This window comes from Sphaerodactylus townsendi, linkage group LG01, assembly GCF_021028975.2.
Source record: "Sphaerodactylus townsendi isolate TG3544 linkage group LG01, MPM_Stown_v2.3, whole genome shotgun sequence".
NCBI classification, from domain to species: Eukaryota; Metazoa; Chordata; class Lepidosauria; order Squamata; family Sphaerodactylidae; genus Sphaerodactylus; species Sphaerodactylus townsendi.
Window position 1 is genome coordinate 120813255 of NC_059425.1, and position 236958 is coordinate 121050212.

Consider the following 236958-nt stretch of genomic DNA (forward strand, 5'->3'; position numbering starts at 1 on the left):
CTCCCCAGGAATAGGCCTCTGAAGATCAGGCACTGGGGAAAACCAGGCTCAGCCCACCCATCCCCAGAAAATCCTTTACTAGGCGAGGCCAGACTAATGCCACAAAGCCATGGGAGAGGCAACTAGCATGAAAGGTTTTCCTCGGTAGAAACAAATAGCAACAAATCTGATGTTGGAGAAAAGAGTCAATGGCACACTCACAACCAGAGCAAGGGCAGATGTGTGCACCATATTCTCCTTTAAACAAAAGAGGAAAATATGGGGGGAAAGTTATTACAGAGGCATTAGAAAAGGGGCAGAAAGCTCCTTTTCATAGTTTGAAGAGTTATTGTTACTCCTAAATGGCTTTCTGTTTACACCTAACCTAAGCTAATGGAGTGTCTGTACAAGGCATAAGCACTCCACCATTTCACCACCTCAACCATTGAGGGTTATGCCAGACATTATATGCATCAATTTCCCAGTGGCCCTTTTTGAATGAGAAAAGGCATGACTTTCAAAGAGGTGACTGCATACATTTCCCACTCCTGCTCCACAAATCCAAACACCTTTTTTCATGTGGTTCCACATGCATGTTGTTCAGCAAACGTTCAGCTGAGTCTGTGGGCATCTAGATTGACTCCCTAAGCTCCTCCCTCTGTGAGACCTCTGTCCTCTCCTCAACTGTGACACCTCCAATTTTGATTCCCAGTCTTCTTTTAGTTTTTGTCTAAGGGCACCTCCATTGAAAACCTAAAAGGGTAATAGAGATTCTTGGCATAAGTTTCAAAAAGTGTATCTGGCTGCCCTGTTCAAAGCATATTCCACCCTGAATGCAGGATGAGGCATTTTACACAGTATGCATAATACAATCGTATACCCTGCTTCAAGGGATTTTCTCATCATTTTGTTACCACAGCTGCTCGGGTAACAATAAGTGATTTCAGCTCAGCAACGTAATGAGGTGCAGGAAGCCGGTGTTCTTCAAAGCAAAGGATTTTATTTGGAAGTGATGGTCACAACTCGGGCAGGAAAATCGCACCTTGCAAACAAGCGCAAGTACTTTTATTCTCAAACATCAAAGGGGGCAAGGGGCAGGTAGAAAGGGGAGGTAAGGGGGCAAGTCCCTTACCAAACACCAATAGGAAAACAACAATACAAAAAGAAGATACAATTACAACTTTTGAATGGGATTACGAAATACCGCTGTCAAACGTCTTCCCGCGAGATCTCGCAATGGTGCTGAAGGGATAGCAGATAAAGTCCATTCAGAAAATCTAGGTGGGCTCGCTGCCGCACCCAGCTATCTCCCTTATCAGATGGCTGTTTCCTTCAGTTATGTCCTGAGGCTCCCGCGCCTCATCTCTGTAACAAAGGGGAGTTCAAATTGTCCAATGGTGGTCCCTGCACGTCTTCCAATGGCTGGGGACCTCTGGGTGCTGCCAGCAGAGTTTAATTTGCAAATCCAAAGGGGGTCTTTGTCCTTGCTAAGGAGTTGGCTGGGTGTTGGTCTGAGCTGCATTCCAGGGCTGACTTCCTTGTCTCTTAATATCAGCTCCTACAGGCTACTGCTTTTACTAACAGCACAAATATCAAAATAACTTTTTTAAACTTAAGCATTAGGGAAAACAATACAATACAAGCACATAAGAGTCTCCTAACTTAACAATAACAAAACCTTAAGCTAACTGGGGAACCTAGTCCCACTAAAATCCTAAACAGCGGGCAAATCATAAATTCAACTCTAAGGGGGCTTCTGTACACACAGGTCTCTGCGTCCTGGCACGGAGCCAGTGTAGTCGTAACTTGACTCAAGAAAATATTTTGGCTATTTTCTTGGGCGGTAACAATTTCCAGTGGCCGGGGGGGGGGGGGCGGAATATCACCTCCACTCCAGGTATTGTCCAAGCTGATCCATACAGGGTGGGCCATCAAGAGGACAATTTACCTTTACTTCAATTTACCTTTCTCAATTTACCTATTCAATTTACCTTTCTCAATATGCTAAAGATACCTACCAATGACGTCACCTTGAAATGTCAGGTGTCGTTACCACTCTTCCTGCTGAATTTTGGAGGCAGTCACATTCAAACTGCCCAATCAAATTCCACCCAGCAAATATTTAATCCTAAGTAATGCTAATGGAAGGGAACTTTCTCTTCCTCACCCTTTCACAGCCACCATCAGTGCTACCTAAAATTGTATTTCTGTTGATCAGCAGATCAAAAACAGCAGCAATGGGAACAAAGTGGGACTCTGGAGCCAAAAAAGAGAATTGGAAAAAAATTCCCTCCTCTCCCCTGCCGAGGGAGAAACCATTTCACTGGATGGAAGAACTGCTACTGCATCAACAATATGCCATCTTCACATCTCCACTGAAGGATCAAAACATAATTCACTTTATGCATTTTCCCTTACTCAAAAGTAGTTCATGCAAACACTGTTTTGCACTTGCTCCACATTAGAAATGTTACATCACACATTTTTCAACAAAGTAAAGTTACTGTGATCCCTTGGCGGCAGAGAACAGACTCTTCAGGCAAGAAACAGGTCCTGTGCCAATAGGTTGAGCTGGGATGGTTAGCATGGGGAGTTACATGAAGAGCAGTGAATAACACCTCAGGGGCCAGCAGTAAGCAAGAAAGGGCCGCTAGGCCTTTGTTGAGGGATTGTCAGTCCAATCTAAGGAAGGCTATAAAATCCCATCAGGCATAATTTGAGTCTGGCAAATGAAGAAGAGCAAAGCAACTTCCCTCCGGATTTCTTCAGGGAACAGCACTACAGGTTAGCTAAAACTGGATTTATCAATAAGTACACATTGAGGGAATTATTACTCCAACAAGCTACTCCATGTGGTTTTGTTTGCAACACTGGACAAGAGAAACAGCACTTCTTATAATAGCAGACTTGTTGCCTTATCCCCATTCCAGGGGGAGTATGGGCTGTTAGAATGGGAAAACTCTCAATTTGACCCAGCAGAGTTCTTCCTACTTTATGATTATTTCCATTTAAAGTACATTCTTCTTCTTAGGAGCTCAGAATGTCTTATTGGGGATTGTCTCATTTCATCCTCACAACTCTGTAGACCAAATCCAATGTCATTAATTGAGATCCACAGCTGAATGAAAATTTGAATTGAGTTTACCCAAAGCAAGTTCAACATTCTAGCCTTAGTGGTATTCACTGGAGAGTCACATCGACAATGTGTCCCTGGAGAGCCACATCGACAATTACCATCAACCAAAAGAGACAAATTACTGGGGGTCCACTAAATAATATATTATGCTGGCTAAGTGACCAAATAAAGAATTTGATCTAATCTGATCATATACAATAATATAACTATTAATATTAAATATTTAACTATAATCTTTTAAATAACCAGAGTAACTCCTGGCATGTAGCATTTTAAAATGTTTTAAATAAAATAGATAAATGTAGAGTTCTCTCTCCCCACCACTGCTGAACCTCAGCGAGGCCTTGTGTATATGAAGTAAATGGAAGGGTTTGCAATGACACAATATTTCCTTCACAAATGTCCATGACTTCGCCTCTTGCTTGAATTTAATAGCAAGCTTATGATCCCTTGCTTGAATTCAATAGTAAGCTTATGATCACACACTCAACTCTTGCACAACATCCCAAGTCAACTTACCTGCTTTTGGGTGGTAAGAATTATTCTGAAATTTACATTGTAAAGTTAAAAATCTTCAGGCAGTTTTTAAATCCACTCAATATTCTCCAAGCCAAGATGAAAGGCAACAAAGATAAGGTTTGTACAATGCTACAGTTCCATACTGTTTTTCTCAAAACCAGACATTGCACTCATTGAGATAAATGGCATTTAAAAATCTGAGCAGTGGACCCTGCATTAGTGGGAGAATGCTAGGAAGATTACTGTGTTGCTTTTCCCATGCTATCAAGAGGTGTCTCAAAACTACATCCCACCCTGTACCAAGCATGTCTAATGTCAGACACAGAGTAGTGCTCCACTTACTGTATTTTACAACTGGTTTGAACCAGTACAAACACAAACTAGTTCAAACAAAAAAAAATTGCCAGTGCACTGTCACTTCAATTCTCTTTTGCATTCATGCTATGGTTAAGTGCTGAATCTTTTTTTTCTCTACCCTCCATCAGGTCTGTCAACTCGATTTCAGGGCAGCACCTGGAAATCGCAGAATTTGGCAATGGGAGGGAGCTCAGATGGGTGTGGTTCCACCAATAACACTCCCTGAAGCTGCCACTTTCTCCAAGGAGACGGATCTCCATAGTCTGGAAATCAGGGTAATTCCAGAATTCCAGGTTTACTGGAGGTTGGCAGCCACACCTTCATCCTTTCAACACACATTTGTGAGTAGTGAGTATTCTAATGTGTATCTGCAGCATGCAGAAAAGTCAGGGCTCCCCCATGTTTAAAACTTTTGTAGGTGATTCTGGTGGGTTTTCTGAGCTGTGTGGCTGTGGTCTGGTGGATTTTGTTCCTAACTTTTCGCCTGCATCTGTGGCTGGCATCTTTAGAGGTGTATCACACAGAGAAAGGTTTAGGGAAGGGAAAGTTTAGTGTGGTATATTGTCCAAGTCCCAGGGACTGACAACCCCACCCGCAATACTATCCACTCAACCACACCTTTGCATAGCAAGTTCCACCCAAACACTTAACGATTGGTTCCCCACCCTGGGACATGGACAATATACCACACTAAACTTTCCCTTCTCACTTAGACACAGTGAGAAACAGACTTTTCTCTGTGATACACTTCTGAAGATGCCAGCCACAGATGCAGGCGAAACGTTAGGAACAAAATCCACCAGACCACGGCCACACAGCCCGGAAAAGTACAGCCCATCAGAACCAGTTGAATTCGGCCGTGAAGGCCTTCGACAATACATTAAACACTTTTGTAGGTGAAGTTTTATCAAACGCACAGCGAATTGGGGGAGATCGGCAGGCGTATCTGCACCACATTTTTTCTTCCAACCCGTTATTAGAAGTACAGAAAACTCGTTTTTCTTGCCTCCAATTTTCAGTATGACAAAACGAACGGAATCTCTACCATCTCCCGGCCATTTTAGAGTTTTTCGTCGCACGCATGCGCCCCGAATAAAATGCAAAGCAAACGCTCCGCTAGTCATTAGCAATCCTATCTTGCGCGTGCCTGAGATCGCTTCTACAACCAACCAGCAGGCTACCCCTGCGAAATCAGGCTTTCAGAATGTGCAGTTCAAGTGGGCGGAGCCACCGCTCTAACCGGCCTTTCAGAAAGAAGCCGCCTTAGCAACGGCTCTGCAAGAACGGCAGCCATGACACAATCTGTGGTGGTGCAGGGTGAGCCCGTGAACGTTTCTGAATCCTTCCTTTCATTTGTCGCCTTATCTATGTCACGTTGCTTTCCCCTGTGGCTTCTTGACGGTACTTTCTCCTCCCCCTCCTCCTACAGTGGGTCAATGCGGGAACCAGATCGGCTGCCGTTTCTGGGATCTGGCGCTGCGGGAACATGCCACCGTCAATCAGGTAATTAGCCCCGCCCATTTCTGGGGACCTCAGCGCATGTGCGCGCCCGCAGTAGTGCGCGAAGCTTTGGGATGTCCGTTCACCGTAGGGGCCGTTAACCGTAGACGCCTCTTGGCTGACCGCGTTCCCTTCGCCTCAGGGGCTGCTGACAGACCATTGAGGGGCGGACGTAGAGTTTTTTGGTGGGACGAGCGGCTGGCTTCTTACTGTTTGCCTTGGGCAGGGTATTAAAATGGTTACTTCACTATCACATATGATAAATAACCGTCTCTTTTTTCTTGACTGTGACCTATTACAAAAGCCAGGGCAAAGGTGGAAGATCTTACTTTCCGTTTATAACTTCGTTCTTTGCTTCTGTCCTTGTTTTTGTCTGAAAATCGGCTGTTGCACACAATCATCTCGTTTTTGTGATTCCCATGGGACTAGTCACTAAGCCATGAAATTTGGCTGAGACTGATGAAAGCAAAGACTTTCCCTGTCTCATGTGAACTGTGCTGCCCCCCCCCTCACAAAACCTACCTTTAGGATTAACTACACTAACTATATCTAACATGTGCTGTGTAAGAGGTGTGCCACCTAGTTAGGATATATGGACCCAGAGAACGGGCACATCCTTTCTGTAGTGGGAAGAAAGCAGATTGGGAAGAAAACTGGAAGTTTCTTCCTTGGAGCAACAAATGAATGAGGCCTTTTTAAAGTGAGTTCCACCAATGTACATCTGTGAGTCTGTTTGCTGAGCCTGGCATATGTCAGGATTACAGTGTATTATAGTTACACCCTTAGTTTTCATGTCAGAAGTTCATAGCATATGTACATACTGTTGGTGGCCGTGATGAATAAGCACTGTGCCTTTCCTCGTGTGAGAAATCGTTTTCCGTTGCTGCCACCAGTGACAAGGGAAATGAGGCATTGCTTATTTGGACAGGGTAGAGTATGTTTATCAGTGGTTGTTAAATTATTTGAAGCCCACCATTGCCACCATCCATGTGATTGTTGTTTCTTTCCCGTAGCCTAAAGATCTTTTATTGTTTCAGGAGTGCTTACATTTCATAGTACAATCAAGAGGACACCATTAAAACCAAGCTTTTCAAATCCTATGCCCCATATTGCTATGGTGTCTAAAAAATTGGAGGAGTTGTTGCATTTCAATTTGTACTGAAATAAGGTTTCTTTTTTAGAAAGGAATTTATGATGAAGCATTGAGCAGTTTCTTTAGAAATGTGGACACAAGGTAAGTGTAATCTTTGTAACTTTTAAAATTCTTTTTAAATAACTTTTGTTTATTTTTAAAATAATGGGAATGCTATTGTTGTACCAGTGCTTGCATAGAACAGCTAGTTGACATCTTGTGCTATGCCATGTAAAGCCTCACTGGATATCTTCAGGAAGTCCTGCAAGACTTTTTTTTAACAAGACTTTTGATGGGGTATGAGCAGCAACCATATTTTGGGAGGGGGACGTATTGGGGTTTGTTTGATTTTAATCAGTAAATTTTAAGCTGTCTTGAGCAGACGGAAAGGCAGGATTAAAATATTTTAACAAATAAAGACCATTCTACAGAAGCCTGTTATTCATTGAATGTTTGTACTATATACATCCTTCTTTCTATAATTTTTGTAAGTGCTTCCTTTTGGGGTTTGCAGACATGTGGAGAGTCTATATTGTGCTCTTGTGGTGGGTCCCAGTCATTCCAGTATGCTGTTTCTTCAGTGAATGTAATAACATTGTCAATTATATGCCTGGCCTACCTTGACTGTGGCGTGTGTTCATTACATTGCAATAACGTTCACCCTTTGCAGTCTCAGTGTTTCACTGACTGTATAATCCCTTGTGCACTGTACCCTATTGGATAGGGACATCTGCCAGTATGCTATTTTTAGGGATGCAAAAGCTTGCCTGACAATCCCCAGGAACATTGGAGGAGTGGAGAATTCTTGTTAGTCACTTTTGAAACAGGAAGTTGTGCCATCTTTTTTTAAAAAGAAATTTTATTAGTATTAAAAACATACGAAAAGTATACAATTACATTGAATGCAATATAAGAAGTACAGTGAGACTTCGGTTTTCCTTGGTAATCTGTCCGAAAAGAATCGATGAAAACCAAAACTGATGAAAACCGAGACAAACTTTTTCCATAGGAATTGATATAAATCCAATTAATCCATTCTAGGCACTCCAAAAAACATACCAAAACACATTTTTGGTGAATAAACATAGTGTTTAATGCTGGAAACAGTAACAAATAATAACACTAGGACCAGCTTCAGAGCCAGTGGACCAATGTCACACCAGAAAGCTGTCCAAAGAGGTCAGTTTCTGACGCCTCTTTAAGATTTGTCTGAAATGTGGCAAAACATTGTCATTAAACAAATTGCAGACACGGCCTGCAACAGCTTTGTCCGGGTGATTTTTCTCCACAAATCCCCTGCACCTTACTGCAAATCGATGAAAACCGAGATACATTTTTCACTGAAAATTTTTTCATACCTATAGAGGTGTGATGTCATGCCATCACTACCACCATGTTACTGCTACAGCACACTGGCTCTTGAAGTATCTCTAGGTGTCAAATATTGGGCCATATTTAAATGCCGTAATTCCTGTGACATCAAAAATTTTGCTGGTGATTTTTTCCCCATCAGTTTTACTCCAGGTCAGGATGAATGTCACAATCCAAAATTCTACGCACTGGGCTGCTGAGAAAGAATGAGATCTAGATCTGAGAAAGAATGAGATCTAGAATTGCTCAAATGCAGCAGCCAAACCATAATCTGCCCTTTACCAGAACAGACTTGGGGAGCCATAGGTTTTATTAATGACAGCTTTCTGAATTTTTGGCAAAACTTAGTTTGTTATTACCATATGCTCAAACCCCAAAAGATGTTTTGTGATCTTTCCTTAAAACCAGAATTCCTACTCCTGGTTTAATTCTGTTTTGAAATCTTTGGAGGAATTAGTTAGATGCAGTGGCAAACTATGGTTTGCCAGACATTTCCGATTATCTGACTGTGTATAAAAAGAAATGTGCAAGGCCAAAGATTTCCTGGGGTCGTTCTCATTACAGCCAACTGTGGTTTTGATGATTGCATTAGACCTGTGCCTTAAAATTGGTAACCTTTCTGTTGCTTTGTTAATGTCTTGATAAAAACTGAAATGTATTTTTGCAATAACCTACCATTTTACATGTAGTCTTCTGAACATTTATTTTTTTATTGGCTTTCTGATTTTTCTAGGTCAGATGATGCTGATACTTCCAGAGGAAAGATTTGTTCCTTAAAAGCACGTGTAAGGCAAAATAATAACTTTTATATTGTTATTTCTTATACTTTTAGTACCTGGAAATACCTTTCAAGTTTTGGGGATTTTTTATAAAATACGTTTGGAATGATTCTCCCACTGAAAATGATACTCATGGGAAAATAATATAGGGCTGGTGTACTGTAGAGTGGATTTTGATTGCTGCCCATCTGTTAATTTAGAGAGATGATTGAGTGACCTCACCTTTTATTCAGATCACCCAATGAGCATTCAATTTGCTTGTAATGTTTTGGCCCTATTTAGCACTAAGGTATCAGAATGAAACTTGGTAAAAAGATTTAGAGATCAGTTGTGAGTTTCATGTTTGAATGCCAGCTTGATCTCTGCATCCATCTTCAAAGAGGGAGAGGACAGTACTTCACAGTGCAAAAGTTTTTCTGTTGCACAACTGTTGCTGTAAATGTTTCTTCCTAATGCCCACTTGGAACCTTTCTCCCCTTAATGTATACCCACTGTTGTGAATCCTATGCTCTGCAGCTCCCTACTCTCCTCCAAGTGACAGCCCTTCAAATACTTAAAAGAGAGCAATCATGTCCCTTCTCAATCCCCTCTTCTCCAGACTAAATGTTCCAATGTCCCTCAGCCTTTCCTCATAGGGCTCAGTTTCCAGGTCCCAATCATTGTCATCACTGTCTTCTGCATCTGCTCCATTCTTTCCACATCCACATTCTTTCCACATCCTTTTTGAAGCGAGGCCTTCAGAATTGCACACAATACTCCAGGTGAAGCCTGATCAATGCAGGGCTATGACATCTTGTGATTTGGATGTTATGCCTCTGATGATGCACCACAAGATCACATTTGCCTTTTTGTAGCTGCATCACACTGGCTCATATTTAACTTACTGTCCAACATCTTATTTACACATACTGCTACTCATTAGTGTATCCCCCATCCAGTATGTGTGTTCTTCATTTTTGTTACCCAGATGACATTTGTCCTTGTTGAGTTGCATCTTGTTCACATCTGCCCACTTTTTCAGTGTGTTCAGATCTTGTTGAATTCTCTCTCTATCTGCTAGAGTTCTCACTGCTCCAATTTGGTATCATCTGCAAATTTAATGAGTAGTTCTGCCACATCTTCCTTCATGCCAGTGAAATGCTGTTGATAACTACTCTTTGAGAGCAGTTCTTCAACCAGTTCCCTGTCCACCTAACTAGCCTAGAGTCCACAGTCCTCTAGTTTACTGATTAGAGCATCACGGGGAAACCTGTCAAAGGCTTTACTGAAATCCAGGTAAACAACTTCAACAGCATTCCCTCCATCCAGTAAGATTGTCACTTGATTAAAGTAAACAAGGTTTGGTCCAGCATGACCTGATGGGGGTAAATCCATGCTGACTCCCCGGATTACCAGATTGTCCTTCAGATGCTTGCAGATTGATCCTATTAAAATCTGTTCTCGTATCTTCCCTGGGACAGAGATCATTCTGACTGGCCTGTAGTTTCCTGGGTTATCCCTCCTCCCTTTTTTGAAAATGGGGATAATGTTTGCCTCCTCCAGTCTTGTGGCCCATCTCTTGTCTGCCAAGAGGTCCAGAGGATGATGGACAAAGTCTCAGCAAACTCTCTAGATAGTTCTTTCAGGACTCTTGGGTGCATACTGTCTAACCCAGGGAATTTGTTCTCATCCAATGCAGCCAAGTATTGCATTTTGTTCATTTTGCAGAGAGCCAACTATCTCTCTGTCCATGTCAACCAGCAGCCCAGATGCCATGCCTTGCTTTCTACCATCTCTAACTGAGCCTGTTCTCTTCTTCACAGAAAAAAAACCTGAGGCCTTGACCTGATATATATTATTGGGTCTCCCTAGGCCTAATTCAACACTTCATTAACTGCACCATACTTTAAACAAGGTTCAGCATACACTGAGTGAGCACATAGTTGTATCAGGCCCCAACCCAGAGCCAATCTAGTAATTCTGGGGACTCTAGTCCACACATCACCAACCACCTTGCCAGTCACTTCAGTAAGGAGATAGCTCTGCATGAACATCCTTTTTTGTATACACAGCTGTACCAACCATTAAAGTGAAACTTTATATCCACACCTCTGAAATACACACACAAGCCTGTTGATTTCAGTAGGATAAGGTTTTCATTGTATTTGCAGAACTCTAGCCAAACGGTGTTAAAGCAAGGGAAACTTTCATTCTTTGCTGTGTTCATTTTGCATTAAAAAATTTAAAGATGTGGTCACTCTAAACTACCTTTTGTTGTTTTAAGGCTCTGCTGCTTGACATGGAAGAGGGTGTAGTAAATGAAATTCTTCAAGGGCCATTGAGAGATGTCTTTGATAGCAAGCAGCTGATCACAGATGTTTCTGGCTCAGGAAACAACTGGTGAGAATGAATTCTTTTAAATAAAATCTTCATACAGAATTTTCATACAAAAATGTACATTTCTGCCTTTTTAATTTTTTTAATAAGCCCATTAAGATCAGTTTTCTATTTTTTTGCTATGAGGAAAACTTTGAAAACAAACTAGGAATCATCTTTTATTTAAAAAGTATATAATTCCATGTATTGTGTTACTGTTTAAACATTCTTCTGCTCGAAAAGGTTTTTCTTCCCTTCCAAATAGTAATCTTAAGAGATATGAACAGCTGACCAAAGGAACAAGGAAAAAAGATGGACCTATAAGCTAATAAATTCCAACTTTTAACAAATGCTTTTCAGTGGATCAAAGGAAAGAGAGATTTGGACTAAAATAGATCAAAAGTAATGACACCCTCTAGTCTTAAGAACATAGCAAAGAAGTATCAGGCAGCAAAACTCCCAGAGAAAGTGTACACTGGAGGAAGTAATTTTGTAATTGTAAATTCTGCAACAACCTATTGGTCTCCGCAAATTGACTGGGAGCCATTACATCTTTCTCCCCTTGATTGTGTGAGTACCTGGAAGTGTAATCTTTTCACACAAATCCTGTGTAAAGCTGGCTTCTCACAGTCTGTGTTAGGAGCCATTCCTTGGAATATTCTCTTCCTCCACTTTGCAGAGCATTTCCACCTTTTCCTTTCATGAAAAGTTACATATAATACACAAGCCACAACTGAGTTCTAAATTCTGTACTAAAAGCCAGTTTGAAATTGGTTTACATGCAGTGATTATAAATTAATCTGGTTTGCATTAGCCATGATTTGTTAGTCGTCTTGAGTCTAAGGAGAGATACAAATCTTTTGAACAACTAGAATTGTTTCAGTGCACATGTAAATGCCATGATTAATACTAGGAAGCAGAAATTACTCCTTTTTGAATTAGATACATACATACAGAGAGAGAGAGAGAGAGAGAGATTCAAAACGAGATATACCAGAGCTCACAACAATGAAAATTTTGCCTAATTTTCTATTGAAAAAATAGAAAAAAAATTCTATTGAAAAACAGAAAATTCCATTGAAAAATAGAAAACTGGAGAGGGGTTAAATGAAATGTTGTACCTTTCCTGACTTTTTAATATAATGCATAGCAATTGTCCTAAGAGCTGTTTTTAAACCTGGCCTTTCTCTACAATAAGGAGTCTCAGAGAGGCTTACAACTGCCTCTTCACCCCTGCCCATGCACTTTGTAAGTAGAGCTCTGAGAGAACTGCGACTAGCCCAAGGTACCCCAGCAGGCTTCATGTGGAGGAACAGGGAAACAAACCGCCAAATCAGAGTCTGCCATTCATGTGGAGGAGTGGGGAATCAAACCTGGTTCTCCAGATTAGAGTTTACCACTCTTAACCACTACACCACACGGGTTCTCCAGGAGAAGAGTGTGCATTCCAAGAATGGTTCCCATTTATGGCATATACATTGGACCCAATAATAAAACATAAGAGGGCTGCACCAAGCCATAATGAAGGCAAGGAAACAAATGGTGCAGAAGGAAATTAACTATTTAATAATTTTTGCAGCCCCTATATGTTTGTATGCATGGCTCAGGAAGAATCTTTCAGATTCTTTTTGGTAACATCCAAATGCATGCATTAAAGCTGAACTTTTAGGACATTACTTAAAATAATCAGTTGTTTCCTTTCCTTTATTCCAACTTTTAATAGCAACAAACTGAAGACGCATAGCTTAAAGAAAGTAAAGTGTGTGTGTGTGTGTGTGTGTGTGTGTGTGTGTGTGTGTGTGTGTGTGTGTGTGTGTGTGTGTGTGTGTGTGTGTGTGTTTTACAACCTTTACTTTTTCAACATGCTTCTGCTTAATTTTTTAAATCTCTTCATGCATGAAAAATGTATTTAATTGGACTCCTCAATGAGTTCACCTTTGTGAGCATGAAGAATTTCCATATTACTGGATGTAGGTAGAGATTATCCTATACTTTCATGGAGCTCAGCAATGGAAGTCTTAACATCAGTCTGAAATTTGCAAGGAGTACTTTTTTCTGAAAGGCAGCAAACATATCCCCACATTCTACAGCTCAGTATCTGTGTGTTTCAGAAGTAAGAGGAACAGAGTCCTTCTGCAGGAATAAAGAAACTTGATGGACTACAGCTAATGTGCATATACTAGAATTGTCAGAACTAAAACAAAAGGATGGTATATTAAAGTTGTCCTGTTTTTAGGGCTGTAGGTCACAAAATGTATGGATGTCAGTACGAAGAACGTATTGTAGAAAAGCTGAGGAAGATTGCAGAGCACTGTGACTGTCTGCAATGCTTTTTTGTCATTCATTCCATGGGAGGGGGTAAGTATTGTTCCAGCCCAATAAACAGAAGAGGAGAAATGAATAAAAATAAGCTTAGAGCAGTCTTGAGTGTAATAATCTAAAAATATTAACTTACTAAGAACAAGGTTTTTAATTAAGTAAAGCAACTCTGAAATGTCTAACTGACTTTACAAAGCATACTGATGAGCAAGCACTGTTTCTGAATTGTATCCCTAATATCTAGTGTAAATCAACTGTTTATTTTCCTGTTTCTGATGTATTATCCACTATTCCCTTAGCTGTATTTTTCTAAATATTTACTCTAAAAGGCATCATGCTGGTTGCTCCCTTGCTCTTGCATGAGAGTAAAATTAATCAAGTGACTACTTGGCTTCTCAGGGCCTCGAAGTAGTCTAGGCCTGGAGAATATTGTATCTTTACAGTACAGTCCGGGGTGTGCGTGCGTGCGTGCGTGCGTGCGTGCGTGCGTGCGTGCGTGCGTGCGTGCGTGCGTGCGTGCTCCATGATCAGGGATGGCACAGCCACAGCACAGCCATGCCCCCTCCAAAGAGCCAGCAATACAACATTGACGCTTCCCCTGTAAAAGTGGCCTATGACTCTTGGGCTGTGCCACCATTTTTGCCAGCATAAGTTTGCACTAGCAAACACTGCCATACATGCTTTTTACGTCAGTGCAAGTGGCGTTTATGACGCTCCAGGGTCACCCTGCTTCCTGAGTGATTTCGGCCCCTCCCTTTGTTAGTGTTACCTCAGCAGCCCTGGGAAGAACAAGATGGTGGTATCAGATACCTCAGAAAAGATAAAATCAGTCCAATGCATTCCTTACTCACAAATCTTTTTTAAAAATTCAGAAGGAAATTACTAAAATAAATCTTTACATATCAACTGCCATCTTAAGAGGTCAGAAGAAACTTTCAAATAGAAACCTACTTCAGGCATTTCCCATTGTGAACATGGATACAACATCATTAAACTTTCATCAGTCTCGTGATTTCTTAGAAAATCCAGAGTAGCCATTCTGGTTTGGGCTTTTTATTTTAATGGTTCATTAGTAGGTGTAAGGTGCCTGGAAGGATGAATATTTTATTATGAACAAGGTACAAGATAGTCTTTAAAGTACACTGTTACAACATTGTTTGTTTGTTTTCTAGGGACAGGATCTGGCCTTGGTACATTTGTGCTAAATGTGCTCGAAGAGCAATTCCCAGAAGTGTATAGATTTGTTACTTCAGTTTATCCTTCGAGGGAGGATGATGTCATTACATCTCCTTATAACAGTGTCTTGGCTATGAAGGAGCTCAGTGAGCATGCGGACTGCGTATTGCCAATTGAAAATGAAGTAAGAACTTTCGTTCAACTTGTCAGCTGCATCTTAAAGAGGAAATACAGACAGAGACCCACAAGGAAATCATGGGGTTGGATTTCACACCTTCCTGCTGGTCCCCATTTTCTTCTGCAGATTCTTTCTGCCCCCCCCCCTCCATGTTTCTGTCCTCCTCACCCCCATTCTCCTCCTCTTGCTATCTCTAATACAGCCACTGTGTGTCTTTTTCACTTGCATAAAGTGCATCCTCCCTTGCTGCCTCTACCTCTGCTCTTATTGCTCACTCACCCAGCTACCTACTCAGCAGTGTACCTTCTTGCCCTCCCTGCTGCTTCTGTCCTCACAGTCCTGCCCATCTGCCTTTGCCATCTCCTCCCCCCTGCCTCTACTGTGGCTTGCCTGGCTCAATCACTCACCTGATTAGTCGTGCCTCTTACCCTTTTCACTACTGCCTCCTTTGTCTTTCATTCCTTCCTCTATTCCTTGCTTACCCGCCTGCCTCATTCACCCAGTGGCAGTGCCTCTTCCTTCCTTCCCAACTGTGGCTGGTTGCATGTCTATGGGGTTGCTAAGCAATCCTCAAAATGATGCCTAAGAACTTGAGATATAGCATCGCAATATTTTGCTTTTCCTGTTAAACTGAGGCCTGGAGGATTTTTAAAAGTTCCCTCGTGTTTTTTTCCCCATTTTTTGCAGATAAGATCTTGTCTCTCCGCAGGGCTCTACCAGCCACTATGGATACAATAAGGGAACTGGAAGCCCCTTGCCTGTCTTTTGGTCCTGGTTTTGACCATTTCAACCTGCTTAGTCCCTCTGAGGTGGACAGGCCACAGAAGTTAATTTATAATCTACCACTAGTCCCTCCTGGCTAGTAAAAGCTTGTAAGGAGGAGCTACAGAGCCACCTGTTGGATATCATCAATGATTCTCTTGAGCAAGGAGCCTTCCCAGATTGGCTGAAAGAGACAGTGGTCTGCTCCCTCTTGAAAAGACCAAGTTTAGATTCTCAGGCTCTGGCCAATTACCGCCCAGTATCGAATTTCATTCCTGGGTAAAGTAATTGAGAGAGCGGTGGCAGCTCAGCTTCCGGAGTTTCTGGAAGATAATGAAGTGTTGGACCCCTTCCATCCCGGTTTCCACCCTGGTCATGGGACTGAGATGGTCTTGGTCACCATTGTGGATGAGCTCCAGTGCCAGCTAGAGAGGCAGTTTGGTGCTGCTAGTGTTGTTAGATCTCACCGCAGCGTTCGACACAGTAGATCATGACCTTTTGGTCCATCGCCTCGCTGAGATATGAGGGATAGCCTTGTGCTGGATGAAGTCGTTTCTTCGAGGTTGAGAAAGTGGGTGGTGTCAGGGAAGGAGATTTTCAGGTGGTGCCCCATTGATTGTGGGGTGCCGCAGGGGGCAATCCTTTCCCTGATGCTTTTTAACATCTATATGCAACCCTTGGCCAAGCTGGTCCGACGTTTTGGGCTGCTGTGTCATCAGGGAAGCTATGAGGGAAGTGAGAGACTGCAGACCTCCGTATTTAACTTACCCTCTGGGAGGATGCAGCCACTCGCTCCCTTTTCTAGGCGGACCTTGGAAACCAGTCTGTGGCTTCGCTGCAGCTCACTGTGGGGAGGTAGGCAGGGAAGAGAGGAGGAAGGGGAGAGGCGTACCGGCTTTTCCAAATGGCTCGGCTTGGAATGCTCCTCCTTCCTGTCCTGGTGTGTTTCTGGGGGATTCCGGTGGCAGGTGTGCGCACACGCTACTGCGAAGGCAGCCAAGCCACGCCCCCAGCACAGTGGCCCCTCATTGGTCCGCTGCGGGTTTGGGGAAACGTGCCTTTTACTGGGCTCCGGTGTGACCTGTGAGCCCGGTGAAGATCTGAAATCATGCCCACAACGGGAAGCCACACCATGTCCAAATTTGGGGGCGATCCGTCCAGCCATTTCTGCGTTCGGGCGTGAGTAACAAACTCACGGTTAGCTTTTTATATATATAGAAGATGTGCTGATCTGGTCACAGTGATCCATGCAACGGCTACCTCCAGGCTATATTATTGTAATTTACTCTACACTGGCCTGTCCTTGAACCTAATCCAGAAACTAAAACTCATTCAGCATGCGGCTGCGAGGCTCCTGGCAGGGGCCTCAGGTAGGGACCACATTACACCTGTCCTATTCCACCTTCACTGGCTGCCCATTGAGTACCCGATCATGTTCAAGGTCTTGGTTTTGACCTTTAAGGCCTTAAGCGGTCTTGGACCTGCATACCTCAGGGACCGCCTCTCCACATATTGCCCAAGTAGGCCCCTCTACTCCTCGGAGGGTAACCTTCTGGTAGTCCCTGGCCTGAAAACCATCCGACTGGCCTCGATGAGGGCCAGGGCCTTCTCGGTACTGGCCCCTACCTAGTGGAATATGCTTCCATCCGAGATTAGGGCCCTGCAGGACTTGAGTAGCTTCTGCAGAGCCTGTAAGACGGAGCTATTCCACCGGGCGTTTTCGTAGGCCAGCCGGTTTAACATTGGTTAATAACATCTGGTTTTGGCTTCCCAGGGGGCGGGGGACATAATAGGCTTAAGTCACCATCTGATTTTAGGTGTTATGTTTTATACTGTTATTTATTATGGCTGTTTTCTGTTTTTATTGTAACTGTTTTTATACTGAGCCCTTTGGGGGAGGGCAAGATATAAATAATAATAAATGCCCCTTTATCATAGAAATGAATGGCTGTTGAAAGTGGGTAGAAAATAGATTTCTGTGGGTGCTATTACACTTCTTTTGTTTTAATGTTTACAATTTTCACCAGTATTCTGCATTGTTTGAAATCTAGATCCTGGTATCTCAAAGCAAACAACTTTAGATTGAATGGGAGGGAATGTGTGATGATGAATCTATGTAGAAGATTAGTAAGTTTGTGTATCAGTTTAGGCGAGGGAGCAAAGGAATGCCCTTAAACAGGAACACAAGATTCAAATTAGACCTTAGACTGCAAAGAAGACATGGATTTTTAATGGAGTTAGAGTCCATGTCTGAAGTGCATTCCCATTGAGGCCTAACGATTCAGAACTTACCATGTTTAATTGACTGTGGTATTGCCATCTTACAAGAATCTGGTACAGTAATGAAACTGTAAAGTATGCACTGATATGGCTAAAAGGCACTCTCATTTTAATTACCATTTGCAGCTGATAAACATGGCCATGTACAAACATTAACTGGCAAAGAATCAATTAACTGCTTAGGAAAAAATCCCTCTAGGAAAACTATGTTTTTTTTTCTGTCAGTATATAGTATGCTTAGAGGTAATCCCCACCAGAAATGAGCAAAGATGGTGGGATTGTCAATGGGTCTGGGGAAAAAAATCCTTCTCCCTTTAATAGAGGCTTAATGTATGCCTAAGGGCTGCTGAAACTTTTTGTGACATGAAGGTAAATGCCTAATAAATAGCACTAAGATGCTAAAAAGCTGCTGGACACCATTTATATTTATTATTGTATTTTTATTGTATTTTATTGTATTTTATTGTATTCTATTTATAAGATTTAGCTTTTACTGTTTTATCGCTGCTTTTAAAGATTTAGCCATTTTATGTTATGTTATGTTTGTTGTTGTGCACCGCCCGGAGCCCCTCGGGGATGGGGCAGTATAAAAATCTAATAAATAAATAAATAAAATAATAAAATAAAAGGGTAGACATTTTCTCCATGGCTCCTGGCAACTCAAAAAGCTGGGTATGTTTAGTATGCTCACTTATATTTCAGTTTTGCATGAAGCTACCGATAAACATTAAACTAATTTTGTTTGACGTCGTTCTTATAAACTTTTTTATGTTTTCTTCCAAAGTCTTTATTTGACATAGTTAGTAAAATTAATCTAATGACCAAAAGTGGAAAACTAAGCTCAAATATAAAGCAAGCTAGCTTGGTAACTTCAGGTGGAATAAAAACTGCCAAGGAGAAACCCTTTGATGCTATGAACAATATTGTGGCCAATTTACTGTTGAACTTAACAAGGTGAGCTTTTGGGATTTAAATCATAATTAAGTTTTAAATGTCACTCTGATTATTCTTTTATTTTTGAGAAAACAAATGTATTCTCAGCTGTGCTTACTAGGTGGTAGGAAAAGTTGTGTATTAAAAGGCACCTAAAATGCTAGATGTGAAGATATTTCTGCCTTTTTAGCTTGATTTGTACATTTAAATGATGTAATTTGGGGGGGCTATGTGGAATACACATATAAATGCCACCTTGTACTGAATCAGAACCCTTGGCTATCTAAATCAGTATAATCTATTCTAACAGGCAGTGGTGCTCCAGGGTTTCAGATCATCTGTCACCTAATTATTATAACTGGAGATGCTGAGGACTGAACCAGGGACCTTCTGCAACCAAGGCAGGTGGTACACCACTGAGCCTCATTTTGCAGTAAATAAAGCAATAGTGAATAGTATCTAGAAATGGTGTAGTACTTTCTTGGACCTTTCATAAGTTTCCAGCCACTCCCTGCTTGCATTCTGCTGCTGATCTTTAGAAGAAGGCATAGGTATGGGTCAAGTTCAAAAATTCCTTTATGTGATACACTTCCAACTGTTTTCAGGGAAGTGTCAGGCCCAACATGGTTATCCCTGCCGTTTCCTGGGACCAGTTTCCAAAATCAAGGCTGATTCCGCATGGGCCAAAAACAGCGGTGTGAAAACGGTATAAACCCTTTTACACTGTTTTAAACCCTTTTACACCATTTTCACACCACTGTTTTTGGCCCATGTGGAATCAGCCCAAGATAGTGCATTTTCTGATTACATGTGTGAATGGTCTGAGTCTCAAAGTATATTGTCCACCCAACACGGTATGATTTGGAGTGTGTAGTGTAAGATGTATGGACCTATGTTTTGATTCTTTCTATCTGGCAGAGCGAGTTTCCAAAAGTCCATCAGCCTTCTCTCTCCAAATTAGTGTGTTTTCTTTCTTTCTGATTAAGGAACCTTCTTTCTGAGATAGATGTTGTCAGATATCTCAGTAGGCACTGGAATTGCCAGAACAGGAGGACGGACTTGATTCAGTTCCCTAATAAAGTACAACAGCTTCAAGTATCTTACTATGTAGAAGTGCAACATAAAAAGCAGCTGTTTACCACTGTGCAGAAGAAGCAAAGCTCATAGACTGCGCAAGGAATGTTCTGATTTTGCTTTAATATGGTTCCTGTGTTGCACAGGGGCTCATCACCCACCCACTGAGGTTGAAAGATCAGCAAAAATATACAGCAAAAGGTGGTAAATCAGTTGCCATAAATGTGACTTAAATTATTAACTAACGAAGAGATACAACTAAATAAGTTCCTCATTATCAAAAACTCTGGAATTCACCTCTGTTTTAAGCTCTGCTAGGTTTGAAGGATCACTTAATATAGATCTTAATGAAATCACCATGAATTTGGTGTAAACTGCTGGAATTCATTTTTTATTTTAAGCTCTGCTAGGTTTGAAGGATCACTTAATATGGATCTTAATGAAATCACCATGAATTTGGTCCCATTTCCTCAACTGCATTATTTGGTTTCCAGTTTAACTCCTCTGTACACGTTGGCTGATGTTAATGTGCCTTCTCGAAGGTAGGTAGATTTTTGTGAATCGTACATCCAGTATCTTGCCCTTTGCCAGCAAAACATCAGTTCATTTTAAAAATATTTGCAATAGCATTCTGATTTTAAATGTTAAGGTTGCTAATTGTTGCAGGTGACTCTTTCTTTGTCTTTTAGGCTGGATCAAATGTTTTCAGATGCTTTTAGTAAAGATCACCAACTGATAAGAGCTGACCCAAAGCACTGCTTGTATCTTGCTTGTGCTCTTCTAGTCAGAGGAAATGTGCATGTTTCAGATCTTCGCAGAAACATAGAAAGGTTTGCATAAAACTTATACTAAGACAGCAATTTCTGCTCATTCAGGCCATTCCCTTAGTCACTGGAGAAAGACTGAGAAGGAGACTGCTCATTTCCTACAGTGTGTACCTCTGCACTTGTTGGGAGAGTGGCAGTGGATAATATCCTAAATAATTTAGTGAGTTAAATAATCTAGTTGTGGATTTTCTGGATAGGGAATTTGTATACATGAAATGGTACCAGCACTGCATAAAGATACGATCTTTAGAAGCTAAGCTATAGCATATCAGGGGGAGTCTCTTGTCTATACCATGATACTTTGGCATATGTTTTATCATTGTGATTGCTTGGATTACTAGATGCCTATCTACTTCTGAGTATGACCATAGAAAAAAACATAAATGTTTCTTTGGTTAAATATCTCTTAGAAAAGCAAGCTATTGAGTGTTTATCCTTTACATTTAAACCTGAAAGAGTTAACAAAAGTGTGTGAGAATAATATAATGGGTTTTGTATTGCTGAAATTACATGAATATATCTATACATTAATTACATGAATATATCTATATATTAAATCAAATAAATAAATAATAATAATATAAATAAATATACGAATATGTTATTAATATTTGTGCTTTGTGTTGCTCATTTTATTGCTCTGTGCTTGCTTCTTTTAGATTGAAACCTTCACTTAATTTTGTCTCCTGGAACCAAGAAGGCTGGAAAACAGGCTTATGTTCAGTACCTCCCGTGGGCCATTCCCACTCATTGTTGGCCCTGGCAAATAATACTTGTGTGAAACCTACTTTTCTAGAACTCAAGGAGAGATTCTTGAGGCTGTACAAGAAAAAGGTATGCCCCCGAATGAAAAGTAATGCTACCTTAAACAATGCTTTGTCAATTATGTTGTGCTTGTATTATAGCTGGTATTAGGAAATGTGGTCATGGAAAATGCCATCAAGTCACAACCGACTTACGGCAACCCTGCAGGGTTTTCAAGGAGAGAGATGTTCAGAATGGTTTGGCATTGCCTGTCTCTGTGTGGATTGACAGAGGACTCTATTATCCCCTGTGCTGATCTCTTCTTAAGCATGCACTCCTGCACATATGCAAGTATTGGATTAAAACTCAAAAATGCACATTTCTTACATCGTTTTCCATCTTTGATAAATTCTCTGAAATCAGAGTTAAAGCAACTTTTGTGAGATTCTCAGTTTTGGAACATTATGTTGACAAAACTGGGTTGGATTCAGACTAAATGGGAAATTTCCCAGTTCCCCCTTCCTGCTGTTGATCCCCCATGTCATTTTTAGGATATCCTATCACACAGCAGCAGTATTTTCTGGAGATTGAGGGCAGGAGGTGGTCGGCAGAAAAGTTTAATTTTGCTAATGCTAATTCTGCTAAACATTTAGTCTTGATCCTTGCCATCAATTTTGTTCAGCAAAGCATGTTACTAAAAGTGACTCTTATTCTTACAGGCTCACCTTCACCATTACCTACACGCTGATGGAATGGAGCAGAGCTGCTTCTCTGAAGCCCTTTCATCTTTGTCAGATTTAATAGAAGACTATAATCAGCTCGATGCCACAAACTGTGGACCTGCAATAGATCCACCAAGACTGAAGATAGCTATGTAACAATGAAAGTGAAAACCTTAAAAGTAAAGGAAGTTGCTAGCTATGCATGTGCAGTCCAACCTGCCTTAAACACTATTCATTGATTTCAGTGGGAAAAACCTAAGAATTTACTGCACATGCCACATAAAGTAAAGTAACAGATGACCTTATATAGTAGCTCAGAATATCACTCTGAACAGACAGCTGAAATGCTCAATTTCAGTAGCAGTGCCATATCAAGTGAGTTACTTGTCCAATTGTACAGAAGCTAGATTATGTACTTTATAGCAATAGAAGAATATATTATATACTGTATTGTATTGTGCTTCTTGTTTAAGCACGATAATCAGAGATATTTTATACATTAAATTATAAAACACGTTTTGAGTTGTATTCACTGAAGGCATAAATATTTATCAAGTGTGTGTGTGTGTGTGTGTGTGTGTGTGTGTGTGTGTGTGTGTGTGTGTGTGTGTGTGTGTGTGTGTGTGTGTGTGTGTGTGTGTGTGTGTGTGTTAAAAAATCTGGCAAGCAACATTGTCTACAATATTGCCTATAAATCCCTTTAACACTTATTTTGAACTCAAACTTCAGTTTGCCAAAATACAAATAGTACTAGCTGTAGTTATAAAAATAAGGTCCAACTACTATAAACACTGTATATATTCTTAAAATTCAAATACATTTTGAAGATTTTTTCATGTAACGAAACCAACTTCAAATACACAACATTTATAAAAAAGTCTACTTAAGGTTGGAACTCCAGATGACAAGTTGTGCATTAAACATTTGTTTGGTTGCAACTATATTTTCATGTTCCATATTTAGTGCAACCCCAAGTGACTGAGTGCACACAGGGCCAATGTTTTCCATACAGGAACATGTTGATGAACAGTTATAGGTAAGTGCAACTCTGTTTCCCTGCAGGTTTCCTTTTGGTAAACATAGCAGAAAAGAAGTACATCAGATTTTGCTTAGAGATATAAATCTGACTGGATCTTTTAATTGAAGAGAACAAGCTATGAATAAGAATCAGTTAAGCAAAAGAAAATAGTAAATGTATGACTGGTCTCATAGATGACAGAATCCTTTATGGCAGTGTCACTGGTTGCTGTGATAACACGCAATCATGCATTACAGGTCTAACAAATATTAATCAATAAACACCCAAATCCTTATTTTTGGTTCTATAAATCACACCAGTTCAGCTGAGAAAACTGTAGGCATGAACAAACTGATGTGCACATTTCCCTTGGGTTGTAAACCACTGGCATAATCCAAATGTGATCTCAAGTTTGAGCCTCTGTACACTCTGGTCAAGGGTTTATAAACTGAATGAGAATGCAGACTGTTCACAGTGAACGGTTTCATATGGCAAGCGCTTTCCATTGTGTATTCAAATGTGCCTCCATGTTCCCACACAGTCTTATACTAACACTTTGTACAGTCAAGTAGTTGCCTTCTTTAGATAATAATTTCTATAGGACATCGGTAAGGGGGGTTTTTCCCCCCCAGGTCCAACCTCCCCATTACATGTCCGAAGCTCCCCTCCCCCCCCCAATTTGTGGTTTTTTGTATTTTTTTAGTGTTTTTTCAGTTTTTGGCCTGCAGAGGGTGCATCTTTTAGGCTAGCAGCACTGGAATTTCAGGGATTTGTTGGAAGACTCTCCTGATGATACCACCCAGGTTTGGTGAGGTTTGGTTCAGGGGGTCGAAAGTTATGGACCCCCAAAATAGGTGCCCCATCCCCCATTGTTTTCAATGGGAGCTGATAGGAGATCGGGGCTACACCTTTGAAGGTCCATAACTTTGGACCCCCTTCACCAAACCCGAGTGATATCATCAGGAGAGTCTCCTAAAAGTACCCTGAAAGTTTGGTGCTGCTAGCTTAACAATTGCACCCCTGAAGCAGGCACCCCCTAAATTTCCCCAGATTCTCCTTTTAAATCCACCCCTTTCAGCATGGATTTATAGGGAGAATATGAGGTCCCCAGTTTAAAGATTGAAAGTGATGCTGTTTCAGGGTGGGGGAGAATCCACCCCAAAACAGCATCACTTTCAATGTTGTTTTAACTGGGGACCCCAGATTCTCCCTTTAAGGTGGATTTAAAAGGAGAATCTGAGCTCCCTAGTTTAAACACCAGATTTTGCACTGGGTTCCATTTTCCCTAGCTACGCCTCTGCCTGAAGGGAAGGGCAGAAGGGGCTGCCAGCTGGGAGCCCAGCCGGAGGCAGGAGAGTCTGCTGTCCCTGGCCTCAGAGAGCTGCTTTTATAAGCAGGGCAGGTGGGGGCATGGCCCTGCCCCCCAAACCCACCCCATAAAAAATCTATACCTACGTCACTGCTGTAGGACAGTAAAGCTCAGGAACCAGATGAGGCTCCTTGACATGCCACGTGTGGCTCTTCTGAACACTGTTCCCTAATAAAGGCTTCTTGTGAAATGAGGCTTTATAACACAGAAGAGACCTGTTGTGAGCCAGCAGTGCTGTGCTGGAACCTCTTAACAGGATATTCATGGTCTGACGTAAGCAGGCTCCTAGAGAGGGGAGCCTGAGCACCCTTCTGCATCTGCCTTCTTGCTCTCTCACCAGCATGAAGCAGAACAGATTCCTGCAACTACTAATCAGATTGAAGTGAGCAGGCTCTGCAGAGAAAAGACAAGCGCTTCTCCAGATTCCCCTGCAGAGTTCACTGAACACTTAGATGAACAGTAGTGGTTAGTGTTTACAACATTGAAACCCTCAAATCTTTGCAGTGGGTGCTACTTATTTATTCATTTATATTTATTTATTTAATTAGGCTTTTATACCGCCCCATCCCCGAAGGGCTCTGGCCGGTGTACAGCATATAAAATGACAATGTAAAACAGTTAAACATTTAAAAGCAGCGATAAAACTAGAAATTTAATTTACACAATCTCAATGGATAGAGATATAATTAATATATGATTGGCGCCCAGTAATCCGCATTTAAAATTCCCTCTCCCCTGGAAAGGGAGGCATGGCGAGTCTCGTTAGCTGGTATGTGGCCTAGATGTCAGGGCCACAGGAAGGAGGGGGGCACCATTAGCAGCCGGTTTCTCCAAAGGCCTCGCTAAACAGTCTCCTCCGGCTCTTACAGGCCCCGCTGAAGACTCCCCAAAGGAATCATCCCGCGAGGGGCCCGGACAGCGCTGGTGGTGCAGGAGCTGTTCCACCAGGCCGGGCCAGGGCTGTAAAAGCCCTGGCCCGTGTGGGGTCCAGCCGCTCCCAGCTGAAGGGCCAGGGACCACTAGTAAATTGGCCTCCCCCCGACCGAGAGAGGCCGTGTAGGGACATATGGGGAGTGATCACCGGTCTCGAAGATACGACGGTCCCAGGCCGCTGTATAGGCCTTAAAGGTTAACACCCTCAACACCTTGAAGGTGATCTGGAATCTCTACTGGAAGCCAGTGCAGCTGACGCAATACAGGTTGAATATGTTCCCAGGTGGCGCTGCCTGTTAACAAGCGCACTGCCGCATGCTGGACCAATTTTAATCTCCGGATCAGACGCAAGGGAAGGCTTGCGTAGAGCAAGTTACAATAGTCTAGCCTGGAGATGACCGTTGCATGGATCACAGTGGCTAGGTCCGCCCGGGAGAGGAAGGGAGCCAGCCGCCGGGCCTGGCGAAGATGGAAAAAAGCAGCCCGGGTTGTATGGGCCACCTGGGTCTCCACTGAGAGAGACAAATCCAGGTGGACCCCCAGGCTGTGAACTTAATCCTATGCATTATTTGAGTATTTGAATCCTATGCATATTTGAGACCAAGTCCCATTGAACAAAGTAGGACTTATTTTGAGTAAACATACAAGACACTGTGACTTCATAGCCCCTGGATTGGGGAGGGGGCGGCAGTTTGAATTGGATGGCTTGTTAAGCTAACCAGCCCCGTCATTGGGAGAGAGGAAGAGCTCTTTAGAAGCTGGAATAATTTTATCATTAGTATAGGTCCAATATACAATTGATAGTTTTATTTTTGAAACACAACTTGCCTGTAATATTACTATGATTGTAAGACGATGCAGTGTTATTGTCCTTGTCCAGTATTGGCTTTAAACGCCTAATGTACAGTTTTGCTAATTATTGCAAAGAGAACAGACTGGAAATTAACTATGCTAAAACTAAAGTTCTCATTTTTGCTAAGAGTTGGAAGCCCACGTCCTGGCGAATTAAGGGCCACAACATTGAGCAGGTCAAATATTTCCAATACCTTGGTATTTGCTATAGGTATAATTTGTCATGGTCCTCACAGCGACAAGCAGTAACTACCTCAGCACATACCAACATGACGGCAATATATCACTTTTTTTTACAGTAAAGGCAATCAATACATTCCTGCTGCCTTGAAGGTTTTTGATGCTAAGATTGGCTCCTTGCTACTGTACGGTTCCCCCATTTGGATTTCAGCAATAAATAAATCATTTATTACATTCCAAATTCCTTCGGAAACTAATAGGGCTCCCTAGACGTGTGCCTTATGCTGCGTTGTGCATAGAGATGGGCCAAACAACTCTAGAAACCTTGGCATGGATAAGGGCCATAAAATATTGGCTGCATATACATTTTCTAGTGGGATCCAATAGTTATATTCCCTCTCTGTTATCAGATCACTTTATTTCAGAATGGTATACTTTGATCTTTAGAAAGGTTGAAGCTATTGGTTTCCCTTTGGAATCACTCCTTATGCTCACAAAGGTGGAAGCCTTCATACTAGTTAAGAATAGGCTCTTGGATCTTGATTTTCATAATTTGACTCTTGCAGCCAAGACAACCTGTTCTCCAACTACATTATTAATCCCATGTGAGCGTGGAATTATGGCAGCATATCTTCGTCTGCTGATTAATCCCACCCAGAGGAGAGCCTTGGCTACTGCAAGATGTAATGTGCTGCCATCAGCTCTGCTGGAGGGAAGATTCAAGAATATGGAACGTTCTAAAAGAGTTTGTTCAAGTGATCTGATTACGGTTGAAACACTTGACCATTCCCTGTTTGTATGCCCTAAATACAATAAGATACGCATGAAATACATGAATTCCATTTTCTCGCAATGTTCTCAGTGGCAAGAGTGTTATAAGATACCCAATCTCCTGAACAGCTCTGATGTGCTCTTCTGTGAAACTGTTACAAATTTTATACTGGAAATTAGTTAACTGTTATTTCTTAACTGTATTTCTTAACCTTGTTTTGCTTTAAAATATTGTCCTGTTTTTTATGCCAATAAAGGCGCGCGCGTGTGTGTGTGTGTGTATACTAAGGTTGTAGAGAGACAGGAGTTCTGTTTTTAAGGCTGGATGGACATAGGCAGGTAAAAGAGGTGGTGGAGTGGGTCATGCCACTGATGAATGCCAACCCATAACACAAAACTCCTTGCACATATAAAACTGAGCACAAGGAGAGCTGATAACCATCTCTCTTCTGCAGTCACTGGTACAGGGTAATAATTCCAGATTTTGATTATAGTAATTACATACCATTTATTTTGTTTCTTTGAGATTGATTATATAAAAATTATAAGAATATGGTTGACGTAATTGACCTGAGTCGTGTTTGCACATAATTAGAGCTGGAGGCCAGAGTCTATAAGGGAACAACATATCAGGACTTCCAATAGCTTGTAGCACATTACACAGATCTGGTTTGAAATAGGGTTTTGTTTGTGGAGAGGGGGATTGTTTGTGTTTTGCAGTAACCAATTCCTGGGGATTTTTTCGCTCTTTTCTATACACACTACCTTTGCATTTGAAAACTTTAGAAATACTTTGCATTTATAAACATTTAGCTGGAATATATATCCTTGTTATTTTTAAGGAAGTGAATACATAAATGGTTTGACATATGTTTGGGCACGCTATTCCAGTCTTAATATGTGGGAAGTTGCCACTTTAATAAGCTTTTGTGATTGTCTTTGAATGGTAGCAGTAAAGATATTTGAAGGGGAAGAGGAACAGACAAAGGACAAAGTACTGTCTTTCATGAATGTGCTTCTGGGTGGCAGGCAGGGTTTATTCAACACTTGTAATTTCAACCACTTCCATTAGATTATGCTTTAGGAATAATTTTCAAAGGGCATTTGACTACCACCCATCTCGTACAACACATTTATAAAAGCTTGAGATCAGAAAATACATCTCTTGGGTCCTTACATGTATTTTGACAAACACAAGATGTGATCCACATCATCTTCCACTTAAATGAACCATCCTTAGAGCAGTCGAACTGCACAGTAATCATGGTAGACCTGCTGGGTATGCAACATCTGTTATCCAGGCACATTCCACAAAAGGTAGGTTTGTATCTCTGTTTACTTGTGCATCCAGAAAAAACTAATTTTTCTGCTTTGGGAAGTTGAAATGTAGGCTGGCACGTTTTTCCTTTAGGTATCTTAAAATATAAAGGAATAAAATCTCAGTTCTACGTACATTTTTAATCATTCTGCATTATTAAATTGCCACTGCATTTGATGCTATTAAAGCAAACTTGCATTTTAAAGCTCATTGGCTTTTGAGCAGTTTAAGTCTGTTTACTTGTTTATATGTCTTTTTAGCACATCCTGTACCCCAAGATCTCAGGGTAGATTACGACATAAGATAAAAGTAATAAAATATCTATAAACCTTAAAACACAATCTTTATTTATTTATTTATTTATATTTTAGATTTCTAGGTCACTTTTCCTGGTTGGCCTCGAGGCTGACTCAACAACTATAATGGCTGTCATCAACAGCAACTCAATAACATAATAACATAATAATAATAATTAAACATTAAAACTCCGGCAGCAAATTACATATAATTTGAACAATCCAAGGAATTTACCCATTTTAAAACAGTTCAAACAAAGGCCCATACTTCAAGAGCTAAAAAAGCAAGAAAAAATAAAAAGGAGTGAGAAAGCAGCGGATGGAACAGGTGGCCCCAGATGGAATCACAAGCAGGCCCAACCAAGATGACAAGATGGAAATGGAAATCGGCAGGATCTCCAGTGGGGGCAGTAGGAACAGCATGCCAGCTCTCCCCCCCCAAAGCCCCGGTGGAATATTTCCATCTTACAGGTTCTGCGGAACTTCATGGAGTCCGCCAAGCAGGCCCGACTGATGGAGGTAGGGCATTCCAGTTCAGGCAGGGGCTGAACGTCAAGGTGCCCTGGTCTTCGGTCGCAGGCCACGCCGATGGGATTCGCAGGAGCTAGGAGTCACCAGTAGTTCCGCCACTGCTGAACGCAGTGGCCTATGTGGGACATATGGTGACGCGTCCCCAGATATGAGGGGCCCCATGCCGCCAAGGTAGCGCCCTTGAAGGTTATTACCTGCCAGCACTCTGAAGACGCATCCGGAACTCCACTGGGAGCCAGTGCAGACGGTAGCGCAGGCCAGGTGATATGATCTGAGTAATCACCACCTGTTAGAAGCCGTAATGGGCATTCTGGGACCAGCTTCAGCTTCGGATCAATCGCAAGGGAAGGCCCGCGTAAGCGAAGGCAGTAATCTAACCTCGAGGTGACTAGTCGCATGGATCGGCTAGTGGCCAGGTCGACCGGGAGAGATAGGGGAACTGAACTGCGTGCCATGGGGATGCGGCGTTCACCTGGGTAATATGGGCCCACCTGGGTTTCCATTGACAAAGGCAGAGTCCAGAATAACCCCAGGCTACGAAATAGGGATAATGAGCCGCCAGAAGCGGCCCTCTCCAGTATAGGCGCGCTAAATTCCCTTGGAAATCTCTCTCCCCGCCCAGCCAGAGAGACCTCCGCTCTTTGCCGGATTGAGCGCTTTAACCTACTTCTGCCTCAACCAACCAGCAAATCAATTCCAAACAATGCTGTAGAGCTGCAGGGGCAGAGGTAGCGCCCCTCTCCATCAACAGAATGAGCTGGGTGTCATCCCGCGCCATTGGTGACAGACTGCAGCCCAAAGCCTCGCTTTCCAGCGCTGAGCAATGGCCCATATAGATGTTAAATAAAGCGGGGAAAGCAAGGTCCTGAGGGAACCCCACAACTAGGCGCGGGATTCTCTTGGAAATTCAGCCCGCGCTCTGCGACTATACCTGTTGACTTCACCCTGGAGAAAACGAGGCAATCCTTATCAGCGACAGTGCCCCAGACTCCAGAGGCTGCTACAGGCGGTGGATCAAAGGTCGCGGATTTCCACTACATCAAACGCTGCTGTGTAGACGCAGCACACAAGCAACGTACCGACCGGGCCTCTTTGGTCTAGCTGGGCACGCGCGGAGCATATCTGTGATGGCACCAGACGTTCTCATTTCATGCTCCAGCACGGAAACCGGATTGAAGGGACGGCCAACGGAGCAAGCGTCATCCAGGAAGCCCTGAAGGTTCAACACTCACTCCTTCAATTACCTTCCCAAGAACATAAGTTCAAACGGGCGGTAATTCGGCCAGATCGCCAGGACTAAGGATGGTCTTTAAGAGTACATTCACCGCCTCCTTCAACCCAATTCGAAACACTCCTTTTGCTCAAGGGAGCTGTTGACTATATTCAACAGGTGGGGTCGAATCTCCGCAAGCCTTTATCAGCCAAGAGGGCACGGATTCAGAGTGACGTGCGGCGGTGGCTCAACAGCGCCAGACCCACCATTCATCTATAGGTGTCTGTCTCAAATCAGAACCAAAGCACGCTAGCAGCTCAAGTTCCTTTATTTGTACCACTGTCAGGCGTCCCCATGAGCGATTTACTTTCGCATCGCTAAAGTTTTGGTGCCTGTTTTGTTAGCTTCACGAGAATTCGGGAGGTATCCTCCTCACCGTTAGTGAGTGGGTCAATGCATCCGTGTACACAGCCGCTGAGTTAGTATAACGAAGTAGGTATATTTCGGGCTTCTCCAGACACAACTCATAGGCAACCCGCCCATAAGTTGTTCTCAAGGCTTTAATTGCCGCGAGACTTCCTCCACACTCGCTCTAGCCGTCTGAGATCCCGTTTCATTTGGCGCAGCTCCTCGGTATACCAATCTGTAACAATATAACAATCTGTAACAATATAACAATAAAACTTGTTTAAAATCTATGAAACCTATTAAAAACCTACCAACATTCACAATTATTAAAATGCTGTTTAAAAATTCATTGAACCTTTAAAAAAAAACCCTTATTACCAGAAGGAGGAAAGTGTATAAATCTGAACACTCACACATTCGGTATTCTGCTCTTTCCAAGAAGACCACAGTGACCACCATCCCACACAAACACACACTTGAATGGGAAATACTTCTCTGGTGCTTCTGCAGCTCAGACCTGAGACTAGTTGTATCCCAGTACTTTTGATATCTGAATGGTTGGTGCTCAGTTTGGGATAAGGATGAAGACTTATAAGAATGTTGCAGTTGATAATCTAGTTTATGGCACCTGAATCCACAATAAATACTGCTTCCTCACCCCTTTCCAAGCAGTAAACACCCACTTATGTTCCTGTAATTGGATAGCAATGCAGTTATGCACTTACACCCTTACATGGGTTCCTTGAAAGCCCAACATTCTGTAAACTGTTGCTTTCTGCCAGAAGTAGAAATGATATTCTGTACTACAATTTACCTTTAGTATGTTTGGAAATGTTGTTTGGCATGGTTGAATATAGCATAGTCTCTTTTCCTTCCGCATTTCACATTTGGTGTTTTCATTGGTCACTCTATCAGATATACCGATACCACAGGTTTGAGAACAAGTTGTCCATGGAGTCGCCTGTACCAGGCATTTCTTCTTCAAAACAAGTGGTATACTTCTGAAAGCTAGGAGACAGAAATAGATGGCACTTCAGCTTAAGTTTTAAAGTAGCAGAATGTATCATAGCCCCAGTTTTGATTCAGTTATTCAAATTACAATTAGACATGGTGCATAATAACTAAATATTGCAGGTTCTCCTATTGGACTTCCCTGGACTTGTAATACTGGCAAATGGGTTTGTGCAGACTCAAATCCTATAACGTTTTAGAGGAATTGGCCAGGGCAGTTCCACAGTACTAAAGCAGCTTACATCTTGGCTAAGCTAGTTTTGTTTGTCATGACTCAGTCTCACATTTGCGGCAGAAAGCAATCTTATAACTGAAGACTTATTATAATGGACCCAAGGTGAAACTTCTTGAAGGTCTACCATGGATTAGGGTCATTTCTTCTTGCAGTTACCAGAATACATGTACTATGAATTTAGTTCCCTATACATTTGGGGGGGGGGGTTAACCCTGCTTTTACAATCTCCATGTGGCAGATCCTGGGGAAGGTCTTAGAGGGATGACAGGTAGGATCTGAAATCCTGTGGCATTCTAAAAAGTGGCTGATTATATTTGAAACAGATTAGATGACAGGTCGGAAATGTGAGTGTACCTGGGAAGTAAGCAGCAGCTTAAAAATCGCAGTGCAGGAAGCAAATTTAAAAGCCTGGCACAGATCTGAAATAAATAAAGGAAAGTTACAAAGTTGTTGATTTTTATATATTTATAGTATATAAAATAAGATCTGCATTTTAAAAGGAGTGTTGTTAAGCAAGATAGTGCATAAGAAAAGCAAGGCAGGTAGCAAAATATTAAAGCTGGCATTTGGCAAGAATATGGAAAACTTGAATTTTAACTCTTCACTATGATACTTTTTTGCAAACTGTGAATTAATTGCATATAAATCATAAACTGCTTAGATTATTACAGAAGTTCTCAACATATCTGTAGAAATGTGTCTGCTGTTTTCATTGGATCCTGTCTTTTCTGATGGTTTCCAATACTGTTACCTATCTGATTTAAACTATTATCCATTTATAACATACAAGAGGCTTTTAGGGTGGTTTTTTTATGAAGTAACATCAAAAAGGCTGTTCCAGATGTAAGTAAAAAACTACTATTACTTTCTATTACTTGCTATTTTCAGTATTACAGGTCATCCTGTTTAAGGATCTCTAGTTTGCTTGAAATTCTTCTGATATACTGACAGTTTGAAAATCTGGAAGGCTTAAATATTAAAAACAAAATAAATCCCAGAATATTAAAAGCCAGGTGTGATGGACAGGAGGTTGTCCTGCCCCTGAAGGGAAAATCAATCACTCAGATGAGCCCATAGGAGTGCTGTTCTAGCATCCAATCACCTTCAGGAAGGGGAACGAGATGTTGGAGGAAACATAGGAGAAGGGAGAGTTCTGCCTTATGGGGAGAACAGTGACAGCTCAGGTCTGGCTCAGGAAAAAGAGCAGTCAGAGTGAAGAGTTAAAATGGTGGTGTAATCCAGGACCTGGACCACAGCACAACTCACAGCAAACCCAGGGTTAAAGCCAACTAATGTTGGCTCTGCTCTGGGAAGGTCCACCCCCAAGCATCCAATCAAGACACCAGCTCAGCTCCACAACGACCTGGACGTCCAGCTTTTGCCATTGCAGGACTGAGGGACGGTTGACCATTAGCACTTTTGCCCCCGCTGCTGGCATGGGTTCCCCTTGCACTGATGAAGGGGACAAATTAATCAGTGCAGCCCTGCACAACCTCCTGAAGAGGAATTACACACACGCACACTCCCCAGATTGGGACGTTACTCTGACTCTGGGGAAAGGGCAGGCTGGTGTGAGTGGAATCCTGTGTGAGAGAGAGAGGATCCAACCTAGTGGCTAGCCAATAAAAGCCTGTGCCTGAAAGCACTGTAGAAAAGAGTAACTATTCTGAAGTCATAATCAATTTAAAATTTTGGGCCTCAGCTAGGTTTCTACTTTGTCAGTACAATAGTGAACCCAAAGCCTATACAATTACTATCTATAGAACACCTGCAAACTGCGGGGAAGGTGTATAGTTCAAAACAAACCATGATCGCCAAAATCTGAGGAGATACTGTGTGTCCCCTCAGCAGTGGCGGGGTGTGTGTGGAAAGGGTGCCTGTCCCCTCCCACAGCCCCTCCACTTACCTTAGTTCAGCTGGCTGCAAAAAGCAGCTGGCTGAAAACGCAGCCTGGCTGGGCCGCCGGCTGAACTAAGGTAAGTGGGGAGCAGGGGGGCCACCCGCACTTATCTTAGTTTAGCCGGCTGCGGGGCCTGGCTGGTGGGGCTGGGTAGGAGCACCCAGCGGCGCCCTCCGCCAGGCCTGACCCGGTGAGGCCGGCCTGGCAGTGGCTTCTGCTGGGCCTGGCAAGGCGGGACGATGGGGGGAGGGGCGATTTTCCACCCCCCATAGTGGCTATGCAACTGCCCCTCAGCAGAAAGTGTGGGGGGGGGAGGGCTTGTCACACCAAGGCCCCAGCTAATTTTGAAGAACCAACTCTTGATATACAATGTGCCCAGATACACTAAAATCATCCTGGGAGAAGATGCTATGTTTATTAAGTTAAATAATTTTTTTTTCTACAGCTGTCTGGCATACATGAGAAAGTTTTGATTCCTTTTGATAAAAATGCTAATTTATTAAATCATAAATAACTGCTTCCAAAAAATCAAAGTATGCATAAAATAGGTGATCACTTTAGCTTGCACACCTGGCATTAATCTGTACCCTGTTGATTGTTGCTCCTTCTGCTGTCCTGGCCCACATTTGGAGTGTCCAGATTTCCTTCCACCCTTAAGGACAGCACATTCATTGGGTGCAGACTTTGGGATAAATACAGGAGTACATCCAATTGCACCATTGACACACAAACATTTATATAGAGGACTGGGCTGGAAGTCTTGGCCATTGATATAGTGTATACCACTGAGCTCACAGCCCACTGCGATCATATCTGGAACAGTGAAGACAAACTATTTATTTACAACATTAAAGCTGCTGGTGTTGACCTTTAAAGCCTTGTGTAGCCTGGGACCAACATACCTCCTCCCAGATGAACCTACCCATCCACTCTGTTAGTTTTTGGAGGCATGCTTTGGTTGCCTCCTCCATTTGAAGCTAAACAGGTGACCATCTAAGAAAAGCCTTTCTCAATTGTGATACCAAAACTTTGGAACTCCCTCCCCAGGTATATGCATTTGTCTTCCTCCATCAGTGTCTTCCATTCACAGATAGACTCTTTTGCTTTATTTGACATACCCCTAGTGACCATTATTGGCCCTCCTCCTTGGTTCTTGCATGTTTATATGTTTCATTGCATTGTTTTACCATGTTAAATGTTTTTGATAGTTCAAATGTGTTCATGTATTCATGTTCACCGCTTTGAGAATCCTGATCAGATGGAAAGGTGGCATAAAAATGCTTTAAATGAATAAAATAAATAAAACTGTGATGACAATAGGAGGAACAGTGATGGCTCAGCGATAAGAGCACATATTTTACAATGCAGAACATTCCCAATGCATCTCCTGGCATCTCTCTTAAAGAGCTGTAGGGTTGGGAAAACACTGCATTGTCTGAATTCCTGGAGTGCAACTGCCAATAGACATCTATTCCGGCCACCCCACTATCTATAGTTCATTAGGGTATATTAGATCAGGATCTGAAACCAGTGTTAATGAAGTTTTCACATGAGCGAGGAATGAAAAAATCTTGGCTTCATATTGGTTTGTTCCCCTGTACATCCCTCATTCAATATAGACCAGAATACCAGCAGAGCCTCTGCAAGGGCAAAGGTAATGAATTCAGCATTTAGAAGCTGAATCCTGGTTTCACAAACTAGTCATGACTCAGATCAACTGAGCCAAGACAATGATAGCAATTTCAGTTGTTTCTGCAGTTATTTTATTATTTGCTGAAAGGTGACTAAAAAGAGAAAGTAATCATTCTTTAAATGGCTGCGTTCTTAACAGTTGTTCAGTTCTCAAACTTTTTGAAGTGGGACCTGCTCCTAAACTCTCTCTACATGTGGGGAAAACACTTGTGCCATCACTTTATTCTCAACATAAACCACAGAAAGTTTACGTTACTTAGCAGTGAACAAGTTGATATTTCATATTCCATGTTTATAAATGTAGAGCAACTACTATTGAGTGACATTTAGGACATTATGCAGAGGCATTCTCAAATTTGCTTTTCATGCTCCCAGAGTCTTCTCTACAAGCACACCCTCTTTCTTCTTTTCCCTCCTGGCCTTGCGTCCTACCTGTGAGAGGGGGACAGCCCACAGTTTGAAAATCATTGAGTTACTATGTTAAAACAGGCTTTACCATTAGGTTGTCAAGCATTACCAAGGAACAAATTTTGAAATTATGTTCAGCCAATTAGCACAAAGAGAAAATGTAATTCTTTTATCCTAGCTAGAGATACAACTTGTTGTCTGGAGTTGTCTTCTTTTAAGGCTTCCTTGGGAAAAAAAACAAGAGTGTAAATCAAAAAAACAAGAGTGTAGAACTCATGGTCAATCACAAGTTGGACTATTCTTTTTTCTGCAAACTCCACTATAATTTTGAAAGAAACACCAAAAAAGTGAGAACTTACATGCACACAGTCCAGTTTCATACCTAGGCTTATCTGCAGAATAGTCGCAGTAAAGCCCCTTGTGAGGGTCACAGACCTCTGCTTCATTACAGGTTTCCCCTGACTGCTTGGCACACATCTTGCAGCATCCGCAGCCATCCTTCACCAGGCTCACCCCAGGGATGCAAGTTGGCACAGGTGGGCATCTGCAGGGCCAGTGGCATATCTCCTTGCGCTGATGAACCGCACTGTTTCTTGCAGGTTTGCCTCCAGTCTTTCCTTGTTGCTGCCTGGTGCCAGGTGACCTGCAAGAAAGCTTTCATATAGGTGGGCTTATCTGAGAGCTGGAAAACTTCAACAATAGTGGTTTTTAAAAATTTATTTTAAAATGGTTATCAAGATCTGCTGCCATTTATCACAAAGGATCATTACAGGCTGCATCAGTGTACAATAAAAAAAATTCCCCATAGGCCAGCGGTGGCGAACCTGTGGCATGGGTGCCAGAGGTGGCACTCAGAGCCCTTTCTGTGGGCACGCATGCACAGAGTTTGTCATGGGGGGGGCAGAAAATCACACACACACACACACACACACACACACACACATCTAGGCTGGCCTGGGTATGATCCTTTACCTGGGAGTAAGCTCGGTTGCTGGCAATGGGGCTTGCTTCTGAGTAAACCCTCCTAGGGTTGTGACTCACTCATTCAAAGCGTTGCACAGTTGCTTCACCAAGCCTACTCCCGAATAACATGTGCCTCAGAGCCAACTGTTTTTTCTAAACTAAAACCTCAGTATTCAAATTAAATTGCCATGTTGGCACTTTGCGATAGATAAGTGGGTTGTGGGTTGCAATTTGGGCACTCGGTCTCGAAAAGATTCGCCAACACTGCCATAGGCTCGTAGTCCATTCACACTCCTTCACTCAGTGATTACTCTCTAAAAAGAGAGGTGCTGAGACTGAAAGCTTTACAAAACAAACAGCAACTAAGACCTTTGCTTTTCAAAGTTGTTCCTAACATTAAATCACCTCTAGCCTCATTACACAGCTGGTAACTAGAACTAATGGGTTTGTTAAATTATGTTATTTTAATGTTAGAATAAGGCCTCCAACTTCCATCAAAAGTGACAGATTCATTGTTTTCTCCTTCAGCCTAGCGTGGTATAGTGGATAAGAATGACAGGCTCTTATCTGGACAATTGGATTTGATTCTCCACTCCTCCACATGAGCAGCGGACTCTAATCTGGTGAACCAGATTTGTTTCTCCGATCCTGCCTGACGTGTAACCTTGGACTAGTCACCTATCTCACAAGGTCTCTGTTGTGTGGAAAGGAAGGGAAGGAGTTTGTAATCCACTTTGAGTGTCCTTAAAGGTAGAGAAAAGTAGGATATAAGAATCAAGCTTTCTTCACCTCTTCCTTCTCCTCCTCCTCCTCCTGTCAGCTGCAGCCTCAAGACAATCTCATAAGCTGAAGCATTAAGGTCCTAGCACCAAGGCAAGGACTACCTCCTCCACCTCCAGCTAGTATTACTAGCATTACTAGCAAGTATTACTAGTATTACTACAAGTATTACTAGCTAGTATTACACTGCTACACCAGGCATCAACTACCTCCTTTGTGAAATTTATCTGCACCGTAAGAGATTTGTTTCAAGGCAGAAGTGGAGCCATTTGTCTCTGATGTGAAAAACTTTAGGAGCAAGTGGAACAGATCTGGATGTCTGCACCCTGCTTCCCAATGCAAAGGTGTAGCTTTAGCTTTCCTGGCACAAGCAAATGTTTTCACTGCAGCAGCAAAAACTGAACTGGACTGTGGGCCACTTGTCTTTTTAAAAAATGTTTGATTTGGGTTCTTCCCAATGACTTTAAAGAATTTAATGAAATGTGTTACTTCTTTCATAGAACTGTGCCGCTTGGATACAAATGGAGGATCCACCTGCAAGAAGATTGCTTTCTCTGACAGTGGCGTAACTAGGCAAACTGGAGCTCTGGGCAAAACCTGAGTTAGATGCCCCCCAGGAGCGTGCCTGGTGGAGCGCGTACCCCCGGCCCCCTTGTAGCTACGCCCAGTGTATCTAGGCAAACTGGAGTTTGGCACCCCCCATGGGCAGCCACCCTCCCCCACCATGACCAAGCAATGATTTTTTTCCACCAGGTCATTTCAAAGTCACCATCACATTATAGAACATGCCCCAACTCACAAATCTGAACACAGCAATAGGCCATGCCACACAGCAGAAATAATTTTAAAAAACATTTTCAAAATACTTTCAAAATGTTTTATTACTGCTATGAAAACATTTTATGGTGTTGTATCCAGTCCCCCAATTAGAGGAAACAGCATCACTTTTGATGTTATTTAAACTGGGAACCCCAGATTCTCCCTTTAAAGTGGATTTAAAAGGAGAATCTGGGCTCCCTAGTTCAAACAAGTAATGCTGGAACCTACCCCTAAACAGCATCATTTTCAATGGTGTTTAAACTACTAGGGAGCCCAGATTCTCCTTTTAAATCCACCTTAAAGGGAGAATCTGGGGTTCCCAGTTTAAACAACATTGAAAGTGATGCTATTTTGGGGTTGATTCTCCCCCACCCTGAAACAGCATCACTTTCAATGTTTAAACTGGGGACCTCAGCTTCTCCCTTTAAATCCATGCCAAAGGGGGGGTGGGATTAAAAAGGAAAATCTGGGGAAATTTGAGGTGGTGCCTGCTATCAGGAATGCAATTGTTAAGCTAGCAGCACCAAACTTTCAGGGTATCTTTAGGAGACTCTCCTAATGATACCACCCAGGTTTGGTGAAGTTTGGTTCAGGGGGTCCAAAGGTATGGACCCTCAAAGGTGTAGCCCCCATCTTCTATTAGCTCCCATTGGAAACAATGGGTGATGGGGGCATCCCTTTTGGGAGTCCATAGCTTTGGACCCCATGGACCAAACTTCACAAAACCTGGGTGGTATCAGTAAGAGACTCTCCTGATGACACCTCCCAGGCTTGGTGAAGTTTGGTTCAGGGGGTCCAAAGTTATCGACCCTCCAAGGTGTAGCCCCGATCTCCTATTAGCTCCAATTGGAAACAATGGGGGATGGGGCAACCACTTTGGGAGTCCATAACTTTGGACTCCCTGAACCTAACCTCACCAAACCTGGTTGATAGCATCAGGAGAGTCTCCTTAAACATCCCTGAAATTTTGGTGCTGCTAGCCTAAAAGCTGCGCCCCCTGCAGGCCAAAAATGGAAAACTCTGCATTTTTGGCGCCCACCACAAGGGGGCGCCCTGGGCAACTGCCCACTTTGCCCAATGGGCATTACACCCCTGTTCTGTGATGTATGGCAGCCTTGTTTGTTCCCCTCTTGTCCAATACATATAACTGGGAACAATAGCTGGGTTCTCTTCACACAAATGACTGCCTTATGGAGGATGAGCCTGCCTTAAGCCAAACAGTCCCATCTTTCCTGAGGATATTCCCCATGTTTCCTCACTATCTGAATACTCATGAACACTCATTATACTTCTTTCACATATGGAATAACAATGGCTTTCTCTGTAGTATTTGACTGGTACTATTTTGCTCTGAGTTGGAGAAGAAGCCTTCTGTCTTGGGCACCTGTTTTGTGTAGCATCCACTGAACAGTTAGCAGGAAATAATGTTTAGAGCTTGCCTTGCCTGTGCCAATATTCACAGGTGCAGCATCATGCCACTCCTTTTAACAAAACTGCTTGTGAGCTCAAGAGACTGAGCAAGAGAAGCTAATCAGGAGCACAAGGGACCATGTATGAGCCCTTCCATCCAACTGCATACCACATTCAAGCCAAATATTTGACTACTGGGTTCATAGCTGGAAGAGCTTCAATAATATCAATGAAAGGAAAAAAGACCTAGCAAGGGAAGATTTATTTGAAACATTTGCATTCTAAGCAGACTAGCATTTCTATAGCACATTATAATAATCTTTCAGGAAAAGGGTTTAACACTAGTGTCAGTCTCCCCCCCCCCCCATTCCAAACCATAAAGTGTAAATGCTAATATTTCCAAGAGAACTCAACAACAACAATAAACAAATACTTTTAATGACATAACCGATCAACGTATAAAATCAATATAAAATACAAAAGTAGTACAGTAATTCAGGTTCCGTCATATAGCATGCTTTTGATGTTATTTCAGGGTTCTTATGTAATAGGAGAAAATTGACCAATGCATTTCTTGTAACAACGACAAAATGTGTTGGACTCACCTGCCATTGTCTCTTGGACAATGGAGTAATATATGGTTCATGGTTTCGGGTACCCTTAGCTGGCATGGACATATTCTGCCTTCATGTGGGACTGGCCTAAATCTGCCAGTTGCCATTGCGGATGGAAAAATAATCAGTCTTGCCTGCATAAAGGCTCATCGGCTGGGCTGGGATTGTTAAGGACGTGGAATAATGAGTCATAGGTCCCTGTAAAGGCATCAGCCCATGATACCGAGGTGAGCAGGTTTTTTGTATGTCCAAGTCTATTGATGTCTTTCTATTTTCTTAAGGTGTCAAGAGGACTCTACTTCTGTCCTTCTCAATAGCCATTTGTTGCCCCTATTGGATAAAAAGCTCTTGATAACTACCACTCTTCTGCTACACTCACCTTTCATTCCTGTCGCTTTGGTCATGTCACTTCTTCCACTTAAGCATTTGCAGTGGCTCCATACCACGGGTAGATGAGGACAGAGGCAGGGGTTAGCCTACTTTGGGTGGAAACCTGACAATCCTACCCCTCCATACATCCACGCATGTTCTCTTGTATATTCAGTGATCATCTGCACAGAGTTTGTTTCTGACTGCTTATTCTACCAACTATCAAACCTCTTTGTTCCCTCCCACCCTTTCTGCATACTTTGGCATGCCATTCATTATGCTTAGTCTTCTACCATCTTTCCCCCCCATGCAATCACTTCCTTCTCACATTCATGATTTCTTTATGACTCTGATGCCATGTGACAGTATCTTGTCTCCTTAAAATTTGCACATTTAAAGAAAAAAGCCTTAATTTTCATGCATACACTAAAGTTACCTTGATAGAAATATTATGTGCTAGGTCTCAAGGATTTTTTAAGCATCAGGGAAAACTGAAAAAGGTGATGTTTCTCTTTTTATCAGCATATCACTATGACAATTATTAACACTAATAAATGTTTAATGCCAAGGATGTAAGAACTATTAATTTTGGAACTGACATCACTGTGACATCAGTCACATCAACATTACAGAAAAGACTTTCTCTTAAAATATTTGGTTTCTCATAAAATATTGGCAAGTCATGAAATTTGTACTGTACTATAAACTAGAGGAGGGCAGGCTTTTGTTTTGGATGGTCTACGTTTTTTAAAGTAGAATTACTGCATTCCCCTGATAGGTTTTAAATTTAAGGCATAAGTAATAATTTTTAATTTATCCTGGATACATTCATGCTTCATAATATAAAAAGTGGTTGCTGGGCTAGATTACTATCTGCCTACTCCTTAAGTTTTTGCAAAACTCTCTGCAGCCAGCAGGAGTTAAGCGTTCCACTGGAAATTGGCCAGTGTTCCAATAGTGTCTTGAGATCTAACTTTTGCATAGACTACGTGACTAAAATCACTTACCCACATAGATATATCTCAACATACCACAATATATACGAATTCAATTATATCATATTTAAGAAGGCATACTTTGAATTTGCAACATTTACAACATCTGGAAACACTGGTAATTATATACCAGATTAGAGTGTGAGCCAATTTCAATGGTGAAAGACCCATGGTTTGTGTTAATAGACAACATCAGGCCACAACAGATATAAGGGTTTGCTATCTTTAGATAAAAATACCTGTAGGGTGCATTTCTGGATGTGTTTTCTTTAATAATTTTGTGTGTTTGTATGACCACTGAGGAAGGCTGCATAGGCTGAAACAGTTGTGAACTTGTACTTGTAATTTATAATGACTGTATGAACAACTATGCCTGAGATCTTTGTAACAGTTCATACTGATTTTTTAAAATGTGTAGCCTGTATTCCAGGCTTTGTGTTTTGTTACAGATGTTATAGTTTTTATCTCAACTTTTGAGGCTCTCTGAAATGTACCCAGTGAAAAGCTTACTAAACAAAGAATTAGGTACTAAAGCTTATAGCAAGAATACAAAATATATGAAAATATTTCTTAGTTCATAGTTGTATGACCTGCTTAGTTTTCTTCAGAAATATTCAGAGAGCCATCATTTCACAGCAGAAAATTATTAAAAGTATCTGTTTGCAACCCAATTTTAAAATAATTTCTGTTATCCTAATTTCTTTATTCATCCACATGACACAATCCTTCCATTACACTGTGCAGAATTAAAAACAGAGCCATTGTCTAGTAATCGTGTCAGACAAGTGGTATATTAAGTAAAATAGTTCTGTAAAGTAAATTAATAGCTACACAGACTGTTGTTGTTTCTATTAGAAAAGCATTGTTAATGCAACATTTAATATTCCTTAAAAGCTTTATAAATATAAAGAACAAAAATGGAGACTGATTCTAAAAAGAGAAAAATATATATTACGTGTTAATAAGCTCATTATCATACGGGGGGCATTCTGATTGTCAGAGTAGATTTCATAAACACAATTGAAAGCAGTTTTCTAGTACCCAATAAGTTGCACTATTGCACCAGAGCAAGAAACCAAGTAACAGAAAGTTTGTTTGTGTTGTAGGAGAGAAGAATTTGTTCTGTGCTTTTCTAAAATATTTCCATAGAAATCATTCAAACCTCATTCCAGAAAAGGTTTCTAAGAATGTATAAAATGCTGCACTTCATAATATATTCGATCAAGAGAAACTGCAAACACTGAAGTACAGCTTCTCCCATAATCCTATTCTTTGAGAAAATGTCACTCATTGAGCAGAAACAAAAGCTTCAGCCTTTATCCTGCCTAGGAAATCTCTCCAGAAAACTTACCTGGTGAGTATAGAAAATGATAAGGATGGCAGGGATGAGGAGGCACTGCATATTCCTGTGAAGGCAGGAGTGAAAGAGAAAGCGAGTGAATAGGCTGAACTGTGTCAGAGCCAACAGTGTGCACAAAGTCTCTTCTGTCTCCTCTGCAAACCTGCTCTCTTCAGCACACTCACATGGACACACATAATCACATTTGGAATCCCTCACAGAAAACCAGCTTCTCTTGGAGTCTTTCAAGTAAATCTTTCTTTTGAGGCTTCCTCTCCAGGTTAGGGTAGTTGGGTGTTCATTATTTCACCGTCTCTTATTTTAAAGCCAACCTCCATTATTCCAGAAAAGTTTCAGATATCCATGTATAAGATTTTCCGCATTTTTCAAGTTTCAGTCTGGCAAACTTTGAGGTCACATGCTCCTCTCAGAGGTAGCTGATATCCATGTGGCACTAATGACTAAATCACACACAAAAATAAAGTATGGCTGGAAGTGAAATGAAGGTGCCAGATCTGGAAAACATGGCAACCCCAAGATACTTTCCCAACCCAGCTTTAAGGTCATGGATAAAGGATGGAGGTTGACAGTAAGGATTGCAACTGATCTCCAGACTCTAAAGACCCTCGAATTTTTTATCTGCTTTGGTGCAAATAAAAACAGTACTAAAGACACTTAAAAATATGGTTAAACTAATTTATCTCCCAAGAGCTACAAGATGACCCAAACCCTAAAATCCCTGGCAGGCTTTTGCTCCCTGTGTTTTATACTGCAGTAATGTTGCTTTATGGCTGCAGTTCAAGCAAACTGCTGATTACTGTACTGCATATGCCCTAAATTAACTAAAGCTGTCTTGACAAATACCCCATCCAAAGGGCTGGGCACCCAGATGCAGAGCTGCAGCTTCTCCATCCCACCATTTCCAAGGGCACTTTCCAGCAGCACAGGAAGGCAAAGAACAACAACAAAATGCTTCCATGCCATCAAAAATTCCCATTGAGAAGCAGCAATGGCATAGTGGTTATGAGTAGGGGGGAAACATTGAAAATGCTGGGTGGAAGAATTAGGACTAATAGAAGGAAACATTTCTTCACGCAACACATGATTGGTGTTTGGAATATGGTGCCACAGGAGGTGGTGATGACCACTAACCTGGATAGCTTTAAAAGGGGCTTGAAAGGATTTATGGAGGAGAAGTCAATTTATGGCTACCAATCTTGAGCCTCCTTGATCTAAGATTGCAAATGCCTTAGCAGACCAGTTGCTTGGGAGCAACAGCAGCAGAAGACCATTGCTTTCACATCCTGCATGTGAGCTCCCAAAGGCCACTCCAGGTAGCAGAGTGCTAGACTAGATGCAGCGGCGTACGGCCCTAAGGACATAGGGTGCCCCATGTCCCTGGGCGCATACCTTTTTGTCATGTGGAGGGTGCCGGATGGCCCCCACATGTGACCAAATGGACAGCCCTCTTCCCTGCCTACAAGCCGGGTGCAAGTTTCCCTCATGCCCGGATTTGTAAGCAGCACAGGGGAGATGGGCAGCCCCTTTTCCCTGCCTACAAGCCAGGAACGAGTTTCCCTCGCGCTCGGCTTCTAGACAGCGAAGAGAGGCTGGAGCCCAACACACAAGTAAATGGAGATTACTCGCAAGCAAGCCATGCTTCTTCATGAGTAAGTGGGGCTCTGCATGCGGGAGGCGCCCGGAGGGGTTTTTGTCCCCAGACACCATTTGGCCCCAGTACTCCTCTGACTAGATGGACTCTGGTCTGATCCAGCAGGCTCTTATGTAATCTGGAGTAACCGGGTTTGATTCCCTGCTCTGCCGCCTGAGCTGTAGAGGCTTATCTGGGGAATTCAATTAGCCTGTGCACTCCCACACATGCCAGCTGGGTGACCTTGGGCTAGTCACAACTTTTCGGAGCTCTCCCAGCCCCACCTACCTCACAGGGTGTTTGTTGTGAGGGGGGAAGGAAAAGGAGTTTGTAAGCCCCTTTGAGTCTCCTACAGGAGAGAAAGGGGGGATATAAATCCAACTCTTCTTCTTCTCCATGAACTTACACCACCCAAAATGTGGTGTAAGTCCAAAGCCCCAGGCGCCGGCATAGCAGAGGCAATGGCCAGGTGGAAGCCAACAAGCTTCGGCTCCTGCCCCAGTCACACTTTCAGACCACCCCCACTAATCCAGCAGCAGTAGTGGGTGTTCAAGAACAGTGACACCTCTCTCTGTTCCCCATTCAACTGCCATGAAGGCCTGTGGCAGCTGCTCACCAGTGGATCCACCCATCAACTGGGCCAAGTGCTCCAGGGAGGGCAAAACTGCCAGCACAGACTTTCACTACCTCCAGCAGCGGATTTGTCCCCCACTCCTTTGCATGAGGGTGTTAGGCTCCTTTCAAATTGCCCTCATAATTTGCTGGACAGCTGGTTGCGAACAGATTTTTGTGTGTGTGTCATTTCAGACACAACCATTTTGGCTCTCAGCTGCTAATAGATTTTTTTAACCTTTTCAGAAAAAGCCACTTGCATACCATTGGAATCCCAGGGCTCAGCCATTTTTATGAAAACTGCTTCCTCCCATTTTCAGATTTTCCTTGCAATGCTGAATCACTCCAGTGTGCTGGATGAATTATCTAGAATGCTTTTTAAAAAATGTTTTAAGATTTGCGCTTTTGCAGCACCACTGATATGCCTGTAACTGTAGCTGAAAAGGGGAAAAGGTGGCAGGGGAGGAGAAATAGTGCCACTGTTTGGAATGGCCAGAGAACTTCAGAGGACTCACAGATGGATTGCAACAAGCTGTATGAAATGCCTATCCATGCATGGATCACTTTACTTCGATTCAGGCTAACAATGGATGATAATTGATTTAGAATGGTTATCTGAAAAGGGCATCAGTCTTCAAAATAGCAGCAGTTATAAAGAGAGGTGAGTGCTTTGGAAACAAAAGATATACCTGGACAAGCACAGTTGAACCCTTTCATCTTTAAAAAAACTGTAGCTGAGGTTGCCAGGTGTCCAGTTTTGACCCAGACAGTCCAGTATTTTCACTGACTGTCCAGGAAAAAAAATGTAAAAATTGCCAGACATTGAAATGTTCTATATTTTTCCACGTTTTTTCCCCCAAATGGTCAGTGAACATACTGGATTGTCTGGGTCAAAACTGGCAACCTTACCAATACCAAACAGCAAAGCACACTGCTTGGGCCTGGAGGACGCAGCACTACGGGCGGTATAGAAATTGAAACAAACAAACAAACAAACAAACAAACAAACAAACAATAAATAAATAAATAAATAAATAAATAAAGCGTGAAGCTGCAACCACTGATCCCATCACTTTGCACTCAGACTGGGTTCTTCTCCCAGTGCAAACAATGAGTTTCACACTGTTGACTGGAAGGAGGAAGCATTTTTTAAAACAATATCTGGCAACCTTAACAGTGACTTGACATGTGTTTTTGCTCATAATAGAAACCATGGTGTCCTTGGAGACAACAAATCACTTCTCAGTGTACAGCAGTGTAGCAATGACTGACTCCATTTGTAAGAAGACTCAATTTCAATATCTGAAAGAGAGCTAGGAGTCTTGCAGCAGCAATGGGCATGCTCATCAGGGAGTTTTCACTTTGTTTTCAAATAAATCTTTGCACTGGGCAAATTTTTCCTGTCCCAAGCCCTATCGCTTTTACAGATGATGTGGGGGAGGCTCTGGCCCAACACTTTAATCAAAAAGCACATCAATTGCTATATTTGGAGATGTATTTTAACCTTCTATACAGTCATTATAAATTACCAATACAAGACCACAACACATCTTTTGTCTCTGCCCACCTGGTGCCAAATGTTAGAATACTGCAGCTGTATGAGATGTGTGTACTCACTGTTAAAACCCATGTAAACGCATATTTCCCTTTATGCTTTAGTCTTTCACAAATCCACATCCATCTACTACTATGATGGAAATGCTATTCATTTACACCCATGTGAGTGAATGGACAATCCAGTTCTCTGTTTCCATGGAAATGGAGGCTGGAAGCTGAGCATAAAAGCATTTTCTTTCGATTTCAGCTGTCAGAATTAGGGGAGGTGAGGAGGTGCACTTAAGCATGTATATAGGGCACAAGATTGCCACCTATGGCTTCTCTTTTGCAAAATCTCTTAGCTGTAGAATGCAGTCTTAAAGCTATTTGACAACAATTTTAAAGCTATAATAGCTATTGCTTAAGTTTAGGAAGTTTATGGTATCAGAGGTGAATTTTATCTACACCAAGCCCAAAAACAACAGTGTGAAATACTATGCAGCTTACTAACTATGCATGCTTCTTAAAAAGTAGCTTTTTTGTGTGCCATATGAAGTGGGAGAAGACAGGTGTTTATTCATTGCGCAAAATGAAGCATCTGATTGCAGCTGGGGGGATATTTTTTTAAAGGCTTCCATTTAGTGAGTTGGGAAACAAATAAAGTTTCATGTAGCCTTGGTTGTGATGTGCTGTACTATTTCACTACATACAGAGATATATCTTTTTATCTAGGGAGCATTGTAAAATAAGGCCCTTTCACCTTCAGTCTTGAATAGCACAACCAAGAATCCCACCATCTCAGTCTACAGTTAAGGGAAGGAGATGGAACTATGTTTTCCGAAACTAGTGTGGTCTTTTATGTTGATAAAAGAGCTTACTGGTGGATCTAATACTACTGGCTGTGATGTCCAAACATTCAGATAGTCAGCAAAGGTGCTGCAATAAGAAAGACTTCCTACTTATATACCTAATATGTGACAGATTACATCTGCTGGTCTACCCCTCTGTCTCTTCCCCCTTTCCTTTCTTCTTTCCCCTCCCCATTATTTTTCCTTATTCCTTGCTGGACCCTATTATACTGTTATTTCCTAGGTCACCACATATTTTGCTCTCCCTGGACTGATCCTGCCTATACTATAGTTAGTTGCTGTGACAGACCAAAGGAAAATGGTGTACAAAACTTCATTCTGTATAATTGTATTTCAAAGCTGGGAGCATGCAGAGGCAGAAAAACCTGACTGTGAAGAGTTAATTCCTTACAAAGCCTGTTTGTGAGAGTGACATGCTGGGAGTGGGTGGTGTTTGTAACTCAGTCAGAGCTGCTGACAGGATTGTTGGTCGGAACTTTTGGAACCGGAGGGTTGCATGTTTAGTGTCTGTTATAGACCTGTGGTGCTGGCAGGGAAAGAGTATTTGAGGAAAAGGAGGGGAATAAAAATTCTAGGAGAAGAAGAACTCCTAGCTCAAGTTCTTAAAAAACAGAACTAGTCAATCTCCTGAACTGTATGCGTAGATCAGAGGGAGTTGGCTGAGTAAGAGAGATGGTGTCAGAGAGGGACCATCTCTAACCAGAAGGGGAATTTAAACTTTGTGTGGGAGAAGAATTCCCTTCCCTAGTTGAGAGGTGGATTTACTTCAGAAGTTCTGAAGTTATCCTACCATCTGGTAAAGTCTGAAGGGGGGAAAGGGAGTTGGGTGAATACTCCATTCCTTCTAGATTTTGGGCACCAGAGTTTACACATGAACCTCTGAGTGCAAGTCTGAGTCAATTCTGTATAACAACCAGTAAGTCTTATTTTATTTTAAAGAATGTAGACATCTGTAACAAACTGAAATCGTACCCAAGAGCTGTACTCTTTAGAACATCTTAATATTTGTATATAAGTCTGCTTCTTTCCTTCTCAGCAAATGTCTCCCCTCCCACATCCTATTCCCCTGAAGGCTTTAATAAAAATTGTAGTGTTTTATGATTGAACCTCTGGCATGAAAACCTCTGAGATCAAACACAACAGAGAAAAGGGGCGGGACCACCTCAGTTCCTTAAGCTGATTCAGTTAAACATTTACTTTAGTGAGTTAGAGTGGGACTAATGAATAAAAATCCCCAGGTTTCCTTCCCCAAGAAGGAAACACAATTTCAGGAGAGCATATACATCAGTAAAATAGTGCATGAAAAAGAAGAAAATGGTGCAAAAGAAAACATTTTCCCTTTCCTTTGATTCAGAATTCCAATCCAATACAGGGCATCCAAAGGTTGCTGTTAATTACAACCTTTATTGCTGTTAATGACAACCAGCTAGATGACAACCGTCACTGACCTCAGCCATAGGCCTGGTGGAACATCTCAGTTATACAGACCCTGCAGAACTGCAAGACCAGGGTAATACAGCAATAATTGTGTGAATGTAGTCCTGATGAATCTTTCTTCTTATATATCAATTTTACAACATTTATTATTGCTGCAGTTCATCCATTTCCATCTCCACAACAAACACCTTGTGAGATAGGTAGGACTGAGAGAGTTCTGAGATAACTGTGGATAGCCCAAGGTTATCCAGCAGCCTTCGTGTGGAGGAGTTTAGAAACAAACCCAGTTCACCATATTAGAGTCCACTGCTCATGTGAAGGAATGCTTCTCCAGATTAGAGTCTGCCACTCTTAACCACTACACCATGCCAGAACTAACATGACTCCCATTTGGACTGAAACAGTAAGAAAGAGCTTATCTTCTTGCCTTTATTGCCCTTAATATTCTTTGTCAACAGATTTCTCTTATTTCCAGCTTGCATGGAAAATTCCTCATAGCATGCAATTCACTCCCCACCCCAAGGTGTCCAGTTCTTTTGGTCAACTGCCATTTTCCCCCCAACGGTCACACTTGTATATCACCTATAGTATACTATGCTATAATATATAATACTATACTTAGATGACATCAGTCTTGACTGATGTCACCAGATTTCATAATTTCTTGGTGGCTCAAACTAGCCTTCATCCAGTTTACAATAGCATCAAATGTCACCTCTCCTGAAAGGTTTGCTATGGTCCAGAATGCAGAATAAGTTTCTGTGTACATATAGCTAATTTTCAGTGAGCCAGCTGCCTGAATACCCCTGCTTTGTAGGCATGTGTGCAAAAGTTCTTCAGTGGTAAGTCTTTACTCTCCCTATAATTCTGACTAATTGTTGGGAACTTCATGACTAGATTTACCTTACCAAGCAGCATTTTATTCTGTTGGTATCTTTTGTATTTAGTCAGCTGTATCGGATGATCTTTGCAAACATTTTATGTGGTTCTGGTCCTGCTTGCAGAACTAAACTTTTTCTAGCTCCTCAATATGCTTGTTTGGGGAAAGGAGCAGTTGGATTTTTTTGGCTGAGTCCAGGTTGCTTAAGAAAAACAGCGAGCCAGCAGTATAGTCCTTCATTTGAGGTTTCTGGCTGGCTAACTTTCAGCTGTGCCTGCAAGCTGTTATATTTTTCCCCCTTCTGTGTATATATGATGCAAAGAACCAAGAAGTGTAAAAGGCTGAAGACTGCCAGGGAAGAAATACAGGGTGTTTCATGAGATGTATTTATGCAAAAGTCCATTTGACCATCCTTCTGACATGATGGAGACTGCTGTGTTCAAGACACTCCAAAGAATCAGGTACCAAAAATATGAAGTAATAACACGGAAATTGCTGATGGATTCTTGTCCAATTTCTTGAATGTGAAATAACATCAACATCTCTGCCCTGTTATAATGTAAACAGAAAACATCTGGAGGGGATATTTTTGTTCTAGTTATACTTGTTGAAATTCAAAATGCAAGATTAATCCATTTTGTTGAACTTCCGCTTCCCCAAGAGTCAGTAAAAATTCCCTTTATTTCAGACAATGAAATGACATAGCATACATACTGCAAACTATACACTAGAGGTCACTATTATGATAAAATAAAATGTGGATTTTCAAAGCAAGCTGGAAACCATTCATTATCCCACATATAACGGTAAAAGACAAAATTTAACACCAAAATCTGACACCTAAGCATGAGAGTATCTAATTGTAAAAAAAAGAGACTATTCTGTTTTAAAATCTATTCAACACCCCTTGGGTTATTGTGTGAGCGTCTGTTAAGTGGCTCCAATTTATGGTGACCCTATGAATTAAAGACTTCCAAAACATCCTATCCTAAAATGTAATTCAGTAAGAATTGAATGCATGGCAACAATGCACTCCTAGCCAATCACCATGTGCTCCATTCTTACTGAGAGGCAGGAAAGATGACCCCTCCCCACCAGTGTCTTTGCCACTGAGTTTCTTGTGTTAGTAGTAGGCTTGATCACTTATACATAATATCGGTAAATTTTGGGTTCAGATTTTTTAACCCAGAATTTTTTTTAGCAAAGCCGAACAAAACAGATATCCATCAGCTTTATTCAGCTATTACTGAAATTATTTGGGTTAAAAAACCCAAACCCTAAAATTTTTTGTTATTGGAAAGCAATGATGGAGGAGCAATCTTGCATGTGGGGCTGCACTAGCTTAGCCCCACATGCAAGACTGGGATGTCTCTTCCCCGACCCTTGCTTTTCAAGTCCTGCAGGGGTTGAAAAGCAAGGTCAAGGGGAGAGACTCCCTGATCCTAGTACGTCAGTTCTCAACATTGTATCCATCTATGTCAACAGAAGTATATTGTCTCAGTATCTTGACATCTGAACACTCAGGATGTGACACTAATTGACTAGCATGATTTATTTTGGAGTCCTTGGTCAGGAAAAGAGAACAGAATGTTCAGGGCTCTAACAAAAGGCTAACAGTGACCCCTTGTCAACAGAGCAAAGTTCAGCACACATATACGCACAGATACTCCGTTTTACTGAATGTGACTGAGAAAGTGTGATGTACCAATTTGATTCAGTAGATGATACATTATATGATATGTATACAAGTGGCTTTGAGACCATCTATGAAGTTTCTCTGTGTTCTTGGGCCAGAGGCCCCAGGGACTGCTCAAGTGTCCTGGTTTTTGTCCAGAACACATGTTCCCTAAATGCACTTTCTGCCTTTTGTTCACAGTGCCCTTCCTTCTCTGGCATGTGTCATGGAAAATGAAGGATGACAACATAAATCTCCAGTGGCACATCTTCGTCAGAATTTTGTCACTCGAATAATGTTCAAATTTAACACTTACCCTGAACAGATGGCTCCCTTCTTTCCTGACTCAGCTGGGCAACCTGTCTGAGGCCCGGTCTGTGGCTATTCAGGGCATGCTTCTTGTTTTGTTTCCGGATGTTTTTGCACATCTTCATGTGACACATCCTGCTGAGGGATTTCTAATCCGTGATGTTGACAGTGTGTTTTGTCACCTGCACTGCCTCACTGTGCTCTGTTTCCAGGATGTATGGAATGAGACTCAGGGAACTGCAAAGGAGTATACCTATTATTCAAACAGGCATAAGTCCCAAACAAGAATTGACATGATTTGGACTACAAAAGCGTTTATTGAATTGACACAAAACATTAAACACTTACCTAAGATCTTAGCTGACCACAATCCGATACAATGGCAGGTGAATCTAAAAAAGGGAAATACAAAGAAATGGGTCAATGACAGAATACTTCTAAAAGAGGAAGTCAAATTAAGAATCTCTAAAGAAATGGAGAATTTTTAAAAATAAATGATTTTTCAGTTGAGGTCCCAACAATAATATGGGACACTACCATATATACTCGCATATAAGTCAAATTTTTCAGCACATATTTTGTGCTGAAAAAGCCCCCCTCGACTTATACGCGAGTGAGATGTATTAAAAAAAATATATTAGGGTTTTTACTTTGTCGGCCATCAGGAGGCGCAATTTTTTGGCTAGCAGCATCAAAATTTCAGGGATTTTTCAAGAGACTCTCCTGATGATACCCTGTTTCCCCGAATATAAGACATCCCCTGAAAATAAGACGTAGTAGAGGTTTTGCTGATATAAGGCATCCCCCGAAAGTAAGACATAGCAAAGTTTTTGTTTGGAAGCATGCCCAACGAACAGAACACAGAAAAATAAGACATCCCCTGAAAATAAGACATAGTGCATCTTTGGGAGCAAAAATTAATATAAGGCACTGTCTTATTTTCGGGGAAACACGGTACCACCCAGACCTGATGATACCACTCTCCTGATGATACCACCCATTATCATCCTGATGATACCACCCCTTGAACCAAACTTCACCAAACCTGGATAATCTCTTGCTGATTCCAGCCAGGTTTGGTGATGTTTGGCTCAGGGGGTCCAAAGTTATGGATCCCCAAAGTGGGTGCTCCCATCCCCCATTGTTTCCAATGGAAGCTAATAGTAGATGGGGCTACCCTTTTGAGGGTCCATAACTTTGGACCCCCTGAACCAAACTTCACCAAACCTGGGTGGTATCACCAGGAAAGTCTCCTAAAGATACTCTGAAATGTTGGTAATGCTAACATAAACATTCCTCCCCTGACCAAAAATCCAGTTTTGAAGGATTTTAACTCTTGAGTTTTAGCTTGGTTGCTGATTGAGCTAAGGTTTTTGTACTTTTAAAGTTATTGTTGAGACCATATTATTTTTGTTGACCCTCTTTTCCACTTACAGAGCTAGTTTACTGTTTTTCTTTGAAATAAATATTCAAAAACATTTAACCTACTGATGCCTCAATTAATGTAATTTTATTGGTATCTATTTTTATTTTTGAAATTTATCAGTAGCTGCTGCATTTCCCACCCTCAACTTATACGCGAGTCAATAAGGTGCCTCGACTTATATGCGGGTCGACTTATACACGAGTATATATGGTAGTAAAGCGTTCGCAAGGGGCTTGACTGTCCAACAGAATTTAATATAAAAAACAAGCAATGGTGAAACAATTATCTGACGATTTAGAAAACAATGGAACAAGAATTTTTAAAAAGACCAGGCAATAAATTTTTTTAGTAAAAGTATAGAAAGGACAAAGGCACGTATAAAGGGAATTTATATGAAAGAGATAGATCAAAAATTGAGATATCTCAAGCAAAGAGAATTTGAGTGGGCAAATAAGCCAGGTAAATGGTTAATGTACAAACTCAGAAAAAAAAGACGGCTGCAGAACTATTTAGATTTTCAGCCCACACAGACTATGGAGTCAGAACGTGTAGCAAGGTATAAAGGTGACCTTTGCTGCTGACTGTTCATATGTCTAAGTAAACAAAATACTTGCTTCCCGCTGAGACACTTTTGCAGCAGTACCTTTACTTAATAGTGTAGAAGCTGATGTTTGTATGTGCCCTCAAGATATGTTTTGATGCAACAGAGTGGCATAAGCAGTGAACAAGAGTCTAGCAGTCTGGTACTAAACAATTCCTTACCAAGGCTGTCCCTTAGATTAATACAATTGTTCAGACATTGGTCTTTTCTACATGCTTCACTTACCCCAGATATTCCATGCTGTCAATCTCAGAGACTTAGAATCACATTCCCCATTTTTTGTCCACATGCCTTCCTTTGCTATGTTGTTTCCTGTCTTTCTTTGAGACCACCACTCCCCATATCAGCCCCAGAGGACATTGCAGTCTTTCGGAATTAACCTTCTGGTAGTCCCCGGCCCTACTGGAAGGCAGGGAAATTATTTGAGGAATTTCCTGGGATAATATTGTTGTTGTTGTTGTTGTTGTTGTTATTTTATGTTAAATTTAATTTGTATACCTCACTTTTTACTACAGCTTCAATAAGCAGATCAGCAAAAAAAACCCACAGAGTTTTGCTCATATTGTTGAAGATGCTGACTACTGTCTATACATTGATTCTCACCATGAACATGCTTCCATGGAAAAAGTTCTTACCACCCTGCTCCTCATTTTGTGATGATTTGTGGCCTCCATCCAATCCATTCAATTATCTCGTGCAACCTTGCTATCCACCTCCTGTTGTATAAAATAAACATAAGCCATCACTTGAGAGGCAACAAGACTGGAACTCCAAACACTGAAATTGAGGGTAAGTCAATGTGCATCATGAATCATGCTTCCCATATTCCCAACAAATAGCCCATAAAACCTCCCAAAAGAACCAGCTGTGAAAATAGATGCCATGATTTTTGAGACCTAAAAAGACCATCTGCTATGGAAAAGCTAAGGGGTGGCTTGCATCCCCCCCCACACACACACACACACCAAAGGAACCCAGATACTCTCATGCTTCCTGTGCATGTTTCAAAATTCCCTGGGTGGCATGCCTCCCACTCCCCTCAAAGAAACCCAGACACCCACATGCTTTGCATTTATTTTATTTTTATCAGGCTTGCTACCCTGCCATTTCCCAGCTGGTGCTGGAATCAGAGCAGCTACTCCTGCCCCTTTGCTTCCCAAGCTATTGTTGTTACTCTATGGCTGTCCAGGAACATAGTCTCTCAAGCCACTTCAACCAATGCACAAAGGCAGAACATGGACATTCAGAAGGCAGACCTACAAAAAACAAGTACTAAAAGAGAAACAAGAGGGCCTCCAGTAGTTCTTCGCACATTAAAAAAATTAGGGCCATATAGACCACAGGGTAGACCAAAGACTAGACAAGTACATAAGCCTCTAGTATAAAAGTGATGCAGCAAGAATGCTTTGTCAAGTGCTAGAGTGCCATAAATTTATTTTTGTACCTGTAATCCTTAGAATATCCTATCAGTTCTAAATTGATTTTCTCCCTTTTTAAAACTTTTGATTTTCCCTTGGGATTTGCACAGCAGGGCAGACAAAGGCATTTTGGTGCCTGAGGCGCAAAATCAAAATACTGTAATTCCTTAGCAGTAAAAATATAATGAGATATTAAACAGCAGACAATTCCTGCTCTTTATGGTACCCTAAAATGAGATAGCTGCTGCATTATCCCTAATGGCAAGGCAAGGCCTCTGCTGCCTGTCAGGCTCTCTCACATTTATGTAAAAAGACTGTTCCTTTAAGGTAAGTCTAACCCTATGCTAGAAATATCCTTTGGCATGTTTGAGGACATAACTTCCTTCACCTCCTTTTGTTTTCTTTAAGCAACTGCTTTAAGCAACTGCTTTAAGCAACTTTTCTTTAAGCAACTGCTGCTTAAGCTTTTAATGGGTTTAATAGGTTTAAATTTTATGTTGTTTTGATTTGCTTTCTCAGAGAACAGCCATTTTGTGAGCCGCCTCAAGACCTTCGGGGAAGAGGCGGCCTATAAGTTTAATAAATAAACAAACAAACAAACAAATTACTTCTGTAAAACTCTCAGCCACTCTCTGCTTTCCAAGAGCTATGAACAAGTTCCACATAAATGCAGAAACCTTGCCCTCGGCAGTAGGTGTGTTTCATTGCCTTCTTGATAAGAGCTTATTCTTGAAGATTGCTATTAGAGAAAACAAGCTAGGACCTGCATGAAATTGCGAGGAGGTGGACATTTTCTCCCTCAAACATCCAAATCTTCTCACTGGGATTCTATCAGTTTTCTGGGATTTAGTGCAGGCAGATTTCCCCATCTCCCTCTGTTCTTTCCTTGAATCAACTCTCCACCTCTCTCCACATTCTACACCTCCTGGAGCATGTCAGCCCTCATTAGACTACTTTACCCTTTTTCTTTCTCCTGTTTTTTTATACCCTTAAGAGATCCACTGGGTACGCAGAACACCCACTTTGTATGTAGGTAGACTCCGTTGGTAGCTTTTGAAATTAACATAGCAATTATTTATGGTAATAAATACCATACCTTTAAAGTACTGAGCTAAACATTTTGTAGCATCATTCTGTGACTTTGTTTTCCTTTTACTGTTAATGTTACATTCTTTGGAATTCATAGGAATCCATCAGGGAAATGAAAAAGAAAACCCCTTGGCTGCAGCTTCTGATTGATATGTCACTCAGATGAGCCATGGAAAAGACTTTATGCCACCGGCCAGCAGTTACCACCACAGCATCCAAGCCAAATGTGTCTTTTGCAGAAGGAGCTCATATTTGACACAATTCCATTTATCGCTTATGACTGTCATTACTTTTCCAGTGCAGATAATGCAACCAACCACACAAAATCCAAGCCTGATTTAATCAAATGGAATGATTTCATACACATTAAATAATTACACATATTTTTACAGTCTTAGTATTCACTGAAGCAAGATTAAAGTTATTATAGACATTATGACTTCCTATTGCATGTATAACCATGAGGAATTTTGAATGATTAGCTTGGCTGTAACTGAAATAAAACTCCCTTTGTGTTGTTACACTTTAGATAGTGTTCCACAAAAGTACCACAGGATTTGACCCACTACTGTGATATGAAACCACCATTACTGTAGGTTCATATATTAATTTTGTAAGGTTAAGTCCATAGGAGCCAAAACTAATGACACAGAGGTCCATTATGCATGGAGTTCTTTCCTCAGAGCTCTTCGCTGCATAGTGGGGTTGTAGTGGGGTCTCATGTTTGTCTGCTTACACACAAGGAGGCACCACACTTTCTGCTTGCATGGCATCCTACCCTCACTTCCAGGTCACTCCCAGTAATTGTAAGGTTGCTAGATTTGTTGAAGCCCTTTAAATTGCTATCACTATTGCTGTTATATTAAATTGCTGTTATATCGATATTATTGTATCAATATTGCTGTGTTTTTGAAACAAAAGAAGAAGATTCAACTTGCCTTGGAGGAGCGCTGGTGAGCTGCTTGCCTTGGAGGAGCACTGGTGAGCTGCCCAATGGGATCCTTCTCTCCATTCACAACAGCAGAGAAATTGGCTGCCAGACATGCTCTGCTGGTGCTGGAGCGCAGTGGCTCTGCTCGGCTGTTCCCATGCTGCCGTTGCTGCTGCTGTTGCCTTACCCTAGTCTCTCTGTCTCTCTCTGTTCTCTCTTTATCCTTCCCTCACAGAGCACAGAGCGAGGAGTGTGGCGGTGGTGGGGAGAGACCAGAAGGAGCAGAAACCCTGAAGTGAGGGAAAACGTCTTGGTTTCCCTGCTCTCACTAACGGATCTGCGGCGCTATAACATAGAGTGTGTCTACAAGGAAATCTCTGCCATGAAGACTAATTGTTGGCATTAGAAAAGATTAATACTGGGACTGACATTAAAAAAAAACAGATTGGATTAGCATAAACCTAGATGTGATTTAGGCTGTTGCTGGTGAGGGGCTGGTTTCCCATGTGGCGCTTGACTGGCTTTCTTCCTGCTTCCTGCTTTCAATGCATCTGTTCTCTGCTATGTCACCCTGTGTTGCTGCCATTTAGAAAAAAATGTTGCATGTTCATATTAAGCTAGTGCTTTTATTATCACCTTCTGTGCACCTCAGCATCAGTTACTTCTACGCTCCTGGCATTAATGTCAGCTGTTTCTATAAACTACGTTTCATCTGCTGAACATCTGCAAAAACAAGAAACCAAGGGAAAGGTGCTGTGCAGGTTCTTATAGAAAAGAACAATAAATTAGGAAATCTGAAAAGCCTCGTGGCTACCCCCAACTTCTACTTGCAATACCCCTCCTTTCCCTTATTCCCAGAAGAGTATTAAAAGAAATCTGGGTTGTATACACTGTTACCAACAAACCTGGAAGAGTGTTTCCTGCTAGACAGATTTACCCATGTAGCCCTCTGTATCTGTGCAGAGTTTCTGTTTAGTGCCATGTGTCCTGCTTTGCTCATACCAGATAGCTCAGAGATGATCTATCACACTTCTGAACTTTCATGCTTTAGTGACAGTGAGCTTCCCCTTTGCCATTCTTTGGAAAGCAAGACAGTATTTGCGTGGAATCTTTACAGAGATCAGGCTTTGAGCATTCAAAATATAAGGAAGTTTACTAAATTAAAAGAGTACCTGCTGTCTGATTAAGTGAAGATGAAAAGAAATGGTGAAAACACACAGATCTCTTACTCTAAACTGTATATTTATCCTAATGAGATTATTGCCAGGATAGGCTAGTAAATCTTGAAGTTGCAGCATCCATCATTAACTAAATTCTCAGAGCTGCAACTTTACCAATTGTTCCTATGATAAGTGGAATCCTTACATAAAGGTCTAGTCCTTTACGGATTGTGCCTATCCAAGAGATGAGAACGTAATAGAAGCAAAATAGCTTCTTCCTTGTGTCTTGAGAATTTATAATCTTTTCTTAGGAGTCCTTCTCCCTTGTGGTCAGTCCTGATTTTTCCAACACATGAGGAAGAAGTTACTATCTAGCCCAGGGGTAGGGAACCTGCGGCTCTCCAGATGTTCAGGAACTACAATTCCCATCAGCCCCTACCAGCATGGCCAATTGGCCATGCTGACAGAGGCTGATGGGAATTGTAGTTCCTGAACATCTGGAGAGCCGCAGGTTCCCTACCCCTGATCTAGCCATTTGGCTGTCCCACTGTCTTTCCCTTTCAGTGTGATATTCCAATAAGGTGTGAGCTGATAAACCTTACTTAGCCAGAACTATTTGCATAAGTAAACTCTGGAGTACTCTGTGCTTGGGTCAGAGATGACTCATCTCCTGTAGTTTCTGCACTTTCCAGCTATGGGATTACAGTCAAATCCCAGCTCATGGACAGAGGGCAGTCCAAATGGCTGGATCACTGGGATACATTCTACGGTGGAGGGCATGTCTCCACAATAGAAATCAACAACCACCATATTTCACATGTTTTTATAGATCACAGTATCAATGTTTTTGAAATTTTGTTCCTCTTTTTAAAGATGATTCACAGTTTCATGTTGTGCTGTAGCTTTTACTTCAATAGAATAAAAATAGTTTCATTTTATTAGTAGTAGCTATTACATGAGCAGCTCCTTAATCCAGGCAAAGTATGTTTACCTCAGTGTGGTAAACTGGAAAAAGAGGAAGCTGACTGTCTCCAGAAGGAAGCACGACACAGGAACTGACTTCAAGACATCCGTTCCCATATATCACAAACCTGGAAGCAAAACAGGACATATCTCATTGAAGGTGAATACGTTGTCATAGAGATTTTCAAGCTACCATCACTATGACAACAGTGAAAATACAATATCCAACAATGTAGGAATGTAGCACTGGCTATGTTATGTTAATACAGAGATTAGCAGAGCTGATGTCTGCTGTATGCATGTCTCTAGCAGGCTTGGGTGTCAGCATAGAGGGCAAAAACATTCCTGAGAGAAGTTGATGGCTAGAATTATCCTAATGGGAAGGCTGGAACACCTTAGTGGGAAAAGAAGACAGTCGTCATATATACAGTGTCGGTTAGAAGAGTTCTTCCATTAAGAACAGCAAAAAATGGCCACCAAAGTTCCAATGAGATATCTGTGCCAGTCTGCTACTGCTCAATCATACAGGAGTGTGTGGCACCTTCCAAGATTAATAATTTATCACAGTATGTCCACTACATTAGATGTGTGAAATTTAACCTTCAGTATATAGGACAAAGGGGAGGGCAGGAGGTAAACCACAGGTGCCCAAAATGGATCTATTATATATGGCTGAATGGGGGTACAATGGGTAGAGAGGAAATTCCTGTATCTGCAGCTCTCTTTCTCCTTCCCTAATGCCATTACTGCACTATTATCAAGGACAGTTCTGTGAAGAGGCTCATTCCTACCCAGTTCCATCTCCAGCAGTGGATTCTGTAGGCACATAGCCCTGTCAAAAGGATTTTCACCAATTCCTATAAGTAACCTAGAAGTAAGGTTATTTCCTTTCCTCCATTAATTATTTTCCTTATAATGGGGTGTTGGCAACCATAAAGCTGCTGAACAAGAATCATGCAGGCCTCATGCACTTTGCTTTTCTTTTTTCTATTGGCCAAAGATTCACAGCCTTGATGAATACCCTTTGTACTAACTTACCCAGTGGAATTTGGGAGATATTACATTATGTGTTCATTTAGGCCTTGTAATGCTTGCTGGCACCATAAGTCTGTCCTTTTTCTGATACAAACTAGAACACAGCTAAATGTTTAGGCTTTTTGTTTAGATAAGTGGGGCAACTGAGAACAATGCTGACAAGATGGTGCTAGGTCCTAGTTCACAGGACGTCAGAAGTGTGAAATACTGACATCCTCCAATGAATGCATTAAAATGTCTAAAACGTTTTGGGTAAGGGGAAGATCTCCTCCTTCTTGAATAATTGATTGATGATGATGGTACTTTGGGGTGTGTTCTTCTCCTGGCATTTTGATGTAACCTGCCTTTATCCTATAAAAGCAGGAGATCGCAGCCATTTTGGTGTGGCTCCACTGATATTAGCTTGCCAGTTTGTTGGTCTGAATAAAATATTTCTTTAATTTTATTCATTGTCACCTTGAGCTTTTTGGCTTTAATTTTTAATATGTTACCCCGCGGTAACAATTCCGGGACTTTAAGAGCAACATTTGAGAGATTCTTTTTGCCTCTGTTTGTCCTGCTTGGTACTCCAGCAATTAAAAAAAAATATTTATATACATTTACACAGAGAAACTATTTATCTGTCTATTGGGTGTCTAACTATCAAGCAATTTTTTCCAGCTTTTTCCAGTTAGTTCACATCAGCTTCCAGGACTATCCTGTGAAATAAATTGGACTGTTATATAACAAGTTGTCTACATTCACCTGGTGATTTTCCTTGCTGAGTGGGGATATAAACTTGGATCTCCCTAGTCCAAATCCGATCACCTATATGACATAAGACAGATATAATCTTTTCATGAAATTCAGACCGTCACATATTTTATCATTTCGGTTCGATTCAGTCCCTTTCATTTTTCATATTGTGCTATAACTCTGATACTTAGGTGGAGGTTTTTAAATTTATTTCTTGTCTTTCTTCCCTTTCAGTATTTTATACTGTACATTATACCTGTTGTTATATCTTCAGTTTTGTTGTATCTTCCCTTTTTGAAATTGTTTGTAATAATCTGTACCTATAAATAAACTCATTTTGAAAACTGATTTAAAAAAAAAATCTTTCCAAAGTTTCACAATAGTTGTGCTGGAAATACAAGTTGCTTTTGAGCACTTATGATAGTTATTGGGGAGTCATGTATCCTCTGACAGTCCACATTTTTAAAATGATTTCCATTGTTTAAAAGTTGCAGCACAAATGTAGAATAAACATGAGAAGAATGCAAGTTCCTTCACCCACATAGACTAGCTCACAAATGCATTTTATGGAACATAATGAACACATGATACATTGTAGCACAGTGCATACAAAAATTGTCATCAATGCTTCTGCGCTGGCCATGGGACAGAGACAGTTTTGCTGGCCGTTGTGGACAAACTCCGGCTCCAGGTAGATCAAGGCGGCTCGGCGCTGCTGGTGTTGTTAGATCTCATTGCAGTGTTCGATACAATAGATCACGACATTATGGTCCCCCGCCTCACTGAGATCAGAGTCTGTGGGACAGTCTTGAATTGGCTGTCCTCGTTTCTCTGTGACTGGGGATGGCAGGTAATGTCAGGGGGAGAGAACTCTGTGTTAGATTTCGTTTAGAGTCATGGATTTGCCCAGTAGTGTATGTGACTGCAGTTTATAGAAACTTCTCCAGAGACATAAATGTAAAAGGTAAAACTTACATTTATTCAATCATTTCTGTCTTGCTCTCCAAAGACCCTTTTTAATGCTTCTAGCATGTCTTTGGCAGAATCTTGTCCTTTAACATACACCAGTTGTGAGTTTGTGAGGGTACTAACAATTACATTCATGGCCTTTTCATCTGCTCTTTGCCATCTAGTCTCTTCATTTCCACTGTTTGGTTTTGGTGTAGTTAAAACGAAACCTATGCCCTCTTCCTTTACTTGGGATTGAATTCTGTAGAGCCATGAGTTAAAATTCAGGCTTGTAAGCTTCTCAAGAATTGCCTTACGCTGAGCCATTTTAATGCAAAAGTCTTTCTCTGCAATCTCAATGAGTCACACACACAAGAAAGGGGAAGCAAGCTTTCAGGCTATGCAACCTTTTGTTACTCGCTGGCCTGTTAGAGCCAGGTGAGCAAGAAAACACAAGAACCAAGGCAATGGCTGCTAAGCCATGCAAGGAAAAAAATCTGCTCCAACTTTAAAATATCTGGGCTTCAAAAATAACCATCAATCCCTGCTACCATGTTAGATTTCGTTTAGAGTCATGGATTTGCCCAGTAGTGTATGTGACTGCAGTTTATAGAAACTTCTCCAGAGACATAAATGTAAAAGGTAAAACTTACATTTATTCAATCATCTTCAGTTCACAACTTTGTTCCAAGAAAAGGTAGATAGAAAGAACCCTAGTCTAAAGAGATTACTTTCCCTACAACAAGTGGGCACAACTAACAGCCGCCATCAACGCAGGTGTGGAGGTGAGAGAGGATGCTGCAGTGGGAAAGGCCCCACTGAGCAGGCTGCCATTGACCATGCGCTCGGTTCAAAGGCTAGAGCAGAAGTGAAGCTAGCATGGGGAAGAAAGGAAGTTAGTGGGCGGTCTCCTGGCCCAGACAAGGAGGGCAAACAAGACAGGCAACATCACAGTTAGAGTGAGATACACAGCATCCCCCAGTGTCCAGGCATGCAGAAGTCGCTTATTCCAACACTCTGAACGGCACCCCATGATCTGTGAGGTGTCGCAAGGGGTGATCCTCTCCCCAATGCTTTTTAGCATCTACATGTGCCCCCTGGCTGGGTTAGTTTGGAGTTCCAGGCTGTAGTGTCACCAATATGTGGATGACACCCAACTCGTGTTCATGATGGCGGGCCGCTCAGCCTCTGCCCCTGGGGCTCTCTTCTGTTTAGAAGCTGTGGCGGATTGATTGAGAATGGGCTGACTGAAGCTGAATCCAGCGAAGATGGAGGTTCTGTGGGTGGATCGGTGGGAGAAGCTGGTTGATTTTTGCCTGCCTATCCTAGATGGCGAGGTTTTATATTTGGCCTTGTCAGTCAAAAGCCTGGGGGTGACTTTGGACTCGGCCTTGTTGCTGAAGGCCCAGGTCACCAAGACCACCCAGGCTGCTTTCTACCACCTGCATCAGGCATGGCAATTGGCTCCGTACTTCTCCAGTTCCGATCTAGCCATGGTAATCCATGCAATGGTCACCTCCAGGCTGGATTATTGTAACTGGTATTTCTTTGTCCATGATCCAGAAATTAAAGCTTGTTCAACACCTGGCAGCTGGGCTCCTTTCAGGAGTGCGAAGTGGAGACCGAATTACTCCAGTTCTGTACCAACTCTACTGGCTGCTAATCGAGTTCTGGATCATGTTCAAAATGTTAGTGCTGACATTTAAGGCTGTGAGTAGTCTTGGATCTGCATACCTAGAGGACCACCTCTCTCTGTATTTCCCCATTAGGCCCCTCTGCTCGTTGGAGGGAAACCTACTGAAGATCCCTGGTCCAAAGGAGGTCCGAATGGCTTCCATGTTTTTTAATGATTGACTGACATTTTTATGGTTGTTTTTAATTGTAATTTATTGTTGTTTCCGCCCTGAGCCCAGTTGGGGAGGGTGGGGTATAAATATAAGTAAACAAACAAATAAACAAATAAATTATAAATGTGTGTGTATTAATGAAATATCTCTCAGTAATTCAGCATGTAGTTCAGCCCCCTATCGACACTGGAATTGAAATCAAAACTGAGACTGCCGTTCCATTCTATTAAAGCTGGGCCTGTCTTACTTATAAATTCCATCCCAGGCCCTACTTACTCCCTCCCCTTTTTCTTCTTTTAATGGCCTTCGGCGGGGCGCCTGTCTTAATTAATTTATGAACTGGGTTGCTTAACCTATAGTTCTGTAGTAAACTGCTGCTTAGTTCTTAGGTTTTAATGATTTTAGTATTTTATGTTGTTGAATGGCTGCTCTATGCTTAACAGCTATGGCATGGAAGGCTTAGCCTTTGAGCCCTCTGAGGGATAGAAGTGGCCTACTCTAAGTTTAATAAAATAAAATAAATAAATAAATAAGTCTTTTAGCCATCAGAGCTGAATGTCTGTGTATGGTCAGATTGTTTAAACTCCTTTTGACTTGAGCCTAACTGTGCAAGATGGCTTCATTTTTTATTTGCAAAATTTTAGGATGACTGCATGGATCACTAGGCTTTGTCTCACCCATAAGTAATTCAGGTCTTTCTAAGTATAATTAATAAATATTTTATTTGATTATATAGATTTCATTCACATCATTTTCCAATACTTTTAAAACTCATTGAAATAGTAATCCATATCCTCCAATATCTCACAAATGAAAACAGGGATACTCTTGTGTATTTAAGGTTGATAGCATTTTGAACACTGAGGTAGTACTGGCAATGTCATATTGAATATCAATACTAATGGTACTAATGGTACACTCAACCATTAATTGTATTTCACAGTGGCCTGAAGGAACAGTGAGTTTTACTGATTCCGCTGTTTCACTGCAGACCCCCCCACACACACACAGTTGTTCCTGAAGATCTGCCAGCTACCCAGAACAAAATTTCACTTTCCATCACATCAGTTTTAAATAAGTATCCCAAGGCCTTAAAGATATAACTCTTCTAACTTGTCCTTTCAGTTTCCTAATTCCCTAACTTTGGGGGAGTTCCCCTTTTGGAAATTAAATGTGACTATGTCAGACCTTCTGGGCCCAGAAAGCCTAACATGGTCACATTTATCTTCCAAAGAGGAGATGTGTAAATTGTTAGGGATCAGTCAAAGGAATCTGAGAGACAGGAGAGTCACAACTCTTCAGAACACTTGCATGTTATTTGTGAATGTCAGCATGTTATGGTTGTTGAGTCACTCTACGCATATCTTGCACTTGGGCCTTTGCAACTCCATTCAGGGTTAAGTCAAGGGATACTTCCCTTCTCTCAAATGTCTAAACCCAAGGCATGTGGAAGTTGTCCAGCACCAATCACCTCAAAGGACTGTGGGTGCCTGTATGTTTCCCACAACAGGGCAAACAGCAGATCCAAAGGGCCATCTGAAGTTGTGATAAAAGTGTGGGAAGAAAAGGATGAACTCTGCCCCCACCCCCCATTACATAATTTCAAGCCAAAACAAGAGAATTGGTATTTCTTAAGAGTCTAGCCAGCATCACCTCTTGTTAGGTTCAAACATGTGGAAACTGCTAACTCAGCTAAGCAGCAGTAGCCCTCCTCTTCCTCCTCACAACAGATATGGTTGTAAGGTAATGAAGAATTAAACAAGGCAAAAGGTTGTGGTTGTTGCTTTGTCCCTAATAACAACATCTTTTATGTGTTCTTGTGAATACATACATACAAAGTCAGTCAGCAGGAAACATGGTTTAGAAAACTAGCAAAGTAACACTAGACCAAAGACAGCATAACAAAAAAATTTAAAGGTGGAAATGGCAGGCAGCCTTCCCAAATGAAAACAGGCAAAAGGAGGCAGGCGGGCAGGCAGGCAAAATGGTGGATCAGTTCAGCTAGGGTCACTTCACAGGAGGGTAACCTGTGCAAAAAAAAAAACAACAACCATGGAGAAACCCTACTGTGAAGCAAACTTAGAGAATCAACCATGGAGTAAGTAGTGCATGTATGGCCTCTGCCTTAAACAAATAAAACCAGTCCAGCAGGATTATATTCCTGATATGAGAGCAAAGAAAAAATATCCCTACATAAGCAAACCTAACATATACTCTTGAATCCAAGCATCTTAGTTCATTTTTGTATGCATTTATAGTAGATTCAGGAGCTTTAGAGATTACTGGAGAAGGATGAAAGCTGACTTAACCACATCTTTCGGAAAGTTTTAAATAAAATGTCAGCTTCCTTCCAGAAGCTTGTACTTCTCATCAACTAAATCAGCAGTGAGGTAAAGAGAAGATTTTATTTAAGCCATGGGAAATCGCTAATCCATTAAAATACAAGTTCCAAAAAGTTTTAAACCTTGATGTGAGCTAGTACATGTATCCTGAAGCTTTGGTGTAGAAATCTGTCGTGTCCTATTTTTAACTTCATATCTTTCTAAAAATGTCATTGAAGCAAGCATTTGTACAACACTTATGTGCCCACATATATTTGAAGGGGGTTTTGTGAATTAACCCCTAACTGAAAATAAGAGATAAACCAGGGATTTAGAAGCTTTAGAGGATGAATTCATCTAGCAGTTAAAATACAAATAGTGAGAACTAATTTACAGCCCCGATTATTAAAAGCCATTGTCCTTTTAATAGTGAGACAAAACCTGACTGTCACAGTACTAGCTCAATAAAAATCACATTCACTAGATGCTATATTTTTGAAATCAACTAAGCAAAGTATTGATACTAAAGCAGAATATAGTCTTTGTCTCCCTCCATAGCTTTGTATTCTGTCTTCTTGCAGAAAAATAAATGTTACTTGTTAAAATTAATTAACCCTGACATCATCAGAGACTACATAGATTGTGTGTCAGACCCATTAAGCTCAAGAGGACCCAGTGGTGTAGTCCCAAGGGAGCCAGGGGTGTGACGCACCAGGCAAGCACAGGTGCGTGGGTGTGGTGGGGGCTCAGGGTGTACGTGTGACCCAGGTGCAGTTCTCCCTCGCTATAGCTCTGAGAGGACCTAGGGCCCAATCCATATCAGGGGAAAATGGCTTCTGAGAGCGGTACAGGCCTGTGCTGGCACATTTGCCCACCCTGCCAGCATGAGGGGCACCTACACTGGCAGAGACAGCAAAGGTGACAGCATGCAAGTGTCACACAGCTCTACAGTGCACCAAGCCAGAAGTGCCCACCACCCAAGAGCTACGCTGGCATCCAAATGCACACTGGTGCAGCGGGGGGAGGTGAGGTCAGGTGCATTCCCAGGGATGGGGCCAGCTTTAGTTGGCTTCCACCCAGCTTGCAGTTCAGGAACATCCTTCCCCCTCCACAATGTGTGACATAAGTCTGTTTAGCCTATGGAAGTCTGTCATGTTTGATTGAATACTCACTTAGATAAATATTGCATTTCTATTTAGGATGTAATAAATATACTCAAATTGTTATGTTTTAATGTTGTTTGTGTGTATATATATTAGCAGAGTAGAACAGAAGGGACAGATTCTCAGTTACTTTTTATAAATGAGTTTATTAACTACAGGGGAGGATATAAAATGGAGATAACGTGGAGATAAAATAAGAAATCCATTGTTTTCCGTTGCACATCTACATTACTGCACGTTTGGTTACATCTTGGTACCTATCTGCTGTCTCGTGCTCGTGATGGTGATGCTGGTGGTGTGGTGTGGTGTCATGTCTGCTCAAAGAAACAGGTGGAGGCTGCGGGTGGGGGCACTCCTGCGGTAGAGCAGTGAGGGGCCAGGGAGATGAGCCAATGGACAAAACGTCTGTTTGGAGTAAGCCACTCCCCTGAGACCTGGGCTGAAGCCGCTGGTGAGGACAGATACCAACACCCAGGTAAAGGAAGGAAGGAAAGGAAAGGAAAGGAAAGGAAAGGAAAGGAAAGGAAAGGAAAGGAAAGGAAAGGAGGGAGGGAGGGAGGGAGGGAGGGAGGGAGGGAGGGAGGGAGGGAGGGAGGGAGGGAGGGAGGAAGGAAGGAAGGAAGGAAGGAAGGAAGGAAGGAAGGAAGGAAGGAAGGAAGGAAGGAAGGAAGGAAGGAAGGAAGGAAGGAAGGAAGGAAGGAAGGAAGGAAGGAAGGAAGGAAGGAAGGAGGGAAAGAGGGAAGGAGGAAGAAGGAAGAGGGAAGAGGAAGAGGAGGAAAGAGGAAGAAGAGGAAGGAAAAGGGAAGAGGAAGAGGGGGAAGGGAAAAGAGGGAGAAGGAAGGAAGGAAGGGGGTCCCTCCCCAGGGAGCTCTCAGAGGGAATAGGACATGTAGTCTCAAGGATAATTCTGTTGAACCTCTCTCCCAATCCATTGTGGGAGGGTGTGTATTTCACAGATCCGGCATTTACTATTCCTTCAGTCTCTAAATATCTCTGAAAATCACAACTTGAATATTCAGATCTATTGTCAGTAAAGAAGGTGCCTTGCTAAGTTTATTCTTGACAGCAGCTAAATAACTTTTAATTTCTGTGGAACTTCATCCTTGGATTTAGTTAGATACACATCGCCATGGTGGTGAACCTTTGGCACTCCAGATGTTATGGACTACAATCCCCATCAGCCCCTGACAGCATAGCCAATAGGTCATGGTGGCAGGGGCTGATAGGAATTGTAGTCCATAACATCTGGAGTGCCAAAGATTCACCACCACTCATCATAGGCATATCTGCTTGCACTATCAACAACAGTAAGTATATACCTGACACCACCATAGGAGGGCGCCAGAGGCGCAACAAGGTCGCTGTGTACCTTCTCCAGCACTTCAGTTTCAGCTGCAGTATATCTGCTAGAATGCATTGGAGCAGTAGCCTTTCCTTTGATGCAAATATGACATTTCTGATTGCTTAAATCACACTCAATTATGCGCTTACCATAATTTTGAATATGCTTCTTGACAGCATCATAATGTCAGTGTCCCAACTTCAAATCAGTTGATTGACTGATCCCAATTTCAAATGCCATGCATAAAGACAGTTCTTGTGAGAGCATTCTTTCTCTCTTACTTGGAAGGCTTCCTCTTTATTGGTTCCAATGTTCCTCAAATAGAAACAGAGACCATGCCTGTCTGTGGCAAATTGCACTCCCAGTCTATCATCAACTATTTTCTCTAAATACAATCTCACATCCAGACTTCAACATCCTTCAATATTTTTACTTCTAGCAGCATTCTCAAGTTTCAAGACAGAAAAATCCTTGCAAAAATGTGTTTCACTGTATTCAAGATTTGCATCATGTAAATAACTTCTTGCATAATAAATATCCAGTTGGTCTTTTGTTTCCAAGTGTCTGTCACAACTTTTAATCACAAGTTTAAGAACTTCTGTTGCATACTTTACTGTGTGTAGAAATCAGGGCTAAGAATCTGAAAGACTTCTGTGGAAGCACTTAAGATTCTCCTGGGTGATTTAAAGTGACAGACCTCTGAAGAAGCACTGGAAACAATGAGGAAATCGTGAAACTTTGTTAAGTAGTATTCCTTGGATATTTGAAAAGCTGGGATTGCCAGTTTAAGAGAAGATTAAATTGTATGTTAGACTTTATATGTCAATCCATGAAGGCAATGGATTAATGTTTTCTTGAAATAGTATTATTTGAAAGGCGTGACATAAGTTTAGTAACAGACTCAATTGTATGAAGATGTTACATGTTAAGTCATTAAATTAATGGTAAAGTATTTTTATTTGTGATATATAAAACGATTTTGTTTGTATAGTGGTTACTATATTATAGTAGTTGTTTGTTACTTTTGTAGAGTTTGGTACCATTCTCCTCTATGTTAACTGAGATTCACATTATGACAAGTGTTGTTAAATCCAGTTTCCAATTCTCTTTTTGTCAGGTTTGAACATTTATTGTACATTTTATGTGTCTAAATAAATCCTTTACAGTGTATACTTTTCTCTGTATGGCCTTTATGCACTCCATTCTGAGGCATGAGCATTTTGAATCGACTACAAAGTAAATGATTATAGACCTACAAAGGTTTGTTAGATCCATCCTGAGGAGACGGCTCTAAGCAGAAAGTGATCCCAAGATGGTTCCAGAGTCAGATCTGAATCCCAGTTAAAGACTGTCCTTCTTCATGAGTTTGGCTTACAGATATACCATATCTACAATCATAGTGATTTAGGAAGTGAAGAACCGCCTGAGACAATATTACTTTTGTTTCAGTTTTAGATACATGTCAGATCATTCTAACAGGTAAATTTTTGAGGAGTCATACGTTATATGAGTGGAACTGTAACTCAATGTTTTATTGGTTGAAAAAGAACTTGTACACAATTGGTTAAATTCTTACCTTTACACCTGGTGAGACCTTCTCCCCCCTTTTAGAATCTTTCAGGAAGAGAAAGCAATACTATTACAGACTAAATGGATACATGCATGTGTTTATTAACAAATGCCTACCTGAAGCATGTCTGGATCTTTTAATCTATATGTAAACAAGTCTTTTACTTTGAAAAGGAAAAGGAGGTGGTTATGTAAACAAGTGTTTTACTTTGAAAAGGAAAAGGAGGTGGTTATGAAATCAAGGATTAAGTTCAGTTGATTACATAATTGGAAAAGAAATGAAAAAGTGATTTTACTTGTAATGCACACAATTAAATTCAGGGTGGTATAGTGGTTAAGAGCAGTCATCTGTAATTTGGAGAACCAGGTTTGATTCCCCACTCCTCCACATGAAACTTGATGGATGACCTTGGGCTACTCACAGTTCTCTCAACCCCACCTACCTCAAAGGTGTCTGTTGTGGGGAAAGGGAAGGAATTTTCAAGTCACGTTATGGTTGAGAAAATTCTAATTCCTCCTCCTCCTCTTCTTTATAAGTAGCGAAAATACCCAAATGGAACCATTCCAACAGGTATTTGCTGGATCTAAGAGGTTTCACTTGGTGACCTCTCCATTTATGGTTGCATAGGGATGGTACCCCCAAGGAAAGGGACAAAGAAAGGTGAGTGTGGACTGACAAGGATTGTGGAAGATAAAAGTTGTATGGGATGAATGACATGAAATGGAAGTGAAGTCATGAAAGCTGAAACCTTAAGAATGGTTAGCCAAGGAGAGGGCACTTGGGAGCTAGTGTTGATGTGTTTATGGGAGACGAATAGGAATCTGCTCTTGGTTTAGATATATCTTGTTAAGCTGTCACAATTACCAAAAACAGGACAGAAAGTGAATTGTCCTGAAACTGGGACTTTACCATAAATTTTTACAAAGCAACTACCACCTAATGAAGAGGAGCTGTTTACAGAATAACTAAATGGTGGCTGTGGAAAGGAGGGTAAAAGTAGCTGGTAGGGTGGGGCGGTTACATGAAACTCCCTGATCAGATCTACCACTTAGGTGAAAGAGATGGTAAAGTACTGCTGAGCATTTTGCCTCAACATTTTTTTCTTTCATTTGTTTATGCCTTAGTAAGCTATGCCATATATTATTATGTCTCAGTTAATTTTAAAAAATTATGAGGGATCTTACAACAACAACAAACAAAACCACTTCTGCTGTTCTGGCTGCTGCCCTAGTTCAGCAAGATGACTGGCACCTGATGGAGGCTATGAGGGAAGTGGGCAGGTACAGAGGTGGGATCCAACCAGTTCTCACCACTTCTCTAGAAGTGGTTTCTAATTTTTTCTGAGTGCCGAGAAGAGGTTACTAAAGCAACCTCCCTGCCCAATAGGGACTGGAGGTGCATGTGTGCGACGGCGCCACTGTTTGAATCCCACCACTATCGGAACCTGTTATTAAAATTTTTGGATCCCACCACTGGGCAGGTGACATTTACTTATGTACTAGATAAATAAATAAATAAATTTATTTGACTGGCTGATAGAAATATATGCAGGGTGCTATCGCATTACAAGGCTTCCATGTCCAGAGGCAACATGATGACAGATTATCACAGTAATTCCAAGTTTCTGTCCCAGCTGTTGTTGTTTTGAGTGCTCTCCTTGCTTGCCAACCCACCCACCTACTTGTCTCTTCTTGCTTGTAAAGTCCAGTCAGAAATGAGGGACTGAAGTTTATCTGCTAAAGGAAAAATGACCTTTAAGACTGCAATTTGTTTTATGGGATCTTATGGGGCTCTTCACTCACAGATGGTACCATGAAAATTATTATAGTAATCATTTTTTATTTTCATGAAGGACAGGAAAAGAAATGATGGCAAAGTCTGTGCTTTAGAGATTGCACTGGATTCCTAGTAGTAAGTTCTGAATTTCCAGTAGGTAGTTGTAAATTATTACTTTGTTTTGAGATATTTATGATGTTTTGATCCAAGGGAAAGGAGAACTATGCATCCTGATCATATGTGTATTTATTCACAAGGAGATATGATTACTGTCAAGCATTTATTTATTTATTTACATTATGTATACCCCAACTTTTGGGTACCCAAAGCAGCTGACAACTTTCTGCCCTTATCTATTTTATCCTGGTATAGAATGCTGTAGTCAGAATGCTGGCTGGAGTGGGTCAGAAGAACCATATCATCCCAGTTCTGTTCCATCTACACTGGTGCTCCCAGATGCATTTTTGGGCCCAAGATGCAGTTATTGACCTTTAAAGCCCTATGTCAGGGGTCTGCAACCTGCGGCTCTCCAGATGTTCATGGACTACAAATCCCATCAAATCCCAATGGGCCTACAAATCCCATCAGCCCCTGCCAGCATGGCCAATTGGCCATGCTGGCGAGAGAACTGATTACGGGATTTGTGATAGTCCATGAACATCTGAACGATCCTCAGCAGGTTTGCAGGACTACTTTGTTGGGGTGATATAAACTCCTGAATTCAAATACTCCTGGAATTTTTACCAGGAGAAGAATAAGGTTGCTAGCATTATACAGTTGTCTAGATCTATAATTTTTAATTAAATTTATCCAGTCTACTCAAGAGTAATTTTGTGTTCGGTGCGATACACCCATTTAGCATCAAGTTTACTAATTTCATCCTTTACACTTGTTAACAGGCAAATGGTTCTTTCTCCCAACCTGGACATTCCATAGGTATATATAGTCCACTTGCTTTACTACCATCAGATCCTCTGAAGATGCCAGCCACAGGGCCTTTCCCCACTCGCTTCCATCCCCCCTATGCCAGTTTTAAAGGCCAGCTGCATCTCAGTCCTAGAGGCTGTCTAAACAGCTAGCTCAGGCGTCCCAGGGCGACCCAGTTCCTAATGCTCTGTGCCTAAAAGGAGTCAGATCAAAGGCATGTTTCGCTCAGAAGAGCTGTCTGGGATGTCAGCTAGCTGAGGAGCGACAGCAGCAGCTTCAGGGAGGCTGACTGGGCTGTCGCCCGCCTCTCTCTCAGTGGAGGGAGTCTTGACCCTGTGCTACTCTCCTCGAGTAGCGCGGGGCTTAAGGGAAGTGGGGAAAGGGCCACAGATGCAGGCAAAACATCAGGAGAAAATGCTATTAGAACATGACCATACAGCCGAGAAACCACATAACACACCAGAGGCTAGATGGCCACCTAACAGCAATGCTGATTCTGTGAACTTGGGTAGATCATAAGAGGGAGGCCATGAAGGCTTGTGTCTATGGTTGGCTCTTGTGGCCAAGGACATAGGTAAGGAGGAGTTCCCGGGTTCAAACCCCCCTATTACATGTCTGAAGCTTATGGGTTTTTGCATTTTTAGTGTTTTTTCAATTTTTGGCCTGTAGGGGGCACAGCTTTTAGGCTAGCAGTACCAAAATTTCAGGGAGTTTTTGGGAGACTCTCTTGATGATACCACAGAGGTTTAGCGAGGTTTGGTTTAGGGGGTCCAAAGTTATGGACTTCCAAAGGAAGTGCCCCATCCCTCATTGTATTTGTTTTCAAGGAGCTAATAGGAAATGGGAGCTACACCTTTGAGGGTCCATAATTTTGGACCCCCCTAAACCAAACTTCACCAAACCTGGGTGGTATCATCAGGAGAGTCTCCTAAAGATACACTTGAAACTTTATGGTGCTAGCTTATGACAATTTGTGCACCCTGACAGCAGGCACCCCCCCCCCCAAATATCCCCAGATTCCTCCTTTTCAATCCACCCCCTTCAGCATGGACTTAAAGGGAGAATCTGAGGTTTCAGTTTAAACATTGAAAGTGATGCTGTTTCAGAGTGGGGGATAATCCACCCCAAAACAGCATCACTTTCAATGTTGTTTTAATGGGGGACCCCAGATTTTCCCCTCAAGGTGGATTTAAAAGGAGAATCTGGGCTCCCTAGTTTAAACACCATTAAAAGTGATGCTGTTTGGGAGTGGATTCCAGAATCACAACAGCCGCCCCAGGGGGGCCTCAGATTTTGCACCAGGCTACCCATTTTCCCTAGCTACGCCTCCGCCTGGAGGGGAGGGCAGAAGGGACTGCTGGCCGGGGGTGGGGCGGGGCATTCTGCCATCCCCGGCCTCAGAGAGCTGCTTTTATAAGCACTGAGGCCGGGGGGCGAGCCTTGGGGAGACGTGGCCACACACCCCAGGGGCAGGTGGGGCGTGGCTCCAACCCCCGAAACTACCCCATAAAAAATCTATAGCTACATCACTGATTGTGGCCCTTTCTTATTTGTCCAGGGTAATGCCAATTTTTACTCTCAGGTCAGTAGGGGATTTTCCTCCAGGGATCCTGGAGGGGTGTTTTTTTTTTTTACTTCCTCTAGATCAGGGGTAGGGAACCTGCGGCTCTCCAGATCTTCAGGAACTACAATTCCCATCAGCCTCTGTCAGCATGGCAAATTGGCCATGCTGGTAGGGGCTGATGGGAATTGTAGTTCCTGAACATCTGGAGAGCCGCAGGTTCCCTACCCCTGCTTTAGATACAGAGCAGGAGTCAGTGGGGGAGTAGGGGCAGGGAGGAGGTACTTGTGAATTTCCTGTGCTGTGCTGTGGGTATGAAACTAGATAACCCTTGAGGAATCTCCCAGCTTTATGTCTTCTATCAGTCTTCACATAAAGTAGCTTTCAGCTTTTGAACATTTTGCACATGTGCACAAAATACAGCTTGCAGAAATACTAGGCAATGTGTGTTTATTGCATATTACTAAAATAGCCAAAATATTTCAATCACCAATTTGAGGTTACATAATGGACTTCAACATTAAAATTATTGGCCTATCATGAATGGAATAATTTCTTATAGCTGTACATTATTGAGAGGTAAAGCGGACAAATCAGCGCTGTGACTGATGATCAAAGCGACATATTCAGTATGAAATATTTGGTAAGTAAAGTGGTGAATGCATACTAGAAAATATGTCCAATATGAGACAATTGCTACAAGAATTTTTAATGTGTCATAGCAAAGGAATCCCTCAGATAGATCAAATTTTCTGTTATCACATATTTGAAGTTAATCATACATCGGATACTAGCGGTACCCGGCCACGCGTTGCTGTGAAATGGGAAAGGAACAGTAGCCGCAAATCAGTTGCACAGGTCAGCAGTACGTGCTCATGGAAACGCGCAGCCTGGTACTGTGCAATGTCATTGATGTGTGTGACCGCATTCCTGGGGGGGGGGGGATGGAAAGGCACCCCTCCCACACATGTAGGCTGGCTGGTCACCTGGTTACCTGGGAATACGTTTTGTTGGTGGCAATGGGTGTCGCTCCTGAGTAAACCCTCTGAGGGGCAAGATGCAGCCATTCAAAGTATGTCACGGTTGCTTTACCGAGCTTACTCCTGAGTAACGCGTGCCTGGTTTTCTGAACTGTAACCGCAGTATTCAGGGAATCTAGGCTGGCTGCCCCCTCCCTCCCGTCCCTTGCACGCCACCCCTCACTCTCTCCCTTCCCTCACTTCTCTTCCCTTGCACGCCACCCCTTCCTCCCTTCCCTCTCCCTAGTGTGTATGTGTGTGTATGTATTTCACTTCCACTCAAGTTATTACCTATGTACTGTTTTCACTGCTCATATCTGGCCATCGGAGCGAACATTCTAAGGGCACAAACATTCTAAGGGTGACAGTTACACACAGCCAGCTTCATTTGGGGGGGAAAGGAGTTTTTGGGGTGTAGGTGTGGTGTCAGAGAGGGGAAAGGAGATATGAACACAGTAGGAGGCATAAGAGGCAGCGTCTGAAAGTTTCAGGGCGGTTGGTGAAGTGGTGTCCGAGGGCATCGTCACCAACAAAGTCACAGGTTGCTTTTTATATATATAGATATATGTGCATGTTTATTACAAACTGCAATTTTCTGTTATTGTAGATTCTGATAAGCCACACTAGAGATTATGTATTCCTTTGAAATCAATAGGATTTTGTGCCTAACTCTGCATAGTGTTGGAGTGTTAATTTTTGAAACACTGTATTTCAGCAGCTTATATGGAAGTCAAAGATACTGTTCATGTGTGGTTGTGAAGGCTCACAGAAACTGTCAAAACAGCACGTTTTGAATGATGCATGATCAAAGGATAAACATATGTTGCTCATAAATTAGAAAGAAAAAACTGGGAATATGCCAAAAATCTTAGAAATTTCAATTAATTGTGAGATAAAAGAAAATAGCTATATGAAACTAAAAAGTCAGTCCTGTCAGCCTGTAATGTTACAAAATTATAAATACTTGGAAGGCTTGGAAACAAGTCCTACTGAACTCAGTGGAATGCATTTCTGAGTAAACATCCATAGGATTATTTTATATGCAACAATCACAGTCATTCGTTTTAAAAGAATGATGAAACACACTGCCTGCAAATATTGGCAGAGAAAGAAAATATGACATGGTGTATCAGATTCCTCCTCCCAAAGTTGTATCTTACCTTCAAAGATCCTACCAAATTTTAGTTAAAATGCAATGTGTGCATTTTTGCTCAAACTTCCATTTGTAATTAAAAAAAAACAGCAGTTTCTTTTGTTGTGTCATTTGTTTAAGGAAATTTAAAAGATACTTCTGAAAAAAGACTGCAGTAAATAAATCATTATTAAAAATATGCAGCCAAAGAATTTCAATACATCAAATGCAGTCCTCCAATTTCCTGCTCATCTATAGTGGTCCCATTGTTGAACAGGAACGAGAGGGACCTGAGTTCAAATTCTCACTGTGCTAGGTGGTGCACTGGATGACCATTGGCTAGTATTCTGCAGCACATGATGGCTATATAAATAAAAAGGGAATAGACCATGCAAGCTGCCCTAGACTTCTTGGAGGATGGATAAGATAAATGCAAACTGGTCTTTGCTATTTTCTTAGAGTTGCTAGAGCACCATGTTCTGGTGGTGACACAAGCAACAAAAGAACAGCAGCAGTGTCAGTGACTAAAATCTAACTTGGCAATCCTGCATTGCCTATAAATGTTATTTACCTATTAATTTAGTTACTTCAGTAAGCATGTTCCTTTCTAAACCCTATAGTGAGGTTTCATCGTAGTCCTTTTCCTCCTGAGATTATTGGCTCTATTTAACTCTTATTTTCCTCTAGATACAGAGAAGGAGTCAGTGGGGGAGTGGGGGCGGGGAGGAGGTAGTTGTGAATTTCCTGTGCTGTGCTGTTTTTCAGCACACTGCCTTCTTAGAAACTGCACTGTATTTTCAAGACTTGCTTCCAAAATATCTGTCTCCTTCACCTCATAGTGTACAGCTCCTCCTGTCAATATTTTGAGGAATACTACAGAAGTTGAACTGGAAACATTCTGACAGTTTTGTTTTTGAGCAAGTACAATGTTTGTCAATATTCAGCAGATATGAGAGCATTTCGCTAATCAGTGAGGAAACCCCTATCACAGCCAATTATCTTTTTTGATGTAACGGTGGTGTACCATCAGAAAACTGGGCCCTGGGAAAGTACTAAAATTGCAACCCCCTCCTCAAATTGTGCCCTCCTTCAAAACTGTACCCCTGGGGAGGGGTGGAAGGAAAGGGCACCCTCAACTACTCGGGCTGGGAAAGTCAGGCAGGCCAGGTGGGCAGCGAGCAGGTGGCGAGTGGCAGTTGGGCCGGGTAAGCAGCAAGCAGGTGGGCCAGGCAAGCAGAGAGTAGGTGAGTAGCGGGCAGGCCAGGTGAGTGAGCCACGCGAACAATAAGTTATCTGATGGGCAGGTGGGTGGTGAGTGGGCCAGGCGAGTGGCAGGTGGGCAGAGGCTGATGGCTGGGGGCACAGGAGGAAAGTGGCGGCTAAATGCACTCCCCTCGTGACCTTGCAAGTGGCGCCTGGGACATCTGCCCCCTGTCTCCCCGTAGGTACACCACTGCCTGACAATTTGTAAAATTATTGATTTTTTTTAACAGGGTAATAGGACAGCAAATACTCTGACCTAGATGATCCAGTCTAGACTGATCTCACAACATCTCAGAAGCTAAGTAGGATCAGCCCTGGTTAATACTTAGATGGGAGTTCACCAAGGAATACTGGGTTTGCTATGCAGAGAAAGACAGTGACAAACCATCTCTATTAATATCTTGCCTTGAAAACCCTACTGGGTTGCCATAAGTCGGGTGCAGCTTGATGGCCCTTTACACATACCCAAGAGGCCACAAAGTTCAAACCATACAAGACAGCTTCCTCAAGCCTTCCCAGCACCTTGCACTACCAAAAGGAAATTCACTTTTAGTTCCCCTCTGGCTAATTAACGTTGAAATCCTGTACATTCTAAGTGGCTGGGCTAATTATTTGGAAACCTCGTTGGCCAGTTAATCAAACCAATACCCAAACCCTAATTACTTTTATTTGGGTTGCCTGGGCAGATTGATGGGGGTATTGGTGTGCGTGTGTGGTTTGCATAGAAGGGAAATATGTGCTTGGGTTAGATGACACTCCCTACGATTCTTTCTACTTAGCATTGTTTCAGGCAAAATCCAAGAAGTGAAAAGATGCTTTTTTCCTCCGTTAGCTTCCTTACCGTTTAGACGTGCAGCTAAAACAACCCCTTTTCCAACGCAGCGCTCCTCCAGAGCCTCGAACACACCCTGACCGGGTGATGCGAGGCTCGGTTGCTCCCGCCTTTCCGAGCGGAGCGCCTGCCAATAAGAATCGGAGTCCCCAGTCCCAGCGGCGCTTCGCCATAGGCCGGCGAGGGATGTCATTCTCGGGCCGCCCCCCGCTTTGGGAACTGACGCAGGGGTGAGGAGGCAAGGGGCGGCGAACGGAGGCAGGAGAGCCCAGGCTCCATCCGCGCGCTCGCTGGCCGACAGGAGCGCCCAGGCAGCGATGCTGCGGTTGCGCCATCTGTCAGGAGCCTGGGTGGCGGCCGTGCGGGTGATGGTGGGAGGGGAGGAGACCGACTGAAGACTGCAGGAGACAGACGGAAACCTGGTCTGTCCACACGAGCCCCTTCGCTCCAGACAAAGCTGCTGCCCCCTTCCTGGACGGGTTCTTGGCGCCCTGCAGCTGCTGCTGAGGCTGGGAGTTTGACGTCCACCCTCTCCCTCCCCGCGTCGTCATTTCGGTCCTTGCTTTAGTAATAAGAGGGCTTGGCTGAGAGCGAGAAATACTCTGGCGCTGCCCCTGGAGAAGGGATTCGCCCCGCCGCCCTCAGCACCCCGCAGAGAGGAAGCGCGAGGGGCGGGGGCCGTCCGCGCCAAGGTGGAGCTGCAGACCCCGCAGTCCTGCTGCGCTTCAGGTAAGGAGCAGAAGGCGCCTCTCCCACCTCCCGCAGCAGCCCCTGCCTCGTGGGTGGTGGTGGGAGGGGGGAGTGGGACATGCGCCGGCTGGGCGGTTTCTCCCTCGCCTTTTGTGTGCGCGCACTTCTCTTTCTCAAGTGGCTCTGATAGCCGAGTGTATTGCTACAAAGCTTTATTCATTAGCTTTCCCCTCGCCGGGCCCGGTGCGTGTAACGTGCGCCTCGTAAGGGAGAGGTGGGGACGGCCAGAGGGCTGCTGGTAAGTAGAAATGGGGGCGGGGTAAAAATGGGGAGGGGGGAGTAAATTTGAGAGAGGAAACCAGCCTCGCCAACAAAATGGCTTTGAATTTGAAGTGCCGTTATGATGTTACACGTTAGTGGAGGGTGGAGAAGAACGATGTACGTTGCCAAGAACAGTATACGCGAAATGCATATTCACTGGGCTACTTACTAGCCATTTAGACAAGACTAGTAGTAGCCTGCTGTCAGCTTATGCATTTGTACAGGGATGGTTTGGGTGGAGTTCCTGTTGGTTGAAGGAGTTTTGTGCTATCATCTTAGCAGGCTTCTTTGGATTTTTGGAAGGTGTGTTTTTTTTTGTGTACTAGGTTTATGGGATGTTGTGTGTTACTGTGTTTACAGTAGGAGGGTAGGGTGCCTTTACAAAAGTGCCTGAGTTGTGCCTTCAAAGCAGAGATGTAGTTATTGATGTGAGATCCTGACAATTCACAGAATTGGTCCTTATGACCATGTTAGTGGCAGCAGTGGTGACTAGTGTTACCAGATGATATAGTTATCAAATAAATGATGATTTGTAAACGATGTCTGATTCACAGAGTGTTAAGGAACTGGGGGCTTTCTAAAACAAGGGTTGTTGCCTGTTAGATTATGTGAAGCTAAGAGTCTGGAATGTAATATGCTTCTTTAGAAGGGAGACCTCCTTAAAATTACATTTGACAACTCCTAGTAGGGTGACTCATTGTGTCATGAGGGGATCAATTAGATAGTGTTCTGTAGTGTATTGAATGTTGGAGAGTGTGATAATGACAGGGATGATGTAATCCTTTAATAATTGATAGACCTTATATGACTGGGTTTTCCATGCACACATGCTGCTTTTCCCTTCCTTTTGGGCCCTTTGAAAAATGTTGAAATTTTTCCAGGTCTCCACCCTCCTTAACTTGCAAACAGATTGGAGATTTCTACTGGTTTAAGAGGTGGGGAGGGAAGGCCACTGAGACCCATCCCCAAGCTTTATTTGCTGCAACTTAACCTCAAAAAGGAGGAGTGGAAGAAATAATTAATAAAGCAACCATTCCTTCCCTTGCAGATAAATCTTACAGGGTCTGTGTGTGTGACAAAGAGGTTTTTCAGTGAAGAAAGAGATGCACAAAATGCCCAAGGGTTGTGGAGGTTTGAAAGAGCCTTTTCTCTCTCCTAGCACCAGTTAATTTTTGTCCCTTTTCCCTCTGGTGTCTTCTTTTTCTTCTTTCAGAAGGGTCCACCGATCTCTTAGTCCCTTTTCAAGCAAATTTAGGCTAGTGGAGGAAACTGAGCACCATGCATAAGGCTTGTATATGTAAAGAGACCATGTACGTTTAACCGAACTCTTGTTTTGAAACATGAAGTTTGGCTTCTGCTGTATTCCTGACTTTAACACTGGAGATCTTAGAATTTTGATTTTGGGGGGAGGGGACAATTTAAAAAAAACCCAGCTGTTTTTGAAGTACAAAAATGCATAAACTTCCCATGTTTAATCACTGTAATTCATTACAGTTCTCACCAGTGTAGACAGACTGAAAATTCTGCCTGGGAAAGCATGTCACTTTCCCATCGGTATACATCCTCTACTTCACATCCTTCCTCTTCTACCTAAGCAACTGTGTTTCAGTTTCTCTTAAATGGAATATTCCAGTGACTGTTCCACTAGAATGTGTGATAACCTCTTGCCCACGTATTATTCTCTTTGATGCTAAAAGTGAATGTAACTTTTAAAATCTCTTAAAGCAGTCACTAAACATCTGATTTTTATGAGAAAAATGACACGGCGGGGTCATGAACTCCTCTATTCACACTGCTTACTTTGAAAAGTGTTGCTGACCTGATCACCTTTATTTGCAGCTAGGTATTATATCAGAAGTATACATGGTGGACAAGGTGGTTTCAGCAGTCCTTACCACATACTCCTCCCCCTTCTTAGGCAAGAAGCTCTTACTTTGCATATTGACTGAGGCATGCTCGCCATCACATGTAGTTTGGGTTAAGCACTCAAGTGTTTGGCAGGAATGCATCCAATCATTTTTATTACTATATAGATGTACCAGACTGTTAGCTAGATGTACCAGACTGCTGATGTTTCAATTATGGTAAAGAAGTTCTGAGGAACATGGAGCAAATGAAACATTAACTTCATTTACAACAAATAGTGTGAATTGAAATTTGAAAACAAATTTTGAAAAAGTTGAAAGCTTCTGAGTTGCATTAGTATGATGTTCCCCAATCTTTCGGTTCAGGAGACCTACCCCCCCCCCCCCATATTTACTTTGTTTATTGTAGACACAAAGAATTGTCCTGGCCTCAATGCAGATATCTTTGCAGTGCTCCTGTGTCATGTAGTACCTTCTCCTCTCTGCGAAACTAACAGTGCTAATGACACCTACTACAGCTAGAATAAGGAGATTTCTTTTGGGTTTGTGTATGTTATTTTTACAGCATTATTTACTTGCCTTTCTTCAAGAACAGCTTGAGGTGAGAGCATTATATCAGGACTAGAATTTTGAGCATTGTTTTATGATCTAATGCTTCTGTGCAGTAGAATCTAGATTCAGATTCTTGGTATCCTCAGAATAATTGTTCTTAAATGTCTTTCCTCTGTATACATTTTGGAAACAATTCAGCTGCCAAGCACAGGCATTAATTAACTGAAGCCTGAACTCTTTTAGGATTAAAAAAAGCTAGTAGTGATTTTCTGTAGTGCTGTTCACAGTTGTACAATTGGATATGATACCATTATGGCTTTTCTGTTCTGGCTGATCCGAAGCTCAGACCAATCTGTTGATAGCTGTACAGCATAAGATAGCATGGAATTTTAAAATTTAAAATGAAAGCAGTCTTTAGAGGGAGAAATAGTAGGATTTATGGAATAGAAAATGTCTACTGATTTTTTTCCAGAGGGCACAAATGCTAGATTTTGCAAGCGAAATCTGTTGGCTGCATTTGCTAACAAAGAAGTTAGCCAAAAAGGCAGATGTTTGCTATGTATAAAACTGAATTTGCATTTATTATATGCTTTAGTATGCAACGATACTGCCTGAGGAGCCCGAATGATGTTATCCATCTAGATATGGGTGGAGCACTAGAAGAGACCCTTGGGGCAAACCGCCCTGTGGGCTTCATTAAGATGAATACTATAATCCTAGGCGTTATATGATTTGCATTTACTTTATGATGTAATAAGAATGTGATTGGACAAGTAGAAACTGCCCGCTGTTTCAAGGGTATGCCTCATGGTATAGAATTTTTAATCATTACAGTTAAAGAGACTTACCTAGTGCTCTTAGAATACTAACTTTTTGTTTCAATATGTACTTCCTCATGTTACGGTAGTATACGTTGAATATTTCATTATGTAGTTACTTTTCTTACTGTTAAACCACTACAATAAACTGTTAAGTAATATATAAGTATGATTATGCATTCATAGCTGAACCAACAAGGAAAATTCTTACAATTCTTGCGTTTGTTGCTTGTGGGTGTGTAGGAATGTATTGTTCCTGACTTCAAGGAAGTGTTAATGGTAGAGTACAGATTTCAACAAGGAGAAAGGTGGTAATACCCCCAACCCCACTCCTGCACACCAAGTGTTCTTTCCATTTCACTGAAAATTTTGATTATTTGGTATGAAAATAGGACACCGAACATATTTATAGTACTACTGGGTATATGGTCAGTAGGAATATATGAAACATGTATATAATGTCAGCTATTTAACTAGGAAGTAAATATTTGAAGCATGATCAGTGCAGAACCCAACAGCTGTCAACAGAATTAGAGGCCTATAACAGGTGTAACAAGGTTATTTGTTGTATTGAGGTGTTTTGGTTTGAAAATTAATATCTTTGACAAAAGTTAGTGACAGACTAAGAATATGAAAAGCCTTTCTAGATCAGAAACACAGTCTATTTAGGCTAGAATCCTATGTCTTACTGTGGCCAATAGTGGTGTTCACAGGAATTTTATTTAACTTTAATTATGGGGTTTTTTGCTTCATAATAATTTTGTATTGTTTAATAAAATTGTATTGTTTGTATTGTTTAATTGTAATGGCATGTGTTTTGATTAATCAACTGGTTAGTCATGTGCATTTTTTTCTATAGAAAACAGATTTTCTCCAGTCACTTTATGCCCCTTACCTAGTCAGGATGAAATTTCCACGCTTGCATCCTTTGCGAACATTATCTAAGGAATTCTTGCTGCCAGACTGCAAGTAGAGAGGTGATTCTTGTGTTGCAAGCGGTAACATTTTATGATTTCTCTGCAAGGGAAAAATTGTATGGTGACTTTTGCTCTCTTTCTGCCATTAAGCTCCTCATGTGAGTTGGATCAGTTTTTAAATGCAAATAGCAAGGGAGACAACTGACACTCAGCAACACATTCATGGGCTTGGGTTTTTCTCTTACTTTTTGAATTTTTCTTCTAGACAGTGCCTAACATTCTAATTTCAGCATCAGGGAGCTGGTCGTGGTGGTGAAAAGTGTTCTCAAGTCACAGCTGGACTTATGGTGGCTGTGGAGGGTTTTTGAGGAAAGAGACTAATAGAGGTTGATGCTTTAACCAGCAGCACACAGAGAGATAAGGCAAAGAAGGATGCAGACTTGTTGGTAATGCAATGAATTAGCAGAGTAAATAATATGACAGAGATGTGAGTGAGTTGTTTTACTATTTACTAGATATTATATTTTTACTATTATAATACTTATATTTTTACTATTAGTACTATTTACTAGATAATATATGAATTTATGAATAATATATGAATTACTATTAGTACTATTTACTAGATAATATATGAATTTACACTAAACAGTAGGAAGAGCAAACTCCATCAATGCAAGTGTTCAGTCTGGGTGTCTTTTCAGTCTACCTGTTCCTGTGTGTCTGTCTTGCTTCTTTGACTGGAAGGAGAAAGAAGAGCTCTTTCCAGAAGCTCATGTGATTCTAGGCATGTGACTTCAGCAGTTAACTCTTGCTTGACTGAATGAAGCAGGCACTTTTAACAAATCCCTTCTCAAATGCCACTTTCTGAAGTCAACTAGGCATAATTTCTGGCGGAGATTCTTAACATTCATCTAGGTAAGTGGTTTTGTCAGTATGTCTGCTATCATTTTCTTGTGTGAAGAGTCTAATTCTTCTTTTATTGCCATCGGCCATTTTCCTTTATCATCATTTCATCCCAGCCTTTGGGTTCATTATGGCTTTGGTGTATCTCTTTGGTGCCATCTCTTTTGTGCTTCTTTCTGACCTCCTTACAGTTACTACAGTCTCTCTTTCTGTTGGTTTGGCTCCTCCCCCCCCCCCCTTCTGGTTGAGAAGTCTCTTGTTGGGCCACAATATAGGCAGGCGCTTATCTTGCTTGTTGTGTACCTTCTTGTTCTAGGTAATTTTGGATTTCACTGGCACTGTATTCAGTTCCATTATCTGAGAATAAAATATCTGGTTCTCTTCCACACTTGTTTTTAACAGCTGATATGAAAACTTTGAACTTATTCAATACTTGATCTTTTGATTTGAGAAAATGCACATGGGCAAATCAGCTTGCTGCATCAGTAAAAGTCAAGTCAATATGTGTTTGTTTCCACCAACACAAGGTGCAAGAGGTCCAATTAGGTCAGTGTGCTTTAGTTTGCACTTCCTTTTCTTCTGCTCCTTGTTGCCCTTAATAATGAGGAGCAGTGCAGTTGGTTTCAATGCATATTTCACAGGGTTCTGTTGCATTCAGTACTTCTGTTCAGTACTTCTGTTGCATTCAATTAGTTTTTAATCACAATCTTTTAATAAGTTTTCTCACTGTCCATACGTCTGTGGCCTAATTTTACATGCCAACCATAAACACAGCTGGAGTGAGAGCTGTCTTCCTTTTCATGTGATAAATTGCTCTCTCAGCATTTTCAACATCTCTTAGATAGAAAAAGGCTCCAATCTTTTCAGCTTTGAACTCCATAACAAGTTTTGGATTGTAAATGCAACATATTTATCCATTCATTATAATCTTGTTTCCACCATTCAGCGATCTATGCTCTGACATTAAATTTTCACTAGCACCAGATGCATACAGTGTCTCTATTAGATCATGCTGTACTGTCTCTCCAGTAGAACTCAAAACATCAACTCTCAAGTATCTTTTCCATTTACTTTCAGTGGTTTACCATCAGCTTGTAAACGTTTCTCTTCACTTTCTTTCAATTAATAAAATATTTTTCATTATTGCAAACATGGGGAAAGATCTAGAGTCCAGAAGAATTAAATTCACCTTATTTTTTCAGTCATTTACAGTCATGTATAGGCATCTTTTCCTTGTTTGCCCCTATTTTTATGCTGAAGTTACTTTATCTTTTTTTGTCTGTCTTTATAGCTAAAGTTTTATTACCATCATCTCTTCTATGCATCTCTTCTATGAGCATTACTTGGTTCTTCCCCTCTGTCTTTCCCAGCTAATTTTCTTTCACAACAATATTTAACCACATGTCCCCTTCTTCCACAGGTGAAGCAAATTACCTCATTGGCATGATCCAGTCTAAGTACCAGTAAGCCTTTCATTGCATTTGATGCTTTTCTTTCTGCATCTGAATCTCTTGGATAATTCAGAATGTAATCCAAGTCCAATTACCTCAAGCACAGACACTTGGTTTTCAAAACTTTCAGGCAAAGACCCCAGGATTACAGAAATCACATCTTCATCCTCCAAAACTTTTCCAGCTGTCCTGATTTGCATAACCAAGTTAACCAGGCATTTTAAATGTTCATTCAAATTGCCCCCTTCTTTGATTCTTGCACTGTAGAATTTCCTTTTTAGACGTCTTATTTTCTTCATGGTATTTATCTTCCAAGCCTTTCCAAAAATCATGAGCAGATTTGCAGCTCATAAGGTCACTCTCTTCATCCCCTATTGTTGAAGTCAGGAGATAACCTGCGTTGGAATGATTTTAAACAGTTCCAACTCATGAGGATTTGGGGGCATTTCTTGCTCAATCTACATGGTTAAATGAAATGGCCAGATTAAAAAAATTCACTCATTCAAATGAGGGAAAGCAGGTAGAGTGAGACTGCTTGCCAGCACATATTAGTTTTGGGTTTGTAATGCACTCACGTTTGCTGAAACAGTTGTTGGTGGGTTAGAGGCACTGACTGAGTCTTTATCTGACATCCTGTTTCTATAGGAGCAGGAGCTTCTTTTATATAAGCAACTAATCAGAGAGAAAAGTATATGCAGTGGAAACTTCTGTGCCCTTGATCGTTTGTTGGTATTGCAATGAATTAAAATAAATAATAGGGCAGAGGTGCAAGTGAGTTGTTTTGTAGAACTTTACTAGATAACAAATTAATTTACACTAAATATAGGAACAGTAAACTCTATCTATGTGAGTGCTCAGTCTGGGTGTCTGTTCCATCTATCTGTGTCTGTGTGTCTGCCTCTCCTCTTTTTTTGGAAGGAGGAAGGAGAGATCTTTCCAGAAGCTCATGTAATTCTAGGCATGTGATTTCAGCAGTTAACTCTTGCTTGACTGAATGAAGTAGGCACTTGTAAAATCCTAACAAGACTTCATCTCCATACTCCATTTTTGTAAAATATGCCCACACACAAGAACACACCAGTGAATGGGCAGATATGGACAATTTGGGTTCCCCAAAGAAATACTGTCCTTAAATAAATGCCAATCAGGGATGATACTCTGTAGAAGCACTGGATTGAATCAAAAAGCATTCCTGTGAGGCATACATCTGTTGCTCTCACTCTGCCCTTAATTGCTGCTGGTTGTTGCTCTCTCCTTGTCAAATGTACATCAATGAAATCTCTAGAACTTTGAGGTTTTCTAAACCTCCACAAATGCTTTTGAATCTTGGAAGTAGTTAAATTTTGGGTGATTCTACATGGGCCAAGTAAAACAAATTGACACCCTTTTTAAAAGCATTTTGCGGGGGGAGTTCCCTTCAAGACCAGCCTGTTTATTGACCAAAACCCAGGTTAAATGAAAATAGCAACTTTTCCCGTGAAACCCTGGTTGCAAACCTCTATGAACTCTGGCAAACAGGAAGCATTCAGATCCTAATCAGACTCCTAAGACACCTTTAAATTGAGTTCTCACTTGAAATGATCAGCTGTAATGCAGCTACAAGTCCCTGTGATGACTGATTTTATGGCAAAATATAGTTTGGCCTAAATGAGACCCAGATACAATGCATTCCTTAGGTTAGGAAAGTTACCACTAAGTGTAAAAGAGTGTCTTGGTTTCCTTCACTTGGGTTGTTAGTACATATTGTGTGCTTGGTGTCAGCTGGCCAGGAGTCCTCCCAATGAAGAGTTCTGGCAGGATGACCCCACCATGCTGGAGCCCCAGTTGACTGGGCCTCAAGCATAGCCAGAAGATTTACAGAACACAGACAGAGCTGGCCCAGGGCAAGAGTTGGAAATAAGAGTGCCTGCAGAAGCACCTCCAGTCACTGAGGCCCTAACCAGCAGCCTACCCAGCTCACCTGTGAGGCAGCTGAGAATTCATACCCAGCAGGAAGTGTACTCAAAAAGCCACTGTGCACACTTGGAGGTTCCAGGGCATTGCAGAGAATTCTGGGAGTTAGCTCAGGATCAACTGAGCCACAGGATAGATGTATAAGAGACAGCTCTGGGAAAGTGGAAGTTGCAGGAGCAATGTTGTTGAAAGCCTGACAGTTTTCTGCTGTTTGCAGGATGGATGTTTGCAAAAGGATAACCCAGGACTGAGTCTCGGATTGGAGTACCTGACTTGACTCAGCCTTGACTCTTGCTGACTAAACCTCCTTCCTGCTTTACCTTGCTCCATTTGATTCAAAGTAAGATAGTTTGTCTTGCTTTGTCCTTGCGTTTGCTAGCAGCTGTAACCTGATTCTCCATGAGCCCGGCAGGCCAGGACAGTATTTTTCCTAAAACAGCTTTATTTTTAAAAGTTGCAGGTTTTCCCATACGAGGTGAACAGAGAGGAGATCGGGTTCTGCTAAAACATACGTGAACTGACACTAAAATACGCAGAAAGAGAATTTGAGAAGACAATTACTAAAAACATCAAGCCAAATAATAAGCATTTATTTACACAGGAAACTAGTCAGGATGGGTCATTAGATGACAAAGGAACAAAAGAACTGCTTAAAGGTGATAGCAAGATAGCAGAGTAACAGAATGAATATTTTGCATTTGTGATCTCTATGGAAAACCAATGAATCTGGGTCTGGATGGCATACTACAGAGAGTTCTTAAAGAGTTCGGATATGAATTTGTTTATCTAGTAACAAATATGAAAAGGGTCTGGGGATGATTCAGGGAATTGCAGGCCAATTAGTCTAACATCTGCCACAGGTGAATCAGTAGAAATTGTTTTTAAGGATGGAATCATTGTATGTGTAAAGATCTGTCAAGTTGCAGCTGAACATCTAGAAAAACAAAGCTTGTTGAGGAGAAATCAACATAACTTCTGCAAATGGAAGTCTTACCCTCCAGCCTTTTAAAGCTCTTTGAGAAGTTTATCAAGCATGTGGATAAGGTCAATCCAGTGGATAATGACAATCCAATTATATCTTTGGATTTCAAAAAAACATTTAACACAGTATCTCAGCAACATGTGAATAAGCTTATCGGTCATGGAAGAAAAGACTAGGTTCCCATATCAATTAAAGATCAATTAAATGACAGGAAGCAGAGAGTGCAGACTTCTCACAATAGAGGGGAGTGAGATCGTATAAGGATTGGTGTTGAAAGTTGGGGCCCACCTTTCAACACAGCTTGGAATAATATTGAATGCTTCATGTCTGATTACATTCTGTGTGGCCTATAGAACCTAATAAATTGTGAAAGGGGAAAAATATATAGCGCAGCAACAAAAGCACTGCAGATCAAGAGGAGCAGAAGGAGGAATATGCTACTGTGGTTGCGGAAATACAAAGAAGCAAATGGTAAAGTTTATTCAGACTTCTAAATAGCTAGTTGCCTTTGGAAAGTGACAGTTGCTTCCAAATAGTCACATGAGGTTGGGGTAATTGTTACTTTTAGATCTTTTTCAGGGGAGTCATATTAAAATCACAGAAGCTGCTATGCCATCTTTCTTTAGGGCTTAAGAGCATGTTATGCTTTGGAAGCATTTACTGCATGGAGAGGTGTTACAGACAGATACACCAGACGAGGGATCCCCAGTATGGTGCCCATGGGTGGTGTCATGGTGTCCACTGGCAGCTTGCTTGCTGTTCACAAAGTGTTTTTAGAAAAAGGTTGGAACCAGCTGCCCAACAGGGCTTCTGATTTGCCGCTGAAGAGCTGATTGGCTGTGTAGATTGAAGTAACATTGTATTGTCGAAGGCTTTCACGGCCGGATTCAACTGGTTCTGGTGGGTTTTCCAGGCTGTGTGGCCGTGGTCTGGTGGACCTTGTTCCTAACGTTTTGCATGCATCTGTGGCTGGCATCTTCAGAAGTGTATCACAGAGAGAAGTCTTCTACACACTGTGTACAGAGAGAAGGGAATGTTTGGGATATATATTGTCCATGTCCCAGGGTGGGGAACATTGAAGTAACATTGTTTCAGTGGCAGCGGCCACTACAGTGTTTGTTTTATCATCTCCCACTCCCCTTTGGTAGTCTTCTCCCTGTACTTTGGTGTCCTCTGTGTTTATGGTTCCAACTCCTATAGCAGTCGTTTTCTGTTTGGGGGGCCCTGGATGAGACCATAAGTGCATGGTCTAAGATTAGGAAAGTAAGCTAATCTTTATCCACAAGAAAATAATCTTTTCAGAAAGCATAAAGAATCATATGTTTCTCCTCCAGCTTTAAACATTGTAAAGGAAATTTTGTCTTTATGTGATCAGGGATTTACATAATGCCCTGACTTTGATGGCCCATGATAGCCCAATCTCATCAGATCTCACCCCCAGCAGGGGTGTATTTTTAAAGCTAGTGACACCAAAATTTCAGGGTATCACCTGTTAACTATTCTTATGATACCACCCAAGTTTGGAGAAGTCAGGTTCAGGGGGGCCAGAATTATGGGCTCTCAAATGGGTAGCCCCCATCTCCTGTTAGCTCCCATTGGAAACAATGGGGGATGGGACACCCCCTTTAGGGGTCCATAACTTTGGCCCCCCTGAACCAAACCTCACCGAACTTGGGTGGTATCACCAGGACAGTCTCCGGGTGACATCTTGTAATTTTGGTACTGCTAGCTTATGTGCCCCCTGCAGGCCGAAAAACACCAAAATACCCCCAAAGTCCGAATACCTTGCATTTGGATTCGTTCATATTTGGGCAGGACATATTCGGACAATTTTTGTCCGAATATGCCCAAATTCACCCAGATTCTGTCCAAATCTGGTATTTGTTTCATCCAAATCTCCAACCCTAGAAAGTGATGCTTTTTCAGGGGGGGGGGATCCACCCCCAAACAGCATCACTTTCAATTTTTTTTAACCGAGGACCCCAGATTCTCCCTTTAAGGTGGATTTAGAAGAACCTGAGCTCCCTGGTTTAAACACCATTAAAAGTGATGCTATGTGGGGGTGGATTCCACTGGAGGTGTTTTGTGAAAGATGATGCTGACATTTGTTTGGTAAATGTTTTGCTGGGGGTGATTTCTGAGAGATTTACATGCTTAATATCCACTTGCACTGGCTTGGAGTTGTTTCTCAGGCTAACAACCTACCTCATAGGGTTGGCATGAGAACAAAATTAGGAAAGAGAGTTGGTGGGGAGAAAGCCATGTATGTTTTGCTGGGGGTGAGTCTCCTGAAAGGAACCAGCCAATTTTGCTAAAGTTTGCTTGGGAGGGTCAAATGCTGTGGGCATCAGGTTCACCTTCAACGGCGTGCTCAGAGCATTTTCCTCTCCCACACACATTTTAGCAAATTTGTCTGGCTCTTTTCAGGAGACTCACACCAGCAGCCCTACAGGAAATGCCCCACCCAGAGCAAGACCCCTACCACAGTGCCTCCCATTGAAACCTCTATACCACAGAGTCAGCTGGGCATAACGGAAAGCCCCACTGAAGTCTATGATGGGAAAAGTAATTTTTCGCACCACAGAACTTGCTGAAGAGCCTGGCAGATTCTGGGGAATTTTTGTGAGTGTGTAAGCACTGGCTGCACATTTTTGAAGGTAGAGGCTCCAGACTTTCAAGGTGTCTCCAAGAGGTCTCCTGAAAATAGCATCCAAGCTTGGTGAGCTTTGCTTCGGGGGGGGGGCACGAGTTGAGAGAGTTCTGAGAGAACTCAGCCAGCAATATTTATGTGCAGGAGCGGGGAAACAAAATAAGCCTTTTGGGGGCCCATAAAATTGAACCCCCAGAAACAAAGGTTTCCAAACCTGGATGCTATTACCAGGAGGCCCTCCTGGAGCCACCCTGAAAGTCTGGTGCCTCTACCTTCAAAAATGTACAGCCTGCTCACACACTCAGAAATTCCCCATTGGCTACAATGAAGCCAAGGCATTGCAAAACAAAGAATCTTGGGGTGACTGTCAGGGGTGTATTTTTAAAGCTAGTGACATCAAAATTTCAGGGTATCACCTGTTAACTATTCTTATGATACCACCCAAGTTTGATGAAGTTAGGTTCAGGGGGGCCAGAGTTATGGGCTCTCAAATGGGTAGCCCCCATCTCCTGTTAGCTCCCATTGGAAACAATGGGGGATGGGGCACCCCCTTTAGGGGTCCATAACTTTGGCACCCCTGAACCAAATCACACCAAACTTGAGTGGTATCATCAGGACAGTCTCCGGATGATACCCTGAAATTTTGATGCCACTAGCTTTAAAAATGCATCCCCTGCAGGCCAAAATATGAAAAACACTAAAAATGGAAAAAAACCTAAATGACCCTGAAATTTTGGCACCCCCCCCCCCCGTAACTAAATGGGGGCACCCGAGGACATAGGGTACCCCTTGTCCCTAGGCAAATATGCCACTGACTTTATACCACTGCTTTTTTCCTGAAATGCACAGAAGCAGCATTGGGAAAGAACTGATCTCTGCCTCCATATATTGGACTGCAAAAAATACTATTGTCAGCTATTCTGAATTAATACAATGTAATGGTTAATCTGTATGCAAAAGAAAAAAATGATGTTATTTCAAAGAAGCTGTAGAATGTCAACATATCACAGTGCCCGTGTGTTCCTTTTCTAGACTTTCAATAACAAGTTTAATGACAACTAAGCAGTACATTTCTCTAATCTGTATTTTCTTTATAATGGTCACCTAGATCTATTGGTCAAATCCACATCCAAATCATTTATTTACGGTCAATGACCAGAACAACAAAACAAAAATACACAATTCAGCAACAATAAAACACAGGTCAGAGATAATATATAGTCTATATTGCTGACAGAGAAGATGTTTTCAGGAATTAAATAATTTATTAAAAAACATTTTCAGTAACTTATATTTGAAATCCCATTGCACCTAAATTACGATACAGTAAGTAAAAATACAATGATCTATTGGTCAAAAATACAATGATCTATTGGTCTTCTGATGAAGTGACATGCTGCCATGGGAGAAAAAATGAAACTGACTTTCTTAGATAAAATTATGTTGGTCACTGAAACTTTTTGAGGGATCAGAACTTTCCACTAGTCATGGTGTTCCATGTGAATGCCAGGGCTTTGACTTCCCTTTGCAGCAGCGACTCCCAACACCTTCTTGAATCTTCCCCTCTTAAAGTAGGGAGTATGCTGGCTGAAGAAACATTGGCCACCCATTCACATGTGGAACCGCTTTGCTTTTTTGCAATTCAGACTGGAGTTTTTTGAATGATTCGTTTTTGGTCTCCATAAAGTTCTCTCTTTTTTGCCAGTTACACAGTTGATGAGATTTGTTCCATCTCCACAATTTTTCACTTGTTTCTGTGTGTTTTCTTTCTTCTAATGGCACCCTGTGGTGTGAATTATGAAAGCTGATCCATAGGTAGATATTTAGAGGTGAAACAACTTTGGCCCCTTCAAACTAGATTTTATGGTAATCATCATGAATCCATTTATGGGTGATCAATATATGCATTGACTGGAGATTTGCCATTCTTGTTCAAATTATCAGGTTTAGATAATTTTCCTTCTACTCTGTGAAACCACTGGAAAGGGTTTTTTAAAGTTAACTGTTGGAAAACACTTGGCAGCACTACTGTTGCCAGTACTACTCTGTCCTTCCAGACAAAGTGACTTCATGATTTTCCTTGCCAATTTTCTGGCAATGCAGCAAACCAAGAGACATCTGATATCTCTTCCCAGCCTATACTTTCAGTTCTCCTTTTCCACTTTTTTGTTGAGGTAATGACTTTAGAGAGTCTTGGGTTTATTAATATGGCACCAAGATGGTGACCATTATTCTGTTTAGCAGCATTATTCTGCTGTACCCTTTTCCACCAAAATACGACAGTAGAATTGTATTTTAATCCACCATTTCCTGGACCTTCTTTGTTCTAGAATTCTCAGCTTGGGTCCTAGTGCCTTCCAACTTCTGTCCTCAAGACACTATGACCCAAGTATAGCATTCTAGAACAAAGAAGGTCCAGGAAATGGCACATTAATATACAATTATATTGTCATCTTTTGGTGGAAAAGAGTAAGATAACCTCACACTTCCCACTTATTTCAAAATAAGCAACATAATTTCTTTTAAAGGGAGGGTTTTATTTTTGTTTAACAGCCAAAGCTTGTAACGTTCTCTCCCAGATGACAAATCTGAGTTGTAATTTCTGATTCTAAGAGCATTAATAGTCTACTATTCTTTTTGTGGCGTCAGCTTTTTTGTTTGTTTGTTTTTTCCTGTAGCCCCTTCCATAGCTGCATTTGTTATATCTGATCAAGGCAATTTATTAAATCTAGTTTAGAGAATGTGCAGAACCATTGGAAAAAATGTGAGGAAAATCTAGGACAGAGAAAAGCAAACCCTATCATGTGTGCCTGTAATCAACTGTGGCCTAAAAGCCACATGTTCATTATGCACCATCAATATATCTATTCTCAATATGGCCAACTGTGTGGATATTTAAATATTTCGAGCCATGAACAAACAAACAAGACAGAACTTTCTGCAAACATGGAAAAAGCCCCAGGCTTGCAGAAAAATCTGATTTTTAAAACACACACGGGGGAGGGTTAAGCCCCCAAAAGTGATAGATGTAGCTGTCAGCAATGGTGGGGGTCTTTAGGCAACTACAACAGGATTTTCAGCCTTCAAGTCTTGGTTTCTGCTAGTAAAAGATAGGGAGGAGGAACTATTTTCAGGCCAGTTTTGGCCCATGGAGGAGAATTCATCAGTGCCAGACCTGGCTGCAGCACTCATGACATGATACTTTGTGACCCGAATTACTCATCCAGGGCTGGTTGATTGCTGCTGTTTGACGGCAGTAGAGTTGCCATTTCCAGATTGGGAAATTTCTGGAGATTTGACTGTGAAGCCTAGAGGGAGTGGGGTTGGGGAGGGACATCAGTGGTGTATAATGCCAAAAAGTCTGCACTCCAAAGCAGGCATCTTCTCCAGGGAATTAATGTGTATCATCTGAATATTAGGTATAGTATCTCACAGTATTGTTGTGAAGCTAAAGTAGAGAAGAAGAAAATGATATAGGCTGCTTTGACTCTTGGTTGTGGAGAAAGGCAGATTACAAATGAAATAAGTAAATGATAAATTTGGGTGAAGATGGGGCATAGATAAGGAGTAGTTTGGTGGGTTTGTGGGATGGAGAGAAGGAATCAGGGAAGGGTTGCCAGAAGGAGAGAAAGGGGTAATCATTGTGGGGAAGTGTGGTGTCCCACGTATAGGACTGTCATAGGGTTGGGAAATTCTTGCAGATTTTGGGGTGGACTCTGGGGATGGTGGGGTTTTGGAAAGGGAGGGGCCTCAACTACATTCAAATGTCACAGAATCCAAAGCAGCCAGTTTCTCCAGCAGGAAAGATCTCTGTCATATAAGTATCAATCATAATTCCAGGAGATTGCCTGGTCTCACGTGACAGTTGGCAGTACCACCCCTGCATATCCCCCATTGCATGGCTCAATCCAATTGTGTTGTCCTTGGATAGGCAACTATGAAAGAGAGGGCTGCTGTGTTCCGGAAGGCAGTCCTGTCCCTGGTCCAAATATAAATAATGCTGTGCATGCTCAGAAGCACTGTGGTTTTCCATAGATCGACCTAAGTACCAAGTTCAAACTGGGTTATCTCTTGCTTTGTAAATTCTAGCCTTTTTTCTAGCCCAGCATCAAAGTCAACATGTATTTTCCTTTTATATTATTATATTTGCCTTCTTTGCCAGTCTAATTCAGAATTTTGATTCTGTGTATTTTTCAATAGAAAATGCTGTGTATAGCCTCACTCACTGGATCATGTTGTCAATTATGACAGAGCTGCTGAATGGGAAAGGGCTGCCCTCCCCTGTCTTTGCCATCAGTGGGGAAACCATCCTTTGCTCATCTTTCTACTTTGAAATGTTTATAAAAATAGAGCACTTGTTGTTTAGTAATAATATTTAATCAGGAGGTGGTGAGGGATTTATTTAATGAAAGAAACTAGGGAGGTGAGATACTTAAGTGGCATTAAGGAATACTGTTTTCTGTACATAAGAGAAATAAACCCATACAAACAATTTTTGTGTTTTTTATTGCTGGAAGAAGCAGCTTTATGTGAATGCAGAGGTAGAACAATAAAATTATTTCTCTTAAGGACAGATGACAGATATTAATAAGATTAAGATTAATTGTATGAAAGCAGCAGTGAATGAATATCTCCAAAACAGGAGATGGCTAAAAGAACTTGAAATCCCTTGAGATAGAACTGTGTATGTTAGTGACACGGAGAGAGGGAGAAAGAGATGGGGGGGGGGGCAGAATTATGTCCTGGACTCATGTCTAACAACTACATGTTTATCAGAACTTTCGTACAGGGGCCAGTGTTCATGCACTCCATTGTACAGAGGCTCCAATACATGATTGTGCTCTGTAATATTGCCTGGATGTTCAGAACCTACAGACAGAACTATGCACACTTATGTATGGAGTCAATGGTGAGTCCCATATTATCCCTCCACAATTTTTGTGTGTGTACTCTTTTGATATTTGCACTGATTTTAAAACACTTAAATAACCATATTTTGCCTTTCGAAATGTTATTACATCTTTCTGAAAAAGGTCTGCCTCTTAAATACCCAGATCTTTTCATATTCACATAATTTGGGTTTCTATGTTAAGCCTATTTGCTTATGACATCTGTTACTATGAAGAATTTGCCTGCATGTCTTTTGGATGAATCTATTACCCCTTTATTATAACACTACTTCACTTTTTTCTTTTGGTCTGGATCTCATCAGGATAATTGTTTTACAATGCCCTCTGGAATTTGTAAGCCCAAAGTGATATAGAAATACAGCACTGATTTATATTTGATCTTTTGCACATAATTGCTGTGTGAGGTTTGGAAGTAATGTATGCCTAATGTTGTTTTTTCTGTTCGGAACTGGAGTGAAGGCAATGCATCAATGTAGATGTGATTATATGATTACAGCAACCCTTGATGGAAAAAAACAAATTCCCTGAGTCTCACAGGAAAGTTTATAATAGTTAAATTTGCAGTTCATTTACAGGGAAAGAAAACTGAAAACTCCTGGAGAAATTCCTGGGGAACAGGAGAAAATTCCTGAAGAACAGGAGAAGTCCCAGTGGACTGGAATAGGGCTAATGTTCTCCCCATCTACAAAAAGGGAAATTCTAATAATTACTGTCCAGTCAGACTGGCATCAATATCAGGGAAGATTCTGAAACAGATCGTTAGACAGATGGTCTGCCATCACTTAGAAGAGAATACTGTGATCACAAAAAGTCAGCATGGGTTTCTGAAAAACAAGTCATGCCAGACTAATCTTCTCTCTTTTTTTTTGACAGAGTGACAAGCTTGGTAGATGAAGGGAATGCTGTGGACATAACATACCTTGATTTTAGTAAAGATTTTGATAAGGTGTCCCATAATTTATGTCCCATAATATTCTTGCAAGTAAGCTAGTGAAATGTGAACTAGACAATTAGATGGATTTCTAATTGGTTGACTGACTGAAATCAAAGGGTGCTCATCAATGGCTCATCTTCATCCTGGAGAGAAGTAACAAGTGGGGTGCCACAGGGTTCTGTCCTGGGCCCATTGCTATTCAATATTTTTATCAACGACTTGGATGATGGAATAGAGGGCATTCTAATCAAATTTGCAGATGACACCAAAATAGGAGGGGTAGCTAATGCCCCAGAGGACACAGTCAAAATTCAGAATGACCTGGACAGATTAGAGAGCTGGGCCAAAACAAACAAAATGAATTTCAACAGAGATAAATGTAAGATACTACATTTAGGCAGAAAAAAATGAAATGCACAGATTTAGGATGAGTGACACCTGGCTTGACAACACTACACATGAAAGGGGTCCAGGAGTCTTGAAGACCACAAACTGAACATGAGTCAGCAGTGTGATGCAGCGGCAAAGAAAGCCAATGCAATTTTGGCTGTATCAATAGGGGTATAGTATCAAGATCAAGGGATGTAATTGTACCTCTCTATTCTGCATTGGTTAGACCTCACCTGCAATATTGTGTACAGTTCTGGGCACCCTAGTTCAACAAGGATATTGACAAGCTGGAATGTGTCTAAGAGGAGGGTAACCAAAATGGTAGAAGGTCTGGAATCCATGGTCTACGAGGAGAGACTTAGGGAGCTGGGTATGTTTAGTTTGGTGAAGAGAAGGTTAAGAGGTGACATGATAGCCATTGTTTAGATATTTGAAGGGATGTCATGCTGGTGAGGGAGCAAGCTTGTTTTCTGCTGCTCCAGAGACTAGGACCAGGAGTAATGGATTCAAGATGAAGGAAAAGAGATTCCACCTAAACATCAGGAAAAACTTTCTGACAGTAAGGGCTGTTCAACAATGGAATGCACTACCTGGGGGTGTGGTGGAGTCTCTGTTATGGCCCCAATTACCCCCATATATTATTGCAACATATTTTCTTTAAAATCATATTGGCAGAAGCCAGTTTTCACAGCACCTCTCTGTGTAGGTAGCAGCATGTTTGCCTGGCAGCAAGCCAAAGGTCAGAAGTTTGCTTCAGCAAAATCTAATCAAGGGAATGAGTTACTCCTGCATAACCTGGAGGTCTCATTTTGTTTAAGGGCATGCTTGATTACCACACCTTGCAAAGATACTGTTAAGACAAAGAATATGGAAAGCCACCTCACCATCAGATACTGCATTTCCCTATCTCTTCTGGAAACCAGGGCAGCAACAAATGGTTGCTTCTCTGCATTTCCCTCACCCTTTGTTATAACTCCCCTAAACCACTCACCTCACCCCGGTCTAAACATCTCAGCCAAATCTGAATATCCTGGGTAGTGCGTCTAAAGAGTTAATCTGCATGGAAGCCTTACAGCATTTCTTGATTTAGCTTAACAATGTAATTTGGCCCTATTGTCCTGGACTTAGCAATAGATGAGCTGATTAATTAGCTCTGCACCCCAAACCCAGCACAGATGTGAAAGTTGATGCAATTGGTTCCTTTCCCCACCAAGAAAACGATCTACCCTATAAAGGTTTAGTTCACCTGCAACACCTTGCTCATTACTAGCCTGTGCCTCACTTGGTCTGGTCAGCTTGAGACACGATATCATCTTCTACTGGGTTTCTGTGCTGGTGTGGAATCCCTGCCTTCTACTGCTTCATGTGCTTCTTAAGATCGTTAGGTAACATATCACCCTGCTACTTCCCAATTCCCTCTCTATCCTCCCACCTACTTTTCCAACATTTTTATATACTAGGAACTTGTGTGTATGTGCTCTTATGCCTTGCTGTATGTATTCTTTTTAAACCAAATTTGTATAAATATTTTGAAACTCAATTTGGACTCTTGCATCACTCTGAGGAACTCTCCTTGCCAAATCCCTTCCCCGTATACATAGTCTAAAATATTCCCTCCAAGCCGCCTCTCTCATTGCAAAGCTGAGTGCTCATTCCCCTTCGCTATTTTAAAACCATATGTGTGCTGTTACACTCTTAGCAGCTGGTGGAGATTCCCTTTAATAAATTTATAACCCCTGTTAGGCTAGGTAACATCTCCTTCTTTGGAGGTTTTTAAACAGAGGCTGGATGGACATCTGTCAGGGGTGGTTTGATTGTGTGTTCCTACATTGCAGGGGGTTGGACTTGATGGCCCTTGGGTCTCTTCCAACTCTTTGATTCTATGATTTTATGTCACATAGTTCACCCCCATAGCAGCCATTTTCTCCAGGTGAACTGATCTGTGTGTTCTGGTGGGTTTTCCGGGCTGTGTGGCCGTGGTCTGGTGGACCTTGTCTCTAACTTTTTGCCTGCATGTGTGGTTGGCATCTTCAGAGGTGTATCACAGAGGGAAGTCTGTTACACACTGTGTCCAGAGAGAAGGAAATGTTTGGGGTATATATTGTCCATGTCCCAGGGTGGGGAACCAATCAGTAAGTGTTTGGGTGGAACTTGTTGTTCATAGATGTGGTTGATCAAGCTCTGGTTCAAGTAGGCATTGTTAGAATTTGTATGTGCAAAAATTCACACGATTGAGAAAGTTATTATAGAGTTAAATTCAGCACCAGTAAGGACCTTTGGTTGTCTTAGGATTTCTTGAAAAACATTTAAAATGAATTAGCCTAGATGATTAGCAATGCAATCCTAAACTTCTAAATCCATTGAAGTCAGTGGTCTTAGGAAGGTGTCATTCTATTTAGAACTGCACTGTGGGAGTATGGAAGGCAGATCCTGTGAAGGCCAATTGAAGAAGAGGAAGAGGAGGAGGAAGAAGAGGAGGAGGAGTTTGGATTTATATCCCCCCTTTCTCTCCTGTAGGAGACTCAAAGGGGCTTACAATCTCCTTGCCCTTCCCCCCTCACAACAAACATCCTGTGAGGTGGGTGGGGCTGAGAGAGCTCCAAAAAGCTGTGACTAGCCCAAGGTCACCCAGCTGGCATGTGTTGGAGTGTATAGGCTAATCTGAATTCCCCAGATAAGCCTCCACAGCTCAAGCGGCGGAGCAGGGAATCAAACCCGGTTCCTCCAGATTAGAGTACACTGAGTACAGCTAGCCATACAAACCAAGTGTCACCTAAGATCTTGTGCAAAGGTCCTGTGTGCCCTCACTGTCAGAGGTTAGGTTGGTGGTCACCAATGGTATGGCCTGGTCTGCAGAGGTGTTGCAGCTTTTCTAATGGCTGTTCACATGGGACATAGTTTTAATAATCAGGTGAAAAAATGTTGTGTTCATTCAGACTTTTGTTAATTTTGTAGTGTGTGTGATTAGTATATGTAGGAAACATGTTTATGTTCTTTATTGGTCCTGAATTGTACAGCGTCATTGGTGGTTTTTAATAAGTATATATTTGTGGTCTTTGGTACAAACAGCTATTTACTTGTTATTTATTTATTTATTTATTTATTTATTGGTTATATTTTTATACCGCCCTCCCCTGAAGGGCTCAGGGCGGTGAACAAAACAGAATAGAGCACATAAATCAAAGCTAAAATCCAATAAATATTAGGTAGTTTTTGGCTCTATATAAATAACCCCATCCTATTAAAACGCAGCATTATTAAAATCAGCATAAAAGATGGCGCTTACTATCAAGTCTCCTAAAACAAAAGGGGAGAGGTGAACGGCAGGGCCCACTGATGTTCTTGGGGGGGGGGCATCAGCAGCCGGCCTCCCCAAAGGCCCGGCGGAATAGCTCGGTCTTACAGGCCCTGCGGAACTCATTAAGATTGTTGCAGATCATTATTCTTTATTGATGGTTTTGCTATTGGCCATCTGGCTGAGAGTTTTTATGCAACTTGTACTTTTAATAGAGTAGGCCAGTTGCACATCCAGACCGTGCATTTCCACCTTGGCAAGTGCAAAAATGAAGACTTTAACTGGCTGTGTTTCAATTGACCAGGAAGTCTTCAGCTGATAAATGGTGAACAACATCTGGGTTGATCACAGAAGTGGGGCTTTCCTCATTATCCTACTAATTCATTGAAGGAGAGGGTCAGAGAAAGCAATATCGAAATTGCAAGGTTGCAGTCAGGGATCTATCTTTGCTTTTTCTCTTTAGAAGGCACTTAATGACCTATCAGTGCTTAAGTAATATTCTCTTTGAAAATGTATTTTGTAAGGTGAGGTAAAAATAAAAAAAAGATAAATTTAGCAGTGTGCTGCTAGTTGAGGATTCAAATCAGCTTCTGAGTAGTTTGGAAAGACCACTGGGTTAAATGCTCTGTTGAATTACTTTCAACTTTATTTTTCCCCCTTTCAATTTCCAAGTGAAGAAATCAATGACTGCTTCTCAAAAGTGTATTTAATGGTTGTGGGAAAAGGGGCTTATGGCATTTTTGTTGCTGATCAAATTAAATACTGTATCTTATACTGTATCTTGCCATTACTTTCGAGCCAATTATTTCCAGCAAGCAAGGTAACTTTAAGACACAGTTAGATATGGTTATAATATTGCAGGTATTCCAGCCATGATCAATGTTCTTCCCCAAAAAACAATTAAGCTCATTTCTTGTGCATTATTCCCAGTCTCTAATTTGTAAAAGTGCTTTCCTGCTTTTGGACAAGACTAACTAGAGGACCCACACCACTGACTGGTGAATGAGAGAAGGTTGGATGTGGCTATAGACACTTCACCTGACTTTAAATAGAACTCAGAAGCCTCAGCTGATAAAAAAAAACAGCAGCTCCTTCTCTTTCTGGAGATAGCCACATAAATCAGTGCTGGTTCCACACAGGGGTACAAAATTACTTCCCTGCAGTGGAGGCTAGCAGTTTAGAGGTAGGCAGGGGCAGCATTTACATGCTTCTGGTCCAGTCCTGCTCCCTACTGGCACAACAACCCTTCCTCACCCTCTTCCCCCTCATCGGATGAGCTCCGAAGCTCCAAGGTGACAAGAATCTTGCCAGTCCCTTCTGCATCCCAGTAATCTCTTTTAAAAACCAAGAGATGGCCCACAGCTGAGCCACACCTCAGCTATTAAAGAAAAAAGCCCCCTTAAAGAATTGCTCTCACTTTGAAGGTAGCCACTGGCTCAGAAAGAGAAACTAGTGACCTCCAAGGCTGCCAACTTGACATTTGTCATCAATATGCTGATGACACTCAGCTCATTCTGTTGATGGGGGCAGGGACGGCCACCGCCCCTGCAGCTCTACAGCATTGTTTGGAGGCGGTTGTTGGTTGGTTGAAGCAAAGCAGGTTAAAACTTAATCCAGCGAAGACGGAGATCCTATGGCTGGGCCGTGGGGAGGGGACTTGGGAATTTCAGCCGCCGGTGCTGGAAGGGGTTCTTTTGACACCAACCCCTTTAGTTCGCAACCTGGGTGTCCACCTGGACTCGTCCCTCTCAATGGAGACCCAGGTGGCACATGTAACCCGGGTTGCTTTTTTCCACCTCCGTCAAGCCCGGCGGCTGACCCCCTACCTCTCCCAGACCGATCTGGCCATGGCGATCCATGCAACGGTCACCTCCAGGCTGGATTATTGTAATTCGCTCTACGCAGGCTTTCCCTTGCGGCTGATCCGGAAACTGAAGCTGGTCCAAAAATCACGGCGGTACGTCTTCTCCGCGGGGGGTCCCAGCGAGAGATCATATTACCCCGATGTTATGCAGCCTGCACTGGCTCCCAGGTGGAATTCGGATTGTCTTCAAAGGTGTTGGTTCACTGACCTTTAAGGCGCCTTCGCGGCCCTGGGGCCCTCATACCCTCACTGCAGGACCGTCTCACCCCATATGTCCACGAGGATTGGTACCCTCCGCTCTGCAGAGAGCAAACTTTGACTTTGGTGGACCCCTGCCCCACCTCTGATGATGCGGCTGGCCTCCACCGCGGGCCAGAGCGTTTTACTGCTGCCCTGGCTCACTGCCACTGGCTAGGCAAGCTCTTCACTCCAGCAGTTAAGAGCCCTCGCCCGAGGACCTTGGGGGAGTTCACGCGGGGGGCGGCCTGTAAAACTGAGCTGTTCCACCCGGGCTTTTTGGGGGGGACCCGACAGCTGATTCCGCCCCCTTCTTATTGCCATGTATTACTGGCTGTGCACCTGACCATCTGACCATCTGCCAGCCCCCTCCCAGAATTCGTCCACTCCCAGGTCTTGATCGCCGGGGTGTGATGCCAGATGCCCCTTATTATTAATTATTAACTATTTATTGTGGATTGCTGCTGCTATAGTTTTAAGATTTGTATTTTAACTGGGGTTATTCGATTTGTTTTATTATGGTTGTTCTTGTTTTGTTGTACACCGCCCTGCGCCCTTTGGGGGTAGGGCGGTTTATCAAATCGAAATAATAATAATAATAATAATAATAATAATAATAATAATAATAATAATAATAACAACAACAAAAATAATAATAATAATAATAATAATAATAATAATAATAATAATAATAATAATAATAATAATAATAATAATAATAATAATAATAATAATAATAATAATAATAATAATAATAATAATAATAATAATAATAATTTCTCACTCACATTCAAAGTAGAGAAACTTGTGTAGACAGTGTTGTTGGTTAAGTTGGATACAAGGGCCCTATGGTGATTAATGTTACCATTTCAGTATGACAAAATGTGGATATGTGATCTCCCCCTCCCTTGGATATTAGGTGGTAATTCAAAGAAACTACCTATGCGAAAATAAGCTGTGCATCTTGCAGCCAGTGCCAGCCTTCATGCTCAAAGCTTCTTGAGTCCTGAGGATTGCAAACATAGTGTCAATGTGTTATATCCACTGGCAATTCATTCAGAGGAAGAAGAGTTTGGATTTATACCTCACTTTTCTCAATCATAAAGTGTCTCAGAGCAGCTTACAAACTGCTTATCTTCTCCACATAACAGACACCTTGGGAGGTAGGGGAGCTGATCAAGTTCTGGGAGAAGTGTGACTAGCCCAAGGTCACCCAGAAGACTGCATGTGGGGAATCAAATCCAGTTCACCAGATTAGAGTACACTTGCTCTTAACCACTACACCACAATAGCTTTCCTGCCTAGAGTAGATGCTAAGCCTTCCTGCCTATGATATATGCTTAAACTTGCATGTCAGTGTAATAAGCATCAACAACTGGCAGTAAAGAGGTAACCAGCAGCATGCCAGTAAACCTGTCATCCTTTAGGGCTGTGATTCCCAGTTTGGGGTATGCATACCTCCCCCCCCCCCCCGGGGTACATTCCCAGTATGTATGGGAGTACAGTTTTAGTGAAATGGATTGCCAAGGGATACGCAAGAGAAAAAGGTTGGGAACCACTGTTTTAGGGGCTTAGTGTCCCCGAACATACTCTCCAGCTCTTGTCAGTTTTCTATCAGGTTTGCAAGTTGTCTTGCTTCCACTTAGTCCATGTGGAGCTTCTCTGTTTTGTACAGACAGTGTCCAAAAACATTCCTGTAACGAAAGAGATGCTTACTGCCACCTCTTAATAAAGAAACGTGGGTTGGGATTTTGTTGATGCACGCAAGAATTCAGAAACCAAAACTTTAAGTAAAATATATTTTAAGGTTTATTGAGAGCTGTTCCTGCTCAATAAACGAAACAACTGAAAATGCATAAGCAAGATAAAAATAACAGTTTAAAACATTCAGTAGTGTAGCTTTCCTTACGGCAAATGCAAGCAAAGGAAAACAAGAAATATAACTGATAAAACTTACTGGCAGAGTTTTACAGGTTGAAAATACTTAAGATGACAGGCAGGACATCAAAACAGAGTAACAGCAGTGAAGGTAAAGACAAAAACAAAGGAAGAGAGATAGATAATAATGAGAGTATTGAAAGGCAATTATACACAAACTACTGGTCAAGTGGTATAAACAGACCAATAATGTTCTCATGGTAATTTGCTGAGTCAGTTTAGCAAAAAGTCATAGTTGCTAACAGGTGTAAATGCTTAACAAGATGGTTAGAGTCCTAATTACAAAGAAAATAATCTACAGCTGGGTATAACTTTTAGCTGAAGCAGCTATAGTTTGCAGAAAATTAAAGTGGTACAAACAATTTATCAGTTCCCCAGTTCTTAATGGCCTTTCCCACCCGCACAGCTTAATGTAGATTTTCCCAGTGGTCAAACCTTGTTTCTTGGAATTGCTTTGTGTGTAATAATTTCACACACCTCCTTTCCCCCCATCATTTTTGGTTCACTGCCCCTTGTCACTTCAGTTGCATTTATTCCACAACTACTTCTGAAAACATGGTATTCCTGATGGTGGTGGGATGTCATTTGTTATGCAGAAGTACAACCCTTCCCATTTTTTTTCTCTTTTGCACAAATGCTCTAATGTTACTGGGCTATTTTGAAGTGACAATTCAACAATATCTCTATTGTTGAGAACTACGAAACCAAAATGGGAGCCAAATCAACTCCTGGAGCAGGTACTATTATCTGAAGGAACAGAAACACATAACCCACTCCTTACACAAAGAACTAAGTTTTTTGGCTGAATTTGATCTGCGGTAGCACGTGATGGTTATCAGTTACATGCAGCCATTCCTTCTAGCACTCTTTTCAGTTATCCCCAACTTCAAAATTGCTCCCTGACCGAACGTTACATTAGTAGTTCTGTGTGAAATTGACAAAGCTGATCCAATTGGCCAAGTTGTCTCAACATTACATCATTAGGTCAATATGATAAAGTGAAAAAAATTCCTTTGAAAACAGAGGAAGAGGAAGAGGAGAAAATGGCTGAAGGGTCAAGGATAAAGGCCAGGTGTGCGCACAACTACACAGGACATGGATAAAGTCACATGTTTGGGCAACTAGACAGTGTTTGAGTAATTATATGGGGCATGGATAAGAGCAAGGTGTTTGTACAAAATGGAAGCCAAAGAAACCTACTAGAACAGGAGGTTGGGTGACTATACGAGTGTGTGGATAAGGACCAGGTGTTTGGTAGAGTGGAGAAATAAAGACTGATTCAACATGATAACACAATCAAATGAAGCTGGCTTGAAAACAGATAGGAAAAAATCATGGTAAGAGTGCTCGAGAAAACAGTGGAGGAAAAATGAAGGTAAAATGGTTCTAGAACTAAACAGAAGGAAGAACAGGGAGAATTCAAAGAAAAATGTGGCATTTGGCATCAAGATGCATAATAAATGAATTGTGTGGAAAAGACCAACAGACTGAAGTCTTTTCCCAGTTTATACTGTCTTATTCAGTGCTATGAGACAATCTCTGTATGTCTGGTTAACCATGTGTGTGAAACAATCAGCATTTTTGGGAATTCTATCTTGGAGTTTCTAGTCTCTTATCTCCTGTCTAACAACCTAATTTTTCATGGAGGACCACATGTCTGCATTTTAGAACATTGTTGGTATAGATGTGTCTCACAGCATTGGTTTCTCTCCTGTATTACTACCTATTAGTAGCAGCAGTGGCGTAGCAGCAGTGGCGTAGGAGGTTAAGAGCTCGTGTATCTAGTAGCAGCAGTGGCGTAGGAGGTTAAGAGCTCGTGTATCTAATCTGGAGGAACCGGGTTTGATTCCCCGCTCTGCAGCCTGAGCTGTGGAGGCTTATCTGGGGAATTCAGATTAGCCTGTGCACTCCCGCACACGCGAGCTGGGTGACCTTGGGCTAGTCACAGCTCTTCGGAGCTCTCTCAGCCCCACCCACCTCACAGGGTGTTTGTTGTGAGGGGGGAAGGGCAAGGAGATTGTAAGCCCCTTTGAGTCTCCTGCAGGAGAGAAAAGGGGGATATAAATCCAAACTCTTCTTTTACTCTACTCTTCTACTAGCCTATCTGGACATGTAACATCTGTTACCTTTGCCCCAGGCAGTCAAGTAACAGACCATCTCTTCATATTACTAAAGGTCAAAACTCCCATTGCCAAGCAACCCATTCCCAGAAGGGTATCCTCAGCACAAGAGGGTATTGGTTTGCTATCTGAAGAAAAGATCCCTTCTAAGGGGTTATTGTCCCATCCTCCTTAGCCTGACTCCCTTCTACAATAGGACACTCATTCTTCCTGATAGCAGCAGAAGTATTACTGTGGGAGTGGGATCCCTTGACTGATCTCTGAAAGTCTCCTCTGTGTATCTCTTCAAGTAATCTTATTCCCTGACAGCCAGGAGCTCAATGTACTAAGTGTACACATAGAAAACTTCTGTCCAGGGGGAATCTCCTCTTGTACATGTGGTAAACTATACAGTATATCCAATGAAATCTCATTTTTTTGTGTTCTGTTTTTTGTCTCAACCCTCCAGTCAAACTCTAACATATTACAGTCTCAAATATAGATCCAAGTACTATGGGGAAAGAGTTTTTTAAAAAATGTGTAGTATAAGAATACCTTGATTCTGCTTCCTTTTCTATATGTAGATTGATTTTTAAAAAATTGTAACATGCACATTTTATTTTGGGTTGCTTTTTAATTTATTTAAGCAGAAGTTTAAAAAATGGGATTACTTGCCACCAGTGGCATAGCTACAGGGCAGGGCGGGAACAGGCATCTCAGCCAGATGCTGTTGGGGTCACTTGGGGGCGGAAAATCACCTCCACACCCCTCCTCCTTCCCCCGCCCCATTAGGAGGAGGAGGAGGAGGAGTTTGGATTTATATCCCCCCTTTCTCTCCTGTAGGAGACTCAAAGGGGCTTACAATCTCCTTGCCCTTCCCCCCTCACAACAAACACCCTGTGAGGTGGGTGGGGCTGAGAGAGCTCCGAAGAACTGTGACTAGCCCAAGGTCACCCAGCTGGCGTGCGTGGGAGTGTACAGGCTAATCTGAATTCCCCAAATAAGCCTCCACAGCTCAGGCGGCAGAGCGGGGAATCAAACCCGGTTCCTCCAGATTAGATGCATGAGCTCTTAACCTCCTACGCCACTGCTGCTCCGAGGCTTCTGCTGGACCAGCCTTGCTTGGCCGGGCCTGGTGGAGGCTGCTGTTGAGTGCTCCTGCCCTGCCCCACCCCTCCAAGGCCAGTGGAGGCCACTGAACACGCCCCAACCCCACCCCACAAGGCCCCGCTTCTGGCTAAGGTAAGTGGGACATGCGGGGCAGCACGGGGGCCCGTGGGGGTGGCGAAAAACTAGGAGTCTGCCACAGGGTCCATTTTCACTAGCTACTCCCCTGCTTACCACAAACTCACTGAATTGTAATGATTTTTAAAAGGATATTGGAACAATTACATGCTTATTTTGTTCCTTATATGTCTATTTTGAAAAAAAAGTTTCTAGAGAGAAGATAAAAATACGTGGGGGTACTTCCCATGAGGTTTTTAGTTGTTGTGTACTACTAACCAAACAAGTTCTCAAACTAAGTATTTCACATGTGGTAAAGTAATTAAATAGTCCATTAGCAATCTTTTCAAGTAATACATAGATCTTTGTTTAACATGAATTAATATTTATAGTGTTGCTTTTGCGGTGTAATAAAGTGAAGCATATTTGGCTTGCAATATTAGAAATGCAGAAAACAAAATTTAGAGTTAGAACTTCAGCCTTGTAGCTGTCTTAAACTGTCTGCTGTTTTCTCCAACCACATTTTCCAGCGTTCAAGTGCTTCTTAAATTAAAGTTGTCACCGTTGGCAAGAAAGAGAGAAAAAAGATGAAAATCTTTATTTACTGAGTGGAAAAATGTGGTGTGCAGATACTTTCATCTTTTTTGCACTGGAAATCATATATAGAATTTAGTTATGTTTATTGAAGTACAAATGCATATTGACTTAATATTGTCAGATGTGTTTTCATAATGTATTGTTGAAGGTTTCTACAGTTGGAATCAACTGGCTGTTGTGGGTTTTTGGGACTATGTGGCTGGTCTGGTGTGCTTTTAGCTTCCAATGTTTCGCCGGCATCTGCAGCTGGTGTCTTCAGAGGCATGTTGTGGTAAGATGTGTTTCTCTCCATGGCATATTGTGGAGTGATTTGTGTGGTTGTGTGAACTCTACCTGGACACTTGCAAATGGGCCTCACCCCCTCCTACCTGAGAGGAGGACAAAACAGATACCAGCCCACACAAATCACTCCACACTGTGGCATGGTGTGAAACACATCTTCTTATGACATGCCCTCTAAACCTGCTTTGTTAGCTGCCTTGAGTCCATGGATATAAAGTAGGATATCAGTATTTTAAATAAATAAATTATTTTTTCTTTTCCACTTCCAAAGTGTGAAAATGCATGGAAAAGGAAATGCAACATTTTTTTTCTTTCTAGCATAAGAAAATGAAATGCTTGAATTTTAAAAAAAATTTCATCAGGTTGCAGCCAACTTATGGCAGCTCCTAGGGTTTTCATGACAAGAGATGTTCAGAGGTGGTTTGCCATTCATTGCCTGCCTCTTTACAGTGACCCGAGTATTTCTTGGTAGTCTCCCACCCAAACTGTTAACTAGGGCTGACCCAGCTTAGCTTTTAGGAAAGGGAAAACACTGTCTTCCAAGGGGGAAAATTGCATACATTTACTTAACTCAGTACTTAAAAATCCAGCTACGATTTAAAGTCCAAAAAACTAAGTTGTGGGGTGGGGGGGTTAGGATGTGTTTTTGAATGTGATTGGCATGTTCATTGGTCTGTATTAAGTGACGCTTGTGACTTTCAGCTTACCAGGGGAAAAACCCTGTAATGGCCAGAATTCATATCAATAGGATCACTTGTTGTCCTTCATGGCTGAGACGCTGAGCAGTGAATAGTGATGGAAACTGAATAAGCTTTTCTTCTCCCGTTCCTCATGAAGCCACATAGTTAAGCAGTGTGGGGGAAGCTGCCTGTACCACAACTGTTCTGGCAATAAACAAAAAGCCAATTCTTCAAGACTAGCTTTCATCAGTGTGTGTCAGCAGCAATGAAATATTAGGTGCACATTCTTAGCTTTTAAATGTTAAGCTAGCTATGAGCTTGTGCTATGCATGTGGTGTTTGATTCCCCAGGGGTGAAGGATTTAAGCAAATGCTGTCAAACAATTACTTATGCTTGTTTCTGTCTTAGCATCAGGTATATCAGGATAGATCCTACCTGTACCCTATTGAGCAAAGTTTGAAGACTTCTTCCAGCGTAAGGAGCCTTCCTCCAGCTTTAGTGGTCCTTCCGTTGGAGGAAGGGCTGTTTAAGTTGAAGAAAAGCTTGTTGGAGTCCACCCTGTTCTCATAAGGTTGGTGCCCATTACTGCCTACTATCCCTTCCCAGTGACACCACTCCAACCACATTCCTCATTCTATTGTATTATTAAAACTATTCTAACTTCCTGTCTTGTCTTCCTGACAAAGAGCACTGCTTGCACTGCTTTTCTCTTGCCATCCATTTTGCATCACGAGGTTTCCAGAACACTAGAGAAGTTTATGGATGAAAAGAAAAAATAGATAAGTTACATTGTATGCATCACTTTCCCAGCTGAGTTTTTGGACCATGATTCACTACGAAGGGGGAGATAATGGCAAATGCTGCTCAGCATAATAATTCTGGGTTACATTTGGTACTTTTAAATCTGGGTCTGTTTTATCCTGGTTTCTTTCTTTGCATGGGTGCCCATTTCTGTGAAGAAATCGAGTTAAAATGGGGAGGAAATATTCCAATTTCTTTTGCACGATCCTGGCTTTTTTGTTTTTACAATGCAGACGCAGTCACGCATCTTCAAACATCCCCAAAGTGCTGCATTCTGATTAGCTCCCTCCCCCATAAAGGCAACACTTCTGATTGGTGGATCCACAGCAACTGCAGGAAAACCAAGCAGGACACCCCCCCTTTTCTCTAGCTTTGGAAAGGAGCTGGTGCAGTGAGCAACACGGCAAGCATGTTGTGTAATGAACGGAATGGAATAGTTGAGCGTAGTATGCCAAAGACACCACTGAAGAGAAAATTGCAAGTAGAGAACTACATTGTTTGATGGTCCTGGCAAGCTGAGCAAGATAATCCAGGGAAAATCATGTGGTTTAAAAGTAAAAGAACTGATATGGACAACTGAGCAAAAGAACTGTGTAAAAGAACAAGTGTAGCAGATAAGTAAAAGGAGGCTGGCCGTGATAACTGAAGGAAAACATCTTGTACAACAATAATCTGAAAATACGTCATATTTAAACAAGAGCCAAGGTAGAGAGTATAAGAAGGGGATTTCTGAGGATGGTGTGCCAGGTTAGCCAGCATGTCACACTGTCATCCATACCCTTACTGAACTCCATTAGTTCAGAGAAGGGATTGGTGGTGTGTATGAGTGATTGGTAGATGAGAGTATGAATAAGATATTTTCCATCTGAATGTAATCAATAAACAGATTGAAATATAGTACTGGTTGTCTGTGAGTTTACTTGCCCTGTGTAGTGCTCCGTTGGTCTTGGTTTCATACTTTTTCCAAGAAAGAAAAGAACCAGTTGCCATTTTGGTAACAGTTGTACTATACAAAGTAAAAACTTTTGACCAATTCTAGGCAGAGCACTATGTCCCATCCACACTTAAAGGTGTGCAAGAAACTGCAGCATGAGACACTCACACACACACCCATCATATACCAAATAACATTTGACTGGTCTTTGGGGCTGTCACGGTGTGCTTGATAGTATCTTGCCACCTAGGGGCTTCCCCGCCCCTCCCCCCCAGGACTCCCCCCCAGAGCTGCGGGGCTGGGCTCTCAGGGCTGCATCTCAGCTAGCTAGCAGTGCTTGGTGAGAACAAGCGGGAATGGGGTGAGCCCTCGTGCTTGCTTGCCTGGCTCCTGGAAGAGCTGTCAAAACGCAAAAAACATGCTTGGGGAACGTTTTGGAAAGGGTGGGCTGCAACTCTGCAAAAATGAAACTGACATGATAGAAGGCGGGGAAAACAGGCAGCAGGGTGGGAAAATGTAGCGGTTGCACGCCCATGGTGTTCCCATGGAAGGGGGTTCAACGTGGGATTTTTGAAAAAGATCAGATTTTAGCAGTTTTTGAAAAACCTGCGATGAGGGAAATATTGCAGGATAATCCTGCTTTAGGAACAGGACCCATGCGAAGTTCTTGCCCAAACCGGGATATTTCCCTTCATCAACCCGGGATATATGTACCGTGCAGAATCGGCCAATATCTGCTGTTCTCCCTTGGTAGCCTTTCGCATTGGGAGAGAGAATTAATCTTCCATGATTTATTGCTTACAAGCAAGAATGATGTGAAGGAGGTTGGACTGATGTCTTCTTGCTTGCTCTAGCATTTGAGCCCACGTGGAAATCTGTTGTCTGATTGATATGGCTGCTGATAGGACATGTCAAAACCTTTGTTCCAAAGAAGAAATGTAGTTAACTCAAAACTCGCAACTGTCTGTTTGTGAGCCTCTTTCGTGGCAGGACCATTTCTTTTAAATGGCTTATCAGAATGGATTTGAAGGTTGCCTTCATACTATGTTCAGGAAGGCATGTAAAATGGTCTTATTTCAAACCACTTGGGGTGGAAACTACATTGTTTGGGCAGATCTGATTGTACTGTTTGTATCTTATGTGCTGATTTTATCATGTTTCTTTTAATTTTTGTTTTATCTTGTATCTTTATTTTTTTTAATTGTCCTCTGCTTTCTGATTGGAAAGCTCTACTCCGAAAGACTCTCATTGCCTTTCAGTATCATTTTTTCATCTTCCTAATTTTTGTATTTTATTTCCTGAAGTAAGTCTAAGTCCAAGAGAAGCTCTTTCAGGAACAATAACTCTTCTTAAAGAAGCTGGTTAAAATGTGAAGAAGGCTGATGTGTTGCTATGTAGGCATTCCATTTTTTAAAAAAAAAGAGCATGAGACTATTATAGTACTATATTAATACACACATTCTGTTAACATAATTAAACTGCATTAATTTCCAAGCATCTGTTCTTGCTTGTGGTTGCCAAGTAGACATCCCATTCTTGTGGTCTGTATCTTGGATCCTATGCAATACAAGTAGACTGCACTGCACAAACTTTCCCCATCTTTCAGTCTTCTATGCAGTATGATATTACATCCAAATGGGTAATTGGAACCCCCCCCCTTTCCTGGAACATCATGGAGGTTAAAGAGGAGGGACTGCAGTAAGAGGGGGAAATTGCCAAAAATTGCTCTTCCTCTTTTTAGCAAATAGAAGTGCTTTCTGTGAGCGGAACAGATGTATAGGATCCAAGCCTGTGTCATTATGTACTTTGGCTGGCATCTTCCCTCTGTGATACACAGAGACATTTGGTCTTCCCTCTGTGATATACCTCTGAAGTTGCCAGCCACAGATGCAGGCGAAACGTTAGGAACAAGATCCACCAGACCACGGCCACACAGCCGGAAAAACCCACCAGAACCAGTTGAATCCAGCTGTGAAAGCCTTCAACAATACATTCCACAAATCTATCTGAATTTCTTCTTAAAGCTATCTATGTTTGTTGCCATCACTACACCATCACTACGCATTGAATTTGGTTTCTCCAGAACTCTTGATTAGACCTAATGTTACAAAGCAAACAGTGCAAGGGTGGGAGAAGTTTCTGGCCGTGATCGGGTTTTGTTGTGTAACATTCTGAGCAAACATGTAGATTTTAGATGGTTGTGGTTCCAGGTGGCACCCTTCTGGTGACAAGCAAAAAATGGAAGTGTCCCATTTAAAAATACAAAAAACTACAGTTGACAAATGTCTCTGTAACATTAGATAGGACAAGCAGATGCCTGTAACTGCAGGATATGTTTGACTTTACCAACAGGGGGGTCTGAGTTGGATTGCGACTATTGTGCCAGGAGAGGAGAGCCACGACCTCCACCCCCGCCCCACACATATGTATCATTTTTCTTGGCCAAAACAGCTTTGAGAGGATGCTTCTTGCCACATTGCAGGGCTATGTTTACAGTATTCCGTGGACCTGTGGCACTATAAAAGGACCAGTAATGCCCCCTCAGAGCAATTTTGGCTTAGGAAAATGCTGTGGGGTTATGTCTGGTATCCCTACTTCTCCAGGGCCATAGTCTCAATCCAAATCTGGCCTGTGGTGTTTGGGTGAGTAAGAATCCCAACCCAACTTGTTGCCAAATGTACTGTATAGTTCAGCTCTGAAAGTGCAAACACAGACAGAATGTGGAAGTTACTGTGCCAACAATACTGGAGATAATGTAAGAAGTAATACCTTGTATATCAACTGAAAGTGTTCTGTTTATACCTTTTGATAATTGACTTGTTCTGGGTTGACCCCAAATATTTGCTAATTTGGACATTCTAGCTCTGATTCTGTGCCAGTTTAATAACTGATATGATAGAGGGGAAGGGTTACCAGGCACGGCCTGGAAACCAGCAGATCAGGGATACATGGCAGCCACAGGCAATGGTGTGACATCATTTCCAGGGAAAACTCTTTTCAGCACCACTCTGAGATGCTCCAAATGTTCCTCCCATGTGGAAGATGTTATGGCCACATCATCTTGATATGCTCAGGCCCACGGCAATCTGTCCAACACTCTATCCATAAGGCGTTGGAACGATTTACTCGCTCCTTGTAACCCAAATGGCATTTTCACAAATTCAAAGTGTCCAGCAAAGCACACAAATGCGCTTTTCTCAATAGCCTCAGGAGTTAAAGACACCTGAAAATATCCCTTGCTACAGTCAAGTGTGGAAATAAACTTTGTACTTGCTCATTCTTCAACTAATTGGTCTATTCTGGGAGTAGGATATGGATCTAATTCTGTGATTTTATTGAGTTTCTGAAAATCTATGCACACACGGTATCCGTGAGAGCCGTGATCTGATACCTTCTTCTTTGGAACAATCACAATAGGAGCTCCCCACTTGAAAGTGCTCTTCCTAATTACTCCATGGTCCAACGTCTGCTGAATTTCCTTAGCTACAATTTGTTTCATTGGTTCATTAATAGGGTAAGATTTAACCTTAATTGGTGAATGATTTCCAGTATCTATGTGTTGCGAAATCAAGTGAGTGCTTCCTGGCTTACTGGAAAACAGTCTGACAATGTCTCAGTTAACTGAGCCTGCTGCTCCGCTTTCTGATCATAATAAAAAATTTTTCTTTGCTGAGCCTTTTCCAAATTAACACCAGCTACACATCTGACCCCCTCCAAAGTATTTCGTAGGTCAGCAAAATACTCTGCCATCCCCCTTGGAAATTCTTGGTTTAAAACTCCTTCCCAGTCAGCTCTGAGCAAATCCAGAGAACCCCTGACATTCCTCCCAAAGATCAGTTCATTTGGACTATAGCCCAAACTTTCTTGTGGTGCATCTCTTAATGCAAACAATAGATAATGCAATGCAGTGTCCCAATTCTTAGAGTGCATTACTGTGTAAGCCCTCAATAATTTCGACAGGGTCTGAATTTCTCGTTCCATCAATCCATTAGCACTTTGATGATTGGCAAAAACTGGACTGTGTTGAATTTCAGCCAATTCACACAACTTTGCCATGAGTTTAGATGTGAAGTTTTTAGCTCGGTCTGAGACCAGTGTGCCTGGCAATCCATGGACCAAAGAAAATTCAATAGTACACCTTGCCACATTTTGTGCAGTGACACTTCTTAAAGCATATGCTATGGGATATCTAGAAGCATAGTCAACCAGAATCAGAACATATTGTTTCCCTGTACCGGTAATAGGTAAAGGACCCAAAATATCAATTGAAACTCCCTCTAAGGGCTGTGTTATCACAGGAAACGGATGCAAAGGCATCTTTGTGGTGTCTTGTGGGAAAACCACCCATTCACACATATCACAGGTTTTATAGAACTCTTGTGTATCCTTATAAATGCCTGGCCAATAGAAACTTCTCTGCATTTTGTCCAATGTTCTCTTAATCCCCAAATGACCTGAAAGTGGGATTTCATATTCTGTTTTCAGAACCTCCTGCCTGAATTTCTATGGAACCATCAACTGTCTGGTTATCTCATTCATATCCACAGATCCTTTTTGCAGAAACTCTATACAAATCCCCTTCCAATAAAAATTTCACAGAGTTATTACAGGTCAACTCTGCTGGTTGTCACTTTGTCCCTACAATAAGTCAAGGTAGGACAGTTTCTTTGTTCTAGCTTAAACTCATCAGAAACTTGCTTGTCATTCAGAGCATCTGCTCTTGTTTCCTCAGAGGGGTCTATTGGCAACTCCCAGTCACCTGCTGAGAGTGGCTCCTCGCTAATCCCTTTTGACTGTTGCTGCACTTCGCAGGCAGCCAGAGGAGTTAACCCTTTAGTCTCCCTCAGTTCAGACCAGTGGCGTAGCTAGGGAAAATGGAGCCCGGGACAAAATCTGAGTTTTGCATGCGCCCCCCCCCCCCCGCATATGGGCAGCGTCCCTCCCCCACCACAACCAAACAACATTTTTTTGCACTAGGTCAGGGGTAGGGAACCTGCGGCTCTCCAGATGTTCAGGAACTACAATTCCCATCAGCCTCTGTCAGCATGGCCAATTGGCCATGCTGGTAGGGGCTGATGGGAATTGTAGTTCCTGAACATCTGGAGAGCCGCAGGTTCCCTACCCCTGCACTAGGTCATCTCAAAGTCACCATCACATTATAGAACATGCCCCAACACACAAATCTGAACACACCCAGGGCTCCCTAGTTTAAACAACATTGAAAGTGATGCTATTTTTTGAAGGGGAATATCCACCTGAACAGCATCACTTTAATGTTGTTTAAACTAGAGAGCCTCCAGATTCTCCTTTAAATCCACCTTAAAGAGACTCTGGGCTCTCTAGTTTAAAACAACATTGAAGAAAGTGATGTTGTTTCAGGGTAGATTTCCCACCCATCCACCCCAAACAGCATCATTGTCAATGTTGGTTTGTTGTGGGTTTCTGGGCTGTGTGGCCGTGGTCTGGTAGATCTTGTTCCTAAAGTTTCGCCTGCATCTGTGGCTGGCATCTTCAGTGGTGTATCACAGAGAGAAGTCTGTTATACAGTGTGTCCAGACTTCTCTTATAACAGACTTCTCTCTGATAACACCTCTGAAGATGCCAGCCACAGATGCAGGGAAATGTTAGGAACAAGATCTATGAGACCACGGCCACACAGCCCGGAAAACCCAGAACAACCAGTTGAATCCGGCTGTGAAAGTCTTCGACAATACTTTCAATGTTTTTTAATCTAGGGGGCCCAGATTCTCCCTTTAAATCCACTCCAAAGGGGGTGGATTTAAAGGAAGAATCTGGGGAAAATTTGAGGGTGCCTGTCAGGAGAGCTAACAGTACCAAAATTTTAGGGTATCTTTAGGAGACTATCCTGATTATACCACCCAGGTTTAGTGAAGTTTGGTTCAGGGAGTCCAAAGTTATGGACCTTCAAAAGGGTAGCCCCATCTACCATTAGCTCACATTGGAACCAATGGGGATGGAGTACCCTTTGGGGTCCCATAACTTTGGACCCCTGAACCCAACTCCTTCACCAAACCTGGTGGAGTCAGCTGAGAGACTATCCTGATTATACCACCCAGGTTTAGTGAAGTTTGGTTCAGGGGGCCCAAAGTTATGGACCCTCAAAATGATAGCCCCATCTACTATTAGCTCCCATTGGAAACAATGGAGGATGGGCTCATCCCTTTTGGGGGTCCATAACATTGGACCCCCTGAACCAAACTTCACCAAACTTGGCTGGTATCATCAGGAGAGTCACCTGACGATAGCCTGAAATTTTGGTGCCACTAGCCTAAAAACTGCACCCCCTGCAGGCCAAAATTGAAAAAAAAGAAAAAATACAGAAAATCACAAATGAACCTTCAATTTCTGCACCCACCACAAGGTGGTGCCCGGGGCACTTGTCCCCGGATGTCCCCATGGTAGCTACGCCTGTGGTTCAGACAATTCTTTCCCTTTGCCCACTCTAAGAGCATCCTTAAGCCGTTGGTTCTTGGCCATAGACTTTGTGGAAACTGGACCCATATCTGCACATCTAAACATCAAATCAGCCCCCACAATGAAATCATAATCACATTTCACATGCGCTAATACCAGCATAGTCCCATCAAAATCTTTGTACTTTACATTTAACTCAACCAAGTCCATCAGTTTTTCGTTTGCTTCATATGGCAAGATCTTTACCTGTCCATATCTCTTGTGAGGCACTTTTGGCAGTAAATCAGCCGTGACTGATGAAATGTCTGCCCCAGAATCCGAAGTACCATCCAACTGAAGTGTCTGTCCAATTATCACAGGTTCTATGTGTAGGCTTTCCACCCAGATCTTCTGCTTTATGAATATAATGTCTTTCACTCTGACAATTCTTTGCTGGTGGATCACTGCTGGAGAGCTGACCTGAGGCATTTTGGCTGCCACTGCTTTCCTTGGGTCACAGCGCACACAAGCTGCATCGTCTGAAGCCGCCCTCTCCCAGAGTAGTTCAGGCTGGCAATTTCCCTTCTCTTCCATCCCTGCACAATGCACACTGCTGGCTCCTGAGTAAAAACTCATTCCAGCTGCAGGTTTCTGTTCTCACTTGGGACAATTTTTCTTAAGGTGGCCCAGCGCTTTGCAGAAAAAACAGACTAGTCCAGTGGGAACAGATGCTGCCGCTGGACTCTCCACCTTAAGGTAGGAGTTCTTCCTGTGAGTCGCTGTCCCTTTAAGCTGCCTTTCTGGCTCTCGGGACTGGCTTGAGTTTGGAAACCTGCCCCCCACCAGGTTGTTAAACATTTTGCTCTCCTTTCTCCTGAGAGTCAAAATCTGGTCAGCAAAATTTGCCATAACTTCCACAGAAGATGGACCCCTTGTGCCAGCTCATACACGTCTTCTGGTAACTTCTGGCAAAATTGCTCATTCACAATCAAATCAATGGCTCCATGGAGACCTGAGACCAGAGCATCATTCTATACTCCACATATGGGACCTTGTAATTCCTGCATGTAGCCTCAAAGAGATTTAAAAACACACTTATATCTGTGCGAACTTCAAATTGTGGAATCTTTTTCCTTTGCCAAGCATCTTTATCCTTACACTGGTGTTGAGTTGTCAAGAAGTTCAGTGTTGCTTGCTGATTCAGCATGAAGCTTTTCAGGAGCTCCGTCCAGTTATCCTGGCCGCCTGGGATGGCCTCTGAGGTACACCATGCCTTGAGCCCTCACCTCTTGCCTCCTCCCGGCTGGATACTTGCACACCTCCTTCAAAGTCACGCAGGCTGTCCCGGTATTCCATCTCAGCTTCTGCAGCACCATCAGAACCGATGACCACTGACCTCTAGCCCTGAACTCCGCAGTCCAGAGAAGTCGCAGGCAGAGTGACCTCATCTCAGTGAACACCTCACACTGCCTTTCTCCCTGCCATGTTCCAGCAGACCGGCTGTTGTCAGTATGCTCCACCATCACTGACCGCCACAAAAAATCAGCCTTCTTGCAGTCAAAACCAGGAACATGCTCAAACCAGAGTACTGGAACCTTTAACAGCTGCCACCATGTCAAAAGACCAGGAGTGTGGTGGTGCCCGCCTGTCTTTTAAATACTGGGTTCTTTTTTCCAGATACTCAAAACTTACTGAGAGTTTCAAAGATTTTATTGAAAAATAGTAAATGAGAAAATGTTCTAATACATAGATTTCTCAGCTACAGCATCGTTCCAAGCATGTTTTGTTGCCGACCTCGGCCAGAAGCTGCTTTCTCCTGCCTGGCTTGGATCAGAATCTTCTTTTTTCTCTCCCTTTGGTTCCCAGCTAAACTTCATTTCGTTCCGTAGATCAATCCAACTCTCTGATCTACAACCATTTGGCCACTCGCTTCCTTTGTGTAATTTATTCATAGCAACTAAGCTTTCTACATTTGTACACTGCCCAGAGCCGTTCGGGGGTGGGCGGTCCAACAACAACAACAGCAGCAGCAGCAGCAACAGCAGCAACAACAACAACAACAATAATAATAAGAATAAGAAAATAACAATAATAACAACAACAACAATAATAATAATAACAACAACAATAAGAATAATAACAATACTAACAACAATAAGAATAATAACAATAATAACAATAATAAGAATAATAGTACATCCAGAGATCAAAGGCCCTTGTCAGGTTAGTGTGAATCTGCCTGATACTGTAACCAGAACAACATCTTTACACATGGACTGAGTTAAAATATTCTTGGTGGTTGTTAATATTATTACCATTGAATTTATGCCACAAATATATCCTCAGAGCCTATAATCTTACCAGATGGTAGTATAGACCTATGTGCAGTGGTGGGATTCAAATAATTTAACAATTGATTCTGGTGGTGGGATTCAAATAATTTAACAACTGGTTGTTTATAAGCACCATTTTACAACCAGTTCAGCCCAAGTGAATTCTACCACTGCTTTGCCTTTAAATTAATCTTCAAAAGATGATAGATTTCCTTGAGTCCTTGATTACTTCCAAGGCAATCATGGGAAATTTCATTGTCTTAGAAAAACTTCCAATATTGATTTTTGTTGACATTGTACGGGGGGTGGATAATACAGAAAGACTCTGGGTGTTCAGAATAGGCTATATGGGTTTCCTAAAAGTGTTTAGCTTGTGCATTAAAATTAATTAAAATTGAGAGATAACTAATCACAGTAAGTTGTATTTAAAAATTGCACACAGTTTTCAATTGTTGATCCTGGTTCTCAGTTCTGTAAACATTTAAAACATTCCAAAGAGCAACTTTACCCACCCCACCCCCACTACAGTTGTTCAAGAAGCAAATGTTCTTCATTTTTACTGACTGAAAGTGACTGAAAATCATTTGTCACTATCATTCATCTATAAATCAGATGAGTGGAGCAGTGTTTTAAGCTGCTGTCAGTCCCCAATGGGGAAAGAAGAAGGGTGTAAAACATAATAATAACCATAAGTTTTATGTGTACCTCTGCAGTTTAAAGTTTTTTTAAAAAAAAACAACTCCAAACCATCGGAAAAGGTCAAGCATTATCACCAAATGACCTTGTAAAAAGTTTGACCTGCCAGTAGACTATACGTGGTTTGGTAGCAATTTCATAAACTCTTTGAAGCCTTTCTTCCCCGATGTGGTTGCCAGCTTTGACTTGGAAAATTCCTGGAGATTTGTGAGGAGTGCCTGTGAGGGCAGTTTTAGGAATGAGTTTAGCCATAGATGCCATAGGGTCCACCCTCCACAGCTGTCATTTCCTCCAGAGGAACTGGTAATCTGGAGATTAGCTATAATTTTGGGAAAAGTCCATGCCCAACTGGAGGTTTGTAACTCTAGACTTTAGGATTAGGTCAGGAAAATCCTTGATACATCCTTTTGCCTTAATCCTTTCTGTCCAAATCTGTTTTAAGATCTCTAGACACAGGTAGCACATAAGGAAATGAGAAATGGTGCCTGCCAGTGCCATCAGAAGCAGATTTTCTAAATCCATTAGAGTCAATCGGCTTAGAAGTAACTTTGCTTAAGATTGCACTGCATCAGTCTTGCTTCCTTTGAAGGCTTGAGTTTCATGCACAAAAAAAATCATTTGCCCTATTTCCTCCTCAACTTGATCATCACCTTTTAATATCAGCCTGCTTATGGCCAGGCTGCAGCTGGCAACTTTGTGAGGAAATTGGGGTAGGGGTGGGGGGTGGGCATGTGCACCAGCATTGCATCACCTGCATTACTTCCAGTGAAATCCAGAAGTCACATAATGGGCACTCCAGCATTAAAAAAAACCCTCTAAGCTTTACTACAGTTGTTTCAAAACATCGGCTATGTTACTTCCAGTTCCCACTAGAAGTGATGTAAATGTGCCCTCAAGATGCCAGTACACCATTTCCCTCACCTATTTCCTTCTGCTGGAAGGTAGTAATATAGGATGCTGGGAGGTCTGCCACTATTGCCAGAGGCCTGGCATCCATAGTCTGCATTGACAGATGGGGAACTAAAGCAAGAAATGTATTTGTGCGCAAAACTTTTTAATGTGGGCTGGAGAGAGGCTGATTTATGTGATTACAGCCAGCTTCTGACAGGAGTTATAGAACATGTCTGTATGAGTGCAGCCAAAAGTTACATAGCTAGGTTATTAAAAGATTGTAGGAACTTGTAAGATTCTCTGAAGATGCCAGCCAAAGATGCAGGTGAAACTTCAGGAGAAAATGCTGCTAGAACAGGGCCATACAGCTTGGAAAACACACAACATCCCATTGTAGGGACTTCCAAACCTTGTGATGGAATTCACAATCAAAATAAAAATGGCAAGTCTGTAAAGGTTTTGTCTGACTAGGCTTTTTGGCTTCTCAAGCTGATTGCTTTTTGTTGTTTTTATAACTTTACTCCTTTGGAAGCACTTTCAAACTACTTGCCAATCCAGCTGGATGAATTAAACTAACACTGCGAAAGTAGTCATTGGTTATTGAGTTAAAGTCCAGGAGTAGGGAACCTACGGGCTCTCCAGATGCCTGGAATTACAAGCCCTATCAGTTTCCTACCAGCATGGCCAATTGGCCATGCTGACAGAGGCTGATGGGAATTGTAGTTCCTGAACATCTGGAGAGCCGCAGGTTCCCTACCCCTGAGCTAGTCTTTGCTGGGAAGGACTGCATCACAGAATATTTCCTTCCAGGAAGTTAACAAAGCTAAACACAAATTATTTTGCAGAGTGTGGAAAGCAGGGGCATCTCATATGGCTGGAATTGTTTTTACTAAGGCCCTTTCCGCATGAGCCAAATATCCCGGCAGATAGCCGGGGTACATGGCCCCAAAACTGTCCTAGGCCATTAGCAGGGCAGGGGCCCATGGGACCACAGTGGGTTGCTGCCATGGCTTCACATGGAGCTGCAGCAACCTATTGCGCCCCACCTCCCTGGGGCTGGGAGACCCTCCCCCCAGACTGGTTGGTGTTGCAGCTGCAACCAGCCGGTCACCACATGCCTGCGTAGCCACGCAGGCACAGGGTGGCGGTACAAAGGGGGACGACACAGCTGACGTTAACCTGGCTCCCTGCCGGGCAGTTTGCTCACCCCCACCTCCATGCTGGGTTTTAGAAAAAGAATAGTAGAAATTGTGATTCATGTAAAACCCATCATGGGTTTTTTTCCCTGGGATTCACCCGGTTTGAGCAGGAACTGTACAAAGTTCCTGCTCAAACCGAGTTATATCCCACACCCACCACGGGATATTTGGCCCGTGTGGAAGGGGCCTGAGTTGGAATGAAGCATTTTATCCTGTCTTAAGTAATTAAAACACAACAATCTTGTTGATACCATCACTATTAATCAACACATTGCGTATGGATCCACAATAAATTTCCACTTATGGAATTCCCACTGCAGGTCTCTGTATTGCCACTCATCCTGCTCCTGTGGGTCCCTCACAAGAAACATTGTGGTGAGATTGGAGGGCTGTAGCAAGAATGGTTTTTCCACTGTTACTGGATCCTATCCAATAAGACTGATTCCTTCCTAATCATGGTTGAAGAAGTTTAAGTATTAGGCAGTACAGCCAAATGACCAAGTCATGGTTTGCAGTCAGTTGCAGTCCAGAATTAGAAGATATGATTTGAAATGGGTTGAAAAACCAAAGTTCATTTGAACTGTAGATCATAAGTATGATCTGCACTAATAAGCTGTATTTACTGCTAGTACACGGTACTAACTTTGTACTCTTCTTGTAGTGGTCACCATACCATACATGTAGGAGTGCTAAGCAGAAATAAATCAAAAGCTAGTGATATAGCTCTTGCTGGTGGGTCTCTGCTGAACAATCTAATCTGCTGTTTGAAATCAGGACTTGGAATCAGGATTTGCAGAAAGAGCACAAACCATCATTTGCTGGTATTCTGCCATCACAGGACAAGTGTTTGTATATTGTCTTCAAGCACTTCTTTAAGGTTTGCACTGTTTCCCTGGAATCAGGGACGTAAGGGGGGGAATGGTGCCCACCCCCCCGCAGGGCCCTGCCCCCATGCCCTGCCCACTTACCTTTATTCAGCCAGCTGCTCTTTGCAGCTGATTGAAAAGCTTCTTCCAGGCCTGGTGGGGGGAGGGATGTTTGGGCGCCCCGCCCAGCCAGCTGAACAGCTTCTGGTGGGGGAAGGGTATGGGGCAGTGGTGGGATTCAGCAGGTTCACACCACTTCGGCAGAACTGGTTGTTAAAACGGTGCTTGTATTCAACCAGTTGTTAAATTATTTGAATCCCACCACTGGTATGGGGGTGTGATTTTTCACCCCCCAAGTGACTCACTGTGGGGCGCCTGGGGCATATGTCCCCAGATGTCCCCATTATAGCTACGTTCCTTCGTTCAGCCAGTTCCTTCATTCTGCTCTTTGCAGGGGAAGGGGAGGGGTATGGGGTGATTTTCCGCCCCCCAATTGATTCACCATGGGGCACCCGAGGCATTTGTCCCCAGATGTCCCCATTATAGCTACGCCACTGCCTGGAATTAAATGGAAAGCAAAAATACAGGAGAGGGCCATCTACATACTGTGATGCTGTATTAATCTCTTTCCTCAGCGGAGGAATCCCCTCTCCACAACTTAGTTTCTTTTTCTAAGGTTCGGTTGGCACTCTCCTGTCTAGTTTTTCCTTTTGCTTTTCTGTATCCCTTTCTCCTACAATTTGTACACATGGAAGAGGAGGGCCTAGTTTTGAGGAGAGGACTGTGCAGCCAAGGCAGCATTCTCAGCAGCTTCATAAATGGCTAAAAAATATACCCTAAGAGCAGTTGTTTGGAGCTCAGGAGGAAACTGTATGTGGTTCAGGAAGCGGCAAGTCTAGAGGCAGCGCAAGCAAAGCTCTGAGGCAAAACTTGGTTCGTTACAGCTCTGTTTGGAGGCAGCACTTTTTTGATCCCTGGGAGGTCAAAGGAGAATTTCGTTTGCGTTTAATACAAGAACCAGGTCGATGCTCATTTGTCTTGAGCTGAAATTTATTTATTTAGATAACAACTAAACAACAAACAAAACCAGTAGCAGATGTTCTCCTTCAACTAAGAGCTCTTAGCTAAATACTAGTAGCCCAGCTTCCTCCACAGCAATTTGCATACAGCACAATCCTGTGTATGTTTACTCCAAAGTAAGTTTCACTTAATCATGTGTACAGATGCATATTATTGCAGCCTTAATAAACTGTTGAGTGATTATGACTCTTCTCTTGGAATGCTTGCCATTTGGGAGTTATTGCCTGTCATCTGCTACTGCTGCTAATGGCAGCTGGTTCTGCTATCTCTCCCTCTGTGCTTTTTGTGACACCATGTATAGGCAGTGTCAAAAATGGACTCCACGGGAATGAACAAGAGCAGGAGGGTCTGCTGTTGTCTTTTCATCTTTAAAAAGGTCAAGGGGAGCTGAGATGTAAGAAATCCTTTTAATGTGATTATTGAAGATCTGCTATGTGACAATCACCAAAGGCAAACTCTATACAGTGGTCCCTGTAAATGCACCTACTTTAATCATCAATATGTCATTAATTATAACTTAAGGGTTGAAATTATTTATTGAAATGGCTTTAGATGTTTGAATCCTTTTGAGTATTTATCATTGCATCTGTAGGGTTTTTTCTTGTTCTAATACATAAAAACAGAGGTTCACGTGTGCAAGATTAAGGGAATACATGAGGCTCCTGGGAACAGCAAAATACAGTTTATGAGTGCTGATGATAGAGGGCAGCGCAGTCCGAAGCCCAAGGTGCCCAGGGACAACGACGCTGCTGCCCCACTGCCTCCAGAGGGCTTTACAGGAAGGCAGAAAATACAGAAAAATGTCCCCACCACTGGAAAGCCCTCCATTTTGGATGGTGTAAATCTGAACCCCAGCATGCCTTCCCTCAAATCTGGGTGGAAGCCAATTTTTTAATGTGTTTATTTGATTTGATTTACTATCTTGGCCTTTCCTTGTGGAGGCCAGGCTCAGGGCAGCTAACAACGTTCCAATGAAACCAGCTAATACATGTTAACAAAACCATCCCTATACAGTCCTAACCCTCCCCCCACAGATTTTTACAATAAACTGCTAAAATTCATGTCAATGTATATGGTGCCAATAGATATGTAATTTAAGTCCCAATGTCAATTGAAATTAATTTCCATTTGTAGTCAGAAGGTCCATTCCTCCTGTTCTGATGCTGATTTAAATTATACTTGCTGTTGTTGCAGCAATTCTCCTTGCTGCCACTTGTTGAGCAGGCTTCTCTGTTGCCATTACAGTGGTGTAGTAGTTAGAAGCGGCAGACTTTGATCTGGAGAACCAGGTTTGATTCCCCACTCCTCCACATGAGTGGTGGACTCCAAACTGGTAAACAGGATCTGTCTCTCCACTCCTACACATGAAGCCCGCTGGATGGCCATCCGTCAACCTGTTTGCTCCTCCACCGGATAAGTGCCCCGGGGAGAGCAAATCTTCCAGCACAAGCTCACGCCACCTCCAGAGGACAATTTCCCCCCACTTCTGGATTGGGCCATAAGAGGCCTTTGTTAGTGGGGGAGATTCTGCATTTTCCCATCTTTTCAAGATTCACAGGGTAAAACTAGATTTGACGGCATCCATGGGTCCAACCTTTAAATTATGTTGTCATTTTAAAGCAATTTAAACATTCTGCAGGGACTTGATCCCACAGCATGGCAGGCTAAGGCACTTTTGCCCCCTCACCCGAGTGGTTTTCAAGCGCCGAAATAGCTGGTTGGGGTGGACACCATCACATCTAGGTTGATCCACATTTTGATTCTTCCTTCAGAAGAGTTGTTTGGAAGATGGAAGATCACATACCACTTTGCTGGACTACTTGTAAGACCAGAGCTTAGAGTAAGTTCATGGTTTTATGTGTCACAAGTGAATTTAAAATAAGATGTGGTCTGTTTCCATAATAAACAGAGGGTGATAAATTTGTATACCATCTAGACCATAACTATAATAGACCAACAAATTTATTAATTATCCAATGTGTAGTATGGGGGGAAAAGGATGTCCCTGGTTGGAAAAGATACTGTGTTTAAAAAAACAAGAAAACAAGAAAACTCCCATCAACACATTCTATAGTTAGAATGTTAAAATTCAGTGATCAGTTTACCTAGTTTAAACAGATAGTAAAATTCATATTTTATTATTACCAAATATAGCGTTGGTAGATTTTAAGAAGAAGAAGAAGAAGAGTTGGATTTATATCCCCCTTTCTCTCCTGTAGGAGACTCAAAGGGGCTTACAACCTCCTTCCTTCCCCCCCCCCCCACCTACAACCACCCTTTGAGGATGGTGGGGCTGAGAGAGCTCAGAAGAACTGTGACTAGTCCAAGGTCACCCAGCTGGCGTGTGTGGGAGTGCACAGGCGAATCTGAATTCCCCAGAAAAGCCTCCACAGCTCAAGCAGCAGAATGGGGAATCAAACTTGGTTCCTCCAGATTAGAGCACACCTGCTCTTAACCACTATGCCACTGCTGCTTCTTAAGGCTTAAATTAGATTGTTAATCTTTAAAAAAAAGCTTCATCCTTTCTTATGAGCCTTCTCATAGTGGCTGTGATGGAGAAATGAACAGCATTTCCTTGTGCTAACTGCTTTTGAATGAGAGGCCATCTTTCCTGTCCTTAAATTCCAACACTCTTGTGGGCTTTTTGCTCAGGCAGTTGTTTAGAATATCTTACAGTCTTGTAATGTCAAAGCAGAGTAGAACAAGGATGACATTTGAAGCACATGGTGGCATTTCCTCTCCTCCTGTGGTGTGACACAGCAACCTTTTGATCAACTACAGAGAGAATTAACTGACTTGTCTGAAATGGCTTTATGCAAGATAACACATCTGTTTTTAAAATACGGTTTATTTTAGACATTTTAAAGTCTATTAAGTAGGCAGAAAAATTCAAATCAAATATTTCAGCAGCGATTTAGGATCCTTTCACAGTGTAGGGATGCTAAATGGTCTTTTGGGGGTATGTTAGTAGCCTTCACCCCGCTTTCCTTTTACCATTATGCTGAAGTTATATAATAGGAAGTAGAAAATGATGATTTAATGAAATCCAAAACTGGTTTTTACAGAAATAAAATTCATAAGAAAAAAACCAAAATATTTTAAGAAGGCAAGTAAGTGACGGCCCTGGACTTCCTGTGGCTACCTTTGCAACTGCAGAACAAGGAGCGAGTAAAGGGGAGGGCTCTGCCTTCCTTCCCTTTGTTCCTCAGGTTGCAGCATGGAGCCAGGTGGGCTGGCTTCACCAGCAGCCTAGACCAACCAATCAGGTGCCTGGGGCCAGCTGTGGGGTGGAGCTTCCAGGCGGTCATGGAGGGCAGCCTTCATTCGTGTCCACCCCTCCTCTGTTTAACTGGCTTTGCTGCTGGTGCCATTTCTCAGTTTGCTCCAGCTTCCCTGCCCTTCCCTTCCTTGATTATGGCACATCACTGCACAGGGTTAATGTGTTCATTTTATTTTGCATGCTTTGTTGCAGCTTACAGTCAGCGGTTTAGGTGCTGGTCTGAATCCATCTGGAGAGAGGCTGAGCCTGCTTGCCTGCCTTCCTCATTCTGGGGACCCCTATAAGGCGTCTTGGGGTGGAGCCATTCAGCAATGTGCTCAACTGAAGGGCTGCCAGCTGGTCCTCACCCCCAGTGGCAAGGAAACCATGCAGTCTCTTATACCAATCTGGGATCCTCCAGCAGACTGATTGGGGGGGATGGGTGTGCCATTAGACGACAAGTGGGTCACTCATTGCTGGATCTATGCCCCATGCTGCTCCAGCACGCCTGTGGTTGCATTTAATAAAGTTTTGGCCTGTTTTCACTCCAGTTACTCCAGTTACATTCTCTGGTTAGTTTTGTCTCTCTTTCACCCTCACTCACTCCCCTCAAAGAATATTTCTGTTTCTCATTTCACTCACATTCTTTCCCTCACCCAGTCTGTTCCTCATCACTTCCTTCCAGAATCTCATTGCAAGCTAGAAAAAGAACTTCATCTCCAAGTAACTGCCCCTTGCTGTTGGAATTCGCTAAACCACTTTCACCCTCCCATCATCACTAGAAGAAGTTGATACATTTTAAATCAACAACTTAAGAAGGAAAAGTGGTTTATAAATCATAACCGTCACCATACCTCAAAAACCCAGCTACTCACAATCACATCCACTCCCTGGGAAACATGTGATATGCATGTTATTGCGTTCCAGAATAGCCTTAATTTTATTCAAGTCTTGCACCCATGCTTTGTTCTCCAGAAATCTTCTCTGTTCAGAGGGACTCTTCATGTTGTTCAGTAAGCTGTTGGATGTTGGCTAGGTCAGTAATTCGCTATGGATCTCATTTTTATTGAACTCGCCATTGTCTTGCAAGAAACCACTTCTGCTTTTTAAAAAGTCATTGCCTGGTCAGACAGGGCTTAAAGTTCAAAGCTATAATCACAGTTTACTATTTATTACAGTTGCTGCATAAATCCCACTGAAGTCAGTGAACTTTAAACAGTTATGCACAGAACTGCAGCCCAAGCTCTGATGAACTTCTTAGTTTTGCTGGATGGAGAGACTTAATGTAAGGATGCATTGGACTGTGTAATTCAAATTACAAATAGCGCTATTTGTAGTTGTCCTCAGCCCTTCCCCAATAGCTGATTGAGTGCTGTCCAATTTGGAGGTTCTGTCTTTAAGCACTATGTCTTTTTCCCCCCTTTTGGATTGTTTCATCATAGAGTTTTCAAGGTAAAAGATTATCAAAAGTGGTTTACCATTTCCGCTTTCTGTGCAGTACTAACCAGGGTTAGTTGATATGACACTGATGTTATCTATGATAGATTCTTTGCCAGTGTCACGTTTCACTAATGCTGCTGCCTAGTAGCTACCCTTCAAGGATTCCTGCCCCCATCATGATTGGAACTGCCCTTATCTTCTGTTTCTGTGGCCACTGATTCCTGAAGAGGGTGGGTTCATCTTAATCTGGTGACTCAGTTGTGAGTATTCTGCCTTGAGTGACTCTGATAGGAGTTTAGCCTCTTGATCGAGTCCAAATGGTTTATGGTATTGTTTTCATCTTCACTTACGTGCACAAACCCCTCACCACATTAAGGTGTGCATCCAAGAGGAGACCTCTTCAGGAATCAATGTACATCCAAGAGAGGACTTACGCAGGTAAATATTGTAATTCCACATTGTTTAAAATAAAATAAACTATATAAATAGTCAGACGACTAGAGAAAAAAATTAATAATTATGTTAATTATGAAGATCTGTAGATTATATAGTGCTGAATGATTAATATTTTAACAATCTTCCATCTGCCTTCAGAAATTTATCAAGTGCCAAATCATTTTAGGCACTTGGTGAAAACAGCTTAATTTTCACAGCACATTATTAATCTGTTACCATCTTCTTTCCTTACCTCAGCTGTACATTTCTCTAGCATCAAGTATTTTTTTCTGATTAACTAATTGCTGATTTAAGGGGGTTTATTGATGGCATTACAGCTAGATTTAATAGTCTTGTTGCAGTGTATTTTGTTAATAGTTTACTTTTAAAATATTTCCATGAGCACCTTGGGAGTAAATTTTGGAAAGAATGTAGAACATGAATATTTTTAATAATGAAATATTAGTTGTAAGACATGTCGCAGAGCACAATTGCAGGTGGCAATAGGAAATCAAAAGAGAATTCTTTCTTAACAGTGCTTATGAAACAAGCTGGGAAACCACAATGGAACCCAAAACCATCTGCAGCATCTGTTTTTTGCTGCTTCAGCTATAGGTGATATATCCATTATAATACTCCACCAGGGTGTTAGAGCGAGCAAAGCATTATCAGAATTTCCTGTCCATTCTACATTCAGCATAGAACAGACATAGTAGGATGGATTCTAGCAACAAAGTCATTATGATAGCTTTTGTAATCTCTTAATCTACCACCAGGAGTTCTTGTCCTTTTCAGTATTGTTTAGACAATCAGTTGTTGTTGTTGTTGTTGTTGTTGTTGCCATTAAGCCACATTTGACATATGGTGATTCTGTAGAGTTTTCAATGCATGAGAGATTCAGAGGTGAGTTGTCATTGCCTGCCTCTGTGTCATGACCCTGGTATTCCTTGGAGGGCTCCCATACAAATACTAACCAGGGTTAGGGCTGAGAGTGTGTCACTGGCCCAAGGTCACCCAGCAAGCTCCCAAGGCACCAGTGGGGATTTGAACCTGGGTTTCCCCAGTCCTAGTACAAAACCTTAATCACTACACCATGCTGACTCTCATTTGGACAAGTAGCTGACTTTTAAAAGGAGAGAATGATATAAGGATCTCTCCTGTGCAAATTACTCTGACTTGACTTAACCATTTTCAGGATATTCCAGAGCCTGATCAGAGTCTATCGTGCTTTCCAGGCTCTCTTTTAGGTGTCCATCTGCCCCAGAGAGAGCCTCAGAACTGGGCAGGGGATGGTTACTGAACCAAGTTCCCTCACTCTTCCCAGCCTGCTGCCTATTCCCCACTGTCTGGGGCAGGTCTGATACTTCATCCCTGGCAGTTCCAGGGCATGCCTTTTAAAGGATTCCCCAGGAAAGGGATATCCCCAGGCCCTGCCAATATTTCCTCCTCTTTGACCTGGCCTTGGGGAGTATCAAGGTTCTTGGCCAATTCCTCTCCTGCCTGGGCTGCCTGGTTTACCATCCTCAATCTCCTTGGGATCAACAAGTACATAAAACTACCAAAGTTCTGGATGGAAACCCTTCAGTCCATCTCCTCCTCTCCACGACATGGGGATTACATGACATCTCCTCCTCTCTACGACACGGGGATTACATGACATCTCTTGATGTGATGGAGGAATATCTTCATATTCCAATTCACCAGGCTCACCGAAGATTCCTCAGGTTTACCATCAGGAGCCACCACTTCCAATTTCGGGCACTGCCCGTCAGACTGGCCACAGCACCCAAAACATTTGCAAAAATTATTTTGGTCCCAATCACATTTCTGAGGGTGCAGGGAATACACATCTATCCCTATTTAGATGACCTGTTGATCAGATCGAAGTCCTGAGAGAAAGCCCTTCAGGACCTTCACAAGGTCCAACTCACCTTAGCCCAGCACTTTAGCCCAGCACAACTGCACCAACTCAGAAGATTCAACACCTGGGCGCCATCATAGACATGACAAAGGACTCTTTATTAATTCCAAGAGTCAAAATCCTCAAAATTCAATGCTCGGTCTCGGCAGTGATTTCTCAAAAAACAGCACAGTTACTCTTATTGACTCAGCTGATGGGACTCCTCATTTCTGTGATCGACCTCAATCAGTGGGGCCGTTTTCACACTCGACCCCTCCAACAGTTCCTCCATCCCTACCAGATAGACATCATTCTCAAAAGACATAGAAGACTACAGATCATCTCTTCACGACAGCCTCAGGTGATGGACTTTACATGCCAACCTATGCAACAGACACACTGATTTGCAAGTGGCCCAAAGGCCTACTGTATGCATTCCTACCAATTCCAGTCACCACTTGGCTACTGAGGAAAGTATTACTGGAACAAGCCACCATCATCCTGATAGCTCTGAAATGGCCCAGACAACCATGGTACTCTACCATCCAGGAGACAGCCATCTCTTCACCAATCACTCTTCCAGTAGAGCAGGACCTTTTGTCCCAGGGCCCAGTTTACCATCCAAATTCTGGTTGGCTCACACTGACCATCTGGCTCTTAAGGGGAAAAACTGAGAAAAAAAGGATACTCTGAACAGATAACATCCACCATCCTGACATTCAGAAGACGATCCACCATTAATATATATACAGTTCATCATGGAACGAGTTCGTTAGGTGGAGCAGAAGAAACGAGATAAACCGAAAAAAGCCTTCCATAGTCAATATTCTCGAATTTCTGTAATCAGGCTTTGAGTTGGGACTTCGTAGTTCCACCCTAAGATGCCAGGTAGTCACATTATCCACGGTATGCCCAATCATTAAGGGCATACCTCTATCTCAACATCCGGACATCAAAGGCTTCCTCAGAGTGGTTCATCTGTCACAATCTCCAGTAGTCCATCATTTTCTGTCGGGGCATTTACATACAGTCTTATCAGCACTGACCAAAGCACCCTTCAAACCAGTAGAAACCATTTCTCTATGATGGCTCTGGATGAAAGCATTGTTCTTGGTAGCTATTACATGTTCTAGAAGGGTATCAGAGCTGAGAGCCCTGTCCACAGCTCTAAATTTTTCACATTCCACAAAGAAGAGTGGTCTTCAGAATGGTACATTCCTACTAAAGATTTGCACTAATTTCCACTTAAGGCAGGAAGTAGTCATACCAAATTTTTGTTCAGATCCTAAACATAAAAAGGAACGTTTATGGCACAACGTAGATGCTCGTAGGACCATCAAAGCATTCATTATCAGAACTGATGGAGAGTCTTTTCATAAACGTTTCATACTCCAACATGGGAGACCGGATGTCAAAGGCAGCTATAAGCAACACACTTAAAGCATGCATCATCAAAACCACAAAGCATCTTCACTACCAATTCCTATAGGCATCACTCCACACTCTACACCAGGGGTAGGGAACCTGCGGCTCTCCAGATGTTCAGGAACTACAATTCCCATCAGCCCCTGCCAGAATGGCCAATTGGCCATGCTGACAGGAGCTGATGGGAATTGTAGTTCCTGAACATCTGGAGAGCCGCAGGTTCCCTACCCCTGCTCTACATGCAGTGGCGGAACCAACGCAGCCTTTAGAAATCAGGAGCCAGCAGCAGAAATTTGCAAAGCAGCTACTTGGTCATTAATCTCTTCTTTCATGCAACACTTTAAGCTGCAATCACTCACTTCTGTCGAAACTGCTTTTGGCAGAAGAGTTCTAGAAAACATTATCGTGGACTAATAAGGACCCACCCATATTTGGGGCACTGCTCGGGGAGTCCCATTCAAGATGTCCTCTGCCTCCATGAGAACAGTCCATTGGATACTCGCCATGAAGGGCCCTTCTCATAGATTGCTAGGAGGACATCTTGGCCCTCCCTGCTGCTATATTAGTCCTTGATAGGGTTTAATTTTTTCTTACTTAGCAGTTAGTTCCAAGTTCAGACCAGAGTTGTACTCATGGAAGCCTATTCTGTTATACAGGAATATGTTATTTGTTTCTGTGTTGCTTCCTGTATTTCTATGTCCAAGTTATATCTTTACTGCTGTGACAGTTGTTTACTGGGATAAGATGGCCACCAAGGCTCCTACAGGAAGTATAGATCAAGTTCTTTCCTGCCTCCTTGCTAATGGGTAGAGGAATACCCATTCAAGAAGTCCTCTTAGCCATCCATGAGAAGGGCCCTTCACAGCGAGTATCCAATGGACCAGTTTTTAGAGATCTCTCAGAATTAAAACTGATCTCCAGACAACAGATTCACGATCATTCATCTTCCAAAGTGCTGTAAACCCAATCGTCAAGTTTGACAGGCCTGGGAAAATGGCATAGTGGGAAGGTTGGAGCCCATCTTCTCTTGGTTCCCAGTCCTGATCCAGACTGGGTCCTGCGGCACTTGGATTAGTTGTGCACCACTGCAGTATGGCTTTGGAGAAAGTGAGTTGGGTTGGGGGAATTTTGTACCTAAGTCTAAAGTAAATTAGTAAATGGCATGGTAGGAGACCCTTCAGTCTGTATTTGTTTCCTACATAGAAAGCACTGTTGCATAGAAAAAGTAAATCTCATGTGGCAGTTGTACACGTCTGTTTCTTGGTGTATAAACATAAACATGCAATGGAAAACTGCAACTAACTGTGGCTTTGTAACACGCGTACACACAGTATAATAGGTCTGCATGCTATTATCACATTAGGTTATCTGTATATGAGTTTATTTTTTTCCCTACACTAGTTGCCTTCCAGGCAGGAAATATATAAATGTTTGAGGGGGGCCACAGTCAAGTTGTGACAGAGCACTCAGTTAAACCGCAAGCACTCTTGATCTACTGTGATGAAAAGTGTCAGCCCACTTGGAAAATGTGAGTCTGTATGCAAGAGAACTGCACTTTATCTGGTAAGTACACTGCCATTTCTAAGGCTTATGGTAAATATGAGCAAATTGTGGTTCTTGCTTCAATAGGTAGAGAGGTATTGATCTTGTGTTACAGTTTATATTGTTAAGAAAAATAACCCACAACAGAATCACTTTGATATTAGTTTTCTGAACACAATTGTAACTTGTGCATGGACAGTAGTAGTGTTCCTGGGTAAGGGTCAGAGGGTGTCTAATCAGATTTTTGACCTAGCTGACCACAGGAATGATTCCTGATCGCTGTGCTACAAAGAAGCTGAAATGCAGTCCTACAGTTGACCTGTCAGTTTTGTCTGGAATTTCCCATTCCGTGGATAAATTTGACTGAGGGAAGATATTTGAAATTGGTTTAAATAACCATCCTGTTTTAAATAACCATTCTGAATAACCATTGTAAAATATGAAAAAGGCCTTCATTCATCAGTCAAAATGGTGATGTGAAAAATTCCCAAAAAATACCCCAAATTCATTTATTTCAGAGTTAACATCCTGCTTTTATAGCTACAGGGAATTATCAGCATAGCTTACAAAAAACCTCGTGATAAAATCACATGGAATCTCTAGTACAGTTAACCAAAACTGTTGTCGATACCAACTGTTGAATAGTCAGAGAAAAGTTTACTTATACAAGTTAAGTCATCAAGCAGGCATGGCAGTTTTCTTCCTGGACGGTATAAATCATAACATGGTAGCATCTCTGAGGAGATTTTTCTCTGATGCTGAGGGTACATTGAAGCAACTCTGATCATAAAGTATATAGAGCTGTTTGGGGTAGTTTATGGTTCTAAAGATACACTGTCTCTAGCCATGTAGCTCTCTAGTGATCAATACTAGAATTTTGGATTGTTTTCACAAATGAATTGAAATTCAGAGTACAGTGCTCTGAGCAAAACAGTATTGTGTTTTCTGTAGTCAAAAGTTCAGATCTATATTATAACATTATCACAGCTGACAGTCAAAGATATCTGAAGGTTGTTCCTTGGGTTTGAGCGTGTGGTCTGTTATGTACTAGCTGAAGTCTCGTAACTACAGTCCAGTGGCTCCAGTTCATGTTTTGAGCTTTGTACACAAAGCCTGCTGTTGTTGTTTCCTATCAGAAGGAGGAATGAATTGGAGGTTCTCAGAGAGCACACACAGCACTTTTCTGCATAGAAAGGAACAGAAAGTTCAGGGCTTCAGATTATGCCCTTAATGATTTCATGGAAATGGAATTACTTACACATTGAATTAAAAAAAAATTAACATGTGAAAATGAACTGTTCTAGGGAAAAGTAATGTTGTCATTTGTTCCAAATACTTGTTATGTAACTCATAAGAAATAAGTGACATTCTTACAATAAATTTTGTGTGGATGATTAATGAAACATGAAGGTTCATATCCCTGTATAGTTCCCCCCCCCGCCCACCTGCCCCATTTACAAAGTGTTAGCAATGCATGACAAAGTATACATTTTTTTCTTTAAAATTCTAGCACATTGCACCAGTGTGCAACAGTCAAAGTCCTAATCATTCAATTCTGGTATGTACAATAATTTATAATGCAAAGTTTAAGATTAGTCTGTGTGTTTTAAACACTTGCACAGTAGACTTAGAAGCACTATAAAATCCTGTGTTTTGGTGTATAATTGGAAGTTTGAAATGTGTGTAATGGAACAAGTGCTCATAACATATTTGAGATTCAAAAGGAAGTTTTGAAATTGCAGAATGTGGTTCCTTAAAAATGGACAATTAACTGCAGTCCATGTCTATGGAAATTACTATAAACAGCCCACTGTATTAACATGTTCATTCATTGAAAAAAAAAGCCCCTATAAATAGAGATTTGTCCCAGTCTACAAAATGCCTAGTGTGTTACATAGTGTAAGTCTCTTTGACTGTGAGCACTTGCTTCTTTTCCCCTCATCTTAGCACTTAGAAGAGGAAAAAATGATACAGTGAAATTGATAAAAGTTGTTTGGTGAAATTAACATAGTTCAGAATTGTTGGGTATTTGTAATGTTAGACTTTTCCAGGGTAATTCTTCTGGTGGACTAGCCATAAATTTAATGAATAAAAGTACAATCACTGAGATAATATCAATTCTTTAAAATATTGCAATTTTGTTTTTATAGTTTTGGGGCAATCAATAGCTAAACTTATTTAAAAGATAAATTCTCCAACCAAGCTATTAATGGAAGAACTGCTCTGGATTACAATCCTGCATTTTTTGCTGAAACTTTAATATTAATAGATCTCAATAGATCTTTCCCCAACACCAGTTCCATACATTTCCTAAAACTGGAAGTCTTTTAAATTACTGTTGAGATGTGATGTGTTTACCTTTTTGTTCATGATCTTCCAGGTTGCAGCTTACTGGGCTGTGTTCATGTATCCCACTTCTAAAGGGTATGACTGTACATTGAAAATTTAAAATGAAAGGCCAGACACCATGTGGGAGTAACAAGGCTATATTTAAAAGTGTATTTTACTTTACTCTTGGCAAGTTCATATGTATCTTTTACAACATTCGTTCTCTCTAGTGTTCGGTGTCATCTTCTAAAAAATGACTGAAGTAGAAGGTGAAGTAATTAATAATAGAAATGTTCAAGCTTTCTTGTACAGGGCTATTGGCATTGTTATTCTATATCACTGCATTTTCATTTGGCTAGAAATTGCCTTGTAAAATTGATAATCAGATCAGTTTGTAAATCACACACTTTTACAAAACAAAATTTGGCAATATTTCAAGTGGACGTGCATGCCATAAGGAAGGGCAAATATTTTCTGTTGTGGTGGGTTTTCCGGGCTTCGACAATACATTTTCTGATGTGTTTGAGTACAAGATTAGGCTGGAGTCTGGCTTGTATATTTATTCATTTACATAACTGGCTAGCATACACCCACACCTCCCACTCGCGGCATTTGAAAAAGGAAAGGCATTTGTATTATTGCCATACATATGCTCACTTCTTTTTAAGCACACTACCTCTGTGCTTAGCAATCCTAGGGATCCATACATGTGATTTTAAGATGTTCAAAATATTTCTCATGTATAGCCTTGTAAGGTTTACCGATTAATATTGTTAACCTCCTATGAAAGATGGAAGGGGAGGGAATGTTTAGTCAAAGACCACCTGAGTTCATGATAGGAATATTCAAACAGGGAACTTCCTTTTTCATCTGATAGCCCCATCCAAAGGGACTCAGTGGGCAGGGATGATGATGTTCTTGTGTCACCTGACCCTCTTCAAAGAGCTTTCCTGCAGCACAAAAAAACCAAAATTGGAAAAGAAAAAAAGTGATTCCTCCATAAGATGATTGGAGCCTAAGATGCTCATCCATAGCATATATTCACCTTCAACATAAGATCCAATAAAGAAGATAGTATATGCCATATGTAAGAGCTAAGCTGGGAAAATAATGTTAAAAGAGAGCCTAGGCAGTGTTGTTCCCTGTTTAAAATTGGCTGGACAAGCAGGGCCAGTAAGAAGGAGACAAAGAAGCAGATCACAGTTTCATTATTTACACTTGGAAATAGTCATGTGTTCCATGTGTCTGAACAACTACTCTCAAACCCATTAGACCAGATAGATGGAGAAAGAGAAGAATTGGCAGTGAGTACAGGGATCTATTGTTTATTGAATCGGGATTCCTGTTGCAGGTGAACCTCTGGGTGAACTCTCTAATGACAGCTAATTAGGTCTAACTTCGTTGTTTGGCCACTGCAGGACAGGATAGGTTTACTCAAACCATCCCCTGTTGTTAGGATTAGAATCTACAAGTATGAGGTGTGTGAGACTCATAGAGGATAATCCCATCTTTCCCTCCCATCTTGGCTGCAGACCCCCTCACCCACCTTAAGCCTGGCAGTGACAGCAACAGTTTCCGGGAGCCTCTCTGAACCCAGAGCAGTTTCCAGCATCCTCTGCTGCTGGGATCAGGACCCCAGTTCCACTGAGCAGCCAGGTTCCAAAAGTGATCTGCTGCAGCAACTGGACCCAGAAACTCTGTGACCACAGCTGCTGCAGCCAGACATAGTTGCCGCAGCAGCCAGACCTGATGTGGTTGGCAGCATCCTTCGTCAAAGTGACTAGACCCAGACTGAATCTCTGCGGCAGTGGCAGCTGCAAGCTCAACTGATAAATCTGTGCACGTGCAATTATTTCTATTTTTAAACTGGGGGGATTTAAACCCCAGTGTATTTTTTTAACTTTTCAGATTTTTCTGTAAACATGGAGAGTACCCTAGATTTACAGAAAAATCTGTTTAGCATCAGCATAGTCCCATTCAGATTTAGGTATCTGCAGATGGAGGTAACATGTCACTATTGTATAGATTGTGTTGGTTCCACATTACATTTTCCTTTCACAGAAGCAGTAAGGTAATTCCCACTAATGCTTTTACATGCTTTTTGTGCTTTCCAGAGGTTTCCTTGCTCCCTTAGGGCCAGCAGTTTAGGAAATTCAGTGGGCTGACATGGGAGGGTGGTAAGCAGGAATGTTCTGTTCCAGTGACATGAGTGCTTTGTGAGCAGTGGTGTAGCAAAGGGCCTGGAGCCCCAGGTGCCACTTTCTGGGGGCACACTGACCCCCCCCCCTTACAACTGCACCCCAGCCAATTCGGGCTTCGACACCATTAAACACTGGCCAGGAAAACTGGTCCCACTCCAATATTGGGGGCAGGGACAGGTGGTGGGGGCTTGCCTGGAAGTAAATTAAGCTTAATTTTGAAGCAACCATATAGGCTTTCATGGAGGCAGCAGCAGTGGCGGAGGAGGGGAGAAAAGTGGTCAACATTTCCACCCCACTTTCACCACCATAAAACAAGTCTAGGGTTGCTTTAAAATTAAGATTAACTTGCTTCCAGGTGAGTGGTGGCTAGGAGGAGACTGGGGGCAGGGACAAGGCCAGGGAAACAGTGTCCTGGCCACAGCACCACTTGCCTAGAAGTAAATTAAGCTTAATTTTTAAAGCAGTGGTTCTCAACCTGGGGGTCGGGACCCCTTTGGGGGTCGAACGACCCTTTCACTGGGGTCGCCTAAGACTCTCTGCATCAGTGTTCTCCATCTGTAAAATGGATAAATGTTAGGGTTGGGGGTCACAACATGAGGAACTGTATTAAAGGGTCACAGCATTAGGAAGGTTGAGAACCACTGTTTTAAAGCAACCATAGTGGGTTTTTTTTTTTTGCAGCGGCAAGAGAGTGGCAGCCTGGGCACCGCCAGGCAAGTGGTGCCTGGATTAAGTGCCCTCCATTGCCCCACCCTCATTATGTCCCTGTATGAATGCCATCAGTATTTAGGAAAGTGTCGCAAGGGGACGAATGGCTGACTAGCTAGCCAGTTGGTCCTTGTGGAGACAGTGCTGTGCTCCTCCCTCGAACTTACCTATCCAACTCCCCCATCCTTTGAACCATCCTCCCTCGTAGAAGAGAAGAGTGATTTTGGTCTGCAAGGGCAGCTGACCTCAGCAGAGTGAAAGGTTATCTGGCATTGGAGGGTTCTGCACATGGATGCTACCTTACTTGACATGGTGCATCCGTCTCGTCAACTCCTTTCTGAACTCTGTAGGACCTGCAAAGTTTCTAACATGGAAGACCTAGGCTACGGGCGGGTGGTCTAAGCCGTGCTGTGTTAGTGTTGGTGCAAAATGCATTCCTCCAAAAGCGGATTGCTTTCTTTGTGCTTTTCCCATCACTATGGTGCCAAGGCTCCCCATTCAAGGTCTGCATAGCAGATGGCAATCAGACAGCTTTCCATACTGTGTATCCTACATTATGAGGTTTTTAACTGCCCCGGGGCCCATCCATTGGTAGCGATGATGGCTAGCAATAAATGAGTCACTAGCATTGTGAAAACAATGCTACTTCTGCCCTTTCATACAGTCTGCATGCTAAAATGATATGCCAACTTTGTAGCCTTCTCCAAAATTCCAGTATTAGTCACCCAGCACAATCTTATTAAATAATTAGTTTTGCTACTTTGTTTGGAACACACAGAATCAAAGGGTTTTCCCCCCTTTTATTCATTCCCTAAATTGTGAGATCAGAATTTATTAATCATTATTTTTTGAGTTTTTAACCCAAACATATGGTTTGTTTAGGATGCCAGTTCTGTTTTTAATAAATATTTTAAGAGTTTAATTATTGTAATGTTAATTATTAGACACTATTCAAAATGCCTTTGGATTATGTAACAATCAGAAAATTAGGTTAGGGCACAACCTTATGTGCCAGTAATGCAAAGAACAGGCATTGTGAGGGTAGCACATTGGTCCTCCCGTCTTGTCATTCTAGGAAGTTCTGGATTTAATCCTTGTGAGCAGTTCAGTTCAGCTGTTGCTAGCAGCTGATTTAGTTTGAGGTTTCTTCCTGTTGTACCTTTGTGAAGGCAGTAATGTTTGCTGTTTGTGCACCCTCTATTTGGCATCTGTGACCTTTTATGCATGCTCTATTTACCCCTTGGCTGTTTGCCTTGCTATGGGGGTTTCCTGTTCTCACCCTATGTCCTCAGCCGAGGCAATCAGCCATTTCCACCCCCTAGCTGCTTCCATATTTCTGTGCAGCTGAGAGATTGCAGGGGAAATGCAGGAGTTGGGAGCAAAATCCTGGGAAGCTCCTGTTGCAAGACCAGCTGAGAATGGGAGGGGAGGAGAAAACTTGCCTTTTTTTCAGGTCAACTTTGGTGTAGACCATTTTTTAAAAAGCAGTCCTTCTGATCATTCTGAAGAGTGAGAAGAGCTAGTGTGGTGTGGGAGGGGAAGGCGGACAGGAGCCAGAAACCCCGAAGGAAGCTTAACCTATTGTGTGTTCTCCCGTACTTTTCCTGCAAAGTGACAGGAAAAGTCATACTTAAGAAGCGGTTAGGAACCAGGGAGTTTCTCAGATCTGTGGTGACGGAAGTGTTGGAGATGCAGAAAAGTATGTGTTAGTGAAAATCAAACCTGCAGGGAATGCAGACTCAGAGTGAAGGAGACTAGATATGTGTAAATGGCCAATGGTTCCTAATCATAATGAAGTGGAGGATCCTTCTGAGGCACTCGGAGAGTTTCCTTGGGCCTAGGCAGTGTCTAGGAACTTTTGAGCACTTCAAATGAGGGGCACACTGACCTGACCCAGCCTAGATGGCTACATCGGGGCTTATCTTAGTGTGTAACCCTGTGTAACCCTGCATTAGTGAAAATCAAACCTGCAGAGAATGCAGACTCAGAGTGAAGGAGACTAGATATGTGTAAATGGCCAATGGTTCCTAATCATTGTAATGAAGTGGAGGACCCCAGCAAGTGGTGCACCTAGACTGAAGTCTCACTTTACAGCCAGTAACAAGAAAGACTCACACAGGAAGAGTGCTACATGAGTCAGTGTTGTAGGGCACCCAACTTTTTTCATCCCAGACTCTCTTAGCACTTGCTCAGCTTGCTAGTACTCATAAAGACCTCCTAACAGTCTTAAGAGACAATTTTCTCACCACTGACTATTACCTGAAGTGGTGGAAGTCTCTCCCTTTCACAATGGGGAATTAGCAAGAGCAGACTCTCGGCTTAGCAACAGCTCAGGCAAGCTCAAGCTCTTGTTCGCCTGTGTTTTATGGAAGTCAGCTTTTGCAACAAATTCCACAGGAAAGCAAATAAAGTTTAACAATTTTATTTAGGGATAATAGGGGTACACAAGCACACAATAGTCAAACCAGCAGAACCCACACACAGTTCTAGGATACAAGCAGTTGTGAGGACATAGGTCTGGAATAGATGAGAGAATTGGAATAACCACCTGATCTTGGAGCAGAATGGTCAAATGAGCAAAACTGGGTGACCTGTGCTTAGCTCTGGTAGAAGAACAATGCATTGTGGAACAATATCACAGAAGATCCAGAGATATGGAACAAGGGCTACTGGATGAGGGAGCTTCTTATAGGGGAAAAGGGACCCTCGGGGTTATGTAGAGTGGCCCTTAATCTCCCAGAGCAAAGAAGAGTCCTGTCTTTCTGGGGAAAGACAAGAGACAGATATCAACCTTAATGGCTGGGTTGTTAATCTAATGGGTTGAGGTATCAGTTTGATGTTCCAAGCTTGCAAGGGGCATTGTAACTGATCAAATTCAACTGAAGAATGGTGACAATGAAAATGAGGCAGTTGTTAAAGGGAACACTCTCCAGGGCAAGTGTACTGTGAGTTGGGAACACTCTCCAGGGCAAGGGTATTGTGTTCTCTTAATCCTGTCAAGAATGGTATGAGATAGGAGGTGATATCCCAAATCAGTATAGACTTCTTTTCATGTATATGTGTTCTGCTGCAAGGACACTGTACACCCAGAAATGGAGAGAGGAAAAAGGACCAGCCAAGGAAGATTGGATTCAGAAGATCACAGAATATTCAGAAATAGCAAAATTAACAACCTTATTAAAGGACAGTAATATAGAGAAGTTTGTAAAAAAACTGGAAACGGACTATATAAATAAAAATGTAAATGTTCATTTGTTCAAAATCTTAAATCTCCGAAAGCTCTTCACCAATTGGTTTGAAATTTTGACACAACATTGCATTTGAATACGCATGTGTTTTTATATACCTACTATTACATTATGATACAGGTGTCACACCTGTGACAGGAAAAACCATGCTTTTAAAAAACAGCACCATCTGGTGGACGTTTCAGCAACACATGCTATACTCACTACTTTACGATTCCATCTCAGTGTTTCACAGTGATGACAGTGGTGAAGAATCTTGTGTTCCAAAAGAGGAAGTACAGGCTGTTGAGGCATTGAGCACCCAAAACATTCATTCAGCAAGGGATCTCCTTTACTCTGAAGCCCAGCTGAACAAAAATCCTAATCTCCAACCAGTGAATACTTATAAGTAGTAGCCCAGCTTCCCTCCAATGAACACACTCACTGTAAGGAACCAGAGACCCTGATAAGGGCATGTGTAAAGACTATTGAGGATCTTCTTCAAGCACAAGTGATATTCCAGCATCCTACTGAAGCATCAGGTTTCACTTGGCCTGCCAGATCAGCCCACTTGCACTAGAGTCAATCTCTGGTATATTCAAGAATATGTGAATTGGTGGAAGGTATGTATTGTAGCCCTTCCATCTTGTAATAATATGAAATGCTGGAATTCAGCTTCTTCCCTTACAGTTCTGTCATTGATTTTGTTATTGGCCAGTTCAGTTCAGGGTTTCCTTGTGGCTATAACACTTTCTGTGTAGCTTTCTTTTAATATACTCAAGAGTGAGGCTTTATTAGATACTAACCATAACCCTACTTTCTCATCTTTTCACAAAACTAGCTGGGCTCTGTTGGTGTTCACTGCCAAGTGAAAATCTCTTTCAGTGCACAGTTACTGCCTCCTTCCCAGCCTGGTGGTATGCACTTCATTAACAGAAAGACCATTCTTTGTTTCTATGCCCTAAATACAATAAGATACGCATGAAATACATGAATTCCATTTTCTTGCAATGTTCTCAGTGGCATGAGTGTTATAAGATACCCAATCTCCTGAACAGCTCTGAGGTACTCTTTTGTGAAACTGTTGCAAATTTTATACTGGAAATTAGTAATTTTAACTGTATTTCTTAACCTTGTTTCGTTTTAAAATTTTGTCCTGTTTTATATGCCAATAAAGGCTTGTGTGTGAACAGAAAGACCAAAATCAAGTTTGAGGGGCTGAGAAATTCAATAGCTTCTGAATTATGGTTCAGTGTTCCTTGAAATGAATATTGGGAATATTTGGACCACAGGAAGGGCAATAGCAGGTGACCAAAGACAAGCATAATTTCTTATAATGCAAACTTCCTTTATGTACAGCACATACATACCCAGCGACGTAGGTGGAGGGGGTTAATGGGTTTAAACCCCCCATTACATGTCCGGCGGGGAAGGCAGACGCTCCTGCGCCCCAGCTGTGCGTCCCTCCTGCCCTAGCTGTGCATCCCTCTGGGCCTGGGCAACTGAGCGGCGGCAGCGGTGCTGCAAAAACAAGAGGCCAGTGGGGGGGTGGGTGCGCGTGCAGCAGAACTAAGGGAAGCCATTAATGCAGGCAGCTGACATCGCACGCTTGCAAGCTGCAAGCCAGCCGGGTGGGGAAAGAAAGTTTCGCTTCTCACAAGAGCTCCCGGGGCTCAAACCTGCTTCGCGAGAGCCAAGAGGCGAGACTTTCTTTCCCCATCTGGTCGGCTCGCAGCTTGCAAGCGTGTAATGCCAGCTGCCTGTGCGGGTGGCTTCCCTTAGTTCTGTGTATGGACTTATTTTTAGATATTTGAAAAACATTTATATAAATTTATGTGCAGGTTTGCCACTGTGGTTATACTTTATTTCTGCTTTATTTATTTCTGCTTTATTAAACTATTTTCTATTATTTTTTGCTTTATGAAATTAAAGAAATATTTTTTAAGAGTTTTAAAGTTTCAACATCTCAAAGGGCTATAAAGGCTATTTGTCTCTGTCCTGATGCTGAGAAACAGTTATGAACTACCTGTAGTGAAGATATTTAATATCTGTACTTTTTCTACTTACTTGACTAGACAGGCCTTAGTTGGCAGTCTACATTTTCCCCAACCTCAACCTTTTCCCAGTCCTATTTGTTATCTTTTCTGATTTATGCAGCAACACAAGACACAGGCTCTACTTTCTTCCTGTGGCAGTTATTAAAAATTCTTATGACAGTGCTGCTTGTCTACTCTGCAAGCTATTTTGTCTTTGTATACAGCCCTAGGGGGAGAATGGGAGAAGCTGTCATGAGAAATTCAGTTAGGGTTGGCAGAACAGTGGCATTTGTCCATTTTACCCTTATTGCTTCTCAAATTGCCTCTAAATTATGTCATGTATGTCATTCTGTCTTTCAGTAACTCTAGTTAATTGTTTCCAGTTATGTGCAGTCTTGTTGTGTTTCTTATTTATGTACATTTTTACCCTTCCCAATAAAACAATGAAGATGTATGTAGTATAAATTAGTTTCTACAATCTTCCAATTTTCCCAAATAGGGGGTGATGTAATTTAGAGACATTCCTAAAACTACCTGATTGTGCATAATTATTGCTGCTCTTTTTAAAAAATTGTTCAAACATTCACTGAACACTCCAAAAAGGATTTTGCCTGCTAGCTAGGGTTCTAACGATGGCTTGCAAATTCCTGGATACTTTTTTTTTTTTTGGGGGGGGGGGGGTGGTGGAAAAAATTAGAGTCTGTTGAGGCTGCAATGCCATAGAGTCTGGTATCCAACGCTGCCATTTTCTCCACTGATCAGTGAAGTCTAGAGATCAATTGTAAACCCAAATGATGTTGTTAACTATATTGTTATCACTCCTTCCAATATCCATACATTCAGTCAAAGCTCTGCAGTGAGCTCTTATTCATATTACAGTGGAATCATGGTTGATTGTTGAATCAACCTCCCTAGTTTGGAGGAGCCTGTGCAAAAACTTGTGTATACACTTAGTGGCTTGCAGAAGATGTTTAGGTGAATGTGGTGCCAAGAGGTGCAAACTGGTCATGTTCATGGATATATATCTAACATATATCTAGAGGCCATTTGCTTTCCTGCAATCAAAGAAATCATCTGTCTGAGGAGGTCTGAAGGAATTCTGATATTACTTTTGCTTGGTTGCCAAATAGCGTTTGACAGTAAGTCCATCCGAATTCTGTTGGTTTGAGGCTAATGCACCTTAGAATGGTAGTAACCTCCAAATATACCTTTAAAAAGAGGAGGGAGGAGATGATGGTACCTTATGCTGCCTCTGTCCTAAGTAACTTAGTAAAAATGGAAAATTAGTATTACACCTGTCATCATGCCCCAAGTGTATCCATAAACAATTCAGGAGTTTTTGTACCAGGGAATTTGTCTGAGACAACCATATGTTTGGACGCTGTGTGCTAGTTTAAGGATCACAATAGAAGTATATGACTGAACAAGTCTTTCTTTTTATTGCAGGACCACGTCTTACAGAAGTACTTGAAAAAATGTGCTGATAAAAGCTTGCTGTGTTTACTGGGGAACTTCTGGTAAGCAGCTCTATACATTATGTCTTGGAACCAGACAAAATGTTCCATCAGCAGAATGAAATTTTATATCTCCCCTCTACTATTGCAGCCCTCTGATCTTGACAAAATGCTACTCAGGGGACCCTGAGAAATGACAAAAATCTGTAGCAAAAAGGTGGAATCCATGGAAATTGCCACTGGATCTAACTCTGTGTCTTCATCATAGCTGTGCCCTTTACATTGCTTCTATGTTTTTATTTTAGCTTAATTTCTACCCAGATTAAGAATCTTTAATGTGACACAGTGGCCACTAGTGTGGCAATATTTTCTTCCTTCATGTTTTATCTTTCTTTCTCTCTTCAAGATTGTTAGGTTGCAATGAGAAAGCAATCAACTTGAGCCTGGAAGCAAGGAATGTACTTGACAATTTAATTTATTGAATGTCTTCTGTTTATTATGCTGTGGTTTTATAAAGTACTTAAAAGCCCTGGAGCTAAAATCTAAACAGGAGATATAAAGCCTTGCCTTAAAAATAAAATTAATTATGCCACCATTAAATAAATACTGCAGCTCATACAGAAATGGTATCACCTAGCTGTATAAAATGTTATGTAGAAATTACCTTGTAACTGGCAGTGTGCAAATTGGCACATCACATGTTTCTCATCTCTTATACCCATCTCTCCAAATTCCTTTATAGTATTCATTGAAAGATATGATTTTGGCATGTAGAATTCTTTTAAAATGACCAATGGCAGGATGCTCTGTTTGGAAGATGTGAAGGCTTCCAGTCATTTCATCATTTTCCCCTTCAGTCTCCCAACTTGCTGACTGAGCAGTGGGTAATTCTTGTTTCAGATTAAAGACTTGGGAAGATTTCTTCATTTGGCATGACAGAGGTTTAAGAATACTATGAATTACCACTATATAATAAATAGTTTGCTATAAAACTGAAAATCTTTAATTAGTTGGGAAAATGACAGAGAGAACAGGAGAAAATGCATGACGCGTAAGTCTGGGGATCTCCAAGACTGATTTATATAGTTTTTGCATACAAATCAAGCTAGAATATTGATTGGAAGATCTTTCATTGAAATAAATGAAGGCTCCTAGGGTGCTAGTGCTTTATCTCAGTACAGTGAATTGTGAATTTCATGAGCCAAGAAAGTAAGCTATTTAGAAATCAGCAATGAGAAATCTGTAGCAGTTCTCATAGCCGTTTCTTTATTAATTAACAGTAGTTGAAAGTTAGATGAGTAGCTTCCTATTTTTTGTTTTTTTAAGGGCATCTAGGTTCTTTTATTTCCTGGTATGCCTCGTTTTCCAAGTCTAGAATGAGTGTGAGTTGTAAAAAAACTACGTGTTCTTTGTTGTTTTTATTCTTATTGTATTCAGTAAATCTTTTTTGTCTCCTGACTCAGAGAGGCAGTTAAGGCAAATTTGAGAGCCCCTGCCCTGAACATGTTTGTTTTTTTCTATAACCAGCTGACCCATTTTCTCCTAACACCTGTGAGTGTTGGGACCAAGAAAATTGTACATTTGTTATACTGAAGAGGGACATCTTGTGTGATTAAAATTAATGCAAGTAGAAGAAACGGTTCCTTGAGTGAGCACCTGGAGCTGAAACTGGCATCTGCCTCTTTTAATGATCCATCTTTAACTGTCAAATTTGTCTTTTATTTATAACCATATTTGCCTATTCATATGTAAAACAGGAGAATCAATTTTTTAAAGTTAGGAGCAACAGTTTCAGACAAAAGGAATGTTGTACCTTATCCTTCTTACCTTGCTGAGTTTCATTGCTTTAAAACATTTTTCATCCATCCTGGCTCATTTTTAGTATCACAGTTAAGCTCCAAATGATGTAGCATAGTGTAATATGGAAAAGGAGGAGGGATTTTACTCCCCTCACCCATGCATTCTAGTTTCTTTAATAATAGATTTCATCCTTCTGCTTTATACATGAACACATGAATACATATGCATGTACCCCCTCCTCATATATAGCTTGGGCTTTAGGTGGATAGATGCAGAACAGCTGATGTACATTTTAGATGGGAGAATTTGGGAAATCATGGTGGATCCATTAATATTATTAAGAATGCTCTAGGGTTCTAAGTGTCCTACTGAATTCACCTCATCCCTTCTATTCCACCCCATCTCAGCTTATCTGCCCTCTTGATGAACAACAATGTGGTAACAGTAGGAAGAAACCAAAAGCAAAAAATTCTTGCAGCATCACCCTTTCACCAGTGGCATAATGGTTAAGAGCAGGTGCGCTCTAATCTGGAGGAACTGGACTTGATTCCCCACTCTGCTGCTTGAACTGTGGAGGCTTATCTGTGGAAATCAGATTAGCTTGTGAACTCCAACACACACCCGCTGGGTGACCTTGGGCTAGTCACAGTTCCTCTGGGCTCCCTCAGCCCCACCTACCTCATAGGGTGTTTGTTGTGGGATGGGGGGAGGGAAGGGAGATTGTAAGCTCCTTTGAGTCTCCTTAAAGGAGAGAAAGTAAAGGAGAGAAAATAAATCCAACTTCTCTTCTTCAACATCATCATCTTGGTGGGGGGGGGGGGCATTTTCCCCTCCAGTGGATTATGGGAATTGTTCTTCTCAGTACACCTCACATGTACCAGATGCCTCCAATTCATCTTCTACTCAAATGCATTCTGGAAACAATAGTTCCTAGAATGTATAACATTTACTTATCAGATGTCCTGAGCACTGTCATTCTAAGAAAGCACTCAGGAGGGAGGAAGGAAGAGGGAGAAGAAAGAAATAGAGGAACAACTGCAAGGATTTTCCTTCTTTGTCATTGCCATCACTTCCTAGGAAGGCACATTTGTGTGGGGAAGGAAGGGAGTTAATGTTTCTAAGGCTCAAAGAGCTGGAGAGAAATTGAGTTGGCAGATGTTGAAACCTGTACTCTAAGCTAAGATGAATGAAAAGTTTGTCAGCACTTCTATGTAAAGAGTGATCAAGAAATTCTGTTTGTAAGCCTTGGCCATGTACTAATGCACTGGGTAAGGATTATGACTGGACATGTCACATGATTGTGTGTAACTGTACTTATGTATATATAAGGCTTGGATCCAGAATAATTTTTCCATGGGTTCAATAATCTTCTTTTTGAAAAGTGAGACTTTCCCCCTCCTATGGCAGCCGAAAATCCTGCCATGGGAGGTGAAATTGTTCACCACAGTTGGAAGTGCTTGAGCCTGTGGAAAAATTACTCTGGATCCAACCCTATAAAGTAATTTATATTACTTGTAAAATTGATTTAAAAACTATGTTGTCATAGAATACATAAATCAGTACTTAGGACTTTCTAGTACTGTAATTATAGGCAAGGCTAGAAATTCACACTCTGCTCACGATGCCGGTTTATCAGGCTACTGTGTTCAGACTGGAAAAAAGACCTGGGAAGGCTTCCAGACTGACCATTAATGAAGTGAATAGCGATGGTTATCCTAATTTTTTAGGGAAGCAAGTGTTTGCAAAGACATTCGGTCTTTTTGAAAAATGATCAAACAACTGTTTTATGTACATTTAGCAATCAAAAATAGGCGTCAGAAATCAGCAATCCGCAATCAGAAATAGGAACCGGGTTTGATTCCCAGCTCTGCCACTTGAGTTGTGGAGGCTTATCTGGGGAATTCAGATTAGCCTGTGCACTCCCACACACGCCAGCTGGGTGACCTTGGGCTAGTCACAGCTCTTCTGAGCTCTCTCAGCCCCACCTACCTCACAGGGTGTTTGTTGTGAGGGGGGAAGGGCAAGGAGATTGTAAGCCCCTTTGAGTCTCCTACAGGAGAGAAAGGGGGGATATAAATCCAAACTCTTCTTCTTCTTCTTCTTCATTTTTCAAGGGGTTAGCTTTATTTGGACTACCTTTATTTGGGCGAGTGATTACAGAAAGTGAATCCTGTGTCATCTTAAAGGAAGACTCTGTAATAGTGAAATGGTGAACTCGCTTGCATCCTAAGAACTATATAGTTTCTCTACATGATGGAAGATTTACAATTTATATTGGTGCCATTTCAAAGAAGGATTTGCATTCTGTCTTACTAATGGCCAATTAATTTAAATCAATCACTATTTAATTAAGTAGTATTTCTTATAGTAATTTCTTCTCCATGGAGTATACAATTTGTATCTCAACTTTTTCCTTATCAGAAAAGTTTCTTCTGTAATAACTTTCTCAGCTATCCAAATTTCTTCAGGGACTCTATCAGTACTGCAGCAAGCACCTCCAGTAATAAGAGTTTTTTAGACAGACAAGGCAAAAGATACAGAACCAAGGAAACAATCCAAAAAGAAAATTCTCAAAACCAATAAATAGTTAACCTTTCAAAGAATAAACTTTCAATATCAGAATTATCTGTTCTTAGAAAAGGGGTTTCTTTTATCCCTATTCCACATCATGATCCTTTTAAGCCCATGGTTGAAATTTAACATTGTGTAGAAAAATTAGACTTGCTGATTTTTTGAAGATAAAAAGGAATCCATGCAGGAACACAATCTTCCATTTAGGCCTAAATCCAATTTTATCCCCAGTACATTCCAGAATTTTAGCCTTCTGAGAACTAGTCCTGGATGACATAAATAATATGTGAAAAATGGCTCAAATTAAGGGAAGTATTTGCTTACTGGTAAATAAAAGGAAAGGGTGTTTTTTCCTTGTAACAGAATGAGCCTGAAAGCTAGGGTGGCAATGTGTACTTGTGACAGTGATCATAATTTATTCATCTGTGCATGAACCAATCAGATTAGAGCAGGGGTAGGGAACCTGCGGCTCTCCAGATGTTCAGGAACTACAATTCCATCAGCCCCTGCCAGCATGGCCAAGTGGTAGGGCTCATGGGAATTGTAGTCTATGAACATCTGGAGGGCCATAGTTTGAAGACCCATGCCATAGAGGATGCAAAAGACCATTCTCCCTCAGATCCTGGAGAGATGCTGCCAGTTGGAGTAGACAATACTGACCTTGATTGACCAAGGGTCGAGTTCATGTACATTCATTTGTGACAGTTCAGAAAAGTCAGTTGAATTGAGCAGGGAGGATGGAGGCAGTTAAAAGGCGAAGTTATGATAGAGTTCTTAAAGATATATTAGAATCATAGGAAAAGATTTTGGTATACATTTTAATGATTGATTAGCAGATGAGGTTGTTACTTAATTACTGAATAGAAACAATGATGTATCATACCTGCCTTACTTAAAACCTAGACAAGTCTTTTTAAAACAGAATCTGGTTTCCATTGCCTTATGTTGGTCACTATTTGTTCCATCCTCTGCATGTTTCCAGTAACATATATGTGAGTTTAATGCATAATTTTGGATTCTTTCATTTTATATGTTTAAATCATCTCACGTGGTATCATAAGAACCTTTTGGGCATAAGTATTCATAATCCATATAAAGTTCTGTTTGACCTCTAGAGGGTATCGAAGCTGTGAGGTAATGTTTCTCATTGTGATTTTTCATTATTTTAAAATTATCATCGTGGTCTTTATGCAGTTTCATATGGGTCCAGTGTCTGTATAGGCCTGCCCCAGGAAAACATCTCTCCATAACAGAGGCTCAAGGGAGCACTTTAGGAAAAGGCACTTTCAGCTCCAATCCCTTGACATTCTTGACACTGAGTGTCTCACCTTCACCTCAGAGCCAGGCTAGATCAATTTCAGTTCCAACAGCTTCAAAGTCAAGGCCTTAGGCTCTAACACCACCACCATCAGTCCATCATAACAGGCAGTACTGGACAGCAGTTCAGAGATGCCAGAGAAAATGGTAAAGCATAAAGTGAAATATGTCAGCCTACTTTTCCAGATCCAGGGTAAATTCTGAGCACACCATCACCTCATCTGCAGGAGTCTTCAGTGGCTAAGTCTTCCAATTCCTTGTCCAAAGGCGAGGTAATGGAGGCACAGATAGCTGATCCAATAGAAGTCTCTTTGGATCCATGTCCAGCAATTCTAATGCCAGGTGGACATTCCATACCCTGCAGCCCTGTCAGTAGCAGCCAGAGTTAACTTGGAGGGGAGCAAGATTGGTTGTGGAATATTTTTCGGGTCAGTTGCACTACAGCTGGCCGAAATGGCCATGAATGGACAGAGTTTTCCCGGTACCATATGATGTCTCCCCGTTATGAGGTAATGTTGACTTTTATAGGAGACATAAACCTCCAGACTTCAGATTTGAATGTTTTGCCGCTGCCTTCTACCTCTAGGGCACCAGGACGTTGTGAAATCAAATAATAAATAATGATAATACCCATGTATGACTTCAAAGAAGACCCTCATTGAACAACAATTACAGATAAATGCAATTTTGTTATGAAATTGCTTGGTTTTCCCTTTTTTATGAAATTGCTTGGTTTTCCCTTTATTACGAAATTGCTTGGTTTTCTCTTTGTTATGAAATCGCTTGGTTTTAAAGCTGAGTTTGCACCAGCTACTATTCCAACACTGTTGTTGGAAAAACCACCCCTTTCCATCAGCTCCAGTTTTTGATGATGTGGCATTGAAGAGCCTACTCATGAACCAGAGCAGACATCATGAACACACTTGAAGCCACCTTTTACTGAATCAGCCCATTGGTCCATCGAGGTCAGTATTGTCTAGTCAGACAGGCAACAGCTCTCCACAGTCGGGGGGGGGGGGGTCCCACCACCTACTTCTTGGTCCTTTTTAGGGACTGAACCAGAGTCTGTCTGCATACCAATCAGATGCTCTTCCACCAGACCTGGCCCTTCCCCTTCCCATCATAATCATGAGTTGCAGTGCACATCTCTTATGTCTCATGTGAAGCCAAGTGGGAACACATAACTGATTCTTTTTTCTGGCATGCATCTTGTGAGCAAAACTGTGAGTTGTACAATGTGTAGACAAATGTTTCTGCAAGTATTTGCCCAGTACTTGGTTACTGGCCTGAGTATATTATATATGGAATGCCTCCAAATTTGTATTTTAAGCGAAAAGAATATGTTGAGGATTTTTCAAGTTGCTGCAAAAAAAAAAAAAAGATTTTTATCCTCCAAAACCCAACTATAGCTTCCATTTAATATGCTTAGAAGTGGCCTGATTTTCAAAAGCCTATAATTTTAAGGGCTTTTTCATCATTCTTTAATTTTCAGGGTAATTATGTCATGTGCTAGATAAATAAGAAGCTAAGCCATCCAAGTAGTTTTCTTGCAGATACCATAACATTTTGCAAAAACCAAAACAAAAGAGCCTATTTTTTCAGAAGTGAGTTGATGCAATTCCAGACATACATTATTCTACAACTGACAAATGATTTATTAGTGGTTCCCTATATGTATAGTTGTGTAAGAATAAAAGCATTTTAAATTATTATCCACCTTACGCCATCAGGACACAGCTGATATAAATTTCAATAAATGAGTTGTTTTTTAAAAACCCTCTAAGGGTCCCTGTTGGGAATAGTATAAATGAATAAATATCAGTAAATAAATATATTGTATATTAATAGTTCTATTTAAAACTTTCAACCTTTTGTTAAGTTTGATCGCGCACCTAGTAGAATTTTAAATGTAATAACATTTCTAATTGTATTAGGAGCTGCAGTGGAGTAGTGGTTAAGAGCAGGTGTACTCTAATCTGGAGGAACTGGGTTTGATTCCCCGCTCTGCTGCTTGAGCTGTGGAGGCTTATCTGGGAAATTCAGATTAACCTGTGCACTCCAACACATGCCAGCTGGGTGACCTTGGGCTAGTCACCGCTCTTCTGGCCTCTTTCAGCCCCACCTACCTCTCAGGATGTTTGTTGTCGGGGGAGGGGAAGGGAAAGGAGTTTGTAAGCCCCTTTGAGTCTCCTTACAGGAGATAAAGAGGGGATATAAATCCAACTCTTCTTCTTCTATTAAGTATATTATGTATTTTAATTGACTGTATTTTAACTGTTGGCCATCCTGAGCCTGAAAATAGTCAGGAAAGGGCAGGATATAAATCTAATAAAATAAAAATTAAAAATAAAATAGTTGATTATGTTCCAGGGCACTTTGCTTATAATAAAATCTCTGTATCATTTCTCAACAATCATGGCAATTTCAGTGAGAAGACAGATTTCAGATTTAAAAGCATCTTGGTTACTGGTGGACCCCGACCCTGTCAGCCATTACAATGTCGCAAGAGTGCCAGTGTGTACATCTTAGCTCCACACTTGCTTTCTCTGGTATTAGGATATAGGATCTGCCCAGGAATTTTTATGTAATAGCCATATGCCAAAAGTTTGTATCCTTATTATCTCAGAAACATCCAACTAAAGCAAGCTTAAGTTGCTATCCTTATTTGACAAAAAGAGGGGATAAGACTAAGAAATAGTGACTTGTTTCCAGATAGGCCTGCACACAATAGTGTTGCCAGCCATTGGGTAGCAACTGGTGGAAGTATGGGGAGGCATGGGGGCACCATCAGGGGTGGTGGGGACATGGGAGCACCATTAGCACCAGTGTTACTTTATTTCTGGTGAGAACCCAGAAGTGACAAGACTCACTCAAGGAATTGCTGAAAACTTTATGGTAAAACCTAGAATTTCCAGTGATTACTGGGATGGCATGACATCACTTCCAGTTTTCCCTCAAAAGTGGTGTAATGCTGTTGCGCAACAGTTTTTTTTTCTATTCCTCCCACCAGAATGTCAGTAGGCAACAGGAGCTGGGGAGTTGGCAAATGGCAAGCCTAGCATACAGTCATGGGGTAAATATGACTGAGTATTTTAGGGTTTACTTCCAGAATAAATTAATATAAGAATTAACAATCAGTGGGTTAGATGCTACAAGCAAAAGGTATGTGCAAAAGTGAATTGGCCTTTTCTGTTGTGCCTTCAAAAATGTGGAACTTCCTTCCCAGAGAGATTCATGTCTCCTCATATCATTGTTTTCTGCCAATGGGTGAAGACTCTAGTCTTTTTGTTTGGTATTTCCAATAACTGTTATTGGCCATCTTCCCTGGTTGTGTTATGTGTGTTTTGTGTGTGTTTACACATTTTACTGCTCAAATGTTTTATATATACTTTAGTTTACATGCTTTTTTAATGTCTGAAATGTTTTACTGTTTTGATATTCACCATCTTGGGGACTCTGTTTGGATGGAAAGGAGGCATAGAAATGTTTTGAATCATCTGTCTTTTCCACAACTCCCTACATAGTTGGAAGAGCTTTTGTAAAGAGCCAAGAAACACCTCCCGAATAAAATCCATTCATCTTAGGGATGCAAGTGAAATTCTCCCTTCCACTTTTGCTCTAGCCTAGTCCTAGTGTTGTATGGCAGTTTGGTCATGGAACTTCTCAGACTTCCACAATCAGTTCTTTTCGGGGCACAAAGGGGAAGGTGATAGGTATCTGGTTAAGAGCAGTAGACTCTTATCTGGTGAACTGGATTTGTTTCCCTTCTCCTCCACATGAAGCCTGTTGGGTGACCTTGAGCTAGTCACAGTTCTCTTTGAACTCTCAGCCCCACCTTGTCACAAAGTGTCATGGGGAGAGGAAGGGAAAGGGGTTTGCAAGCCACTTCGAGACTCCTTGCAGTTGAGAAAAGTAGAATATAAAAATCAAATTTTCTCTCTGCGAACTCATTCTTCTTAGCCTAACAAGTTTAATGGAGGCAAAAGCATTATCCTATGCTAAAATCTGGATTTTGAAAACTTGGGTTTTTTAAAGTGATTTATTTCATATTTATGGCAAAATATTCCAAAAAACAGCAGAATTAGTATTATTTTCTTCTTTTTGCAACAATATGAAATTCATTTCGGGATAAGATATTTTTCACAAAAATGTTGATTTGTTCCATTTCCTTATCAAACTTAGCTTTCATGTAGATCAGGGGTAGGGAACCTGCGGCTCGAGAGCCGCATACGGCTCTTCTGCCCTTGCACTGCGGCTCCACGAGCCGAGCTGCCGGCTTCATCCTTGCCTGCCCTGCAGGCAGCAGGGCAGGCGCACCAACTGCCTGCGGATGTCTGGGCCGCGCCGCAGGCTTCCCCTCTCGCCCGCCCCATTGGAGTGGGGCGGGCGCTTTCCCAGCGGACGGCAAGGCCAAGCCGCTGGCCCCATCCTTACCCGCCCTGCAGTCAGCGGGGCAGGCGCATCCATGCGCTTCTCAGAATGAGTGGAGTAAAAGGTTAAAAAGCCCAATGTATACAGTGTTATCTTTATTTTAAATGTCAAAAATTATTTGCGGCTCCAAGTGTTTTCTTTTCCCGTGGAAAACGGGTCCAAATGGCTCTTTGAGTGTTAAAGGTTCCCTACCCCTGATGTAGATAATGAATTTTCATCTGTATAAAAATGATAGAAGTTATCTGTTGTCAGCTGTGGATGTGAGTCTACTGTTCAGAATCATTGTATTTTATAGGTGTTTCACTCAAAGAGTGCGACAGAGGATGTCTGTATGCAGACACATGTGCTACTCAGTTTTCTCTGATTGCTTTAAACCCCATGGGTAATTAGCATGATTGTCAGTTCTCTATGTGGATAATCAGATTAAATGCCACTGGCATTGGGAAAAGGTCAGATCAGGTTTTCTACCTATTTAGTGATCCAAATGGTGTTGGAATGTTTCTGAGTGTGCATGCACAGATGTGCATTATTTCCAAAATATGGTTCATTCTCTTGTCTGTCTTTGCTTTACATTCTGTTATACTGTCTTACATTTTTGCAAGTGGTTCAAATATTCAGTATTATGTTCATCAAATCACTTTCTATTTGCTGCTACAGACAATAGCCTATTTCATGCATTAATGGAACTCACACTGCTTTTCCCTTTTCCATGTCACATCCCAGAGTGTATGTATGGGTACGTGCACAGACACACACAGACACACAGTGTGCACATGCACACACAGACACTTCTGAAGCTGCCTTATATTGATTCTGATGGTCTGTCAATGTCAGTATTGTCCACTCTCATGGTGACTTCCCAGGATCTCAGGCATAGATTCTTCACATGACCTGCCATTTGATACTTTTAACTGGTGCTGGTAATTTAATTTGGGAACTTCTGCATGCAATACCACAAATCAATGTTTTACCACAAAGCAATGGTACCACCCCAAAGAGCAAACCAAGAAAACTGTGTGGGTGGTATCCTCATCTGTGTCACCTGTGTGGGTGGTATCCTCATCTGAGGAAGACTCACCCGAAGACAAACTGCTGAGTGAATGATAGTTGGACTGATGATCATGACATTTACTTCTTGTGCTTTCTATGACTTCTGTGCTGCTTGACTTGGGACAGGGGTGTGCCTGCCAGAGGGACATGGGAAAACGCATGTCCTCGGAGACCACCTATCTGGTCATGTGGGGGCGTAAAATCTACCCCCACAAACTGAAGCCTTCCATGGGCCTGCCGGGTGCCCCTTGGCCCGACCCCACAAGAAAAAGAGGCCGAAGACCAGGAGCCAGGCTGCAGGGAGGCTGGGAGGGGAGGGCTCGGCAAGGGGTGGCTCAGGAGCCGGCCTGTTGCAGTGATGGCTGTCCGAGCCGCCCCCCAGCCTCCCTGCTGGCTTCTGTAAGTGGGGCGTGGGGAGCCGGGGGGAGGGGCACGGGGAGCCAGTCATGTCCCCGGGCACTATTTAGGTCCGGTTCACCACTGACTAGGGAAGAAGGACCTCCTCCCACCACCAGGCCAGCTATCCTGCTTTTGTTGAAGGGTACCTCTAGGATGTGCAGGCTGTCACCCTGCCCTACCTGGTGTGGAGCTTCATGGAGAACTCCACCAGGTAGCAAGATGTCTTTCTGTGACCAAGCAGGGGGGCCTCCTACACCAATCATTGGGAAAGCAGCAGAGTCCTAGCTATGCCCTGGAAAAATACATTGTCAGTATTGCTCCTAGAGGGCTCAGATACCATTGGCTGCCATGTTACTGGTCCATCCCACCTCAGAGTGGCCAGTGTGGGGCCTGACAGAAACTGTCCCCCCAGGAGGGGTGCCCAGAATGAGATCTGCAGCAGCTGCATAGGATGTCCCCGCTAGGATATTTTCAAAGGTAGGTAGGTGTGAGCTCATGCCAATGCCAGGTTTTACTTGGCTGACCCTCCCCGAGGTGTAAGCTGGATGGGGGTTGCTGTGCTGGGGCCCACAAAATTTTGCTGCAAGGTGACCAGCAGAGTCCCCACATTGCTAACCTGGCAGCTGCCTGTCAACCCCGCTGCTAAAAGCCAGGAGGCTGGAGCCCGGGGAAATGGTTGCTGACCTGGGGCCCACTGGGACCAACTGTCCCACCCCACCCATCAGTTGCTCCTGAGGGGCCTATGGGACCTGGCGACCCTGGGAGCTTTTGCCTGAACTCCATCCCTGCTCCCAACCTGCACTGGTTGCTTGCTAGCCCTGGGGCCACAGGCCATGGATGCCTGATTTGAAGCATCCTAGGAGGGCCCATCTCTCCCCCACCCAGAAGATGGGCACTGCTGGGGGCCTCCAAGGCCCACAGAAGGCACTGTTATGGATGCTGGTCCGACCCCCCCCCAAATGAACCAGCACTGCCCGTGGTGGCTGCACTTGAGGGGGTGCCCCCTTTATCCCCCATGCCATCAATGGCTCATCCATTGCCTTGTGCTGGATTGGCTTCCACTTTCACTGGCCCTGACCAGCCCCAGAGCTCCCTTTCCATGATAGGGTTTGGTGGAACAACCAGGCATCACTCCTTGCTCCTTCTCCTGGCACACCCAAATACCAGTAAGCCTTCAGCTGCAGACCTCAAGGTTCTTGTTCCCTCATCAATCACTACTCCAAAGGAGCAGCCCTCTCCACCTTGACTCCCTGGCACTGTTTCATCGGCTCCTCCAAAGCCATGCTGCTGCACTCAGTCCAGGCCTCCCTTGGCACCTCCAACAAGTCGCATCACTGCCAAAGGCCCACAGATGTATTTACACATGGCCCACTGAGCAGTTGAGCAAAGCCACATGGTTCCAGAGTGGAGCAAAGAAGCAGAGTCCTGAAGCTGGCAGCACGCAGCAGCAGGGAGCCTGGGGCCACCCCCCACCCAGCCATATATGACCAGGCGGTCGTTCCTCTGCCCAGTCCCCAGCAAAGTCATAAGCCCATGCTGGCTGGATGCAAGGCTCTGCCACCAGTGCATCATGCGGCCAGCACAGATGAGGCACTTCTTGACCTTCACCATTCTCTCAGGCTGCAAGAGGTTTCTGCTCTGTTCTCCATCCAACCTCCTCTCCTCCTGCTTTTCTTCTAGGAGTGTGCCTTAATGAATGAGAACACCCTTTTGTTATTTAACTGGAAGAGAGGTCAAGTTGAAGCTGAGGCCATTTACAAGCAGAGTCTGGTCACGTAATCCTCAAGATTTTACAGCTGGGTGGCCGTCAAGTAAACTGTTGCATTCACTTCTGTGTGATAGCAGTAGAGAACCCACCTGTACTTCTGACTTCTCTGTCTGCCGCTGCTTCTGTATACATTGCCCAAGAGTCCTTTGCAGCCTGCCTGCCTGCTGCTTCTGCATACAGACCCCGGTAAAATACAGATGTGTGTTTGGATGTATCCAGTCTGAAAATATATCCAATCCCAATATGCGGGATCAGGATAGATATTTGAGAATCACACAAATACAAGTATCCTGATACCAAATATTCCAGAAATATTTGGCAATATCCAGGGCTGTTGTTTTAAAGCTCCAGATTTCTTTTTGCAGATTTCCCAGACAACAGGAGCCAAGGGAGAGGGGCTTTAATGAGTTTTCAGCTATATGAACCTTGGAATTCATGACTGCCTCGCCAGAAAGTAAAAGGACCATGGAATAATAAAATATTTACATTATATCTGCTGCAAATAAAATTAAACAATGTAGCACCCTCTTCTGTCTTGGAGGGGATTGTACAGCCTTTGAAGAAGTAGTTTCATAGCTTGGGGGCGCTGTAGGATCCTGGCCCATGTCAGTGGAAAGTTACCATTACTTCAAAGGAGGAAACTTTACAAAAATAAAGGGAATAGTTAAAAGGAAGCTGAAAGGAAAACAATGGAGTCAGATCCCTAGGCGTAGAGGATGCTTTGAAGCAGTTTAAAACCACATTAATTGAATGTTTTTATCAATAACTTGCATGATGGACTAGAGAGCACGCTAATCAAATTTTCAGATGACACCAAATTAGGAGGGGTAGCTAATACCCCAGAGGATAAGGTCAGAATTCAATCTGGTCGTATTTACAAAATTGGGCCAAAACTAACAAAATGAATTTCAACACAGGTAAGTGTAACATACTATACTTAGGCAGAAAAAATGAAATGCACAAATACAGGATGTGTGATACCTGGCTTGACAACAGTACATGCAAAAGGGATCTGGGAGTCTTAACAGACCACAACTGAACATGAGTCAGCAGTGTGATGCGACAGCAAAAAAGCCAGTGCGATGCTGGGCTGCATCAATAGGAATATGGTGTCTAAATCGAGGGACATAATTGTGCCAGTCTATTCTACACACTTGATCTTAGCCAAAAGGCCGAGAAGCAATAGCCAGTCTATTCTGCATTGGTCAGACTTCACCTGGAATATTGTGTCCAGTTCTGGGCACCAAAATTCAAGAACAATATTGACAAGCTGGAATGGGTCCAGAGGAATGCGACCAAAATGGTCAAAGGTCTGGAATCCATGCCCTATAAGGAGCAGTTTAGGGAGCAAAGTATGTTTAATCTGGAGGAGAGAAGGTTAAGGGGTGACATGGTAGCCATGTTTAAATATTTGAAGGGATGCCATGTTGAAGAGGGAGCAAGCTTGTTTTCTTCTGCTCCAGAGACTAGGGTAAGGAGTAATAGATTCAAGGTGCAGAAAAAGAGATTCCACCAAAAAATTAGGAAGAACTTCCTAACAGTAAGGGCTGTTTGACAGTGGGATACACTGCCTCGGAATGTGGTGGGGCCATCTTTGGAGGTTTTCAAAAAGAGGCTGATGGCCATCTGTCAGGGGTGCTTCGATTGTGTATTCCTGCATGGCAGGGGTTTGGACTTGATGGCCCTTGTGGTCTCTTCCCACTCTGTGAGTCTATGGATTGAAATCCAGTTAAACATATTCCCCATGGTCATAAAGTGTAAATTTACTTTCAAGAGTAAATGAATGCCTACATCATTAACAACACAGTTAGTTAAGGAAGCTATGAGAAGCAAACAAAGCATCTTTTAAAAAGTGGAAGGTCTGACCCAATTAATGAAACAGAAGGGACCACAGGCTCTGGCAAAAAAATGTAATCAGGCACCCCCCCTCCAAAAAAAAAAACCAGAATTTGAGAACAGGTTGTTAAAAGCATCAAGACAAACATTTATTGGGCCTTTGAATTACCAAGAAATAAAAAGATTGCTAAAGAAAGATGGAAAGTGACAGAAAAGCTTAATAAATTTTTAACTTTTGTGTTCATTGTGGGAAGTATGGGACACATACCCATACCACAACCAACTATTTTCAGGAGGGAAGCCTGAAAAGCTGAATCAAATTGAGATGATGAAAGATATTCTAGACTACTGGGGAAATTAAAAACCAGTAAGCATCCAGGCCTGATGGCATACATCCCATAGTTCTTCAAGAAATCAAATGTGAGACTGTTGCTCTAGTGTATGTAATTTGCCAGTTAATTCAGCCATTGTACAAGAAAACTGGAGAACAGCAAATGTTTCACAAATTTTTAAAAAGAGGTCTAGAGAGGAACTTGGAAATTAAGTCAGCCTAATGTCTATGCCAGGCAAATGAGTAGAAACTGTAGTCAAAAATAGAATTATTAGGCACATAGAGGGGGGAAAAGCATGCTGGGGGGAAATCAGCATGACTTCTGCAAAGGGAAGTCCTGCTTCAGGAACCTTGTGGGCTCCTTTGGGAATGTAAGCAAGCATGTAGATAACAGTGACTCAATGACACTTGGATTTTCAAAAGGTTTTTGACCAGTCATGGGATAACAGGATGGGTTCCCTTATGGATTAAAAATGGGTTAAATGACAGGAAACAGAAAGTGGGAATAGATTAGGAATAAACAAAGAGTTCTCATAGCAGTAGTAGGTAAGCAGTGGGGTCCCACAAGAATTGATATTAGGGCCACTACTAGTTAATTTGTTCATAAATGATCTATAGCTGTGGGTGAGCGTAGAGGCAAGTTTGCAGATGACACAAAATTTATTCAGGACAGTGAAAACCAACAATGGCTGTGAAGAATTCCAGGGGGATCTTCACAGATTAGGTGAGTGGGCACCAAATTTGACAAATGTTCAGTATTGGTAAGTGTAAGGTGATGCACATTAGAACAAAACATTCCTGCTTCAACTGGGTGTTAATGGGGTCTGAACTGGAAGAGATGGTGAGCCTCATCCAAATGGGGGGATGGGAGAAATCCACTTGTGGGAGCAGCAGATTTGCCCTCCCAAGGGCACTTGCCCCAGCTGGGGGGTAATTCTGTCAGCATGTGTCTGCTGCAGCCCCTCCCCTCCGTGCATCCACATTCAGGAAAGTAAACCTCTGAATACCAACACCAAGATATAACATCAGGGAAATATCTTGGGATCTATGGCCTGGTATTCGACTTCCAGAAGAATTAGTTGGCCACTGTGTGAGACAGGATGCTGGACCAAACTGACCACTGATTTGATGTGGCATGGTGGTTCTTATGTTCTTAATATGATCTTAGACTACTCTGTTTAGAGCCCCCTGTTTGGACTATTTTATGCCCTGTGGTAGAAAGTGCCATCAAGTCACAGCTGATTAATAATTACCTTGTAGAGCTTTCAAGGCAAGAGACATTCAGAGGTGGTTTGCCCTTGCCTGCCTCTGAGAGACCTGTGACTGGCTCAAAGTCACCAAGCCCCCCTCATGTGGGGAAGTGGATCTGGTTCCGCAACACAGAGGCTGCTACTCTTTGCCACTACACCAAGTTTATGCCTGGGCTTGCTTTTGTTGGCTGTCCCCCCCCCCCCCCCGCCCTCTCCGGCCACTTTAATTTACATGGTTGTACTGACTTGGTTTAATTTATTTATGTTACTGTTTTGTTGATACATTTGCATTGGTGTCATTTGTTTATGGTGCCTGTTCTCTTAGTTTTGCTTTATTGTGGTGAACTGCTTGGATTAGGTCTGGCGATGTGGCATTCCAGTTTTCTAAACAAATAAAATATTGAACTAGTATTAACAATAAAATTGAGGGATTGTGGGGAGAAAACCACACAAGCATTCCTACTTAGTTTTCTCTCTCGCGGTTCGCACATTCAAACACACAGGTGCACACACACTGTTACTAAGATTTTCACTAAATAAAGGATCTACTGAATTCCAGAAGCCTTATTAAATATGGAGCAAATATAAAGAATGTGTGCTATATACCGGGGGAGGGCGGTATATAAATATAACCAATAAATAAATACAGCAAAGGGAAATTGTGTTGGTGCTTCAGCTCAGTGATGTTTCAAATTTTTCCCTAGAACAACTGAGGGTTCGATGAGTAGCAAAAAATAGAAACATTGAGCACAGATGCCAGCCAGTTGTGATGGTCCTGTTTGGTAGCAACATTTCTAGTTGGACAGATCATGCACAGCTTTGCTGTGTCCTACTAATGAGGAAAATTAAACCATATGAACCATTACATCAGTTGGATTCCTACCATTTACTTTGCTATATGCATGTTTGGAATATGCATTCCTCCAGGCCAGAGTTGAGTGCATGTAAATCTACTAAAATCACTGTGATTAAAATGTGTGTTGGACTTCCCAACAGCTCCTTTCCTTCAGCTTGGTCCAATCTCTTCTGCATTCAGGCTTTATATATTTATATTTCTGTTGTTCGTACTCTCACATAGAGTTGATGAATCTTGTGTGCTAACGTATTGTCGAATGCATTGTCGAACGCTTTGTGCGCTAAGATTTCACCTTCTGTTCATATGTTCTTAAATCATTGTCTAAGTTGAATTGTAAATCATATTAAAAGGTCCAGAAAATTTGCAGGCAAATGTGGAGGAAGTTATAGGGTTCCTATTTAATGAAGTATTTGAAGGGCACTGATTTTAAATCAAGATCTAATTGTCTAGATATAAGCCCATTAACTGCTGCTTTGTAGGAGTTATTTTTCTTTAACTTGCTTGGGGAAACTGGAGTCAGTTTTGTCAAAACTGTAACTGTACTTTCCTCAGAATTAGTTCTACTACTCACTGTTTTAAGTTACTAATCCTCATTGTGGTCTATATTTCACACTTTATATTATCTAGAAGATTGTCTGAACTTTTTACTGTAATGAACTCTAAGAAACTTCAAGTATGGCATGTTATATGTGTTTGTCTGCCAATACTGAGCAGCCTCTGGTTAAGTGTAATCAGTTGGCAATTGTACTGCCTGCAGCTGTAGCTGTGGCCTAGTCTGCAGGTACTCACAGCTGGGTGTTACCCAGATCCTACAAAACCTTACAGAGGATCTAGGTCTCCAGATGCCTCATGGTGAGGAGAGAGGCCTTAGCAAACTAGTCATGCCATCTGAGCTGTGCTTCTGCCTGGGCATTCAGTCTTCTCTGCTCTCAGGGTTCTGGGCGTGATCATGGGATCTCTGGACAATAGACTGCTCTCCTTCATAGGTCCCTCAGCAATCTCAGTTTCTGGAGATTGAATCCTGCTTCTGAGCTTCCAGGCTTCTGGTCCAGTAGCCACAGGTGTCTGCAAATTGCCTAACAACCTCTGGAAGTCAGAGGACCTAGGCACCTTGGGTAGTGGCATACTGGGCCTAAATGGTGCCCGGGGACATGACCGGCTCCCTGCCCACCCCACTCCCGGCTCCCCGCCCTTTCACCCGGCTCTTCATGTCCCACCAGCAAGGAACCAGCAAGAAGGCTGGGGGAGAGCGGGGCTTAGTTGCGGCTTGGACAGCCCTGCAGCGGCAGGCTAGCTCCTGCAGCTCAGACAGCCCTGCAGCGGCAGGCCGGCTTCTGCTGCAACCCCACCCCCCAGGGAGGCCAGGCGGGAGCCAGCCTGCAGCCAGGGAGAACACTTTGTCCAGCTAGCGCCACCCCGCATGGTGGGGCCACTGGACACTGGCTGGGTCACCGTGCTGTGGGAGAGGCCAGGTGGAGGGACCCGGCCAGCCCCCAGCACCCCCCACCACGTGACAAAACGGCATGTGCCTGGGGACATGGGATACCCCATGTCCCCATTTGAGGTCTGTGATGGTTCTGCCTTCCATGTAGTCTACTACCATGATATCCTCATCCTCTGATAAGGAATCATCAGGCCCAGCCCTGAAGTAATGTGCAAATGTTGTTATGTTGCATCAAAAGTGTGGCTGAAGCCTCGTTTACATATGGAAAATATGTAATGTCATGCCTGGATTCTCCTCCCCCCACCTCTAGATGAGCATCTCCGAAGTACAGGCTGGTTGCATCCAAAGGGGGGGCTGTCTGGGGGGGCACATTTCTGAAGGCACAGTCTCAAAACTTTCAGGGTCTCATCAGGAGACTGCCCTAATGATTCCCCCCAGGTCTGGTGAGGCTTGGTTCAGGGGGACCAAAGTTATGGACCCTCAAAGGGGGTGCCCCCATCCCCCATTCTTTCCAATGGGAGCTAATAGGACCCTTTTGAGGGTCCATAACTTTGGCCCCCTAGACCAAACTGCACCAAACTTGGGAGGTGTCATAAGGACCGTTTCCAGATGATGCCCCAAAATTTTGGTGGGTACCTTGAAAGTGGAGTAGCCACAAAAGTTTTACACACTAGCCGGGCACATCTGGAGTTAAACCAGGGTTTTTGAAAAACTCTACATACATCTGGGGCAGGGGAAAAGTGGGGTGAACAGCCAGATGTGGCGCAAATCAGTAAGTGAGCAAAACTAATCCATGCTATGGGGCTCAACAGCGTGGAAAACTTGTGGAATATGGAGCAGCCTCAAATAATTAATCTAGTTTAAATCTGTAGTGCGAAAAGCGCCTATATTGCATTATCAGCTGTTGTAGCTCCTATGAGTTTCACTTTTTAATAGCTGATTGCTAAGAAAATTTCCCATTGATAATAATTTCAATAAATTCCATAAACAGCTGTAATATTCTTTCTGAGGACCATTTTCATATATCACACAATAAATTTGTGACTGCTGCTGTATAAGTACTCAGCAGGAGCTGCAGTCAAATTCAGTTGTCTAAATGATGTATCTATGATGTTTGTGCTTTCAGTGGCATGATTCATTCATCTAAGTCTAAGATTTGTGAAGTCATGATTTGTGAAGTTTCAATATGCAATATTTTAATGTTCATTGGTACAGTTATTCCAATCCTACAATTCTTTTCAGATGGAAGTGTTCTAATACATATGCAAGAACCCTCTCTGCAACAGCTTTCTTTCTTACTTGCTTCAGAGGAGGGGCCAGTCTGCACATTTCCAAAAGGTGCTTGCATATCTCCTTTCCCTCTAGTGAACAGAATGAGAAGTCTGCTGTACCAGGATTTCCTTGAATGCCCCAGAGTATAAGAGACTCTCCATCAAAAATAGGATGTTTAGGGTCAGCATCCAAGGTCAGTATAGCTGTGCATCTGCCAAGTCTTGGTGTCTGGCAGATCTACTCCTGATACTTAGCCTATTTTGCAATCGTAGCAGTAGCGATTGGGGAAAGATGGGAAACTGGAAAGGCCACAATGGTGTTGCAGAATTGGCTTTGGGGAGTGTGACTGTTCTTGCCCTGACTGAGCTAAAGGAGCATTAGTGAGTCTGAAGGGACTACATTAGTGATTCCTTTTAGCTCACTGGTGCCAAAAGAAATAAATGAGCTTGGGGAAAAATGTATTATGCTCTTTCTGGTGGAGTTGTGATGGCGAGTGGGAAAAAGAGTTTTGAAATGTGAGGTAAAAAAAGAGCAGAAAGAACCACAAAATGAGCAGGAGGAGAGAAGAGAAAGGGAGAAGCAGAATGACAGAAGCAGAGAACTGTAATGGAGGGACGATAAATGCCTTTTGTCCAAGAACCCACAAGCATCTGCAGCTGTTCCTGACTCTGTTAAAGGGTTTTATTTTCCATCCTTGAAGTGAGCATTTTCAACATTCTGTAATGCACATTTTAAAATTTAAATTTAAAAACAGATGACAAGATATTTGTCTGTCTTTGCATAAACTGTTCAATATAATTAATTTTCCCATCTCTCTTTCCTATCCCTCATGGTAACCATTCCTGGTATATTACCATGGGGTGGGGAATGTTCAAAAACAATTTGAGTGGGAAGATGAAGTTTGGCAAGACTGTTAACCTACATAGCATAGTGTGGTGTTTTCTTTTCCTCTTTCTCACGCTTAAATGTAACATAGGCATTACTTTGTAGCACCCAATGTAAGGCTAATTTGGCTCATTTGAATCTAAAAAGGAGCCCACATCCTTCCTGTGCCCTTCAAAGAATTCTAAAAGGCTCTACAAAGAAAACAGATGTACGGGTCTGTGTCACTTACAACTAGGGATGACATGATTAGGAGTAAAATAAAGAACAAAACCACCCATGCAGAAAATAGGCTACTAGGAAGATGAGGAGAGCTGGAGATACTGGACATTCTTCTGTTTACTACTTTGCTGCAGTAATTGAAACCCATCTCTACGGACTAACTATGTATGAAGCCTCTTATTGAGATATAAGGAAGTGTCTAGAAGACAGCCACAATGCTTCAGTTTTGCCAAGGATGGACAGATGATAGAAATTCACTTTCTTTTCCTTTGGTATATAAGAAAGGTATACCTATTGCCTCCTTCCCAAAAAAATCTAACTCCTGAGTGCTTGAATACTGTGGAAATGTTCTGAGGTGCTGTGTACGCTTTATAGTGGTCAAAGAAAGCCCACATCTCTATAATTGATACAATGATTTAGATAGTTCAGAGCATTTTGCATACTATTCATGTTTAAGTTTGACCTGTAAAGAGAAGAAGAGTTTGTTTTTATTACCCTGCTTTTCTCTCCAGTAAGGAGTCTCAAAGCAGCTTAAAATTGCCTTCCCTCCCTCTCCATACAACAGACACCTTAAGACAAGTGGGGCTGAAAGGGTTTAAACAGAGCTGACTAGTCCAAGGTCAGTAGGCTTCTTGTGGAGGAGCAGCGAAAACAAACCTGGTTCACCAGATAAGAGTCCCCCACTCATGTGGAAGTTCTCCATTGTTTAGAGTCCATTGTTTATAATCATTACACCACTACACCATATGGCACCTTAAAGAGTAACTTGATTTTGCTTTTTTGATGCTATGACACACTTTGTGTTAGCTATCACTATGGAATTAATCTATTTATGACATTTGTTTTCTAAAAATTCTGACCTCACTACTCCAGGGACTAATTCATTCATTAAAAAATCCTTGTGGACAAGGACTTCCAGTTGGTTGTTTTCTGGGAATTACCTACTTTTCAGGAATGCAGGTGTGCAATTCAATCAGACAACCACATGGATGAGTAGGAGTTTAATAGCCCAATTCAACGGAGAGGCGGACCCACCTCTGGAACCAGCACATCCCAGCGCCAATGTGGGTGCTCACCCTGCCAGCACAAGGGGCAAATGCACCAGCGAAGGGGAGATTTACCCCAGCAGGTGAGTCCCATGTGGCTCCACAGCACCCAACCAAGAAACTGCTATCCCTGCCCAGGCCCACTGACACAGAAATCTGCACCGGCATGGCTCGGGGAACGTCAGCAGGTAGAGCCAGCCTTAGTTGGCTCTCACTGCTCACCCAGCCCCCATTCAACAGTGGAGCCGGCCACAGAGATATTCTGCTGTATTCATGGCACATCTCTGTTATCGCTGGGGGCTCTGTGGTCTTTAATGTTTGGACTTTCTGCTCTGTTGGAAAGCCGTTTGTAGAGGATGGGTCACCATCCCCACCAGCCAGCTCTGGATTGGGCTGTGAGCCTCCCTCTCACATCATTTTTTAAAATTTGAATTGTCCTCGGGAGCCAGAGTTCACTCAAGTGGGGGCATTTATATGTACCAATGACTACAAATAAGTGTCCCCAATGGAGCTGATAATCCCTGGGACTATTTCAGGTTGTTAAAATGACATAAGCTGAATGTTTAAGCCCCTTCTACCCACAGACCAAGGTCTAGATCTGAGTTGGGCCCCACAACATGTGAATTAATTTCTGAGTACAGAACTTCCTTCACACATGCTTTTGAATGTCCACATTGTCGACAGGAGAACTTTACAATGCGTGACTCTGTCTTGAGACTCTGATCCAGCATTACCTTTTTGGTGTTTTTAAGAAGTTTGTGTATTCTTTAGATTGGAATCCCCAACATGGCTTCCATGGGCAGTATGTCACCCACTGACACTTTTCTGTTTCCCTGCAGGTGTTTTAGAAAGTGTCCTGGCAACAGGTGGAAGCTTTGCAGGGTCTGAGGGCAGAGATTGATGTGCCTGGCAGGATGACATCACTTCCACAATGATGCAGAATCACTGGATAAGCTTTGGATGCTTTAGCACCCTCTCCCCAAAACTCTGTGTTTTGGGGAAGAGTGCTAGAGCAGTGGTGGCGAACCTTTGGCACTCCAGATGTTATGGACTATAATTCCCATCAGCCTCTGCCAATTGGCATGCTGGCAGGGGCTGATGGGAATTGTAGTCCATAACATCTGGAGTGCCAAAGGTTCGCCACCACGGTGCTAGAGTGTTCTCAGCATGATGCTGGTACTTCAGCATCAACACAGAAGTGACATTATCATGCCAGCCACACGGATTTCTCTCCTTCCTTCAACTGGCCTGCTTCTACCCACCAACCAGCTGAGGGTCAGCGGGGAGCCTGGTGAATTGGTGTGCAATTGCCCATAAATACCTAAGAACCCTAGCTGCTACACTGAAGTCCTGGTGAGAAGAGATCCTTCCCCCATTAGAATGCTTGCACAAAAGGCCTCGGAAGACTGTACGTTTGAATTAATATAGAATAAGAAGACAGTTCTCTTCCCAGTTCTGATTTTTTCTGTTGTTCTTATCAAGTTGATGTTAAATATTAAAGAGTACAGTTTGTTTTGGATCTGAAGAGAAAACGAGTTCTTTTGCTTAGGAAGCAAGCGCCTTAGGCCTACTACGTTAACCAACCCTGAGTAACCTGACAGGTCTTTTTGCACAATAGTCCCAAGATTGTATAATAATGTCCTTAATGAAACTTGCCAGTGAACTCCCCTGATGATTTGAAGGCCATCTGTTTAAAAGGGCTCTTGGGAGCTGAGGTCTTTATATATGTAATTCTGCTGGGGTTTGAGTATTTTATTTGCATCTTATTCTTTTTATCAATTACACATTGTATGATTTTAATTATTTTGAGCTTCCTTGTGTAGAATGAAACGGTATATAATTCGATTTAGCAGCAGATTTGGAAGGTCCCAGTTGTCACTGCTTCTGTCCCTTGTCAGATTGGTTATAAAGTAAAACTAGTTGCTGAATAGAATACCCTTCATTTAGATATGTCAAACAGAAAACTGTCATACACATTAATGTCAGCATCAAAATTCTAAATATCAGATAAGAAACAAACCTTCGAACCAGATATATACTTTTTTTCAACATAATTATGACAGGACTTTTAAGAACTCATGTGCCATTTCCTGGACCATATTTGTTCTGGAACGCTCTGTTTGGGTTGTAGTGTCTTGAAGACATAACTAGGTAGGCACCAGGACCCAAATGGAGTACTCTGTCATCTATATGTTGAAAATGGTGTAGTAGAAGGAAAGAGTGAATGGGGAGGCAGGCCATATGTAGAAATAAATAGAGTAGGACCATATGGTAAAGGAAAAGGTGTTTGGGGAGACAAACCATTTGGGTAGCAACTTTGCAAAAAACAATGGAAATTAAAGTGGAGAATAATTTGTTGTGACTTCTGTTAAATATTTTCAAATACTGGTCTGAAGGATATGGCAGATCATACTGTATTGCCTAATCATTTGAATTTTGTTTGTGGACATGTCATGAAATTTTTTCTGCTGCCTTTAAAAAAAATTAATATACCCACAAATATCCAACAATCAGTGTAAAAACTGCATAAATGTTTTTTGGTAGTTTTTTTTTTCTTACATAGGCACAACCTTGAGTTTAATTCATTTGCTTTATATGGTCAGTTTTAAATATGTATTATACTAGCAATGGTACACAGGAATGTGATAGATATTGATACACCAGTATTTAAATAAATAGGCCTTTTCTGCATAAGTCACTTAGAACGTTTCCAGAACGTTTTCAATCCTTTACCATGATGTTTGTCCACACTCACCTCCTCCAAACGTTTCATGGCTGCTTTAATTTTTTTTTGCTTATTCATTGATTTATTTTTGTATATTCTTGGTTTATTAATTTGATACTTTGTAGATCTATTAAATTGATGCTTCATTGATCTACCCAAAACAGCCAAAAAAGCCCTGCACAATATCACAAAAATAAAAAGGCAAGGAGAAAGGGAGTGAGGTGAGGGATGCAAAAAAAAGGCGGACCAGGTGCCAAGGAATGTTGGGCAGCAGCACTGAAAATGGCTAGGCTTTTTGGCAAGAAAAATAAAACATTTTTTTAATTTTTTAAAATATGTTTTATTATAATAAATTCATACAAACATAAATTCATACAAACATAGATTCATACAAACATACATAATATCCCTATCCCTCTATACATTATATATTTCCTTACAATTACTACATTCACATTACATAAAACCATCACCCCACCCATAGTGCATTTGACTTCCGCTTAGAATCAATCTATTGTCTAATATCCTTCGTCTGTTACATAATTCCATTTCAATCTAATAATTTCATCAACATTGCAGGCATAACAAAAATGGTTTATAATCCTCATTTTTCCTTAAAAAATTAATCCCTGGTTCCCAATTTAATACAAATTTGTCAATTGTACTCGTACTTAACACTTTAGATAATTTATCATATGAGGCAAACTCCAGGAGTTGGTTCATCCAATCTTCTATTGTAGGTGTTGTAGAACTCTTCCATTTTTTTGCAAATTGGATTCTCCCAGCAACTGACATATATAGAAACAGTGTTTCAGTCTTTTTTTCCATTTTTCTTTCTATAATATTTAAGAGAAACAACTCTGGATTGAAAGGTATTTCTATACATAGAATCTTTTTGATTAAACAATAGATCTTATACCAATACTTTTGGGATTTCTCACAATTCCACCATAAGTGTATAAAGGTGCCTTTCTGACTACCACATTTCCAACATCTGTCAGAGCAGTTATTATACATTTTAGCCAATTTACTTGGGTATAGATACCACCAATGGAAAATCTTAAGGTAATTTTCTCTTAATCGTATTGCTTTGGTAAATTTTTGTTTCTTAACCCACACATTTTCCCAAGTTTCCAAAGGTGTTTCTCTGTGTAAATCCTGTGCCCATTTAACCATCACAGTTTTAACTTGTTCATCAAATAGTTCAGTTTGTAAGATATCTTGATATAATTTACCAATAGTTCCTGGCTTCTGCTCTTTTAGACACTTCCATAATTTTGAGTCCTCCATCTCAAAACCTATTTTCTTGTCTACATTATACTTTGATTTGATCTGAACATATGTATACCATGGACATACTTGTTGATTAATTCTTATCTTATCTCTTTCTTTTAAAGTTATCTCACCCTTAAATTTAATCAATAGATTTTTATATCTCAACATGTCCATATCGCCTTCATATGTGGCATTTATCAAGGAGGCTTCATACGGGGATATCCAAGTTGGACTTTTTCTTATGTTTTTCTTTTTATAGTCTTCCCAGGTTTTGAAAATTGCCTTTCTTATTACATGATTTGTAAACAATTTAAATTCTTTTCCCTGGGCTGACCAGATGTAAAAGTGCCTGGTGGCTCCACCTCTGCTGTGGGTACCCTGTCACCCCAGTCTATCAAGGATCCTGATATCCCTGGTGACTGACTGTATCCTGGTCGACAAGGGGTAGTAGGGATTTCCAGAGTTTGGGGGGTGAATAGATTGCCCAGAGAGGTGGAATGTCAGGGCATGTACTTTACCAGTGCCTGGAGTCCAGATCAGAGAATCAGCCCAAATTGCAAGCCTATTACCATTATGTACCCTGTTCAATGAGACCTTTTTCCCCATTGGCATTCAACCTCTTTTCAGAACAAGGGCGCCTTCCAGCATATTTTTCAAACCTTACTTCCCCACATACCCAGCGAGTTTTTATGCAAGCCAGATTTATTCTTCCATTGGCCACCTACAAGGGAAGACTTGCAAATATTCTGTGCAATGAACGGCTTTGTTTATGTTTGCAGGGGCACATATTGACTATCAAGCATGTCATGCTACATTGCAGCTTTTATTCGTTCCAAAGAGACAAGTTCATAAAACCTCATCTGAATGAAGCCCTACAGACTTCTAACAAAGGGGAAGTTAAATACTCTGTGATAAGAATGTCCAGATTACTACAGACGTTGCTGCATTTCTAGTAAAGTCGTTGAAGATCCGAAACCTTAAAGTCACTCTGAATTAATTTTATGGATAATCAGTGTAAATTGTTTTAACATGTTCTTTTTTTCCAACCTACATTGACCTATGCAGGTAGTTTTATTTATTTCTATTTTTATTTTTCATTTATCTATATGCCAATAAAAGGTGCTGTTGTTGGTGTATATAGTCTGTTCATGTTTTAAAATGTAACTTTGTATTTGGTGTGAGATTGCATGGGGAGGAAACATTTTACATATTTGTATCAAGCCCAAGTGGTGCTGGAATCCCTAACAACATCCCTAAGGACTGAAACTGGCATAGAATAGGAAAACGTGACAATATATGTTCCTCCTATCCCATGTTATCCCAGCAGTATGGGGAAAGCACCAGTACAGCAATTGCTACAAAACTGTTTTGATGTAAATAGTATATCCAAATTGTTTTACTTGTTGGAAATTGGTTTGAGCAGTTTTAAGCATCTTCATTACACCTCCCTCACATGTCAGAAGAATCAAGGTACTAGCACCTATTTCACCTGTTAGTGACAAGGGACTGGCAAATTGAGAAGCTCTGTATTGTTTGTGAGAGCAGGAACAGTTAAGCTTTGAGATTCCAATTTAAGAAATGTATTTTCTTAAAGAGTTGGCCATCCTTAACAAATTATCTTGGCAAATAAAACCTTTGGCAGTTTGCATGCATTGCAATAAGATATTTTATACTTAATATCACTGGTATCTTAAACACCGAATTCAGCTTTCAGAAAAAGTCTATTTCCAATTATTTGGTTTTTGTTATTGACAGAATTTATAGTTGCTGCTTACTGTTGTGCTGCCTGGGCTGTGTTCCAGGAATCCAAATGAACTAGAGGCAGCAGCTGCCACAGGCCAAACAGCTCCCCTCCTCTCCAGCCCAGCTACTGCCCACCCATCCTCATTGATGGAAATGAAGCTCCTGGCATTGGTCCCATATGAAGGAGAACAAAAGCTTGCTCTGTGTCCTTGAAGCATGCCAAATGTACATGCTGGCAGATGGGTTGCCAGAGAGGGTAATTTCTGTAGCTAAAGGCCTTTGTTTTATGATTCTTTAGGGTTATAGGTTCCAGCCTACATAGTAGCAGTCAGCTTGCAAGTTGAATCTAACTTTTCCACATGTTTTACTTTGATTTCCTTTTCAAGTTATAGGGGGCAAAAATTGTAGTTGAACTATGCCCTTTCCAGTATTTTTTTGCTGAAGGTAACATGATCACAAAGATGACTTAGAAATGCCTCACTATAAGGCAGGTACTTACAGGATTCAAGCCTCACTGAAAGGTGTCACTTTATTTTATTGTTTCTGCATACAATTTAAGCAAGCAAAAAAAACCTCATTGTGGTCTTCTTGGTGGTGTCAGTTATCCTGAGGTAACCCCACAATAGTAACTCATTTAAATTCTGGATTTGTCTAAAAGTTGAAAGCACAGTTGTAGTTACAAGTTTGAAAATGGAGTGTGATATAGTCAGGTCTGTGGTCCCCGTTTGTGAAGGATGCTTGGAGGAGTGTAAGCAAGGATTGATACAGGCACAACATTCTGCAGAAACTATCAGCAGTTTGCAATTGCATTAACCTTTCATATTCATTCATATTTATTTATTTAGTATTAGTATTATTTCTAATTTAGTATTAGTGATAGTATTATTTAGTATTACTGTTAACATCTAGCTTCATCTCACAAACAAATTTATCTTTATAGAGACATGCCCTGCCCTCGAGTTTACCATTTAAAGAGGCAGACACAAAAGGGGCATGGTGTAGAAGAAAATATATATACTACACATGTATCTTGTGTGCAGATTCCGTTAACCTTCTTCTCTTACACCCTGGTTTGACATTATTTATGACCAAGGTAACCATGATTAATAGTTAAACTAAAATGGGAATTATAGGAATCTTCTTAACAGAAGTTAAGTGGTGGTTAACCATAGTTTGATGTAACCTCTTATCTGAGATTAAAAGGAGAGACTGCGATTTTGCAGTCTGTTCCTGATCACTTAACTTAAGCTTACATCTGCATATCATTACTTCTGCACTAGACGGCTGAAAAAGAATACAAATAGTTCAGAAACATTGTAGTCCTAAGATTATATTGCAGTGAAGTATTTTCCTCCAAGGCACAAATTCTTTAATTAACGTGATCATGTGAGATTCTTTGTTTTTTTTAAAAAAGAAATTCTATTTATAATGGTAGAGACAAGCTTGGAACTAAAGTCCAAAGTCTCAAAACCCTGGAGGCAAATAAAACATAGTGAAATTTTAAATGTGAATTATTATATACAAACTGCATCATTCTGAGAACTATCACATTATTTGACTATTTGAAGTGTGTATTATCAAACATTTCACATTGTAAGATTGCTAAAAGAGATTTTATAGAAACTTGTCTCCAGCACTCACATGAGTGTAAACTGTATCAGAGATTACTGCCTACAGCAAAGAATGCTTCTACAGAGGGTATCATGCAAAAAGTTTCAGGAATATTGATTGCAAAATCTGGGATCTTGCATTGCATTTTTTGATGAGAATTTTTATTTATTTTAGATATCTGAATAACACATACATCAAAAGATAAAGAAAAAGAGAAAACACCATCCACATACATAAACACCTACACATATATATGGTAACTTCCAGCTACCTCACTAAAGACCCAAGCATAATTCCAACTCTGTGCTTATACCGTATATGCTCGAGTATAAGTCGACCCGAATATAAGCCGAGGCACCTAATTTTACCACAAAAAACGGGGAAAACTTATTGACTCGAGTATAAACCTAGGGTGGGAAATGCGCATAAGAACGGGACAACAAGGGGATTGCTGCAGCCTTCGCAGGGCTCGGTTGCAGCCTGGATCCAAACCTGGCACAGGGTGCTGCCTGGCCTGCTTCCCTCCCCACCTCCATCCATGGCCCCGCGGGGTCTCCAATGGAGGTGTAGAGGGATCTCTGCAGCCTGCGCCGGGCTCGGATCAAACCTGGCCAGCTTCCTCTCCCCACCTCACTCAAGTATAAGCCGAGGGGGGCTTTTTCAGCACAAAAAATGTGCTTAAAAAGTCGACTTATAAAGTCGAGTATAAAGGGTAGTTAATATCTACATTTTTTTCCACTTTTGGTCGTTCTAAAGTTGTCTTAATCCAATATTCTGTTTTCATTTAAACCTCAAATTCTGCAGTTGTTTCTCTGTTTGAATGTGTTCACAATAAGTAGTCTGCAAAGGATTTCCAGTCTTTCAGAAAATTATCCGTTCAGCCTTGCCATTGTTAAACAAATAGTCTTGCACTGTCATTCAGCTATGGTAGTGAAGGAAATTTATCCTTCATCAAGTTGAATAGACAAGAGTTGCAATAGTCAACCTTGTTTACACTGTACCAGTTCAACTGGGATTCACAAGTTAGAGTTCCAAATACTAAGAAATTCCTTAAAAGTATAAAATGAAGACATCAGGAAGAAGGCTAGTCTAGAACTTTTATTTCCTGATAGCTAATTTTCTATCTGCAAGGATTTTTTTTGTATGGAATATTCCATTAAGCAGTCTCTACCTACAGTCTGAAGTGGTACACTCCAGACATAGGTTTATCATCTCTTCTGCCATTGGTGAGAACTCTGCTTTAGTTAACGGTCAGATTCTCTTTGTTGCAGAACTATGCAAGAGGCCTTCACAACTTGACTCACATTTACACAGCCTCAGCCTTGCAGTTTGAGTGCAGTCCTAGGAAGTGACACCCAGAGGCGTACCGGGGTCAAATGGCGCCCAGAGACAAACCCTCCTCCGAGCGCCCCCTCCCCGCATGCGGAGCCCCGCTTACTTGCGAGTATGCATGGCTTGCTCGTGAGTAAGTCCCACTTACTCACAAGTTGGGCTCCAGCCCCTCTCCACTACCTAAAAGCCGGACTTCTAGGCAGGGAAGAGGGGCTGCCCAGCAGCTCCCCTCCGCTGTATACGAGCCAGGCATGAGGGAAAATCTCCCACCATGATAATTTAAAATGGGCAAGTTATCATTACTATAATATATGAAGTATTTGTGAACTACAGCCTACTTCATCTGATGTAGAAGTTTGTCCTATAATGTAAATAAGTGTGCAAATATAAAATTATGAAATTAGACACATGGATCAGGGTCATATTGGGAGGGTGGTGAATCCTGGTCAAGAGGCCCATGGTGGTTCTTGGATGCCCAGTATGTAGTCAGCCCGCAGCACTGCATGCACAAATTAGCAGTGGCTGTAGCCACCACCTAGACTGCAAATGGTCATCTCCCTCTTCCCACCTTGCAAACTGAGTGCCGTTTTTGCCCCCCCCCCCAGGCCTGGGTTTCTGTCCACCTTGTGTTGTCCAATACTTGCATAAAGTGATGGGATGCCAAGTGAATTTATTTTCTGCACAAAAAATGCAGGCCGTAACTCACATCTGGCCACTGGTTGCAGTTCAGGAGGGGGAGGGGGCAGGAGCAAAGAGACACTGCTGGCCGACCACATGGTGACCTCAGAGTGAGGGGTGGCACAAAGTGAGCCTGCAGAATTGAGCAGGCAGGGGCCTTTGAGTACATAAAAGGCAGGCCTGCACTGATCTTCCCCTCCTGTCTCTCCCTCCTGTTTTCTGATGTTCAGCTTGCTCACTCACCCTCTCTGTTTCTTACCATGGTAACTGTTGTATTTTGCCTGTTTACTTTGTCACAGCTTGGGTTGGGCATCAGGTGGATCCTTGGGGGGAAGGCTGTGCTTGCAAGTCTGACTCCCCATTGTTGGGGGACCTCTTAAGGAATCTTGGAGGCTTGGGAAGCCACTAAGCTGCATACTCAGGTGGAGGCAGCCAACTGGCCTACATCACCGGGTGGCAAAGGGGGGACCATTTAGAGGCCAGCGCCCACTTGGCTCTCAGTTACTTACCATTCATCATTTTTCCCCAGCATGTGGGCTAGGAAAAGGTGTTTCATCGGGTCAGCAGGTAGGATTTGTCTCCACGCAGGCACTTCTGCTCCTTTTCCTGTATTTAATAAACAAGTTGCGGTTAGCAAGTTTTACCAGAAAAAGAAAAGAAAGGTGTCTGTTTATTATTCTGCTCCATTCTATCCCTTTCTTGAACGGGCAAAATAAAACAGGATAGACACAAGGGAATAGGCTCCAAAGCTTGTTTGTGTCTTCACAAGTTTACATGTTCTGTATGTTCTTCCCAAAAGGAGCAGCTGCCTCCATCTGCTGACCCCCTCTATGATGACCTTCTGCTGACCCCTACTCTGAGTACCTTGGCTTCCAAAATGTAGAATATTCTTTTATCTCTAAGGAGCACTGTGAATATCAGGGAGTCTGATTATCCTCAAGCCTTCTTATCTGCTATGGTTTGGTACATAAATATTCTTTTGGGTCATAAATCATGTAATATAGGACATTTTGCTTTCAAAATAAGAAAAGCAAAACATTCTATTCTTTCTATTCTTTCTCCTTAGCTTACATATTTACTTTGGGTGGGGTTAATCTCGCTAGGTCACTCTCACTGTGGCTTCCTTGACTGAGTCAATCCATCTCATGATGGGTATCCCACTTTTCCTGTTGCCTTCAATTTTTCCAAGTATTAATGTCTTTTCCAGTGATTCTTGTCTTAGGGTTCAGTAAAATGCATTTTAAGACAACATTTTACTTAAATAAAAAGAAGGGGCACAGGACCCTTTTGTTTTGACCTTTGAATGAAGAACACATTGGGTTCAAGCCCAGCTGCTCACTTCTATTTAGTGGCAGCCACTACCCAGAAGCCAGTGTGGTTTAGTGGTTGGAGTTTTGGAGTAGGATCTGGGAGACCCAGTTTGATTCCCCATTGTGCTATCGAAGCTCATTTGATGACTTTCGGCCAGTCACACATTTGCAGCCTAACCTACCTCAGAAAGTTGTTTTTTGGGATAACATGGAGGACAATAATGTGGTGTAAAGTGCTTTCTGATCCACACTGTGGAGAAAGATCAGTATAAATGAAGTAAATATAGCTAAAGATATTAGGCAAATCAGAGGTGAGTCTTCTGATGAGCGCGAAGGAAAAAAGGAAGCAGGGAAAGAGGCAAGTATATGGATACTGCGAGGAAGAAGGAAAGAAGGAATAGTGGGAGAGGGGATATAAGGGAAAATGAGTCCCCCCACCTGTTTTTGTTGGTTCTCCTACTTGTATCATCTAGGGCTTTGCAAACTTTGGTTTTCTTTCTGTTTGGTTTTTTTTTCCAGTGTAATATCTAGAAGTGACACTTATTCAGTCAAAATCAGTTGCTGACAGTCAACCATTTTCCCGTTGGAAGACTTTCAATGTATAATTTCAGTTGTGCCCACTGATACTTTACATTCTCTTTGGTATTGCAGTTCTTTTTTTCCATTGGGCACTCTTTTCCCCCTTGACTGAAACTGGTACAAGCACAGTGAATGAAAAGGAATTCATTATTTCTTTTAAAAGAAAAAGGCCCTAACGCTCACTGGATTATCTGGCAACAGAGACCTGTGCAAAGTAGGATGAGTGGCAAAGTGGCCTTTTATTAGGAGTTTGGAGGTGCGCCTCCTCCTCTTTCATATGCTACACTGGAGAGTTTTTGATCATGCCTGCTCAAACAGCCACTTTGTGCTAATGTGTTTTCTTGTGGATTTGCCAGGTGACCCCTTGACTCATGGGCACCCAGCCAGTTCTACCACAGCAACTGTTCCTTAAACAAGCACAGCAAGTGAAGTCAGTTTTTTTGCTACTGCTGTCCAGATGGAACACTGACTTTCCTGTTTCTTTTCAGCTGGTGGTGAATATATTCTAGTATTTTGAAAAAAATAATGCCTCTGTGCAGAAATGTGAGAGGTGGTTCTCTGAATAACAAAACTACGAAGATAACTTTTGATGAGCATGTGGATGATATTTTATTCTGTTACCTTTTGTCTCACCTTTTCTACTGCTGGATTTTTTCTTCATGGGGTTCTCTGTCAAAGCAATTTTTGTTGCTTCAGCTTTCTTTAGCTACTTTGTTGCTTCAGTTTTTCTCTGGGAGTTTTTAATCTATATGTATCTTAAAATCTATATGTATCTTTTAATCTATATGTATCTTAAAACAATTGTTCCATAACTTATATTTCATCCGAAGTGGAAAAGTTTTGTGACACACATCCAACTTACACGCAAAATAGTGATTGAGTGGCTTTGTTCAATTTTTTCCTGGATTTCACAGTCACATGACCAGTAGTGTATAATTATTGTCAACATACATTGTAGTTTCTGGTCAAAGACATCACAGATATCTCAAAAGTATATCTCACTGCTAAGCCAATCTAGGATTTAAGTCACACTGTAAAATAACTCAATCTGCTGAGCCATAACTGTTTCATGCAAATCAGATACAGGAAACAGCACCTGGGAAAACGAGAAACAATTCAAGAAAAGAAATCTACTTTTTGTAGTTCAGTATATTAACACTTTTATGTATTCCTCCTGGGCAGTGTTTAGGAAATTAACTTTTCCAAGCAATAGTGGTTTCCTAAGTGCCATTTAGAAAACAAGTTGGAATGAGCAACAGGTATTCCTTAGCAGTAACGTGGAACACAAACTATTCTATGGAACACAAACTATTCTATGTATTGTCAAAGGCTTTCACGGCCGGATTCAACTTGTTCCGGAGGGTTTTCCAGGCTGTATCACCTCTGAATACATCACCTGTGAAGATGCCAGCCACAGATGCAGGCGAAACGGTAGGAACAAAATCCACCAGACCACGGCAACACAGCCCGGAAAACCCTCCAGAACCAAACAAACTATTCTGTTCTAAAAGTTTAGCTGTGCACAAATTAGCGTCTTAATTATCAGGAAATTTCCCACTGAGTTGAGTCTAAGGAGGGCTGCCCAGAACACAGCTGTTCTTTGAGAAGTTGGCTCCTTTTTGTGAGCAGAAGAGACAGCAACCACTACCTCTTTTTGGGGGGAAAGTGTTCTGCTTTGGGAGGGCTGATATTGGGTTGGGAGGGGGACTGAGGTTGGTTTTTCTTCTATTTCTGGGGGAGCTGTTCTAAAATTTTCTAGGTTTTGTCCCTCCACTTTAAGGATTCTGTGTAGCCAAAACTATGGAAAACTTTTAATGAATTGATGTCATCAGTGGCCCTTACTGCACAAATCATTTTAAACTTTTGAAGAACCATTTGGACTTTTTTTGCATAGCATTTCTTTTGTTTCATATCAAATCTTTGTAGCTTTGAAGATACCTCACCAAAATTTAAAACTGGGGGAGATGGGGACAACAACACGTTGCCATAATTGGCAGGCAAACCTGAGTTCGTTAGTGTACTTCAATCATTGAAATGGCTCCCAGCCATGATAGCAGCAGAGGAAATGTCTGTGAGAAAGAGTCAGAAAATGGTGGGTGGCCCAGAGAATCAAACTGAAGTGGCAGAATGGTGGATGCAAACGGGGTGGGGGGGGTGGGGGGGGTGGGGGGGGGATGAAAATGAAAGCTCTTTACCCTCTGCATAGCAAGCAGGAAATGTTTAAACAACAGCTTCGGGGGGGAAGTCACTAGTTTAGCTTTTTTCAAAATAAAAGTACACCAAGGAGGGCAAATGCACCAGCACAAGGCCCAACCACTCCAAGAAGCCTGTCCAGCATTTCCCACTTGGATGGGGCTGCTCATGTCACAGGCTGGTTTTCCAAGAGGTTTCAGTAGACTTTCCAATGAATTCAAGTTTGTGAATGCCAGGGAGTCCAGATTATCCAATAAATACCAGGCAAGAGATTAAAATATGTTGCCTTTAATAATAATTCAGGTTTATTTGGTTCATTATGATAGTATAAAACTAGTAGTTGTGATTGATAAGTCATTTTAACCCAATTATAGATATCATTATTTCTACCAGTGGTTCTGGATCGGGGCATACTGCCCATGGGGACATGGGGTATCTCAGATTCCTGGGTGCATGCAATTTTGTCATGTGGGGGGTGCTGGACACCGGCCAGGTCCTTGTGCCTGGCCTCTCCCTTGGGGCGGCGACCCGACCAGGACCCAGCAGCTCCTCCCCTTCTGGGGTGCTGTTTGCCAGCCAAGCTGTTTGCGGCAGCAGCTGCAGGCCGGCTCCTGCCTCCATACAGCCGCAGTGTCTGCCTGGGCTACCTGCCACTGCGCCCCGCCTCCCCAGCCTCCCTGCAGGCCAGGCAGGTACCGTGGTGACGCCCATCCGAGCCCCAACCCCTGGCCTCCCTGCTGGCTCCCAGTGGGGTGTGGGGAGCACGGGAATCTGGTCATGCCCTTGGGCGCCATTTAGGCCTTGTATTCCACTATACTGGATTCACTAACATAGAATTTTTTGGTAACTTGATCAATTAGATAAAATTACTTCAGCAAAGACAAGGGACAAAACCCAGGGGGAAAAAGATCCGCTAGTTAAGGCTGGAATATCTATTTCGGTTAACTGAAATGTAAATGCTGGAGTTGCAGGAATGTAACATTGGGTTGGAGACACTATCTAGTGTAATGGTTTGCAGCAAGTGAGACACTTTCATTCAGCATGCCAATGAAACTATACTCAAGAGGACATTTAAGACTGTTGTTGCAACTGTTCCAGTGTTCACTGAAGAGACAAGTAAATTTAAGCCTCTGCCTACTTCTCTGTAGGATGGCTCATCAAGAGTGTAATCTCAATGGCAAACAATAGTGGTAAACAGTCACCCTATCTAGCCTTCTGCTTTTTGTGTGGGCTCAGTGGCTCACAATCAGTTGTTTGTTTGCATTGCATTGTCTGTCTATATTTGGATTGCTTTTTAAATTGGTTGCACTTGAGTGTTTGCTGTAGATTTATTGGCCTTCCTGGGTCAGCTTTTACATCTCAGCTTCATAGTCCTCATCTGTAAGTTGACCAAAAATGTTTTCTATTTGCTGAACTCCTGAGCAATATAATGTATTTGCGAGATTTAATCTGCAGTATGTGGATTAATTAGTTTCCCTACATTATCAGTTCTGTGTTTTTGAAGTCTTCCCTGGACTAATTTATTTCTGTGTAAACTAGTCTCAGTGGCAACAATTTTTCAAAATGAATATATTTTTCTGATGCCGTCTAAACCACTAATTTTCTAACGTGTTTCATATATGTGTTCTAAATGGCTTTATTGGCAGCGAAACTCATCTGAAGGTTTGCTTTAAACACACATTATTTCTTGCTAAATGCTTGTGACAGAATTGCAGCATGAATTGTGTTAATTGGAGATATGTGTGGATGCTGTTGCTTGGTGGCATGGGGCTTGCAAGTAACTGGCTGTTCCCATTCAGTAAATAGCTTTTTCCTTGGGCTCAGCCTCTCACTCAATATTTCCCAGGACTCTATCAACCCATCTATTCACATCCAGGACTCTATCAACCCATCTATTCACATCCAGGTCATGTGGGTGGAGAGGTTTGAGCACCACTTCAATGGACAGCACCATGAATATATAACATTTATTTATTTAATATTTTCCAGTGTTTGAATCATAAGTAGGTGTTTGTTTCTTTGACAACCCTGGTATTACATAGCATAGTAAATGAGAGGAAAGGCAGTCCAAAAGATCAAATACAAAGATCATACAAATACTATTGTATTTAATAGGGTAAAGCCCATTTTGCAAGCTCAAAAAGCCTAGAGATGTACTTTTCTCTCAGCGAACTACTCCACTCGTACATTTCAAAATCATACAAGCTTTTTCTTAAAAATGTGTTTGTTTTGAAAATATAGCAAGAATATTATCACAGTGTCAGTGCACTTGAAACATAAAAGAGTCAATTTTGTTCAGCACCAATGTCACAGTAAGCAATCTATCCTAGAGAGATGATTGTAAAAATCAATATATTTTAAACATTCAAACAATGAAGAAAATAGTAGTAATTAAAAGTAAAAAAAAAAAGGAAAGGGGCAAGCAAATGAAAAAAATAGCTGTTAAGGTGAAAGTTGGCTAGGTAACCTTGGGCTAATCACAGTCTCAGCCTACTGCCAAATTTTTATCCACTGAAATTGGCATAGTGTTGACATAATCATCTCAGTAAATGCTAACCAAATGATTGATATTATAGTCTACATTATCAAACCTACTCAGAGTTTGCTAGAGTAGTGAGATCAGCTATACACTGGTATCATAAGGTTTGTGTGTGTGTATTGCCATTATCTGTACAATTTCTGTATTTTTCCTCTGGCATTTTGTGCACATCAATATGTGGAGAAGACCAGAGTGAAGGAACTCAGAAAGCAAATAGAGCATTTTCTATTATTGATAAGTATTCATGATAAAATGTGTGAGTACGATAGCTCAAGGTCACAAAACATGATATTATACTGGGTTTGCAACACAAATGCTACAAATAAACTGAAGTAAGAGTTAGGGTCCAATGCTATTTTCCTGCATTAGTATTGTTTCTTCCAAAATTAGTTTTAAAATCTGCTTCCTGGTTTTTAATCCAAGCCTTTGTGGATTTAAACCCCCTTTTTAGTGTATACGTGGTGTTAAATGTCTTTATCCTTTTCACATAAGTTCATTGTGTCCATTTATTTTTGCATAAGAAATCTGCCAGTTCTGCCACTGCATTTTCATAAAATGAAAAGGAATTAGAATTACACATTAAAAAATTGAACAACAGAAGGCTTTTCTGTACTCCCAACTTACTCTGGTTTTCTTGGCAATCAATCCACAAGCATTGTAATTGGTTTGAGCACGATTCTTCCGCACGTCTGCCTTCCCTGTGCATTTTCACAGCTGTAGAGTCAGTTAATTTTGTTCTGCACTTATAAAATGAGTATTTTCAAGAGAAGGTGCTGTCATCATCAGTGGTGACACACCAATCCCTTTTCATTTCTTTTCCTTTTATGAGTATGATTGTATTGATATCATGGCTGCATTTTTAAAGGCACTATAAGGCAATATTATACTATAATTTAGTACTATAAGGCAACAGAGTACTATAATGATAGTTTAAGCAGGTTCTCTAAATTTTCAACTTTTGGGGTGGGGGGTTAGCCCCCTTCCCTTCCCTTCTTTTTCCTGATATCTATGCAAGGGAAGGGGATGGAGACTTACTTTTTAAAAATGGAAGCTGGGACTTCAGAGTACTTTCTTAAACTATCTTTACAACATTATATCAATATACTATTTAAGTGCCTGGTTAAAAAATTTAAAATACTCATCTTGGCAAGAGGGCATGATTTGATGATGATAGTCTAGCCATCTAAAAAGTGGGCGGGGGTGGATAGGAGTGGACAGGTCAAAGAAAATTGACAAACACTATGCACAAGAGAAAAGGTGACTCGCAGTTAGCTCCCAGAAAAAGATCAGGGTAAAAGGGTCTCACAAGAACTGGAAAAAACAACAACAAAAGAAGGAAGAACTAAGTCACAAAAATGCATGCGGAAATCAGAATACACCAAATAGTAGGGGGCTGGAATCAACTAAAAAATGTATTTGGGAAAACCCAGAGTAACACAGTATGTACATTCAGTGCTTAATCATTTCTATAAACTTCAGTTTAGATTATTTAAAAACAATCTCATTTTGCTGTGTAGTGAATTAAGATTGGTTTTTGCACACAAGTTTCTCATAATATCCATGACAAATTATCAAACAGTCACATGATCTGGCAGTCCAGAGATTTGAGGGGAAATACATCATCTAATAGACCTACTCTAAAAAACTTGTTTACTGTAAATTAAACAACATATAGTTAGTTGGATATAAATCTCCAAAGGTTTTGGTGAAAATGATTTGCACATTTTGTTAAATGACATCATCATTGCTGGTTGAAATGCAAGTTTCTGGCTTTCCAGGGCACTGATGGCTGTGTTCAGTGTAGCAAAGCTTGTGTTTAAGGCAGGAAACATATCCTTACATTCAGTAAGGAGTGTGAGTGGAAGGTATATTTAAAATTATTTTTAAAAACTGGAGTGTGCCTTTAGTTTCTTCCAAATCTTTAACTAGCCACCGATGATATCATGCTTAGCTTGTGTCTTCAGGCAAGGAATGGAGAATCTTTCAAAGTCTTGGCTTGAAAAGAAAACATGTAGGTTACACCCTCTGTCACATTGTACAAGGTCCTGTAATCAAGCGTCCTTTATACATGTACAACCCACACACTGGAGCCAAGTAGAAATGTACAATAGAAAGGGGAAATAACCTCTCCATCAAATTTCCCAACCCACTCCTCCCAATCTCTCAGAGAAAACACATCCAAGGGTGTGTGTGTGTGTGTGTGTGTGTGTGTGTGTGTGGTGTGTGGTGTGTGTGTGTGTGTGTGTGTGTGTGTGTGTGTGTGTGTGTGTGTGTGTGTGTGTGTGTGTGTGTGTGTGTGTGTGAAAGGAACTGGCTACAATCCATCAATTAAAGAGCTATCTATTATACTGATGTTACTATTAACCCTTTTTTTAAATCTGATTTTTTTTCTTTAATTTGGAAGATCTACGTTACATATTCATTGCCGGCATAGCTTTCCGAGATGCTTATTAATTTTGCACTCATTTTTTGAATAGCTGCTTTCTGTTTCCTTTTTTTGTTTTTGGCAAGTTGCAGTTAATAATTCAAGTTTGTGCTGGCTCAGCATGGGAACAGTTTTTGGGGTCATTTCTCAAATATAATTAAAGCAGTGTGAGAGAGAGAGCAAAAGACAGAATGGTGAAAGTTAAGTTTGTGTGTTTGTGTGTGTGATTCTGATCTCTGAACCTGTAGGAAGGAGAGCATCTGCATCTTGAGGATAAAATACACCGTTCTTCAGCCTGGTTCAGAGGCTGGCTGGTGCCGTGATGAAGTTGGTACCTAGATGCTTGGAGCCTTCAATTTTCTTGATCTGAATCAGACAATTCTCCTTAGGAGACACCTGATGAGAGTGGATAGACTGGAAAGTTAAACCCGTGCTATAGTTATCATTGCCTCTGCAAAGGCTTTGGATGCTTCTGCCATGGGTGGTGCCTTCTTGCTGTGTGTGGGGAACAAAGCAGACTCATACCATGTACTATTTGTACATAAGAGCTATATAGGCAGGAACCTATGGTAGTCACTGTGGTAGCAACTGCTGGAAAATTGCAGTCCAAAAGCCCCTGAAGCTGCCTGTACATTAGGTATACAGCCCAGTTTACACTAGCCTTTTCCTACTTCATTCTGTTCCCACACATAAGGATTTCTGGATGAATTTGCTGCTGTGAATCAGACACATTATTATAGTGTTTGTTGCTGGTTATGACCAGAGCCAAAGCATTTACAGATGGGGAAATGCATACATTTTGCTGGGACCTGGGGGTGCTGGCCTTGGGCTGAAAGTCCATTACCATGATATGAGCTATTTTTGTCATTTTAGAATATAGACATGTTTCTGTTATGATACATTGAAAAATGATATGTTACCAATATAAATGCAGAAAATTATGTTTGGATCTCATTCGTAAAAGGAGATAGAGCAACAACATCTGTAATAGAAAGAGAGTGGGTAGCAGCTGTTGGTTCTTCTGTTTGCAACTAACTGCAGAAAAAGGAAAAGAGTGGGAAATTCCTATTGTCTGAAATGGATTAAAGGGAGGCCTAGGATCACAGGATGTAAAAATACTTTGGAACATAAATCATTTTTTAAAAACTCTGCTGGATTAGACTAATGCTACATCTCACCATGCATCCTGTTTTACTTGGTGGCCAACAAGCTGCACAGGAGCAGAGGCAGAGCTGCAAGGCGGAGCAGAGGCGGGGGGACAAACCCTAACCCCATCCTTCCCCTCAGGTCGCCTCCGTGGCCCGCAGCAGACTGCTTTTTTCACTTTAAAAGTATAGGTGAAGGGTGTTTGGGGGGAGGGGGGCGCAGCTGCCATTTTGCCCCGGGCGCCATTTTCCCTTCCTACAACACTGCACATGAGCACCTATAAACAGGCCATAGAGACCAGGACCTTCCCTTGATGTCACTTCTTAATTGCTGGTGTTCAGAGGTTTGCTGTGTCTGTCTGTGGAGGTTCCTTTTTCTCATCATGGTTAGCTGCCACTGATGGAGCTATCCTCCATTAATCTTTCTAACCCCATTTTAAACCAGTTTATGCTCACAGCCATCACTATATCCAGTGGCAATGAATTCCACAGCTTATGTGATCAGTGATTAAAGAAATATTTCCTTTTGTCTGTTCTGAACCTATTGGTGATCATTTTCCCTGGGTGCCCTGAGTTATAGTATTATGGGAGAGGGAGGGGAAAGTTCTCATTATCCATCAAAGTATAACTTATAATCCTCTTATTTTTTTCACCTTCAACAGTTTCTTTTTCTAAACTGCAAACGTCCCAGAGTTTTCAGCCTTTTTGCATAGGAAAGATGCTCCAACCTTGTAATTACCTTGGATGCCATCTTTTTACTTTTACATCCTTGTTATCTGTAGTTTATCCTTTATATTTATCCACATTGCACCAAGAAAAGGACTGGCACAGGCAGAGGCGTAGCTATAAGGGGACTGGGGGTGCGTCGTACGGCAGGCACATGGCGGTGGGGGCGGAAAATCCCCCCTCACCAGCCTGGCCCATTTTCAGCCAGCAGAAAGCTGTTTTCATCCGGCAGAAAAAGATAAGTGGGGGTGGGGGCAGGGAGGCGGGGCCCAGGCATAATTATCTCCCCTTATGCCCTTGGGCACAGGCCATATCAGAAGTGCACTTTGATAATGCCTGAAAGGAGAATGACTCTTAGGCAAATCTTCTTTGGTGACTTCCTATATTTCCTATTGAAAACAGTTGCCACTTTGAAAACTCAAGAAGTTACTGTTTGTGGACTTAACTACTTGATACCTGTGAGCTTCTAAAGATAAGGTTCTGTCTACAGGGGCCATAACACTAATACCAGGAATGGTCTTAACAAGCAACATATTTTCTTTTTATGTTCTCCAGGATTTTAGATAATGGGCTGTGTGCAATGTAAGGATAAAGAAACAACAAAACTGACCGATGAGAGAGATGGCAGCTTAAACCAGAGTTCAAGTTATCGTTATGGAACAGATCCAACCCCGCAGCATTATCCAAGCTTTGGCGTGACTTCAATTCCAAACTACAACAATTTCCCTGCAGCTGGAGGACAGGGATTGACCGTCTTTGGTGGTGTCAACTCCTCATCACATACTGGCACCCTGCGTACAAGAGGGGGAACAGGTAAATCATTATCACAAGTTATCCTTATTTTAAGCACAATGGGACATTTCTTGGGCATAAAAGGAGGTGTTTCCCCTTTTATGACTGGGTTTGTTGCAGGCAGTGAAATGGTTCTTCATTAGAAAGGACTGGTCTAAATACAGTTTAGCATAGTAGATTTCAAATGTGTTTCTGTGACCTTCTTCACTTTCTCACACTACTACCCATTTGCTTGCACAAGCATGCTTCTTCTTTTTTTGCTATCAAGTCACAGTGGACTTATGGTGACTGTGGTGGTGTTTTCAAAGTAATTGACATTCAGACATGGTTTGCCATTGCTTGCCTCTGCATAGCAACCATGGACTTCCTTGGTGGTTCCCCATCCAAATACTGACCAGGAGCAACCCTGCTGAGCTGATGAGATCAGGCTAGTCTGGATTGTCCAGGTCAGGGCACTAGCATGGATACCCATTCATACTACTCATACACACAATGTACACAAGCACACATGCTTGCACTCTCATACATGCACAGTACTCACACTTGCTTAAACAGTTGACTGAAAATGTAGTCTCCCATTTCTGTGACAGCTGATGTAGCACAGTGGCTAAGAGTATGAGTCATGAATCAAGTCCTTGGCTCAAATTCCATCTCTGTCACAAATTCACTGTTTTGTGAGCCCCAGATGACCACCACCTTGAAGTATGGAAATAATAATACTTATCAACTTTGTGAAGCTTTTGTACAGATTATTACGCAATAATGTGTGTGAAACACTTTAGACCTGGAAAAGTCCTACAGCAGTGCAAAGTATTGTTTATCTGTTCTTGAAGGCAAATTGTGACAAAAACATTGTTTTGTGATGTATGAAAAAATAGCACTTTCTGAGCAACAACAAATAATCTTGTTGCATACGCTACAAGTCATCTCTTTCCTTTCCCATTATGCTACCTCACATGTTCAAATATGCATTTGTATTTACATGTCTTTCCATAGGTGTAACTCTTTTTGTGGCTCTATATGATTATGAGGCGAGAACAGAAGATGACTTAAGTTTTCATAAAGGAGAAAAATTTCAGATACTTAACAGCTCGTAAGTATATGTTCCTGTATCACATTCTTCATAATGCCATTTGTTTGTTTTGTACTGCCCCCCCATCCCCCAGTGCACGCACGCACGCGCACACACACACACAATAGCAGGGCTCAGGGCGGGTTATAACGTGAAATAAAAGCATCAATCCATTGACACATACAGAGCAATAATAAACTACAACAGTAAATTACATAAAAGCCTAACCTTGCTGGTGCCTAAGATTATATAATACCTCCTAATATTACTGCAATCATAAGTTTTACATGCAATAAAATTAGGACGGAAAAATCTAACATGACCTTTAAGGCCTTGCGCGGCCTAGGACCTCCGTACCTGCGGGACCGTCTTGCCCCATATGTCCCGAACCGGCTTCTGCGCTCTGCAGAGGCCAATTTGCTGGTGATCCCTGGCCCCTCCATGATGCAGCTAGCCTCTACCCGGGCCAGAGCCTTTACAGCTCTGCCCACCCCCCCGCCTGGTGGAATGCTCTCCCTCCAGCTGTGCGGGCCCTGCGGGATCTCAACGAGTTCCGCAGGGCCTGCAAGACTGAGCTGTTCCGCCAGGCCTTTGGGGGGGCTGGCCGCTGATGCCCCCCCCCCCCCGTTAAGTCTATCGCAGCGATCCTGGCAAACGTCTCTCCCCTCTTTTAGGATTGGTTAGGAGGTCGCCTCTTTTTGGATTATTTTTTTTATTTGATATTTATACAGCTGTTTTTATTGGGGTTTTAATGATTCCAAAGACTATAGAGCCATTTACTATGATTTATTTAATGATCTGAGATTTATTGATTTTATTTTATGCTCTATTTGTATATTCATGTTCACCGCCCTGAGCCCTTCGGGGGAGGGCGGTATATAAATGTAATAAATAAATAATAAATAAAATAAAATAAATAGCATAATTGGTGCCTAGAAAAGGAGACTGACAGGGGAGGAAGAAAGGCCGGCATATAAAGGACATTTGAATCCAGGCCATCATGTAACCTCACAGATGTACAACTGTCTCTGCCCTCAACCGTAAGCCTGGAAAAACGTCATCTAGCAAATCCATCAGAATTGTGCAAGATCTTTCAGACCCAGGTTTCCCTAGGCTGAGAGTTCCAATAGGCAGGGCCACAGCCAAAAAGCCACAGTCCTGGTTGAGCCAGATAGACTTTGGGCCACAAATTACCAGAAGATTATCAATTGAAGAGTGCAACATTCTGGGGATCATCCTGAGGAGACAGTCCCAAAAATATGAGACCTGGGCTCTTTAGGGCTATGAAGGTGAGCACCAACAATTTGAACCTAATCAGAAATTCAGTCTGCAGCCAGTGCAGCTGCCAGAGCACCTGGTAGATATGCAGTTTCCAAGTGTCCCCTGTAAAGACCCATGTAACTGCATTCTGGCCCAGCTGCAGTTTTTGGAGTTGTCTAAAAGATAGCCCTTTGTAAAGTGTGTTACAGCAATCCAGCCTGGAGATGGGCATTGCATGGATCACAGTGGCTAGATCTGGAGAGACAAAGTGATTTGTGATGTTAACAGCATTAATTACTTAAACCCTCTCGTTGTGTTTTTGAAGCAGCACAGACTCTAGAAACAAGTATGTTAGGTTAGATCATTTGCTTTCACTTTTTAGAAAGAAATAAAAGGTTACTTGAAATATCTTGGTGAAGTTTCATTTTATGAAATTCCACAAGCGTAGATTTAAAACATTTAATGTGTGGACCAAGAAAGTGGTACAGACAAAACATTTAAATGTAGAAGTCTCCCATGTGATAAGGAATGGTCTTATGGATAGCTGGATAAAAATGTAAAAGTCTAAGTCCCTGAATTTCACCACTGATGTCCCTGCTAAAGACTTATTTTGACAAAAAGATTCAAAAGAGCAGTGACAGTGTAATTTATAAAAAGATAATTAATGCACAAGGAAAAGTTAAATTGTGGCAAGAGATGAAAGATGAAGGAAAGAACATGCAATGGCTGATATAGTTTCAAACAGCTTCACGATTAAGAGAATTAAGAGTAACAGAAGGAGTATTAATGGAGCTGACAGAATATGAAATAAAAATTACCCAACAAAAACAACATTTATTGGGAAGAATATACAAGCTTTGGTTAAAATATGAAACCAAAATGAAACAAGAAAATGTATAATAAAATAGATGCAAAACTTTAAAGAACAAATATCTTTCCATCAATGGCACTATGAATGAAGAATCTTAAATTTACAACCTGCCAAACTGAGATGAGGTTTTATAGATGGTGCATCACCTTGCCCCAGCTTTGGTAACGTGACTCTACCATTGCTCTTATTTGCAGACGATGCACTATTACTCTCGAGAACGAAGTCGGGCCTAAATAGATTGCTGTCTAAATGCAACAACTATTGTACACGAAATTCATTACTTATTTACCCTGCCAAATCTAAAAGTGATTGTGTTTTGCTAAACACCTATAAACCCAAGCAGATGGATGCACTCGATGGTGCATCTTGTCCGCAATCAAGTCAAGTTCTGTAAATACTTGGGAGTTGTCTTTCACCACAAAGCCCATTGGTCCAAACATAGAGACCTAGCTATGAAAGCTTGTAGAGCTACTGTGGCGGGAGTTGAGAATTTCATTTTTACAAAAGGTAACAGGTTTATTCCTGCCGCAGTGAAAGTTTTCAATATGAAAGTTATTCCTCAATTGTTGTATGGGATCCCCTTGTGGATCAATGCTTGGAATCATAAAGTTGAGAGGATTCAGTCAGCTTTTTTATATAAAACATTTGGTGTGCCACATTGTATCCCATATACCGTACTCTGTCTGGAAGCGGGACAACATCTCCTGGCTACGAAAGCCTGGCTGGTTACCTTGAAGTTTTGGGTCCATCTGTGCTTTAACTCAGATACTGACAGTCTTATATATCATGAATCTAAGTGGTGGCGGGCAGTGGAAACTAAAATACTTTCCCTGGGATTTTCCTGGGAAGCCTTGCAAATGCTGCCTGCTTCTGAAATCTTCTCTCAATTAAAAAGGCGACTGCTAGATCAAGAGTTTCAAGTTCTGCAGGACAAGGCGAGAAGCAATTGCTCCCCCCTCTTTTTTAATATCAAATTTAAAATCAATCACATGGCAGAGATTATTTGAGTTTACTTCATAGGAACCCAAGCATAGATGGATAACTCACTAGGGCTCGATGTAACTCCTTCTCTTGCTCTCATGCTCTACAAGGAAGGTCTCTTTGAAAAATCCAATTCCTGCATCTTGTCAAGAGCGGAAATGTCCCCATTGTATCACAGCAATTCAAACCATGGAACATATATTGCTCGACTGCCCCAAATACAAGGGATCTAGGACCAGGCTTTTTGCTCTTTGTCCTGTAATGTTTAATGAATACTCTACTGTGGGGAAGATTACATTTCTACTAAACAGTTCCGCCTCCGAGATTTTAACTTTTGTAGCTAGGTTCCTTATGGTGAAACTTCTTGGAAATGATTACCTGCGATGGTTCTCACGTATGGGATACTTGTTTGGACAATGTTGGCTGTTATATGGATTCTATGCCTAATAAAGGTTTAGATAGATAGATAGATAGATAGATAGATAGATAGATAGATAGATAGATAGATAGATAGATAGATAGATAGATAGATAGATAGATAGATAGATAGATAGATAGATAGATAGATAGATAGATAGATAGATAGATAGATAGATAGATAGATAGATAGATAGATAGATAGATAGATAGATAGATAGATAGATAGATAGATAGATGGTGCATCACTCCAAAAGATATAGTGAAGATCCTCAAAAGCTTGAAAGCAAGCTGTTGTCAATGCAAAGAAGAAAACAGAACATTTTGCCACACATGGTGGACTTGTACAAAAGTGAAAAAATATTACAAAGAAATACATGCATAAATCCAAAAAATACTGAAAATTACGTTCCAAATGGACACAAAAATGATATTATTGGGAATTCCACCCAAGAATTTGCCAGGAAAACTGCAAGAACTCTTCTTAACTTCAGCCAGAGAGGTATTGGCAAACAGATGTCAGGCACTTGTCCTGACCGAGAAATGTGGAAAGAGATAATGAGAGAATACACTACAATAGCAAAGCTTACTAGTCTTAGGAACAGATGCCCAAAACAGGAGTTTCATGTAAAATGGAAATTATATTTCTTGTATTGTTGAGAAGAAAGGTAACTAAGATATGGTACTAATGTTCAAAAATAGATCTAGTATACTATTATCTACAGATGTTTTTAAGAAGGGCAACTGCTTGATTTGTAGATAATATAATTAATGTGTAGCAGATATTTAATCTATTCGGACATTTAAAAGAAGATGGGCAGCCCTGTCCAGACAAAGGCAGGGAAGCATTGCAGCCATGCCTCCTACTATCAGGGTTCCAGTGGCACAGGCAGGAAGAAAACCACAAAATCCTCTCATCCCCAGGAAACCCCATAGGGAAAAGGAACTTATGCCACAAAAATGGCAAGTTCAGGGCCAGCTCCAGTGGCATCCAGAGCTTCAAAGCCTGTTAGAAGCTGCCTGCAGTTAGCTCCACCCCAGTCCACCCCCCCAGAATGCCCCCTCCCTCGTTGGTGTGCATTTCCATACCAGACAGGTGCCACAAACCCACAGCACTGCCTCCCAGAGGCATGATGGCCTCTCTGCCAGCAAGGGTGCCCCTTACACTGCCCACCCCCATCACTGCAATCTCACACCACAGCCAGTGATGGATTCATCTCTCCCCCTCCCCACTCACTCACACACACACACTCTGGACTGGGCTCTAATATTTTACTTGACTAACGATAGACAAGAATTAATTTATTAAAGAATTTCATAAAAAGTTAAGGCTCTGTGTGTGTGCGTGTGTAAGTTTTGCCATTTTTATCTGTGAAAATTTATGCAGTTATATTTTGTTATATCTATCCTTATGTTGTTGTTTTCTTTCTTAAAACATAAAATGAATAATGTATATATTTTTAAAAAAATTAGCATTGAACAACCTTAATTTAGAATGACCAGCACCAAAGATTTAAATTGATTATATGTGTTGTAACCAGCACAACAGTAAAAAATGAAATTTCAACCATAATTCCACTGCAGCCTTTCTTTTGACCTTGATATGACTTCTAGCTCGGTTTAGTTGTAAACAGTTGCTGAATTTCACTAAGGTAAACCAGCTGTACATCATTCAACATAAATGCTGTAATATCTCAACTTTTTGTCCTTACATTGAACAAACCCATTATCAAAAAGACATTACTATAAATATCAGTGGTAACTTTTGCCAATCCTGGCTTATTTCTGAAGAAGAAAAAGGGGATTGTCATGATAAAGTATCACATCAACTTGGCCATGATCCAGCATGAAGCAAACAGGTTGGAAGACAGGAAGCTGGGGGGGGGGGGGGGGGGATAGAATAAATCAACCTGTCTTGTTTTCTCCTGCATCTTGCTGCTTGGCTGGCAGTGATTACATCTGCTGGAGATATCCAAAGATTGTCTCCTGGTTCTACTCCTAATTCAGGTAGTTCTGTATTTGGACCTCAATCATGAGATGCAACTAGAAGAAGTACACAATTTGGTGCTGTCGGCTGAGCAGGCGGAGTGTGGGGAACAAGAGGAATCAGTCAGACTGGCCCAGGTCTCATTCATCAGTTGGAACATGGCTGCTAAAGACAGAATTATGATTCAGTCCTTGAATTTGAAAGCTAGAATACATTAATCAGCAGGGAGAAAACAGCTTTTCCAGAAGTCTATACTCATTGTAAAATACTTTCTTCAAAGCATATACATGGTACAATCCACTGATTCCCAATTTTTTAAAATTACCATTTTAAATGGTATGAAAGTCCATTATAATGTTATGCACATCTTTCATGGACAGCCAAATGAGTTCTTGCTGTAACTACATAAAACTATAAACAAACCCTTCACTATGATGCTTGTCAGTGTGGAAACTCAATGGAAAAGACACAGTAATTTCATGATTCTTCACTGGTGAATAGCTTTGATGTAAATGAAAGCTCAGAAGCTTCAACATTAAATTTGAAAAGAGTTATTTAAAAATTATTCTCTGCTTCTAAATTAGCAATAGAAACTAACAAAAGATTAACATTAACCACTTCTTTTTATGCTTCAAAACACTGCTGCTGCAGACCTAACAAAGCAGTGCTTGAATAGCAAATTCATTTCAAATTCTTATTTCAGTAGTATTATCAATGGATGAGTTTCAAGTACCGGTAATCCTTAATGGTAAGAAGCTTGAGATGTAGGGAAAAATGGGAGCTAACTGCACAGGAATATTTTGATGGAATATGCATGTTGTCATCCTGTCCTTTTTGCTGAGAATAAGTAAGAAAATGTTGGTTGCATTTGTCAGACTTGCAACAGTTCTGCAATTAAATTAATGTTCAAAATGTAAACAGAGATGGAGCCATGTGTGGCTGTACATGGATTTAACCCTGTGTGGCTATACATGGATTTACCTAGAAAAGATGGAAATGAAGCCCCATATTATGAAGAAAGTACATTCCAACAATAGTTGGATACTATGTGGTACAAAATGGATATGTTGTTTTTTTAAATCAGAAGATCAGTTTACATAGCTTTGCATGACCATACAGCATAAGCAACTTATTGATATTTTCCTTTAGACAGTTGTGATGCAAATTCATCACGTACTGCTTATATCGGGTCAAACAATCTCAATATCTATGAGCCTGGTAGTGTGTCTTTTTAACATTTCAGTTCTTCGCCACTTCACTTCCTGCATGCCACAGTGCAGACTGACTTTTCCACGTGAACATCTTTAAGACATCTTGCAAGATGTCTCCAAGGATTCCAGTTTGGGAAAGCTGTTATAGCATACATCATAAGTATGTCTCATAACTAATGCTAAATATGAGAAGCCCGCTATATGAAATATAACTATAATCTACTTCTTGTCTGTCTTCCTTGCAAATCCTTCTCTTTCCTATAACAGTAGCACAATAGCCATGGTGATAAAATAGCTCCATCCAGTGGCACTTTTGGGAACTACATTAGCAGCAAAACAAAAAGCAGTATTCAGTATTTTTTGGTTAAACACTATTTTCCCATATCACTTGTGTAGGAAGCCTTGCTTGAGGTTAAATATACACAAGTACTTTCATCATATACTAATCGTGTACAAGTAATAAACACAGAATTTCCTATCTGGAAGTAATATTCAACACAGGGATGAATTTCAAACAGTTTAAGATACATTGTTAGGGTCTGGTTTTAAAAAAGAAAGAACAAAAAAACCCCACTGAGTGTACACAAGCCCCTGACAATGTCTAAAAAGCCTTTTTAATAGCTTTTCACAGTTTATGAAAGGTATTAAATTTTCTTGCTCCCTGTGGAGTATGTTGTGATTCTCTTTATTTTATGGGCTTGAATTAGGATTAAAGTATATATGATGTAAGAAATCCATTATGAGGATATCCCACTTTTCAGCCTAATGTTCCAGAACAGGCGGTGGATGTGACAGGCAAATTGGGTTGGAGCAGTGGCATTAGACGAGGTAGATGAAACTGCACTGGAAGGAGGAGGCCTTTAATAATTTCCTTCTTCACAGTTTCCCAATATAAATCTGCCCCTGCAGACATTTGCTGCACTTTTAAATCAGGAGAATGCTGCAGGGGAGAATTTCCTCATGCCTTTTATCAAACCTAAATCCCCCTTCTTCCATGGTTCTGTGTTTTTTTTTAAATTAAACAAATGCCAATTTTGTATTTTGCAAGTCACATTTAGTTTGACTCTTTGTTTTAAATGAAGCAAAACATTAAATAATATTAATTACAATCCAGCATTTAAAAAACCCAACCCAGGATGAAATCATAAAAACAGACCACTAACATCTTGAAATAAATGTTTCTAAAGTAGTATTAAAATCACTCCCATAATGAAAAGCCTTGGTGAACAGAAATGTTTTGGCCTGACACCTAAAATAATGCAGTGTAGGTGCAAGACATGCCTCCAAGGGAATGGCATTCCACAGGTAAGGTGCCAGTACTGAAAAGGCCCTGTCTCTGGTTGCCACCCCCCTCACCTCTGAAGATGAGGACATAGAGAACAGGACTTATGAGGCAAACCTTAACTGGCAGGCTGGACAAGGAGCCAGTCTTTTAATAATGGAGATGCAAAATTATTCTGAGTTAGATCCAAAGATTGTTTTTTGCTACCAGAATTTTACAAATTTGCCATTCTACTACAATGAACTCTCTGAAATGTTGCAACTGAGAGTAGGGGACAATACTGAGAGCAAGCTGAGGGTTTCCCCAAGAGAAAGACAATAGGTGAAAACCCTTGTGTATGCTGTGATACTTTCCCAATCAAAACTACATTTACCATGTCAGAACCCCATTTTTTATTTCAATGATTTGTGATGACTTGCAGACACCCTTAAAATGATTTAAGATTAATTTTAGTAAACTACAAAGAATATATCATATCCCTAGCATTATCCACTGAGTTTGTGTTTCTTCCCATCTCCTGTCACTTATTTCTAAGCCAAAAGGAAAATACTCTGGAATGTTCATGATATGGTCCCTTAGTACACCTATTTTTGCAATATAGGTTTCCTCTTACAAACTGCAGATATGGTGCTCTTGGAAACAGATAATGACCTTCCCTTTTCTCCAGCAACACCTGAAAAATGCTGATGCTGAGGGTTAGGGTTAGGGATACCTCATAGGCATGGACAAGGAAGATGGGTTGAGCAAAATTATCTGTCTTCCTCTCTAACCAGTAGAGCTCTGCTGGCAGAAGAAGGCGGCAGGGGAAATTTTGCCATCCCTTCATGTTTAGGGGCATTTTGTATGTGAGACTTTCCTGACCCTTGGAATCAACTTTTCAGGGATCCTAGGAGCTATAGGGGAAGGGGACATGGGCAAGATCAGTACTCATGAGCACTTGCGATTACAGTTAATAAGATCCAACCAGATGAATACAATTATTTTCATGGGTGTGGGTCTTGATTGAGTTCCTTCTTTCTGTCAATTCCCAGAAAATGCATTCTGTTTGTTGTGTCCTACTAGTATGCATGCTGTGGTTGCAGACAGGCTCTTGTATTAGTGGAACATACTTTGTACAGACAGAATTCATGATCATGAGCTGCACATAGTGACGGTGTTACTCATCATCTCCAGAATGAACCTGTAATAGTGGGAAGTGATTAAAAGTTATGAGCCATTTTAAATTGAGAAGAGTTATTTTTGTCCCTTGTTAACGCTCTCTCCTCTTGTTCTGCAGGGAAGGAGACTGGTGGGAAGCTCGTTCCTTGACTACAGGAGAAACTGGTTACATTCCAAGTAATTATGTGGCCCCAGTCGACTCCATCCAAGCAGAGGAGTATGTTCTTTTCATTTTATGGATGGCTGATTGTGACACCCCTTCTCCTTTCACAAAATGTGTTTCTTTCCCTGAGACACACAACTCACAGGATTAACAGGGAGTTAACATTTATTTATGGTTTGTACATAACTCTTCAGAAAGTCAGGTAGCAGTTACAGTGTTTCTTTTCCACTGAACTGTTTTCCTATGAGATCTTTTGTTACTTTAAGTTGCTTTTAGCTAGCTTTGCTTGCAGCATAATCTAGTTGCCCCATTAGCACTGCAGTGGCCGGGGATGGTGCAGCTAAGGCAGTACCAAGGGGCTCCAAACGGTGCAGGCAGGAGGGAAATTCAAAGTCTCTCCTGCCACCCAAAGAGCCCAACTGAAGAAAGAGACACTGAAGAAAGACACTGGTTTTGGAGGCAAAAGTCTGAAGGCCACACTGGGGGAATTCCCAGTGGAAGCCAACTAATGTCAGCTCCAACCCCCCCTGGAACCTCCCTAGGACACCCCCAGCGAGTCAGGAGTGTCCAGGAAGATGCCAGTGTCATTCTGGGAGTTGGTCTCTCTTCTGGGTCTGGCTCCCAGCCACCTCCCAGTTTGCCCTCCCTGCTGGCATGAGTGCCCCTTATGTCTATGGGGTGGGCAAATGCACAGTGCATTTTTGTAGCTGCATCACACTGGCTGCTCATATTTAACTTACAGCCAACGCATACCCCAAGATCTTATTCACACACACAATATGCATGTTCCTCATTTTTGTTACTGAGATGTAGAACTCAGCACTTATCCCTTGTTGAACTGCATCTTGCTCACATCCACCCACTTTTCCAGTGTGTTCAGATCTTGTTGAATTCTATTTCCATCTTCTGGTGTGTTCACTGCTCCAGCCAATTTGGTGTCATCTGCATAAACCCCCCATTAAGTATCTTTTTAAAATGTTAGTGAAGCTATACATATCAAGTAATACTATTCCATTTCCTTCTTGCATTCTGATTTCTTAGAGACTATCAACTTTTTGGCCCCTTCCTCACACGCAAAATAATGCATTTTCAAACCACTTCCACAATTGTTTGCAAGTGGATTTTGCTATTCTGCACAGCTTCAAAGAGCACTGAAAGCAGTTTGAAAGTTCATTATTCTGCATGTGCGGAATGAGCCTTTGTTTTGACCAATTTGGTTTTTGTGTAGGTGGTACTTTGGCAAGCTTGGACGAAAGGATGCTGAGAGACAACTGCTATCATTTGGCAACCCACGAGGGACCTTTCTGATTCGAGAGAGTGAAACCACCAAAGGTAACATGACCAATATTCTGATTGCTATTCAGACAGTCAAGCATATATGTTACTTTTGAGTGATTAAAAGAAAAGGTAAAGTTTCCCCTTCAGTTATGTTCGACCCTGGGGTACCATTGCAAGCAGTGATTTCATAGGCAAGCCTCTTTTGTGGGGTAGTTTGCCATTGCTTTCCCTGGCTATTCTTTTACCCCTAGCTATGTGCTAGGTACTCATTTGCCAACCAAGGAATGGATGGATTGCTGAGTTGACCATAAGCCAGCTGCCAGGATATCTGACCCACAGGGGGCTCGAACTCCTGACCGTGTGAGTGGCAGTGCAAGCACTTAACCACTACGCCACGAGGCTCCTTTTTGAGTGATAAGTCAGCATCAAATGCTTCCATTGATTACCTACTTCTTTCATGGAACTTGCCAATACCAAAAATGAATCCAACATATGGCTGAACCAGATCCATATGATAGTGTGATCTCTAACAAAGTTTTGAGTGCTGAAAAAAATGCCAAGTTCATGGTTGATAGTCAAAATTTTGCTGCAAATGCATAGAATTCTGTTGTGCTCAGGAAGGAGAAGGTTGAAAATGAAGAGAGGGTCAAATCAGGTATGTAACTTGTATTCTGATTTCTTATCAAGACAATTTTGCTTGAGTTGTGAAGAAGCATTAATGGGGTTTAAATGGCCCATGAACTGTCAAGCTTGTGAGGAATGGTCTTGATTTTGAAAACTTTGCACATGATAAAGTTGCTACTTTCAGGTGATTTTATACAAAAATGCCTTAACAGTGTTATCTTTGACCTTCAACTACTGTAAGTTGCACCAATCAGTTTTCAGCCCAGTGAAGTCCCATTTTATTATTATAGAGTGGGAAGGCTCTTTAGGGTAATGTGGTCCCACACCCTGGTAAATTCAGGAATATACAACTAGAGCATCTGAAACAAATGGTCATCCTTCCCCTGTTTAAAGACATTTACAGTGCCATCCTGTTCAGAGTTACTCCAGTCTAAGTGCATTACAATGGATGAAGTCTGGAGTAAATTCTAAATAGGATTGTTCTGTCAATGAAGAAGAATCCACCACTTCCCACCACTTTTTAAAATCTTTTTAAAAATCTGTTAAAACACTGTTCCATTGTTTAATCACCTTTACTTTTGGGATGTTTCTCTTAATATTTAGACAAAGATATGCTTCTTTGTAATTTATACACATTATAATCTTGCTGTCTGAAACAAGAAAAAACTGCTCCAATCTTCCATGGAGTAACTTTCAGATATCTGCAGGCCGTGGTCATGTCTCCCCTTATTTATCTCTGCTGCAGCCTAACTGTGCATCACTCTTACCTCATAGGGCTTGGTTTCCAGGCCTCTCTCTATGATGGTTTTCTCACTCCACACATGCTCTAGTTTGTTCTCCTTAAAATGTAGTACCCAGGACAGGACACAGTACTCCAGATGAGGTGTGGCCTGTGCAAAATAGGGTAGAACAAATACTTACCTTGATCTGAACACTATACATCTGTTAAGGTAGCCCGAGATTATTATTTGTTAGAGGTTAGTGAATCTGACTAAAACCTTGGAGCGCCGGGTCCAAATGTCCATTCTAACATGAAGCTTGCTGGGTGAGCTTGTGCCAATCATTTTCCCTTGTCCTAACCCACCTGCAAGATTTATGTGAAGATAAAATGGGGGAGGGGAACATGATAGCTATCTCCTTGAGCCCCTTGGAGGAAGAGGGGATAAATATATGCTAAAGAAGTTGCACTGCTTGCTCATATACTTTTTGTGCTGAATTAAGACACCTATACTGTTCTTGCATTTACCGCTGGCAAGCCAAGTTTCCCCTTTCTATACTTGTGCCTTTTATTCTTTGTACCTAAATGCAAGAGTTTTCATTCCTTGCTAAAATTCACTGTTTTTCTTGACCAATATTTTCAGCTTGTCAAGATCATGTTGAATCCTGAATCTGTCTCCTTTGCCAAGAGCAAAGAAGCTTTGCAATAGCTTTGCAACATCTGATCATTTGATAAGCATTTTTATGCCCTCATAGTTTATGATTTCAATATAATTTCATAAAAAGTTGAGTGGCACAGGGCCTTCCCCTTGCAGCTCGTCCCTGAATCTTTGAATTGGCTGGATACAGAGCAGTTACTGAATACGCTAGTACAATTGTCCATTCAGATACAAATTCACCTAGAATATAATACTTCAGCCCACATTTACCAACTTGTTCACAAGGATACCATGGGAAACTTTGTCAAATACTTTGCTGAACTCAAGATATGCTATGTTGACTGCATTCCCATGGTCTACCAAGCTACTTTATCAAACAAGGAGATAAGATTTGTCTGGCATAATTTACTCTTGATAGTCCCATGCTGGCTCACACTAATCAACACTTTCTTCTGTAGATATTCACAGACAGACCACTTAATATTAATCTGCTGTATCGTTCTAGCAGGCATCAGCATCAAGCTGACCAGTCAGTAGTTTCCCTTTTTTCAAAGACTGGGGCAACATTTGCTTGTCTCCAGTCTTTCATGATCTCACCCATTTTTCCAAGAGCTTTCAAAGATTAGCACTAGAGTTTCCAAAATAACATCTGCAAGCTGCTTCAGTACCCTGGAATGCAATGTATCTAGTCCTGGAGACTTCAACTCATGTAATAACACTAGACATTTTAATCTCCTTGCCTGAGCCTGGCTGCAAGTCACTCCTCATATGGTGCTTTTCTCAGGTTGGACATAATTTCTCTTATAGGAGAAACCAAGACAAAAGAGTTAATTGGTTTGTCTTGTCTCTATTACCAGTGAACATTTTACCACCTTCGCCAAAGCAGCCAACCTACCCCTTCCTTGTTCTTGCTTTGGGCTTGACAGAAACCCCTTATTGTTGTGTTTAGCTTCCTTTGTAAGCCTCAGCTCTTTCCAGGCTTAGTCTTTCTTATACTATTTTTTATAGTCAAGTCACAGCTGCCTTCTGGCTATCCCTTAGGTTTTCAAAGGAAGAGATGTTAAGAGATGATTTGCCATTGCTGCCCTCCACATCAGGACCCTGGTATTCCTTGAATGTCTTCTACCCACATACTACCAGTGGTGGGATCCAAAAATTTTAATAACAGGTTCCGATGGTGGTGGGATTCAAACAGTGGGGCCGCCGCACACACGCACCTCCAGTCCCTATTGAGCAGGGAGGCTGCTTTAGTAACCCCTTCTCGGCACTCAGAAAAAAATAGTAACCACTTTTAGAGAAGTGGTGAGAACTGGTTGGATCCCACCTCTGCATACTACCCAAGGTCAGAGCTAAGAGTGTGTCACTGGCCCAAGGTCACCCAGCAAGCTTCTGTGGTGTGAGTGGGGATTTGAACCTGGGTTTCCCAGGTCCTGATTCAACACCTTTACCACTATGCTGTACTTGGTTATATGTCCCTCCTATCATATTCTATATATTTAGGTCTCTGTTCATCAAAGAAGGGTTCTTGGGTGTGTGTGTGTGTGTGTGTGCAGCCACATTGTGTTCTTTAGGTAGCTCCTATTGTTTGCTTCTGGTTGGAATATTTTGTGCTTGTGCTTTTAGAATCTCTTACTCCTTTTGAGCTTGTTTCTCTCCTTTAGAAGGATGGTTCTCTCCAAAGAGATTTATTTGAAATCATTTCTCCTAAAGTCCTGGTTATATGCTCAGTTTTTATATCTCTTGCTATAGCCCTGAAGAAGCATAATGTAAAGAATGAGTGATTTTCATATCCATGTCTTAAATTATGTTTTTCACAATTAAATTGTACAATTCTGTTTTTGTTTGGACTATAATATATCATTGCATGTCCTAACTGCTGTTAATTGTAATTAGTATTTCTATTTATGTGTAGCTTTTATTGTCCTTGTTTAATAGGTGCCTATTCATTGTCTATTCGTGACTGGGATGATATGAAAGGAGATCATGTGAAACATTATAAAATTCGTAAACTTGACAATGGTGGATATTACATTACAACCAGGGCACAATTTGAAACTCTTCAGCAACTTGTCCACCACTATTCAGGTAACTTTGCAAATATGTATGTATTCTCACTTCCTTTAAGATACAAATTATTTTCTATGGAACTCTTTAAGGAGAAGATATTAAAGATCTTGGTATATTTCACTGTTTATTAGCCCTTGTAATTTACTGATGAATTTGTTAGAATTTATACCCTGCCTTTCTAAAGCAATCTGTAAACCGTAAAATATACACATTATCTGACATGTTGATCTATTAGAATGAATAATATGTAAAGGAAGAATGTTTAAATATACATAAAATAAAAAATAATTATGAATGGTAGCAAAAAAATGGATTTGTTTCAGCATACTTGTTCGGCTACCAGTGGAGCTTTCCTGGGGTGCCAGGAGAATATTCCACTGGCACAGAGAGTCCTGCACTGCCAGCGCACCTTGAGTCAGATAAAAACTCCCTCATTAGCAGTACGTAAATGCTGGAAACAATCCATTAGGAACAGAACAGGAAGTTTTAAAAATAGTAGTAACCAGGTTTTAAAAATGCTTTCAGATGTCAAGGTTTATACATGCTAGGAAAGAAAACAAATACATTCTGCAAACGCTTTTTTCTTTTCACAGCTGCAAATGGCACCAGAGAGGAAGATCAGTTTTGTTTTCGAAACTGTGTGAGCAGTGGTGGGATCCAAAAATTTTAATAACAGGTTCCGATGGTGGTGGGATTCAAACAGTGGCGCCGCCGCACAAATGCACCTCTAGTCCCTATTGGGCAGGGAGGTTGCTTTAGTAACCCTTTCTCGGCACTCAGAAAAAATTAGTAACCACTTCTAGAGAAGTGGTGAGGGTTGGATCCCACCTCTGTGTGTGAGGGTTAAGCCCTTTCTCCTCCTGTTGCATATACTGTCCAAATAAGGACCCTGTGCAGCACCCGTTAGCTTTTTATGAAGTTTGGAAACAGCACATTATAAATTCCCTCAGAGCATTATCTTGATTTTGGCCTTCAAATGTTAAATCGCTTGTTGGGTCCTGCATTTGACTCTTGAATAAAAGCTGTCTCTGAGTTGAGTCTTAAATAAAAGCTGACTCTGAGCCTATTTTTCCTTGTTTTTATGATCCTGCATTGTCTCCCAGACAGTAACATTTCAAAAAAAGAGTATGCCGGATGAGACGGGTCCTTCAGAATTTTCTGAATTTTCTGTAGGCAACGGCATTATAAAGTTCCTCCAAGGAGGGGAGAGGACACCCAGTAATTCTCTGGGCAGTAGTAGTCACCCTTTGGAGCGCCTTCCTAGCCGCCACTGGCAAACCATGCACAGATACAGTATGGTAAAACTTATATGCAGGAATGCTTTCTCCTTACCGGAACATGCATTTTTCCAGTTTATGTGGGGGTAGTTGAAATCACCCATTACCACTACATTTTTCCTTTTGTTGGCCTCTCTAATTTCTTTGTCCATCTCAGAATCCTCCTGTGCGCTTTGGTCAGGGGGACGATGATATATTCCTAATATTAGACTATCCTTCACACCTGGTATTGATATCCACAGTGCTTCTGTAGGGGAATCAGCTCCCCTTGCATTGTCTATTTTATGTGACACTACGCTCTCTTTGACATAGAGGATAACAGCATCCCACTGGTTCTCCTCATTCCACCATTTCTCTGTGATGCCCACTATATCAGTGTCCTCCTTCAAAACCCTGTACTCCAGCCCATTTTAGGTCAAAGGCTTCTACTATTAGCATAGAGACATCTGTATACCCTGTCTCTGTCCCTAACCTGGGATTTATGTGCTTTGCCCTCTAGCCCTTTGTAAACACTATCACGTATCACATGCACATTGCTATGTTCCACTCTTGTATGTGGTTGATTTAGAAAAACGTCCCTCTCTGTATCCCCATAGATGCAGGCAGATACTTAGAAGACTATTTGTAATTTACGCCTCACTTGTTTATAATATTAACATTGCATATAGTTCTACATTGTATTACATTACATAATACAGTATTGTATTACATTATATTGTATAATGTAATATATTGTATTACATTATATTGTATAACATTAACATTATATATAGTTCTATATTGTATTGCAAGCCTAAGCACTCTTACTTGCTTCTGGACTCTGCTGAGTCCACATTCTGCTTCTTATGTACTAATATTTTTCACTTCTTTTCTTGGTTGTTCTATTGGTACAGTGCCAAAATGTTAATCCATGGCAGATTTTACGGTTGGTAGGAAAATCTGTTGCTGAAGAAACATTTGTTTCTGTGTGACTTTCAGAATAGTGGTCTGCAGCCACAGATTTGACTAGTTATTTCAAATCAAAATGTGAATAGTAGTGGCCAGTGAAGTAGGGTGGAAAATGGTAAACTGCTGCTGCTGAGCAACAATTGAGAAGGAGAGAGTCCTGCATGCTTATCAGCTACCATCTGTTAGTGGCAGCCAAAGCAGGTGCAGTTCACAGCATGGTGAAATGGCCAGCAATGACATGTGTGGATGTGGGCCAGTGACAACATTATCCTATTTCCAGGTAGAGTTCTGCCAGCCATTTATCAGCGGTGCATCTATATAGTGTTTGCATGAGCTTCTCCTTGCCTTAACAGTATCTACAATCTTATTGAAATTGGTTTAAGGAACCCATGCTGAATCATTTATTGCTCTTCACATAGCTATGTTTTCTACCATTTGTTGATATTATTGATTTTATTGGTTTTATGTACATTATTTGGTTTTACTACATGCTGTTTTGTGCATATGTTTGTGAAGAATGCAGTTTATAGGGTGGATCCAACCATCCTCCATGAAGCCTTCCTCCAGTGGAAAAGCCACAAATTGCAGGAAGGCTCTTTAGAATGGAGGGAGGTGTCCATCTCAGTAGAATGGCAGGATGGGGTAGGATCCACCCCACTCTGAGGTCAATTCCCCACAGTCAATTAAGAGCGTGATACTCACGCGAAATAACCAGGTTTCAGGAAGAACTCTCCATTGCCTGATCGCTGAGCATGGATTCATCCCAGTTCTGGCTCTCCCTCTCCCCCTGATCGCGTGTTTTTTCAAAATCTGCATGAAAGTGCACCTTTTTAAAAAAAACACGCGCTGAATCCAGATCGGTGGGGAGGATTGGGGTTTGAATCTAGATTTGATTTTCTCGCCGTATGGAGTGATGGTGAGCCTTCCAGCCAATCAGATCATGGAGGGCTGTGCACAAAGCGTGCGCAGTCCTTTTTTTTGTTTCGTGCCAGCAGAGGCTACGTTGAAACGTGGCTGCGTGGAACATGATTTCTGTACCAACTGTAAATTTAAATTACACTTTTTGTGCCAGCGCAGCTATGTGGGTAAAGAGTACCGAAGCCACACATAAACGTAGCTTAGCACGAAAAGCAGGTACCATCCTATCTACGCATGCGCGTGGTGACATCGCTGCACAAAAAAAAGTTTTAAAAAATTCCTGCCCCAACACAGCGCAATAGCCAATCAGGATGAGGAAGAAAGAGCCACTGAGCAGATCATGCATTCGATCGTGCAATCGTGGGAAGTGCTGGACTGTTTGAAAACATGATAGACATAGATGTCCACATCACACACACACTGCAGTGGGGCGGGTGAAACCGCAATGAAAATATGTCATTTCTTTTGAAACCTGGTTATATCTGGATCAAGGACGTAGGTAAGGGGGGTTCCTGGGTTCAACCCCCCATTACATGTACGAAGCTCCGCCCCCGTTTGTGGGTTTTTTATTTTTAGTGTTTTTTCAGTTTTTGGCCTGCAGGGAGTGCGGTTTTTAGGCTAGCAGCACCAAAATTTCAGGGATTTTTTGGGAGACCCTCCTGATGATACCACCCAGGTTTGGTGAGGTTTGGTTTAGGGGGTCCAAGGTTATGGACTTCCAAAGGGGATGCCCCATCCCCCATTGTTTCCAATGGGAGCTAATACTAATGGGGATACATTTTTGAGGGTCCATAACTTTGGACACCCCCCCAAACCAAACTTCACCAAACCCAAAAATCTCTGAAATTTTAGTGCTGCTAGCTTAACAATTGCACCCCTGACAGCAGGCACACACACACCCCCCCCAAATTTCTTCAGATTCTCCTTTTAAATCCACCCCCTTCGGCATGGATTTAAAGGAAGAATCTGAGGTCCTCAGTTTAAGTATTGAAAGTGATGCTGTTTTAGGGAGGGGAATAATCCACCCCAAAACAGCATCACTTTTAACATTGTTTTAACTGGGGACCCCAGATTCTCCCTTTAAGGTGGATTTAAAAGGAGAATCTGGGCTCCCTAGTTTAAACACAATTGAAAGTGATGCTGTTTGGGGGTGGATTCCTGCATCACAGTGGCTGCCCATGGGGAGGAGGCTGCAAAACTCAGATTTTGCACCGGCATCCATTTTCCTTAGCTACGCCTCAGCCCAGAGGGGAGGGCAGAAGGGACAGTCAGCGCTGGCTGGGAGCCCAGCTGGGGAGGCTGGGGGAGGGGCTTGGGGAAGCATAGCCCTGCCCCCAAATCCAACCCCATTAAAAATCTATACCTACGTCACTGATCTGGATTTAATTTCTCAGTGGGGAAATGGCCTAAATCAGTAAGCATACAGATCTCCCTTGACTCTGTTAGTGATCTGCAACAACATTCCTTGCTTTCTACCCCACTTCAGTGACCACTGCTGTATTTGAACTTCTATCTTCCTTTCCTCTTCACTCCTGCCTATCCACATTACTCCTCTGACACCTCCTCCTAGCATTCCCCTGATTCCTTTATATCATTGCATGACTCCTCCACCATCACTTTTTACGTAGGTTCCTGCTTGGGCTGTTGCCTCCTTAGGACCCCTCTGTCTTCCTTTCCTGAACTGCTGCTGCTTCTAGCTTTCCTTCTATAGGCCCTTCTGCCACATACAACTTTAATAAGAGCTGGTGAATTAAACTATAGTTGACAGACCCTTCTGCCTTCTCTGCATTTATGTGACATCCTCAGACAATCATTGTTCCTAAAAGTGTTTAAAATACCTCTGTATATTTTCAACTGAATGTTTTAAGTGTGCAGTTTGTTTATCCTCAGTCTTTTATTTTGAATGCTACTAACAGACAATGAGACTTGTTTACTATCACTGTTTTCTTGCTTGTTGTGTTTTTCATGTTTGTTACTCTTTTCTTTCCTCTTGGCTTTACTTTTGCTTCATCAGAGAGAGCTGCAGGTCTTTGCTGCCGCTTAGTTGTCCCTTGTCATAAAGGGATGCCAAGGCTTACTGATCTGTCTGTCAAAACCAAAGATGTCTGGGAAATTCCACGAGAATCACTACAGTTGATCAAGAGACTGGGAAATGGGCAGTTTGGGGAAGTATGGATGGGTATGCAGAGCTAATATTACTATTTTTTAAAATAGGCAGTCACCTATGGAGACAAGAATGGAAGATGGAATGTGGAAACAAAATGAATCATAGCCAACAATATCAATAAGTAGATGCCTTTATCAAATTAATATAACATGCTCCTTGCTTTAAAAACCTGAGAAGGACTGAATCATTTATAAGTTTTTTTTAAAAGGAAGCTTATACTATATGTCATTGGCTGCAGATGTCAAGTTTTGACATACTACTTTCAGCTTAGCAAATCAAGCTTCACAAAGATTTAACATGGGCATGCTGTCTGGAAATTAACTTAGAGTGGACATTAAAAACATACCATCTTCCATCTTGCCTAATGCATGCAAAGCTACCTAGATTTTTAAGTATTTCATTTATTAATTTCCTTTCCTGTAGACAAAGCTGATGGTTTATGTTTTAACTTAACTGTGATTGCATCGAATTACACCCCACAAACTGTCGGATTGGCTAAGGATGCATGGGAAGTTGCACGGGAATCATTGTGTCTGGAAAAGAAGCTGGGTCAGGGCTGTTTCGCTGAAGTGTGGTGTGGTAAGGCAGTGAAAACTGTTTTCTTTGGGATGAATAATAAACAGCAACAGCAAATATTTAAAACTAAATGAAACCAAGTAATGTAATGTGGCCAATTTCAGCTTCCATTTCTGATACTGTCCATCAATAATGGATGAGTCTATTAATATGCAGTGCAAGACAAGTCCAGAATCCCTTGGATTAAACCACAATAAGAACTGTATCAATGCTGCACTGCAACCACAGCTTCAGTGGTTTTACAAAATGTGGGACTGAATTTAAAGAATTGATCTTTCCCGTACTTTTCCCTTATCTTTGGAAGCGTCCTACCAGTGCAATCCAGAACAGAGTACAGCATCCACGAAGCTGTTTCTAAAAATCATGGCTTGCAGTAAAGGGGACTGCAGCTTGAATTGAAAATCCACAAAAATTGAGATTCCCCTCCCAGATTAAGTTCCTTCCATTTGTGCATTTTTCAGTCCAACCCATTATTGTATTAATGCAGTTAGTTGTACAATATATATACTTAATATTAAAGTAAGAGCAATGACATAGCAATGACAAGTTCCTAAATTTCATTACACTAAGTCTGAGAAAGGGTGGGACTAGCCAGGTAAGGTCTAGCTCAGGGGTAGGGAACCTGCGGCTCTCCAGATGTTCAGGAACTACAATTCCCATCAGCCCCTACCAGCATAACCAATTGGCCATGCTGACAGAGGCTGATGGGAATTGTAGTTCCTGAACATCTGGAGAGCCGCAGGTTCCCTACCCCTGGTCTAGCTCCTTTGATTCCCATTACTTTTTACAGAACTAACTAAATGACACATAATTTGGACCATAGGGTTGTACAAAACCTGCCAAGATTCCATGACTCAGGATACTTTTTTATTTTATTTTACAAAACTGACAAATTGTTTTACAAAACTGATATTCTGCAAAACCTTTTGTACGTTCATCAGGGTCATTAGGCAGTTAACAGATTAAAAATCATTAAAACCAAACAAAATCACATAATTAAAACAATTAAAAACAAACCTAAAATACATGTTCAAAAACAAAAAGCAACAAGCAAAAGAATTGGGTAGGAAGTAGTAATACCTGAGGAAATGCCAAACAAACAAATATAATAAAGCTTTGCCACTGGCAGAAGTGAGCAACAGAAGGGGACAGATTAATCTTGCTGGGGAGAGACTTCCAAAGGCACAGGACGCATATTTAACAGTTATAGTGAGTGCAGGAATGGCAGAGTGCCTGGGAACAGTATCTATACTATAACAAGTCCAGTGAAATAAAGTTACGGTATACAGAAAAAAAAGAGTATAAATAATACTGAGTCCCCTAAAGCAGTGTCTCCATTTTGATCATTTTACATCATGTATGTAAATGGCTTCAATAAACCTCTGTGAGGAAAAGTCAATACCGGTAACTGCAGTAGGAGGTATTGTTGCAGTGAAGGCAAAACCTACCTACCTACTGTGTGTCGTGTTTGGGCGATCAAACTGGCTGTCATAATGATAGATATTTACTACTACAAATAAAATAGCCAAGCAACTCTTTTTTCTTGATGAACTCAAGTGTTGTTGGTTCAACAGTACAACTGTATGCATTGGCAATTATAATCTACAAGTGGGAAGCTACGAGGATTTGGGGGACCATCTCTTTTCCCTCTCCCCCACTATGACTTTTTTCCCTTTCCTGAAACTTCCCATTGCCTCTCCCATTTCCTGCTTCCTTTTTACCAAACAGCATACCTACCTTTATACCTACCCTCTGTCTTAAGCTTCCCCCGCTCAGCAACTTCTGCCTAGTAGAGCTAAGGCACAATTGTGTGGCGCCATCCAGTGGGCCAGATCCACTTTCATGGTAGGGAACCCTCAAGAACTTGTGGAAAGGGGCATCACATTCCTCTGTATCCTTCTCCCCACACTATTTCTCCTTTGCACACTCTGGCAACCCCCATATCCTCTCACCTTCTCAGCCATTTAACAACCTGTCTTTTGTCTCCCCCCCCCCCTCCTATCACTCTCACTTTCTGCTGTCTATCACCTTCCTGGTCTCCCACATACTTCTTCTTCACAGCACCAGTGGCAGCAGCTGCTCTTCCAGAATCACAACAGCTCTCTGAACAAGAAAGATCAGTTTCTCTAAGGATTGCCAGCTCCAGGTTGGGAAATTCCTGGAGATATGGAAGTGGAGCCTTGAGAAGAGGGAGGTTTAGAGAGGGAGGCAACCTCTGCAGGGTGTAATGCCATAGACTCCATCTTCCAAAGTAGCAGGGTTGTTTTTTTCAAGAGAACTGATCTCTGTTACCTAGAGATCCATTGTTATTACAGGTGATCTCCAGCCATCACATGGAAGTTGGCAATCATAGTTCCCCTGGAGGAAATGGCTGCTTTGGAAAGTGGAATCTATGGCATTATAGCCTTCTGAAGTCCCTCCCCTCTTCAACTCCACCATCCACAGGCCCCACCTCTCAAATCTCCAGGAATTTTCTCACCTGGAGTTGGCAACTGTATCTCCTCACTCAGCAGTCAGCTTCCCTTTATCTGCTCTTCTGTCTTATGTTTTCCATCTCCTCCCCTACTGTAGCTTCTATTTTAGAAAACTACAGTCTTTCTCCATAGTGGGGACCAAAGCAGCTTATGTTAGTCCTGTCTTCCTTTATAACCATACAACAACCCTTTGAGGTAGGTTAGGCTGAAAGCAAGTGACTGTTCCAAAATCCTCTAGTGAGCTTCCACAGCAAGATAGGGATGTGAACCTGGGTCTTGTAGATCCTCCCTTGAAGCTCTAATCACTAGTTTTCATAGAGTGGCAAAAAGCCAGGCCTTGTTGAGTCATGCAAGTCAGGTAGTATCAAGCAACTCAGAGGTTGCTACCAAGCCTAGGGTTACCAACCTCCAAGTGGGCCCTGGAGATTCCCCAGAATTACAACTGAACTCCAGACAATAGAGATCTGTTCCTCTGAAGGAAATGGTTGCTTTGAAGGGTGGTATATATGGCATTATACTCTGCTGAGGCCTCTTCCCTCCCCAAATCCTGTTTCCTCAGACTTCAGTACAAAATCTCCAGGAATTTCCCAATGGGAGCTGACAGCATTGGCCTAGCCCTAGTTAATCTTCAAAACTAGGCCTAAAAAGGACCCTGCTTCCCACCCTTTACTTCCAGTAACCGAAGCCTGGAATGCTGTGGTCACCCAAGAACAGCCATTGAGGGAATTTGTTGCTTCAAGCTACAGTTACTCCTTTAATCACTTTCAGGTTTTTTAAAAAAACCAATGATTTTTTTAAAAAGATTTCATATTTTTCTGTGACCTTAGCACCAGTTCAGGTTTGTAGAATGATCTAACCAGCATGGTGTAGTGGTTAAGAGCAGTGGACTCTAATCTGGAGAACTGTATTTGATTCCCCACTCCTACACATAAAACTTTTTGAGTAACCTTAGGCTTGTCACAGTTCTGTCAGAACTCTCTCAGCCCCACCTACCTCACAAGGTGATTATTGTGGGGAGAGAAAGGGAAAGAGTTTGTAAGGCACTTTGAGAATCCTTATAGCATAAATCCAAACTCTTCTGCTTCTATCTTGCCCATTCACAGTTCCAGTTAGTGTAGAGCCCTAGAGTTGGAGATTTGGCCTTTCCAAATAACCCTGGGTTTTTATATCAATAAATGGCTTTTTTTTCATGTTTTCCTGTGATTTACCAACCAACCCTAACTCCAGTCACCAAAGTTAAGTATCCTTAAATTTGGCTGACCACTATCAGAATGTAACGTATAGCTTCTTCTATGATCCAGTTCATTGATTTTTTCACATAAATATAAATAAATATAAAATCATAGAATCATAACGCTGGAAGAGACCCCAAGGGCCATTAAGTCCAACCCCTTGCAACAAAGGAACACACAATCAAAGCACTCCTGACAGATGGCCATCCAGCCTCTCTTTAAAAGCTGGTTTATATGTGGCTTATATATGCAGCTTATTTTAGAACATTACAAAAAAAAATCCAGGGTTATGTTTAGGTTAGGTAGAAAACATTTTGGGTTATAACTAGATTACAGATAGCAACAAATGATTGAGCTGCAGTGCATACTGTTCTGTCCATTACCATATGCTCAGATGCTGGGTCATTTCAAACTAATTTCAACTTAAAGAGCATGTATTTTCTCCATATTTTAGCTTTCTCAAAAAATACTGTGTTTTGTATGTGTTTTGTACAAACACTGTACATAGACTTCAATCCTATGAACAAGTTTCATGCATTTTAGACAGCCTCTACTTCAGAGTTCACTTTCTTAGAGTTCACTAGCAATTTATTTCTGCAAGACTAGTGGTTTTCAATGAATCCTTGCACAACTGGAAGTGCTACTATAAGAGGAAGAGCCTGCATAGCGTGCATTAAAATAGTTCATACGATCCAAGCTATAGTCTCTTCTGATTAATTGTCTGAAGTGAATCAACTAATTTTAGCACTCAAACATCCATCAACATAACTTAGTCAAATTCTAGCTGAGCTGATAACTGCCTTAGAAACTGGATATTCTGTTAGTAATAATGGCAGATAAGTATGCTTTGCAGCAACACATACATTGGTATGGATTCAGTGGTTGGTGAACAGAGTGAGTTCACAGAGCAATTTTATTTTCTTCCCCTGTAATCTTCACATCCGCTAAAAGCTGCTGTTGACATTTCAGGGACTTCCAGAACAATAGACCCTAGAGTACAAAGAGGTATAGGAATCTTTCTTCTTCAGTCTTGTGAGAGCAGTTGTACTTTTCAAGGAAGTACTTTTTGAGAAAACTTCTGGAGGAAAGAGTTGCTGTAAGTGAACATATCCATTGGATCCAGTCCACTTCTGGGAATCATGAAGATCTCAAATTTGCAAAGTAATGGTGTCCTTTATAGTAATATAGTAATAAAGGACCTTTCCCAGATTTGGGAGAAAATATTTATACACACTGGTTTGGATCAAAACTAAATTTTCCAGTGACGACATAGAACTTCCCTGCCTCTGTCCTTCCATAGCAGCTCACTGATCTCCACAAAATGCTGCTCCGGGATGATAGGGGTCCCCTGAAGAATAACACAAGAGGAGTCTGCAGCTGGAAGGGGGAATTGGTAGAAATTGCCAATTTAGTCTGGATCCAACCCCATATTTAGCATCCAAGGAACATTGTAACCAAATATATCATACTGAGGTTTAAAAGTTGTTATTTGATTTATTTGCTCCATTTATATTACTCCCTTCCTCCAAGAAGCACATGACTGTGCTTTAGCCATATAACAATACTAGGTTGATTAGGATAAGTTACTTTCTTATGGTCATGAATGAACTTCGCAGCTGAAGGCGTAAAGCTATTTTGCTACATGTGTGCTCAACGTTATACCCTGTTTCTCCGAAAATAAGATATCCCCAGAGAATAAGACGTAGTAGAGGTTTTGCTGAAGTGCTAAATATAAAGCATCCCTCGAAAGTAAGATGTAGCAAAGTTTTTGTTTGGAAGCATGCTCGTCGAACAGAACACCAGAGCATGCAGCTGTGGAGCGGAAAAATAAGACATCCCCTGAAAATAAGACATAGCGCATCTTTGGGAGCAAAAATTAATATTAGACACTGTCTTATTTTCGGAGAAACACGGTAGCCACCACAGTATGTGAATTTGTTTAAAGAGAATAACTATAATTGTACAGCATCAGTAGCACCCACTTCTTAATGTCCCATTTACTGCTCTTTACTACTTTGGTACTTTTATGTTTACATGATTCATGTATTATTCATAGGATGTGTCATTTGACTGTATCTGTGGTTTCTGTTGTAGGTACTTGGAATGGCAATACTAAGGTGGCAATAAAGACATTGAAGCCTGGTACAATGTCCCCAGAATCATTCCTTGAGGAGGCTCAGATTATGAAAAAGCTGAAGCATGACAAACTTGTCCAGCTTTATGCTGTGGTGTCTGAAGAACCTATCTACATAGTTACAGAATACATGAGTAAAGGTAGATTGCAAATAGCTCCTTAATTTAATATGATCAAGCTCACTGTAGATAGCTGCAGAATAGGGAAGTACTCACTAGCTGTTTAATGTAAATAAACTATGCTTTAGATCCACAGTCGCTACTGAAGTAAAAAGTTGTAACCTGTGTCCTTCAATGGACAATAATTATTCCATTCTGCTGATTGAGTATATGCTTACGAACTTGACCCACTAGCAGTGACTTTATGGGAATATTTTTTCATTAACCATGTTGCATCTTCATGATCATTTCCTTTATTCATCTTACTAGTAAGCTCTTTTGTTTTGTTTTTCCTTTACAGAGGCCCATTCCGCACGGGCCAGTGAAGCAGCTGCACACCAACAAACATGATGCCGGTGGAGCACTGGGCCTGTTCGCATGCTCCTGTGCAAGTGGCCCTGGAGCTGCCGCGGCCCACAGAAGCAGCTCCTGTTCTTTACAAATCTACCTTCTCTCTCTGCGGAGCTCCGCAGGGACGAGGGGACATGCCCCATGGCCACGGCAATGCCCTGGGGGTGGGAGGGCGGCATGGGTGTGACTCCTCATCCCTGCGGAGTCCCACAGGGAGAGAAGGTAAGTTTTTTAAAAAGGACACACCTAAAAGCAGTGCCTCTGACCTGGTGCCATTTGCACGGCACCGGGTACAAAATGCTGTTTTTTAAAAAACCTCTCTCATTGAGCGAGTTTGAAAAGCAGTGTTTCCCCTGCGGTGGCGGGGGGGAAGCATGGTGCTGCCTCATTTTGGAGGCAGCAGCCGTGCCAACAGTGCCCAGGAACGGTGTTTTTACCATGCCTAGGGCGCTGTTTTTGGGTCCGTGCAGAATGGGCCTCAGTCTTGTTTCCAGGTTTTGTTGTTTTTTATCCTATGTTACAAATTAACAATAAAAGTAGTAAAGCCAAAATGTTATTTCTTTGGTATTATCCTTTTTACAAAGAATGCTTTAAAAAAACCCTTACTATTCCCTTAACAACTGTCATGTAGCATTATGAGAGAGACTATGGCTCAGTGGTAAATCATCTGCTTTGCATGCAGAAGGCCTCAGGTTCAATCCCTAGCATCTCCAGTTAAAAGGATCAGTTATTTGGTGCTGTGAAAGACATCTTTCTGAGGTCCTAGAGAACCACTACCAGTTATGGGAGACAATATTACCCTTGATAGACAAAATTTCTGATTCAGTGTAAATCAGCTTCTTTATTCGTATGTGTTCTTATGTGGGTGATCTCCAAGACTACTAATGGAGTAACTTCTTTCAATTAAAATATGCATTAAGCACTAAGAATATTTAAACCGAGATGTGCAAGTGTTAGAAAATATGAGACAAGGTTTTAAAATAGGGAAATTGATGTATTATTTAGTTGAATTAGTCTGTCATTCCTTTTGTACCTTAACATTTTTATTAAGTCTTATTTAGTAGTTGAGCGGTGTAGTGGTCTAAAGCAGGGGTGTTGAACTCATTTCTTTCGAGGACTGGATGTGACATAAATGTAACTGTTGTGCTGGGCCTGAGGGGGGGGCTGCCTCAGATGTCAGTCTCACAGCAGACTAACCAGATTGGTGCTGGGGAGGTAGTGATTACCTTGGCTGTCAAGCCTGCAGTGGGCTCGCCAGCTCAGAACAGCACTGAAGGAGTTGGTTGGCACTGAGAAGTAGGGGTGTCAGCTGGCTCGTGGACGATAAGCTCTCTCAATGGGCCAAATACAACTCTCAGGCTGCAAGTTTGATACCGCTGGTCTGAAGTTTTCCAGTTTTGTATTTTTTATAAAAATTGACATTGATAGTGACCAGCATTTTCAAAATTGGTGTGACCTCGCTTTTAGTCAAAATTACTGCTACATTTCTTAATCTTCCCTATGTATTATTGTTGTATTGCAGGAAGCTTGCTAGATTTTTTAAAGGATGGAGAAGGAAGAGCTCTGAAATTGCCAAACTTGGTGGACATGGCAGCACAGGTAAACACTGAGTATTTGATTCGTTAAATGTATCTATGCCAAATTTCTGTTTTCCTCAATAAAAAGATTGCATTGTGTATTAAATCTAACAGGTTGCTGCAGGGATGGCATATATAGAGCGAATGAATTATATACACAGAGATCTACGATCTGCAAACATTCTGGTGGGAAACAGTCTAATATGCAAGATTGCTGATTTTGGATTAGCAAGATTAATTGAAGACAACGAATACACAGCCAGACAAGGTAGGATTAGCCCATAGCATAACCTTGATTAAGGTTTTGGAAATAATTAACAGACAAGCTAAAATGATGGTGATTTTCTGCTTAGAAATCTCATGAAGATGGAATATGAACCACTATTTGATTTATGAATACAATTGGAGAATAGCAAGGCTGTTAGTTCCATGAGAGAAGAGATGTATGTGTTTAATCTGTGAAAATAGTACATAGGCAGTAACTCGAGTGGAAGTGAAACACATACACACACATACACACGAGGCAGAGGGAAGGGAGGGAGGGAGGGGTGGCATGCAAGGGAGGGGAGGCAGGGGCCCAGCATCTTGCTATGACCCACCCACCCTAGCGGAGGGAAAGGGAAGGGAAGGAGGGGGAGGGGTGGCATCCAAAGGAAGAGGAGTGAGGGAGGGAAGAGAGTGAGAGGCGACATGCAAGGGACGGGAGGGAGGGGCCAGGCACCCTAGATTCCCTGAATACTGTGGTTACAGTTAAGAAAACAAGGCATGCATTACTCAGGAGTAGGTACAGCAACTATGACATACTTTGAATGGCTGCGTCGCGCCCCTCAGAGGGTTTCCTCAGCAGCGACACCCATTGCCACCAACCAAACTTACTCCCAGGTAAAGGATCATGACCAGCCAGCCTAGATGTGTGGGAGGGGTGTCTTTCCATTCCCCCCCCCCACACACACACAAGGAATGCGGACACACACATCAATGACATCGCAAAGTATCAGGCTGGCTTCTACAATTGATTTGCTGCTACTGTTCCTTTTCCATTTCACCACAATAAGCCACAGCAACGCGTGGCTGGGCCCCACTAGTCTATATATATAAAAAGCTAACCATCCGTTTGTTGGTGACTCCCTAACAACGAAACGGCTGGATGGATCGCCCCCAAATTTTCTCATGACATCCCTCCCTGTTGCGGGCAGGTAATCAGACCTTCAAATCGCCAAAAGTCCATACCTGAGCCAAGTAAAACGTCTTTTCCTGGCGCACCAGGCCATGAAGCTGGCTCTGTTTAACTGTCACCCTTAGAATGTTCATGCAGCCTGTCCGTCTGTGGCCTGAGGGATTGGTATGAGGGCTTAGAATGTTCATGCAGATGGGCAGAGATGAGCAGTGAAAACAGTAAATAGGTAATACTGTTAGGTAATATGAGGTAATATGAGTGGAAGTGAAACACATACACACTTTGCCGTGTGAGACGTCAGGTGGGGTCCCCCCCACACACACACGCAGGTAACTTTCACTCTCTGTGCCTCACCCACTACTACCACACAACACATATACTCTCATCCACATCCATCTCATCCTCACACACCTCACTCTGTCCTCCCTCACATCCAACCACCACTTACCCACTTCCTCACCCATATTCGCCACAGCTCTCTTTTACTAAAAGCAAGCTGGAATTTGCCTTTTTCTTCTAAGAAAATCTGCAGGGTGGGGGCGAACCAACACTACTGCCTCTTCTTCTTTTGCACGTGGTCCTTTAAAAACCCAGGGAGCTGGCCTCAATCTAAGTGCCTCACCACCCTGCCTCTGCTGCCTGACTGGGATAGCCTCCTTGCCCCAGTTCTGCCTTACCCAAGCCAGGACTGTGCGTGTCAACCAGCCTCATGGACTGGGATTCGCACTCTGGACAATTCCATTGTGGAATGGAAAGGGTTACCTTATACTAAAAACCAAGATAGCACCATATAATAATGTGAATTGAAAAGGGAAAGAGGGATTCCTTTTGACCACCCCAAAAGAAGAAGAAGAAGAAGAAAAGGAGGAGGAGGAGGAGTTTAGATTTATATCCCCCCTTTCTCTCCTGTAGGAGACTCAAAGGGGCTTACAACCTCCTTGCCCTTCACCCGTCACAACAAACACCCTGTGAGGTGGATGGGGCTGAGAGAGCTCCAAAAATCTGTGACTATCCCAAGGTCACTCAGCTGGTATGTGTGGGAGTGCACAGGCTAATCTGAATTCCCCAGATAAGCCTCCACAACTCAAGCTGCAGAGCTGGAAATCAAACCCAGTTCCTCCAGATCAGAGTGCACCTGCTCTTAGCCACTATGCCACTGCTGTTCCCAAAAGGCTATGCTGGGGATCATTGGACCTGCATGGACATCTGTGTGGATTGCGGACTGTGATGAGAAGGACAATTGCCACAGCAACACGTGGCCAGGCCCCGCTAGTGCATTATAATATTCTGATACAACTTATCAGACTGAACTGCTGCATCCAGCATATATTAAAATCCCAGTAAGAATGGATAATCAGATTGCCATATGGTAACTGCAGTTATTACAAGAGAAAAAAATAATGATGAGAACAAATCTACCAGAGTGTTGCTTTTAAAGTATTTTATCTGTGAGAATATTTTATTTTGGAATATTTGCCATTCTGTGACCTGATATTCCACTAGAATTGGACTACTCTTTAAAGGCATCACATGATGCTAAAACAATGAAAGTGCTAGATAAAAGACTCAATCAATGCAAGGAAAAGTATTTTTTAAATCATATACTAGTTTAAAAGAGTAATAGTTTAATTCAGTGAGACTAAAATAAATGTAAGGAGATTACTAATCTCAATACTATTGTCTGGGTCCTAGAAGAATAGGAACAGGTTTTATTAATACTGATTTAAATGTATGAAGAATTTGTGGCATTAAAATACAGAATAAAAATATATTAATTATAATCCTGCAAATACAGTATTACTTATGTAGCTTCTCTTTTAGCATCGAATTGGGAATTCTAAATTACTTTTATAAATCAGATAACATAGCCTTATCTTACTCAAAATTACTCAAAGGTATCAGCAATTGTGCTTTTCTAGGTTTCTCTTCCTACATTGTAGAATAGATAATGGATCTAAGAATTACAAAACCCTCATGGTCACTCTTCAAAAACTCTCCCCATATATTTAAAATAGATGTTGAGAGCATGGTTTAAATAGTTTTTAATTTGAGTCTGGTTGTGTGACCAACAGTGTTTTTGCTTTTTTCCCATGACCCCTATCACATAGCTTTTTCATGGGGAAATTCTAGGGAATTCTGTTTTTTATCTAGCCAACTTCTGTTCCTTATAATGTGTCTGGCATAGAGGAGCAAAGGAAAACATGATAGAGGTTAGCAGTCACTTTTGGAGACAGAAAGGGCTCACCCCAGTTTAGGACTGAAAGTTGCATTTCAAAACAATTGATTTTTCTTTTTTCTTGCCACTTGGTATTTCTTGTGACATCAATGGGACTGATTAGCTGCCTGTTCTTCTTTCACCTTTGAAAAGAATCATTCTTAAATTCCTGTCAAAATGGATAAAGGTTCTGATTTCCTTTTCCAGTGGTAAATAGAGTTTGTGTTTTAGTGTTTCTTTAGCATACTGACTTTTTATAAGAAAGAGTTTTAAGCATCCCAATTTCCTATAAATTACATTCAGGCAGTAGATGAACAGGAACTTGCTGCTTCTTTTGTTTTTCTTGACATTTAGTAAAAATTGTTCTTGAATTGTATCTCCCACCCCTCTGCCTTATCCTTGCCCGAGCATGGTGTGTATTTGGCTGTCTTATCACTATTAATTTGAGGCCAAGCCAGGTGAAAAACTATTCTCTGCAGAGAACACTTGTTTTGCTGTGTGTCTAATGTAAAAAAAAAACACCCTAGAGAATAAATAGCTATTCTTAATAGGATCTGAAGTTCTGAGTGGCCAGATGATTCGCAGAAACTCAGGATAGACACTATGCAGTATTTGTTCGAATGGTCATTGCTGATGTTAAAACCTGTTTCAGAGGTACTGGCTGTTCTGGTGAAACCTAAAAACAGAAAGCGAATTGGGAGAGCCCAAGTATTAAGAACAGACAATATAAACTACTCCACCAACCACACTCAAATTTGGTGGGGAATAATTGGTGCCACCTGGTTCCATTCAGACAGACTAGCCTGGAATATTGGTAGATTCTGCACAGGGCAAATAGGTATAGGATGCTCTATAAACCATTGGGCGTGAGGACTTCGAACAGATCCTGTCCCCAAAATGAGTCTGCCCCATTTTATTTCCCTCAACCTGGGATTTTTTGAAAATCACTAAAACCAGTGATACTTTTGCAAAATCCTGGTTTGGAGCCACTCCCTCATGAATTGTAGAAGGCACTTTATTTCCGTCCCTTTCACCGCGCCACAGTCAGGGAGAATCTTCCTGCCATTGCCCTGCCATTGCAAGGAGTCCCCTTTTTCTTTTTTTAATTTGCAGGTGCAGACAATCTTATTGTGGGACAAGCGGCATGGCTGTGGGGGTTCATTTCTGTCATGCCCGCATAGCTACACATGTCTTGTGGAAATTTTTAAAAAGAAAAGCGTCTCAGTGCAAAGGCTCAAAAGCAACCTGGATTGTTTCCATGGCCTCCAATCGCTGCCTGCACAGCACACATATGAACATTTATGACTGGACAGGGTGTTGTTTGAAAAGTACAGGGCATTGTTTGAAAAATACAGTTTTAAGAAAAATTGAGGGAAATTGTTGCTTCCATTATAAGTAAGCTTTGCTGCTAGCCAAGTTTTAAACATGGCTGTGTGTTTATTCTTTTGTTGAGTAGATTTCTGGTAGTCTTCCATCAATGGGAAAAACAGTTATAAGATAGTTGAGAATCTCTTTGTGATTTCTTTTGTGTGTTGAACACGTGCAGCTACGCAAGCGATTGGCATGACTGCGGTGGTTCATTCTGTATGCCTTGCAGCTATGCACATGTTGCAGGAAATTAAAGAAAAAGAGAGAGAGAAGTATCTACATGCAAAAATTCAGCTGTAGGAGAAAGCAATTGATTATTTCCTAGTTAGCAACAAATTGTAGTGCTTCAGTACAGCTGAATTAGTAATTTGTGGTTTGTACTTTCTCAGTTCAGATGTTATGACAAATTGTGATTGACCGTGAACCTGGAAAGTTAATTATCTTACTATTCATAAAGTCAGGAGGGAGGGAGAAGAGGGAATATTTCAACTAGAGGATCACTCAGGCCCATTCGCATAGCTGGAAACTTTGGGCTACTGTTGCATGAGAACCAAGCCTGTCTCTGCTACTATTCAGGTGAATATGTTCCCAGTTCTTATGAGTAGTTTTTCCATGAAATCTGAATAGAAACTTCTCATATTTATCAAACTTCTTTTAAGCATCTCTGGAAATTGTAGGTAATGTCTACGTAGATCCAAATGGAAGCCCAAAGATTTTAATTAAAGAGTTGGAGGGAAAGAGGGAAGGAGGGAAGGAGAAGTCACAGGTCTACTGGGACATGACTATTAAAGGGTTTTTTATTTTTAAGTCCTAGTGTTTTAGGAAATGTGTACTTTGTATCTGTCACTAAAGCCTTTCAGGTGCTCAGATAGTCCTGCAAATGATGATTGTTTTTAAAATGGAGCTTGTTTCCTGCCAACTACATATAACAGCAGTTTTAACATTTGTTATGGTTTCCTTTTCTACTGCTCTCTACTTTTCATCACAGTATTACAATCTCTAATAGAGCAGCAGCCTAAGATTGAAGTCTTTATAACACAAGGCAGTATTAATTACTAATGCTTATATAATATGGGTTAATGTTTAGTATGGAGTGCACTTCTTTAAAAAGGCTTACAGTGTGGAGTAACATACTATATATTTATTTTATTTTTAATTTATTCCATTTAATGCCCTACCCTTTTCTGACTAACACCAGGCTTAGAGCAACTTACACACATTTTAATTAAAATGTATTAAATAATAATAAATTAACTTAAAATATTAACTTAAAACATTATCTAGTTAACACACAACTAGATAGTAAAATTAAAGTATAAAAATATTAATATTATCTTTCAAAGCTAGATAATGAAATATGTTCATCCCTAGATTTTAGCAAGTCTCTACATGTCCTAGTTGTCCTAAATTACTGAAATGAAGGCAGTCTCAAGGGGGTGCTCTTGTCCATTTCAGAATAGTTGAGCAACAATGCAAGTCTTTCCCATGTACAAACAGGCTTTCTTTGTAAACAGCCTCTTAGTATAGGAGATTGTGTTTGTAATAAATAGGATTTCCATGGTGCCCAGTGCAATTTTCCATGGTAGACAGTGAGATTTTCAATTTTGGTTGATTTTAAACTAATTTTTATGGTATATTTATTTTACTTAGAGATTAAAGACATTGTGGCAACAGTCAGATCTAAATGGGTGGGATTTGGAGTCAAGGAAAAAGATTTTGAGTTATTTTTCAAGGCTCAGAATTTTATAGAAAATCAAGTCAACGTTTTTAGCATCAGCCAGTTTACGCCTCAATGGTAATTTGTTAATTTTTTCTTAGGTGCAAAGTTCCCCATCAAATGGACTGCCCCAGAAGCTGCATTATATGGAAGGTTTACAATTAAATCAGATGTCTGGTCCTTTGGAATATTGTTGACAGAGTTAGTAACAAAAGGGAGAGTGCCATATCCAGGTAAGCAAAGGCACTAGAATGTTATAAGAAACTGTTATGTGCTTATCATAATTAATGGAATTAGTAAAAATGCTGGTAGATTTTGAGTTTGGAGAAGCTCATAATTTAACTCTTCTACCAAGATTTTAAAAAGACCTCAATTCAGGCATGACCCTAACCTCTCCGGTCTAGACCTGACTTGAAATGCGGCTTACTACTGTGGTATTTTTATTGTGCATGTCCGTGGTGGCGAACCTTTGGCACTCCAGATGTTATGGACTACAATTCCAATCAGCCCCAATGGTGAAAGCTGACCCATGCTTTGGCAGGGGCTGATGGGAGTATATGATCCAGCTCCTCTGGAGATGCCAAAGATTCCCTACTAATTGTAATCATCGCAGAACAGTCTGCTTCTCCCCCCATTATAAGCATGATTTAGTTTGGTTCTTGGGTTCAGTTTCCAGTTCTTGCATGCTGGCTAAAGTTGCTGGTTGTAGGAGCTCCCTGTCTTGCAAATAAAAAGCTGCTGTTTTGGACCAGCTTGTCTCTGCTGAACCTGAGAATGAGTGAGAATTGTAGCCCAAGGGCTAACAGTATGTACTATAGCAACTGCTCTCTTCCCAAGCAACAATATATATTGACCAGAGAAGCAGGGAGTGACCAGCTGGAGAAGATCCAGTGCTGCTCGGGAAGGGGAAGATGCTGACAGGGGGGAGATTGGCATCTGTGTGGTTGTTGGGAAGTTTGCCAAGCACTCAACAAAGGTGCTCCAAAAAGCATTTCTTTTTGAGTTGTACATAATGGGGAGGTAGTTTGTCCAATATTAGTGTTAAGATCAGAATCCAAAGAAGTGCAATCACACCTTGATTTAGACAGTATAAAGAGCTGTAGCAAACGTAAGTGAAAACGGTGGGCTTTTCTGCATGCTTAACTTATTCCTGATTTTCTTGGCAGTTGATCCAAAAGCATGGGAATTGATCTAAGCATGATGTTGCCATACATCTGCTCTCCCTCTGAACTGTCACAGTTGTGGAGTAAATCGTTTTTCCACATGTGACTTTTAAATAATCAGGATTTTCAAGGGATGTACAGTCATCATTGGTGGTATCACAGCACACACATCCTTTTTATTTTTTGTCTATACTGATATTAATATGTTGATATAATAGTTGCTTTTTAAAGGCACTAAAATATGGTCTATTGATATAGCGTTGTAACAGTAAGTTTAGCAGGTTCTCTAAATTACCAAATTTCAAAAAAGTTTTAGCACCTTCCCTTGTAAAAATATGCCTTTTTCCTTTTCTTTTCTTTTTAAATGAAGCAGGAAATTCAAAGAACCTTCTAAACCCACTGTTGCAAAATATATTGATATATCAATATTTTAGTGTCCTTTTAAAAATCAAATAAAAAACCATTTGTCTTTAGGGTGAGGAAAAGAGAGGGAATAGTTTGGCAATGATGACTGTCCATTCATCAAAACGTTGGCTGGAGGTGTGTGGGAATGACCAGAGCAAAGAAAAACAGAAAAATTATTTGTGAGGAAGAAAGTAGCTCAAATTTGCCTTCCAGAAAAAGATTGAGATAACAGTGCTGTCAAAAAACAAACAAACCAAAAATAACCAGCACAAAAAACAAACAAAAACAAAGCAAAAACATAAGGCAGAAAAAGATGCATGTGAAAATCACATGGTGACCTGAATTAAAGGTGGATTTTGCACTGTGCAAATATAATGTCTTTTGGACATAAACAGCATTTTGGGGAAGAACTTCACACAGCTCTCTTCCCCAAAATGAGTTCAGCCCATTATATCCTTCTCAACCTGGGTTTTTCAGAGATCACTAAACTAGTCATCTTTTCCCCCCAAGCCTGGGTTGAAGAATTAACTCAGCAGGCAGGAAACATTTTATTTCTCCTACCCAAAACTCTTCATTTCTGCCCACCAATTTGTGTGCTGCAGGAGATTCCCCATGGAGGTTTCCTCTGCTTGCAGCATATCAGTTTGCTATTTCATGCATGTGTCATTTTACCTTTTTGTTTGTTTGTTTTGAGGGGAATGTCTGTGAAGCTATGGCACCACAATTAGAGAAGCTGCAATATGCTCATGTTTGTGTTACCATAACTTTGCAGACATCCCCCTCAAAACAAAACAAAAAAGGAAAAACAACACTAGGCTAAACAAACTTTGTAAATCTACTTTTTATAGTGAAATAGAAAACAAATGAGCTGCAAGCAGAGGAAGCCTCCATGGGGAATCTCTACGGGGAAGCTGCTGCAGCACACAAAATGACAGGAGCCACTGTGAAGCTGACAATTGATTGTAATTACAGATTATAGTCTCTCAAAACAAGATAAGAGACTTCGGTGCCAATGGACTTTGAAGTTACATGCAGGGTAGAATTTTTTAGCGAGTAAAATACTAGGAGAAATTGTATTTCACTAATGGATTTAAAAGAACCGATTCTGACAGTAAAAAACTGTAATTTATCAATTTAGGCAGGGATAGAGGAGCAATAGGTAGGATAGGCTCATTCCGCACATGCAGAATAATGCACTTTCAAACTGCTTTCAGTGCTCTTTCAAGCTGTGCGGAATGGCAAAATCCACTTGCAAACAGTTGTGAAAGTGGTTTGAAAACGCATTATTTTGCGTGTGCGGAAGGGGGCCATAGAGACCTCTGGGAAGTCACTTCTTGTTTCAAACAAGAAGTGGCAGCATAGAACACTACGGAGTTCAGTCTCCTTGGTAAAACCATAGCAATGTTTGAAATTCTTAGAATATCATATCTCTACCTGTTCTGAAACAAGACTTCCTGTTCTGAAACAGGAAGTGACTGCTAAGTGTGATTGTCGCCCCCTCCCCCCGCCACACACACATTTCATTGACCAAGGGCAAGGGACAGGGAGCATCACCATTACCTGGTAAGTGTCAGCCCTAGGTGGAGAGGATTTCCTTTGACAAAGGATTCAGAGCAGAAGCTGGACTGCCATTTGTCTGGAATGCTTTAGCTATGGATTTCCTTCACTGAAAAGGGAGTTAAACTAGATGGTCAATAAGACCCCCTCCAAATACTCTGTTCCACCAAAAGGTCTAAGTGCAGTCAGTCATGGTTTGGTGAAAGTAAAAGTGGCATCCTTCTGCAGGTGAAAGTAGTCCTCAATGTCTGTGAGCATTAAATAATAATTTTTAAGCACAGCCTTTGTCAAAACCATCATTATTTGCATTATTAAACATGCTAGTTTGATAGAAGAACATTTATATTTCCTTGAACAACTATTGGCAAAACGTGCATCCCCCCACAACTTACAGTTCTCACTTTTGTTTTTGTTCCACCCACCATTTTGTGTGAGCTTCAGGAGCCCCTGTGCCTCCACCACCATCTTAAGAAGCTTCCCTGCTTGCAGCTCATTCAATGGGCATTTCAATGTATAAAGTACATGAACAAAGTTTGCCTTTTCCAGCAATCCTGCACCTGTCATTTTTTCCTTTTTTAAAAATGAGATATCTTTATATCCATGAAGACACCATCTGAGAATCACAACCACTTGGAGGAGTGGACTACCTCCCATTAAGAAGACTAGGCTAGACCTGGTCTAAGCAGAGGGCAACTTTACTCATTACTTTCAATTGCAGGTAGACTTGCCTTCTACAACTGAAAGTAATGGGTAAAGCTGCTGTTTGATGGGAGGTAGACCTGCCCTCCGAGTTGCAATGCTTACATGTCTTTGTGTCTACAAAAATATCCCATTAAAACAACACCACCACGTGCATGGGGTCACCAGAAAAAACAAACTTTATTAATGAACTGCATACACTGAAAGGATGCACCAATATGCTGAAAGCAGGTAAACTTCAGGGAATGTTCTTAAAATGGCGGCAGCAGCACAGAAGCTCCTGAAGCTGGGGCAAAACAGTGGGCAAAACAGTACAAGGCAAGCACTAAGACCTGTCATGCCCCCACAGAGCCTTTGTTTATTTCCCCTTTAGTTTCCCCACAGTTAGTATGGGTTTAGCTATGTTTTGTACAGTATTCAGTGGGAGGGAACCGAATTTAGTTCTGTCCCTTTAAGAAGCCCTAGGGCTGGTGTTCTACGGCAGTTATTACCCAGCAACCTGTCTGTTTTGGCAGTTAGGGGACCCAACGGAAGCTGGGTGAGCTGCAACGGATTAGGTGCCAGCGGAAGCTGGGTGACAGCAACAAGTTAGACAGTCCAAAAGATGTTATAGATTCACAGTATTTAAAAGTTAAACTTGGTTATAAGTATGTTATAGTCTCACGAAAGTATTATTTTACAATAGAATTCCAGACTCCAGAAAGTTTCACTGCAACAAAGTAACCTTTATTTAGTTAGACCCGGGAGGAGTCAGGGTCACCTTGTCAACATTATTATACAATTAAAAGAAGCTTTAAGTATGTGAACTGTTAACTGAGTCAGTGGAGTCTTACGGCATTCTGCTTTGGCCGGGTGCAGGCACCTAAATAACCACCTGGGGAGCTAGAACAGTCTAACCCGAATGTTTCCAGTTTCCAAAGGAAGGCGAGATTGAAGAGGATTTCGAGTTACGGTGAGAAGCAAGGCAAAAGGGGACAGCCTTTGCAGTAAAAGGAACAAAGAGAAGTCTGCACTTTACATAACAGTAAGAGATTGGTTCCTATAAGCCCTAAAAAAGAAGCTGGGCGCATAGGAAAGTTGAAGTCTTCTTTGCTAGGAGCACTGGCAGAAGAAAGAGATTTAGTTCCTATAGAAGCCTAAAAGAAGCCTGCAAGGCGCATAGGAAGAGTTTGGGAAGTCTTCTTTGCTAGGAGCACTGGCAGAAGAGAGAGATTGGTTCCTATAAGCCCTAAAAGAAGCTGGGCATACAGGAGAGTTGAGAAGTCTTCTTTTAGCTAGGAGCACCGGCAATGCAAGAAAGAGAAGAAACTCTCCACTCCAGAAGCCAACAAGCTCCTATTCTTCACAAAAGCAAGTGCTAGAAATAAAAAGCCCACTACCAAAATGTGTGGGGCATCTCTTTTGCAAGAGATCAAGGTGAATGTAATTGCGAAAGCTCAAAAATTGCTCTAAAATTGGCAAGACCTCCTATGGCTATTAATGTTATCAATCTTGGAAAATGCAGCTTGTACAAGAAGAAGAAATATTAAGGATTGTAAGGAGACCTTTACAACAACGAGGTAACCTTTATGGAAAGGTCAATGGGGCTAGGGAGATATGATTTCCCTCCTAGAAGCTGTATGAATACATCAGAAGCCTTGAATGATATCAAGAGGAACAAAGATGGAGGAGGGATCAGAGAAAAGAAAAGGCAGAACTTTCTTTAGCAACATTATGTGTGGTTTTATCTAGTAGAAGTTGCATTGGTGGTTGCAAGCAAGTCAACAATCAGAGGATCCAGCACGCTGCTAAAGAAAAAAGAGATCTCCACGGAGGTTCTGGGCCATTGGACCTTGTGGTAGGAAGTAGTTCCAGGAGGGGACCCGCTACAAGAGTCGCGTGAAGGATTAAAAATAAAGAACCAACTAAAGCAACAGGTGAAGAAAGGAGACTTTCTGCTGAAATCGATAGAGACCACAGTTCTAGCTTTCCAGGGAGCAAGAGTCGGAGATGGCTGCAGCTTCCTTTACATGATCGCGGCAGCTCAACTCCAACAAACATATTCTAGAAATAACTCTGAAAGCTTCAGACCCCACAGTGTGGCAACAGACAAACATGAAAGGAGAGACTCCTCTCTTTGTAGCGGTGGATAAATGTATTGTGGAAAACGTCCATTTTCTGCTACTTAATGACTTCAACCCTGATTTTAAGAATGAAGATGGAGATTCTTCTTTATTCAGAGTTCCTGAACGTTGAACTTCAGTGAACCACAAGCAGTTTGAATTCTGCAATCAAGATTGTTAGAAGTTTATAGTTATAGGTAGCATAGAAGTTTACAGTTAGCATAGTTGATATTATGTATTAGGGATAGATAGTTATTAAGAGTAGTACAGTAAGAATAGTTAAGTATAGTTAATGGAAGTTGATAAAGGTAAAACTTCCAGAGGAAGTTTTAGGCGGGAGTGTCATGCCCCCACAGAGCCTTTGTTTATTTCCCCTTTAGTTTCCCCACAGTTAGTATGGGTTTAGCTATGTTTTGTACAGTATTCAGTGGGAGGGAACCGAATTTAGTTCTGTCCCTTTAAGAAGCCCTAGGGCTGGTGTTCTACGGCAGTTATTACCCAGCAACCTGTCTGTTTTGGCAGTTAGGGGCCAACGGAAGCTGGGTGACTGCAACAGTTAGGTGCCAACGGAAGCTGGGTGACAGCAACAAGTTAGACAGTCAAAGATGTTATAGATTCACAGTATTTAAGTTAAACAGTTATAGATGTTATAGTCTCACAGTATTTACAATAAATTCCAGACTCCAGAAAGTTTCTGCAACAAAGTAACCTTTATTTAGTTAGACCCGGGAGGAGTCAGGGTCTGTCAACATTGTTACAATTAAAGCTTTAAGTATTGAACTGTTAACTGAGTCAGTGAGTCTTACATTCTGCTTTGGCCGGGTGCAGGGCACCTAAATAACCACCTGGGGAGCAGAACAAGACCTCCACAGAACATTCTACCACAAAGAATGTCCAAGAAGTGGCAGATGAACTTACAATTTTACTTAGATCTTTTGGTGGGGCACAGTATAGGAGTCTATGATTGCTGAACTTTACATGTGTTACAATAGTCGAGTACTTGGTAGCAGTCCCATAGTATGTAGCTTGTTTATGAATCGTAAAACACACACTTGTGCAGTATTCTAACATCTGTCGCAAAAGTTGGAAAGTATACATCAAATATTTATATATTATTGGTATCTCTTGTAGGTATGAATAACCGTGAAGTCCTGGAGCAAGTAGAACGAGGTTATAGGATGCCATGCCCTCAGGATTGTCCCATCTCCCTGCATGAGCTCATGATTCACTGCTGGAAAAAAGACCCAGAGGAACGCCCAACTTTTGAGTACTTGCAGGGTTTCCTTGAAGACTACTTTACTGCAACTGAACCACAGTACCAGCCAGGTGACAACCTGTAAATTTTTGCTTTGTGCAGACTTCCACTATCAGGTATCGCACTCACTGTTGACACATAGTGACTGACTGCTCCCAGGAGCAGCATCTTAAAGTCCCAGGATGTGCTGGATCCTGAAAACGAGATCTTCTAACTACCTGCCCAAAAGATCTGAATGTCTTCTATGAACAGAAAGTGAACATTTGGTTATGTTCTTAATCAAAGACTACGAACTTACATTGTTTTGTTGTTATGTACACTGCAAAAACATTGTTCAGTGTAAATAGTAATTCAGTGCCAATAACTGATACTAGTGCTTTCCTTTTTTAAAAAAAAATAATGCAAAACGATGTGTTTTTGACTAGTCTTTTCCTGATTCACCTAAAAGTATTATTTTCCAAAAGTGGCCTCTCTTTCTCTACATTTTTTCATGTTTTAACAAATAAAATCAGGACCAGTGTCCTGGGTTTTTTGTTTTTCATTTGTTTTTTGTTTTGTTGGTTGCTTTTTATATATAAAATGTATGTAAAAATATTCATACTTGTATATACTAGTCAGTGGGTGCTATTGCAGAGGAAATGTTTCAAAAACTGATTAGCCATGCTGCAAAGCACCTGGGGGGGAGGGGAGGGGAGGGACTGATTTTACTGTAGACCTGGAACACTGGTAAGATTCTGAAAGCCAGTGCATTTTTGACTTTTGCCAAGCATGACTTTTTAAAATTGGATTGCACTTTTTGATTTGACTATATACCTGTAGGTTGTCGTAACTTTTGATCTTTCAGAAATTATGTGCAGAATTTCCAACAACATTTGACAACTGCGTGATTTGATTTTGTGATCAAGATTAAAACAAACTCATTAATGCAAGGAAACACACAATGACCCATTTGGACTGGAAGGTTGAAATTGCAGTTACTTTCTTGTATCAAAATATGTATGCTGAAAGTTTTCAGGTTTTTTAAAAAAAAATTAATAAACATTGCAACCACATGCAAATAGTCTCAACCTCATAGCATTTTAGTCATGCCCATCTGCCAATCTATTCATCAAGCATCAGCGATAAGCTTTTGCATGTACCATTTCCCATCATAAAATGGGTGTTCTAGATGTCCTGTATTGCTAATGGAAATCACTTTCAATATGTTGGCAAGTTCTCCAGTTGAATTACTATGCACTCGCTTCTCTCATGGCAAATGGGAGGGAGGAAGTGGAGGGATGTACACAAGTGTTATTTTTTTTAGTTGTCTGTTTGTACCAGCCTTGAATTACTTACTTTTAACCAAAAGAAACAAAACTTTCCCTTCTTTCTATTTCTCTTAATTTTTAAAATAATTTTAAAGTCTTTAATTAGATTTTGTTGTTGTTTATTTGCAAGATTACATTTTGAAAATGTTTAACTGTCTTAATTTAGTAATTAAAAGAGAGCATTTTACATTTGGATTTGTTCTTTCATTTAAATCACAGCTGAGTGAGGTTTCTAACAGGGGAGTGTGCATATCCTTGGCCATTTGGCTTTTGAACGTCACTGGTCACTGTTATGAAGCTGACAAAAGGAATTATTTTATTATTATTATTGGATTCAATTTTTATCCCATTCCTCTCTCAGAATGGGACTTAGAGTACAATAGTACCATAATAAGAAGAAAACCGTAATTAAAAATGTGTGAACAGAATGCCAAGCTCCCCCAAAGGCCATATGCAGGAGAATGGAGACACAGTGGAGAGTTATAACAGGAGAGGCAGTCCTTTAGTTGTAACAGCCCCAGACCATTTAGGGTTAATTATGGTTTTAAGTAACATGAATTGTAGAGG

General features: G+C 41.6%; 3 protein-coding genes across 7 annotated transcripts; 2 read left to right on the forward strand and 1 right to left on the reverse strand.

Annotated features, from left to right (window-relative positions):
- The first annotated feature begins 5049 nt into the window (after positions 1 to 5049).
- Positions 5050 to 22660, forward strand: TUBE1 (tubulin epsilon 1). Of its 2 annotated transcripts, XM_048492542.1 has the most exons (12): positions 5061 to 5308; positions 5421 to 5494; positions 6673 to 6725; positions 8728 to 8779; positions 11037 to 11152; positions 13365 to 13486; positions 14620 to 14807; positions 18628 to 18797; positions 20252 to 20392; positions 20540 to 20680; positions 21337 to 21511; positions 22141 to 22660. In XM_048492542.1, the coding sequence occupies exons 1-12, from the start codon at positions 5284 to 5286 to the stop codon at positions 22297 to 22299; spliced, it is 1416 nt and encodes a 471-aa protein (XP_048348499.1). In that variant the 5' UTR covers positions 5061 to 5283; the 3' UTR covers positions 22300 to 22660. The 2 variants fall into 2 exon arrangements, with proteins under 2 accessions (XP_048348507.1, XP_048348499.1); XM_048492550.1 differs by lacking the exon at positions 20540 to 20680 and having other exon boundaries at positions 5050 to 5308.
- A 4824-nt stretch (positions 22661 to 27484) lies between these two features.
- CCN6 (cellular communication network factor 6) lies at positions 27485 to 55235 on the reverse strand. The gene is made up of 9 exons (XM_048492560.1): positions 55199 to 55235; positions 54789 to 54965; positions 52885 to 52928; positions 52544 to 52773; positions 43580 to 43634; positions 36638 to 36921; positions 34749 to 34991; positions 31847 to 32040; positions 27485 to 28681 (listed from the first exon to the last, which is right to left on the reverse strand). The coding sequence occupies exons 4-9, from the start codon at positions 52668 to 52670 to the stop codon at positions 28400 to 28402; spliced, it is 1185 nt and encodes a 394-aa protein (XP_048348517.1). The 5' UTR covers positions 52671 to 52773; positions 52885 to 52928; positions 54789 to 54965; positions 55199 to 55235; the 3' UTR covers positions 27485 to 28399.
- Positions 55236 to 80128: 24893 nt separating this feature from the next.
- On the forward strand, positions 80129 to 236578 carry FYN (FYN proto-oncogene, Src family tyrosine kinase). 4 transcript variants are annotated; one of them, XM_048492571.1, is made up of 13 exons: positions 80129 to 80324; positions 148312 to 148382; positions 191631 to 191888; positions 192864 to 192960; positions 202225 to 202323; positions 203498 to 203601; positions 207483 to 207632; positions 212772 to 212936; positions 219301 to 219480; positions 221372 to 221448; positions 221541 to 221694; positions 228005 to 228136; positions 234961 to 236578. In XM_048492571.1, the coding sequence occupies exons 3-13, from the start codon at positions 191642 to 191644 to the stop codon at positions 235167 to 235169; spliced, it is 1614 nt and encodes a 537-aa protein (XP_048348528.1). In that variant the 5' UTR covers positions 80129 to 80324; positions 148312 to 148382; positions 191631 to 191641; the 3' UTR covers positions 235170 to 236578. The 4 variants fall into 4 exon arrangements, with proteins under 4 accessions (XP_048348528.1, XP_048348548.1, XP_048348554.1 ...); XM_048492591.1 differs by lacking the exon at positions 212772 to 212936 and adding an exon at positions 213348 to 213503; XM_048492582.1 differs by lacking the exon at positions 80129 to 80324 and adding an exon at positions 80514 to 80583.
- Positions 236579 to 236958: the final 380 nt, after the last annotated feature.

Coding starts and splice junctions, on each gene's coding strand:
- TUBE1 (XM_048492542.1), top strand. CDS start 5,284: ATGACACAATCTGTGGTGGTGCAGG. Junction 6,726..8,727: donor TTTAGAAATGTGGACACAAG/GTAAGTGTAATC, acceptor TGATTTTTCTAG/GTCAGATGATGCTGATACTT. Junction 20,681..21,336: donor CTTCGCAGAAACATAGAAAG/GTTTGCATAAAA, acceptor TGCTTCTTTTAG/ATTGAAACCTTCACTTAATT.
- CCN6 (XM_048492560.1), bottom strand. CDS start 52,670: ATGTGTCACATGAAGATGTGCAAAAACATCCGGAAACAAAACAAGAAG. Junction 43,635..52,543: donor AAGGGAGCCATCTGTTCAGG/GTAAGTGTTAAA, acceptor CTGCCTTCACAG/GAATATGCAGTGCCTCCTCA. Junction 28,682..31,846: donor CATTTCCAAACATACTAAAG/GTAAATTGTAGT, acceptor TTATATTTTAAG/ATACCTAAAGGAAAAACGTG.
- FYN (XM_048492571.1), top strand. CDS start 191,642: ATGGGCTGTGTGCAATGTAAGGATAAAGAAACAACAAAACTGACCGAT. Junction 202,324..203,497: donor GACTCCATCCAAGCAGAGGA/GTATGTTCTTTT, acceptor GTTTTTGTGTAG/GTGGTACTTTGGCAAGCTTG. Junction 212,937..219,300: donor GTTTGGGGAAGTATGGATGG/GTATGCAGAGCT, acceptor TTTCTGTTGTAG/GTACTTGGAATGGCAATACT.